At 41.7% G+C, this 249,535-nt stretch overlaps 2 protein-coding genes across 3 annotated transcripts; both read left to right on the top strand.

Annotated features, from left to right (window-relative positions):
* Positions 1 to 8,102: 8,102 nt before the first annotated feature.
* nog2 (noggin 2) lies at positions 8,103 to 9,645 on the top strand. Its single transcript, XM_043711557.2, has one exon. The coding sequence runs from the start codon at positions 8,832 to 8,834 to the stop codon at positions 9,474 to 9,476; it is 645 nt and encodes a 214-aa protein (XP_043567492.1). The 5' UTR covers positions 8,103 to 8,831; the 3' UTR covers positions 9,477 to 9,645.
* A 56,461-nt stretch (positions 9,646 to 66,106) lies between these two features.
* On the top strand, positions 66,107 to 247,072 carry LOC122560669 (netrin-3-like). Of its 2 annotated transcripts, none has more exons than XM_087997825.1 (7): positions 66,107 to 66,197; positions 86,542 to 87,608; positions 151,788 to 151,976; positions 180,582 to 180,731; positions 201,458 to 201,511; positions 233,654 to 233,728; positions 242,493 to 247,072. In XM_087997825.1, the coding sequence occupies exons 2-7, from the start codon at positions 86,582 to 86,584 to the stop codon at positions 242,822 to 242,824; spliced, it is 1,827 nt and encodes a 608-aa protein (XP_087853951.1). In that variant the 5' UTR covers positions 66,107 to 66,197; positions 86,542 to 86,581; the 3' UTR covers positions 242,825 to 247,072. The 2 variants fall into 2 exon arrangements, with proteins under 2 accessions (XP_087853951.1, XP_043567493.1); XM_043711558.2 differs by lacking the exon at positions 66,107 to 66,197 and adding an exon at positions 66,489 to 66,735.
* The last annotated feature ends 2,463 nt before the right edge of the window (positions 247,073 to 249,535 follow it).

Here is a 249,535-nt window from a genome sequence, read left to right as displayed (position 1 = left end):
CAAGAAAATATGTACAGGAAATGAAATTAATGAATTAAGGAAGTGAGCAAAACTGTGGTATTTACATTTGAATGTAGAAAAGTGGATAAGAAAGATAGGTCAAAATATGTCACTGGTCTAGTAATTCAGAAGCTGAGAGTAATTTTCAGGCTACATGGCTTCAAATATCGCTATCAGAATTGAAAGATAGCCTTAGTAATGATCACCATAAATCTGTCATTAATTGTGATAAAATCCCATTTGGTTCACTAATGTTCTTTCAGAAAAAAAAGTCTTAAGTGGTCTGATCTATACGTGAGTTCAGATCAGCAACAATATGGTTGGCTTATAACTGTTCCCCACAATCATCTCGCCAGTCATCTGTTCAAGGGCAATTAGGAATGGACAACAAATGCTGTTTTTATTAATAATGTTAGTGTTCAATGAAAGAATAAAGAAAAAAAAAGTTAACAGTTGTTAGAAACTACGATGTGAACAGAGATGTAGGAGTCCATGGACAGAAATTACCAAAAGGTGAAATAGACAATTAACAAAACATAAAAAATCTAATAGACAACTGGCCTTTATCCCAAGGACTTTGGAGTACCAAGAGATGGAAGTAATGTTACAGATATATAGGACTTTTGTAGACCCAATTTGGAGAAACTGTACATTGGGAAGAATACATTTTTCTTTGAGGGGGTGTAGATTCATCAGTTATATTAAAAAAAAGTTAACTGATGAAGATGAGCAACTATTCCCTTGAGTTTTGAGGATCAACTAGTGATATAACTGAAGCATTTTAGATTACTATAGGATTTTGGAGTAAACAGATTTAAAAAAATCCTCTGGAGGAGGTGTCCAGAACAAGGAAGCATAACCTTAATTTTAAAGTCAAGCATTTCAGAGGTGATTTCAGAAAGATTTCTTTAAACAAAGAGTAGTCAAAACCTATAACTCAATTTGAGCACCGGGTCATATCAACTGAAAATTTCAAAACTGAGATTAATTAATTTTGTTGGGTAATAGTAGTAAAGGTTATGGAACTCATGTGACTAGATTGAGTTAGGATCCTGATGTTCTGAATTCACATTGAATGGTGGAACAGACTTGATGGCTGAATGACCAACCTTCACAAATTTCTCTGGTTTAGTGACTGTGTTGAAAGGGGGCCATACAGAAAATGTTAAAACAATGCTAATATTTTCAGGACTAAATGTAAAAAATGTTGGAAGTATGGGAGCACCTGTGCAAAGAGAAATGGAGTTTCAAATGTTTCAAATCCAGTAACTCTTCATTGGAAGTTCAAAAGTTCCAAATTTCTAAAAATGCATTAATTTTATTCCCAGTAATTTTGTTCCCACTATTAAATTGTACTTATATGCCTGACCAATATTTCCCACAGCTTAAAGGCACCATTCATGTCGCTCCACTTTCACTAAATGTTTTGCGCTATTTTCCATTTAAAAAGTATAATTCAGTTGCCTTAATCCCTTGTTTGAGTAAAGCCATGGAATGTGATGGTGTCTCCAGATCAATACTTAAAATCCCAGTATGCATCTATTCCCTCTGAGGAAATTACACCCATTGATTCCAGAACAATGCTTATTTATGATAAACAAGATGAGAGAATGATGCATTATATCAAATATAGCAACATTTGTCTGAGGTAAGGCAAGGTTAGTTAAGAAAATTAAAAATAAACTGTCACGACAAACATTCCCAGGATAAGAGATTCAGGGTGAGCTTGCCAATTGGATACATAATTGGCTTAATGGCTGGAGACAGAGAGTAATAGTCGAGGGTTGCCTTTTGGACTGGAGTCCTGTGACCAGCAGTGTTCCACAGGGATCAGTTCTGGGTCCTCTTCGTTTGTTGTTTATATAAATGATTTGGATGAGAATATAGCTGGCATGGTTTGTAAGTTTGCAAATGCCAAGATTGGAAACATTGTAGACAGTGAAGAAGGTTTTATAAGATTACAAAGAGATCTTGATCAAATGGATCAATGGACTGAAAATTGGCAGATGGAGTTCAAACTGCATAAATGTGAGGTATTGCATTTTGGTACAACAAAAAAGGGTAGGGCTTATACAATTAATGGTAGGTCCTTGGGTAGATTTGTAAAACAGAGGGACCTAGGGGTGCAGGTACATAATTTTTGAAGTTTGCATCACATATAGGCAGGGTGGTTAAAAAGGCATTTGGCATGCTTGGCTTCATTGCTCAGTCCTTAGAGTATAGGAGTTGGGAAGTCAGGTTGAGGTTCTACAGGACATTGGTGAGGCCTCTTCTGGAATACTGTGCCCCGTTCTGTCACCCAGTTAAAGAGGAAGGATATTATCAATTTGGAGAGAGTTCAGAAGAGATTTACCAGTGGGTATGGAAGATGATTTATAAAGAAAGGCGGGTAGACTGAGATTTTTTTTCACTGGGATTTTTTTTCACTTGAGTGTCAGAGGGTGAGAGGTGACCTGATAGAAGTTTATAAAACAATGAGGTATCGATAGAGTTAATAGTAGATGTCTTTTCACTAGGATGAGGGATTTCAAGATTAAGGGCCACATTTTTAAGGTGAGAGGAGAGAGATTTTAAAAAGGCATGAGAGGCAAATTTATTTACAGAGGGTAAAACTTCCTGAAATGAACTTCCTGAGGAAGTGATGGGTAGGAGTACAATTACAATGTTTAAAGTACATTTGGATAGATACATGAATAGGAAAGGTTTGGAGGAATATGGGCCAGGAGCAGGCAGGTGGGACTAGTTTAGTTTGAGATTATATTCGGCTTGGACTGGTTGGACCGAAGGGTCTGTTTCTGTGCTGTATGACTCTATGACTCTAAGTACAGCACATTAAATAATCCCATTAAACATTCCTAGAAACCCTCCTCCACAATGTTCTATACAGCACAGCAGAGACAGCACTGGTTAGATATAAAGAATATTTAACTGTGCAAATTATGAGCACAGGTCACCTTGTTCCACCATCCAATAAGATCATGGCTAATCTGATTGTGGACTCAACTCCATAGAGTAACACTCCTTCAGGTCGTACCATCAAACACTCCCACGGCTAGTACAACACTGATTAGATATAGAGTAAAGCTCTATCTGCACCAGCAGTATTAAACAAATGATCTGCCGCCCATCTCGCTTAGAGGCTGACTGGCTGATGAGTAAAGTTCCTGGCTGCTGCGGAATAGAGTACCCCAGCTTGTCTTCTGTCCTGAAATGCCATCACTCTCTTTGTCCCAGAGCTTTGTTCTGCTGTTAAACAAGTTGGTCAGGAAAATGAAATTGAGAAAAAGTCAAGGGACAGAAATCCTGCTATGCCCTTGTAAAGGAGCAAAGTAGAATGGTTGAAAGAAAGGAAAGAGCTGAGAGAAAGATGAACAGCTGGTGAGTGAGTGCACTGAGATAGGAAAATGAATTCATTATCTGAGACCAAACTCAGGTCTATACACTGAGAGATTATATCCAGTGATTGCTAACACTGAAAGGCCATATTCAGCAATAATTGATGCTCATCAACAAAATCCAGAAATCACCAACAGCATGAGATCAAATCCAAGAATCACTTTAGAATTGCACACTTTGGCTTATTTTGCTTTTCCTTATTCTTCACATTTTTCTGCTTTATATTTAATCTCTTATCCTGTCAATTCTATTCCTATCTATAACCTATTGCAATTTACTGCAATCAAAGTTCACAATGCTTTCAAGAATTGTGTCATCTGCAGAATTTTAAATTTTGCCCTGTCCATCCAAGTTTAGATCAGTAAAATATATCAAGAAAAAGGAAGACCTAATCCTTGTCCTAATACCAACTCCTATAGAATACATTTGGATTTCTTTTAATGTTAGCTGCTAGTCTCTTCTCATAATCTTTTTTTGTCTCTCATTTCTCCTTTTCCACTTCCCTTTTTAACTTCCTATATTTCGCCGGAATTTTAGATGTATTTTCTATCATAATCGCCTCTGTTTCTGCTTCATTTTATTTTCTTCCCTTATGGAAAGATCACACTTTGGGTGTCTTGCAAGGGAATGTACCTTGACTGTACCCAAATCATCTCCTTTTTAAACAGATCCTGTTGTTCCATTTTGCTTGCCAATCTTTGAAAACAATTTTCTTGGAACAGATCCATTTCTACCCCTTTGAAATTGGTTAACTCCAAATTAATTATTTTTACTCCAGATTGTTTCTTGCCCTTTTCTGTAGCTAATATAGACATTATGATACAATGATCTATGTTCCTCAATTTTCCATGACTAATGTATTATCTGGTAGTGCCTCATTTTTCACTGGGTAAGAGATATATGGATCAAAAAATTTTTTCTGACTACAAATATTAGAAATTATTCCCCCTTCTCTGCTCTTTACACTGTTACTATTTCAGTCTATATTGAGGTAATTAAAATCCTATATTATAGCTATATCGGTTCCACTCCTCTGTAATTTCTCATCAAAATTTGCTCCTCTGTCTTTCCCACTAATTTGTGGCATATAGAATATGCTTAATTGTGTTATGAGACCTCAATTGTTACTCACTTCAAGCCAAATAGACCCTATTATTGACTCTCCCCACCCTACTGCCACCTCAGACACCCTTACTATCTAACTCTAATATTCTCTTCAATTAATATCGCCAACTGTCCTCCTTTCTTTCCTTCTATAACTTTACTGAAGACTTTGTATCCATGAATATTCAAGGTCCATTCTTGCCCCTTTTTGATCCAGCTCTCTGTTATCAGTACAATATCATATTCTCATGTGACTATTTGCACCTTCAGCTCACCAAACTTACTTGTGTCTTTATACACAAGCATAATACATACAATTTAGACCTCTAAATTATATACAAAAAATACAATGTATTCTGTCTTACCCTCACCCCACTTAACACCTTTTTGTTTTTTTATACCTTACTTAACACCCTAACATTTCTTAACAACTTCTCTTAATTTTTTGTGCACCTTATTTTCTTTTTAAAATGTTACCTGGTGATTCTGATTTCCCCCTTCCAAATTCATTTCAACAGTCCGCACCACACTGAATTAGTCTATGAAGATGTTGGCCCTAGTCTTGTTCAGAGGTAACTTGGGTGGTCTGTATAAGCTCCATCTCTGGAAGAAATGGTCCTAATGTTCCAATAATCCTCCCTCTTGCATCATCCCCTAGCCATACATTCATTGGCTTTATCCTTCCATTTCTATACTCACTAGCACATGGCAGTAGATGTAACCTGGAGTTTTCTAGCTTTCAGATCCTGCTTGTGAGTTTCATTCCTAGATCCTTAAAATTGTCTGCAGGATGTCATACCTCTTTTTACTTTACATTATTGAGACTGATCATGATTATTGCTTGCTCACTCTCCATCCTCAGAGTGCTCTACAGCCGCTCAGTGACCTCGACACTGGCAACATGCTGGAGTCATGTCTGCGGCCTTGGAAATGCTTTTCTGTCCTCTAACTATGGGAAACTCTATCATTATTGCTTTTGCAGTCTCCTCCTTCTGGTTGTACAGCTGAGCTAGCTGAATGGTGCTTGTACAGTGCCATGGACTTGGCTCTAGTTGCACTATAAAATATTGGATGAAGAGTGAGATACACTCCGGTAACTCTTGCACTGTCTGCCTTGTTTTCTTTCATGATTTGACAGAAACCCATTCCTCCTCTGCCTCACACTGTTAAACTATGGGCTAACCACCTTCAGAAAATTGTTATTCTCGGAAGTCTTGACTTCACAGATGCATTGCAGTGATGCCACCTGCTGTTAAAGCTCCTTTACATGGATCTCAAGTTGCACCAGTTGACAATGCTTCCTGCATAAGATATTGTCTAGGGCGTGCAATGCATCACGTGCAGAGTAAACACATTCTACTGAAATCCTCACAGAAATGACAAAAATCTATACGTATTAGTCCTGCTTGTCACCCTCCACACTCCTCTCTCTCCAGGTGCCTGCAGCTGGAAATAACAGTTTTGGTTCAACTCTCATGGTGGCAAAGAGAAGACATTCATTGATGAGGTAAGTGGGGTTGGCGCATTGGAATATGTATCATGGCTAGTAGACCTGACAAAACTGCGCCTGGAGCTGGTAGAAACCAGGTGTGAAGATCTAAGGACCAGAAATGTATGGGTTAAGTGGCCATAAGTGGGCAGTCTTGGAGCAGGGAGGTTATAACACTGGCATTCTAGGTGTCATGAACGTGGTGGGTCGAGAGCAGGAGGAGCGGGTTTGTGGGTCTGACAGTATGCGGGAGGTGTATGTCGGCCTGGTTGTCTGGGAACTGAGGAAATGCAGGTTTGAGAGCCAGGGGAATGGAAGTCTGATCCAATGGACTGGCAGCAGGTGATTTTGGTGTTTGGGAACCAAGGGTGGAGGAATGGGGACAGTATAAGGTTTGGAAGCTGGATGTAAGTGCATTTAGAGGTTGGGAGCTGGGCAAGTGAAAATTTGAGGATTTGGAGCCAGTACTGTCTTGTCTGGTGACTGGAGTTCGGAGGGTATGCATGTGTAAGTTTGAGAGTCAGGAGTGTTAAGTTAGAGCTTTAGGATATGGAACCCGAAACGTCGATTCTCCTGTTCCCTGGATGCTGCCTGATCTGCTGCGCTTTTCCAGCAACACATTTTCAGCTCTGATCTCCAGCATCTCCAGACCTCACTTTCTCCTTTAGGATATGGAAGCTAAGAGAGTTTGGCTTTGGCAATCTGAGGGTTTGGGAGCTATGAACGTATAGGTTTTGGCTTTTATAAGCCAGCATGGTGCAGGTTCAAAGTTCAGTAGACAAGGAGGCTGTAGGCTTGGAGTCCTGCAAGCGAAGAGGGTGCAGTTCTAGGGATTCATGGAATCATAGAATCCCTACAGTGTGGAAGCAGACCATTCAACCCATCAAATCCACACTGACTCTCTGATGAGCACCCCACCAGACAGCCCCTCATCCCCGTAACCATGCATTTCCCATGGCTAATCCACCTAGACTGCACAGGACTTGGACACTATGGGCAATTTAGCATGGCCAATCCACCTAACCTGCATCTTTGGACTGTGGGAGAAAACTGTAGCACTGCAAGGAAACTCACACAGACACGGGAAGAACGTGCAAACTCCACACAGTCACCCAAGGGTGCAATCAAATCCAGGTCCCACTGTGAGGCAGCAGTTCTAACCACTGAACCAGTGTGCCACCCAGAAAGCCAAGAACATGCATATTTGGGATTTGGGGTTTTGGGAGCTGGAGGAGTGCAGGTTTTGGGAGCTGGGAAAGTAGGGTTTGGAAGCTGGTAGCTGTGAAGATGCAATTCTGGAGGTTTGGGAGCAAAGATGGTGTGGGGAAATGTGAGTTTATGGAATCAGGAGGTTCAGGTTTGGGGGTTAAGGAGATGGGAGTTTGCAGATTTGTACATTTAAGAGCTGGAAGGATGCAAATTTTGGCGTTTGTGAGTAGGCATACAGTAGGTTGGGGTTTGGTAGCCAGGAGGGTATAGAATTGGGAGTGTTCAGAAGTCCACAAGGTAGGAAAAGTGTAGAATTGGCGATGTGGGAGCTGAGAGGGTGTAGGTTTGGGGCTCTGGGTGCCAGTAGGGTGAGAGTTTGGGAATCTGGGAACCAGAAGAATGTAGGATTGGATATTTGGAAACTGGGAAGATATAAAGTTATGAGCAAGGAGGTTGCGATTTTGTGGGTTTAGGAGCTGGGAAAGTGTGGAGTGGTGCTTGGGACGTGAACGGGTGAATGTTTTGGGATTCGGGTGGCGGGAGGGTGTGGATTTTTGGTTTGGGGAGGCAGGGGGTGTGGGTCTGGGGTTTGGGAGCTGCGAGGGTGCCGGATCTGGGGTTCGAGAGCCGGGAGGGTATGGGTCTGGTGTTTTGGCATTGGGAGGATATGGGTTTCGGTATATGGGAGGAGGGAGGGTGCAGGTTTGGGTGTTTGGGAGGCGGGAGGGTGTGGGTCTGGGTTTTCGTGGTGGGAGGGTATGGGTTTCGGTGTTTGGGAGCCGGGAGGGTGCGGGTTAAGCAGCTGGTGGCTTTGGCGGGAGGGGCAGGCGGAGGGCGGGGGTAGGATGTCAATCAGGAGCGGGGCGCCGACCCGGGATTTGGCCTCTCTCCGGGACACGGATATTTAACCTGGAGCCGGAGGCTCTGCATCAGTGCAGCAGCAACAGGAGGCAAGAGGCAGAGATAAGGCGGCCCCCGGATCAGCACCGGGATCATCCCAGGATCAACCTGGCATCAACACCGGGATCATTCCAGGATCAGCACCGGGGTCAACCCGGCATCAACACCGGGATTAACCCGGGATCAATCCAGGATCAGCACTGGGATCAATCCGAGATCCTCGCCGGGATCAGCGCTAACAACCTCGGTGCCGGTGGAGCTGGGACCGGACGAGCCCCTGTGTCCGGAGTGGAGCCCAGGAAGCGGGCCGGCCTGGGCCGGAGCCGCCGCGCTCTCTCCCGGGCTCCGGGCCGCCTCTCACCCCGGCTCCTGTCATCCCGTCTAGACAGTTTGTGGCGGTGAGTCCTGGCGTTGCCATGGCGACAGGCAGCAAGCCGACGTGAATTTTGGGGTAAAGAAGCTGGAAAAAGGCTGCTTTCTGGTGCTTCTCACTTTCCGGAGGTGGATCGGTGGAAAAAGGCGAGGAGGGAAAAGGAGGCGAGAGAGTGAAAGTGAGAGAGTGAGGGAGAGGCTGCGAGAGACAGCAGCTTAATCCGGCAGCAAAGTTAAACCTCAGCACGTCCTGTACGTGCCCGTCATTCAAAGCCCAGTGTGTTCTATTAAAAGTATCAGTCTGCTCGCTTTGCTGCCTATTTATAAACCTCTGGGCTCGCCGAACTGGCCCGTTTAAAACATGGAGCTGCCACAGTATATGCTAAGCTGCTTCTGCATGCTGCTACTGCAGCACGGACTCTGCCAGCCTTATCTGCACCTCCGGCCCGTCCCCAGTGACAGTTTGCCCGTGGTGGACATTATCGAACACCCGGACCCAGACAACGATCCCAAGGACAACGATCTGGACGAACGGGCTTTGCGGAAGAAGCTCGGCAGCCACTTCGATCCCAACTTCATGTCCATCACTCTGCCCCAACTGGACGACTCTCCGTCCCGGGACCCGAACTCCAGGTTCAAACCCTTGGGCGCCATGCCCAACGACATCAAGAGGTTGGATTTGTCCGAGACCCCTTATGGGAGGAAAATGAAGTTGGGTAAAAAGGCCAGAAGGAAGTTCCAGCAATGGCTTTGGTCCTACACATACTGTCCGGTGATGTACACATGGAAGGACCTGGGAGGCCGCTTCTGGCCTCGGTTTGTTAAAGAAGGCAACTGTTACAACGAGAGGTCCTGTTCATTCCCCGAAGGGATGCTGTGTAAACCTGTCAAATCCATTAGCAAGACTTTCTTAAGGTGGTATTGCCAAGGATGGTCAAAACCCAAGTACTGCACGTGGATACCTGTCCAATATCCAGTCATTTCCGAGTGCAAGTGTTCCTGTTAAAGGGAGAAATGTTCTCATGCAGACTGGGTGAATCCTATATACAGATGGTCTATAGTATAACAGCGCCCTATAGTGAAATCTATTTTTATATATCGCATTCTAAAGAAGCGCCAGCTTTGTATCTATATAACACAATGAGAGTTGCAGAAAATCATGGACTTTTTTGCGGGGGGGAGGTGGGTGAGGGTGGGGTGGGGAGAACTAACGGACCATAATGATGTTCCACTCAGAGGAAAGGGCTATTCGCAATCCACACTGCGGGCCCTGACCGCTGACTTTGAGAACTAGCAGCAGCTCCGAACAACTCTAGCCTGGGTTTCCATTCACTGAATCCTAATAACTGCCTTTAATGCCATGTGCCTAGTTTTTTTTTGTAAAATAATAATAATTATTATAAAAAGTTGAGGTGAAGATATTACAGAGTGAAATCTCAGCTTTCCAATACAATATAGGAGTGTAGAAGAGTAAAATCTTGTGTCCAATTATTTATTACTTTAACGTTTGTTGATATAATGTAGATGATACCGTGACATTTGGAAATGTTTACTTGAATATTCTTTCTAAAACAAAACATATCAATGTAAATATAATGGTTCAATGTTTTTAGCAATAAAATCTCATCTTTGAAACAAAAAGGTTTGGAAATCTGACAGCATTCAGAGCCTTGGCTTCTTTGAGTGCGAGAGATTGATTCTGCTGCAGAATAAAACAGTCTTCATGATCTATCTGAACGTAGGCAGCCCTTCATCATTTCAGTCATTCGGAGCTGCCATTGAAACGTCCCGTCCCTGCACCCTTCGCAACCCGCCCTGTCGGAAATCTATACTGTTCCATCTGCAGCTTTAACGAACTTCATGTGATTGTCTATTCACCCAGTTTTCTAAAAGAGATCACAGGTAATGAACAGTTACAAATGGTGCTTAGATTCCAGTCACGGAAGATATGTGTCCACTATAAAGCCGCATGTGTAGCTGCTTATAGTTCGTCTATCAAATAAGTGCTGTCTAGGGAACTAATATCAGTTGCAATAAACAGGACAAAGAGGTTTGTTTTATACAAAATAATAGTATTGTTTTAAAGTCTATTCGTTTGTAAAAACTTTGATTTAAAATTTGGGGAATAGAATAATTGCAGCGTTTATCCTGGAAGAAGCAAGCTCGGGGCAGGTCTGCGGAGATCCCGGCATAAACAGGTGAAAAAAAAATCAGACTACTTAAAAAACAAACAAATCAAAAAGATGTTTTTAATTTGGAATGTGTCCAGCAGGATTGGGGACACGTTGTCTGGGCATCTGAGTGGGTTACCCCTCCCCCCCTCTCACACAAACACAGATATTTATACAGCGATGCAGCCTTGTCTCGAACTTACTTGCTAAGAAATGTGTTGAAACTTTACAGGCCGCTTTCACTGGACTAAATGGATAAGGAGTGGGGAACAGCACGGAATGGAATAGGCAGCTGATAGGAGCGCTTTGCTCTGTCTGCTCCCTCGGCGTTTTTCCAATCTCCAGCAAGCCCAAACACTGTAGCTGTTATAACTGGTGCTCGCTAACAGACTTGAACGCGGCTCGGCTGTTTTCTGAGGCGCCGCTTCGTGACTTGTTGCTCAGACTGGAACTCATTCTGCGAATAATTTCGTCACATTGCTAATTTGAAATGTATGTTCAGACTGAGATTAGACCTGATCCTGATTACAGCAAGCACTCGCTGTGCACTTCTTTTCACATAGCTAAATATAATTATTTATTTATTAAAGAAGACTTTTTTGGGACGCCAAGGCGCGCTGCCAGTTACTGCAGAGAGAATCCTCATACAGGTTTTCTTTCTGAGGGAGAGTCTAGTGACGCCTGGTATTTCTGGGACTGTGAAAGGCTCTCTGATGTATTACGGCGTTGCAAAGCCCCTAGCTTGATCCCTGTGTGCAGTTGGATTGAGAGTCTCAGGCTGGGCTACGAGCAGATGCTGTCGGCTGACTCATAGGCGCCGCTCAGCCGCCCCCTCTCGACAGCTCGGAATGTAGCACTAAGACCCTACACACACAAAAATCTGTTAACCCCCTCCGCACCTTTCTCACACAGCCTTTCCAACGTTGATAGCTCGGGGCTCTCATCCGGAATTACAGTTAATAAATGTGTAGTTCCTATGGTCCTGTTAACTCCATCCGCCCAGGAACTTCAACATTCGGCCAGATGTCAAAGGGCGTTCTAAGGATTTGAAAAATTCAATAGCTCCATTTTTATTTGTTTGCAATCTGATTATCTGACGTGACATCTCGGAGGCGCTTGCGGCGGAATGATTAACATTCTCTTTTTCATGTGAAACAGAAAAATTAAATTCAGACAAAATAGCAAGGCTGGCAGGAATCATCTACGCTATTATGTGCCTCAGTATTTTCTGTATATTGATTGGCGGGAGTTTATAGATAGCTGAGGGGAGCAGTCAGCTGCAGTGCCACCGTGCTTAGACCTTCAGCGCTGTAACACCCCATTGAAAAGCAGGTTTATCAGAGAGACTGTTCAAACCCAGTCCACTCCTATGTCTGTTGGCTGTGAAGTAACGGCATGAAGTGGGTTTGACCCAATGTTAACCCATTTCCTAGTGGGCATGTTGCCACTGTACAAAACCTTCCCTAATTTAGCACTAAAATGATATTCCTATTCAGAGAGGCCCAAGGAGGGCTGGGAAATGAATAAAAGAAATCACATTGGCGTAATGGGGACGGGGAGGCGCATTGAAGAGATGTTGCTGAGGTATATTGTTCTGGCACTAAAGGAAGCCTTATTTTGGATCTTAACCCTGTGTTGTACCTGCGCTAGGAGTATAGGAACAGTGCAAAGGGATTTTTACTCTGTACCTAACCCGTGTTTTACCTATTCCATGAGTTTTTGAAGGAACAATGTAGAGATTTATTCTATATGTAACCATGTGCTGTACCTGCGTGGATGTGTTTGGCGGCGACAGTGTAGAGCTTTACTCTATATCTAATTGATGCTGTTACCTGCCCTGGGAGCCATATATTGAGACAGCAGTACCTGAAACGAAATTTTCTTCGTTCTCACACCAAAGAATACAAAATTCCAGGCATTTGGCAGCTTTAATTCAATGCCGAAAAATCATTTCACTAATAAGTCAAATAATGATGGCGATTGTTGTAATGTGTTTGCTGACAATAATAATTGATCAAACTTGTATTAGGATTCATTAAACCTTACCTCCTTTAATTCGATGCCGGAACAGCTTTTCAGTGCTCAAAAATAAGCAGATATCTTGATTAATGAGAAAGCTTTAACTGACATTTTGGGAGTTGAAGTATTGATTTGATTTTGCACGCTCTGTTGTAAATAATTTTATGTCATTTATGTAAACTCGCGTCCTGACCTTCTCTGAGAAGTGAATGTGAAAGTGACCTGTGCCTGACCCAAAGGTCCTGAGTTAAGTCCCATGCTTTGTGTGGACTTTGCAGTGGGTGTCTGCAGAAACTTTCAGAGCTCCTGGGCATTAGGAAATTAACCAATATAGTAGGTTCTGCTTACTGAAATCACAAATTTAAAACATAATTCAACTGAAAATTTTCACAATTAAGTTACTAAGATATCACCACTGACAACGAGGTCTTCAAAAGTTACTGACGTAGTATACAGTCCAGAGCCACAATCTGGACGTGCCTAGTATTGCTTAGCATCTAATAAGTATCAATAGAGGTATTTATTCCATAATTTTCTGGTCATTGACAAACCTCCATTAAACTAGTTCCTGATAAAATATATCAGTCTGTCAAAATTATTAATACTGAACCCTCAAATCTGCACTCATTGTGGCCTCTAGTGCAGGCAGAGTCAGTTTAGTTGTTCCACTCAAGTTCAGTCAATTTTTGTTTTCCTTTGTTGATAGATCGGAGTGTTCTTGATCACATGCATGCTCTTCCGTATAAACTGTACTTCTATCTTGCTGACAATTTGCCACATTACATTAACTTCAAAGCAGTAATAATGTAATGTGATTTAAATACTGGAAATTGTTCATCTGAAATTCATGTTGGGAAGAATAAGTAGCTTCATAATTGAGTGTGTCACTGAGCCTAGTTTCAATTTTTGATTTTGGTTGTTTTATGCCATCAGCATCAAGGGTGTCAGTATATAACTGAGCTCAAGTGGTCATATTGTCAGGACAATCAGATTGTTTCCTACTCCTGGTCACTAATGAATGATTCTTATTTGACAGAACTGGTGTCTACATCAGAGGGGAACGTGACAAAAGGTATCTGTGTTGATCATGTTGTTTTACTCATGTTGAGGCTCACGGGTGAAGAACGGGCACTCAGGGGATATGAATGTATCTCAGCAAAAGCTGCATTTATGTTAATGTGAAATCATTTATTTAAAAAATTGGAGTGTTTTCTAAATGGTGAAGAATCTAGGACCTGTGAAGAAACAAAGAGATTTGAAAATCCAAGCACGCAGATAATTTAAAACTAGATGTCAGATACAAAAATAATCAAAAAGGACTAACGGAATGTTGGCCTTTATCTTGAAAGGTTGGGTTTCAAACAGAAGAAAATTATGCTCCAATCATACAGAGCTTTGGTCAGACTCCATCTGGGGCAGTTGTTTTCAGTTTAGGCCTCCGCAACTTGGGAAAAATCCATTGGCCTTAAAGTGCAATGCATATTCACCAGCAGATCCACTCAGCTCATTCCCGAGATGAAGGGTTTGATCTATGAGGAAAACATGAGTAGGCTTGGCTACACTGGAATTTAGAAGTGTGTGAGTTGATCTCATTGTAAAAAAACAAGATTCTGAGGGGCTTGATAAGATTGATTTTAATAAAATGTCTTTCAACTTGGGAGAATCTGGATGTAGGGACACACTTTCAGAATAAGAGACTGCCATTTAAGTCAGAGGCATGGAAAAACTTCTGTCAGAGGGCTGTTGCTCTTTGGCATACACACCCCCAAGAGCAGCAAAGCTGAATGACAGAACATATGCAAGGCTGAATTGGATAGATGTTTGAAGTATGAGTGAGTCAGGGGTTATTGGGGATAGGCAGGAAAGTGAAGTTAAGACTCCACTGTTAGGTCAGCCATGTTCTTACTGAAGGATATAGGAGATTTGAATGGCCTACATCTGCTTATGTTCTTTTGTTCTTATGATACTGGTGCTTAGAATGTTAAATAGTGAAGACAGGTTGCTTAAATCTGGAATAACACAAAGAACTGCAGGTGTGCAAATCTGAAACAAAAACAGAAATATCTGGACAAGCTAAGCAGGTCTAGAGCATCCAAGTAGATAAAACAGAGTTACCGTTATAAATCCAGTGACTGTTCTCCAGAATGGGTCTCCACTTTTGAGGAAGTGTAACCAAATTCAAGATGTTAACTGTTTCCACTCCCCAGATGCTGCCAGACCTCCTCAATTTCTCCAGCAATTTCTCTTTTTATTGCATAAGTCTGGTTTGTGTTTGATTGAATATGTGTGATAAACAGCTGATTTGATTGGGGATTTCAAATGTTAAAGGGATCTGGTAGTGAATTATAGAGAAACCATTTTATTCTGGCATAGTCATCCAAAATAAGGGAAGATAATCTTGAAATTAGAATGGGCCTTTCAGGAATGAAACCAGGAAGTTCTTTTCACAGCTGAAAATGTGTTGCTGGAAAAGTGCAGCAGGTCAGGCAGCATCCAAGGAGCAGGAGAATCGACGTTTCGGGCATGAGCCCTTCTTCAGGAAACTGAAGGGCTTCATTCCTGAAGAAGGGCTCATGCCCGAAACGTTGATTCTCCTGCTCCTTGGATGCTGCCTGACCTGCTGCGCTTTTCCAGCAACACATTTTCAGCTCTGATCTCCAGCATCTGCAGTCCTCACTTTCTCCTAGAAGTTCTTTTCACACCAAGGGTAATGAAAGTATGAAGTTCTTGTCCCCAAAATGTTGTGGATGTTTTAATAACTGGAAGTTGCAAGACTGAGAACAATAAACTTTTGTTGATAAGGGAATTGAGTGGAAGTCTTGTGGTTCAGTGGGTAGATTCCATGTCTCTGAGCCACAAACTCTGGATTTGAGTCACACTCCAGCACTCAATGGCCGTAGAAGGATCTTTCATAGTGTGGTGAAATAGTTGATTTAAATCTTTCAAATTGATCCACTACATGTAATAGCAGGAGATAAGGATGGGTAAGTCTTGTGACTAGCCTCCTGTAGAAGGCAATGGCAAACTACTGCTTTACCTTGCCAAGCATATTTATGGACTAGAGTCCATTACTGTCAATGCACTTTTAGGGTACATTGCCAGAAAAAAAAAGAGTATTGAAGAATATGGAGTAAATGAGGAAATTGCATTCAAGATGTGGTCAGATGTGATCTGATTAAATTGCAGTGCCAAATCAAGGTGTTGAATGATCCTTTCCTATTCTTAATTTTCCTATGTTCTTATTTGGCACTGATATTCTTGAACTGGAAACCACATTTAAATAGTTCACACAATGGGGTGAAAACTTTAATATGGTACATTTGCAGTAGAGGGATCTTACCAGAGATATGAGCAATTGCACAATGTCGTGACAGTGTAATAGAGGGAATTATACTCTGCATATAACCCTAGATGTACATGCCCTGGGAGTATCTGATTGGATAGACAGAACTTTACTCTCCATTTTACCAGTGTTGTGTATGCCCAGAGAGTCTTTGATGTTTTATTTCCCAGTATTAATTTACCTTAATGCACTTTATATTGGTTACCAAATATAAATTTTGAAGAAAATGACACATTACAACATCAGGCTGTCAGTGACTTCTTGAATTGGCCAATTCAATTCACCAGAAGGGGGAAAAAAAAGAGGGAATGAAGGAAGTGCAATGATTGTGAGAAATATAAGGATTCTATTTGAAAGGAACTAGACCAGTGATAAACCTTTATAGCTGGAGGTGAGTAATGTGCCCGATATGCTTTCATTTAATTCTGATAAAGCTTGCATAGGAAGGGAGTAATAAGGGGTATTATGGCAGGGCTTTGCATGGGACATTCCTGAATAAGGGCTCATGCCCGAAACGTCGATTCTCCTGCTCCTTGGATGTTGCTAGACCTGTTGCGCTTTTCCAGCAACACATTTTCAGCTCTGATCTCCAGCATCTGCAGTCCTCACTTTCTCCACAGGCAAAGATACACAATAAAGGGAAAGAAGTAATCTGTATATTGCATCCAACCCCTGTCACATTTCCAGGTATCTGATGATTGATAATGCATACTTTTGATTGACACTGATATTTCACACCATATTAACTTAAAATTAAAATTTTGCAGCCCATGCATATTCACTGTCATATTCTTTAACATCTACAGTATATTATACATAAATCACACATATCTGAAATTTATTCACTTTACATGAATCGAGACAAATATGTTTTTACAATTACTATCCCTCTGCCAGTGTGTCAGTTCATATTGGGTACAATTCACCAGTTATCCACAACTTGCATTTTTAGTGTCTTTGATGTTGAAAAATATACCAAGGCATTTCATGTGAGTGATTGGAGTAATCACACAAAATGTAACACCAAACAATATATGGAGATATTGGAACAGTCAAGGTAATTTTTAAAACGTGTCCTATGGAGAGACACAATCAAGGAGTTTCTGGAGGAAATACCTGACCTTAGAGTCCAGAGGCTAGAACAATTAAATTGGGGATTTCATAAGATATTAGAATTGAAAGAGAGTAAATTCTATCTGGGGTGTAGATGTGAAGAAGATTACAACCATAATGCAGGTGAGGTAATGGAGAGATCTGTGTACGACAATGAAAATTGAGACTTTGCTGGATTGGATCAGCAAACATAGTGGTGATAGAAATATTTGCATTCGTATAGTGTCTTTCACCAACCATTGTCTGTTCTAAGCAGTTTATAATGCAGTCTCTTATAATATAGATGAAGATGCTAACATGCACACAAGCAGTAATTTGATAATTAATTGATAATCTATTTTGTGGGGTTGGTGGTCAGTAATTATCAGCCAGCGCACGAGAGAGAACACTCCTGATCATCAAAATAGTATCATTGGATGTTGACACATACACGAGGAGGTGGACAGATTTAACATTTAACTTGAATGACTGCATCTCTGATCACACAGCGCATCTTTAGCATTGCACTAGGTTGTTAGCCTTGACTTTTGTGTTGAAGCCTTGGATTGAAATTTAAACCCAAAGCCTTCAGATTGAGGGGGACTGAGTTGCAGCTGACACCTGATGAATTCTGGGTGAATAGGATAAATTAAAATACAGACTGAAGATTGTTAGATGAGCTTATGTTTATAAAGGTGGAAAGTTAGACGCCATCGATGGAAGCTTTGAAATAGTTTTTTAAAAAAGTAGGAAAGGCATGGATGAGTGTTTCTGTAGTAGATAAGCTGAAGCAGAGGTCGGAAACCGAGCTTGAGGTCAAATACGACTAAGGTTGTGAATGTGACCTTGGATGGAGACAGTGGGACAATGGAGAAAGGTGAGTTGGTAGCTCGGAAGACAGCACTGTGAGAGGACCTTCACTACACATGAGGCAGTAACTGAAGAAAAATGTCTACTAGCACTTTTTCAGGACAACTGGACAATTAATGCTAGACTTGCTACTGACGCACACATCCTGAAAATTCATTTATTTCCAGAAATTTGTACACTGGTCATATAGTTTCACAATACACATCTATACTGGTCATTATTTAAATCATTATTGTCTTATTCTTAAATCAAACACATGAAAAATAAACACTGGACCAGCTACCAGGAACCTCTATTATGGAGGAATACTCTAAGATGAGGCAGATGTTATGAGAATCAAATACATTCTAGTATTAAAAACATATTCTAGTATTAAAACACCTTCTAGTATTAAAAAAAATACATTTTCTGTTTTGAGTCCACAGTTGCCCAAAGGAAAACTATGAAAGAAACGTTGGCGGTTTAAATTGTGAAAGTTCAGGAAGATCAGTGGTCATTGTGCAGAATGAGTAAAGCTACAAATAGTAAAAAGAACTTTGTCGGACAGCGGCAATTAGGTGATGCCAAAACATTAAAAGCTCGTGATTGCAAGTTGAGGGTAGTCCTGAGGTATATAAGATCTGTGAAAGTATTTGTCAAAATGGGAGATGTCACAATGAGTCTTGGATTTTAGCAAAATGAGATTGCAGAGAGAACAAATTAAGTATAGAATAGGATTAGGGAGGAGGTTGGTGCTTCAGCAATTTAGAAGGAATTGGAAGGGAAGTTTAGAGGACATGAACTTTATGAATAAAATAAATAAAAATTGCTGGGATAGGAATGCCGGATTAAAGGCATGCAATCAGCCAACATCTCTATGTTGGTTCAGTCCAAAGCAAATTCCACTACCCTGTGGTCTCCCTAGAGGCCTATATCTTTACTGTTTGAAATATTTATCAGATCTCGTTGTAAAAGTGCAATCGGTTTATAGGGTTAAAGTAGAAATCTTCCTTCAGACAAGAATATGTTTCAGAATATGTTAAATATTCTGAAACACTGCTCCAGACAGTAAATTGAGCACAGAATGATTGAAAAACAAGAACATAACAGAAAAGTGAAGTGCCAAGTTCAGAAAGGAATTTGCCTGGGCAAGGTAAGCCAAACCTTAATTCCTTCAGTTAAAGAGATGTCTGGGAAGGTCAGAATTGCCTTTTCCATGCTGGGTGGTTTCTATATTGAGACATCTGAATTTTGAAAACAATATACTGCACTAAGCAAAGCTCAATTTGATTCCCTTTGCACCTATCTGCAATGATTTCCCTTCGTCAGGTACCATGGGAGTGGGAGACTTTTACTTATTCAACCATCTTAATGTGTAAATTACATCAAAGATGATTTAACCATGACTATCAAATTCTTTTGTCCAGGATTTCTATTAGCTATAAATTGGCTCTAAAAGTGGCTTGTCAGCAGTAAAGAAACTGTCGAGAGTGTGGTGCAGGAAAAGCACAGCCAGTCAGGCAGCATCTGAGGAGCAGGAGGATCAATGTTTCGGGCATAAGCCCTTCATCAGGCTTATGCCCAAAACGTCGATTCTCCAGCTCCTCCAATGCTGCCTGACATGCTGTGCTTTTCCAGCACCACACTCTCAACTCTGATCTCCAGCATCTGCGGTCCTCACTTTCCCTTAGTAAAGAAACTGTAAAAGGTTTTATTTACATTTACTCTGAAAAGCTATTAAATGACAAATAAGGATACATGATGTACAAAATAAAAAATTAGAGAATAACAAGTGAAAATAGGACAAATAGGAAATATGAGAAAGCTGTAAGGAAAATGACAAACAACTAGGTTAGCAATATGGAAATGTTTCCATTTCCAAACTTAATTATAATTACACTTAATCACAAAATAATAGCTGTAATAAAATGGTTCTTGACTCTTGATGCATACATCACTGAAAAGTGTTGCTTCAAATCAAAATGTTATAAACTTGTAAATGGCTTAAGAAGGCAATAATTCCCTTGGAACTGTCTAAGGATCATATTTACTCATGGAATTGCTCAACTATGACAGCATTGAGGATGCTAGAATTGATGCCAATACACCTAGGCTAGGGCAAAATTAAACCAACTAACAAAACAGAAATAGATATAACAGAATACTGCAGATGCTGGAAATCTGAAATACAGTGGTATCTGAAGTCTGGAGAAACACAGCACATCAACCAGCATCAGTAGAGAGAGAAATAGACTTAAATTCGACTTTAGATTACCTACAGTATGGAAACAGGCCCTTTAGCCCAACAAGTCCATGCCAACCCTCCGAAGAGTAACCTACCCAGACCCATTCCCCTAGCCTGTATTTACACCTGACTAGTGCACCTAACACTATGGGCAATTTAGCATGGCCAATTCACCTAACCCGCACATTTTTGGACTGTGGGAGGAAACCGGAGCACCCAGAGGAAACCCACACAGACACAGGGAGAATGTGCAAACTTCACACAGACCGAATCGAACCCGGGTCCCTGGCGCTGTGAGGCAGCAGTGCTAGCCACTGTGCCACCCATGTTTAAAGTTTGGAGTTCAATGGTTCTTTAACTTCACAAATTATGTACATATACTTACAGCTCTTTCTGTTCTTGCACCTATTTGAAAATTATGTCCGTGCAATTTACTTTGCCTCTCTTCAATCTTCCTACCAAAATATATCATTTCACATTTCTCTGCATTAAATTTAATATGCTGTATGTCTGCCCATTTCTTCAGCCTATCAATGTCCATCTGAAATCTGTCACTACATTCAGTGCTTACTACATTTTTGAATTGTGTGTAATCTGTAACCTTTCAAATTATGTTCTGTACATCCAAATTCAGATTATTACTCTATATCAAAAAAGTGCATTGGTCTTAATACCTTCCCCAGAGGACACTTATACATCTTCTCTATTCTGAAAAACAACCAGTCTCCATCACTCTGTTTTCTGTCAACAACAGTGAAACAACTTTGTGTTTAGACTGTCAAAACACAGTCTTCAATTTCCTGCATCAGTCCTCTGTATTAGGTCAGTGAAGAGCTCAATAACGTTTTTCAGGTGCAATTGATCTTAACTTTTATCATTAGGGGCTCTGCACTGATAACCTGCTCACTGAAATCAGTGCATGTCTGCCACTTTAATCTTGTAGGATAAAAATTGAATGACTCATCTGGACTAACTCAGACTGTCCTGGATGAATTGTTGTAGTGAAGCATCCCTTAGGGTCCCAGCATTGACAATATTAATGTATTTCAGATGGATATATGATAGGATGTGAATGGATGAAACATGGTTGGTGGCAGCATCTCTTGATAGTGAACTGCTAATGCCAGTAGGACACCAGGCATTTTATCCTCAGGTTCAAGAGCAGATGTGCAGGAGATAGAGGGGAGGTGGAAGGCGAGACTGGCGAGATGGAAGGGAAAAGGTGGAATTGGAGATAAGGAAAGTGATAGCGGGAAATACAGGGAGAGATGGAGGGGTGGAATGGGGGAGAGTTGAAGGTGGAGATGGGGAAAGAGATGGAGAGGGGATTATTAGAGGAAGGGCAAGTAGCTGATGGATTACATATAAACTAGACAGCAGCTGCTTTGATGAGGAGGAATCATTATATCATCATCATCATCAGTAATCCCTCATATCAAGGATGATTTTTGCTTGTGGATTACTAGGCTTAAGTTAGGTAACAGTTTTGGCTATAGGTTGTGACGATGCTGTAACTTGAAGAAGGTCATTTTGTCCTGGATTTTTTTAAGAGAGATTGTAAAGGCACTGGGGCCAAAGTGTCTACTGCATCTGGCCTAAGTCAATAGGTTAAGAGGCCTTCAGGGTTTTTTAAAAGCAGTTGTAACAATAAAAGGGGAGTGGCCAGTTCTCCCAGATCAGGCTTTCCAGTTTTTTGTTTTAGCTGTATCAGTGAGAAGCTGTTTGGGTCCCAAGAATTGGAGCTTCAATGAATGATTCCTAACTGTGAACTTTCTCTGAAATTCCTCTTGATGTTGAACAGCGTGTAAGTATCTGTGTCTGAATTTACTATTTTGCCAAGGGGTTTATTTATGGGATATTGCTATATTGGAACAATTAATTAGTAATAGGTACTGCATCTATTATTCAGTTAAGTTTTCCAATTGTTAAATTATTCTAAATTCCTCTTTGTTTTATTTGTATTTTAACTATAGTGTTTAAATAAATTGTGTTTTGATCAACATCAAATAGTTTGACCAGTTACATCACATCTGGAACATGCGCTTCATATCTACCTTTAAAATAAGAAAAAAGTTTGGGTCTAGATTACCTTCTTAAAATATTTTGAGGGGGTCTGGTCTGGTCCAAAACAAAGTTCATAGATGGCTGATGAACACTATCTCAGCCTTACAAGATACTTTCACAGGGAGGACGGCAGTTGTAAGCTGATAGAAATGATGATGGATTGTTGGCAGCAGACCTCTCTTTCAATCCTGTCACATTTCTCTCTCAGTGGCTACTTTTGTTGATTGTAAGACCTTGACACCAGTTTGATTATGGATTTTGATTGCAATTGGGCATCTGCTTTGCACATGTTGATGTTAGCATCTTCATAGCCTTCATGGAGTCACTGAGATTATCTTTGAAATGTTTCCTTTGATTCCTGTGTGAGTGGGCTAACAAAGCTCTGAATACAGCATTTGCTTGATCACTTTTGAGTCAGGCTTCCAGACATTATCATGTCCCCATCCATCTCAGCTGATCTGAGATGATCTTAGCCTCTATTCTCAGTAGGATGCTCATGTTTGTTCTTTTTACCCTCCATTTGATTTGCAAGATCTTTCTAAGACAGCATTAATGTAAATAGACAATTTATTGAAAATTGTAACTATCAGAAAGAACTTTCCCAGTTTGATTCTAATTGCTGACTTGCATACATGGAATCTGTGTCACCTGGGGGGCAGCATGGTGGCTCAGTGGTTAATGCTGCTGCCTCAGAATACCAGGGACCTGGGCTCAATTCTACCCTCGGCGGATTGTCTGTGTGGAGTTTGCATGCTCTCCCCGTGTCTGCGTGGGTTTCCTCTGGGCGTTCTGGCTTCCTCCCACAATCCAAAGATGAGCAGGTTAGGTGAATTGGCCATGGGAAATATAGGATAGGGGTACATCTGGGTGGGATGCTCTTCAGAGGGTCAATGTGGACTTGATGGGCCAAATAGCCTGATTCTAAATCTAGTAGTATCATCTGTCAATCCAATTCACCAGTGAAGACAGAGCAAGTGAATCAATAATTGGATTATTCCAAATGCTTCTTGACATCATCTCTTAACAATTTATGTTTAACTTTAAGGTTATATCCACTTCTCATGGACTCCCCTCATCGGTCGATGTTGCTTCTTTCTATTTTACCCAATCAAATCTTTTAATCAGCTTAAACACCTCAATCAGATCACCTATTAACCTTCTAAACTCTAGGGACACAAGTCTGGACTATGTAATCTGTCGTTATAAATTAACCCTTTTAGCTATAGTACAACTGTGTTGAAAGTGTGCTGCACCCTGTCCAAGGCCAATATATCCTGCCTGAGATGTGAACTTCAAACTGAAGACAATTATTTCAGGTCAACTCTAATCAGAGCTTTAAACAACAGCACCTCTACTTATTTGTACACCAGTCATCTTCATATAGAATCCAGTATTCGATTGCCCTGTAAAATTATTTTTGTACCTGTCCACTCGCTGTTAATGATTTCTGTATTTGGACTTCTAAAGCTTTCTTCTATACCACAGTTCCTAGCCTTTTGCTATTTAGAATCTGATTTATCCTTCTCAGGTACAAAGCAGATGAGTTCACCCTTCTTAACATTGAACTCTATGGACTTTGTCCATTCATTTAATTTATTAATTTTGCTTTGTAATTTTCTGCCTCCATCCACACTTTGACTGTGCTGCATAACTTTGTGTGGTCACCAAATTGAAGTCCCACAACATTGACCTGAAGAACAGCACTTGTCACATTCTACTAATTTGAGTACTTAAAAACTATCCTGTTCTGGAAATTGGTCCATCTTCAGCCTCATAAGTTTTGCCTTCACCATCTCTTGAATTTAGTTACTTTCCAACTTGATTTATTTTTAGTTTTCCTTGCATTTATATTTCCTTATATTTTATCCTCTTTCTCATTTTTATTTGCTATCTAATAGGTTTTCCTGATTTCAAATTACAGTATTAGCTGTGTCTGCTTTTAAGGGACTCATTTTACTCTAATCCTCAACTTGCATCCCATGATCAACTACAAAATAGGTAAGAAATAATAAATAAAACAATATAATCTATTGATATAGCAATGTACAGACTATTTCAAACAACATTATAAACTGCAGGCAATAATTTGTATCAAAGATCTGGATATAATAGGGATTGCCAGAGTGTGGGAACAAAGCAAATAGGATTGGCAATTAAATAAAGTGGAGTGTAAGTTACTTAGGAAGGAAAAGGAAGGAAGCAAGTGCGAAGGAGAAACCTTACTCAGAGAATGGAAAGATGTTAGTTTAAATTAGATAGACAGAGAATTCATAGGCATTGAGTTCTAAAATAGGATGGAAAATTGCTTAATGACATCTTCCATCACTACATTATTGAACAAAAGTAAACTGATAGGGTGGTAGGCTCACTACCATTTGCCAGTCAAATGATGCTGAAGTGGGCCATGTTTGCATGCAACAAGACAACATTCAGGCCTTGTGCTGATAAATGGCAAATTATGTTTGCAATACACGTTTGCTAGCCAAGGACTGTCTCCAATGAAAGAAAATCTAACCATCTGTCCTTGATATTCTCACCTCCAAGGTCCAAGGGAGTCACTAGAAGCCCAACTGTTCTAGCTATAAGAACAGGTCAGAGGCTGGGAATTCTGTGGTAAGTAACTTATCTCCTGGTTTCCCAATTGTGTCTTCCATTTACAAGGCACAAATCAAGAGAAGGCTTAAATATCCTCCACTTGCCTGACTGAATGTAGCCTCAACAGCATACAAGGAACTCAACACCACATCAGATAAAGCAGCCTATTTTATCATGCCTCTATCCACCATATGCAGGATACAAAATTTGCTAATAGCAAAAGGAGGCCGATTCAATCATGATTTTCAAAAGCGATTTATATTAGCCCGAGAATGGAAAAAACCTCACAGGACTAGAAGGAAAATGCAGTGAATTAGTACTGGCTACAATGCTCTTGCCAAGAGTTGGCATGTGCTCCATGTGCTGACTGACCTCCTTTGTGCTGTAATCATTCTTTGATTATGTATGTTATTTTACACTTTTACAGGACCTTGATCAGGCCACATATGCACAGTCCAGGCGTCCATTCTACAAAAAGGACATAGAGTCATGAATAAAGTGAGGTAAAAACCTAATTTGGCACAGAACTGATTATTGGGAATGATTGAAGAGCTTTGGATTTATCTCTTTGGGAGTGAGCAATTTGGATCTGGTAGGTATGAAGTGAAAGTTTATACTTAAAGAAACTGGAGGCCATAAATAAATGAAATTACTGATTAATTCACTAGGAAAATGATAATTTCTTTATGCAGTGGTTAGAATACGAAACTCACCATCTGTGAACTTAGGTGCTTTGAAATGAAAGTATACAAATACATGAGAAGAAAACGTACAGAATGATACACTGAAAAATTGAGATGTGGTGGACCAAAAGAGAGTGTGTGGGTTATAAATACCAATACAGACTAGATAAGATGGATATTCTGCATAATTTCATTAATTCAATTTAATTCCATGAATGCTTTATATGAGGGCAGGTCCTGGCTTACTGTCTGCTGCTACTTCACCTGAGCTATTTTCTTGGCAATTTTTGTCAGTGGTGTCTTAGCCATTGGCTTGTACTCTAAACAATTGGATGAGGAGGCAAGTCCAAGGTCTATCTCAGTTGAATGGGAATAAAACCCATGCTGTGGCAGCATTCTGAACCAGGCACTAGGCATCTCACTAACCGAGTTAACTGGCCCTCTAATTTTATTAATATCACTGATTTATTGAAGATATTGTTTATCACATTGCATAAATTAACCATTTTACATTTTACATAAATTTACAAAAATATTTCTCTTCTTTGAACATTTCTGCAACTTTGTCAATCAACTTTGAATACTAGTGATTAATGCTATATACAGGGACAGCTGCAAGTCCGAATACAGTATATTACTGTTTGAGATTATTGGAGAAACGTCTCCACCAAGTGGCAAGGATGAGAACTGCAGGACATGAATCATCCTTAAAAATTCACTCCCCAGTGTCTTAAAGGAACATATTGTTTTGACATTTTTTTTCTGCAGATTTTCTGCAGAGAGAGGGAGAAAATCTTTTGTTATGATTGATATCATGAGATTGATAGATGTATTTAATTCTAACACTGAACCAGAAGCAAAACGTCTCATAAACCTACTGTCCATTGCAATTTGAATAATCAGACTGATCTTCATTGTGTTTTGGAAATACTGGTTAAAGACAGCGGAAATTCTACTCCAAGTAACTCCCAGGTATTAGGAAGCTGGGCCGTTCCTTTGGTATGTGGTATTATGAAAAAAATGTAAAATAACAGTTCTATAAAATAAAGTTACTCACCACGTGCAACAGATGATGGTTGAGTACCTGGTCAATCTTTATTTTGTTAAAAATATTCAATTTATTTATGTTAAATTAGTTAATGGTCTGATGAATAAATAAATAAATAAAGACATGATGGGGCATATCAGTCTCAATGGAATTGGTTTCTGTACTATATGCGAACCCCAGAGTGTTCTCATGCTGTGCAAAACCCATTGTGCAGGAAGTGGAGGAGCTACAGCACTGGTTTTCAGAGCCTGAGCACTGCCTGACATCATTGCAAGACTGAGTAGCATGCTTCTGAATGTGGTCATCTCATAGCTTAAGGCTGTGCAGGTAGAGAGGAAATGGATAACTGTTACCTGGTCAAGGATCAGGGATCAGGTGAGTAACGCAAGAGTCTTTTGATTTTACTTTGATTCCTGAATACTGGTGACTGTGATTGTTCATCTGGGGTATACAGGTAGAGGCAAGTCCATGACATAATTACTAGCTCTGTGTACAGGGAAAATGGGATGAGGATTCGAAAAATAATGATAATGGGAGATTCAGTAATTCAGAGAACAGACACACATTTCTGCAGCCACAGACATGACTTCAGGATGGTAAATTGCCTCCGTAGTTCCAGTATCTAAGATGTCACTGAAAAGCTGCAGAGCACCCCAAGGGGCTGAGATAACTAGGAAGATGGATGACGTACTGCAGACAGAATTTAGGAAGTTAGGGAAATAACTAGCAAGCAGGATCTCAAAAGTAGCAAACTCCAGAAGGGTAAGTCAAGAAAGTGGTCATTAAGGCATACAGAATGCTGGGCTTTTAGAGGCATAGAAAACAGAAACAAGAAAGTTATAATATTTCTATCTCAACTGGAGTATTGTGTACAATTCTGAGAGCCCCACTTTGAGAAGGATGTGAAAACATTGGACAGCATACAGAAAAGAATCATAATGATAATTTCTGGGAATAAGGACATAACTTCAGCTGGAGCTGTTCTCTTTAAAGGAGAAGATTGAAAGGACATTTGGTAAAGCTGTCTGAAATCATAAAGAGATGAACAGAGCAGATGGAGAGAAAACATTCTCTGTGGCAGAAGGGGTGAGAATCAGGTAACACCGAGTTAAGGTAATTGTTAAAAGAAATAATGGCAAGATGAGGAAAAGCTTTATTTACACAATGAGTGATTAGGATCTGGGATGCACTGCCTGAATGAGTAGCAGAGTCCAATTCAATTGTGGCTTTTAAAGAGAATTGGACACACATCTGTCAAGAAAATATCTGCAGGGCTTCATGGAAAGGATGGATGAATGGGACTAGCTGAGTTCCTCCTGCATAGATTTTGCATGGATATATTGGACCAAATGATATCCTTCCGTATTGTAACCAATTGATGATGGTATAATTCTATGATCTGGGTCAGAACACTGCCTGAAATGAAAAATGCCATTGATAAATGAAAGTGAGCAATTTTGGGTTGTTGCCAATGCTATATGATACTAGATCAGGTCTAGAGGTATGTGGATAGGAGTCATTAACAGTGTTTAGACTAGTAGCCTGATGCTGATCAATTCAGTCTGTGGAAGAGGCAGATGCAAGACATTATGGTAACAAGAAAATGTGAGTACCAGAGGGTCAGAAAAATCCAAGTGGTAAACAGAGAAGCTTGTAGAGAGGAAATTAGGATGTGAATAAAAAAGACAGTTGTCTGCCACATAACATACTGAGTCTCAACAAACCAACAAGGGAGTGGGTGGTTAAAATACAAAGTAAGAATCTAATAATATTCAGAAATCAAAGTACAAACAGAAGATTCTTGCATTATTACTGAAGTGAGTACTGGTGGATCAGGACTGGCATTGAGGACATTACACACAAGGAACATAGACACTTAAAGGTTCTGAAGAGAGGATAGGGGAATGGATGATAGGTTAAGTGATAATTGTATTCCCCCAACATGTTTTTTTAAAATTATGAATATAACTAATGATGTGGAAATGATCAGGTAATTTATTTCTTGTAATGTTGATCAAGGGCCATTATTGGCCAGAGTGCTGGAGGCCACTTCCCTCTTCATCTTCAAAACCAGTGTCATGGGATCCTTTACATCCAAGTGAACAGGCTGACAGGGTCTTGGTGTAACATTTCATCTGAAAGGCAGTATTTTCACCATTGCGTCACCTGCAGGACTATATTGGAATGTCAGCATGCTTATTAAATGTGATCAAGCTGGAATCTGGGATCTTGTGCTTCAGAGGCCATACTGCCACATTTTACATAGCCTGAGCAAAAGAAAAAATCCAGGAAGGCAATAGCAGACATGAATGATTGAAGCTATGCTTTCAAAGACAAATAGACTATTATTCAAAGATAAACATTATGGAATTAAATCACTGAAGGAACTTGAGAAGCAGCAAATCCTTTTTTCAATATTATGCAGGGCTCCAGCAAGAAATCCCAATCTGCTTTTGGTATGCATAGTCTCGGTTTTAAGGTGGGGTCATTGAAGTGAGCAGGCTTCTTAAGCTAACTCTTCAATGTTCTTAAATTCTAGTCCAGACCCCTTCCGATTGTCATCACAGCAGATCAAGGCCACTGTGAAGAAAGTGAGGACTGCAGATGCTGGAGACCAGAATTGAAAAATGTGGTGCTGGAAAAACACAGCAGGCCAGGCAGCATCCGAGGAGCAGGCAAATCGACGTTTCGGGCATAAGCCCTTCTTCAGGAATGAGGCTGGTGTGCCATTGGGCTGAGATAAAAGGTAGGGGGGAGGGAATTTGGGGGAGGGGCGCTGGGAATACGATAGGTGGAAGGAGGTGAGGGTGAGGGTGATAGGCCGGAGAGGGGGTGGGGGTGGAGAGGTTGGGAAAGAAGATTGCAGGTCAAGAGGGCGGTGCTGAATCCGGGGGTTGGGACTGAGATAAGGTGGGGGGAGGGGAAATGAGGAAGCTGGAGAAATCTACATTCATCCCGTGTGGTTGGAGAGTTCCTAGGCGGAAGATGAGGCGCTCTTCCTCCAGGTGTCGTGTGGTCAGGATCTGGCGATGGAGGAGGCCAAGGACCTGCATGTCCTTGGCGGAGTGGGAAGGGGAGTTAAAGTGTTCAGCCAAGGGACAGTTGGGATGGTTGGTGCAGGTGTCCCAAAGGTGTTCCCTGAAACGTTCTGCAAGAAGGCGGCCTGTCTCCCCAATGTAGAGGAGACCGCATCGGGTGCAGCGGATACCTATTGTATTCCCAGCGCCCCTCTCCCAAATTCCCTCCCCCCTACCTTTTATCTCAGCCCACTTGGCACACCAGCCTTATTCCTGAACAAGGGCTTATGCCCAAAACGTCGATTCTCCTGCTCCTCGGATGCTGCCTGGCCTGCTGTGTTTTTCCAGCACCACATTTTTCATCCAAGGACACTGTGAAACCTACTCTGGAGTAAAATAGGCAGTGGGCAGTAGGGGGGGAAGGGATCAAGAAGATTTCAATTTTTTATGTAGGATAAGGAGAAATGCTGCTTACATGATGAAGATCAAACTCTGCCTTGGCCCACCTCTGGGTCTGCTGCTCCTTGACACCCAGCCACCTCTGTGACACATGCTTTTGGTGCAGAATGTTGGAGCCCGAAATACAGCATTAAACCACAACTCTCATAATTTAATAAGGCTGTCCTCGGCTGCTGACTTGAGTATGATGCTGAGCCGAAGGCAAGATATGACTTCTCTTTCAATCAACGACACATCCATTTGAGATGAGTCATATGAGACTCAAAACATTTTCTTTTATTGCACACCCGTTTTGTTGGGCAGTTGAGTTTATATAATATCAGATCAAATTGTGGATCTTTACTAAACCCTGTTCAGAGATGCTAATACACACCCATGTAGTAGGTGGGATGTGAACTTGGGCCTACAGGCTCAGAATTATGGACACTACCGCAGGGCCACTAGAGTCCCTGCATGAATTTATAAAATGCTTTGAAAAACATGAGCTAATCAGAGCTGGCATTACAGGTTGTACCAACCTTCAGCAATTCTTTAAGACAGACAGAGTAATGACATAAGTTAATATATCGATCTCTGAACAAGAATTCGACAATGCTCCATGTCAGAGACATGACAGATATAGTGTCACATGGACAGAACAAAGATTAGAGTGCATAAAACAGATGTTAGTGTTAAAGACAAATGTATTGTACTGGAAATAAACAATGATATGTATACCCAAGGGGTTGGTGATTTGGCCACTGTAATTTGTTGTCTTCAGAACTGAGGAAAAAATATTGGAATTTGCTGTAGGATTACAGAATGATGTAGACATGCTGGCAGCTTGAAAAATAAATGGCATTGCAATCCAATGTCGAAAACTACAATAATGTATTCAAGAAGTAAGAACAGGTTTTTACAATACATTGTACAGGATGACATTTTAAATGGTGTTATTGTCTGAGGACCCTTAGTTTATGGAGAAACAGATACTTAAAGAGAGCAGAACAAGTAAGTAATTCCATCAACAGATAATTTGGTTCCTTGGTTTTGTCTCTAGAGGTGCAGAATACATGGTTACATTTCTATCAGATTTTAGGTAGGCTGCAGTTGACAAAACTCAAGGGAAAGCATTCAAAAGTGCAAATACTGATGTAGATTCAGGAACTCTGAGACATAAAGGACAGCACAGAAAGATACAAACACTTTTACAATGATTGTACATGAAAAGAGGCAATGAAGGATAATGTGGGCTACATCTGGAGCACTATGCACAGAAAGATATAATGGCCATGAAAGGGGGGTGAGGGAGGCAATGGCCTAGTGATATTATCAATGAACTGTGAATCCAGAAAACCCACGTAATGTTCTGGGGATAGTGGTTTGAATCCCACCATGGCAGATGGTGGAATTTGAATTCAATCTTAAAATGTCTGGAATTAAGAGTCTAATGACCATTGTCAATTGTCGGAATAGCCCATCTGGTTCACTAATGTCCTTAGGGGAAGGAAACTACCATCCTTACCTGGTCTGGCCTACATGTGACTCCAGGACCCATAGTAATGTGGTTGACTCTTAACTGCCTCTGGGCAATTAGGGACAGGCAACAAATGCTGGCCTAGCCAGTGACACCCTCATCCTGTGAATGGTGGTTCAAAGGGTTGAGTTAAGCAAAGATTTCCAAAACTTGGCTTACATTTTCTGTGTTCTTCAATGTAATATTACCCCACTATGAGTGATAGCGTTTTCCTTTGCCAAGGCGTGATACTCTGCGATTATCTCCATACATTACTCTACTTCTCTCCTACTTCAAGGTGATCTTTAAAACTACCTTGCTGACTAAGTTTTTGTTCAACTGGCATAATATTTCCTTGTATGGCTTGGTGTCAGAGTTTGATCACTCTTCTGAAGAATATTAGGACATTTTACAAAATTAAAATGTCACATGAGTTGAAGTTATTGTGGTAAACAGCAGCTGGAGATGGAATAATTCATTTCTATGTAATGCTTAAGGATGTCCCGAGTCATATTACTCCAGAATAATTAACAAACAGACTTGGGAATTTCTTTTCAGGAAGGATATAAAAGCAATGGAAAAGGAATTTTGTAGAATCATAGTGTCTTGAAATATATTAAATTTCTACCAGGAAATAGGCCATTCAATCTGTCCAGTCCTTGTTGGTATTTATCTGTCAAGTAATGACCCCCCCCCCCCCCCCCCCCCCCCCCCCCCCCCACATTATTGGCACAGTGGCTCAGTGGTTAGCACTGCTGCTTTACAGCACCAGGGACCTAGGTTCAATTCCCACCTTGGGAGATTGTCTGTGTGGAGTTTGCATGTTCTCCCTGTGTCTGTGTGGGTTTTCTCCCACAGTCCAAAGCTGTGCAGGTTAGGTGAATCGGCTATGCTAAATTGCCTGTAGTGTTAGGGGTGGGTGGCTCTTTGGAGAATTGGTGTGGACTTGTTGGGCCGAAGGGCTTGTTTCCACAATGTAGGGAATCTAATCGTACATGTTTTCCATCTGACTGCCAATTTCCTCCAATCCATTTTCCTTTGTTCATCTCTCTAAACTAATCCTGAACATTAACATCGATGCTGATCAACCACTATTCCTGAAGTGAATCAATCAGCCTCATAACTGTGAAAAGAAGTTCTTCCCACATTTTCTCTTACATCAATAGCATATTGATCTAGACCCTCACACTCTGTTTCTATCTGCTTTGTCCCCTCCTTTTAAACTGAAAATGCTTATATCAAATTGCACTGTAATGACAGTTGATCAGCTATTGGCAAAAATTTAAGAATCACAGGAAGCAGAGAGTAGGGATAAATGGGACTTTATCAGGTTGGTCACACTGTAACTAGTGAAGTGCCATAGGGAACACTGCAGGGGACTCAAATATTTACAGTATTTGAATAATTTGAATGAGGGGACTGAATATAAAGGAGCTAATGTAAACTTGCTGATGACACTAAGATGGGTGGAAAAGTAAGCTCTCAAGAAAAGGTAGAGAATCTGCAAAAGGCCTGAGACAGGTCAAGTGAGTGGCCAAACATTTGGTAGATGGACTGTAATGTGTTTGTCCATTTTGACTGGAAGTAAAAAAAGCAGGACACTTTAAATAGAAATAAATAGAAAGAGAGAGATTCAGAACTAAAATTGTACAGATGGATCTGAGTGTCCTAGTACATGAATCACATTGTGTATGGGCACTGCAAGTGATTAGGAAGACAAATGGAATGTTAGACCATAAAATCATAAGACATAGGGGCAGAAATTAGTCCCATTGAGTCTGGTCCACCATTCAATCATGGCTGATAAGTTTCTCAACCCCATTCTCCCGCTTCTCCCTGTAACCCTTGATCCCCTTGACACCTAAGAACCTGTCCATCTCAGTCTTAAATATTCTAAATGACCCGACCTTCACAGCTTTCTGTGGCAATGATTCCATAGATTCACCCACTGTCTGGCTGTTTCTCCTTATCTCCGTCCTTATCTCTTTTACTCTAAGGCAGTGCCCCCTCAGGTCCTAGTCTTCTACAAATGGAAACATCTTCCCAACATCTACTCTGTCCAGGCCATTCAGTATTCTGTATGTTTCAATTAGATCCCCCCCCCCCCCCCCATTCCCCCCATCCTTCCAAACTCCATCAAGTATAGACCCAGAGTCCTCAAACATTCCTGTTATGTTAAGCTTTTCATCGCAGGGAACCACCTCTGAATATAGATTTCTCTTTCACAGAGTCATTTGGCAGGGGGTGGGGGGGGGGGGGGGGGGGGAGTGGTGTGGAGGAGCAGATGGTTAAGTGGTGCTGAGACCACAACCAGATCACCTACAATCTTATTCAATTGTGGAACAAGCCTCAAGGGCCAAATGTTGAGAGTGTATTGCTGGAAAAGCACAGTAGGTCAGGCAGCATCCGAGGAGCAGGAGAATTGATGTTTCGGGCTGGAGCCCTTCATCAGGCCAAATGGCCTACTCTGGTCCTAAAGTCCTATTTTCCTAACTTCAGTAGGACGTTGAGTCTGCAACAGCAATGGGGGGAGAGTTGTTGGTGGTGGTTCTAATAGACCTATAAGAGGAGCAGGGGAGCTATTTGGTACTACTGAAGCTGAAATAGAGGGTGGTGTTGCTGCACTGTAGTTTTATGAGTATCCTGAATGGCTGTTCTAATGGAAAAGGACCAAATGTTTACATCTCTATTTTCTACCTATTATATTATATCTCAAGGTCAATATGTAAATGTACCTTTAAAAGCCATGTTCATGATATCATCACTGCATTACAGCATGTGAATTGAGAGTATGAAGAACTCACACTACATCTTACCTAGGATGACTTGAAGCACGGTATGCTATTGAAATGAAATTGTAAATGAAGGCATATGATTAGAAGGGCACAAAAGAGGCAAACACATTCTTGGGTGTACTTTAGGTCTCCAAACAGTCAGTTATCAAAGGATCAAAAATGTAATCAAATTTCGGAGAAATTTAATAATAAAAAGCTGGAATTCGAGGAGATTTAGATTTGCCAAAGATTAACTGGGATAGTTTTAATGTGTACAGAACAAATTGTTAAATTGTATCCAACAAGTCCAACAAAGAAGGGGATAGTTCTGGACCTAATGTTTGGAGAAGAGCCTAGGAAGGTGGAAAGCTTATCTGTGGGGAAGCATTTTGGAAATACCGATCATAACTCAGTTAGATGTAGGGTAGTCACTGAAAATAACAAGTATACAGCTTCTAAATGGGGGAAGGCTAATTTTATTAAGACAATATATAATCGGCCCAAGTGGACTGGGAGCAGCTACTTGCAGAGAAAACTGGGTCAGTGCAGTGGGAGGCATTCAGGGAGGAAATATTGAAAGTATAGAACAAATACTTTCTGATAAAGACAGAAGGTGGGACCAAGACCAGAGAACTCTGGATGTCAAATGACATAAAGGTTATGAATAAGAAAAAGAGAGAACTTTATGGCAGTTAAAGAGGACTCAATATGGCAGAGTCTCTTGAAGAGTATAGAAAATGCTGGGGGAAGTTAAAAAGAAAATTAGAAAAGCAGAGAGAATAAATGAGAAAGCCTTAGCAGGTAGAATAGAGGAAAACCCAAAGGTTTTGTTTTTCAAAATTTATAAAGATCAAGAGAATAACGAGAGAAACAATAAGGTCCATTGGGAAACATAGAGGTAATCCATTTGTGGATTCAGAGTGGTGAGTACAGTTGTTAATGAATATTACGTATCCGTCTTCTTAATAGAACTGGACCAAACAGGTATAGATACAAAGAAATGTGATGAATTGAACATTGAGTGAGAGTAGGCAAGGGAGGGTTTAGCAGCTGCGAAAATGGATAAATCTGCAGGCCTGGTTAGATATATCCCACGCTGTTTTAGGAGGCAAGAGAGGAGATATCAGGGGCCCTGGCAATAATTTCCAAATGCTCTCCATCCACAGGTGAAGTACCGGAGGACTGGAGGAGAATTTACATTGTTCCATTATTTAAAAAAGGAAGAAAAAATTGGTCAGCAAGTTACGCACCAATTTCACCTAGATGGTGGGGAAGTTATTTTCAAGAATTCTGGGGAACAGAATATGTCTGCATTTGAAGATACAAGGATTATTTATTGATAGCATGAATCTGTTAAAGGAATGTTATGTTTGACAAATTTGATCAAATTCTTTGAGGGGATAACCAGGATTGTTGATGAGGATAATTCATTTGATGTGGTCTACATAGACATTATGATAAGGCTTTTGATGAAGTCCCTCATAGCAGACAGATCAAGGAAGTAAGGAGCCCATAGGATCCAAGGCAAAGTGGCACACTGGATCCAAAATTGACTAAGAGGCAGGAGCAAACGTGCTTCTGTGCCTACAATGTGGTTCTGCAGGGCTAGGTGCTGGGGCTCTTGCTGTTTCTGGTGCATATTAATAATTTGGGCTTACTTGTAGGGAATATGATGGACAAAACCAGGGATGACACAAAAATTGGGAGGGTGGATGATTAAGGAGTGAGGATGATAGCTTTAATCTACAGAGGGAATATCCATGGACTGCTTGTCTAGACAGAGCAATGGCAAATGGAATTCAACCTGAAAAAGTGTGAGGTAATGCATTTGGGAGGACTAACAAGGTAGGGGATTACACAATGAATGATATTTACCCTGGAAGGTACTGAAGATCAGAGGGACTTTGATGAACATAGAACATAGGATATAGAACAATACAGCACAAATTAGGCCCTTTGGCCCTCAATATTGTGCCAACCTGTGAACTAATCTAAGCCCATTCCCCTACACTATCCCATCATCATCCATATGCTTATCCAAGGACTGTTTAAATGTCCCTAATGTGGCTGAGTTAACCACATTGGCAGGTAAGGCATTCCACACCCTTACCACTCTCTGAGTAAAGAACCTGCCTCTGACATCTGTCTTAAATCTATCACCCTTCAATTTGCAGCTATGGCTCCCTTGTACAAGCCAATGTCATCATCCTAGGAAAAAAGACTCTCACTGTCCACCCTACCTAATCCTCTGATCATCTTGTATGTCTCTATTGAATCCCCTCCCAGCCTTCTTCTCTCTAATGAGAACAGACACAAGTCCCTCAGCCTTTCCTCATAAGACCGTCACTCCAGACCAGGCAACATCCTGGTAAATCTCCTCTGCACCTTTTCCAATGCTTCCACATCCTTCCTGTAATAGGGCAACCAGAACTGTACACAATATTCCAAGGGAGGCCACACTAGCGTTTTGTACAGTTGCAGCATGACATCAAGGCACTGGAATGCAATCCCTCTACCAATAAAACCTAACACACCGTGTGCCTTCTTAACATCAGTATCAACCTGGGTGGCAACATAATTATAGATCCCTGATAGTAGCAGGGCAGGGCAAGGTGGTTGAGAAATCATTGGGTATTTGCCTTTATTAGCCAAGGCATAGCATACACAAGTAAGTATGTTATGGTGGAACTGTATAAAATGTTGGTTAGGCCACAACTGGAGTGCTGCGTGCAGTCGTGGCTATAGTATAGGTAGGATGTGATTGCACTGGAGAGGATGCAGAAGAGATTTACCAGGAATCTGCCTCCACTGGAAAGACGGCCTCAACTGGAATGAGAAAAGATTGGATGGGCTGAAAAGTTTCTCCTTACAACTATAAGGGTCAGAAGTGGTGGTGGTGGGGGTGGGGGTGGGGTGGAGAGGTGTGTGGAACCTGACAGAGGCATATAAGATTTTTAGGATCATATACGGTGTCAACAATTTTTTTTCTGCTTTAGTAGATAGCTCAATAACAAAAGGCCATGGATTTAAGGTCAGTGGTAGATTTAAGGTAGTTAATTAAGAGATGTTTGGGAAATACTTTTTTTCATCCAAGGGTGGTGGGAGTTTGGAAATCATTGCCTGAAAGGGTAGCTAAGTCAGAAACCCTTGTAACATTTAAGCAATGTTTAGATATTCAGTTGTATTGCCATTGTCTCCAGGGTTATGGGCCGCTGACCAGTGTGAACACAATGAGCCAAAAAGCCTCCTTCTGTGCTCTAAATGTATATGAGCAATATTCCCTTCACTGTGAAGGTCCACACATAGTTATCATCATGCAGCCAACTATTTGTAGCATTGACATCCAGTTCCAGAAGTTGCTGTTGCACAAGAACCTCAGAGGTTCACACAGACAAAACCAAAATTAACAGGAACACTGTCTATGAGTATATCTTACATTTCAGTGTCAAATGTAAACTTTCCCTCCTCTTCCTTCACAATCTATCTGCACAGTTTGACATGGCTGGCTGCATCATCCTGGCTCCAACATGCTATTGATATTTTCCAGCTGGATGAGACTGTAGTCCCTTTATCTATCTGATTGTAACCTGAAAATCACTAGCAATGGCTCCCCTTCCTGCTTTTGCACTGTTACTCTTTCTATTTCTCATCAACATGCTGTTCCTAGCTAAAGTCACCCAAAACCACAAGACAGAAGTTTTGACTGGGATTGGAACCTTGATGTCAGCTAAGGTTCCAAATGCCGACCCTATGTCTCATTGATGTTTAATGCAAGGAATGCATTGTGGTCTGGTTAAAGGAGGGAGATAAGCTCCTGAGATTGGCCTGCTCTGAAGATTTTTGGTGAAGGTGAAAATAAAACTAGCTACATCTGCACGGCCACAGGAACCACCCAATAGGATAGCCTGTTATCATGGCTACAGCCATCTCACACTCATGGCCATTGAGTAGAGTGTGGATGCATTTGTGTCAGAACAGCTTGAGGTCTGTCTCTATCCCTAGACTGAACTCAGGACAATACTCTTAAGTGAAGTTATAACTGCCTTAATAAGTAGCCCACTATTTGTGATCAGGTAGCCAGTACAGTAGTTGGACTTTGGAAGCTGTTTATTCTTCCAAAGGAATGCTGCTTGAGTTGATGGTCCTTTATGCAAGAAATCTTGGTTGAGGGAAGGGCATGATTGGCAACTAAATATCCCAGAATATCGATGTTTCAGGTGGAATAGAGAGGGAGGTAAAAGGGGTGGTGGAATTGCATTATTGGTTAAAGAGGATATATCAGCTGTGCTGAAGGAGGGCACATTGGAAGACTCGAGTAGTGAGGCAATATTGGCAAAGGTCAGAAATGGGAAGGGTGCAATAACTATGTTGGGGCTGTACTACAGGCCTCCCAAAAGTGAGTGTGAGATAGAGGAACAAACATGTAAACAGATTATTGAAAGATGTAGGAGCAACAGGGTGGTGGTGATGGGAGATTTTATTTTTCCCAACATTGACTGGGATTCACGAGAGGTTAGATGGAACAGCATTTGTAAGAGCATCCAGGAGGGTTTTCTAGAGCAGTATGTAAATAGTCCAACTCGGGAAGGGGCCATACTGGACCTGATGTTGGGGAATGAGCCCGGCCAGGTGGTTGAAGTTTCAGTAGGGGATTACTTTGGGAATAGTGATCATAATTCTGTAAGTTTGAGCATACTCGTGGACGAAGACGAGAGTGGTCCTAAAGGAAGAGTGCTAGATTGGGGGAAGGCCAACTATATCAAAATTTGGCAGGAGCTGGTGAATGTAGATTGGGAGAAGCTGATTGAAGGTAAATACACATTTGATATGTGGGAGGCTTTTAAAGAGAGGTTGATTAGCAAACAGGAGAGATATGTTCCTGTGAAAATGAGGGATAGAAATGGCAAGATTAGGGAACCGTGGAAATTGTGAGACTAGCTAAGAGGAAAAAGGATGATTGAAGCAAGACGAAGCTTTGGAAGAATATCAGGAATGTAGGACCAATCTGAAACAAGGAATTAAGAGGGCTAAACAGGGTCATGAGATATCTTTAGCAAACAAGGATAAAGAAAATCTCAAAGCCTTTTATTCATATATAAGGAGCAAGAGGGTAACTAGTGAAAGGGTTGGCCCACTCAAGGACAAAGGAGAAAAGTTATGCATGGAGTCAGAGAAAATGGGTGAGGTTCCTAATGAGAACTTTGCATTGATATTCACCAAGGAGAGGGACATGACGGATGTTGAGGTTAGGGATAGATGTTTGATTATTCTAGGTCAAGTTGCCATAAGAAGGGAGGAAGGGTTGGGTATTCTAAAAAGTATTCGGGTGGACAAGTCCCCATGTCCAGATGGGATCTATCCCAAGTTACTAAGGGAAGCAAGAGAGGAAATAGCTCGGGCCTTACCAGATATCTTTGCAGCATTCTTGAATAGGGATGAGGTCTCAGAGGCCTGGAGAATTGATAATGTTGTCCCCTTGTTTAAGAAAGATAGCAGGGATAATCTAGGTAATTATAGACTGGTGAACCTGACATCAGTGGAAGCTACTGGAGAAGGTACTGAAGAATAGGATCTATTTCCATTTGGAAGAAAATGGGTTTATCAGTGATAGGCAACATGATTTTGTGCAGGGAAGATCATGTCTTACTAACTTAATAGAATTCTTTGAGGAAATGACAAAGTTGATTGATGAGGGAAGGGCTGTAGATGTCATGTACATGGACTTTAGTAAGGCGTTTGATAAGTTTCTCATGGTAGGCTGATGGAGAAGGTAAAGTCGCTGGGGGTCCAGGGTGCACTAGCTAGGTGGATAGAGAACTGGCTGGGCAACAGGAGACAGAGATTAGTAATAGAACATAGAACATAGAACATAGAACAATACAGCACAGAACAGGCCCTTCGGCCCACGATGTTGTGCCGAACTTCTAACCTAGATTAAGTACCCATCCATGTACCTATCCAAATGCCGCTTAAAGGTCGCCAATGATTCCGACTCCACCACTCCCACGGGCAGCGCATTCCATGCCCCCACCACTCTCTGGGTAAAGAACCCACCCCTGACATCTCCCCTATACCTTCCACCCTTCACCTTAAATTTATGTCCCCTTGTAACACTCTGTTGTACCCGGGGAAAAAGTTTCTGACTGTCTACTCTATCTATTCCTCTGATCATCTTATAAACCTCTATCAAGTCACCCCTCATCCTTCGCCGTTCCAACGAGAAAAGGCCGAGAACTCTCAACCTATCCTCGTACGACTTCCTCTCCATTCCAGGCAACATCCTGGTAAATCTTCTCTGCACCCTCTCCAAAGCTTCCACATCTTTCCTATAGTGAGGCGACCAGAACTGCACACAGTACTCCAACTGTGGCCTAACCAAAGTCCTGTACAGCTGCAACATCACTTCACGACTCTTGAATTCAATCCCTCTGCTAATGAACGATAATACTCCATAGGCCTTCTTACAAACTCTATCCACCTGAGTGGCAACCTTCAAAGATCTATGTACATAGACCCCAAGATCCCTCTGTTCCTCCACCTGACTAAGAACCCTACCATTAACCCTGTATTCCGCATTCTTATTTGTTCTTCCAAAATGGACAACCTCACACTTGGCAGGGTTGAACTCCATCTGCCACTCCTCAGCCCAGCTCTGCATCATATCTAAGTCCCTCTGCAGCCGACAACAGCCCTCCTCACTGTCCACAACTCCACCTATCTTCGTATCATCTGCAAATTTACTGACCCACCCTTCGACTCCCTCATCTAAGTCATTAATAAAAATTACAAACAGCAGAGGACCCAGAACTGATCCCTGCGGAACTCCACTTGTAACTGGGCTCCAGGCTGAATATTTACCATCTACCACCACTCTCTGCCTTCGACCGGTTAGCCAGTTTTCTATCCAATTGGCCAAATTTCCCTCTATCCCATGCCTCCTGACTTTCCGCATAAGCCTACCATGGGTAACCTTATCAAATGCCTTACTAAAATCCATGTACACTACATCCACTGCTCTTCCCTCATCCACATGCTTGGTCACCTCCTCGAAGAATTCAATAAGACTTGTAAGGCAAGACCTACCCTTCACAAATCCGTGCTGGCTGTCCCTAATCAAGCAGTGTCTTTCCAGATACTCATAAATCCTATCCCTCAGTACCCTTTCCATTACTTTGCCTACCACAGAAGTAAGACTAACAGGCCTGTAATTCCCGGGGTTATCCCTATTCCCTTTTTTGAACAGGGGCACAACATTCGCTACTCTCCAGTCCCCTGGTACCACCCCCGTTGCCAGTGAAGACGAGAAGATCATTGCCAACGGTACTGCAATTTCCTCTCTTGCTTCCCACATAATCCTAGGATATATCCCGTCAGGCCCGGGGGACTTGTCTATCCTCAAGTTGTTCAAAATGTCCAACACATCTTCCTTTCTAACAGGTATCTCTTCTAGCTTACCAGTCCATTTCACACTCTCCTCTTCTACAATACGGTCCCTCTCGTTCGTAAATACTGAAGAGAAGTACTTGTTCAAGACCTCTCCTATCTCTTCCGACTCAATACACAGTCTCCCACTACTGTCCTTGATCGGACCTACCCTCGTTCTCGTCATTCTCAGGTTTCTCACATACGCATAAAATGCCTTGGGGTTATCCTTGATCCTATCCGCCAACGATTTTTCATGCCCTCTCTTAGCTCTCCTAATCCCTTTCTTCAGGTCCCTTCTGGCTATCCTGTATCCCTCCACTGCTCTGTCTGAATCCTGTTTCCTCAACCTTATGTAAGCCTCCTTCTTCCTCTTTACCAGACATTCAACCTCTCTCGTCAACCAAGGCTCCCTCACACGACCATTTCTTTCCTGCCTGATAGGTACATACATATCATGGACACGTCGTATCTGCTCTTTGAAAAAGTTCCACATTTCCACCACATCCTTCCCTGACAGCCTATGCTCCCAACGTATGCTCCTCAAATCCTGCCTTACAGCATCGTAATTTCCCTTCCCCCAATTATAAAATCTACCTTGTTGTGCGCACCTATCTCTCTCCATAACCAAGGTGAAAGTCACAGAATTGTGGTCACCATCACCAAAATGTTCACCCACTAACAAGCCCACCACTTGTCCCGGTTCATTACCGAGTACCAAATCCAATATGGCCTCCCCTCTGGTTGGACAATCTACATACTGCGTTAGAAAAGCTTCCTGGACACACTGCACAAACACCGCCCCATCCAATCTACTTGATCTAAAGAGCTTCCAATCAATATTTGGGAAGTTGAAGTCGCCCATGACTACGACCCTGTGGCTTCTGCACCTTTCCAAAATCTGTTTCCCAATCTGTTTCTCCACATCTCTGCTGCTATTGGGGGGCCTATAGTAAACACCCAACAAGGTGACTGCACCTTTCCTATTTCTGACTTCAGCCCATACTACCTCCAGAGGCAGATCCCCCTCAAACTTCCTTTCTGCAGCCGTTATACCATTTCTAATTAGCAATGCCACCCCCCCTCCTTTTTTCCCACCCTCCCTAATCTTACTGAAACACCTGTAACCAGGAACCTCCAACAGCCATTCCTGTCCCACATCTATCCACGTTTCCGTGATGGCCACAACATCGTAGTCCCAGGTACCGATCCACGCCTTAAGTTCACCCACCTTATTTCTGATACTCCTTGCGTTGATGTATACGCACTTGAGCCCATCTCTGTGTCCGCTAGTAGTCCCTGTCAGTGCTACCTTCTCCACAGCCCCCCTACAGTCTTGGGCATCCTGACAAACAGCTAACCTACTTGCTGGACTACAAGTCCGGATCCCATCCCCCTGCCAAATTAGTTTAAACCCCTCCGAAGAGTGCTAGCAAACCTACCCCCCAGGATATTGGTGCCCTTCTGGTTCAGGTGCAACCCGTCCTGTTTGTACAGGTCCCACCTTCCCCAGAATGCAGTCCAATTGTCCAAATATCTGAAGCCCTCCCTCCTACACCAGCCTTGCAGCCACGTGTTCAACTGCACTCTCTCCCTATTCTTTGCCTCACTGTCACGTGGCACCGGCAACAACCCAGAGATGACGACTCTGTCTGTCCTAGCTTTTAGCTTCCAGCCTAACTCCTTGAGCTCTTGAATGACCTCCCCACCCCTCTTCCTACCTATGTCGTTGGTGCCAATGTGCACCACGACTTCTGGCTGCACACCCTCCCCCTTAAGGATTCTGAAGACACGGTCTGAGACGTCTCGGACCCTAGCACCCGGGAGGCAACAAACCATCCGTGAGTCTCGCCCATGTCCACAGAACCGCCTGTCCGTCCCTCTAACTAGAGAGTCCCCTATAACTAGCGCTCTCCTCCTCTCCCCCTTTCCCTTCTGAGTCTCAGAGCCACAGACCCCTTCACTGCAGCTTACACCTGCAACGCTCTCCCCCCCAACAGTTTCCAAAGCTGTATATTTATTTTTTAGGGGAACGACCACAGGGGAACCCTGCACTGCCTGCTTCTTCCCCTTCCCACCTCTAACTGTTACCCAGCTACCTCTGTTCTCCGGCGTAACTATGTCCCTGTAGCTTCTATCAATCACCCTCTCAGCCTCTCGAATAATCCTCAGTTCATCCAACTCCAGTTCCAGTTCCCTAACTCGTTCGGTGAGGATCAGGATCTGACTGCATTTCCTGCAGACTCAAAGGGGAACACACCCACTCAAATACTAATCACTTACCTTCCCGCCCAGCTATGCGCTCCAACCTCACTTCCGCTGCTCCCACTCAAATGACCGTTGGTGATTAAAGGGTGAGTATTTATACTCACAATTCTCCTTCCCGGCTGCCCCTCTGCTTGCCGTCACTTCCTCTGCTGCTCCCGCTCTTTTTGTGAAGAGAGAATAAAAAACACCGCTGCCCGCTACAGGTAAGTAATTTTGAAACAAACTGTTTTACCTTAGCTGTAGTCTCCCGGGTTCGCCTTTACTCGGCCGCTGCTCCCACTCAAATGACCGTTGGTGATTAAAGGGTGAGTATTTATATTCACAATTCTCCTTCCCGGCTGCCCCTCTGCTTGCCGTCACTTCCTCTGCTGCTCCCGCTCTTTTTGTGAAGAGAGAATAAAAAACACCGCTGCCCGCTACAGGTAAGTAATTTTGAAACAAACTGTTTTACCTTAGCTGTAGTCTCCCGGGTTCGCCTTTACTCGGCCGCTGCTCCCACTCAAATGACCGTTGGTGATTAAAGGGTGAGTATTTATACTCACAATTCTCCTTCCCGGCTGCCCCTCTGCTTGCCGTCACTTCCTCTGCTGCTCCCGCTCTTTTTGTGAAGAGAGAATAAAAAACACCGCTGCCCGCTACAGGTAAGTAATTTTGAAAGGAGTGTCTCAAAACGGAGACCTGTGACCAGTGGTGTTCCACAGGAATATGTTTTGGGACTACTGTTGTTTGTTATTTACATAAATAATCTGGAGGAAGGTATAGGTGGTCTGATTAGCAAGTTTGCAGATGACACTAAGATTGGTGGAGTAGCAGATAGTGAAGGGGACTGTCAAAGAATGCAGCAGAATGTACAGAGATTAGAGAATTGGGCAGAGAACTGGCAGATGGAGTTCAATACATGCAAATGCGAGGTGATGCATTTTGGAAGAGCCAATTCAAGAGTGAACTATACAGTAAATGGAAAAGTCCTGTGGAAAATTGATGTACAGAGAGATATGGGTGTTCAGGTCCATTATTCCCTGAAGGTGGCAATGCAGGTCAATAGAGTGGTCAAGAAGGCATATGGCATGCTTACCTTCATTGGATGGGGTATTGAATACAAGAGCTGGCAGGTCATGGTACAGTTAAATAAGACTTTGGTTCGGCCATTTTTGGAATACTGCATACACTTCTGGTTGCCACATTACCAAAAGGATGTGGATTCTTGGAGAGGGTGCAGAGGATGTTCACCAGAATGTTGCCTGGTATGGAGAGCGCTAGCTATGAAGAGAGGTTGAGTAGGTTAGGATTATTATCATTAGAAAGACGGAGGTTGAGTGGGGACCTGATTGAAGTCTGCAAAATCATGAGAGGTATAGACAGGGTAGATAGCAAGCTTATTCCCTGAGTAGGGGACTCAATTACTAGGGGTCGTGATTTCAAAGTGAGAGGGAAAAAATTTAGGGGAGATATACATGGAAAGTTCTTTATGCAGAGGGTGGTGAGTGCCTGGAATGTGTTGCCAGCAGAAGTGATAGAGGCAGGCATGATAGCGTCATCTAAGATGTATCTAGACAGATACATGAATGGGCAGGGAGCAGAGGGACCCTTAGAAAATAGGTGACAGCTTTAGATGGGGGATCTGGATCGGCACAGGCTTGGAGGGCCAAAGAGCCTGTTCCTGTGCTGTAATTTTCTTTGTTCCTTATTTACAGCTAAAAAATACACACATTATATCTTCACATGATGTCAGAGTTTCTGTCTACTTCCATATCTTTTTTACCAACTCATTTATTACATCATTATTATATATGCTTCTGATATTAACCCCATTGGTCTACATCTCCCCCAGATCTTTCACTTTATAATATTTACATTCTATCCAATCACTACCCACACTCCCCAAAACAAACCCGCATCTACCAAAATGGCCTGGAGACAGGAACACGTTGGCAAATCAATGATTATTTTCTAATCTTCCCACTTCCAGCAGAAATTAGAAACTCTGCCTGTTGTTTTAGATTTCAATTGTGTATGCTGATAGCAATCTTAGCAGGACTTATACATTTAATGGTAAGGTCCTAGGGAGTGTTGCTGAACAAAGAAACCTTGGAGTGCAGGTTTATATCTCCTTGAAAGTAGAGTCACAGGTAGATAGGATAGTGAAGAAGGCATTTGGTATGCTTTCCTTTATTGGTCAGAGTACTGAGTACAAGGGTTGGGAGGTCATGTGGCGGCTGTACAGGAAATTGGTTCGGCCACTTTTGGAATATTGCATGCAATTCTGGTCACCTTCCTATCAGAAGAATGTTGTGAAACTTGAAAGGGTTCAGAAAAAATTTACAAGGACGTTGCCAGGGTTGGGAGATTTGAGCTATAGGGAGAGGTTGAATAGGGTAGGGTTGTTTTCCTTGGAGGGTCAGAGGCTGAGGGGTCACCTAATAGACGTTTATAAAATCATGAGGGCCATGGATAAGGTAAATAGACAAGGTCTTTCCCCTGGAATGGAGGCATCCAGCACTAGACGGCATAGGTTTAGGGTGAGAGGGGAAAGTTATAAAAGAGACCTAAGGCGCAACTCTTTCACGCAGAGGATGGTGTGTGTGTGTGGAATGGGCTGCCAGAGGAAGTGGTGGAGGCTGGTACAATTATAACATTTAAAAGGCATCTAGATGGTTATATAAATAGAAAGGGTTTGGAGGGATATAGGCCGGGTGCTGGCAAATGGGACTAGATTGGGTTGGGATATCTGGTCAGCATGGACGAATTGGACCGAAGGGTCTGTTTCCATGCTGTACATCTCTATGGCTCTATGACACTCAACTCTACTCCACCAACTCTTCTCTTGATTCCTTCACTATTTCTAAATCATCGGAATGCTTATTTGATGCATAGTACCTAAGGGGTGAGCAGGAGCTTCCTTTGGCAAATCTTAGGATAATTGAAGTCATTGTCTTTGGTTCATATTCCCTACGTTCCCCTGTACTTACCTATTTAAGATATCCAAGTTCATTGCTTTCTTCCTTCATGAACTGCTATTTGGTGTCATAGTGTACACAGCATAGATGTTATTTGTTTGAACCACTGAACTGCTTTCACCTCGATTAAAAACTGACTTCTCCATCCCAGATTACTGTCCCAATGAGGTCTCGCCATCCTCAGTTTCTGAAACAGTGCATTGGAGCAGTACAAGTAACTTCATTAAAAGGGGAGAGGCAAAGAGCAGAATAAGCAGCTTCTGAACAATGCAAGAGGAGATCAGAAACCTCATGAAGAGAACAGCTGACTTACGTGAGAAGGGCAGTGATTGGCAGGAGACAAAGAAAAAGTGACAGACAGCCCTTTAATTGATTTGTGGGAGTGGAGTGTTTCACTTCTCCCTCCAACTCTATTTTGATTTAATTCCTACCCTCCCCTTCACGTTTTTGATCAAGCGCCATTGCCCTTTGATGAGAAGGGCATTGCTTGTCACTGATCACTCGGGTGTTTCCTTTCTTCCTGGTTGTGGAAAATGAATAAAGATTTGTACAGCTGTTGTCTTTCACTGTGTCTCACACCTGCACACACACAACATGGGTGCTGGGGAAAATATAATCACTACCGCAGTTAAACAAAAAAAAGACTAAAAAAGAAATTGATTTGTTTTTGTAAAAGTCAAAGTATGACATCACAGAAAATGAGGTAGGTGGTCATTGCTTTGTGTCTTTCAACTGGACAATTGGTTTAAATCAAATTAAAATTTAAATTAAATTGGTTTAAATCAGGAGACATTACAGTTGAAGAGTACAGTTAAGAAATGTTAAACATCCAAATTAATTGAGTGAAATAGAAATGGTTGGGCCAGCCATGTGTTGCAGCTGTAGTACGTAGGAGCTTGATCAGTGTGATCCATAATAACTACATCTGCAGCAAGTGTTGGCTGCTTGAGGAACATTAGCACAGAATTGAGGAGTGTGAGCTATGGATATTATGACTCAACAAGGAGTGGGAGAGTGCCTGGACACTGTTTCAGGAGGCAATCACACTCCTTAGGACTCTGGGTAATCCAAGGTGGAAGATGGGAACATTTCTGGCTGTAACAGGCTGCTCCTTTTTTGAGGTATTTTAGGTGTTGGAGGTGATTTCCTTGAATTCCAGGAGCACCAATTACTGTGTTATATGCTGCTGCATTGTTTTGGAACTTTGGGGAAAAAAAGTCAAAACAACAGCACTTTTAAAAGGGAGAAGGACTGACAATACTCAATGCAGGAGAGAGAGAGAGAGAGTGTGTGTGTGTGTGAGAGAGAGAGAGAAAAAAAAACCACACTGCTAACTGACACAGCAGTAAACCTGTGCAGTTATTGCCTTTGCTGTTTGAATTCATGCATCGCTGGACATCGGAGTGACAGGGAAACTTAAAAAAGTGAAATTCACAACTGATCTTGGAGGAACCTGTTTGGGAGAGGTCATGGCACAGAAAAGATAAGTGAATAGTTTTAAGTACAGTCTTGCTGTAGATCTACAATAGTGAGTAGAGTGGGTTCTTTATTGATTATATGTTTTATTGAGATATGTCTCTTGATTAAACTTAAAAATATAAACCATACATATTAAGTTAGCCTGGATCAGTGTTTTGTAGAGGAATAAGACAGTGCTATTTTCTGGGTCTGTAGATTGGAAGAAGTAAAAATGGCCTTTAGTAGAGTGATATGCTCTTCATGTCAGATGTGGGAGTTTAGGGAGATGTTACCTGTTACTGAGGATTATATCTGCAATAAATGCCATTGATTGCGAATCCTCTCATATTGAATGGATCAGCTGGAGTGATAGTTGGAGGCAATGAGGAATTTACAAGAGCAAGGGGATGTGATGAATGGCAGTTATAGGAAGGGAGAAAAGCTGCAGATACATTCACATAGATGAGTTAACTCCAGGAAAGGTAAGAGACGTAAGCAGGTAGTACAGGAGTCTTCTGTGGCTATTCCCATTTCAAACAAGTATTCTGTTTTGGAAAATATAGGGGGTGATGGATTCTCAGGGGAATGAAGCATGAACAGCCAAGTTTCTGGTATCAGAACTGGCTCTACTGCGATGAGGGGTATGTCAGGTTCAAGCGATCAATTGTGCCAGGGGACTCTCCAGCCAGAGGCATGACAGACGTTTCTGTGGCCAGCAGCGAAAAATCAGAATGGTGTGTTGCCTCCTGGGTGCCAGGATCAAGGATATCTCAGAGAGGGTGCAGATTGTTCTCAAGGGGGAGAGGGGCCAACAGGAGGTCATTGTATACATTGGAACCAATGATATAGGAAGGGAAAAGGATGAGATTCTGAAGGGAGAATGTAGAAAGTTAGGCAGGAATTTAAAAAGGAGGTCCTCAAGGGTAGTAATATCTGGATTACTCCCAGTGCTACGAGCTAGTGAGGTTAGGAATAGGAGGATAGAGCAGACGAATGCATGGCTGAGGTGCTGGCACATGGGAGAAGGATTCACATTTTTGGATCATTGGAATTTCTTAGAACATAGAACATAGAACAATACAGCACAGAACAGGCCCTTCGGCCCACGATGTTGTGCCGAACTTCTAACCTAGATTAAGTACCCATCCATGTACCTATCCAAATGCCGCTTAAAGGTCGCCAATGATTCCGACTCTACCACTCCCACGGGCAGCGCATTCCATGCCCCCACCACTCTCTGGGTAAAGAACCCACCCCTGACATCTCCCCTATACCTTCCACCCTTCACCTTAAATTTATGTCCCCTTGTAACACTCTGTTGTACCCGGGGAAAAAGTTTCTGACTGTCTACTCTATCTATTCCTCTGATCATCTTATAAACCTCTATCAAGTCACCCCTCATCCTTCGCCGTTCCAACGAGAAAAGGCCGAGAACTCTCAACCTATCCTCGTACGACTTCCTCTCCATTCCAGGCAACATCCTGGTAAATCTTCTCTGCACCCTCTCCAAAGCTTCCACATCTTTCCTAAAGTGAGGCGACCAGAACTGCACACAGTACTCCAACTGTGGCCTAACCAAAGTCCTGTACAGCTGCAACATCACTTCACGACTCTTGAATTCAATCCCTCTGCTAATGAACGATAATACTCCATAGGCCTTCTTACAAACTCTATCCACCTGAGTGGCAACCTTCAAAGATCTATGTACATAGACCCCAAGATCCCTCTGTTCCTCCACCTGACTAAGAACCCTACCATTAACCCTGTATTCCGCATTCTTATTTGTTCTTCCAAAATGGACAACCTCACACTTGGCAGGGTTGAACTCTATCTGCCACTCCTCAGCCCAGCTCTGCATCATATCTAAGTCCCTCTGCAGCCGACAACAGCCCTCCTCACTGTCCACAACTCCACCTATCTTCGTATCATCTGCAAATTTACTGACCCACCCTTCGACTCCCTCATCTAAGTCATTAATAAAAATTACAAACAGCAGAGGACCCAGAACTGATCCCTGCGGAACTCCACTTGTAACTGGGCTCCAGGCTGAATATTTACCATCTACCACCACTCTCTGCCTTCGACCGGTTAGCCAGTTTTCTATCCAATTGGCCAAATTTCCCTCTATCCCATGCCTCCTGACTTTCCGCATAAGCCTACCATGGGTAACCTTATCAAATGCCTTACTAAAATCCATGTACACTACATCCACTGCTCTACCCTCATCCACATGCTTGGTCACCTCCTCGAAGAATTCAATAAGACTTGTAAGGCAAGACCTACCCTTCACAAATCCGTGCTGGCTGTCCCTAATCAAGCAGTGTCTTTCCAGATACTCATAAATCTTATCCCTCAGTACCCTTTCCATTACTTTGCCTACCACAGAAGTAAGACTAACAGGCCTGTAATTCCCGGGGTTATCCCTATTCCCTTTTTTGAACAGGGGCACAATATTCGCTACTCTCCAGTCCCCTGGTACCACCCCCGTTGCCAGTGAAGACGAGAAGATCATTGCCAACGGTACTGCAATTTCCTCTCTTGCTTCCCACATAATCCTAGGATATATCCTGTCAGGCCCGGGGTAGAAGTACCCCACTTCTGGGGTAGAAGTGACCGGTACAAGAAGGGTGCATTGCACCTGAATTGGAAGGGGATTAATATACTGGCAGGCAGGTTTTCTAGACTTGCTTGGGAGGATTTAAACTATTAAGGTGGGAGGAGGTGGGACCCAGGGAGATAGTGATCAAGCTGAAACTGGTACAGTTGAGAAGTGAGTCAATCAGTCAGGGCAGGCAGGGACAAAGCAGAGAGCAAGGTAGGACTGATAAATTAAACCTCATTTATTTCAATGCAAGAGGCCTAACAGGGAAGGCAGATGAACTCAAGGCATGGTTAGGAACATGTAACTGGGGCATCAGAGCAATTACAGAAACATGGCTCAGGGAAGGACAGGTTTGGCAGCTCAATGTTCACGACACAAATGCTACACAAAGGATAGAAAGGGAGGCAAGAGAGGAGGGGGAGTGACGTTTTTTGATAAGGGATATCATTACAGCTGTACTTAGGGAGGATAATCCTGGGAATATATCCAGGGAAGGTATTTGAATGGAACTGAGAAATAAAAAAAGGGATGACCACCTTATTGGGATTGTATTATAGACTCCCTAATAGGCAGCGGGAAATTGAGAAACAAATTTATAAGGAGATTTCAGTTATCTATAAGAATGATAGGGTGCTTATGGTAGGGGATTTTAACTTTCCAAACATAGACTGGGACTGGCATAGTATTAAGGGTTTAGATGGAGAGGCATTTGTTAAGTATGTACAAGAAAATTTTCTGATTCAGTATGTGGATGTACCTACTAGAGAAAGTGTAAGACTTAACCTATTCTTGGGCAATAAGGCAGGGCAGGTGACTGAGGTGTCAGTGGGGGAGCACTCTGGGGCCAGCAACCATAATTCTATTAGTTTTAAAATAGTGAAGGAAAAGGATAGATCAGATCCAAAAGTTGAAGTTCTAAATTGGAGGAAGGCGAACTTTGACAGTATTAGGCAAGAACTTTCAAAAGTTGATTGGGGCAGATGTTTGCAGCTAAAGGGATGGCTGGATATTGGGAAGCCTTCAGAAATGAGATAACAAGAATCCAGAGACAATATATTCTGTTAGGGTGAAAGGAAAGACTGGTAGGTATAGGGAATGCTGGCAAACAAAACAAATTGAGGGTTCAGTTAAGAAAAAGAAGGAAGCATATGATAGGTATAGACAGGAGAGCTCGAATGAAGCCTTAGAAGAGTATAAAGGCAGTAGGAGTATACTTAAGAGGGAAATCAGGAGGGCAAAAAGGGGACATGAGATAGCTTTGGCAAATAGGGTTAAGGAGAATCCAAAGAGTTTTTACAAATACATTAAGGACAAAAAGAAAACTAGGGAGAGAGTAGGGACCAACAAAGATCAGCAAGGCAGCCTTTGTGTGGAGCCGTAAGAAATGGGGGAGTTACTAAATGAGTATTTTGCATCAGTATTTACTGTGGAGAAGGACAGGAAAGATATAGTCTGTAGGGGAATAGATGGTGACATCTTGAAAAATGTCCATATTACAGAGGAGGAAGTGCTGTTACCAAGGCAGATAAATCCCCAGAACCTGATCAGGTGTACCCTAGCATTCTCTGGGAAGCTCAGGAAATGATTGCTGGGCCCATTGCTGAGATATTTCTATCATCAATAGTCACAGGTGAGGTGCCGAAAGACTGGAGGTTGGCTACTGCGGTAACACTATTTAAGAAATATGGTAAGGATAAGCCAGGGAACCTATAGACCAATGAGCCTGATGTTGGTAGTGGGCAAGTTGTTGGAGGGAATCCTGAGGGACAGGATTTACACATATTTGGAAAGGCAAGGACTGATTAAGGATAGTCAACATGGCTTTGTGCATGGGAAATCATGTCTCATGAACTTGATTGAGGTTTTTCAAAAAGTAACAAAGAGGATTGATGAGGTTGGAGCGGTAGATGTGATCTATGTGGACTTCAGTAAGGCGTTCGACAAGTTTGCAGATGACACCAAAATTGGAGGTGTAATGGACAGTGAAGAAAGTTACCTCAGATTACAATGGGATCTTAATCAGATGGGCCAATGGGCCGAGGAGTGGCAGATGGAGTTTAATTTACATAAATGCAAGGTGCTGCATTTTGGGAAAGCATATCTTAGCAGGTTTCATACACTTAATGGTAAGGTCCTAGGGATTGTTGCTGAATAAAGAGACCTTGGAATGCAGGTTCAAAGAACTTTGAAAATAGAGTCGCAGGTAGATAGGATAGTGAAGGTATGCATTCCTTTATTGGTCAGAGCCTTGAGTATAGAAGTTGGGAGGTCATGTTGCATCTGTACAGGATATTGGTTAGGCCACTTTAGGAATATTGCATGCAATTCAGGTCTCCTTCCTATCAGAAAGATGTTATGAAATTTGAAAGGGTTCAGAAACGATTTATAAGGATATTGCCAGGGTTAGAGGATTTGAGCTATAGGGAGAGGTTGAATAAGCTGGGGCTGTTTCCCCTGGAGTGTTGGAGGCTGAGGGGTGACCTTATAGAGTTTTATAAAATCATGAGGGGCCTGGACAGGATAAATAGACAAAGTCTTTTCCCTGGGTTGGGGAGTCCAGAACTAGATGGCATAGGTTTAGGGTGACAATGGAAAGTTATAAAAGAGATCTAAGGGGCAATGTTTTCATGCAGAGGGTGGTGGATGTATGGAATGAGCTGCTAGAGGAATTGGTGGAGGTTGGTTCAATTGCAACATTTAAAAAGCATCTGGATGGATATATGAATAGAAAGGATTCGGAGGGATATGGGCCAGGTGCTGGCAAGTGGGACTAGATTGGGTTGGGATATCTTGTTCGGCATGGACGAGTTGGGCCCAAGGGTCTGTTTCCGTGCTGTACATCTCTATGACTCTAATTACATTTAATTTGTCCATGGTCAGGGTCAGGAGGATGCGACTTGAATGAGGCAGGTATGGGCGTATCCAGAATTTAGTCTTAGAGGAGCTACGATCACTGCCTTTATCCAATATGCTTTTTAAAAGTTAATTCATAGGATGAGGGCATCACTGGCTAGCCAGCATTTATTGCCTGTCTCCAATTGCCTAGAATTGAAAATGTGTTGCTGGAAAAGCTCAGCAGGTCAAGCAGCATCCAAGGAACAGGAGAATCGACGTTTCGGGCATGAGCCCTTCTTCAGGAATGAGGAAAGTGTGTCCAGCAGGCTAAGATAAAAGGAAGGCGGTGCTGAGTTCGAGGGATTTGACTGAGACAAGGTGGGGGGAGTGGAAATGAGGAAACTGGAGAAATCTGAGTTCATCCCTTGTGGTTGGAGGGTTCCTAGGTGGAAGATGAGGCGCTCTTCCTCCAGCCGTCGTGTTGCTATGGTCTGGCGATGGAGGAGTCCAAGGACCTTCATGTCCTTGGTGGAGTGGGAGGGGGTGTTGAAATGTTGAGCCACGGGGTGGTTGGGTTGGTTGGTCCGGGTGTCCCAGAGGTGTTCTCTGAAACCTTCTGCAAGTAGGTGGCCTGTCTCCCCAATATAGACGAGGCCACATCGGGTGCAGCGGATGCAATAAATGAGGTGTGTGGAGGTGCAGGTGAATTTGTGGCGGATATGGAAGGATCCCTTGGGGCCTTGGAGGGAAGTAAGGGGGGAGGTGTGGGCGCAAGTTTTGCATTTCTTACGGTTGCAAGGGAAGATGTCGGGAGTGGAGGTTGGGTTGGTGGGGGGTGTGGACCTGACGAGGGAGTCACGGAGGGAGTGGTCTTTTCGGAATGCTGATAGGGGAGGGGAGGGAAATATATCCTTGGTGGTGGGGTCCGTTTGGAGGTGGCGGAAATGACGACGGATGATACAATGTATATGGAGGTTGGTGGGGTGGTAGGTGAGGACCAGTGGGGTTCTGTCCTGGTGGCGATTGGAGGGGCGGGGCTCAAGGGCAGAGGAGCGGGAAGTGGAGGAGATGCGGTGGAGGGCATAGTCGGTCACGTCTGGGGGGAAATTGCGATCTTTGAAGAAGGAGGCCATCTGGGTTGTACGGTATTGGAAATGGTCCTCCTGGGAGCAGATGCGGCGGAGACAAAGGAATTGGGAATATGGGATGGCATTTTTACAGGGGGGAAGGTGGGAGGAGGTGTAGTCTAGGTAGCTGTGGGAGTCGGTCGGTTTATAGTAAATGTCCATGTTGATTCGGTCGCCCGAGATAGAAATGGAAAAACCAAGGAAGATGACAGAGGAGTCTGAGACAGTCCAGATGAATTTGAGGTCGGGGTGGAAGGTGTTGGTAAAGTGGATGAACTGTTCAATCTCGTCGTGGGAGCATGAGGCAGCGCTGATACAGTCATCGATGTAGCGGAGGAAAAGGTGGGGGGTGGTGCCAGTGTAGCTGCAGAAGATGGACTGTTCCACATATCCTACGAAGAGGCAGGCATAGCTGGGGCTCAAGCGGGTGCCCATGGCTACTCCTTTGGTTTGGAGGAATGGAAGGATTGGAAAGAGAAGTTGTTCAAGGTGAGGACCAGTTCAGTCAGTCGAAGGAGGGTGTCAGTGGAGGGGTACTGGTTGGTACGGCGGGAAAGGAAGAAGCGGAGGGCTTTGAGTCCTTCATGGTGGGGGATGGAGGTGTACAAGGACTGGATGTCCATGGTGAAGATAAGGCATTGGGGACCGGGGAAGTGAAAATCATGGAGGAGGTGGAGGGCGTGGGTGGTGTCCCGAACGTAGGTGGGGAGTTCTTGGACTAAGGGGGACAGGACCATGTCGAGGTATGCAGAGATGAGTTCGGTGGGGCAGGAGCAGGCTGAGACAATGGGTCGGCCAGGGCAGTCAGGTTTGTGGATTTTGTGCAGGAGGTAGAAAGGGGCGGTTCGGGGTTGTGGGACTATGAGGTTGGAGGCGGTGGATGGGAGATCCCCTGAGGTGATGAGGTTATGGATGGTCTGGGAGATGATGGTTTGGTGGTGGGAGGTGGGGTCATGGTCAAGGGGGCAGTAGGAGGAGGTGTCCGTGAGCTGGCGTTTAGCCTCAAATTCACCTGGTCACCTCCATCCCCCATCACGAAGGACTCAAAGCCCTCCGCTTCTTCCTTTCCCGCCGTACCAACCAGTACCCCTCCACTGACACCCTCCTTCAACTGACTGAACTGGTCCTCACCCTGAACAACTTCTCTTTCCAATCCTCCCACTTCCTCCAAACCAAAGGAGTAGCCATGGGCACCCACATGGGCCCCAGCTATGCCTGCCTCTTCGTAGGATATGTGGAACAGTCCATCTTCCGCAGCTACACTGGCACCACCCCCCACCTTTTCCTCCGCTACATCGATGTCTGTATCGGCGCTGCCTCGTGCTCCCACGACGAGATTGAACAGTTCATCCACTTTACCAACACCTTCCATGCCGACCTCAAATTCACCTGAACTGTCTTAGACTCCTCCCTCCCCTTTCTAGGTTTTTCCATTTCTATCTCGGGCGACCGAATCAACACGGACATTTACTATAAACCGACCGACTCCCACAGCTACCTAGACTACACCTCCTCCCACCCTGCCCCTGTAAAAATGCCATCCCATATTCCCAATTCCTTCGTCTCCACCGCATCTGCTCCCAGGAGGACCAGTTCCAATACCGTACAACCCAGATGGCCTCCTTCTTCAAAGACCGCAATTTCCCCCCAGACGTAATCGACGATGCCCTCCACCGCATCTCCTCCACTTCCCGCTCCTCCGCCCTTGAGCCCTGCCCCTCCAATCGCCACCAGGACAGAACCCCACTGGTCCTCACCTACCACCCCACCAACCTCCATATACATCGTATTATCCGTCGTCATTTCCGCCACCTCCAAACGGACCCCACCACAAGGATATATTTCCCTCCCCTCCCCTATCAGCGTTACGAAAAGACCACTCCCTCTGTGACTCCCTCGTCAGGTCCACACCCCCCACCAACCCAACCTCCACTCCCGGCATCTTCCCCTGCAACCGCAAGAAATGAAAAACTTGCGCCCACACCTCCCCCCTAATTCCCTCCAAGTCCCCAAGGGATCCTTCCATATCCGCCATAAATTCACCTGCATCTCCACACACATCATTTATTGCATCCGCTGCACCCGATGTGGCCTCGTCTATATTGGGGAGTCAGGCTGCCTATTGCGGAACGTTTCAGAGAACACCTCTGGGACACCCAGACCAATCGACCCAACCACCCCGTGGCTCAACACTTCAACTCCCCCTCCCACTCCAACACATTTCCAACGCCCCTCCCCCAAGTCCCTCCTCCCTACCTTTTATCTTAGCCTGCTGGACACACTTTCCTCATTCCTGAAGAAGGGCTCATGCCCGAAACGTCGATTCTCCTGTTCCTTGGATGCTGCCTGACCTGCTGTGCTTTTCCAACAACACATTTTCAGCTCTGATCTCCAGCATCTGCAGTCCTCACTTTCTCCTCCAATTGTCTAGAAGCCAGTTGAGAGTCAAGCACATTGTTGTGAGTCTACAGTGACATGTCGGCCAGATTAGATATGGACAGTCGATTTCTTCCCTAAAGAACATTAATAAAACAAATGGGTTTTTCCTCAACAATGGCTTCATGATCATCATTAGTCTCTTAACTGTAGACTTTTTAAAATTTGAATTCAAACTTCATCATCTACTACAGTGAGATTTGAACCCACTAGTCTCCACATCAATAGTCTCACAATAATACCACTAGGCCATCATCTCCCCTATATGAGGCATTTGGCCCTGATGTAGATAAGGACACAAACTTCAGGAAGGATGAATAACCTGACCACAGCACTGTGGCCCTGCATATTATTCAAGTGGGAGGAGAAAAAAGAAATGCACGAGTAATTGGGAGTAGCATGATTTGGGGAGTCAGCAAAGACAGAGTGTACCAAAGGCTGCGTTGTCAATCCAGTGCCAAGGTTTGGGACATTATTTCTGGCCTGGAGAGGAACTTGGAATAGAAGGTGAATGATCCAGTTGTTTTGATCCATGTAGATACCAATGAAATCTACAGGATAAAGAAAGAGATTTTGCTCAATGATCATGAGTAACTCATGGCTAAATTCAAAAACTGAACCACAAAGGTAATAGCGTACAGAAAAGTACCTGAGCCATATGCAAATTGGTGTAGATGAATAAGACTAAAGAGGAAAGTGTGTGACTCATCATTAAAATGTCATCAATTGCGCTATCAAGCAGCACCTGCTCAGCATTAACCTGCTCAGTGATGCCCATTTTTGGTTCCACGAGGGCCACTCAGCTCATGAACTCATTACAGCTTTGGATCAAACATTAACAAAACAGCTGAATTCCAGACATGAAGTGAGAGTGACAGCCCTTGATATCCAGACTGCATTTGACTGAATGTGGCATCAAGAAACCTTAGCAAAACTGGAATCGATGCATATCGGGGCAAATATTCCACTGATTGGAGCCATATCTGGTACATAGGAAGATGGTTATGGTTGTTGGAAGTCAGTCATCTCAGCTTCAGGACATCTCAGCAGGATTTCCTCAGGCTGATATCCAAAGCCAAACCATCTTCAGCTGCTTCATCAATGACCTTCCCTCCATCATAAGATCAGAAGTGGGGATTTTAGCCAATGATTGCACAATGTTCAGCACCATTTGAGACTCCTCAGATAATGAAGCAATCCATGTTCATATGCAACAAGATCTGGACAACATCCAGGCTTGGGCTGACAAATGGCAACTGGCACTTGCGCCACACAAATGCCAGGCTATGACCATCACCAAAAGAGACAGGCTAACCATTGGCCCTTGACATTTAATGGCGTTACAATCACTGAACACCCTATTATCAACATTCTGGGGGTTACATTGACTAGAAACTCTACTGGACTCACCACATAAGCACAGTGGCAACAAAAGCAGGTCAGAGGCTAGGGGTACTGCAGCTAATAATCCCCCAAAGCCTGTCCATCATCTACAAGGCACAAGTCAAGAGTGTGATAGAATACTCCCTATTTGCCTGGATGGGTGCAGCTCCAACAAAACTTAAGAAGCTAGACACCATCCAGGACAAAGCAGCCTGCTTAATTAGCACTACATCCACAAGCATACACTCCCTTCACCACTAACACTCTGTAGCAGCAAGATACACTGCTGAAATTTACCCAAGGTCCTCAGATAGCACTTTCCAAACCCATGAACATTTTCATCTAGAAGAATAAATGCAACAGATACATGGGAACACCACCACCTGCAAAATCCCCTCCCAGGTACTCACTATCCTGACTTGAAATGTATCGCTGTTCCTTCACTGTCACTGGGCTAAATTCCTGGAATTCCCTCTCTAATAGCATTGTGGGTCAACTCACAGCAGGTGAACTGTAGTTCAAGAAGGCAGCTCATCACCACCTTCTCAAGAGCAACTAGGGATAGGCAATAAATGCTGGCCATCCAGCGATGCCCACATCCCATTAAATGAATTGAAAAAATGATTGGTGTTGGAGAAATGCATTCCAATTCATGGGGCAATAGCACAAGGTTTGGGGAAAGAAAGAGCCACTCCATTGGGATGGGCTTCATTTGAACCATGCTTGTACCATTATCCTGGTAGGACTGTACACAGGTCTTTAAGCTAATTAGTAGGTGGAAGGGTTCAATTGAAAGAAGAAATGAGAGAGCATAGGTGCATAAAGAGTTAAATGATAATCAAAGTATGACCGGAAGAGGCATGAAATATATGCAGAAGAGTGCAGCAGAAATTAGAACCAGAGAAAGTAATAATAAATCAAAGCTTAAGGCTGTTTATCTGAATGTACACAACATTTCTAACAAAATAAATAAGTTAATAGCACAAATAGAAATAAATGAATATGACTTGATAGCTATTATGGTGACAGGGTGACCCAGACTGGGAAGTGAATATTTAAGGGCATTCAACATTCCAGAAGAATGGGCAAAATGGAAAGAGAGGTGGGGTAGCTTTGCTAATAAAAGATTGTATCAGTTCAGTGATAAGTAGTGATGTAGGTATAATAGATCAGGATGTGGAATCATTATGATTGGAAATATGCAAGAGAAAGAAATTACAGGTACGCGTATATATAGGCTGCTAAAGAGTTGCCTAATTCTAAGACAAAGTATAAATTAGCAAATAATGGCGCCGTGTAGGAAGTGAACAACAATTGTCATAGGTGATTTTAGTCTGCATATTTAGTGGACAAATCAGATTGATATCAGGGTTGCTTCCTTCTGTTGCAGGTAAAATGGTGAGAGTTTCCGTCGACTGATTCCTCTTTTATCACATGCAATCTTTCCAACCCCAAGGTCACCAGAACCTCTGCTCTCCTGACAGCTTTCGAAAAAAAACTAGACCAATCGCACAGTCTTCACTTCACTGACTTCTTTTGGCTGATTTAAAATTACAAAAATAAACTCTGTTCATAAAACGTTTGCTAAGAATTTGAAGCTGCAGGATAATATTTGGACTCACTAAAAGGAATTTTCCCTCTTTGATCCATGTTTACATTCTCAGTTCCACATGAACTGTTGAGGCCAGACACAGTGTCGGAGATTCCTTAAAGCTCCTTTTATAATCGACAGGAAAGCACCAACTATCGAACGGATATAAAACCTTCTTTTGACACGATTTCTTGATCGGACCTTCCGTCTCGCAGTAACAGTGAATCGGTGTGAAGCTGCTTCAGCCCCACCGCGGGTCGGCGCTCCAACACTGCAATGCTTTTAGCGAAATTGACCCAACTGTCGAGCAATAACATGCGAAGCATGAAAAATCATCGGAAACACGAGTCCCAACCAGACTGAAGCAGAGCTCAGCAACCCCTCTTCCCCTCCTGACAGTACCAATTGCAACATAAAACCCATTTCCAACTTCATTGACACCCCCGTTCCCATAAAGTCTATTCACAGAGACGGCGCCCAAACCTCACAGAAAAGCTTCATATTTACCCACTAACTTGATGAATCTGTTAACGGAACCTTCACATGAGCACCTGTAACAGGACATGACTCGCATTTTTTATTTAGACCAGCTTCAATGTAACAAAACGAGTCAAGGTGCTTCAGGGGATCGTGAAATTAAATTTAAAAAGTGAGCTACCTCGGGAGGGAATTCAAGAACTGTAGAGCTGAAGGCAGCGTTGCCAATGATGAGGCGGTTAAAACCAATAGGGTGGAATTAGATCAGAGCATAAACCTCTCACTGTTGTAGGCCTGAATGAGATTATAGTGTGAACAGAAGCCAGCTCACGGAGGGATTTGAAACAAGGATGAGAATTTTAACATTGATTTGTTACTTAATTTCAATCAGAGCATAGAATTCTAGAGATGACAATGCATGGCCGAGGATTTCATCAACTCAAAGAACCGAGACAGGGGCGTGACGTTGGGAAGTATCACCAGGGTCAGGAACAAAATGAGACCAACGTTATAAACAGCCTGATTCAGCCTCTGAAGAACAGGGATGGAATCGATGGCGAGAACTTTGACTGAAGACTGGTCAAAGTAGTGTTGGTATTTAACTGGAGCAACTTCCTGGATGTTGGAGAAGCAGTCAGTCACTGGATACCACGGCTGTCAACAACTCAAACAGTGGGTGGGGAAGGGGGATATAGGAAAATGGACATGGGAATGATACCAGCTGGATACTGGGTGGTCAACAACAGAGGCAGGAGAGCTGGCAGTGAATTGAATTGGTGCCATCAGTGTAAATGTGGAAATTGAAATTGTGTTTTGGATGATGTCACTAAGAACAAAAGAATAAGAAGAGTACTGAAACAGGTCCTTAGGCCCACCAAGTCTGTGCTGACACATGGCACTTTCCTAAACTAAAAACCTTTTACTTCTATGTGGTCCATATTCCTCTTTTCCATACCTATTCATGTGTCTGTCAAGATGATTTTTAAACATAGCTGTTGTATCTACTTCTAGCCCCCATCTCTGGCAGTGCATTCCAGGCACTGACCATTCTCTGTGTAAAAAATAACTTGCCTCTCACATCTGCTTTAAACTTTCTCCCTTTACCTTCAACCTATGTCCCCTAATAATTGACATTGTTACCTTAGGAAAAAGACTGACTATCCATGCCCTTCATTGTTCTATAAACTTGTATCAGGTTGCCCTTCAGCCTCTGATGTTCAAGTGAAAACAAACTAAATTTGTCCTATCTCTTCTCATAGCAGGGCAACATCCTGGTAAAGCTTTTCTGTACCCGCTCCAAAGCCTCCACAACCTTCTGGTAGTGTGGCGAGCAGAACTACACACAATATTCCAATGTAGATAACTAAAATTCTATACAGCTGCAACATGACTTGCCAACTTTTATACTCAATGCCCTGACTTATGAAGACCATATGCCTTCTTGACCATCTTATCCATTTGTGTTGCCACTTTCTGGGAAGAGTCTTCCACTAAAATTAGGTGCCAGAGGCTGATTCCACCCCCACACCCACCTCATCATCACTATTCTAGCCCCTATAACAAAACGTTATGCAGACTTGATGGATGAGCCGCATGTAGATGAGAAATAGGCAGGGGTCAAGGACAGGTCCTGGAGGACACAGAGGTAAATAATCATGCAGGAGTGTAAGAGAAACAATTCAAGTGATCATCTAGTCAGAACTAAAAAATAAAGAATGGAACCAGTCAAGCATAACCCCATCACATAATTAGACAAGAGTGGAGAGGTGTTGGAATATAATTGTAGAATCATGGAATCCCTGTAGTGTGGAAAAAGGCCATTTGGCCATCAAGTCTGCACAAACCCTCAGAAGAGCATCCCACCCAGCCCCAGCCCCCATTCTATTCCATAACTCCACATTTACCATGGCCACTCTACCTAGCTTGCACATCTCTCGACACTCCAGGGCAATTTTACAGTGGCCAATCCACCAGAGCTGCACATCGTTGGAAGTAATGATGTGTTACCAGTGGCAATGGTTACACACAGTTTTTGCATGAATTCTTGTTCAAATTCAGTGGTGTTTTTTTGTCCATGATTTTCCTGGAAAGCATGTCTAAAATATGGATTTGATCCTGACAATTGGTGAGAAACTACTGCATAGACAAGAGGGGATTTTTAGCTACAAAGTTATGGGGAATTATAATAACCTATGAAAAATTGATAGTGTCAATTTACTTACTGCATTTACATATCTACAACAAGGCATAAATACTGAGATGTCATACAAGGTGATAACTCTGATATTAAAAATATCATACCCCATAGCAACCAGACATCTATAGCTTATGATATGCATCCATCAAGAATGACAAGCAATTCACACAGAGTGAAGCTGAGTCACGATAATTATATAAGGACTAGAACTAGTCAAATTATATTTTCCCAAAGTGGTATCCTAGTGTATAAGCATAATATGTCCATTTACATCCTTGCAATTATTTAGCAGAGCAGGTTTTCTATTATTCAAAGAGCAAAAAGGAGATGTATTATTGCGCAGATCTCAGAAGGGCACAATATCTTTAAAACATTAACTTTATGACATCATGTGATGTGATGCTCTAGTATTGTACAGTTCATTAGTTCGCAAATGATCTGTTAGCAAATGGCCAGCTCAACTATGTAAGTAATGTAATATTAGTAAAAGGAAGTATATAATCTAAACTTTGTAAGTGTGAGGTATCATATTCATTTACACAATTGTTAATAAACATCCAGTTCTCTAACTCACTATGAATCTTCGTGGTATATGTTGCATGGGGTTAACATATAGAAAATCATGGAGCACTTCAGACTGGCAGCAAGTAGTCACATTGTGCTGGCAGCAAGTGATGACATCAATGGCAATCATTTGAAGCATCTATGGAAAGATTCGAGCAACATTTACTCAAATGGGCATGAGGTATCTGCTGTCTTTGTCCAAGATTGGGTGGACAGTATTTTTGTTCCATTTTAATCCATCTATAATACTTGAAGCTAATTTACAATTTAAACATCAAGCATTTTGTTTTGAATAATATTTGGTGAGTAGTTTACTGTGAAACTGAATTGAGATTTGCATATATTTTGTAAAAGATGGGCAAACTGTTTAAAAAGAGATGTAATCTATTCAGACTTTTCAAAAGGACTTCAATAAGGTATTACATAGTGTGCACATAACTAAGATCAAAGCATGTGAAGTCAGGAGGCAGGAATTAGAATACACAACCAACCGGCGACCAAACAGGGAAGAGTAATAATGGTTAAAGACAGTTACTCAAGCAGGTAAAGGGTGGGAAATGGCCTTCCATGTGGACCAGTGTTGGGTCAACTGGTACTCACCATTTACATAAATAAATTGAACTTGGGAATTGGAAGTAATTTCAAAATTTGTGAACCATATCAGGTTAGATGTTGTATTAACATGTAGGAAGACTGAGATAAAATAAATGAAAATATTAATAAATGTAGAAGTGTGACATGATGCATTTTAGAAGGAAGATAAAGGAAACCACATACTTACTGCCTTTATAGTAAGAGTATGTATGAGGTATAGCAGCACAAGTATCTGAGGGTATATATTCCACAACCACAAATAGTTACATGAGTGAATAAGATTTTTTTTAAGTTCTTTTGAACAAAAGGATTAATTTCCTGAGGAATTGAATTGAGAAAATGAAAATTTATGTTCAATTTATATATTACTTTGGTTAAACCACAATCTGAGTATTCTGAACAGCTGTGGTCTCTATACTATAAAGAAAATGACACCGTAGAAGGTGCATAAAATACTTACAAGGATGGTACCAAAACTGAAAGGAGATACTTTGAACAAACCGGAACTCTTTTGTTTATAAACCTGATCGTTTATAACTAAATTTGATATGGTAGATACAGAAAAATTCCACCTGCAGATGGGATTAGAATCAGATTCATGAATATAAGGTGATTATTAATAAATCCAATTGGGAATTTATGAGAAACTTTTTTTTAACCAAGAATGTTTAGAATGTAGTACACAGTACCACGTGGAATGGTTGAAGCTAGTAGCACAGACCCATTTAAAGTGAACCTAGGCAAGCATAGGACAGAGAAAAAAACAGAAAAATATGGTGACCAGTTTAGGTTAAGATGATTAGGAGAAAACTGTATTGAGTTTAAGTACTGGCATAGACCTAGTTGGGCCCAGTAATGGCCCAGTCTGTATGAGAGATTTAATGTAATTCAATAATAATAAGAATGTATGTATGATATATGATCATAACCACCCCATAATGTACAGATATGTGTGTTATAAAATGCAGTCATGATATAGGTTGCACTCTGGACAGTACTACATTGACAATATGTGATGCACAGACCACAGCAGCAGAAAACATGAAGTTAATGCATGATATGCTGGCACATCATATAATGTATAAGATACAGAGTGGAGTATGAAAATATATAGCATTGTAATACAAATTACAGTGGAACAAATTGTGATAGACAGAATTGGGAATGGAAATAATGTGCACTTCTATAGAACTCCCCAGAATTTTGTGATGACCCAACATGGTTCACAGCTAATGAAATATAACTAAAGTGCAGTCAGGCACTTATAAGAGCCAAGCTGCACAAGGCAAACAATAATCTGTGTTATAAACAGAAAATGCTGAAAACACTCAGGATATCAGCCAGCATCTTGAAGAGCAGTGAAACTCTAGATGACTTGCTGTCTATTTGCAGTAGTTGTTTTTTTAATTTGAAATTTACAGCATCAGCAGTGTTTTGCATTTGACCAGATGTGATGTTGGTTGAGGATTAATTACTGGCCAACAGACCAGAGAGAACTCCTTGATCTCCTTTGAAATAGAGTATTATATCCACAGGGACATTGGTTAAAACCAACTGAAAGCTGACATCTTTGTCTCTCCAGCACACCCTCATTGCTGATCCTCTGACAATGTAGCTCTGTCTCAGTACTGATCTTCTGACAGTGTGGCACTCCCTCAAAACTGCTCCTCTGACAGGGTAGCACTCACTTAGTCCTAACCCCTGGTCGATGTAACCCCCCCCCCCCCCCCAACCCCCTTAATACTGCGCTGGAGTTTCACCTTGGATAATGGGCTGAGATCGTGGTGTGGGATTTGACTCTTTCAGTTTGTTGGGAGGGCATTCCTCACTGTAGCACCGACGAGCGTTTCCATCGCTCGGTGTCTGTATAATGTAACTGTGTGCCATACAATAGATGGAATGGATGTGATCTAGGGGCTATGTGTGAGGTACACTGGGAGGTGTGATCTGATATTGTTACGGGTAAGATCCATTTCTATCAATCTGTTCATTAGCTCGACTTGTTTTTTTTTAGCTATTCACCATCTTCAGGCGACGGAGGGACCGGGATCCCGTGCCCCCGGCAGGTGTGTGTGCTCAGTCCCCGGGACTAAGCCACTGGCCGTGCCGGTTTCCTACAATTTCGGGTGTTGAGCTCGGGCTCTCGCTTCCTCCGCCCAGCTCGGTTTCAGGCTGCTGCGCTGGTTTGATGTTTTTTAAACCTGGTTCTCATTTGCTGGTTTGGCATCATCAGGCTTTCATATTATGGGTTATTTGAGTTCCTCCCCTCTTTAATTCCTTTAAAGCTGTGAAACATTAAGCACTTTGTGCTAGTCTCCGCCGCCCGTTTGGTTTCGCTCTCTCGCCTCTGCCAGTCCCGCTCTCATTGGTTCCGCTGTCGCTGAGGAGGAACGGGGCAGAGGGAACCGGTTCGGCGGCCAGTGTCTCCCCGGCCAGAGCAGCGCCCAATGCCGCGGGAGGAGTGAGGACACAACGGCTTCCCCTCTCAGTCCGGACTGCAGTAAGTTGCTTCATCCTGACTGTCTCCCGGTTAGGATGGTCCCAGCTCCCCGCTGCTCTCAGGACCTGCTCTCTCTCTTTCTCTCTCTCTCTCTGTAATAACATCTCCCGGACCTGCTACCTGTCCTCTCTTTCCCCCACCCCCGCCTCTTGCTTCCTCTCTCTAACTTATTCTCGCGTTTGATCCCTTACCATTTACTCTCCCCTCAGCATCTGCTCTTTGTTTTCATCCCTCCCTCCATGCATTCACAGTTATCCTGCTCTCTTTTTGTCTGATACTCAGAGACAGTCTGAGTGCCTGTCCCTCAGTCCTGCCTGCTCCCCTGTCATAACTCGCTCCCACAGACGCACACACACACCCTCACTATCTGGCTGCTGTCTGCCTGGTTCTGTCGTGCTGTCCGCGGGCTCCTTTATTAGGCAGGAGTTGGCGGTGTTCGCTCCTCTGTCCGCCGTACAGCCAGCCTGAGGACGGCACCGTGTACCGACTGAAGGCGAGATCGCCTCTTCCCAGGGAACGGCCAGCAGCAGGTGCGGCTCCCGGAGGCCGGGAGGCAGAGTCCAGAGGAGCGGCGTGAACGCCACCCTCCCCCAGTGAAGGTCCCGGGAAATGGGGTCAACAACCCCCAGTGAGAGTCGCGGGGAATGGGGTAAACAGCCCCCAGTGAGGGTCCCGGGGGATGGGGTAAACAGCTCCCAGTGAGGGTCCCGGGGGGAATGGGGTAGACAGCCCCCAGTGAGGGTCCTGGGGGATGGGGTTAATAGCCCCCAGTGAGGGTCCCAGGAATGGAGTCAACCCCAATGAAGGTTCCCTTGCTTGTGGTCACCCCCAGACCCCACCCCAGTGAGGGTCCTGGGAATGGGGTAACAACGCCCAGTGAGGGTCCAGGGGCAGGGCAAGGATTTCCCTCCTCCTTCCACCCCTCCCCAATAGTAAAGGTCCAGGTCTGATGTTACCATCCCCTTCCTCACATCCATAGTGAGGGCCCCGAGTCCCAGGTTAGCCTCACCCCACAGTGAGGGTCACTGTTGGCTTCGCGCCCTCCAGGAAACAGCCATCGGTTGGCCTCACCTATTTTCTTGCTAATTCTTTATAATATTTTATATTTATCTTTTACTTTCGAAAGCTCTCACTTAATGTGGGATTTGACCTTCTTTGCAGATGAGTCGCTCTCACGTTAATCTTGTGAAATATTACGAACATGTTCCAGTTCTGCTCTTCCCTCTGCTTGCACTGGAATGAAGTATTCAATTTAGCCAGCATTTGATATTGAAGCCGCCCATTCTAACAGGAGTCACTGGTTCCATCCAGGCTGCGATTCCTGGCTGGGACCTTCATTGCAGGCGCTTTATATCCCGGCCTTTCCTGCTTCACTCCTTTCATTCAACTATTTCAATGTTTTCGTCAAGTTTTCAATCACTCACTGTACATTTTAAAAATATTTACAGTTTGCTACAAGATGCTGAAGATTCAAAGTATTGTAATGGAAAATATTGAAATAAGGCCGTTGAAACACTGGAATTATAATGAGTGACAAAGCTGGAATCCAAATTCGTTGTTCCCAGTTAGAAAAACATCAGCTGAGAGCCATTTCTGAATCCTGAAATGTTAACTACTTACAAAACTGGCTAATTATTTGCTTACTGATACTTAGTCTGGATCCTACCAAAACCACTTGGCTCTAGACATGGTCCAAACAAAAGAGCTAAATTCTACAAAAGACAGTAGAAGTCCCTGACATCCAAGGAGCACTTGACTCCGTGTGACATCAAGGAGCCTGAGCAAAATTGAAGCTCGTGGGAATCAGAGGAAAATAAATTCTGCACTGGTTGGAATCATAACCAGCTCAGAGTTAGATGGTTGTGGTTATAGGGGGCCAATCTTCTCAGTCCCAAAACATCCGTGCAAGTGTTCCACAGGGTGATGGTGGTTTAGAACCAACCATCTTCACCTGCTTCATTAATGACCCTTCCTCTCATAAAATCAGAAGGGAGGATGTTCGATGGTTGCACAATGTTCTGTGACATTCACAACTCTTCCAATATTGAAGTATCCTATGTCCATAAGCAGCAAGACCTGGACAACATCCAGGGTTGATCTGCAATTGGCGAGTAACATTTGTTCCACACTAGGCAAGTGCTAGACATCTCCAACAAGATAAAGTCTAATCAATACCCCTTGGCATTCAATGATATTGCCATCACTGAATATCTTACTAGCAACATCTTAATGTTACAGTTGACCAGAAACTTATCTGGACCAGCTATTTTAATAATGTGGCTGCAAAAACTGGTCAGACACAAAGTTTTACATTAAGTACTTTTCCAAAGCCTACCTACCATCTCCAAAGCAGAAATCAGTGATGGAATGCTCTTTGTTTGCCTGGATGGATGCAATTTCAAAAATACTTGAACAGCAGTGCAGTCTTAAGAAATCTACTTGATTGGTACTCCATCCTTCACCCTAAGTGTTTAGTCCCTCTACCATCCAGTGAACAATGGCAGCAGAGTTGATAAATTTAATAGACTCTTTACAAGTACTTGACAAGATTGCTTTGATAGTAGCTTGAAAAATGATCTTTCCTACCTAAAAGGAGACTTTCAGCAGATTAATGGGAACACCATCACCTAAAAATTTCCTTCCAAGCCCAGCAGCATCAGCTGTAATATCGTTACATTTTCCAGCTAGTCCCTCTCAAATTGCAGAGTAAATTCTATCATATTAAGTTCACTGCTTCCTAAGGGTTTCTTCACCTTAAGCTCCCTTATCAAGTCTGCCTCATTGCACATCACTAAATCCAGAATTGCCTGTTCCCTAGCGGGCTCCACCTCCAAGAAGTCATCTTGTAGACATTCCACAAATTTCTTTTCTTGTAATCCACTACCAATCTTTGCCTCATTTGCACATCGCTCTCAAACTATACAGTGAATCTGAAATGGGGCAGAGATTGCTGGGGGGTCTTGGCGGGTCAGGCGGTGCCTGTGGAGGGAGGTCGGAGTTGGCATTTCAGGATCAGTGACCAATGGATCCTGCCGGGCCTGCTGGGGTTCTCCAGCAATCTCTGCTTTTGCTGATTTTCAATCTATGCCCTGTCATCCCTTTCTCTCTTATGAGCAGAAACAGCTTCTCCCTGTTTATTCTATCTACCCCACTATTGCTTTTGAAAACCTTGATCGGATCTACTCTGACCCTTTTCAATGTCTTCAATCCTCATAACTTTGTTTGGTGACACACGCCAGGATCTTGCCATTGGACGTGTGGGTCCTGTTCTGGTTTACCTTTCTGGAGTACAGCGCATCGCATTTGGCTGGGTTGGGTTCCATTTGCCATTCCTTGGCTCATTGACCCATCTGATCAGGGTCATTTTGTGCTTTGTGGGAACTAGCCATTTGGATATAAAATTGGCTCAAAGGTAGGAAACAGATGGTGGCGGGGGAAGATTGTCCTTCAGACTGGAAGCATGTGACCAGCAATGTGCTGCAATGATTGGTGTTGGATTCACTGTTTTTTGACATTTATATAAATGATTTGGATGTGAATATAGGTGGTATAGTTAGTAAATTTGCAGATGACACCAAAATTGGTGGTGGACAGTGAAGAAGTTTACCCGGAGTGCAGCGGGATCTTGATCGGATGTACCGAGGAGTGGTGGGTGGTGTTTGGTCTGGATAGATGTGTGGATTTTGATGGGTGTGGGGCAGGGTGAGACTTGTGCACTTGCTGGTGGGGTCCTGGGGAGAGTTGCCAAACAAAGAGACCTTGGAGTGCAGGTTCATAATTCCTTGGAAGTGCAGTTGCAGATAGACAGGATAGTGAAGAAGGTGTTTGGTACACTTATTGGTCAGTGCATTAAATACAGGAGATGAGAAGTCATGTTGTGGCTTTGCAGGACATTGGTTAGGCCATGTTTGGAATACTGCATTCAGTTCTGGTCTCCCTGACACGGGAAGATGTTGTTAAACTTCAAAGAGTTCAGAGACTTTTTAAAAAAATTCATTTACAGGATGAGGGCATTGCTGACCAAACCAGCATTTATTCCCCAGAGTGAAGCTAAGAGTCAACCACATTGCTGTGGCTCTGGAGGTACATGTAGACCAGATCAAGTTAGGACAGTAGATTCTTTCCCTAAGGAACATTAGTGAACCAGATGGGTTTTTCCAAACAATTAACAATGGATTCACAGCCATCATTGCACTCTTACTTCCAGATTTTACTGAGTTCAAATTACACCATCTGCCATGGTGGGAGTTGAACCCAGGTCCCCAGAACATTGCCTGGGTCTCTGGATTAACAGTCTAGTGATAATACCACTGGGCCATTGCCTCTCCACTTACAGGGATATTGCCCAAACTGAAGGGTTTGAACTACAGGGAGATGCTGAATAAAGTGAGGCTTTTTTCTGTGGAGCGTCGGAGGCTGAGGGGTGATGTTATAGAGGTTTATAAAGTCATGAGGGGCATGGATAGGGTGAATAGTCAAGGTTTTTTCCCCAGGGTAGAGGAGTCCAAAACTAGAGGGCGTAGGTTTAAGTTGAAAGGTTTAAAAGCGATCTAAGGTACATTTGTTTCACACAGAAACTGGTGCATGTATGGAATGAACCGCCAAAATTTAGAAGGCGTCTGGGTAAGTATATGAATAGGAAGGGTTTAGAGGGATATGTGCCAAATACTGGCAAATGGAACTCGATTTATTTAGGGTATCTGGTTGGCATGGACGAGTTGGATTGAAGAGTCTGTTTCTGTGCTGTAATCGGTGTGACTCTATTTGGTCTACAAATATATGACTATATTGTCATAGTCACTGTGCCAAATTCCAGCCACACACTCCTGAATAACAACTGGCTGTACCTCCACACCTGTAGATTAAAGCAATTCAATGAGCTGCCCATGACCACTTTCTCAAGAGCATTTAGGGATAATTAATAAATCATGATCTTACTATTGATGCTCACATTCCAAGAGTAAATAAGAAGTATCTTACCGTGAAACTATCTGACACTGCCTACAACGTGCCTGGCCTCCTGTGCCTACAATTATTGATTCGGTAAAAGAAAAAAGTTTTTAAAAGTACCTATAGATAAATAAACCTGTCTCAAGATGCTCTGAAGCATTTGAATCAGTGAAATATTTTTGAAGTATAGTCACAGTTGTACAGAAGACCATGTAACAGCCAATTTATTCACAACTAGATCCCACAAATAATGTTATAATGATCAGCTAACTGTTTTAGGATATTTTAGTTAAGGCATAAAGATTAGCCCTAGAACACTGGGGATAACCCTTCTACTCTTCTTCAGAATCATATTGTAGAATATGTTGTGGCCATTTTAAAGAGAAGACAGGACCTCTTAAATATTTCATTAGAATGATGCCACTTTACAGCTAGCAGTCTGTCAGTTCTCCCCCCTCATTACTGCCCCTTCAACAGTAAAGCACTCGCTCTGTACTTACTCTCCAACATTGTAACACTCCCTCAGCATTAACTCATCAACTCAATCTTTATCCTCAGCATTTTCAACTCAGGATGGATAATAAATGCTGGCCCAGCCAGGGCTGCCCTCTTTCCATATCTGAATAAAAACTTCATTGAGCTCTAACAGAGCTATTTAAAATTATGAAATGTTTTGAAAGAATGAATACAGAGAATGTTTTCTCTTGTAAGGAAGAATATAACTATTGGCCACCAATGTTAGTGTTCAAGAAATTCAGTAGAGCACTTAGAAGAAGCATCTTTACCCAAAAAGTGGTATGAATGTGGAACTCAGCCACACAGGGAGTAGTTGAAGTAACAGAATGGATGTATTTATGATGAAACTACACAAACTAAGAAATAAAGAAAAATAGAGACCTATCATTCCATTGATTCTATTGATTTAGATGAGAAACAATGTGAAGATGATTGAGTGGAGCATAAACATTGGCACTGACTGCTACATTTCTACTGTAATGTTCCTTCTACAGTACAATGCTCCCTCAGCACTGCACTGAAGAGTTTACTCGGTTCACACGCTCACTTGACTACGCTTTCTTTGTATGATCAGTTAAATTGGTTATTATGTGCTTTGGTTGTGTAATCGCAGTTTGATTAGCAATGGCATTCTTGAATCATAGATGAATAGTGATTACTTAGGTGTGATTGAAGAAGATATCCTATAGATTTGTGTCTACCAGAGGATGTCAAGATCATCAGAACAGGGTGGGAGAAAAAAGAAAGAAATTACAGATTATGTAACAATGGAATCGTGTTCGACCTTGTAATGGGTGGCACGGTGGCACAGCAGTTAGCACTGCTGCGTCAGAGACCCGGGTTCAATTCCTGCCTCAAGCAACTCTGTGTGGAGTTTGCACATTCTCCCCGTGTCTGCGTGGGTTTCCTTTTGGGTGCTCCGGTTTCGTCCCACAATCCAAAAATGTGCAGGTCAGGTGAATTGGCCATGGTAAATTGCCTGTAGTGTTAGGTGAAAGGGTAAATTTAGGGGAATGGGTCTGGGTGGGTTGCGGGTCGTGTGGACTTGTTGGGCCAAAGGACCTGTTTCCACAATGTAAGTAATGTAATCTAAAACATGATAAGAAATCTGAAGGTATCAAATTCTAAATGTTGTTAAATTGTTTTAAATAATTTACCCAGTAACATTTTGTCAAGAATTCAAGCAAACATTTTCACATGTATAATGAATGTAAATATCTGACTGTGTAGGGCTTCTGTTGCTGAGATGCATCGCATTCGGCTTTCAACAAAAGGGAGAGGGTTTCTTAAAGTAACACTAGACAAACTCTTTTTTCCAGGGTGGGAAGGGGAGCAGAATTTGTGTTTGCTCTTAATTATTTCCCTGCTGTGATTCTGGTTCACTTGTTCACACGATTATTTTCTCTTTAACACATATGCACACACATTTTCAAATTTGTACACAACTCACAGGCATATTACGTCTTACACGGACTTATGGAAAATGACTAATCTTAATGCAGTGAGCATGGATTTGGTCAGGGTAAAACTGAACCAAGGTATGATAGGAAAACTAACGGTTTAGATATGTTCCATTACGAAAGAAAGCTAGGGCTTCTTGAATGATTAGGAAATCAGAGGATATCATGAAACAAAAAGAAGTGGATCTATGACACATATCTAATGAGTTTTTCAAGTGAGAACCTGGTCAAGTACAATAACTGGCGAGGTAAAGTCAAGAGGAAAATACAATAGACATGAAAGAAAATGAGCAAATAATTTCAGTATTCATAAAAGGGAACCCTAGGAGCTTCCACCACCATGTAAATATCAAATGGGTAATAACAGGAAGGATGGAGGCTGTCAAAAGAGAAAAAATTATAATTTTTAGGGGTGCAGAACAATGTTAGAATATTTAATATATTGCTGATTACTAAGGAAGATAGAACTGACAGGGAATCTATGGAAATGGAGATGGTAGAGGTAATGAATGGGGGAAATTCTTAGGTACAATGTACAGGCAAAGTGAATAGCTTGTATCTCTGCTACCCTGGAGTGGAGATTGTGAAAGAGCTTTCCATAACCTTCCAATCTTTCCTGGATTTGGAAAAGGTAGCAGAGGATTGAACAGTGGCAAATGTGACATGCTTGTTCAAGAGACACATTTCCAGACATTACACAAAAAAAATCTAAAGTGAGGTTGCTGGAAAAGGGTTACTGGACCAGAAACATTAACTCTGCTTTCTCTGCACAGATAATGCTGGGCCTGCTGAATTTTTCCAGCAATTTCTGTTTTTGGTCCCAGTCATTATAGTTTGGCCAATTTAACATGAGTGGTGCATAAGGCTTTAAAAATAATAAGCAGGAAAAAACAATCAACAGGCAGTCGAGGTTTGAGTTAACTGATAAGAGTCAGTGTGGATTTATAAAAGGCAGAATGTAGTTGAGCATTCTAACTGAACATTTTGATGAGATAAAAGAGAAAGTGGATGAAGGAAATGCAGTGGGTGCTATGTCAAATGTGTTGTTAAAATCCATACGTGAAGTACTAACTTAAAAAGACTGAGGCTCAGCAATAGGAGGGTGAATGTCAGTTCAGTTAAAAGACATGACTCAAGGACAGAAGTCGAAGAGCAATGATAAACGTTTGTATTTCTGATTGCAGGATGATGAACAAAGCTCAGTGTTTGGACCAAGTTTCCTATTTAAATAGATAGTTTTAATATTGAAACATGGAGTAAATTTTCAAGATATGCTAATGATGCCAACCTTAAAGGTGTGGCAGACACTGATGATCATATGCTACTAGAATAGGCAAATAAGTGGCAGATGGAATTGATAGAAAAGTGTGAGATGGTGAAATTTGTTAGAGATAAGGGGATGTAATATAGGTTCAGTGGCCTAGCTCTAAACATTGTGCAAGGACAGAGGAACCTTGAGGTCATGTACGTAAATCTTAGAAAGCAGCAGAGCACATGGAGAGTAGTCAGTAATATGTACAGAATATTGGGTTCATTAATTGAGATAGTAAGTAAAAATGTAGGGTTGATAAGATTAATCTTCATAAAACTCTGGTTGGGGCTCCACTAGAGTATTGTGGCCAATTCTAGTCAGAACTTTAGGAAGGTCCTTGAGAAGGTACAGAGAGGATTCACCAGAATTGTCCCAGATTTGGACGGAGAAGCTAGATTTGTCCTCCTTGGAGCAAAGGATACTTTGGAGAGAATAGTTAGAGGTCTGTAAGATTATTTCAGATTTGATAAGGTAGATCAAGATAAATGATTCCTACTTGCTGATAGCCCAAGGAGTAGGGAACAGACGTAAGGTTTTGTTAGAGGTGCAAGGGATAAGTAAGGAAGAACTTTGGAACGTCTTGTCTTTCAGGGTGGCAGAGGGAAGATGATTGATGCTTTCAAAAGGAAATTGGATGGACACCTGAGGGAATCAAACTTGTAGGGCAAAGAAGACAGAATGGAAGAACAGAATGGAACTGATTGCTTTATACAGAGTTGCATTGACTCAATGGACAGAATGGCCTCCTTCCATGTTGTAATAACTCTCTGAATTGATGACACCATTGTGCTTTGTTCATGCAGTTACTAGTCACTAAGTCTTCAAGTTATGCTATTAACCTTAAACTTATGCTCACTAATCCTTTTTATCTCACTGCCTATTTTATGAAACTCTAGTAGTAACAATTTGTTTGTTTACTTCTCAGTCTATTTTTCAGTCGTGATTTTCAGACAGCAGTATTGGTGGATAAATGTAGCAGACCAAATCCCAGTCAAATACAATGCCTCCTTGCCTCATGCCAAGCTATTCACTCTTTCTAGAAGAATAGTGACCAGACATTAGAACCCTAGTTGATTTCCCACTTTATACCTCGCAGCACTCCAGTCCTTAGATCCTGTATTCCATGCTCAACAATAGGAACTGACACTTTTCATGATTTCTGTTGTTCAATGCATGACTTTAAACATTTCAACTTGCCCTCAACCTCACTGATTTTACTTTGTTACTGTTTGAGAACTGTGTATAATTTCAGTTGGGTTAGTGCACTAGTTTCGAGTCTGTTTAGCTTCAGTCAGCTTTGCACATCTGGAATAACTTCATATTAAAAAAAAACTTTTCTTAAAATGCATAGCTCAGGATCTAGTGCCATAGAGGCAGGAAAGCAATCGCCTTATTTGTGTAGGAACAACAGAGAGGGAGCACTGTTCCAGGAGGAGAAACAGAGTAATATCTGTGATGCAGATTCTGTTGGAATTACTGCACCGCAGGAGGTGGAGGAATGCCTGCAACACGAGATTTGCAGGAATACCTGGGACAAAGGTTATGGAGGAATACTTGTGACCACAGAATCTGCAGTGTCAACATCTAATTTAGACAGAAAGATTGAATTATGTCAATGCAATCACAAAGTGATCTTTTTATCTCGCCTATCTGTCTCTCCCTGTCTGTGTCTCTTTCTATTTCTTGAAACTTCTATCTGCCCCGCTTTCTCTCTTTCTCCCATCCCTATTTTTAATTTTTTGATTGTGTTCTCATACTAATGATCTAGATTTGGTTGTGGAGGGCATGATTTCAAAATTTGCAGATTACACAAATTTAAAAGTAGGGTAGTAAGAACTGTTCGGAGTTTACTATAGTGATAAGAGATCAAGTGGACATGGATAGGCTGATGGAATAGGCAACAAAAACAAATTGCTGGGGAAACTCAGCAGGTCTGGCAGCATCTGGGCGGCATGGTGGCACAGTGGTTAGCACTGCTGCCTCACAGCGCCAGAGACCCGGGTTCCATTCCCGCCTTGGGCAACTGCCTTATTTGTTTGCACATTCTCCCTGTGTCTGCGTGGGTTTCCTCCAGGTGCTCTGGTTTCCTCCCACAGTCCAAAGATGTGCAGGTTAGGTGAATTGGCCATGCTAAATTGCCCGTAATATTAGGTGAAGGAGTAAATGTAGGGGAATGGGTCTGGGTGGGTTGCTCTTCGGAGGGTCGGTGTGGACTTGTTGGGCTGAAGGGCCTGTTTCCACACTGTAAGTAATCTAATCTAATCTGCGGAGAAAGTAGAGTTAATGTTGAGCCCAGCGACTGTTCTGAAGGAGGATTTGAGTTATAGGGCTGAATAGGCTGGAGCTTTTTTCCCTGGAGGCTGAGGGATGACATTTTAGAGGTTATAAAATCATGAGGGGCCTGGATAAGGTGAATAGACACGATCTTTTTCCTAGCGTGGGGGAGTCAAAGACTAGAAGGCATAGGTTTAAGATGTGAGGGGAAAGACTTAAAAAGATCCTGATGGGTAACTTTTTCATGCAGATCGTAATGCTTATATTGAACGAGCTGCCAGAAGAAGTGATGGGTACAAATACAACATTTTAAAAGGCATCTGGATGGGTAAATGAATAGGAACGGTTTAAAGGGATATGGGCCAAGTGCTAGCAAATGGGACTAGGTCAGTTTGGGATCTGGTCGGCGCAGACAGGTGGGACTGAAGGGTTTGTTTCTGTGTTATATGACTATGATTCTAAGGCTCACTGGACTTAAAACATTAACCCTCCCAGGCCTGCTGAGTTTCTCAAACAAATTTTGTTTTTGTTTCAGATCTTCAGCATCTGCAGTTCTTTATTTCATTTTAGTAGTAGAAAAGGCAGGTGTATAGAAGATGAAGTTTAATTTAAGGAAATGTGCAATGATTAACTTTAATAGGTGCAATAAGGACAGACAGGTTATAATTCTGAAGGAGTGAAATGAAGAAGACTTTGGGTTAAATGTGCACAAATTATTGAAATTTGCAGGGTTGGTTGACAAAACACATCCAGGGCTTTAGTGATGATGAAAGTTTATAAAACATTTCTTCAATTTTGGCTGAAATATTGCATCTAATTCTGAGTACCTCACTTTAGAAAGGATATTAAAGTTTTAAAGGGAATGCAGGAAAGATTTACAAGAATTTTCCCAGGGATTAGCGATTTCAATTACGGACATAGATTAAAGAAACTGGAGTTGTTCCCCTGAGAAAAGAAAAGGTTTAGTAATTTGATAAAGCAGTTAAAATCATGAGGAGTCTAAACAGTGTAAATAACAAGAAATTGTACCATTTAGTGGAAGGGTTGAGAACTAGAAAACACTGATTTATGGTGATCGACAAAAGAACTAATGCAAAGCTTTCTCATGCAGTGAATTGTTAGGATCTGGACTATATGTACTGACTGAGAGTGTAGTGTAGACAGACTAAGTCATGAGTTTTAAATAGGAATTGAATGATTAATTATCTGAAGAGAACAAAATACAGGGCTCCAGGGAGAGGGCAGGGGAGTAAGACTAAGTCAGTTACTCTTGCAAAGTAACTCCATTGACATAATGGGCTGAATGGCCTCATTCTGTGCTATAACCATTCCACAATTCTATTATTCTATGATTTTTGAACCTTTCTATGCTAAATCTAGGAACTTGGTCTTCCTGACATAATTCTCACTCTAAAAATTGATTTGGTGCCTTTTTTGTGTTGGTGTGCCTGTCACTGAAAGTGTCAGTGCTGAGGATTGGAATGTGTCTCTGTTACGTGTTGGCATAGGAGTCTGGTAGGCACTGCATCATAAAGTTATTGCCATGGGACATTTCTATGAGGCTGTTTTTGTGTGTCTAGCATTGTTTGTTTCTGTTGCACCTGGAGGACCATCAGTTTCCAATCATCCTAATGCATAAAGGTGGATAAATCCTCAGGACTTGATCAGGTGTACCACAGAACTCTGTGGGAAGCTAAGGAAGTGATTCCTGGGACCCTTGCTGAGATATTTGTATCATCGATAATACCAGGTGAGGCACTCTAAGACTGGAAATTGGCTTTAAGAAGGGTGGTAAGGAAAAGCCAGGGAACTATAGACCAGTGAGCCTGATATCAGTGGTGGGCAAGTTGTTGGAGGGAATCCTGAGGGGCAGGATGTATAAGTATTTGGAAAGGGAAGGACTGATTAGGATAGTCAACATGGCTTTGTGTATGGGAAATCATGTCTCACAAATTTGATTGAATGTTTTGAAGAAAAACAAGGAGGATTGATGAGAACAAAGTGGTGGACATGATCTATATGGACTTCAGTAAGGCGTTCGACAAGGTTCCCCATGGGAAACTGGTTAGCAAGCTTAGATCTAATGGAATACAGGGATACATAGCCATTTAGATACAGAACTGGCTCAAAGGTAGAAGACAGAGGGTGGTGGTGGAGGGTTGTTTTTCAGACTAGAGGCTTGTGACCAATGGAGTGCCACAAGGGTCAGTGCTGGGTCCACTACTTTTCATCATTTATATAAATGATTTGGATGTGAGCATAAGAGGTATAGTCAGTAAGTTTGCAAATGACACCAAAATTGGAGGTGTAGTGGACAGCGAAGGTTACCTCAGATTACAACGGGATTCTGATCAGATGGGCCAATGGACTGAGGAGTGGATGATGGAGTTTAATTCAGATAAATGTGAGGTGCTGCATTTTGGGAAAGCAAATCTTAGCAGGATTTATACACTTAATGGCAAGGTCCGAGGGAGTGTTGCTGAACAAAGAGACCTTGGAGTGCAGCTTCATAGCTCCTTGAAAGTGGAGTCGCAGGTAGATAGGATAGTGAAGAAGGTGTTTGGTATGCTTTTGTTTATTGGTCACAGTATTGAGTACAGGAGTTGGTACTGCAGACCTCACTTTCTCCTACAGGAGTTGGAATGTCATGTTGCGGCTGTACAGGACATTGGTTCAGCCACTTTTGAAATATTGCATGTAATTCTGGTCTCCTTCCTGTTGGAATGATGTTGTGAAACTTGAAAGGGTTCAGAAAAGATTGAGAAGGATGTTGCTAGTGTTGGAGGATTTGAAGTATAGGGAGAGGTTGAATAGGCTGGGGCTGTTCTCCCTGTTGGAGGCTGAGGGGTGACCTTATAGAGGTTTATAAAATCATGAGGGTCTTGGAGAGGATAAATAGACAAGGTCTTTTCCCTGGGGTGGCAGAGTTCAGAACTAGAGGGCATAGGTTTAGAGCGAGAGGAGAAAGATATAAAAGAGACCTAAGCGGCAAATTTTTCAGGTAGAGTATGGTACGCATATGAAATGAGCTGCCAGAGGAAGTGGTGGAGGCTGGTACAATGCAACATTTAAAAGGCATCTGGATGGGAATATGAATAAGGATTTGGAAGGATATGGGCCAGGTGCTGGCAAGTGTGACTAGATTGGGTTGGGATATATGATCGGCACGGATGAGTTGGACCAAAGGGTCTGTTTCTGTGCTGTACATCTCTGTGACTCTATGACTGAATTATGTTTCAAATTTTAATATCAATGATAATGTGAGTTTTTACTTCATTGACATTGAGTTGAAACTGTCTGAAGCTCTCTCACATTTCACTGTAAAAATCGTCAGAATGGTGGGAGGGTGGACTGAAGATTTGGAGCTCCAGAGGCAACTCTGTTATCAGCACAACATAAAAGATGATTCAATAACAGGCTGCTGTTTTGAATCTGGGCTGGATATACACAACAGAAGTAGTGAGTGTGTAACAAAAATGACCCATTAACTTGAATCGCTATTTTTCTCAAAAAAGTTGATTTAAGCCTCCATCTTCATCATGTAGTTTAGTTATTTTGCTCTTTAAACCATAAGACCTAGGACCATTTGTTCCATTATGACTGATCTGATAATCCTCAACTCCCTTTTTTGTGCTTTTTCCTTATAATCATGATTTCCTTATTGATTAAAGATTTGTCTGTCTCAGCCTTCAATATACACAACAAACAGCTTACAGCCCCCTGTGGTAAAGAATTCCACAGACTTACTATCCTCAGAAGAAATTTGTCTTCATCTCTGTCCCAGCTGGGTGACCCCTTCTCCTGAGATTCTGCCCTCTGGTCCCAGACTGCCCCACAAAAGGAAACAACCGATCTGTACCTACCCTGTCAAGTCCCTAAAGAATCTTATGTTCCAACAAGGACACCTTCATTCTTCTAAAATCCCAATAAGTACAAGCCCAATTTACACAACATCTCCTCATTGACATTCCCATGACACCCAGAATCAACCTAATGAACCTTCTCTGGACTTCTTCCATTGTTATTTTCTTTCCCTAGATAAAGGGACCAAGATATTCACAGTATTCTAGATGTAATCTAACAGGTTCCCCGTAGTTTTAGCAGAATGTCCTTATTTTTATATTCCATTCTCTTTAAAATAATGGTCAATATTCTATTTGCTTTTCTCATTACCCATTGAACTTGGATGCTAGTGTTCTTGTGATATTTATACAAGGACCCCCAAATCACTCTATACCACAGCTTTCTGTGGTCTTATTTCATTTAAATAATATTCAGCTCCTCTATTCTTCTTGCCAAAGTGCAAAATCTCACTTTTGAGTGAGTGGGCGGCACGGTGGCACAGTGGTTAGCACTGCTGCCTCACAGCGCCAGAGACCTGGGTTCAATTCCCACCTCAGGCGACTGACTGTGTGGAGTTTGCACGTTCTCCCCGTGTCTGCGTGGGTTTCCTCCGGGTGCTCCGGTTTCCTCCCACAGTCCAAAGATGTGCAGGGTCAGGTGAATTGGCCATACTAAATTGCCCGTAGTGTTAGGTAAGGGGTAAATGTAGGGGTATGGGTGGGTTTCGCTTCGGCGGGTCGGTGTGGACTTGTTGGGCCGAAGGGCCTGTTTCCACACTGTAATCTAATCTCACATTTTCCAACATTATACCAATATTTTGACCACTCACTTAATATTTATACCCTTCTATATACTTTGCAATCCTCACCACTTGCCTCCCCACCTATTTTAGATTAGAAACACAAAATTAGAAACACTGCATGCATTTCTCTCATCTGAGTCAGTAACATGTATAGTAAATAATTATGACACCAGCACTGATCCCTGTAACACTCCTCTGGTTCAGATTTCCATCTGTATTTGCCTCCTTATCCCAATACTGTCTTCTAATTCTTAGCCAATTCTTTATCCATGTTAATATACTACACCATCACCTTATGCTCTTATTAAATTGTCAATAGTACCTTCTTTAAAGCCTTTTGGAAATCCAGATATAGGACATGTACTGGAACCTCCTTTTTGTGTCCTGCTCATTACATCCTCAATGACTTATAATAAATTTGTAAGGCATGATTTTCCCTTCATGAAGCCATGGTGACTCTGCTTGAATAAATTATGTATTTCTAAATGCTTTGCCATTACGCCCTTCATAATAAACTCTAAGGTTTTCCCAATCACTGCTGTTTTGCTAACTCATCTATAGTTGGCTGTTTTTATCTGTCCCCTCTTTTAATTTTAATAAGAATGTTAGAATGGCTGTTTTACAGTCCTCCAGAACTTTTAGGGAATCTAATGAATCTTAGAAGATTACTATCTGTGCACCTACCATCTCTGCAGCTACCTCCTATAATGTCCTAGGGTGGAACCCATCCAGAGGAGTTATCGGCCTTTAGCCCCATCTGTTTCCCTAATACGTTTTCTTCTAGTGACAGTTATTGTATGTATTTCTTTTAGCTTAGTATTTATGGAATGCTGTTAATGTCCTCCACCATGAAGACTGAACTGAAGTATCCCCTCTGACATTTCCTTGTTCCCTGCTATTTCCCAGCCTCATATTCACTCTGACCTCTCTCTTTTTTATACATTTATAAAACTCTTCATATGTTCATTTACCCTCAATTATTATTTTCTCCATCTTTACTATTTTTTATCATATTGTATTAGTTTTTAAACATTTCCCAATCCTTACCATTAATCTTTGCCAGATAGTGGTTTTGTTTTTCAATTTTTTGTTATCCCTAACTTACTTTGTTGATCATAGTCAGTTTACTGCCTTCCTAGATTCCTTCTTCCTCACTGGGATATATCTTTGTTGAGAGCCAAAACTATTTTCTTAAGCATCTGCTTGTTTTTTTTCCTCTGTCACTTTGGTTAAACCTATTTCATAGTCCATTCCAACTAACTCTGCCTCATGCCATTGAATTGCCTTTATTTAGTTTACACAGTTGTTATTATTGCAAGTTTCTCACTCTCAAACTGAACACTAAATTTTATCATGTTATGAACACTAATTCAAAGGAGATTCTAAGATTATTTTTTTAACGTACCTGATCATACATCATCAGATCCAAAATAGCCTTATCAGTGGTTCAGTGGTTGGGTTGGCAATATATTGTTCTAGGAAACTGTCCAAAATAGACTATGAAATTGTCCTGTGACTACCTCTGCCACAATCTGATTTTCCCAATCTATGTGATGAATGTGTTGCCTCTTTTACACATTCTCATTGTTTTATGATTTATTCTTTGTCCTACAATATAGCCATTAATAGGGAACTTTATATATTACTCCTACCATTGTTTTCTTTCACTTGTTATTTCTTACCTCCACCCATATGGATTTTATACCCTTGGATCCAAGATCATTTCTTGTTGTTGCTCTTATTCCATTACTTGTCAACAAATCTCCATCACTACCCTTTTCATTCCTCCTGTCCTTTCAAAAAATTCACACACCTTTGAATATTTAGTTCTCAGCTTTGATCTCCTTTAACCATGTCTCCATAATGGCTATAAGGTCATACCCACTAACCTCTATTTTGTGTCAAACAGTACTTGCATTAATTAAAGAACTACTAATTTTGCCATTTTACCATTTCCCCCCTTGAAACTATTTGTTGCTATTTTTCTATTTTTTGCATACTGTGTCCCTTTCTGTTCTACTCTATGTATCATCATCCAAAATGGCTGCCCTGCAATGCCACCAAATCCTTTTATTTTGTAAGTCTATGTTTCTCCTCTCCCAACTCCTTCCACACTCTCTAATTAGTTTAAAGCTGACTCTACAGCCCTAACATTTGATTCATTAGAATACTGGCCTCAGTATGGTTCAAGTGCAGCTCCCTTCTACCCCGATACTGGTGCCAGTGCCCCATGAACACCCACAATAATCTTTGAACCATGCATTTATCTCCTTGACTTTAGTTACTCTATACCAATGTGGTTATGGTGCAGGTAGTCACCCAGAGATTATTACCTTGGAGGTTCTGAATTTTAATTTCACTCCAAACAGTTCAAATTCTTGCAACGGGTTATTTCCTTACTAGTCTTATCAAGATAATTAGTACCAATATGGACTACCACAAATAGTTCCCCCTCCTCCCACTCCAAGTTTCTGTCCAGTCATGAAGAGATGACATTTATCTGGCACCAACAAGCAATACAACCTTGAGAACTCAGAGTCATACAGCACGGAAACTGACCCTTCAGTCCAACCAGTCCATGCTGAATGTAATCCCAAACTAAACTAGTCCCTCCTGCATGCTTCTATTCCACAAATGAACAACCCTCTGTGAGAAAAAGATTTGCCTCCATTTCTGAAATCTTCCTCTCCTCTCACTTTAAAAATGTATTTATCTTCATACCACTACACATTCATATTTCCCGTCTTGAATGGTTACAGGCCAAATTTGATATTAAATTAAATAAAACAAAGAACTGTGGATCTAGAAATCTGAAACTAAAATAGAAATTGTTGGAGAAGCTCTGCAGGTCTGGCAGCATCTGTAGAGAGAAAGCAGAGTTAATATTTTGAGAAGAAGAGTCACTGGGCCTGAAATGTTAACTCTGCTTTCTCTCTGCAGATGTTGGAGACCTGCTGATTTTCTCCAACATTTTCTATTTTTGATTTTGAATTACCTAGTCTGAGGGATGTGACTGTCCCATGGAGACAAGTGTCCAGTTTACTTGCCCCTGCCCTGATGTGGTGCAATGTCTGCAACTCAGACTCCCAATCTTCAACTTGGATCTGAAGTTCCTTGACTTTGCTACATTTCTACTGATGTGTTTGCCTTGGATCACCTTGCTGTTCACAGGTCCCACATGTTACCACATCATCACATTACCTATACTGTCATCACTATCATATTAATTAATTACTCTAGAATTCCTGCTCTTAATACTTTATTGCAAGCTTTTTTTTTGTTTCTAAAAAACACCATAATTGATCTTATACTTGACAAGTTATTTTTAAGAAAAAGAAAATAAAAGATGAAAGACCTAAATACAAACTGAAGACCTTACTTTTATATTAGAGTCTAGAAATATTCACCAATCCTATTTGCCAATTTGATGTTTCCCTACACTTGCATCACATTGTGTTTGTTACCTCACTCTGCCACTGGTGGCACAGATGGTAGGCCTCTTGATCCATGGCTTTTGTCCTCGCGCACTCACTTCACACTCTGGAAGCTTTACCTTTTGTAGTAAATCTTACATATAGCACCTTGTTCACCAAATTCTCATGCTGAAACAAATCCAAAGATATACTAATATGATCTTTGTCTCCACTCACATGAACCATGTACCCTTACTAACCATGTGGTGTAACAATTCCTTTCTTATTTAGAACTGCTCTGAGTCATTTCTTAGCTACAGTAATCAACATCTCATTTCGAAAAGGGACTTCACATGCCCAAATGAAAACTCGCACTATCAGGTAGCTGTCCCTTTAACTTAGGCTATTTTTTAATGTCTGCACCTGACTTTAATTCTAAAATTAAACTTGAAAAAGATATACCTTGAATCAATTTCCAAAATATATTCACTCTGTCTTTATTTCACTCAAACAAAGTCTCCACTCTCAGATTGTGTACAGTAGAAAAGTCCCTTTCTTTAAATTTTTATTCAGGAATGCTGAACTGTTTTATGCCATCACCAAATCACTTGTGTTACTTTCCACCTTTCTCCATCACCATTAAATCACTCACATGTCTAGTTAATTATCAATTTACCTGCAAAGTCTATCAGGGACAGTGCAATAACACCAAAGGAGGGCGAAATGGGAGAGGAATTAAATCAAAATGGAGTGGGAGGGGCAAATAAGGCACTCCACCACTCCAGTACCCACATGCCTCTAAACACATTTCTCATATAGAGTGACTCTGAACCAATTAACTACAGTAATTAGTTTCTTGTCCAAATGAGGAGCTTCAGATTCTGGAGTATTACTGCCACTATCGGGTAGCCACCTCCTTTATTCTTAAACTCTTTTTTTGCTGTCTAGATCTTGTGCTCTGTAATGTCTCACAATGTGAAAGCTGCCAAATGAATGTGAACTATATATGGGAGAGATCCTAGTGGATCTTTTTGGCTATTTAGGCAGTAGGACAAAATGGGCCTGATTGTCTGTACTCAGGTTTCTAAACAAAATGAAGGAATTTCATAAGTAGATGATAGTTCTTGGACTGTTCATTATTCATCTATTTTATTTGAAAAGATAACACCTTTTAAATTATGTTACTTAAGATATTATAACTGTTTGGATTTGACGGTGCCCTGTTTTTTTTCGCAGGTCCTATTGTGTGTTGTTCTTGGAAACGTTTCTTCCCTGAATGTTGATGATGCAGTTTGGTTTAGTGCTGCTATTTGCCTTCATTCTTGGGGCTTCCTGTGCTCTCAACGCTTTTGCCCCCCAGCAAGGCTCTTCTGATCCTTGTTATGATGAAGGAGGGCAGCCTAAGCGCTGCATTCCTGATTTTGTCAATGCTGGCTTTGCCAGGGAAGTGCAGGTGTCCAGCACATGTGGGAGGCCTCCAAACCGATATTGCTTCTACAATGAGAAGATGGGTGTGAAAACTAAGATGTGTCAAATCTGTGATGCTTCAGATCCCAAGAATGCTCACCCTGCCACTTATCTGACCGATTTAAACAATGCTCACAACCTCAGCTGTTGGCAGTCGGAAGAGTTTTCCAATCCCATGCACAATGTTACACTCACACTCTCTCTGAATAAGAAATTTGAAATTACTTATGTCAGTTTACAGTTTTGCTCTCCTCGGCCAGAGTCTATGGGGATATTGAAATCGATGGACTATGGGAAGAACTGGGTTCCCTTTCAATATTATTCCTCACAGTGCCGCAAAATGTACAATAAGCCAAACAAAGCAATTATTTCCAAGCAGAATGAGCAAGAAGCTCTGTGTACAGATGGATACACCGACCTCTACCCTTTGACAGGGGGCTTGATTGCATTTAGTACCCTGGATGGACGACCTTCTGCCCAAGACTTTGACAGCAGTCCAGTCCTACAGGATTGGGTGACAGCCACAGATATTCGGGTTGTGTTCAGCAGAGCTCACCTCCAGCGGGAGCTGGACAGACATTACAGTGGTAGAGACGGGAAGGAGGATGAGGCGAGTATGGTGAGAGAGTCCTACCATTACGCAGTGGCTGACCTGCAGGTCGGTGGCCGCTGCAAGTGTAATGGGCATGCTTCACGCTGTGTCAAAGACAAAGAGGGAAATCTGATCTGTGACTGTAAACACAACACCGCTGGCCCAGAGTGCGACAGGTGCAAACCCTTTCACTATGACCGACCATGGCAAAGAGCAACTCTTCGAGAAGCGAATGAGTGCTTGGGTAAGTCCAACCTTTTGGATATTGCTGTAACTATTGACAACTTCCTGCTTTCATAGCCAACCAATCAGTTTGTCAATGAGAGAGGTTGCCTGCACAACAGCAAGTGTGGAAGCTGTTAGAATCTATTATTACCTGAGCCCCTCGTCTTAGACACAAATTTGTAATGTGTTCAGGTCTAACCAATCTAATCGATTTTGTTTTAAAGGAGATCTTTAATAAAGTGGATAAGGCAGTGTTCTGTATGTAGCTTCTATGAAGATTAACAGGGATTTGTGTTTATACAGAATCTTTAATAAATCTCTCCACTGAAGGGGATGTTAAATCAAATGATAAAAAAAAACTTTGTCAAAGAGATAGGTAATAGCGTCTTCAATGAGGAGAGTAGGGTGAAAAGACTGAGGGGGTTAGAGAGGGGATTACAGCTTTGATTCTAGGCAACAGCAGGCACAGTAACAAATGATGGAACTATCAAAAACCTGGCAATGCTCAAGAGGCCAGTATTAGTGGACAATCCCAGGAGGATGCAAGGTTGGAGGGGATTACAGAATTTGAAAAGAGTGAGACCGTGGAAAGATTTGAAAATGTGGCAGCCAATTTGAGCAAGTTAGCATAAACAACGATGTGATATAATGACTGGAAATTCCATTATAGTGATGTTGATTAAGAGCTATATATTGTAGGATCTTTTACATCTACTGAGAGCTAATGTCACTTTCAACAATGCTGCACTCTTTGGCACTCCACTGAAGTGTCAACTTGAGGGTATCCCATTACACTCCTGACTTGTGCTTTGTAGTTGTTGGACATGCACTGAGGAAGACAGGATGTGAGTTTCTGGCTGCAGAATTCCCAGTCTTTGATTTACTCTTGTAGCTACACTATTTATTTGGTTTGTCTATTTTTTTTCTGATCAATAGTAGTCCCCAGAATTTTGATATTGTGATGTTAATTCCATTCAGCATCTAGGGGAGATCAATAACTTCTGTCTTCTTGGAATGGACATTGCCTGGCAATGGTTTGGTGTGGATTTTACTCGCCACCAATCAGCACCAAGACTGGATGTTGCCAAGGTTTGGCTGCATGGGGAATTAAATGCATCAGTTTCTGAGGAGTCATGAATGGTGTTGAACACTAAGAATGATCAATGAATATCCCATTTCTGATCTTATGTTGGATGGAAGGTAATTGATGTCTCACTGAAAATGGTTGGGACTAGAATATTGTCCCAGGTGATCCTGGGATTCTTGTGGTAATAATAATGTCCCTATCAAGACTGTCATCATCCATAGCAAGTAGATTTTTACCTATAGTCGGTTCTCTAATATTCTGTTTCAGACCCTGTTCTGCAACTATGACCTTCAGGACTCAGCCAAATCTCTCAGGCTTACCATTCCAAGCTACCATTGGTGATGGATACTGAGACACACCCAGCCCCATGGCAGGTTACATTCTGTACCCTTGCTACCATCACAGCTTCTTCCAAGGATTTTCTGTAAGAGAACCATAGCTTCATTGTGGTGGTAGTTTGTAATAAGGAGATTTCCTTGTCCAAGTTTGACCTTAGAATTAGAATTAGCATTCCTACAGTGTGGAAATACTGGCCCAGCAAGCTCACACTGACCCTCCGAAGAGTAACCTACCTACACCCATTCCCCTATTGATCTATATTTCCCCCAATGTACACCACCCTGAACACTATGGGCAATTTAGCATGAACAATTCACCTAACCTGCACATCTTTGGACAGTGGAAGGAAACTGAAGCACCCAGAGGAAGCCCACACAGACGCAGGGAGAATGTACAAACTCCACACAGACAGTCGCCCAAGGCTGGAATCAAGCCCTGGAGCTGCAAGACAACAGTGCTAACCTCTGAGCCACCGTGTTGCCCCAATGCTATAAGACCTGATGCTATAAAACTCTATGGGGTCTAGAGTCCATATTTGGATGTCAGCTCTAAATAGTACACCACTATGTCATGTGGTCATGTCACTATGTCAGATTCTGGTTGATCTGTCTTGCTGCTGAATTTGGACTTATCCAGGGATGGTGATGGTGGAGCCTTGCTACTGAATTTAGGGAACAGTTTGATGAAAATTATTGACTGGTTTGTAGGTCAAATGTCCAATTTTACATGTATAACTCAAGGTTAGTGAGGAAGATTTTGCAGAGTTGGTTGAGGTTGGCAAACGTGGTGCCACTGTTTAAGAAGGGCGGTAAAGACAAGCCAGGGAACTATATACCGGTAAGCCTGACCTGATCATTATGTGGAGAGCTTCTGACTGCCCTGTGCGATTGACAAATTGTTTCCATGCCCCTGGACTGATATCAGACGCTGGCTTTGACCTATTGTGCCTGGACCCCTCAGCAAAGGCTCCCCCCTTGACTTGCTCAGGCCTGCAGACGGCCAGAACAAACTTCTTTCCTTTACATTTGTGCTAAACAGTTAGGAAAGACCAAAATAGATACCTCTGGTTGACAGGGCAAGATGCAACAAGGCAAGGCAGCAAGGCTCAGTGGTTAGCACTGCTGCCTCACAGCGTTAGGGATCCTGGATCGATTCCACCCTTGGGCGACTGTCTGTGTGGAGTTTGCACATTCTCCCTGTGTCTGCATGGGATTCCTCTGGCTGCTCTGGTTTCCTTCCACCATTCAAAGATGTACAGGTTAGGTAGATTGGCCATTAACAAACATGTAGAGTTAGACTCCATGTACCAACCATTAAGAAACAAACTGGAAATGATATAATCCACCTCAGCAAACTGGGACACATAAATAGCAAACGGGACAGAACACCGATGCTTCACCGATGATGTTACTTAGCATGGTGACGAAACATCTGCAAACAAATTTACCAGCTCAGCAAGCAAGTCGACACCGTCATCCACAATCTGAGCTACAAATCTTCTCTGGATTGGCCACGCTAAATTGTCCCATATTGTCCAGGACTGTGTAGGCTAGTTGGATTAACCAGGGAAAATGCAGGGTTACAGGGGTAGGAGGACCGGTCTGGATGGGATGTTCTATAGAGGGTTGGCATGGATTAGATGGGCTGAATGGTCTGATTCCACTTTGCCTTCCCATAGAATCCCTACAATGCAAAGCCGAGATGATGTAACCATCCAAGTAGGGTCCAGTGAACACCGTGACAGTGAGTGAAGTGCCCAGCAATGCAGCCTGGTCCAGTCAATGAGCTGAGTATCTGTCCCCAAGTGCACAGCATCCTTGCTGTGGTATTACAATGATAGTTACCAGTGTTACTGAGGTGCAGCACTGAAGTCCAGAAGCCTCCCAGAAGTGGATTAGACATGTGCCATGAATGTTCTTCGGAGCTGGCACATATCAAATGCCAATGTCTGTGGACATGGGGTGTGTATGACTGCATGCCAATAGAGTGTGCTCTGAAATGGTGCTGCCTGCTGTCTGACATGCAGGTCTCCCCAAGGAAGTAGAATGCTGAATTTGGCAGGTACCAACTCTGGTTTCCATGTCAACATTTTCTTGATATCTTGCTTGTTAGGCAAGTTTGGTAAATGGAAATCTGAATATTAATGCGGTGAGTTGGGCAATCAAAGTGTTTTACAAACAATAATCCTCTTTACTTGGCAACTTGCCACTGCACAATGAGAAACTCACCACATGACTTGTGAAAAGCATAAAAGATGACATGAGCTGTTCCTCGTATGGTATAGAGAGAGAGAGGTTTACTTTTCATGGTATGGAGGAGGTTTACTTTGTTCTGTATAAAGGGAGGTTTACTTTGTATTTTAGCCTGTGCTGTATCTTACATTGGCATGTCTCATGGGGCCAATACAGAAAGATCTTTTAATCTGTATTTAATCCATGTGGAGAACTATTTACTAGGATAGATAAACAACAAAGCTGAATTTGTTCTATCCCGATAGCTTCTCTCAGTCCAAATGCTCATGTGCTTGCCCTCATTCTACAGTGCAACATCTTTCATAACATTATCAAGTATCTTGCCTCAGTAAGGCACTTGATATAGTGTAAAATGAGGAAGTGTTTTACCATTTGGATACGTGTGTTGGATAGTTCTAATTGGTTTTGATTTGCCTTCAGGCAGAAGAAATCTCCAGGTACAAGTGATGCTGGTAAAATGTGTTGCTTCCTAAAGGTTTATAGAGCTGGCCTGCGCAATCTGTCATTTGCTGTTGAGGAGCAGCTTGTGGATTCAAGGTTGCTGATATTCAGCTTGAAAGTGTCGGCACTGAGTGTCTGATTGACACTTGCAGTGAAATAGAAAGGGAGCACGGGAGGGGTTTAATTTAGCAACTGTCACTGAGATTTGTTTAAGATTTTCAGAGTTCACAGCTTTGTTATGCTACTTGTGGCAGATGCCATCCCATTGAAATGTTAATGAAGGTGTACTTATGGGATAAGGCTTGCTTAGTGTCTCTTTAGGTGGGTCATTAGAGGTTTAGCTTTGAGTCATCATATTTTTTACATGCGATCTCCATGAATATTTCCATTAGCTGAGAGGTCATTGTCACCTGTGCACTTCACTCACACCTTCTTAATTTCATTAATTTTAGTGTTTAGCATGCACAGTAGTTCACAGTCACAGCTTCTCTCAGTTCTCATCTGCCTTTGTCATGTTAAAACATTTACCATTCAGTCCACTGACAACCATTCTACTACTTCTATTTCTCCTCACTTGCAGTAGACTATAGGGGGAGGGGGGAATTGGTTTGGGAGGGTGGGTGGGGTTGGTGTGCAGGGGGTGGGGTGCTTGGCTATGGGAAAACCTAGGGACTGAATATTTAGCTGCCATATCATTTTCAAGGCAACTTTCTGTATGCCCTAGCTTTTTGTATTTATCTGTCTACATGTGTCTGTATTTGTGAGTGTGTAACTGCAAGTCTCTACCTTTGCATCTCTACTTTATCTTTCCGCCTGTGTATTTGCATCTGTATGTTTCTGTTTGTGTGTTTTTGTCTGCGTGCATGAGTGAAAATGTGCATACATAAGTCATTGTTTGTTTGTGTGCATGCCTGTGTGTGTGTCTGGTATTATTTTGTTTAGTCATATGCATGTTTGTATGGGCCTGTACATTTGCATCCGTATGTGTGACTGTGTGGCTGAGTATGTTTGTATCTGCATCCATTCTTTATAAATTTCATTTGTACATGCATGTATTTGAGTGTGTGTGCACCATCTCTGCCTTAGCTTATCTACTGCTGAAATTGTCAGTCATGCCTTTGTTAACTCTCGACTTGACTATTCTAACATATGCATGACTGGCCTTCTATGCCATCCACTATAACTTGAAGTCATTCAAAACTAGGTGATGGCCTAATGGTATTGTTGCTGGATTGTTAATCCAGAGACCCAGGTACTGTCTTGGGGATCGAGATTAGAATCCTGCCTTGGCAGATGGTGGAATTTGAATTCAATAAATATTTGGAACTAAGGGTCTAATGATGACCATGGATCCATTGGTAATTGTCAGGGAAAACCCATCTTGTTCACTAATGACTTTTAGGGAAGAAAATTGCCATACTTACCTGGCCTGGCCTATGTGTGACTTCAGACCCACTGCAAAAGGTTGACCCTTAACTACCCTCTGGGCAATTAGGGTTGGGCAATAAATGCTGACCTAGCCAACAATGCCCACATCCTGTGAATGAACAAAAAAACCTCTGCCCATATTCTAACTCACATTAAGGTCTGTTCATCCATCATTTGCGAGCTTGCTAACCTACATTTCCCCCTGGCTAGGAAGGACACTTAGTTTGAAATTCTCAATTATTTTCAAATCCCACCATGGTCTTGCCCCTCCCCATCTCTGTATTCTCTGTTTCACACAATCAAATGTACTATTCATTTATGAACGGAAAAAAAAAAGCAATTAAATTTTGCTGAAATAAAGGCACTCTGACTAGAAACACTAAAAAAAAAGTCATTCCTGCAAGCCTGGAGGAACATGTTGAAGTTGTACATTATCAGGCAACTTGCATGTGGAGCTGGCTTTGTGGAAACAATCCTCTAAGACAATTGTGTTCCTTTAATTCTAGCCTCTTGAAGAACTCCATTTTAAATTGTTCCAACTTGGTGGCCCTGTCTTCAACTGCGTTGACACTACTCTCTAAGTACCCTCTTTATACCTCTGTGCCTGGCTATCTTGTATTTCTCCTTAAACTCCATTTTTTTGACCAAGCGTTTGGTCAGTTTCCTTAATATCCCATTATGTATTTGGTGTCAATTTTTGCTTTATTATGCCATTGAAGAGTATTCTTTGAAGAGAGACAGACAGACACGGTGGCACAGTGGTTAGTACTGCTGCCTTACAGCATCAGAGACCCAGGTTCAATTCCCACCTCAGGCAACTGTCTGTGTGGAGTTTGCACATTCTCCCCGTGTCTGCGTGGGTTTGCTCCAGTTTCCTCTCCCAGTCCAAAAATGTGCAGGTTAGGTGAATTGGCCATGCTAAATTGCCCGTTGTGTTAGGTGCAGGGGAATGGGTCTGGGTGGATTGCTCTTCAGAGGGTCAGTGTGGAATTGTTGGGCCGAAGGGCCTGTTTCCACACTGTAAAGTAATCAAATCTAATTGCAAATGGTCATGAAGTTTTTTTAACCTTTCTGATGAACATATTAATCAGCGTTTCTGAAGAATATTGGTAAAGAGGATGACTGCTCTAAGTGGCTGAGGAAGTTTGTAATTGGTGGAAGTACTGACTGTCACTTTCAGTTTGGATGATAAATACACTGAATGAGGTGCACACTGAATGAGATTTCATGCTGAATAAGATACACACATTGAGCTACAAGCTAAATGGGATGCACGCTCTGAATGGTATGCACATACTGATACACACAGTGAACAGGATGCACATACTGAAAAGGGCATGCACTCTGAATGGATCATGTATGCTGAATAAGATCACGTGAACTTACTAATGAAAAATGAAAGAAAGTCTGCTTCCCTTGGGAACCTGATGGCTAATTCTTCTGATTTATTAATTACTCAGTAAACTATGTAGAATACTTCATGCTGGGCCAAATGGCCTAATTCTGTTCCTATATTTTATGAATTTATGAAGGTGTGGCATCTGCAGAATCTTCTAATTATGTGAGTTTCAGTAATTTAACAACTCACAATCACGTTGTGATAATGACTCCGATATCAGTTGTTACTTGGAGATCATTGATTTTACCATGAGATCATTGATTACTACACTGTTCCTGATCATTGTGCAGTTATTATTCCCGAAGCTGAGGGCTTCTGGGGATCTTCACTAGAATGAATGAAGAGTGGAAATTTTGTATTCTGGGAGAAACTGATTATTCAGAAAAAAGAGATTGAAAAGCTAGAACTCCAGGATGTAAATGATATATTGAGCAATTTCTTTTTAAATTCATTCAGAGTCTAGGGTTAGGAATGTTCAAGATCTGAATGTAATTCTTGGCTAGGGGCAGTATGGTGGCTCAGTGGTTAGCACTGCTGCCTCATAGCGCCAAGGACTGTGGTTCAATTCCAGCCTTGGGTGACTGTGTGGAGTTTGCACATTCTCCCCGTGTCTGCATGGGTTTCCTCCAGGTGCTCCGGTTTCCTCCCACAATCCAAAAATGTGCAGGTTAGGTGAATTGGCCAAACTAAATTGCCCATAGTGTTCAGGGATGTGTAGGTTAGGTGCATTAGTCAGGGGAAAATGTAGAATGATAGGGTAGGGGAATAGTTCTGGGTGGAATACTGTTCGGAGGGTCGGTGTGGACTTGTTGGTTTGAAGGGCCTGTCTCCATATGATTCTATGACCAGGTTGTGATTAGACTCTGACTGTGCAACCAATTGTTGAGATTGGACACTGGCTAGCCATTGGTGGCTCTGATTGGTTGTTAGCTAGAAACCATTGAGAAGCTACTATGAGAGATGCAGCAAATCCACTGATTAATGAAAATGAAAGAACTGCTTTAAATCAGAAAAAAAACCCAGAAATTGCTGGAAAAGCTCAACAGATCTGGCAGCATCTGTGAAGAGAACTCAGAGTTAACATTTTGGGTCCAGTTCTGAGGAAGGATCACTGAACCCAAAATGTTAACTGCGATGTCTCTCACAGATGCTGCTAAACCTGCTGAGCTTTTCTAGCAACTTCTGTTTTTGCCGCTGGTTAATGGAGCTACTAGACCTTGCTGATTCACATCGTTCCAGTCCCAGAGGCTTTGTGGTTCAATGTTGTTTTGACGGTTGCTGTCGAGTCATTCCTCAAGATACATTGAGGGAGGATTAGAAAGTTAGAAGGTCACAGGAGTCACGATATTAGAATATTTATTTAAATAAGTCTGGGAATACTTTTGTTGGTGTGGCACAGGCAACAATGCACTCTTGTGAAGCAAAGAGAAAAGAAGGATTAGAGCTTAATATAATCAATGGGTGAGTTCAAATCACATGGAGGCACTGTGAAAGGTTAGTCTCACTGTTCTCCTGATTACCGGTCTGCATGGAAATGATAGTTAAAAGAAGTAGCAGCTGATAGCAGGCTCCATGAGTGAATTACATATAATACAGAGCAGTCTGCCTGCTACCAGTTCTGTGCCAGTGTATAGCTCATTACCCACTTCATGCCATGACCCAGCTGTCCACAAAACCACTTCCACATACAGACTGCCTGATAATGTGCTGCTTCAACAGAAGATTTTTTTTATGTTTGCTGGAGTGATTTTCTCACAGTTTCTAGTCAGGGAGTCTGCATTTCAGCAAAATTCAATTACTCTTTTATTTTTGTTCCTAAATGAATGGTGTGTTTGGTTGTGGGAAGCATTGATGGTTCAGGCAAATTCACTGGCAGCAATAGGCCAGCAGTTCTATCAGATGTCCGGCATAATATGTGTTGGATACAGAGAGAAAAAAAACCCTCTTTACACTGGCCATCAAACCAGTCCCAGACCAGGTACAAAGTGGGTTAGAGAGTAAAAACTCTGTGAAACCAGTACCGCAGACAAGGATGCTGGGTGTGAAGTGCAATGACTTCCAGGGTGGAGGGAACCCTGAGCAGAGGGGAAGTCGGTAAAGTGAGTGGGGTGGGAATAATGCGGGTGTAAGGAGTGTAAAGTGAGCAGGTGGTTATAGTGTGGATTCTACACTGGGTGGGATGGGGATTGTACAGCATCTAGGGAGGGATCATTGGGCAGCAGAGGTTAAATATACGCACAGCAGAGGTATGTATAGTGGATTGGAAAATGGAGGGAATACATCAACAGCAGAGTGCTCATGCTGACAGGAGTGGGGAGGTTACATTGAGTAGGTGGTACTCTGCTTTTGGTCCATTGGTAAGGAGCTACACTGGGCAAGGGCTACAGAGGGAAGGAATGTCATCAAGCAAGGGAGACAGTGAGCAAACATCTAGCAGGCAAATTCCCTGAGCAGAGAGCAGACAAAACAAGATACATTAAGCAGAGGGTATACTTGTCAGGGGATAGAGGGGATACTCTGGACAGGGGATAGTTTGGGCAAGAGTTATACTGAATGGGTGGTACTATGGGTAGTGAGTACATTGACAGGGGGTTACGTTGGGCAGGGGGGATAGAATCATCGTGTCATAGAATTTTACAATACAGTAAGAGGCTCTCCAGCCAAAGGTACTCTGAGCAGGAGAGATTACAGTGAGCTTTGTACAAATGAATAATGCAGACCTTTTCAGTTCTATTTATTATTTTGTCCCTTTCTTCTGTCCCTGATAAGTGAAAGGACAGTCATTTTATGGTCAAATCAAACTGACTACATTTTTTTGCCTTCCTTTCATTTCCTACCTTCACTTAACAAAGCTGCAGAGATTACTTTATGTAATCTAAGTAAATTCTCAGGAGGCTTGTTCAACCTTTTGCCCCTTTGACCTTGGGACCCTAAGGAGTTCCTCTGAATAGGAGATAATTTGCCCTTGTATCCTTCTGTTCTTCTGTCCCATGTTTCCTCTTTTCTGGGTCCACCTATCCCTGGGTACCTCTGACCCTGGGCACCTCTTCCCAGGGCCCGTCTTTTTCTGTGCCTTGTTGATGTAGTTATACACATTCCTTTGAGTAATACACAGTATTCTAACCCATTCTAACAGACACTAAGTGAGCCCATTTTCCTGGCGAGAGTGATTGGGGCCCCATTTTTGGCATATGATTGCCTCTGTTTCACACACGCACAGTTTTGTTTAGAAAATCTTTATGTGCCCGATTTTTCATTTTATCAATTCCTGGACCCCACCCTGGCGTCATTCCAAAATGGGTGTGCAGAAACATTGATTGATGTGTATCTCCTACAGGGCACTAAAAACAGAGCTTTTGAGACAGCTTTCATTGAAAACCCCCCACACCTATTAAACATTGTATTTCGTCAGAGCTCCTTGTTAATCAATCAGCTAATTTCACCTCCTCTAAAAGTATTTTTTCTTTATCATTTAAAAAAATCCTGTTGAAAATAGGCAGCAGACTTGATGCAGAGGGAACTGCAGATTACTAATGGCTTTCCCAGCTGTTGAGATATGTTGGCCTGCTATTATTAATTCTACTGTCTCATCTACTCAGTGCCTCAACAAAAGCCCTTGAGTCTTATTGTGAGTTTGGCTCAGTACAGCATTGAACAGCACCTTAACACAGGCCTCGTTCACATAAACAAGGGCCTCATTTGACATTATTCAAACTCAAGCATAGTGCATACCACTCTGAATCCCTTGAATTATATCCCTTCCCAAATGGAAATGTAGAACGTGGGACTGTTGCAATTATTTCTATTGTATAAATCCTCCCAGTTCCTGAAGACTAAGTACAGCCACTAGTTGGTAAAAGAGCAAAGGATTTGGTGCTTGACTCCTGCTGCATTTTATGATTTTAGCCACTGCTACCGTAGAGAGCTAAAGGAGGGGTCACACCACCTCGAGTTCCTGACCCTTGTCATTACCCAGCCATTCCTGACTGCAGTGTTGGCTGGGCTGACACCTAATCATCAAATAGCTGACACCATTAGACTCACACATCATGGTTGCTACTGAGTTTAAGCACAGGACTACAGCTGTAGGACTTGAATCAGCCTTTTTGGGGAAGAACACAGCTGCTTTCTTGGAGTGAATGGTTTGAATTAAGTTTTCTGATTTGTTTAGTTTTTAAAATTTTTTCAAATTGGTTAACAATGCTATCCCAGCGATTCATTAGGGATCAGAACAAATGAGCCAACTCCCTATTTCACAAGTATTTAAGAAAATAAAAAGCATGGAATTGGAGAAAACTCATTAACAACATAGAACTATAGAATTAAACAGCACTAATCTAGCCCACTGTGCCTATGCTAGCTCTTTGAAAGGCCTTTCATTTAATTCCATTCCCCTGCTCTCCTCATTGTGAATCTGCAAATATTTCATTTTCAAGTGTTTATTTAATTTAATTTTGGACACTATTATTAAATCTGCTTCCAGACAGCATTCTCCATATCAGAGGAACTCCCTGAAAAATTGTTTTAACTCTCGTGTTGCACTGGACTTTTTTGCCAGTCAGTTTTAATTAGTGGTTTTTGGTTACTGATCTTTCTGCTAACAGGAACAGTGTTTCTTTATTAACTTCATCACACTCCCAATAATAGTGAATAATTTATTAAATCTCACCGTAAAACCCCTCTGTTGTTATGAGAACTCTGCTTCATGCCGTTGAGTCCACCTAAGATCTCTTTGTTCCTGTACAACTGTAAAAATTGTACCGATAAATTTATGTTGCCTCTCCCCCTTTCTATCCAATTGATTTGCTTCACAAAAGCAAAATATTGTGTATTCTGGCAATTTAAAATAAAAATAGAAAAAGCTGGAAAAAATATATCATTTGAGGAGAGAGAAACTGATTAACATTTTATGTCACTCTCAAAGGTCACACTGAAAATTCATAGATGTGAAGCATTAACTCTGTTTCTCTCTCTGTAGGTGCTTGCCAGATCTGCTGAGTACTTCCAGCACTTTCAGTTATTGTTTCAATTATTCACACATCCAGCTGTAAAATCCAAAATGATGGCTGACACCATGGTGTTCAAGCAGCATTGTGGAGACCCCACATAAAATGGGAAAAAGCTGAAAGAAAAGAAATTGAATCTTTTCACGTTTGCCGACATTAAATTGCATCTGCCAAACAGCTGCTCAGTTCACTAGTCTGACTATGTCCTTCTGAATCTGTTAGTCTCCTGCTCATTGTTTACTATATTATCAAAAATGCAGTATTGTGAAATCCAATACTTCAAATTGAGATTGACAGATTTTTGTTAGGTAGGGGTATTATAATATACAGAATTAAGGTAGATAAGAGGAGATGAAAAGATCAGCCATGGTCTAATTGATTGTCAGAACAGTCTAGAGGGAGCTGTGAAGCTTCCTTTTATTGTTATCTCCTTTCCATAATCTGTCTCAGCCCCATTAGCTCACACTCACTTGTCTAATGTGCCACTCCTGTGCTCCACAAGTCTCATACAGTGTTTTGCCCCTGTGGTTTCTCCTCTTGCATTATTCCACAGATTGACTTAGCCTCACATTTGGCCTGAAACTGTTTGTGTGCAGTCGCTGAAAACATACCAATGCCCGTAGCATCTCTCAAATGCAGTTCTTAAAGAAATACAGGACTCTTTGGTCCTATAGGAAGCCACAGCTGTTTCTGACGGTTGAGATCAACTGCAGGTTAGTAAATTGATTGTATATTTCAGGCTTTAAGATATAAAAACCCAGGGCTGAACTTTCATAGATTAGGAAGACTCTGTTGGCCTTCAAAAATGGTCAGTAAGAAGGGTGTGGAATTCCCACCACCAGTTTTGCTAGCAGAGGAAGGAAGTGAGGCGTGAATCATGCAAGAAGAAAACCCACACTTAGTGAAGCCATTTAAACTTAGTGCTCAGCTGAAGCAGACCTTATTTTAGTTATTGCAAGTCCCTTAGACCACAGTGTGGTAAATACAAATGAATGGATTGAAAATAAATGCTCTTGAATTGTTGCTGAAGTCTGCTTAAGTTTGGAAGAAGGTTAAAACCAATACTGCTCTCTAAACATTAAAAGACACAGGCAACTGCTGTCAGAGAGACCTTTTTTAAAAAAATCTAGATTACTTTGATTCACAGGTCAACTGATGTAGTTCAGAAAAATAAGAAATTTTCTTTCACAAAGGTTCAAAAGGTCTCTTTGTTGACATTTCCCATGGGCTAATACTTTGCCATTGTGAATGTTTAGCTGATTTTCAAAACCTAAAATTATCTCAGAAGGTAATTCTGAATTCAAAGTTTGATTGACACTTTAAAGAGGCTATTAAAGAATTGTGATATTGGATCTGAATGGAAATTATTTTTGTTTTTCTAAGAGATTAGCTAGTTGAGATGTAAAGATTTTGAATGGAATGTGTGAATGTGGGTTTTTCACTATTAAGTGTGTTTAAATGACAGCTGTATTGTATGGTTATAAACTTATTTATTCTCCCATTTCTGTATGGCTGTACATGATGGATACTAAACAAGTTGCTAAGGAGATAGAATAAGGGGGCATAGGGATGGCTGGCAGCCTCTGGTAACATTGTGTCATCATGGAGCATACGAGCAATCCTGGAGATGAACAGAGGAACCTTGATATCCGGCATTCGATTTAACCAAATTTCAGATTATCCAAACAAGATCGCAAGGTCCCGACGCTTGGCTAACTATGTTATCCGGCATTGATTAAATAAACAAAATACTCCCCACCCGTGTTCTTCAGATAATCGATGTTCCTCTGTAGATGGGAGCTAAGGGTGTTGGAGCTACAGTTCCTAGCAACATCTAAAACAACAGATGATTGGTCTTCTAACTGGCCCTCTTTCTAATTTGCCTACTCCATGGCTGCCTATGAACTGCTTCCAGGGTCGAAGGATGCAACACTGACCCTTCCCTGGCACTTGGAATGAAATTTTCTGACTCAAGACACTTGTGATAACAACAAAAATCTGGCCCCTCGAGTCAAATGTCTAAATTTCGTTCTTAGTTTAGTTTGCATGGCAGATGGGTGGTAATGGCTGGAGCATCTGTACTATTAAGGTTACAAGGGGTTATTTTCTGGGACTGGGTGAATAGCATGTCTCATAATGATGAAGGAAGACAGGGAAAGATATAAAAGAGAGATAAGGGGCAACGTTTTCAGGCAGAGGATGGTGCTTGTATGGAATGAGCCGCAAGAGGAAGTGGTGGAGGCTGGTACAATTGCAACATTTAAGAGGCATTTGGATGGGTATATGAATGGGAAGGGTTTGGAGGGATATGGGCCGGGTGCTGGCAGGTGGGACTAGATTGGTTTGGGATATTTGGTCGGCATGGACGGGTTGGACCGAAGGGTCTGTTTCCATGCTGTACATCTCTATGACACTATGAGATGGCATAGATGCTCGAGGGTATTTGATCATAACTTCAACAGAGTGAGAAATACTTCTGTAAAGCGAAAAATTGGTTCATCAAAACTAGTTACTGTTTAAAATGACTGAAAGCTCAGTAATCTTTCCAAAACTAGACTAACTGATATACAATACAGTGGCAGCACTGAAAAAGCTTCAAATTCTACTGTAAAGAAGATTAAAATGTCAGTCTTAATGTGGTGCCAAAACTCAGGAACGTACAGCTGAATATTGCCAAACTTGCTCCAGTAAATAAGTAAGAGCAGAGAAAGGATCAGAAAATTAATGAACATGGGTATTCAAGCCTGCAGCTCTTAGGCATGGTAGGCTGTGAAAAAAATCCTGATCCAGCAATCACAGGCTGTGAGTTGGAAGAACAAAGGGAAAATCAGGTATCTGGTGAGCAATCCTTCAACAGGGTTTAAAAAAGGCATAATTGGGAAATTCTGTTTCCTTGAAAGGGTGATGTAAAATTTAAAAATGTTTTGTCCCAATCCAAGTATGGCAAATTACTCATGGGAACCACAAGATGGAAAAGTGAGATTTTAAAAAAAGTGCAAAAATCCAATATTCTGGGAATAGGGAGTGAAGAAATTATTGACACAAGTTAAAACAAAACAGTTTGCACTGGTTTCAAACAATTTTAAAAAGACTACCTATTCTAGCAGGAAAATACTCCAAGCAAGAGCATCCACTAAAATGGGAATCAGCGCAAGATTGAGCAACAAGGAAAATCTTCCAATACTGGAAGTAAAATATAATCTGTCAGGCAAAGTAAATCACCAAATACCAAGTTAAAAATCACACAACACCAGGTTATAGTCCAACAGGTTTAATTGGAAGCACACTAGCTTTTGGAGCGACGCTCCTTCATCAGGTGATGAATCACCTGATGAAGGAGCGTCGCTCCGAAAGCTAGTGTGCTTCCAATTAAACCTGTTGGACTATAACCTGGTGTTGTGTGATTTTTAACTTTGTACACCCCAGTCCAACACCGGCATCTCCGAATCATGACCAAATACCAAGGAAGCTTTGGAAGGCCAGAGATCCTAAATTTACACTATTTGAGAAGTTTGGACATAGAAACAAAACAAATCAAACTCAAAACTGAGCACTTTAAGAGAAAAAAGGTTTTGATGTATCGAATCGCTTGGAGATTTGAACAAGTCAGCACATCACTTGACTCCACAAGTGCAGCAACAGATGAAGCCATTGCAAAAAAAGGCACTAGTGAGACATTGATAAATTTGAAGAATTATTAAAGGCCTTTAACTGGTTCAACCTGAGCAGCCACAACATTCTGAAAAAGGCCATATTCAACAAAAGGGCCAAAAAGCATGTGAACCAGCAGATGATTTCATTCTTTAACTTTTATGGGCTGGTTTAAGGGTATCAGTATGGAAATTTTGAAATCCGAATTAATCCAAGACCATATTCTAATGGGTATTGCTGAGGAATGCCTATCAGATGTAATGCAGTCAGCAGAAATCATCCAGGAACATCACCACAGCAGGTGAGTAAAGGAGAAGTTCTCAAGCAGGATAGATAAACCCTGAGAGGTGAAGAAAGTCCTTGGTTCAGGCAACCTCCAATGACCATGCAGTTCTCCAAGCATAGGAATGTAAAAGCAGCATCAGAAAAGGAAGTACACTCGGGAAGATAATTGTGTACTGCTGTAAAACCCTGCCAGCACTGTAGCACCATAAAGACGGGCACATGTCAACAGTGTTTGTAAACAAAGCAGAAAAAATGTTTATGTTGTGAAAATGTAACAAAGTGATGTGTTATCTTTACAGATTGCAAAAATCTTTGCACTTAGTGCCACCAAAATCTTTGGGTGGCACAGTGGCTCAGTGGTTACAGCGCCAGGGACCCGGGTTTGATTCCAGCCTCGGGTCACTATCTGCATGGAGTTTGCACATTCTTCCTGTGTCTGTGTGGGTTTCCTTTGGGTGCTCCAGTTTCCTCCCACTGTCCAAAGATGTGCAGGTCAGCTGAATTTGCCAAAACTAAATTGCCCATTGCGTTAGGTGCATTAGTCAGGAGTAGGGGAATGGGTCTGGGTGGATTACTCTTTAGAGGTTGGTGTGCCGAAGGGCCTGTTTCCATACTGTAGCGAATCTAATCTAATCTAATCTAGAGCAATTAATGAAGTTGAAGATTGTCACCAGAAGAGAAACCAAGAAGTGTTTTTGTTGAGATCAGTTACCCCAACCAAGTATTTTGAAATGTAAATATATATGTTAATGAACACATTGCCATGTTAAAATGACTGCTGGAGTGAGTGTCAATGCATGCAAACAACGGAGACCTAGTTATGTGCTCCCAGAGGAATTAAATTAAAAGTCATGAAAGCTACCGTCACACCCAGTACAAGGGAAAAAACACATTGAAATCATTTATACTCTAGAGAATCATGAATGTTCCCTTACGTAGAAGAGCTTGTATAAATGTTGATATTATCAGAAAAATGAAATTAGCAAGAATCAAGGATTCACTTCAAATAGGATTATGAAATTATTTACTCGTTTAGCAAAACAAAAAACTGGATATGGCACTATTTTGCCAAAGGATCTTTATGTTTTTACACATCTAGAAAGTTACCACACCCACTAATTCAAAGGAGTATGCTGATTGCTAACATTCAGTTTGGGTTCTGGCAGGGCCTCTTGGCACCTGACCTCATTGCAGCCTTGGTCTAAACATGGAAAAAAGTGTTGAACTCCAGAGGTAAGTTGAAAGTTACTGTCTTTGGCATTAAGGCTGCATTTGACCAAATATGACAACATAGAGCCCTTACAAAATAGGAACAATTCGGAATTATAATCAGCCCAAAGGAGGATGTTTGTGGATGTTAGAGGTCAATTATCTGAAGCCCAGGATATCACTACAGGAGTTCCTTAAAATAGTGTCCCAGGCCTAACCATTTTCAGTTGCTACATTAGTAATCTTTACTCATCAAAATATCACTGGAGATGTTTGCTCAAGGTTGAACAATGTTCAGCACCTTTCCTGACTCCTCAGATATTGAAGCTGTCTGTGTCCATATGCAGCAACGCCTGGACAATATCGAGGCCTTGGCTCTTAAACTTGACACCATCTCCAATAAGAGAAAATCTAACCATTGAATTTTTATATACAATAGGATTACCACTGATGCATTCCCAACTATCAATATCCTGGGGCTTACCATTGAGCAGAAACTGAACTGACCAAATCAATACTGTAGCTATAAAAGCAGGTCAGTGACTAGAATTCAGCAGGTGATGCACCTTCTGTCTACCCAGTGCCAATCCATCTTCCACAAGGCATGTGATGGAATATTTTCCACTTGCCTGGATGGATGTAGCTCCTACATCACTCAAGAACTCAACATCATCCAGGACAAAGTACTTCACTTACTTGGTATCCAACCTTCAACATTCACTCCCTTCACCACCAGCAAAGTGACAGCAGTGTGTACCATCTACAAAATGCACTGCAGAAATCACCAAAACTCCTTTGACAACATCTTTTAAACCTGCTTTCTTTACAACCTAGAAGGACAATTTGCATGAGTGGAACATCACCACTTGCAAATTCTCCTCCAAGCGTTCAGACTTGGAACTACATTTCAGTTCCTTCAGTGTCTGTGGGTCAAAGTTCTAGAATTTTGGTCTTAATAGCTGTCCCTATACTTGAGGGACTTCAATTCAAGAAGGTAGCTCACTGCCAACTCCTCTGAGGGAATTAGGGATGGACAATAAAAATGTCCACATTTCATATACAAATTTTAAAAAAAGAAACAAACTATATTTCTCTGGAAGAATTGACCCGGATAGGAATAATGTTTCCTGTCACTAGCAGCTCCCAGAAACTTTCTTCTATTCTGAGGACACTTGTGGTGCAGTGGCAATGCCTCTACCCCTGATACAGGAGGCCTGAGTTCAGGTCCAACCTGCTCCAGAGGTGTGCTATGACATCTCTGAACAGGTTGATTGCAACATAACTATAACATGGTGACCTGGAGTGGTGTAAGTTCCTAAACCTAATAGTTACTCTCTGTAATTAAAACCAGAGAAATGATACATCACATAGGAAGCTATTCAGTCCATCTTGTGTATGCCAAAAGCACCCAGATGCCCTTTCTGATCCCATCTTCCTACATACAGCCCATAGCCCTGTTGCTTAAAACGCTTAAGATGTTTTTCCAAGTATTTTTTAGAAAGGGTCTCTGCGTGCACCATCAACTCAGGCAGCAAACTCCAGTCACCCAACATCCTCTGGATAAAAGACATTATTCTTCACTTCTCCTCTAATACTTGTGCCACATAGCTTGAATCTATGACCCCAGGTTTTTGCCAAGGGAAACAGATTCCTCCTGTCTACTCTATCTCCACCCCTCCCAATTTTGTATATCTCAATCATGTCACCCCTCAGCCTTCTCTGTTCCAAGGAAAACAATTCAACCTCTCCAATCCCTCCTCCTAGCTACAATTCTCCAGCCTTGGCAATTTTGTAGTAAATCTTCTCTGCTCTCTCTCCAGAGCAATTAAGTTTAATTACAATTAAATTACAATTTGTATGGACTTAACACAACTTATTAAGGCCATAGCTAGGGCAATTCATCCAATGTCCTCAGTGGACAAAAACTCAGCAAGTTTGTCCAAAAATACCATATTTACAAAATTGGATGCAGGCAGCAACTTTTGGCAAGTCCTTTTGGATGAGAAGTGAATATGACTAACAACATTCATTATTCTGTTTAGAAAATTTTGTTTTCTTCATTTGTCATTTATTTATGATGTTAGCACAGGGATTTTCCAAAGAACCATGTTGAACATTTTTCAGGGCCTCAAAGGCACAATATGTCACATGGATGACATCTTTGTTGGTGAATCTCTTGGAGAACTTGACCTGAGGATTAAGGCAGTTTTAAATCATCTACAAGAAGACGACTCAACTCTTCATGAAAAATGTGTGAATCCTTGAAAACATGATTTCTTAGAACACATTGTTAACAGTAAGAGCATAATGAAAGATACATAGATAAGAACCATTAGTCAATTCTGAATTCCCAATCCTGACTTTCTTCCAGTAGCTCTGATAGTTCCTTGGAATGGTTGATCAACTGGCAAAAATCCTGCCAAACATAGTGCCAGATATTGAACCTTTAAGGCAATGGCTACAGAAAGCCCAAGCATATTATCAGAATGCATTTCATCATCAGTCATTTCAAAGGATGAAAGAAATGCTGATTTTACCAGACATATTAGTGCATTATGACCTGTCACTGCTGCAGCAGATGCTTCATCAACAGGTCAAGGGGATTGAGTATCCGTTTTCCTCAAACAACCTGATTGGTGTCACAGGCATATTTGCTCTGCATCTGAAGCATTGTCTAAGACTGATAGGAGGTTATGCTCTCATAGAGAAAGAGGCTCTCGCATTCACATGGACTTAGAAAAAGTTCTCAAATTATATTATTATATCATTTGTTTAAAGAAGATCATCCGCACAGACACAAAGCCCCTGTTTCTTTACTTGATGAAATGGAATTCGTAAGAATACTTTCATGAATCCAGATGTTCTGGTTGAGATGATTGAGATTCATGTGTGAAACAGTACATATCCTCAACAAGCTGCAAATGATGGCAGATGAATTCTCCAGAGTTACTGTTGACCAGTCTATACAGCAGGCTGTTTACCTCATTAATGGGACTGATTCATATTTTCAGTTGACTGTAGCACAGTGGCTGGCAAGCACCAAAAATTTCCTGACTTACAGCTGCAAGATGAGGAATGCATTTGCACTTGCCAGTATGTAAACTCAAGGTTGGCCACAGCAGTGTTCCGATCTTATGGTAATGAAAACCTTATTTGAGTACTGGGAGAACGTTACTATTCTAGATGACTTGCTGGTATATTCTGGTGATTCTGGTCTCACCCTGGGCAGATATCTTGGAGAAAATGCATGAGGAGCACATGAATATCATGAAATGCACAGCCCAGGCTTAGGTTCAGTTTTCAAAAATACCAAAACCCAGAGAACAAATTATTATTTCAATGCCAAAAGTCAACGCACAAATCAGATCAAAGAAAACCTGTTCTCTTAACTGAATTCCTATCCAGACTGTGGGAACATCTAGAGATAGCCGATTCATGACTGACTGACAAGTCTCCCTAATTTTTCCAGATGGATCGAGGTCAAACATCCAAACATCTTGACCATTGAGACAGTCTTTTAAGCTTCAATGGAACTCTTCAGAATAAATGACGTTTGCGATCAGTTTGTATCCAATAACGGTCTGTAGTTTGCCAATGGCTGATCACACTCTGTGGAAAATTGTGGCTTTGTGTATTTTACAAGTTCCCTGACATATCCCCAATGCAATGGTGAAGTCACAAGCAGAGTCCAAACCATAAGACCATAAGACTATAAGACATAGGAATGGAAGTAAGGCCATTCGGCCCATCGAGTCCGCTCTGCCATTCAACCATGGCTGACGGGCATTACAACGCCACTTACCCACACTTTTTCCATATCCCTTAATTTCTTGTGAGATTAAGAATTTATCAATCTCTGCCTTGAAGATATTTAACGTCCCGGCCTCCACTGCGCTCCGAGGCAATGAATTCCACAGGCCCACCACTCTCAGGTTAAAGAAATGTCTCCTCATTTCCATTTTAAATTAACCCCCTCTAATTCTAAGGCTGTGCCCACAAGTCCTAGTATCCCTGCCTGATGGAAACAAATTCCCAGTGTCCACCATTTCTAAGCCATGCATTATCTTGTAAGTTTCTATTAGATCTCCCCTCAACCTTCTAAACACTATTCAATACAGTTCCAGGATCCTTCGCTGTTCAACATATGTTAGGCCTACCATTCCAGGCATTATCTGTGTGAATCTCCACTGGACACGCTCCAGTGCCAGTATGTCCTTCCTGAGGTGTGGGGCCCAAAACTGGACACAGTACTCTAAAACAGAGCCTAAAACAGAGCTTTATAAAGTCTTAGTAGCACATCGCTGCTTTTACATTCCAACCCTCTTGAGATAAATAACAACATTACATTTGCTTTCTTAACAACGGACTCAACCTGCATGTCAACCTTTAGAGAATCCTGGACTAGCATGTCCAGATCCCTTTGTACTTTGGCTTTAGGAATTTTCTCATCATTTAAAAAATAATCTGTCCTTGTATTCTTTTTTCTGAAGTGCAAGACCTTGCATTTGCTCACATTGAATTTCATCAGCCATTTCTTGGATCACTCTCCTAAACTGTCTAAATCTTTCTGCAGCCTCCCCACCTCCTCAGAAGCACCTGCCTGTCACCTAACTTTGTATCATTGGCAAACTTCGCCAGAATGCCCCCAGTCCCTTCATCCAGATCATTAATATATAAAGTGAACAGCTGCGGCCCCAACACTGAACCCTGTGGGACACCACATGTCACTAGCTGCCATTCCGAAAAAAAACATTTTATCCCAACTCTCTGCCTTCTGTCAGAGAGCCAATCCTCAATCCATGCCAGTAGCTCACCTCGAACACCATGGGCTCTCACCTTACTCAGCAGCGTCCTGTAAGGCACCTTATCAAAGGCCTTTTGGAAGTCTAGATAGATAACATCGACCAGGTTTCCCTGATGTAACTTGCTTGTTACCTCTTCAAACAATTCTAACAGGTTTGTCAGGCACAACTTCCCCTTACTAAATCCATGCTGACTTGTTCTAATCTGACTCTGCATTTCCAAGAATTTAGAAATCTCATCCTTAATGATTGATTTTAGAATTTTATCCACAACTGACGTTAGGCTTATCGGCCTATCATTTTCCATCTTTTGCTTGGAAGCATCAAAGCATTGTCAAAGAGAATGTGTATTTTCAAAGTGCACTTCAAAATTACAGATCCACTCCATTACACTATGAAATAGCAATGTCAGAAATGTTCATGGGCAGAAAGCTTCAAACAAAATGCTTTCCATACAAACCCAAGAAATTTAAAAACCACACAATACCAGGTTATAGTCTAACAGATTTGATTGAAAGCACTAGCTTTCAGAGCACTGCTCCTCCATCAACTGGACACCCCAGTCCAACACCGGCATCTCCAAATCGTAACCCAAGAAATATCAGAGTAGTTACTTCAAATTCCAAAATGGCTGCTGTGCATGTGCAGATGTGGTCAGTTATGTTAGCTAGCCATAAACTTTAAGCTTTGTCTGCCTGTGCACTGTTGATGTCACCTCATTCCATTTGCAGCGATATCAGCATCAGCACATGTACAAATGACAAACTCCATCTTTATTTCAGATTTTTAATATATCACACTATACTTCTATTTCTTCATTTTCTGTAATTTACAGTTATGAACTTATTACATATTACATCATGTAAACACTGTAATTGCACTACATGCATTGTACATTTTACTATTTCAAACACTATGCTGTCCTGCTTTGTGACAGACAGCTGCTGTTTGTTGTTCAGTAGTGAATGTACACCACAATGCTGTGTTCCTGAGCATGTGAACTACTTGCTCTTCTGGGGGGGTTAACGTTTACAATAGCTAAAAAATATTTCGGACTAGAAGTACAGATTATCAGAGTTCAAGACCAAGACAGTATTGCCAAAAACAACATACTTAGAAAAGGAGATACCGTACCAGGAACCTACCCAAACTGATGGACAGACAAAAGGTATGTGTATGAGACCAAAGCAGAGAATAAATAATTGTCTACAGAGATTATAATCAGATATTATTTGATACATGCTGTAGAAGGTACTGTACATCAAATCAGGAGTAATTTTATTTCTATTTGAAGACTCATCAGTCGAACGTTTGAATAAACCAGATGTTCAGCTAGAAATTCATAAAATAACCTCACAAATCTCAATCAAGATGATCCATATCAGGACACAAGAGTTCAGAGACTGCTAATCTTCCAAATCCAACAAGAATACAAGCCAGAGAAGTTGTGAAACCTCCTGAGAGGTTAAATCTGTGATATCAGAGATTTTGTGGGGGGTGAAATGACAGTTCAGAAAACAAAATTGTTAAATTATGGAGGAAAATTTGGGTTGAGCTGTAATGTGAGGGTTGTAAGGGCTTTATCTGGGATATAGTGAATAGCCCTTCTCATTACAATGATGTAAGAGAGCACAAGTGACAGAGTTTGGTAAAGCAGTTTGGTAAAGGCTTCAGCAGAGTAAGACATACTTCTGCATTAAGCATTAAACATTCTTAAAAAGTAATAAACTCATCACTATTTCAACCAACTGAACTCTCAGCAATTTCTCTAAACTCTGTTAACTGATATACAACAGCATCTATACAGGACTCTACTACAAGGACATTAGATTAGATTAGATTACATTACAGTGTGGAAACAGGCCCTTCGGCCCAACATGTCCACACTGACCCGCTACCCACTCATACCCTTACATTTACCCCTTACCTAACACTACGGGCAATTTAGCATAGCCAATTCACCTGATCTGCACATCTTTGGACTGTGGGAGGAAACCAGAGCACCCGGAGAAAACCCACGCAGACACGGGGAGAACATGCAAACTCCACCCAGTCAGTCACCTGAGGCGGGAATTGAACCTGGGTCTCCAGCGCTGTGAGGCAGCAATGCTAACCACTGTGCCACCGTGCCGCCCACTAAGTCTTGTATAAGTCTTGTTTCTAAGTTTGTTTTATAAGGTCACATCTTTATATCACAACACATCTGAAAGACATATATTCAGATTGTCATACAACACAATGCTGAAATGGATGATTAACTGAAATGAGGATCTGTTTGTTAAATTGACAAATATTAGATTGGTTTAAATGTGAACAAATTAAAAGCAGGATATATTTGGTGACTGATTAGGGATGAGGAAGGAGAAAAGTGGGATATTAATTTGATGAATTATAAATATAGTTTTTGATCAACCATTTTTTCTTTTCTGGTGGATGTATAAGAAAGCAATTACATTTGTCACAACAGAAATCATATCCATAATTAATGGATTAATTAATCCTGGGAATACTGGCCATTCAACAATCATGGGCCAGAAATTCCATCAGGGCCTGACATTGATAAAACTTGTATCAAATCCTGTGTGAGAGAAAGCAAGAAGGACAGAGAGAGAGAGAGAGAGAGAGAGAAGTGGGAAGGAAAGATGAAGAGGGAGAGAGAAGAGGTAGCAGGACACAGAAAAACTATATATTGTAATGGGAAGTGCTATTCCCTGTGTCCTAGATAAAGCCCTTTCAACCCTCACATTACAGCTCAACCCAAATTTTCCTCCATAATTTTACAATTTTGTTTTCTGAACTGTCATTTCATCCCCCCACAAAATCTCTGATATCACAGATTTAACCCCTCAGGAGGTTTCACAACTATATATTGACCAAAGCAGGGAGAGAACAAAAAAAAGGAACAGAGTGATTGAGATGGAGAAGGACAGAGAGACTACACACATACACAGATAGTTAAAAAGAGAGCTGGTGGGAGTTTTTAATCACCATGACCGAGAAATTAAAAAAACCTGAAGTGTTTCTATGTTTCCCAGTACTTGAATCCCAGTACACTGGGATTTGTTCTATTTATTTTGCTGAACAGGAACTTGTTGCTGTTTGTGATTTGTTTTAAGCCTTCTTACACAGGGAGAAATGCAACTTTATGAATGAACCATTCTTCCCTTGGTGTGTCATTATGAAGTATGAAGTTTGAAATTTTTTCATCTTTTCCTTAAGTTGCAATCTGACACCTGAAGTGCGCCAGAAAGCATAACTAAATTAGGAGCCATGAGCTAAGTTACAAAGCAAAATCTCAAAGATCATGATCATTGCATCATTACCTGAGCCACATGCAAATTAACATAGGCCAAATCAGATTAGAGAGATGAATTTTCTGGGAGAAATGTGTTCTGGTTCTTGGGTACTGCTATACCGCACGTTTCGTTAATGCAAATTCATTGTAATGTGATTGATGAACTGGGGACATTTTTTCTAAAGTGTGAACTTTTAAAACGTGAGTTGACTGTAACGTGACTACATCACTAACACTTTAAGCATTGTTTCTAAAGCGCACAAGAACACAACTATCATGTTATAGAAGAAAAATCTGTACTGGGGAAGGTAGAATTTGTACTGGAGATGGTCTTCACCTGAAACACACAGAAGCCAGTGTTCTTTCCATCTGTAAAATAGGGAAGTAGAGAGGATTTTAAAATAGATATTAGGGGTAAGGGGTTAAACTAAGGAAGATGTGCTAAATCAAACAGTGGAGTCAAGATTGAATAGAAAGGTATTGATATGGGAAATGATAAACAGATTGTGACAAGAAGGGATAGAGAATTGCAATCTAGGAGTCAACTAACAGGTATACTAGAAAAAGAGTAAAAGGATAAATCTAAAGGCATTGAATTTGAATGCACATACCATTTAGTGCATAATGGAGTCCAGCTCCAATTTGAAGGAGGGTAACACACACAGTTTCATCTCCCTGCTTTAGCCCTAAGATGGTTGAAGCCTAACATGCCTGATGACTGTGTACTGATCCCTACACTGTGCTAGCCTCCAACATAAATGCAATCCCACTGTTTGAGCTGATGGCTGTTTATATGAAATTACAAGGTAGGGCCTCCTCTTCATTGTGCTGTTGCTGTATTGCTTCCTGTTTGAACTGCTATGGCTGGTCAGGCAATAGCTTTTGCATGTCTGAAAGCATGAACTTGAAGGAGAAATTTAGGTTAAGGAAATGATGGTGGGATGGTAAAGATGATGTCCTAGCTCATACATCTGTAGGTTGTACATCATTTCTGGTCTGAGGATGAAGATATATTCATTGAAAAGGCCTTAACCAAAGGAGATGCCATCATCCTCAGTTTGCTCAACAATCACAGATGTTGCAATCCACATTAAACTGGCTCCATGAAGATGGCAATTAACTTCCTTCTACAGGTCAGGTAATGCTGGTATCCTTTTCCATTGTTGTCTCAATTCTCCTCCTTTCCCCTGTCGACTTTGTACCACTTTGTCCTGCAAGAAAGAGAGCAGAATGTCAATAGTTGTCAGGCCCTGGTGTGATGAACTTGCTGTAGCTGGAGGTATGAGGGGGCAACAAGAATTCAGTGCGATGCTGGCAGTTTTGGTAAGTGTGAGAGAGTGAGTTTCACTACCTCAATGTTAGGATGAGTGCCAGGGAGTGCAGATGGAGGGTGTAGGTGTAATGCATTGAGCAGTGCAAGAGGTTAGTGTTGTAGTTTGTAGATTTTGTATGAAAACACTTTTGCTAATGTTGGCCACGTGTTTGAGTTAATTAGAACTCTTGCTGCATTACTGTTGGGTACTTTCTTCCAGATTTGGGGAATTAATCTTCCTTGCCAGCTTCCCTCACTTCCTTCTGAGTGCTGACCTTTAGAAGCTTCAGATCCCCTTGTGAGATCATTGGTTTTCTCCTGCTTGTCTTCCCGTTGGTGTGTCTTATTTCCAGTGTGCAAGAATTTCCATTGCAATTTGTCTTTAAAAGGCAACCAGATTTCAGAAAAAGCAAGCTACATGTGCCCCAAGGTCTGTGATCACACAACTGGCGCTTCCCATTGAATGCAGAGCTCAGTGGCAATGATGAGAAGAGCAGTTGCAAGAACTTCATCTGAAATTATTCTGATGAGGTGGAATAAATGAATTCTGTGTCTGCCACGTCACAATCTGCACAAACATGGCAAATCATGAATTGTGGTCCCCACAGTCCAAAATCTTTGTGAGTGTATTTTACACCCAGTATATCCATTAGGGCTGATCAAGTGATGTGGAAGCAAGAAGGAATACTTTAATTTTGTATTGTAATTTGTATTGTACTTCTAAGTGTAGCTGAGTATAAGGTGCTCTCTCACCTAATGGCTACGTTGCTGCAGAAACAGATGAATTAGAGATTCAGTGAAGTAGCACGCCAGTCAATGGAGATTTGTAACTGGCCAGCCACAAGTCACTGGGAGCAGCATAAAATGACACACTTTCTTTCTTTCTGTAAAACTTGACATCTTGAAGTGTGTCAGGGGACTGCAATGCACATGTTAGGTGTCAAGTTTATTTTCCAACTATATCTGTCCAAATCCTTCAATACAATAAAACAAATAACAGCGAAAATACTAAAGAACTGTGGGATGTAAATGAAAAACAAAGCCAGAAATTGCTGGAAACGTTCAGCAGGTCTGGCAGCATCTGTGAAGAGAAATCAAAGTTAACGTTTCGGGTCGAGTGACCCTTCCTCAGATCTTTCTTCTGACGAAGGGTCATTTGACCTAAAACATTAATTCTGATTTCTCTCCACAGAGTCTGCCAGTCCTGCTGAGCTTTTCCAGCAATTTCTGGTTCTGGTTCATTATAGTAGAGGCTGGCTTTCTGTGTTTAGCTAGTACCTAATGAATAAGATAAATGCAAGCTATGAAAGCATTAAAATGCAATGTTAGCTGAAGTATCTGCCAGACTGCACTCACTGGAACCACAAAACAACAGAACAAGCTGAACTTCAATTTCTCCCTAGATATAGTTAATGTACATGTGGGAGTAAATCCCAGTTATCATCCTGGCAAGGAGTTAGGATCTTGGGAAAAGTTTTCTCTTTAATTGTTTCATTTAACTGTGTGAGTTGTGAACAGCAATTTAAAGTAAAACAGTGGAAAAGCGTTTGGACTTTTCCCCTGGTGAAGAGTTGTTTTCCAAAGAAAGTCTGCACAACGAACCTAATGTAACAAAGTAAGCTGGTGTTTGCTTAAGCAGTCACTCAGATGAGACCATTTGAAAGACACACTGACAGATAACTTTCCGATATGATACTTGCTCTGGAGATGATAGCACAGGTGCAGAACTGCAGCCTACCTGATGAAAGTTTCAAATGTGTCAGGTAGAAGAAAAATCCATCCACACTTTGATATAAATACCACAAGGCCATTAAAAAAAACTGGCAAGTGGAATGCATGAGGATGATAGCAGAGGCATTTCTATGCATGTTTTCCAAAGTGACAGCCCATGTGTTTTGGGAAGTTGAATACATCCTGTTCTGCATCCACTGAAAACTTTGTCAATTTACATAGCTGACCCATATCTCCAGTCAGCATAACATGTTCTCAACCAATTCAGTCATCATTGCACATTCTGCACAGGAACCAGACAGTGATTGCAATTACCTCAAATGAGGAATAAGTTAGAGGTTAAACAATTAATTTAAGTCAATTATGTGTGGAATACAGGGTACCAGAGTGTGAGATCACAGAAGCTCAATTTGAATAAGCGTTTTGGAAAGTGTAAAATTCAATTCTGTGTGCTTAAGCAAGTGCGGTACAGTACCCCTAAACACTAATCTTATGATGTCAGGTTTGAGGAGAGGTGGTATGGCCTGTTGCTGCTGTAACTCTGTCAGACCAGCTAAATAGAGACATAGGGTACTTAGTTCTTTGGAAGTTGTGTAACACGTAGACAGCATGGTTGAGAAGGTGTTCAGCACACTTGCCTTCATTGCTCAGACCATTGAGTGTTGGAATTGGAATGTCAGATTGCAGTTATAAGGATGTTGGTGAGGCCACTTTTGGAATTCTCTGTACAGTTCTGGTTGACATGCTATAGGAAAGATTTCATTAAATTGGAAAGGGTTCAGAAACGATTCACAAGAATATTACTGGGACTGGCTCGTTTGAATTTTAAGGAGAGGCTGGATAGGCTGGGACTTCTTTCACTGGGGTGTAAGTGGTTGAGAGGTGATCTTCTCGAAGTTTATAAAATTATGAGGGGCATAGATAAGGTAAATAGCAAAGCATTTTTCCCTTAGGTGGGGGAGTTCAAAACTAGGGATCATATTTTTAAGATGAGAGGAGAAAGGTTTAAAAAGGGACCTGAAGAGCTACTTTTCACACAGAGGATGGTTCGTATGTGAAACAAACTGCTGAGGAAGTGCAGAAGCATGCACAGTTACAACATTTAAAAGACATTTCGACATGTAGATGAATAGGAAAGCTTTAGAGGGATAGGGACCAAATGCAGGCAAATGGGACTAGTTTAGTTTGGGAAGCTTGGTCAGCATGGACGAATTGCACCATTTGTTCTGATTCTGTGCTCTGTGACTCTATGATTCTATGACTCTAGCTACGTCAAAAGGTGATATCAATATCACATCAGCATCTATTCGCTTTACGTTTTCTCATATATGTTCATGGTTTTCTGCAAACTCATAATCCAATAGATTATATTAGGGTGCAGGAGATATGTACATCTCAGTCAAGTGTTACTTGGTCATTTCTGAACATAAACTGATAGGTAATCTCAGAGACATTCTCTCAGCTGCCATGTGGGATCCCCTAGCCCACGATCTTACAATTAGAAATATTTCCACTTGCATGATGGGAATGCTTGGAGCAGTAACAGCTAATATACTGGTATTGTGACCCAGGTGACATTCAGATACTCCTAATCACAGTAAAAAGTTTCATTTTATGATCTTTCAGCTTTGGCCAAGCAACTTCCTCCACCCTCACCCCGTAAGGTAACCAGACCATGCAACCAATCACAAACCCGAATCCAAAACATTGCTGAATTGGAGCCTTTTACAAAGTTTGATTGAAGATTCTGTATTTGAATGCTTGGCACCGTCTGCCCCAGTTTTCCAGCTCTGCTACTCTGTAGGCAGTGATTACGCAGGTAATATGATGAAAAGTGTAACATTTCATGTTTATATAAAATAGAAGTTCTGGCAAAATCACTCATGCAGGACCTAACCTTGTTCAACAACATATGACTTCATAGGGAATGATCCGCTTCACATGATGAGGGAGAGAAGCAGTCTAAACAATTACCACCACCTTGGCCAGGACACAGTTCAATTTCTGTTTTCTCCCCTGACATTGAGTTCCTTCATATCTTTGCCCAAGTGGCCATTTTCATGGATGTTAAGACTATTCAATATTGTAAATATCACACAGGTGTGTTCCTGTCCTTTTCCTTAAATTATAGCCTACCACAATCCATGGCTAACAAGGAGGAGAAAGGATTGAGACTTGCTAATCTTAGCTCAATAACATTAGCAGGTGAATGTGATCAGCATTAACCAGAAAGAGCAGTCAGCGATTGGTTCCTGTGGTGCAGTGATAGTGTCCCTACCACTGAGCCAGGAGACCCAGGTTCATGTCTCACCTGCTCCAGAGGTAGGTAATAACATCGCTAAACATGCTGATTTAGAAAAAAATATGAATAGTCAGCAACTCCTGTTGTTCAACATTACCATTCAAGTTTCAACATAGAAGCCAGTTTTGGTGGGGAGAGAGAAAGGGGGTGGGTATCTGAAGGTTGGAAGAAGATCATGTGATCAATCAGGTTAAAGGCCACAGACACCTTAAGGTAGCCATGGAGAGAGAGAGTATATCATGGTCACAGATACATAGAAGACAGAATTTTCCCATTAATTTTCTATGTATAGGAGTGAATATGTTAACTAACGACTAAGTGCCACCTGCACCGGTAAGATAGCTCAGCTGCTCACCTGCCAACAGCTCACTAAGAGCTGACAGGAAAGCAAGCGCAAGCACCTTGCCCTATCTCAAGTCCTGACACCAATAACACAGACTGCCAGATGCTACAGGTCAATCACAGGCATAAGCCTGTCAACGGGGTGATCCAGCAGTAAGGTGGAGGTCATGCGGAGAGGAAACTTGGGGGTCAGAGACAAGGGCAGGGGAGTGGTTATCAGAGGCTATTGATGTCCATGCCTCTGATTACCCCAAGATTGGAGGCAATCCCTCCAACCTAACAGGCAGGTTAGCAAGTGAATTACCTTTCTCATTGACTGGAGAGACAATGATTAAGGAGGTGGCAAGATGAGGCCCTTAACTTGCAATTAATAAACCACTGCTGAGATGGCAAGAAGGCATCAGCTTTGCTTGAGGGCAAACTTGCCTCGTTATTTTCTCTTCTTTCCACCTCTCACATAACATCCTGTGAGGGGGAAAATCGCACCCATGCAATGTTATCTGTAAACTTTAATCAGTTTTTGTATGCTGTGCCAGAAGCAGAACGATGATGGGAAGGATTCAAAATGCAGTAATATCCTGAGCTTTAAATACAATTGTTACTATTAAAAAAATCAAAGAATTTAAGATTGTTATTAAAAAAATTGGCTTTATTATGGGAGGGCTATGCCACCTTCTCTACCATTTTATGGACCAGACCACCTTCCAGCCTGTCCCTGGAGGACGGTAAAATCAAGCCCTCAATCTGCTGTTATCCATATTGGAATGACACAGAACAGAAAAGAGGAGATCCTGAATAAGAAAGATCCAGAGCAGCAGGACAAACCCTGTCACCAAAGCTTCAGCCTGTGCTTCAGATAAAAAGTCGCACCACTTGTTGCAATACAGTGTACCTCCCTGCTAAGATATAGACTGTCTTCAAATAGTGCTAACCATTCACAATGTCAAATCCTGTGTTAAAGTGTACAGCTGATGAACAGCACAGAAAGAGCTGACTGCATACAGTAATGACTTAAATGAGCATCAATTTAACATGCTGTGTCAATTCAACACACAGGAAACAGCACTGGTTAATCATGTACTGTGATCCCCATATTAGTTTGCAAACAATAAACAATTTAATTCCAATTGTTTATCAAATGTCCTAATGAGAGAAAGGTAACTGGATAAGTAGAGGAATACATTTTTCTGTCAATAAGCTATTCAATTTTGTTGTGGAAGAACCTTTGGAATGAGTGACCACAATATGATAGAATGTTACATTATGTTTGCAAGTGGGATAGTTCAATCTGAAGCAAGTGTGTTAATTTAAATAAGGGAAATTATGAAAGCATGATTCCCTTATAAAAGCATGAGACACTAGTTGTTAGAGTTGGATTGGACATTAAAAATCATGATTATACATAGGCAATGAACAGTTTATAAAGAGCTAATACATGGGTTCCATTCATCGAAGGTAAAAAAACCTCAAGAAAGGTCAGTCAACCATGGCTGACAAGAGAAAAATTAAAATTAAAAGTAAAGGCTTATAAAATGGCTAGAAATCATAATAAATGTGAAGATTGGGAAGATTTTAGAATATAGCAAAGAATGACCAAGAAACTGATATGAAAATGAGTAATTAATTATAAAAGCAAACATAAAAATGGACTGCTAATGCTTCTACAGTTATGTAAAAGGAAACATCTAGTTAAGATCAATATGGATCCATTAAAAGCGCAGTCACGAGAATTTATAATAGGGAGTAGAGAAATGGCAGAGAAGCTAAATGATTGCAACATGATTGTTTTCACTGAGGAAGATGCAATAAATTTACCAAAATTAGAGATTCAAGATTCAGGGAGAACAAGCTGTTCAAGGATGTTTATAAGATGTCTGTACTGGAGAAACTAATTGGGCTGACAGTTGGTAGGTCCCTGGAACCTGATAGTCTACATCCCAGAGTGTTGAAAGAAGTAGCTATAGAGGTAGTCTATGCACTGGTAATTATTTTCCAAAATTCCATAGATTCTGGAATGACTTCTGTGGTTCGGAATTTACAGATGTTGTCCCACTATTTAAGAAAGGAACAAGGGAAAACTCTGCGACCTCCAGACTTGTCATCCTTGTGTCAGTAGTAGAGAAATTGCTAGCATCTAATCATGAAGAACGTGATAAATGAATACTAATAAAAATGATGTGAATGGGCAGAGTCAGCATGGATTTGCAAATGGAAAATGCTATTTACAAAACTTGCAGTTTTTGACAATGCCACAAATATAATTTATAAAGGGGAGTCAATGGATGCAGTATATTTGGATATTCAGACCACTTTTGTTGAAGTTTCGCACAGATGATCGGTTAACAAGATGTAAGCGCATGTTAGGGGATGTATTGCTGTCGCATGTGTTAAAGCTTGACTAATAGGACAAAAACAAAGTGGGAATAAATAGGTAATTCTCATGTTGGCAGACTAATGGGCTACCACCAGGTCAGTATTTTGCCCACAAATGTTCAGAATGTGTATCAATGACTTGGACATGAAGACCAAATGTAATATTTACAGATCTGCAGATGATCCAATATTCAGCAGGAATGTGTGTTGTGAAGAAGATGTAAGTTGTCTTTAGGAGGATTTGGACAAGCTTAATGATTGGGCTAGAGCATAAACAAAAAAACAAAGACCAAAGAACATTTACAGCCCAGGAACAGGCCCTGTGAGCCTCCCAGCCTGAGCCGATCCAAATCTACTGTCTAAACCTGTCGCCCAGTTCCTAAGCATTTGTATCCCTCTGCTCCCCATCTACTCATGCATTTGTCCAGATGCATCTTGAATGAATCTACCATGCCTGCCTCAACTACGTCTGCTGGCAATGTGTTCCAGGCACCTACCACCCTTTGTGTAAAGTATTTGCCGCATGTATCCCCCTTAAAGTTTTCACCTCTCACCTTGAAAGCGTGGCCTCTCGTTATTGAATCCTTCGCCCTGGGAAAAAGCTTATCTCTATCTACCCTATCTATACCCTCCATGATTTTGTAGATCTCAGTCAGGTTCCCCCTCAATCTCATTTTTTTCTAATGAAAACAAACCTAACCTACTCAACCTCTCTTCATAGCTAACACCTTCCATACCAGGCAACATCCTTGTAAACCTTCTCTACACCCTCTCCAAAGCATGCACATCTGTACACAGTATTCTAAATGCAGCTGAACCAACGTCATGTACAATTTTAACATGACCTGCCAGCTCTTATACTCAATACCCCGTCTGATGAAGGCAAGCATACCATGTACCTTCTTGACCACTCTGTCCACCTGTGCAGCAGACTTCAGGGTACAATGGACCTGAACTCCCAGATCTCTCTGCTCATTAACTTTTCCCAAGCCTCTTCTGTTTACTGTATAATTCGGTCTGGAATTAGATTTCCCAAAATGCATCACCTCACATTTGCCTCGATTGAACTCCACTTGCCACTTCTTCACCCAACTCTCCAGTCTATCTATATTCTCCTGTATTCTTTGATAGTCCCCCATGCTTTCTGCTACTCCACCAATTTTCATGTCATCTGCAAACTTGCTGATCATACCAACAGTGCCCTCTCCCAGATCATTTATGTATATCACAAACAACAGTGACCCCAGCACTGATCCCTGTGGAACACCACTGGTCACCTTTCTCCATTTCGAGGAACTCCCTTCAACTACTACTCTCTGTCTCCTGTGGCTCAACCAGTTCTTTATCCACGCGGCACACCATGTGACTTCACTTTCTCTGTTAGTTTACCATGGGGAACCATGTCAAATGCCTTACTAAAGTCCATGTATATAACATCTACAGCTCTTCCTTCATCTATCAACTTGGTCATTTCCTCAAAGAACTCTTTTAAGTTGGTAAGGCACGATCTCCCCATCACAAAATCATGTTGCCCATCACTGATAAGCCCATTCTTTTCTAAATATAAATAGATTTTATTCCCCAGTGCCTTCTCCAGCAACTTTCCCACCACTGACGTCAGGTTCACTGGTCTGTAGTTACCTGGAATATCCCAGCTGCCTTTCTTGTCTCGGGGGACAACATGAGCAACCCTCCAGTCCTCCAGCACCTCACCTGTGTTTACGGATGCTACAAAGATATCTGTCAGGACCCCAGCTATTTCCTCTCTCGCCTCCCTCAGTAACCTGGGATTGAACCCATCCGGTCCTGGGGATTTGTCCACCTTAATAACTTCCAGCCTACCCAACACATCTTCCCTACTTACGTCAACTTGATCCAGAGTTATCAAACTTCTATCTCTATTCTCAAGATTCATCATGGTCCTCTTCTCAGTGAATACTGATGCAAAGTGATCATTCAGAATCTCACCCATTCTCTCAGGTTCGACACACAACCTTCCTTCCTTATCCTTTATTAGACTGATCCTTTCTCTGGTTACCCGCCTGCTCTTTATATAAGAATAAAAGGCTTTGAGATTCTTCTTAATTCTGCTAGCTAAAGCTATTTCATGACCCCTTTTAGCCCACTTGATTCCTCATTTAAAACTTGACCTAGTCTTCCGATATTCCTCCAGGGCCCGTTCTGTTCTTAGCTGCCTGGACCTTACATATGCTTCCCTTTTCCTCTTGGCTAGTCGTACAATTTCTCCTGTCATCCACGGTTTACGAATCATGCCTTTCCTGTCCTTTGCTTTCAACAGGACATGCCTATCCTGCACTATTTTTAACCTATCTTTTAAAGCCTCCCACATATCAAATAGCTGTGTGCAATCCACATTTCCAAGCTCCTGCCTAATATTGATATAATTGGCCTTGGCCCAGTTTAGCACTCTCCTCTTAGGACCACTGTCATCTTTGTCTATGAGTATTCTAAAACTTACAGAATTGTGCTCACTGTTTCCAAAGAAATCCCCCACCGCAACTTCTACCATCTGATCTGGCTCATTTCTCAACACCAGGTCCATAAGGCTCCTTCCCTCATTGGACTATTGATATACTGCTCTAGAAAATGCTCCTGGATGCTTCTAACAAATTCTACCCCATCCAGACCTCTGATAATAAGTGTATCCTCGTCAACGTTGGGAAAATTAAAATCTCCAATCACTACTCCTCTGTTGCCTCCACATCTTTCCATAATCTGTTTACCTATTTGTTCTTCTACCCCATGCTCACTGTTGGGAGCCTGTAATACAGCTCCAACAATGTAACTGCACCCTTCTTATTTCTCAGCTCCACCCATAATGCTTCAGTACTCAAACCCTCCATAATGTCCTCCTGTAGCACAGCCGTGACATCATCTCTGACCAGCAATGCAACTCCTCCTCCCCCTTTTACTTCCCTCCCTATCCTGTCTGAAGCATCTGTATCCTGGAACATTTAGTTGCCAATCATGCCCTTCCTTCAACCAAGTCTCTATGATTGCAGTAACATCACACTCCCAGGCACCAATCCAAGCCCTAAGTTCATTTGCTTTACCCATTATATTCCTTGCATTAAAGTATATGCACTTCAGGCCACTGGTTCTTTTGCATTCACCTGCTCTCTGTCTATGGTTCCCCTTATTAATGCGATCTTCATGATTCTTACATGGGAAATGAAATTAAATGTTGGAAATGGGAGGTTCTTCAACTTGATAGGAAGAACAGATGTTCGAAGTATTTCTTCAGTGTGAGAGGCTGGAAAGTATAGATGTGCAAAGGGACTTGGGTATCCTTGTCAATGAAGGTTAACATGAAGTTAGAACAAGCTATTATGAAGACAAACGGAATATAAGCTTTTATCACAAGATAATTTGAGTATCGAAGTGAAGAGGTCTTACAGTTATGCAGAAACTTGGTTGGATTGCACCTGGGGTACTCTGTGCGGTTTTGGTCTCTTTATCTCAATATTCTTGCCTTTGAGGGAGTGCAGCAGTCATCAGACTCATTCCCAGGATGGCAGGGTTCTCCTATGAAGCGAGATTGGGCAAACCAGGCCTGTATTCTCCAGAACTTTAGAGGTGATCGCATTGAAACTGACAAAATACTTACAGGGATAGAGAGGGTAGAGGTAGGTAAAATATTTCCCTGGTTGGAGGGTCTAGAATGCGGGGATACAATTTAAAAACAAAAGAATGGCACTTAGAATTAGGATAATTGTTTAAAATTCAGCGTGTGGTGAATCTCAGAATTCTATGTCCTAGGGGGCTGTGGAACTCAATCTTTGAGTACATTTAAGGTAGAAGTTGATAAATGTTTGATTATTAATGGTACTAAGGGTTATAGGATGGTGTGGATTAAAAGCATTAAAATGTTTTTTTAAATGTCAGAGCAGCCTTGATGGGTTGAATGACCTACTACTGTTACTAATATTTACTCCCTGAAGGCACGAGGAGTAGCAATACTGTTCCCAAATCTATATAGACCACAATCACAATCAAATTTACTGAGGAAAAGGATATGGAAGATATAGACTGTAGGGAAATAGATGGTGACATCTTGCAAAATGTCCAGATTACAGAGGAGGAAGTGCTGGATGTCTTGAAATGCATAAATGTGGATAAATCCCTAGGACCTGATCAGCTGTACCCTAGAACTCTGTGGGAAGCTAGAGAAGTGATTGCTGGGCCTGTAGCTGAGATATTTATATCATTGATAGTCACAGGTGAGGTGCCAGAAGACTGGAGGTTGGCTAACATGGTACCACTGTTTAAGAAGGATGGTAAAGACAAGCCAGGGAACAATAGACCAGTGAGCCTGACGTCAGTGGTGGACAAGTTGTTGAAGGGAGTCCTGATTGACAGGATGTACATGTATTTGGAAAGCCAAGGACTGATTAGGGATAGTCAACGTGGCTTTGTGTGTGGGAAATCATGTCTTACAAACTTGATTGAGTTTTTTGAAGAAGTAACAAAGAGGATTGATGAGGACAGAGCAGTAGATGTGATCTATATGGACTTCAGTAAGGCGTTTGAAAAGGTTCCCATGGGAGACTGATTAGCAAAGTTAGATCTCTCGGAATACAGGGAGAACTAGCCATTTGGATACAGAACTGGCTCAAAGGTAGAAGACAGAGGGTGGTGGTGGAGGGTTGTTTTCCAGACTGGACGCCTGTGACTGGAGGCCTTATGGAGTGCCATAAGGATTGGTGCTGGGTCCTCTACTTTTTGTCATTTACATAAATGATTTGGATGCAAGCATAAGAGGTACAGTTAGTAAGTTTGCAGATGACACCAAAATTGGAGGTGTAGTGGAAGCGAAGAGGGTTACCTCAGATTACAACAGGATCTGGACCAGATGGGCCAATGGGCTGAGAAGTGGCAGATGGAGTTTAATTCAAATAAATACAAGATGCTGCATTTTGGGGAAGCAAATCTTAGCAGGACTTATACATTTAATGGTAAGGTCCTAGGGAGTGTTGCTGAAGAAAGAGACCTTGGAGTGTAGGTTCATAGCTCCTTGAAAGTGGATTCGCAGGTAGATAGGATAATGAAGAAGGCTTTTGGTATGCTTTCCTTCATTGGTCAGAGTATTGAGTACAGGAGTTGGGAGGTCATGTTGCGGCTATACAGGACGTTAGTTAGGCCACTGTTGGAATAGTGCATGCAATTCTGGTCTCGTTCCTATCGGAAAGATGTTGTGAAACTTGAAAGGGTTCAGAAGAGATTTACAAGGATGCTGCCAGGGCTGGAGGAGGTTGAATAGGTTAGGCCTGTTGTGCCTGGAGTGTTGGAGGTTGAGGGGTGACCTTTATAGAGGCTTACAAAATTATGAGGGGCATGGATAGGATAAACAGACAAAGTTTTTTCCTTGGGGTTGGGGAGTCTAGAACTAGAGGGCATAGGTTTAGGGTGAGAGGGGAAAGATATAAAAGAGACCTAAGGGGCAAATGTTTCACACAGAGGGTGGTACGAATATGGAATGAGCTACCAGAGGAAGCGGTGGAGGCTGGTACAATTGCAACATTTAAGAGGCATCTGGATGGGTATATGAATAAGAAGAGTTTGGAGGGATATGGGCCGGGTGCTATCAAGTGGGACTAGATTGGATTGGGATATCTGGTCGGCATGGACAGGTTGGACTGAAGAGTCTGTTTCCATGCTGTACATCTCTCTGACTCTATGACTCTAACTGTTTTGTAACTGCTTAAATTCCACATTTCTTGAGAGCCAAATTTTTGTCCTTTGGAATTTCCTAAAGACCTATCCTTGACTGCACATTCTCCTCCTCAAACTCCTTAATCTGCACCACTGATTCTTTGTCTGGCCAACAACTTCTGCTGCTACTCTTTTTGCAGCATTAACATCCTCTTGGACCCCCAAGCTAAACTTTTGATCCCAAATCTTTTCCATTGTCTTTTCCATTGCAACAAACAAGTGTTTTGATTTCTAATATGATCCACATCTGCCTCTATTTCAGTTGGTCTGCTATTGCCCATCCTTGACTTTAACACCTCCAAATTTGAAGACTTCAGTATTCTCCTGGGCATGCTCCCAGCATTATGCACAACACACACTTCTGCCACTGGCCCATACTTCACTCTCCATAAGGAAATGCAGATCTCTGCATTGCTTGCTCATTGTGTCTATTCTTTCTAATCTGTATTGGCTCCCACTCTCCCAATATTAGAAATTTAAGTTTCTTCTACTTGTCTTCACATCCATTTATGGCAGATTCTGTCTTCCCTTTGCTACAACCCCTTGATTTTGATGATTTGTGCTTCATTCCTTGCCTTTGTCCTCTCACAATCTAGAATTATTTCCTCTGAAATTATTTCCCTAAAGCGCATGCATTACCTTGCCCTCCTTAAAAAGTCATCCTTGAAATCATGTTTTCACTCTCCATTTCAGCCTCTCCTGGGTTGGCATTGGATTTCCTTTCCCTCAGAAACCCTGTGAGACATTTCTCAATTTTGACAGGAAAACCTAAATACAAGTTGTTGATAACTATCTAGAACACTTGGGTAGGAATTAAAGTTTGTGACAGTGCTGCCTTATATGACAGTGTGATTGTTAACGCTAGCCCCAGTCTTGGACCTAAACAGCAATTGTAAGACGTATGGGGCCAGAAGAGGGGAAAGTTTAGTTTCCTTTGCACATTCCAGAGTTCTTTTAAGTGTGCAGCGGACTCGACTTGTGTGTGCTGATGTTAATTGTAAGTTGATATGTAGCCTTCAGTGTGTGAGCTAACATTTGTCTTCGCTTATTATGGGCACCTGTTCTAAGTGTATAATGAGGGTATGTGCGGTTTAAATGTGTGTTTTTACAATCTACACCAACAGCTATGGCTGCAGCAGAATCCACATGCCTACAGCATTGGAATCAAACAGAAAATATCTGCAAAAGTTTTAAAACCTCATTTGCTCTCATACTTCACACATATGGACTGCTTAACATTTCCTCTGCTTTCATTTAAAGGGATCGGGTAGTATGTTAATCTAATTATTCCTCTTAATCTAGCATTCACCTCACTCACTGATGTTACAAAATGGTGGTTTAAGCCTTGAAGTCACGAAGGAAATCTCATTGAAAGCAGAGATGATTTGCGAAATGTTGGGTGGAATTCTATAGGAGCCTGACGACGTGGGTTACGGTGAGAAATGTAGAATCACATGATAAGTCCAGAGAGGCCTATTTTGACATTGAGACTAACTCTCAGCATCTTTTAACTAAGTTCTGGGACCAAGGGGAGATTTTTGCTGAGCAGCAGTGAGTTGCCTAATAAAAGAATCATTGCTTGTTAATGACCTTATTGAGATGCAGCTGACTGTCCTGCAACCCACGACAAATTAGATGCAAGGGTTCTTGACATCAAAGTCAGAGCGAGTACCTCCTGACTTCATCTCACTACTGATGAAGAGCCTCCTCGCTGCTCACCACACAATAGCATCTCAAGGCACAGTCATGACATCGACATTCCTTGTCGATGGATATTAGCAACTGATAATTATCAACCCCTTGGGATCCTCAGGCACTGCTGCAATCCATTTAGAAGTTGATATCTGCTTTTCAGGATGCACTGGAATGTAGCCTTGAAATGCTGTTGCAAGGAGACTTTGTGCACAAGGCTAGGTACCCAGCTCATTCATTGGACCAGTCTGCATCGTGGGACCCATCACTTGCTCTCTTAGCAGTCACTTACTTAACATCTAACTGGATATTCATAGCATCCTTGCTTTGCTGTGCCTATTAGCACAGACAGCCTGGGGCATTCCTTCCTTGGCCAGTGTGTCGGCAGCAGAGAACAGAGTGTGGCCCTGGCCTTCTGTGACACTGCTGGCCGTTCATCCAGACTGTGGAAACTATGCTAACTTGGACCTCCGGGAAGAGGGTGCTCTCCTCCAGGTCTCTGTTAGAGAAACATGGTGCTTTTACCCCTTCTCAAACATATTCAGAAAGACTGTCCTTCAATGAGCTCGGCAGCTTTGGAATGCTAGTGCTTGAACCACAGGAGTGGGTACATGGTTAATGAGGTGAGTTTGGTAAGATGTGGCACAATGTCTTACTATACTTCATAGAGAGTAACCCTCTGGTAGACTCAACAAACAAAAAAAGTACGATTCAGCTCTTTGTGTTTTATATTGAGAGAATGGGGCAGATTCAAACTTGGTGGATTCAGTCCCTCTGCTTTCATGCATTGGACAATGAGTGATAATGAGAGGAATTTTGGTACTATCCTGTCAGGGATTAATAGGGTATATTGTCCCCACTGGCTATCAGCTCACCTGCGCCTACAGTCCAATTCTGCGCTGAATTGTTACACTTGCTCTGCCATGGCTCATTATAAGCCAGAGTGAAACAAAAAGAAAACATTAGACATGTTTAAGCACTGGCAGCATTTCTCCAGAGAGAATCATTCTGAACGTTCACCTGAAACTTTTGATAAAAGGTCACAGACCCAAAATATAAATCCTGTTTCTTTCTCTACATATACTGCCAGACTGGCTGCATATTTCCAGCAATTTCTGTTTTTATCTCAGATTTACAGCATTTGCAATAATTTTCTTTTTGTATTGGACAAGAAGTGAACCTAGACCTTCTGCAATCCTAGAGGGGAGCTGTAAACTCAGACTAGAATAAGGAAATAGCTTGTTTTTTTTTTGTTTCAGTTCTGCTCCAGTTTTGATCTGCAATTAAAGCACACCAGACTTTCTGAATTCATTCCTTGTACGGAAAAACAACACTTTGTTCCATGCTTGAACTGTTTCCATGAGAATCAATTGCACAGATGCTTCTGAATTTGTGGAGGTTGTGTCCCTCGAGAACAGAGAACATCCCATGCTGCTGGGAGTCTCTGTCTTTACTGTGAAGCAGCTCAACTGGTACATTTGGGGAGGAGCAGCATCAGGGGTACCTCTGGGGGAGGAATCAAAGGGTGGTGGAGCAGCTGATGGTTGTCCCTTAGAAGTGTGTTTGAAATGCAGAATGTTTCAAACATTATTTTATTCATGGAATATGGATACCATCAGCATCTACAGCACCCTTCATTGCCTTTGCAAACATGATGGTGGGCTCCTCTTCTGCTCAGTTGTTAAATTGGAAATGTGTTGCTGGAAAAGCGCAGCAGGTCAGGCAGCATCTAGGGAACAGGAGAATCGACGTTTCGGGCATTAGCCCTTCTTCAGGAAGAAGGGCTAATGCCCGAAACGTCGATTCTCCTGTTCCCTAGATGCTGCCTGACCTGCTGCGCTTTTCCAGCAACACATTTCCATCTCTGATCTCCAGCATCTGCAGACCTCACGTTCTCCTCAGTTGTTAAATTATCCACCATGGTTCATGACACAACAGTGCAGGGCTGTGATCTGATCTGTTGCAGGTGTCTGCAGCATGCTGTTTCCACTGATTAGCATACAAGCAGTACTATGTTGTAATTTCATTTAGCTCATGCCTCATTTTTAGACATCATCCAGAACTCTGGCTCTTACCAAACCTCATTTAGCCATGACCTCTGTGCTCAGTGACTTACACTGGCTTGCCATCTAGCATTATTCTGATCTTAAAATGTTCCTCCTTGGTTTCAAAAGTTTTCTAATTCTGACCTTTTAATCAATCCATCCTTCACAGACATACCTTCAGCTGTTGAGACCCTGAAATTTGGAATTTCCTCCCTGAAACTTACCATCTCTCTTCCACTTTCTCCTTTAAGCTGCTCCTTAAAAAATTGCCCCTTTAGCCATGTGTTTGATCACCTGTCCGAATATCTTGTTATGTGGCCCAGCCTCCAAGGTTACTTGAAAACACACTTTGCCTTGAGGCATTTTACTACATTAAAGGAGATATATAAATTCAAGGTGTTGTTGTTGATGTGTTAGGCCATGAGATTACAGATTACAGTTCAATACAATCTGCTGCTGCATGCCCAGATCTGGTATGCTAGATCAGTTCCCAATCCATACCATTTAGCATGGTGGTAGTTACGTACAGCTAATGGAGGGCACCCACGTTGTGAATACATGTCTTTATTTCCATAAGGACAATAACTTCTACCAGTACTGTCATGGAAAGATACATTGAGACTGGTAAATTGGTGAGGACAATGTGAAGCTGGAAATGTGTTGCTGGAAAAGCGCAGCAGGTCAGGCAGCATCCAGGGAACAGGAGAATCGACGTTTCGGGCATAAGCCCTTCTTCAGCCCTTCTCCTCAAAGAGGACAATGTGAAGCCTTATTGGTTCTCTTATCTCTCGCCTCAGATCCAGCATGCTAGAAGTGCCTTTCAGTACTTGGCCAGCTCAATTGGTAATGGTAGGACAGAACCATTCTAGGAGATGGACATCGAAGACCTACATTCAGAATACATTCTGTGACCTTTTCATCCTCAGTAATACCTTGAAATGGTATTCAACATGGAGCAGTACAGAGTCATCAGCTGATGGAGGATGAGAAGTGATAATTAGTCAATGTCTTCTTTCCCATATTTGACCAGATGCTGGTAAACTGAATGTGCTTTAGAGTCATGATGAGGACTTCCCATTGAATATTGCAGTACCTCTATCTCTGGTCTTTATGTCCTGCTGGTCGGACAGGTTATACTGAGCGACAGCATAGAACACTTTGGGGTATTGGCTGTAAGCTATGATTTAAGTAAGTATGATGATCTGAGGTTGTTACTTGACCAGTGTGGGACAACTCTCCCAATTTTGGTATATGTCCCAGATATTTCTGAGGAGGACTTTGCAGTGTCAACCGTGCAAGGCCTGCCATTATTTTGTTTAAATTTTCCATTTGGAAATATCAATTGTGAATAGGAGTAGGCCATTCAGCCCCATAAGCCCATTCTGTCATGTGATAAAATCATCATTGATTTGAATATGATCTCTACTATTTTCTATGTTTATATCCTTTGATTTCTTGTTTACCAAAATTTATTTGACTCAGCCTTAAATGATCCTGCCTCTCTCTCTGGGGACAAAATGCCACAGATTAACAACTTTTCAAAAGAAAAGATTTCTCTGCATCTCCATCTTAAATGAGAGACCTCTTATTTTCAAGATGTGTATCCGAGGTCTAGTCTCATCCACCAGTGAAACACCCTTTCAAGATCCACCCTATCAAATCCTCTCAGAATCTTATCCATTTCAATGAGGTCATCTCTCATCTTTCTAAACTCAATTCCTTCAGACAACCCTCTTATCCCAGGAATCAGACAAATGAACCTTCTCTACACTGTTTTTAATGCAATTATTTTTTTTTTTGAATAAGACTTCGAAAACTGTACATAGTACACAAGACATGGTCTCACCAATGCTCTGTATAACTAGAGCAAATTTTCTCTAATCTTTTACTTTATTCCTCTTGCAGAAAAAACAACATTCTATTTGCCTTCCTAATCACTTACTGTATTTGCATATAATCCTGTGTGACCAAGACACCCAGATCCCTCTGTATCTCCACTTTCTCCAATTTTACTCCATTTAAGTAATACTCTGCTTTTCTTTCCTTCATGCCATAGTGAACAGCTTCACATTTTCCCATATTATACTCTACCTGCCATATTTTTACCATCTCACTTAGCCTGTCAATATCCCTTTACAGACTCTTCATGCATTACATCTTTACTTACCTTTGTGTTATCAGCAAATTTAGCAGCCATATATTTGGTCCTTTTAAGTTAGATTAGATTACTTACAGTATGGAAACAGGCCCTTCGGCCCAACAAGTCCACACCGCCCCACCGAAGCGCAACCCACCCATTCCCCTACATTTACCCCTTATCTGACACTACGGGCAATTTAGCATGGCCAATTCACCTGACCTGCACATCTTTGGACTGTAGGAGGAAACCGGAGCACCAGGAGGAAACCCACGCAGACACGGGGAGAACGTGCAAATTCCATACAGTCAGTCGCCTGAGGCGGGAATTGAACCCAGGTCTCTGGCGCTGTGAGGCAGCAGTGCTAACCACTGTGCCACCGTGCCGTTCCATATAAATTATAAATAGTTGCGTGCCCAGCACTGATCCCTGTGGTATTCCATTTGTCACATCCTGTCAACCTGAAAATGACCCATTTCTACTTACTGTTTGTTTCCTGTTAGCTAAGCAATCTTCTATCTATACTATTATATTGTGATCTCTGATTTTATTTGTAATCTTAATGTGACACCTTATCAATGGCTTCTGGAAGTATGCCTCATCTGCCAGATCCCCTTTTCCTATTTTGCGTATTACATCCTTAAAGAATTGTAATAAATTAATTCAAAATGACTTCTCTTTTACAAAACATTGCCTGATTTCATTGACATTTTCTAAATGCCCTGTTATTACCTCCCTAATAATCTATAATTGTATTTTCCATTCTATTTCTAGATCACAGCTATAGGTCATAGATTTCATACAACTGAGTGGTTTACTATGTCATTTCAGAGGACATTTAAGAGTCAACCGTTTTGCTGTGGGTCTGGAGTCACATGTATTTTAAACCTTTCAACCTTTGTCTCCTGAATAAAAAGTTGTTCAAGGACAACAACATCGGATCCAACACCAAAGTCATGATTCACAGAGCTCTAGCGGTGCTGCCCTCCTTTATAGCTCGAAGATGTGGGCTGTCTACAGCAGACACCTCAAGGAGCTGCAGCAGTACCACCAGTGCTGCCTGTGCAAGATTCTCACTATCTGCTGGGAAGAACAACTTACCAACACCAACATCCTTGACCAGGTGGTCATCCCCAGCATCGAGGCACTGACCACCCTTGATTGGCTGTGATGGGCTGGACACATCATCCACATGACCGACACGAGACTCCCCAAGCAGGTGCTCTCCTCCCAGCTTCGAAATGGCAGGCGAATCTCAGGTGGAAAGAGGATGTGCCTCAGCAATATCCTCAAGGCCTCACTGGTGAAATGCCTCATTCCCACAGACATCTGGGGAATGGGGCATTTCACTGGCCCAAGACCGTACAAAGTGAAGGAAACGCATCTGGGAAGGCATTGATTACCTCGAGACTTGCTGTCAGGGAAAGTGGACGCCAAGTGAAAACTGTGAAAGGAACACGCTGCCGCACCAACGTCCATCCACCCCTTCCCACCATCTGTCCCAAGTATAATACAGCCTGTAGAAGTGTCATCAGTCTGTACAGCCATCTACGACTCAGCCTGAGAAAGAAAGAGGGTCATCCTCATCTGCGAGGGATTGCCAATGATGATGATATATGCCAGACCAGGAAGAGATGGCAAATTTCCTTCTTCGAAGAAAAGTAATTGATTTTCATTTTGACACTTCATGGCTACTCTTACTCAGGCCAGGTTATTTTTTATTCCAGCTTTATTTTTTTGTTTCTAGAATTTGAACATAGGTTCTCTGGATTCCAAGTCTAGTAACATAACCACTTTGCCAGAGGAACCACAGGATCCTTGCTGAGTCGTGGGTGTCCCTGGGATGTCGTTTGGAAATTCCAAGGAAATGCCTTTCTTACTTGTATAGTTTGAAATTGAGTAAAGCTGAGCTTTGTTATACAGCAGGAGCAGTTAGGTAGCAGATGCTTGCGTGCAGAGGAACGAGGTTAGCAGCCAAGGTAAAGCCAAACAGGCACAAAACCTTATAAAATAGATTTGAGAAAATCGGTCTGAATTCTAAATTCAGACAGTAATGATTTTCTCAGGAAAGTCGTAAAATCTTCAAAAAAATCCATTTTAACAGCCGACAGTTTTAAGAGAAGCCCTTCATTTAATTTTTCACCATCGAAAGCCTCCTGTTGGGCTAGCTCAATACGCACTTTAACAGATAGTCACAGAGTCATACAGCATTGAAATAGACCCTTTGGTCCAATTGGTCTACACCGACCATATTCACAAATACAGAGGAACCTTGATTATCCGGCATTCGATTATCCGAATTTTGGATTATCCGAACAAGATCGCAAGGTTCTCTTGCTTGGTTAAATTGTGTTATCCAGCATTTGATTATCCAAACAAAATACTCCCTGCCTGTGTCGTTCGGATAATTGAGGTTCCTCTGTGAGCTAATCCACTTACCTGCATTTGGTCCATATTTCTCCAAACCTTTCATATTCATGTACTTATCCAAATGTCTTTTAAATGTTGTAACTGTACCCGCACTTCCTCTGACAGTTCATTCCACACACGAACCACTCTCTGTGTAAAAAAGTTGCCCTTCAAGACCTTTTTGAACCTTTCGCCTCTGGGTTTCATGTAACATTGTAAAATGGAAATCGCTTGTTGCTGTGAGACTGCAGAAGTTGGTTACAGCAGTTTGCTGCCTGGGATCCATAAGCAATATTGCAAGTGATTCAATCAATAGATCAATGTGCAATTAACAAGTTCTTTGCACCCTTGACAAAATCATCTGCTCATTAAATTCCCTCAGTACTGACTTAACAACCATTCCCACCGCAAGTACAGCAAAGGCCAAATACAGAGTAAAATTCCTGCTACACTGAAGGAGTTCTCAAGAAGGATTGGTGGACCCGAAACATTTACTCTGAATTCTCTCCGTAGATGCTGCCAGACTTGCTGAGATTCTTTTAGCAATTTCTGTTTTTGCTCCTTCTACACTGTCCTATCAAACCTTTTTTTTAGATTACTTACTGTGTGGAAACAGGCCCTTCGGCCCAATAAATCCACGCCGACCCTACGGAGAGCAACCCATCCATATGCATTCCCCTACATTTACCCCTTCACCTAACACTACGGGCAATTTAGCATGGCCAATTCACCTAACCTGCATATCTTTCGACTGTGGAAGGAAACCGGAACAACTAGAGGAAACCCACGCAGACATGGGCTGAGGTGGGAATTGAAACCGGGTCTCTGGCGCTGTGAGGCAGCAGTGCTAATCACTGTGCCACCATGCTGCCCACAGCAAAATATCTTTATATACACACACAGTCACTGAAGCAGTTTGGTCCTGTACAGTAGCATATGAGGAAACAAATAAACATTGGAGTTTGACTCTATCCAGCAAACATACCAGACATTTCTTACCTGTACAGGACTATACTTACATACATTTGAGGCACTGGGGAGTCCGAAAACTAAACGACCCCATTTAACTTTGGCTGAAAGATCTGAGATAGTGGTCTTTCCCCTCTGTGCCTTAGTTGAAGCTGTCCCAAATTTTAGTGCGTTCCTCAGCATGTCGTCCTGGACCTTGGAATGTGTCCATTTGCAACACTCAGTTGAGGTCATGTCTTTACTCTGGAAGACTACTGTCCCATCAAACTCTCCTACAGCAAGTACATCACAAGGTTAGATGCAGAGTAAAGCTTTAACCCCGGGTGAAGGAATGTACCTCTTTCTCACCGTCATAGATTATCACTGGTTATTCTGAGTTGCATTTTCTAACAACTGCTAGTGTTGTCCAAGTGTAATTATTGTTGGATTCGCTGCTGCATTCTTATTTAACTGTAGGGCTAAACCCATCTGAGAATCTGTATGGCTAAAACTTTCTTTCAATTACAATGTCTCAGATGTGATTCTTGATTTGCTTAATAATAATGTTCCAGGACAATGTAAAATACTGTAGAAGTGTTAAGCTGCAGCAAAAGTAATAACAATGTGAAATACTGCCAAAATTTGATGTGGTTATATGCAAAATGTTACAAAAAATACAGAATTTTTATTGAATTAGTGGATTTTTCCAAATAGGGGAAGAGGGAATATAAAGATTGCATGAGGAAAGTTTAAAAAAAATCCAGCAGGTAAAAGAAAGTTATAAAATAATGAAACTCTATAAGAAGAAATCGTATTCTATTGACACATCAATAACAAAAAGAAAATTAATGTAGAAATAGGACTATTAAAGCATGAACAAATAAGCTTACAGGTAATGCTAGAGAAGTGACAGAAATCATGAAATAAATATTTTTCCTCAGTTTTTATGAAAAAAGATAATGAAACAGATATTTAATTACAGGATAACCTTTATAAAGTGTATTAACATAGTTGGGTAGAAAGGCCATAAAATATAGGAGCAGAATTGGGCCATTCAACCCATCAAGTTTGCTCTGCCATTCAATCGTGGCTGATATGTTTTTCAATCCATTCTTCTGCTTTCTCCCCGTAACTTTTGATCTCCTTCCTAATCAAGAACTTATCAATCTCTGTCCTAAATACATTCTGTGACTTGGTCTTCACAGCTTTCTGAGGCAGAGTTCCACAGATTTGTTACCTTCTGGGTGAAGTAATTCATCCTCATCTCAGTTCTGACCCCTGTGGAATCCACGAGGTACTGGCTGCCATCCTGAAAAAGATCCCTGTATCCCCACTCTCTGCCTTCTGTCTGTCAGCTATTCCTCTTTCCATGCCTGTACTTAGTGCTAGCTCGTATCTTAATTAGCAACCTCCTGTGTGGCCTTCTGGAAATCCAAATACATCATGTCCACTGGCTCTCCTTTGTCTAACTTGCTCATTAACTCTTTAAAGAATTCTAACAAATTTTTTCAGGCATGGCCTTCCTTTGACTAAGTCAAACTGATTCAGCCTTATTTTACCATATCCTCCCTACTCTGCAGTCTCATCTTTAATAACGGACTCTAAAATCTTAGCAATGACTGAGGTCAGGCTAACCCCAGTTTATAATTTCCCATGCTCTGCCTCTCTCCCTTCTTAAACAGGGATGTTATATTAGCCACTTTCCAGTCCTCTAGGAAAGTATCCGTGCCTCCAGAGATTCCTGCAAGATCATCACTAATGGCTCTGAAACATCCTCACCTATCCTCTTCAGAACCCTGACTGTAATCCATCCAGCGTTGGTGATTTATCCACCTCCAGGTTTTTCAGCATCCCCATCACCTTTTCGTTAGTGATGGCTAATACATTTACTTCTGCCCCAATAATCTTGAAGTTCTGGTATGCTATTGGTGACTTGCACTGTGAAAATTGATGCAAAGTATCTATTCAGTTCCTCTGCCATTTCTTTGTCCCCAATTACTGCCTCTCCAGCCTCATTTTCCAATGGTCCAATATCCACTCCTGCCTCTCTTACCTTTGATAAATCTAAACAAAACTCTTGCAATTTTCTTTTATATTTCTAGTTAGCTTACCCTCATATTTAATTGTTTCCTTGCTTATTGCTTTTATGGTTGTCCTCTGCTGGTTTTTAAAGGCTTCTCATTAATCTTCACCACATTGTATGTTACTCCCTTTGCTTTTTTTCTGTCCCGAACTTACCTTGTCAGCCATGATTGCCTTGTTCTCCCCTTAGTTTCTTTCTTCTTCCTTGGGATGAATTCCTGCTGTGCATCCTGAATTACCCACAGAAACCCCTGCCATTGCTACTCCACCATTTTCTTTCCCCTTCTAATCAACCCTAGTCAGCTCCTCCATCATGTCTTTGTAGCTACCTTTATTCAATTGTAACACCATTACATCTGATTCCAACTTCTCCCTTTCAAACTGCAGGGTGAATTCTTTCATTTTATGGTCACTGCCCCCTAGCGATTCCTCTACTTTAACCCAGTCTGCCTCATTACACATCACTCAATGCAGAATTGCCTGTTCCTTAGTGTGCCCTACCCTAAATTGCTCCAAAATGCTGTCGCATAGACATTCCACAAGTTCCTTTTCTTGGGATCTGCTACCAACATGATTTCCCCAGTCCACCTGCTTATTGAAGTCCCACATAATGATTGTAATAGTATCTTTCCTACATGCCTTTTCCACCTTCTGATTTATTTTCTGCTCCACATCCTGACTATCATGAGGAGGATTGAAAAGTGTAGTGCTCGAAAAGTGCAGCAGGTCAGGCAGCATCCAAAGAGCAGGAGAATCAATGTTTCAGGCATAAGCCCATCATCAGGAATATGGGACGCAGGGGAAGGGGCTGAGAGATAAATAGGAGGGAGGTGAAGCTGGGGGTGAGGTAGCTGGGAAGGTGATAGGTAGATGCAGGTGAGGGGGTGATGGTAATAGGTGGACTGGAGAGCAGAGGTTGGAGCAGAAGGAAGATGGACAGATAGGATAGTTCAAGAAGGCAGTGCCGAGTTGGAGGGCTGGATCTGAGAGGAGGTGGGGGGAGGGGAGATGAGGACTTTACATAACTCCAATCAGGGTCTTTTTTCCTTTGTGGTTCCTCAATTATACCCACATTGACTGCAGACCTTCTGACCCTGTATTAAGTCTTACTATCAGTGTAATGTTACTTCTTATGAACAAGGCAACCCTGAATTCTCTGCACATCAGCCTGTCCTTTTGATAGGATGCATATTCTTGGATATTTATTTCCCATCTTTGTATGCCCGCAACATTGTAGCTGCCAGTTTCAAACTGCGCTACAAGCTCATGTGCCTTTTTCATATACTGTGGCATTTAAGTACAACAGCATCAGTTCTGCATTGACCATCCCTGCTCTCAAGGGCGCACCACACTGTCAGAGTGACTGTATCAAAGGCGCGCCACACTGTTGGAGTGACTATATCAAGGATGTGCTGCACAATTGGAGTGACTGTATGGAGGTCATGCCGCACTTTTGGAGTGACTGTATTGAGGATGTGCTGCATTGTTGGAGCGACTGTATAGAGGCCACTCCACACTGTTGGAGTGACTGTATCAAGGGTGCACTGCACTGTTGGTGCGACTGTATCGAGGATGTGCTGCACTGCTGGAGCGACTGTATTGAGGATGTGCTGCACTGTTGGAGCGACTGTATAGAGGACGCATCACACTGTTGGAGCGACTATATTGAGAATGTGCTGGAGTGTTGAAGCGACTATATCGAGGATGTACAGCATTGTTAGAGCGACTGCATTGAGGGCGCACTGCACTGTTAGAGCGACTGTACTGAGGATATGCTGCACTCTTGGAGCGACTATATCAAGGATGTGCCACACTGTTGGAGTGACTGTATCAAGGGCACACCGCAATGTTGAATCGACTGTACCAAGGATGTGACACACTTTTGGAGCGACTGTATCAAGGATGTGCCATACTGTCATGTGACTATGTTGAGGGCACACCACACATGCAGAGTGACTGTATCAAGGGCACACCTCCCTGTTGGATCGACTGTACCGAGAATGTGCCACACTGTCGGAGTGACTGTATCGAGGGCGCACCGCACTGTCGGAGTGTCTGTACCAAGGATGTACCACACTGTTGGAGTGACTGTATCGAGGATGTGCCGCACTGTCAGAGTGACTGTATCAAGGGCACGCCGCACTATGGGAGTGACTGTATCAAGGGCACACCACACTGTCTGAGTCACTGTGTCGAGGATGTGCCATACTGTCGGAGTGACTGTACCAAGGCCGTACCGCATTGTCGGAGTGACTGTATCGAGGATATGCCGCACTGTGAGAGTGACTGTATCGAGGATGTACACAGTGTTGGAGTGACTGTATTGAGAATGTGCTGGACTCTCAGAGCAACTGTATTGAGGGCACGCTGCACTGTTGGAGCGACTGTATCGAGGGCGTACCGCACTGCCGGATCGATTGTACTGAGGATGTGCTGCACTGTCGGAGTGACTGTATCAAGGGTGCACCGCACTGTTGGAGCGACGGTATTAAGGATGTGCCACACTGTTGTAGTGGCTGTATCAAGGGCATGCTGTATTTAGGGAGAGTATTGCACTGTTACAGGGTGACCACTACTGAAAGAGCTTTGCTTTGCTGAAATTAATTACTGCTTTCCCTATTCATTAGTGACTTCAGATCTGTGTTGTTACTGTTGCTTTAGCTACAGTTCATTTTTTTTTGTTTCAAATAAAGCAGCTTTGCTCCATATCAAGTGCCCACTTCATATCCACTACTTTCCATTCCATTTTCACTGCTCTTCACTCCATATCCATAACTCTCCACTCCATATGCACTATTCTTCACTCTATATTCACTGCCTTCCATTCCATATCAGCTGTTCTCTGCTCTCAATCCACCGCCCTCTACTCTCTACCCCTGCTTCCTGCTCCACACACAGTACTCTTCATTGCATATATGAAACCCTTCATTCCATTTATATTTCAAATTCTGTCCTAACACTGGGAATCCCCTGAGCCTCCCATTCACCAGTCATTATAAATGAGCTTACTTGGCCAGTGCATGTCTTTTGAGTAACTATCTCCAGTTACTGTGTGAGTGTGCCCCTTTGGGAACATTCATCCAGCAGAGGGCCACCCAGCTCCAGCTGTTTGAGATGAGAGTGTGGTGCTGGAAAAGCACAGCAGGTCAGGCAGCAGCCGAGAAGCAAGACAATCAAAGGGCTTTTGCCTGAAGCATCAATTCTCCTGCTCCTCTGAGCTCCTCCATACCTGCTGTGCTTTTCCAGCACCACACTCTCAACTCTAATCTCCAGCCCTCACTCTTGTTCAGCTGTTGGAGATCCAAGCATGTTCTCTCTGTAACAAACCAATACCCTTATTAAGGAACAAGTGGAGTCCAACAGACCTGGGACTGTTGCTGTTGTTTTTTTAGATTGGATTCCCTACAGTATGGAAACAGGCCCTTCGGCCCAACAACTCCATACTGACCCTTTGAACAGTAACCCACCCACACCCATTCCCCTACCCTGTATTTACCCCTAACAAATGAACCTAACACAATGGACAATTTAGCATGGCCAATTCACCTAACTTGCACATCTTTGGACTGTGGAAGGAAACTGGAATACCCGGAGGAAACCCACGCAGACACGGGGAGAATGTGCAAACTCCACACAGACAGTTACCCGAGGCAGGAATTGAACCCAGGTCCCTGGTGATGTGAGGCAGCAGTGCTAACCACTGAGCCACCGTGCCGTTGTTTTGTCCAATCCTATGATTAGGAACTCGTAAAGCCATCCTCTGACAGAGAAGGGATTTTAAGGTCAGTCTGCAAACTTGTTATCTGCAGGTCTGTTGATAACATTGAAAATGACTCAGAAAATATGAGCGTCACTCACTCATCCCAGAGACTCTGGCAGAATTTGGTACAGTGGCAAAGATTGGAATCCTGACGTTTATGAGGAAGTAGAAGGGGACATGTCTCAGCCACTAAGAAGCTCTTTAATCAGAGAAATGCAGAAGTCCTGCTGTTGATTAGAATGTATGGTCAGTTTGATGCTGTTTGGGAAGGACTGCAGTAAAGGCTGAGGCTAGAAAGGAAAGAAGAAGGAGAAGTGGAATAATTTGGAAGGGGCTTATTTTTTCAGAAAGCCTAAAAGAGAGATAGGCCATTCGACCACACATCGACCCTCTGAACAGCATCCTACTCTATCCCTGCAACCCTGCACTTCCCATGGCCAATCCACCCAGTGGAATAACATACAGACAGAAAGTAACACAATCACAGAGATCTACAAATACCTTCTCACGTTGGAGGAGAAATCAGACTTGGTCTTCATACGAGTGATTTACTTGTGTTGGAGGTAATGCAGCAAAGGTTCACTCAATTGACTCTTGTAATGGGGTTATTTTCCCATGAAGTGAATTTAAGTAAATTGGGTTTAAAAACTTTGGCCTTTACAATCATGAGAAGTCATTTCATTGAAACATAGGAGATTCTGAAGAAACCTCGCAGGATAGATACTGAGAAGTCGTTTCCACTGCTCAAGGAATTTAAAACCCAAAAGCAGAGTCTCGGAATGAAATCAGGAAATATTTATTCACTCAAATGGCTGTAAAATCTATGGAATTCTGTACTCCAAAGGGTTGCGAATGCTCTATTATATATTATATTCAAGTCTGAAATAGACAGATTTCCGGAGAAATCAAAGAATGAAGGTAAGTAGTGAATAGATGGAAATATGGACTTGAGGGAGAAACCATGGTAACATCAAACCGTGGAGCATAGCATGGTTCATTCTTATGTCTTCTGTTCTCATGTTCTTTCAGAGTAACACACTCATAGATAGTAACATACCCATTGGCATTTCCCAATGTCTTTGAAGATGGCAATACTTTTTGTTTTCAGTCATAACATATGAGCACCCAGCATTTATTGTCTGCCCCAAATTGCCAGTCGAGAACATCTGCGACCTAGAACTCACTGACAAGGAGGTTGGTGGTCATAGAGACAATCCATAATTTGGAAGGAAGTTGGATAGGACCTTGAGGAAAATAAATGTGCAGGATTATGGTATTAAATCAAGGGAATGGACTGACCGGAATAATCTAAAGAGAGCTAACATTTACTTGATGGGTCAAATAATGCCTTCCTGCTTTGAATCATTTATAGTAGGGATTGCTAATCACTGGATAGCAGTCATACTGGATCTGCAGGCAGCAGCAATCTCTGGTCACGATGGGCACAATGCTTGCTGGACCACTGGACATGGTCATCACTGGACAGACTGGAAACAGTGATCACTGAATCATAGGTCAGCAGCAATTAACTGCTTAAAAGATTATTAGGCAAAAGTGATTGCTGGATCACTGGACAGCAAGGATCAGAGGCTCAGCAGGCAGCAACTCTTACTAAAGTACTGGGCAATGGAGATCAATGGATCATCATGTTGTAACAATTGCTGGATCACTAGAAACATAGGAGGAGGAGTAAATCATTCTGTCATTCAGATCTGCTCCACCGTTCAAGATTATCATGATTGATTCTTGATGCCATATTCCCACTTTCTCCCCATAACCCTTGATGCTTTTAAAATCCAAACTTTTATTTATCTTTCTTGAATATATTCGGTGACTTGGCCTCGACAGCCTTTTGTGGTAGAGAATTTCTAAGTGAAGACAATTTTCCTCATCTCTGTTTTAAAGGAACTACCCCACATCATAAGACTGTGACCTCTAATTTTAGACTCCATAACCACTGAAAACATCTTCCTTTCATCTAGTTTGTCCAACTTTGTTGCAATTTTATACATTTCAATCAGATCCCCTCTCATCCTTCTCAATTCTAGTGAACCTGGATTCAATTGAACCAATCTCTTCTCATAGGACAGTTCTGCCATCCCTGGTATCAGCCTTCTGAACCTTCATTGCACTCCCTCTATATTCTTTCTGAGGGAGAGTAAAATGATACATAATACTCCAGGTGTGGTCTTACAAAGGCTCAATTTTCACAGTAAGACATCCCTGTTTCTGAACTCAAATTTTCAAATTTTATTAAAAGTACTCTGAACATCCAAATATCCCACATCCACTGGTTCCTCTGATCTATTCCACTAATTGCATCTTCAAAAAACTTAAGTAGACTCATTAAACATGAGCTTCCTTTCATAAACTCAATCTGGCTTTGTCCAATCCTGTTAATTTCCACATAAAATGTTACCACATCTTTATAATAGACTCTAACATTTTCAAACTACTGATGTTAGGCTAATTGGTCTGAAATGCTATTTTCTTCTTTCCCTTCCTTTTTAAATTATGGAATTACATTCATCATACTCCAAACTGTAGGAACTCCTCCAGAGTCTATAGATCACCAATCCATCCAATATTTCCCGAGCCACTTCCTTCAGTTCTCTGAGTGTAGATTATCTGGTCCTGGTGAGGTGATTTGTCACCCTTAAACTCCATTAATTCCCTCTCACTCTAATTTTTTACTACCACTGATTTCTTTCAGTTCCTCCCTCTCACGAGAACCTTGGCCCTCTAACATTTCTGGGAGGTTATTTTGTCTTTTTTGTGAAGCAAGAACCAAAGCATGCAATCTCTTCTTCTGCCATGTCTTTGCTCCCTGTTATAATTTCCCTGTTGTCTGACTGTAAAGAACCTACAAATATGTTTTATTAATCTTTCTCTTTTCACATATTTATAAGAGTTTTCAACCAGTTTTCCCTGCAAACTTTTACTCTTATACTATATTTTCCTCCTGTTAATCAAATTTATTTGTCCACTTTGCTGAATTCTAATTGGAATTAGAATGGAATGTTTCCAATCCTCAGGCTTGCTCCTTTTCCTGGCAATTTTACATGTCTCCCCTATGGATCAAATCCTATCCATAATTTCTTTTGTGAGCCATGGATGAGCCATCTCTTCTCTTCAATTTTTGTGCCAGACAGGAATGAAATAATTGTTGGAATTCATGCACACTTTGTTTAAATATTAACCATTACCTATCAACCATCAATCCTTTTGTTAAGGTTCCCAAATCCAGCCTTGCCAATTTGTAACCCATACCCTAATTGTTCCCTTTAATTAGATTCAGGACCCTAATTTCAGATTCAATCTCCATTTGCTGAAGAATTTTATCATATTATGGACACTGTTTCCCAAAAGATCCCATACAATTAGATTGTTATTCAATCTTTACTGATTGCACAGTACCTGATCTAGAATAGCCTGTTCTCTGGTTATTTCCTCAATATTTTGGTTGGAAAAAAACATCATACAAAAATTCTCCTCCACAATACCATTGCTAGGAATCTAGAGATGCTAGATTATGCAATAGCAAATGATTACTAGATCACTAGCAAGAATAGGTGTGCTGCATATTTGTGTTAGTTTGTCTCATTTCCAGAATGCAATTATCATTACTTTAATCATGAACCCATAGCACAGATTGGGACAGGGGTTTTGACTCTACTCTGTTGGACAAATTGGCCACCTCCTTTTAATTTCTTCCCCGTCTGTCTCAGACTCTTTCTGGAAGCTTCTCCAGCTCTGACTGCAGCTGGAATTGTCGGAATTGTGTGAGCTCCAATAACTGAAATCAGGAGTCGATTAGTTCTGTCAGTATGGGTTCTGGCCCCTGTGTAGTCTACAGCCCAAAGCTGGTGCAGCGAAGCTGGATTCCAAACAAAACATCTGGATGTAATTTCTGAACAATGACCCTGAGCCCTACATTCATTCCTTACTCCATGCGTGTCTGTGCTGTTGACCCAAACTGCACATGCTCAGTATGTCACCGATGGAGTGTTTTCCCCAGAATGAGGAGCAGCAACATCTGTTGAACAGATTAGAACGAAAGCATTGAGTTTCAGCACAGTTCCTCTGATTGCGTTAAGGTCATGACAAGCTTGGGAAGCAATGATTGGCAGGCAGAATGATTCAGTTTCCTCGAAACAATCACTAAATTGGTGTGTTTGAGATTGAGCAATATATTAAATAGTCTATTAAGCAGTATATTGAACAATATATTAAACAATATTTGAAGCAGAATACTGAACAGAATAATGAGCATTACATGGAGTATTCTATCAAGCAGTACATGCAGCAATATGTTGAGTAGTACACACAGCAGTATATCGGGCAATACATTGAGAGTTAAATGGGCAGTATATTGAGCTGTATATTGAACATTATATCAAGCAGTATGTTGAACGATATATTGAACAATATATGGAGCAGTATATTGAGTAATGTATCAAGCTGTACTTTAAGCAATGTATCAAGTATGTATCAAAGTAGAATTTTGAGCTGTGTTTGAAAAGTATATTGAACAGTGTCAAAAACAGAAATTGCTGGAGAAACTCAGCAAGACTGGCAGCATCTGCGGAGAGAAAGCTGAGTTAACGTTTAGATTTAGATTAGATTCTCTACAGTGTGGAAACAGGCCCTTCAGCCCAACAAGTCCACACCGCCTCTCCGAAGAGAAACCCACTCCCCTACCCTATATTTACCCCTAACGCACCTAACACTGTGGGCAATTTAGCATGGCCAATTCACCTGACCTGCACATCTTTGGATTGTGGGAGGAAACCGGAGCAAACCCACACAGACACAGGGAGACTGTGCAAACTCCACACAGACAGGCGGAAATCAAACCCAGGACCCTGGTGCTGTGAGGCAGCAGTACTAACCACTGAGCCACCGTGCTACCCTGCTTCAGGTCCAGAGATCCTCCTTCAGGTTAAAAAGGTCACTGAACTCGGAATGTTAAGTCTGCTTTCTCTCCACAGATGCTGCCAGAGCTGTCAAGTTTCTCTGGAAATTTCAGTTTCATTTCTAACTCCCAGCAAATGCAGTTCTTTGTTTTTTCTTATTTTGGAACAGTGTGTTGAGTAATATATTTGGTGAGACATTGAGCAAAATATCATGCAATATATCATGGAGTACATTAAGTAGTTCATCAAGACTTACATTGATAAAATGTTATGCGCAGTGTTTTGAACAGTATATTAGGTAGTATATGACCAGCATTTTGAGCAATATTTCAAGCAGTATATGAAGAAGTATATTGAGCAATTCATTAAGTGATGCATTGAACAACATAGTGAGTAGTAGTTTGAGCTCCATATTAAGTACATATTGAGCAGTATATTGGGAAGTACATCAAGTTGTATATTGGGCAGTATGCTGAGTTGTGGAAGGAGTCAATATATTGAGAGGTACATTCAATGATACATGGAGCAATATAATGACGATACATGGAGCAGTATATTGAGTAGTATTATATGCTACATATATACAGCATATTGAACATTGAGTAAAGCAAATTATTCTGCATGTTTGTACATTTGTGAATGCAATTATATTGACCACCAAACAATTTCCACCCAATTTGAGTTCACAGATTCAAGTCTGGGGTGGGTGGGACAGGTGGGGCGGGGTGAAGGGGAGGTGGTGGTGGGGTTTACTATTCCATCAGAAAGGATTCTGTTTTGAGTTTAGGAGGTTATTAATCTATGGGTTGAAGGCTATTGACTTTGATTTTGTTCATGACGGCTTAAGGTTTGAAAGTTCCTTTCAACTTGGAAGTTATTTTATCTCTTGGCTTTCCTTTTTGAAAAAAGGAATCCCTACTCAAAACCAGCAATTACACCATAGCAGTATCTAGAGGACCTTTAAACAATGAATTTCCTTCATTGAGAATGGCTGTCCTGTTTTTTAATAGCATCCTGGACCTCCGAACCAGGGCAATTTCTTCTTTGTGGTATTCTCCTACCAGGCCTATATTACATCATTAATATGAGCACTGTTTAAGACAGTTTTCAAATTAACCCTTTCAGATCTTATACAACCTGTATTAAGCCAAATATTGAGCTGGATACTGAATAGTATATTTATCTGTATGTCAAACAGAATATTGAGCAGTGTCATGAGAAATCCGTCAAGCAATACTGTGCATTAGGCAGTATATTAAGCATGTCTGATGGTATATCGAATTCTATATTTAGCAGTATATTGAGCATTTTATTGCATATCAAACAATTTAGTCAGCAGGAATATTGCACAGTTTATCATGCTGTCTTTGAGCAGTGAAGTGAGTAGAATAATAAACAATGTATTCAATACTTGAGCAATATATCAGAGAGTAAATTGAATAATATGTTAATCAGTATATTCATCAGTATATTGAGCACTATATTGAATAATATGTTAATCAGTATATTGATCAGTATACTGAGTACTATATTGAACAGTATATTTTGCAGAAGGGGCCTAAATGTTTCTTTACCCCAAATGGTTCCTCTTGCAATTTTCTTAAAGGCCACTTTTGTTTTCATAGGGATTTCTTTTGAATTTTGGTGCTCCTTTTTCATTCACACTGTCTTCTTTATTGGGTGATGCACTCACAGAGCAATAGAACCTTCTGCATTTATGTGGAACTTCTGTCTTCAAATAGAAAAAACAGCACAAATACCAATAGTATTCTTTGATTTTGTTCTGCCAATTTCAAGATTTTTTTTAACCACAGTTTCCCCTTTTTTTCTGGTTAAAGGGCATGCTGAGAAACAGGTGAGGATATTGACTTGCGAAGTTCCAACTGTGCAACAGGGGGAAACATGCACAAATTAATTCAGAAGGACCAAGCTAACCATCAGATAACAAATGGTCTGATTCACAATACTTCACATTTCAGTGACTTCCGCTAAGTTACTGTACCTCCTCGCATGATCATCTATGCTTTATTGAGACAATAGTTTGGAACCCTTCAACACCCTAATTATATCAAAGTTACATTTCACTACAGGTCTCTCATTGGTGCAAAATTAAAGAATGAATTAATGTTTTCAATGGTGATCATTAAAAGTAAAGCCACAACCCACAGGGAAAACAATCATTTTCCATAAATCACAGTTTTGTTTTAGTTTGCACAAGAAAACAACTATCTTGTACAAGCGACAATTATAGTTTCAAATTACCAACACACACTTCTACACAAAAAAATCCATCCCCTTAAACACCTGAAGATATTTCTGGAGGATATCATTACGGATATATGTCTATATGCCAAACAGAAGCCAATTGTTGCCCTGGATGTGTGGTGTATATCCTGCTGAATTAAAAAAAAATGCTACTTTATCTAAGCCCAAACACAAACCTTATCCCAATTTATCCAGGTTATTTAAGAGCACTAGCCATTTCTCACCTCCTTTCAAACCTATTGATGCTGGGAGTTGCAAGACCAGTCAGAGACACTGCTTTTGCTCATCCAATCACAGGTTTTCTCCCTCCTGCCCTTACCACTCCTCCAAGTCAGAGATTTTGTCTCTTGAGGTGCAGTAGGTGTGGGAGAAAGGGCATCATTGGAGGAGCTGGAGGAACATGGGAGAGATACCATCTGTAGATGGAGATGTAGCTCTCCACAGATCCTACTTCTTCTAAGGTTGTTTTATCTCTAATTTGTTACCTTCATCATTAACTTTTCATGGACGTTTGGGGGCTTATGAGTGGAAATTAACATTCTGACCCTGTGTATTTTGAACGTTGTTAGAGATACAACCTATATATAATGTAGTCCCAAGTATTGGTATCTTTTAGGTGCAATATGGTAACGTAATCATCATTTGACCAATATCTGATCTGAAAGACAGCCACTCTGATAATGCAGCCTTCCCAAAGTACTGCCCCTTCAAAAATGCAGTACTCCATGAGTATTATATCTGACTCTAGGCTACTCCACAACACTATCCCTCTCAAATGTTATTACACTCATCCAGATCAATAACTTTTAAAAAGATATTTGAATTCTTCATGATCAACTGAAAAGGTCATACAGTGAGATTTCAGTTTTAATGATGTTTACTGTAATAAACAAACTAAAAGCAACATTATATTGACAGTACTTATTTGGCAATTTGTTCTCTAACATAGAAATCTTAGAATCCCTACTGTGTGGAAGCAGGCCATTTAGCCCAAGTCCACACCGACCCTCTGAAGAGTAACCCATGCAGACTCATTCCCCTACCCTGCATTTACCCCTGACTAATGCAACTAACCTACACAGTCCTGAACACTTTGGGCAATTTAGCATGGCCAATTCACTTAACCTGCACATATTGGGAAACTGGGAAGAAACCAGAGCACCCAGAGGAAACCCACACAGACACAGGGAGAATGTGCGAACTCCACACAAACAGTCACCTGAGACTGGAATCAAACCCAGTCCCTGATGTTTTGAGGCAGCAGTGCTAACCACTGAGCCACCGTGCTGCCCCAACTTGTAGAAAATATCCCTCATTTAACTCCTAATGCAACTAATTACTTTGTCCCTTAAGTGGACTCTTCATTCTCCAGGAACCAGTTGAAAGCTATTTTAAGTTCCTGATAGTTTGTACCCATGAAATTGGGATCTCCAATGAGCTCCCACTTACATTCTCCACGGTGAACAATAGAGACTGACTGCCACTATCTCACTATCCTCTCTCTCCCAGATTCTTGCAGGTTAAGTTTCTGTAAATTTCAGGGAGATTGTCAGGGAATCCTGTATGCCAACACTATAATGGCTTACTGTAGCCTGTTCCCCTCTTGAGGTCCATTTCCATGGCAACATGAATCACATGGGCCTCGTATTTAGGTGGCAGTGCTGATTAATTACCTTCTAATCCTGGAATCAAATTTTCAGTTTAAAGTATAATCATTTTGAAACTCCAACATTCCTAAGAGCTTCCTGTGAGACGAAAGCTAACAGTCTATCTGCAGTTGCCAAAATTGCTCTATCACTGCCTGCACTTGTGAACATCTAGTACCTTTGCACTAAAACAATCTGTACCTCATTACCCCACAACAACAAACATTGCCACTTAGTACACTGTTCCTTTCAGATGACTCCTCCATAGTACAGTACACCCTCAGTTGTTCAGCAGGATTCAGAGCAAAACGCATGATTTCTTTCACTGTTATATTTTACCTCAAATTAAACAGATAGGCACAAAACACAACATGCATAAATTTTGTGTTTGTAGACACACAGTACAGTGCTCCCTTGGTAGTGAACCTCTGACAAAGCAGCACTCACTCAATAATATCCTTGATAGTGCAGTGTCCACCCAACACTGCCCCTCCATTTGTGCTGTGCTTCTTTCACACTACCCTTTCAATAGTACCATATACCCTCAGTACAGAGCAAACACTAGTGCAGTACTCTTTCAGTACTGTCTCTCCACCAGTGTAGTGTCCACTCAGTACTGTCTCTCCACCAGTGCAGTGCCCACTCAGTACTGTCTCTTCACCAGTGCAGTGTTCTGTACTGACTTGAGTGTGTCAGCCTAGATTCTGTGTTGGGGGTCACTGCAATGCAGTTGAAATTCACAACCTCCTGAACCACAGCCAGGAATGCTACCCATTGGGCCACACTGACACCTATGACAAATAACCATTTACATACTATATCCAATAAAAGCCATCTAGGGACACTAGTTATTTTTAATGTATAGTATGAGGCAGGCTCTTGCTCAAAATGAGAACAATCTGACATCTACAGAATCAAATGGAACTTATTTCTTAATTAAAATTTGTTCTGACCAATATTTACCCCCCAACTAAAATATCTAAAGCCTACTAGTTTATCACATTACTTTTTTAAGTATCTTGCTGTCTGTAAATTGGCTGCCATGTTTCCCTCCATTCCAGCAGTTTTTATACATTAAAGTGTTTGACTGTGGTCTGCTTCAAAACATCCTGAGGCAAGGGATAGTAGTTGTGAATTTCCAATTTTTCTTTTGTTAAAGACATTGGGAGTAATTTTGTGTAATATCGGATTGCTGCCTGTTCTACAATACTGTTGATGTATATTGCCTTGTGCTCGGAGTTTGGTCAAAGTCTAAATCATGCTGCATTGCTTCAATGGGATTTGACATGAGTCTTATTCTGTTTTCTTTAGCTTGTAGCTGCAACCTACATGCCCGAAGGTGCCGATTCAACATGGAACTATACAAACTCTCTGGACGAAAGAGTGGAGGCGTTTGCTTAAATTGTCGGCACAACACTGCAGGTCGACATTGCCACTACTGCAAGGAAGGATTTTATCGAGACCTCACCAAAGTCATTACTCACCGAAAGGCATGCAGAGGTTTGTCAGACTTCCCAATGTCCAGAACACTTTCATGTGGGCATGTACATACGTGAATGGATAATAATGAACATATAGATAAGAGGAACTCAAATACACCAACAAGCAGATTAACAGGTGGACACATACGCAAACAGAATTAGATTGAAAGATTAATTTTCAATCTGAAATTATATTAATTCAGATTTAATTTTGGTATGTGGTTTCAAGAAATCACACAGAATATAATGGTTTCTGGACAAAGCTCTGTAGCAAACTGGTAAGAAGACTCAAAAGGTTGGGGGTGATGTTCTCCAACTGATGAAAATGTCAGAATACAATACACAGTGCAATGTTTGTCTCAGCTTCTTTGGTGCTGGCTGCAAACAGACCAGTAAAGACTATTTTGTGACATTATGGGCTACTATTTTGTGAGGCTACATACGGGAAGGGACAGATCCATTTGCAGTTTGAGTCCATAATCAGCCCCATGCTATGAACTAACACCAAAGGCGGCACAGTAGCTCAGTGGTTAGCACTGCTGTCTCACAGTGCCAGGAACCCAGGCTCACCTCCAGCCTCACGTGACTGTCTGTGGAGCTTGTACATTCTCCCAATGTCTGTGTGGGTTTCTTCTGGGTGCTCCAGTTTGCTCCCACAATCCAAAGCTGTGCAGATTAGGTGAATTGGCCATGCTAAATTGCTCCGAGTGTTCAGAGATGTGTAGGTTAGGTGCATTAGTCAGGGGAAATGTCGAGTAGAAGGAGAATGGTTCTAGGTGGGTTATTCTTCGGAGGATCAGTGTGGACTTATTGGGCTAAATGGCTTGTTTCCACATTGTAGGGATTAAACTACATAAAATATAATTCTGTATTAGTTCCACCCTGGCAACCCTTAGCTCAACTCTGAAAAGCATACATTTGAATATTGGGACAAAATGCATAAATTTACCAGGCCTGGATTATTTCTTACCATTTAATTGCCTGGCATTCAATTCCAAATTGTGTTAACGATAACACAAGACAATTCTAACGAAACAGGAGCACAGTAGAGACACTGGGGATCAATTAGTTCCTAGTTATTAATCATTGTGAGTAAAGTTAGACACAAAGTATAATTAGAAATATAAATTATTGCTCCTATGTTATTGATCAACAATCTAAAGTGTTATAATTTGAACATATCACAACAGTCCAGTCATACATAGATTATTCTACTCAGAAAGAAGCTCAGTTAACAAGGTTAGGTTTACAGTTTATATTCAATGTCATTGTTCTTCTGATGTGGAGGTGCTGGTGTTGGACTGGGGTGGACAAAGTCAAAAGACATACGACACCGGATTATAGTTGAACAGGTTTATCTGAAACCGTAAGTTTTCAGAGCCACTGTTCCTCCCTCAGGCAGCTGGTGAGAGGCAATACATCAGACACAGAATTTATAAGTAAAAGGTCAAAGCTAGTGAATGTATTGAACAAACCTGAATGACAATTAAGTCTTTAATCAGTTAAAATGGAGGTGCATGTTTCAGTTGGTTAACATGTAAATCCCAGAATTTCTTTCAAGTCACTGCCCTGAGATAACTTCAGGTTTTATCAGAATAAAGGTGACACCTCAGGTGAGACAATACATTTTAAGTGTGAGGCCATGTTTTGAGTCTGTTTGTATCTCAAACTGGAGTCAGATTGGTTTTATTTCCAAAGTAGGAATTTATAAAATGCAACATTGACTGACTGTCCACAGATTGTGTGCTTTTTGGACAAAATGTAATGTATCTGCAAATACAAATCTGCAAAAGTAAATTCATCCCATAGATTTATATATTTGTGTGCAGCTGTGTGTATGTGCGTGCTTGAGAGAATGTGTGTTTGTGCTTGAGAGGGAGAATTTGAGAGTGTCAAGGAGTATTTGTGTGTGAGAGCATGTGTGTGAGCGTGTGAGAGAGTGTGTGTGCTTGAGAGAACATTTGTGAGAGTGTGAGGGAGTATATGTGTGTGACAGCATGCGTGTGAATGTGTCCATGTTGTGTGTGTTTGAGAAAGAGTGTGCATGAGTTGTCTGTGTGTGTGTGTGTGTGTGTAGGAGTCTTTGCCTGTGAGAGAGTGGGAGTGTGTGTGAGGCAGTATTTGCTTATGAGAGAGTGGGAGTGTGTGTGTGAGTGAGAGTGAGTGAGAGAGTATTTCGTGTGGTGGGGTTACCTGTAGTGTGACATGAAATCCAAGATCTCGGTTGAGGCCATCCTCATGGGTACTGAACATGGCTATCAGCCTCTGCTCGGCATCTCTGTGTTGTTGCGTGTCTTGAAGGCCATCTTGGAGGACGCTAGCTTGAAGATCTGTGGTCAAGGATATTCAGCATCAGATCTTCAGATAAACATCTTCCAAGGCGGACTTCAGGATATGCAACAATGCAGAACTGCTGAACAGAGGCTGACAGCCATGTTCGGTATCCATGAGGATAGCCTCAACCGGGATCTTGGATTCATGTCACACTATACGTGACCCCATCACACTATACACTCTTACTCACACATGGGCACACACTCAGACTCTTTCATACAAGCGCACACACATATATACACACACACACACACACAGACTCTATCACATACACACACTCATCCTCACACTGTCTCACAGGCATATATTCCCTCACACTCATACACACGGTCTCAAGGTCACACACTCTCGCATACACTCACACGCACACTCTCACACATATCTACTCCATCACGCTCACACACGCTCCCTCTCAAGCATGTGCGCGCGTACAGACATACACACACTGCCTCTCTCAAGAGCGTGCACATACACCCACACCCACACTCTCTCCCTCATTGCAGACTCTATTTTGTCCAAAAAACACACAATCTGTGGACAGTTAATGTGGCATTTTATAAATTCCTGCTTTGGAAATAAAACCAGTCTGACTCCAGTTTGAAATAAAACAGACTTGAAACATGGCCTCACACCTAAAATGCATTATCTGATCTGAGGTGTCACCTTTATTCTGATAGAATCTGAAGTTATTTTGGGGCAGTGACTTGAAAGAAATTCTGGGATTTACATGTTAATCATCAAAAGCTGCATCTCCATTCTAACTGATTAAGACTTCATAGCCATCTAGATTTGTTCAATATATTCCCATAAGTTGTATGATCCTTTGATTTTCTTTTTATGTATTAATTCTGATGTATTCTCTCTCACGAGCTACCTGAGGAAGAAGCTGAAAGCTTACAGTTTCAAATAAACCTGTTCAACTATAACCTGGTGTAATTTTTGACATTGTTCTCATGTACATTTGAATTAAACAAAGTCAGTGTACCCTGCATGAGAGGGGTCTTTTTTTAATACTGGTAGTGAAACATTGTATCCTTTCTATGTTCACTGTCTATTTCTGATTTAATAAATATGATCCTGTTATCTATGCTGTTACATTAAGAGGGTGCAAAATTCCTGATAAATATAATGTCTGTTCAACTAAACACCGAGCATTTCTTAAACATATAAATTTAATTTCTATGTTCTCCACTGTCTCAAAGCTTCTTTAATTGCTTTAACCTTCGCATTGAAGAAACACAGATTACAGTAGAACTGACTATCCTGAATTTTCATCAGTGGTAGAGATTTATCCCCCACCTTCTGAGTCTTCTTACCTGTTTGCTAGAGAGGTTTTTCCAGAAACCAAACCTGAAGATTATATTTTGTGTGATTTCTTAAAACCAATACAAACATTCCAATACAATCTGAGTCAAGTCTGATAAGGCCAATTACAAAGGGTACATAGACATTCCTTTCCTTTATATAAGTGATCAGGGCATAAGCAGCCCAGCAAGCTCCCTAGTTTCACATTGATTTCCAAGATTCCTTTTTGCTTAACATCTTAAGCAAGGTGCATGTCACCTTGGCATGTGGTAGATTATAAGCATCAGTCTGCTCAGACTGCAATTGGGTGCAGATCTGTCCTGATAGGGAACTTTTAATAATACCCGGACGTGCCTGTGTGTCAGTTTTGAGAAGTTCAAAAGAAACGTTTAGCTCTAAATTTTAGATAGAATACGCTGCCAGAGAGGTGGTACAAGCAGATACAATAGCAATGTTTAAGAGTCATCTTGACAGATATATAGATAGGCAGAGAAACAGAACACTACAAAGGTTTGGTGGGCTGAAGGGTCTGTTCCTGTCCTATATTGTTCTTTGTTCTTTGTTTCATACAATCTCTTGTATGGACCGGTATGCTGTTTTTCTACAGTGAGAGAAGATGCAACTAAAGAGGAATGAGCCATGAAATGGATCTCAGAATTATATATTTTCTGGACTACACTGGACTACCAATAAACAACACTGCCAAGTAAATTTTACATGAGATTCCAACAAGAAATTCAATCCCACATGTATGTTACTCTCTATATATAAACCCTTACCCCACCGCCTCCCTTAACAGCTCAATTAGATTCCAGCTGTAACACACACCCAGGCATTAGTTACTCTACATGTAAAAGCCTCTGAAACTTTGCTCTTTTTTTCAGGCTATAACTCATTCCTGAATATCTCTTCCTCCACAGATAAGCAGTTTAGTGACTACCTGTAATTCACCCCCAGGTATATGTTATCATATAAAAAACTCACTTTTTGTGAACCCCTTGATTAGATATTTTAAAAACACATCTACATATGTGGATGTCATATCCCGATGTTGATAATGGAGGATTCAGCTATTAAATGTCATGGGGACATGGTTAGATTCTGTCTTGTTGGTGATAGTTATTGGCTGGTACTTATCTGGCATGCATATTACTTATAGCTGCAATACACTTCTGTGTACTACTTATTACATATATACATTTCTTTCAAACTTCTTGCTTAGATTCAACTCTATATGGAACTCACAACTATTTGTTAATCTATATATAAACTCCAAATGCTTTTATTAGTTTTCAGCCTTTAACACACTGCTGGGTATCAATTGTTCTATATATAAAACCTCCTGAATGCCTTGATTAGATTCCAGCCATATTATATATATGCACCCTGAACTGGTTTATTAGATCCCAACTTGTGCCTCACAATCAGTTCTTCATTTTTGTGTATGTAAACAGTGTGAACGCCTTGATTGCGTTCCAGCCTGTAAATCATTCCTGCATAAGCAGTCAGTATAAGAACTTAACAAGAACATAAGAAATCGGAGTAGGAGTGTGCATTTCTGCCCTCAAATCTGCCATCTAATACAATCATGGCTGATCTCATCTTGGCCTCAGTTTCACTACCCTGCCTGCTCTCCATTATTAACTAAAAATCTGTCTACCTCCTTAACTTTACTCAATGTCCCAGCATCCATCACACTCTGGGGTAGTGAGTTCTACAGATTCATGAACCTTTCAGAGAAGTAATTTCCTGTCATTTCTACTTTAAATTTGCTATTCTTGATCGTAAAGCTATGACCTCTTTTTCTAGATTGTCCCACATGAGGACACTTCTTCTCAATGTCTACTTTGTTAATCCCATTTAGCATCTTCTATACATCAGTTAGAGCTCCTCTCATTCTAAACTCTATAAAGAACAGACTGAAACTACTCGATCTCTCTTTAGAAGTTAAATCTTTCATCTCTGGAACCAATCTAGCGATCCTCTTCTGAACTGGTTCCAATGCAACTCGATCAGTCCTCAAGTAAGGTGACAAAATCTGTATGCAGTATTCCAGGCGCAGTCTCACTAATGCCTGGTATATCTGCAGCAATATTTCCCTACTTATAAACACTAGTCTTTTATCAATAACTATCCAGTACTGCTGTTTTGCAGTTGGATATGCCAAAATGGATAACAATGGGGTTCCTGTAAAAGCTATTAGCTGATTATAGGGTGGAAAGTGTTTGTAAAGTTGCACTCTCTAGCTCCTATCATCACAGCAGCTGCACCAGTGTATATTTGCCAGTAAGTACTGAGCTTTTGCAGTTCACTTTGTAGATCCTGTTCTGTTCCTTAGTAAAATAGATTGGTTAAATGATTTGGAAAATTGTGGAAAACTTGGAAACAATCTTGAAATTTGAGAGAAGATATGTGCAAGGTGTACGATATCGAAATGGTATTGGGCAATGGGTGGCAAATATGGGACGCTTGGAAGATAATGTTGCATAGCTGGAGATCAGAGACTGAGTGAAATTATTTAGAAAATTGGGCTCTGTACTTGTTACTAAATTACTTAGTCCTGACATATAACTCCCGGACACGATGCTCTTCTGATCCTTTCTCTCTCGCTCTCTGATATTTTGTCTCTGTTCACTTACTTCTTGCTATCATTAGATCTATATTTATTCATGTCTGGATGTATTTTTTGTCCACTGTCACTGTATATGTTTTGTACTGTCCATCCCTAGTGAAGGTTGTAAAAATCTGGCCATCTGCTTCTTGCCTTCTTTGAATTTGACCTTGATTCCTTTACTTGCATTATTGTCTCCAAACCTGGCCTCTTGCTCATCCCCTTATTTTAATTGCTCTGCTATTGCTCTGGGCCCTAAGCTTCAGAATTGCTTCCCTAAATCTCCTCATCTCTGCCTCCTTTTCCTCCTTTAAGACCATTCTTAAAACCTGGCTCTTTGGTCAAGCTCTTTGATCAAGAACAGTTTCTTCCCTGCTGTTATCAGACTTCTGAATGTATTTTTCAAATGTTAATTCTGATTTCTCTCTCTGTACCTTCTCTGTGGCTGTAAAAGTGAATTCTGCACTCTGTTCTGCTACCCTGATGCACTGGGTATGGTATGATCTGCCTGTATAGCACACAAAAACACTTTTCACTGTGATTTGTTATTATTAACAATAATAAATCAAACTCAAAACTCAAACTCAAAGGTTTTGTTCATCTGCACTGATATCTCCTTAAATGATTTGTGTCAAATTTTATTTGATAGTGATTCTTATGAAGGAAGTTAGAGTATTTTACTCCATGAAAGTCGCGATATAAATGCAAGTTTAAGCATGCTTTCATGAAGCAATGAGATTTTAATTCACATTCTCTCGATTACTAGTTTGGAAGCATTACCGTCACAGTACTGTGTTCCTTAAAATTAATTTTATCTGATTTCCATTAATGATATTTCTTATAGATCTATACAGTTCCTTAATCCTCACTGTTCACACACTTCATATTGTCTCCAATGCAAACATTTAGTTCCAGTATCTAAAGATGTATAACACTCCTACTTCCTTTCATGTAACGCTCTACCTGCTTCCATGTAACTGTAATCTGCTTTTATTTAACTCCCCCTCACTGTATGTATCTCCCTACCTCCCTTAACATAACAGCCTGCCTCCCTCAGTATTTTGTTTCACATAGCTCCCAAGTTTTCAGATCTTCAGTTTGGTGTCACCTTCTTTCTACTATCTATTCTACTCCTTCTGCTCTCTAATCTTCCCACACAGCTATGTGCTCTGGCTTGGGGACAGTTCTTCATCTGTGTTCTTCACATTGAATGTTTTACGTCATAGAAAAGCTGTGGATTTGACCATGTGCTGAGCATTCCACAAACCAGCCACAGAAACTGACAGTTGCTCAGACATTGGGAATTAAAAGAATTGGCAGATAGAGGGTGTAAACCCTCAGAGATTTTCACCTCTCTTGTTTCTCTTCTTCCCACTGTTAAATCCTTTATCGATTACATTAGCTCCATCTGTGTCTATGTGAAGTTCATTAACTCCAGACACAATGTACTGTTTAGTTCTGCCTGTAACACCATCTGCAGTACTAGGTGGGTTGTTGGGGGGATGGGATGGGGGGGTTGTTGGTGATGGTTGGTACAAGAAGGACTGACAACAAAAAATGTTGGAAATCACAGCAGGTCAGGCAGCATCCATCTAGAGAGAGCAAGCTAACAGTTCGAGTCTAGATGACTCTTCAGGTAGAGGAAAGACATTGGATTAGGAGGTGTTGAGATCAGTGGCTGTTCGGGGTTTGAACACAGTTTGAGGTGAGTGGGGTCAGTCAGTCAGTCAGTTAAAAACATCACCATCTCTTGGAAAGCAGAGAACTGGCATTAGTCCTGCTTTTCATTGGCTGAATCCTTGACCTTCCTTACTGTTGACTAACTGATTAATATGTTAAACACAAGGCTAAAATAATGATGTGTGACAAGGCACAGGGTTTTCTTTTCAAAGTCTTCTTTCAAGAGCTGTGTTTTGATTTTTGGGGGATACTTTTTAAATTTTCAGGGCAGCGTTTTAATTCTTACTAACTGCAGTCATACAGTAGCATTGTGTTCTGTATCTATTTTCACATGGAGAGCATTTGGACTCAAACAGAAGCAGAATTAGAAGAATTAATCAGTAGCTTCAATAATTATCAACCCCATTAAACTTAACTATCACAACACACAAGGGAACCATTAATTTCTGAGACTGCAATATTTAAATTAGCAAAAGACAACTGACATAATTGATAACAGAAGTTGCTATTTTCAAAATAATTGACACATATGTCTTCACAAAAAATGCATCACTATAAACATACCTCCTACAGGTAGTGAGGTCACAGCTAATGTGTTTCCATTGCATATGCTGAAGCTGGAATATTTTACCCTTGAAATTACTGCATTTCAATTCTCAGACTCCAATTTAAACTTAACAATTGACATGGTGTTTATCTGTTATATTTTCTCTTATGTAGCTCCTGAGCAGATGCAGCCTCAAGCTGGAGGTCCCATATTCATTTGCAAGTTGCTCCTAGTTATTTGGGAGTTCCTTTGTTGATGGCTTTAAAACGGTTCCTTCTTCTTTGCAGCTTCTTTCTCTCTTTTTCAGCCTTGCAATTCCCTTCTCTCTGTCCACATCTGCAACCTCCCGCATTCAACCTCCCGCACTCTACCTCCCCCTTACAGCTCTCTCCCTCTCTCATCTTCCTTCCCCCTTACATCTCCCCCTCTGCCCCCTTAAAGCTCCCACTCTCTGCCCTTACAGCTCCCTCCCTCCCCCTTACAGTACCCCCCTCTCCCTTTACAGTTCTCTTTCTCCTCTTTACAGCTCCCTTTCTTCCCCGTTATAGCTCCCTCTCCCTGTCTCACCCTTACTTGTCTCTCTCTCTCTCTCCATCTTACAGCTCCCTCCTTCTCTGCCACCCCCTAACAGCTCCCTCCCTCTCTCTCTCCCTCTCTCTCTCTCCCTCCCCTTACAGCTAGTTCTTATCATCTACCAGCCCCGCATTCTCCCTCCCTTCCCAGCTCCTAACTTCTCCCCACCCCATGACTAGACCTTAGCTTCTGGCCCCTGTTCCTGGAGCTTAGTTCCCAGCTTCTGCTCTAGTCCCCAGTTCCTGGAGCTTCGCTCCCAGCTTCTGCTCTAGTCCCCAGTTCCTGGAGCTTGGTTCCCAGCTTCTGTTCTGGTCTCCAGTTCCTGGAGCTTAGTTCCCAGCTTCTGCTCTGGTCCCCAGTTCCTGGAGCTTAGTTCCCAGCTTTTGCTCTGGTCCCCAGTTCCTGGAGCTTAGCTCCCAGCTTCTGCTCTAGTCCCCAGTTCCTGGAGCTTAGTTCCCAGCTTCTGTTCTGGTCCCCATTTCCTGTAACTTAGCTCCCAGCTTCTGTTCTGGTCCCCAGTTCCTGGAGCTTAGTTCCCAGCTTCTGCTCTGGTCCCCAGTTCCAGGCCCCTGATTACTCACTCCCAGTTTGCTGGCATTTACTTTCCTAGCCACTCGCTGATCCTCCAATCACAGATTGTTTCTCCCCTGTGTTTGTTGCTAGTATATTTACTAGACAGGAGAAAGTTGGCTTATGATTGGAGGAACATCTCCTTACTTTTTTTTATGGGGTGAATTTTCTCTCATTGATCAGACCTGTGAGTTAACTTGGAGATTTGGCAGGGTTGGTGGGAGGTGGGGGAGTGCAGGGTACAGGTTTGCCTGAACTCTGTTATGAAACTCTGTTATGTTTTGAGTGTTGGTGTGGCGTCCAGACTTATTCATGACTTCCTTCACCTCACCTTTGGTGTCCAATCCTTCAGATACCTCGGCTCTTAATCTCAGAAAATCCTTCCATGCACCTCTGCCTCTCCATCTTGCTTTCTTCCTTTAAGACGGTCCATTTCTATTAATGATATGAAGGTGCTGGTGTTGGACTGGGGTGGATAACATTAGAAGTCACATGACCCCAGGTTATAGTCTAACAGGTTTATTTGAAATCACAAGCTCTCAGAGCGCTGCTGCTTTGTCAGAAGTGACTTCACCCGTCAAATGAGCAGCACTCTGAAAGCTTGTGATTTCAAATAAACCTTTGGTACTATAACCTGGTGTCATGTGACTTCTGACCTTATCTGTATTAAATCTACCTCTTTGACCAAACTTTCGGTCATCTGATCTAATATATCCACATGTGGTTCAGTTCTTAGTTTCATAACATAAGTGCCTTGGGACTTCTTTTTTAACCAGCAGTAAAGGTACTATATCAATATAAGTTGTTATTGAAGTCATCAGGTTTGTTTATAACAGACTTTCTCATGTCAGAAGACCATGGATTTATTTTCCAATCTCCAGGCAAGGGGGTGGAATTTGCAGTTGCTTCCACACATTATGCTGTGTGGTAGGAGGGTGACCAGTAATCTCGCCTATTGCGATTCAAGGCAAGGGAACAATGGAACAAATACAAAAAATAAATAAACCCCAGACTTGATTGTGGCTGTGTATTGGAATCTGGCTGAACAGATGGAGTTTACCAGTAAACCAAACAATGAGAAATTCTGCTCCAGACTTTAATACTGGTTCAATGAAATGCTGTATCTGTGAGGTGGAATGGTGCTCACTTTGTTTAATATCTGGAACACAGCCTGGGTGGCAAACAACAACAAGGAATTCTGTCCCTTGGACATATGTTTATTTGTAATGCTGATTAAAGAGAACAAACTGACATCTGAGATGAGGAGTTGAAGTGGAACGTGTGGAAAGATTCTGCGTTGCAAACATCGATCCAACAAACTGGAATTGCTTCAAATTTGTTTCAGTTTCTTGATATTATTTATGGCACCAACTTGAGTTTCTTCTTAAATCTGCACTTTTTCCAGAGCTGTAAGGTCTATGGTTTCAGTCAGAGAAGTGGAGCAAAGTGAATAATTCTGATTGATCCCAGAGCAGGAATCAACCTTTGCATTTTGTACTGAGAGGGTATCAGGTCCAAAACCATGTGTGAAAGCTGCCCAACTCTGAATCATCCAGTGCCCCAGCCTACTTCTAAAATAATTGTATTAATCTTTGGCTGAATTATTTGTCACGCACTTTACACTCGGATTTTCACAGAACCACAGAACCCCGGGAAACGACCTGAACTTATGTAGGTGCCAGACACCAAGTTAGTGATACACCCAGATACTCAGACCCCCAGACAGACAGATACTTGATTACCTGGGCACCTAAGTACCCTGGCACCTAGACACCTAGATACATGGGGCATGAGAATGGTGGAGGTGTGTAGGGCAGCATGTCGGGTGCATGTGAGTGAAAGAAATGAGCAGGAGGGAATTTTTTTTATTTGCTCTTGGGCTGTGGGCATTGCTGGAAGGACAGCATTTATTGCTCACCCCCAACTGCCCAGATGGAATTTCAGACTAAACCACATTGCTGTGTGCTCTGGAGTCTTATGTCGGAAAGAATTCTAGATTTTCTTCCCTGAAGGGCATCAGTGAAGCCGATGGTTTATTTTTGCCACAATAAACAGATAGATCCATGGTTGCCATTAGGCTAGCTTTCTCCTTTCCAGACTTTGAATTCAAACTTCACAAATTGCTGTGGTATGGCCACCTTCATTGCTCATCTAATTCTCTTTGGAATGTTACAATTCTGCCTGTTTCCACCTCTCTTTCAGATATCATATTCCATATCATGACAACAATGAAAAGTTAATCAATATAGGACTGTAAAGGAACGAAACATCCAGAGACATTAAAGTTCTCAAGCAAACTGAAATATTGAGCCACATTAGGGGACATAAAACTAAGTCAATGTTTTAAAGAGTTAATTAAAGGAAGAAAGCAAGTTTTTGGAATTTAGGGGAGAAATTCCACAGCTTAGGGCCCAAGTAACCTAAGGCACAGCCTCTCATGGTGCAATGATTAAAACCAGTGAAGAACAAACAAACAAAATTAGAGCAGCATAGATATCTTGTGTGTCTGGAGGACGTATGTAGGTGGGGAGAGGAGAGGCTCTGGAGGGATTTGAAAACAAGTGAAAATTAAAATTGAGATGCTGCTTAATTGGGTGCCAGTATAAGCTAGTAAAGGTGGTGGGGTGATGGCTTTACAGGGATGTTGCAAATTAAGACAGTAGCAGCAGAGTTTAAAATGGCAGCAAATTTATGGAGAGCATCATGGGAAGCGAGCCAAGAATACATTGGAATAGTTGTGTCTAGAGCTAGTAAAGACATGGACAAAGAGTTGAGCAGTAGACGTAGATATAGATTAAGATGTAGCTGCTCAGACTAGAGTGGAGCTGTGTTGTCTTCATGAGGTGGGAACCAGTGTCCTCCGTGACAATGTGGGTTTGTGTTCGGAAGCTGATTTTCCGTCAAGTATGGCACCAAATTTGCAAATACTCTGGATTAATTTCAAACAGTTGCCAGGGAGAGGGATGGAGTTGGTAGCTAGGGAACAGAGTGTCGACCATGTATCAAAGAGAATGGCTTCAGACTTCAATTGTTAATTGAAAACAATTTCTGCTCCTCAATATGTCAGATAAAAATTCTGAAAATTTAACAGTGGAAGAATTGAGAGGGGTGGTGTCATCAGCGTACCTGTGAAAACTGAATGCTGTACCTTGAGACAACAGCACTTAGGGGCAGCATGTAATGAGAAATGGGAGGAGATGAATATTTGATCCTGAAGGACACAGGAGTGCACAATGGTTCTCTGTACAGTCATTTTCCCCATCACCACTTTCTATTTTTTGCCAATTGTTTTGCATCCATGTTATTGGACTGACAGTCCTTCTGGTGGAAATATTTTATCCATTTTAATGCAATCAAAATATTTGATAATTTTGAACATCTTTGTTAGATTTTCTCCTCACTCCATCTGTCTTAAAGAAAACAACCTAAGTATTTCCAAATGACTAAAGCCCCTCATCCCTGGTATAATTTTGGTAAATCTAAATATTGCACCTGGACTGAAGGGGCATCAATATCCTTGCAGGGACATTAGCTCATGCTTCTTGGCAGGGTTTAAACTAAACTGACAGAGGGGTGGGAAATAGAGCAGTAGGTCAGCATGTAGAGCATTTGAAGAAAAGAGGGGGGTTAAATCAATTAAATCTAATAGGAAGACAGGCAGGGCCAGATTAATGAATGGGGCGGGACTAGCAGTCTGAATTGTATTTATTTTAATTCAAGGAGTATAATAGATAAGGCAGACAAGTTTAGAGCCTGGATTAGTATGGGTATTGTGTTGCCATTTCAGAAACTCAATTGATCGAAAGATAGGACTGGCAGCTTAAGATTCCATGGTTTCAATAATTCAGCCGAGATTGATAGGGATGTAAAGGGGATGGAGGAGCTACATTACTGATGAAGGAGAATGTCAAAGCTACACGAAGAAAGCATATCTTGGACGGTTTATCCAGTCAGGAAATATGGGTAGAACTTTGTAATAAGAAAGGTGCCATCATTAAGATTGGGTTATACTATAGACCTCCAAAAGCCAGCGGACATTTAGAGGAACAGATTATGGACAGATATAAAAGCAACAGGGTAGTAGTAGTGATGAATTTAAATTTCCCCAGTATTCACTGGGACGCCTTTAGTAGCAGGGGTTTAGATAGGGCAGAGTTTATTTGGAATATCCAGAATGGATTCTAGAAGCAGTATGTAGGTAGTCCAACTATGGAAGGGGCCATATTAGACCTTGTATTGGGAAATAGCCTGGCCAGCTGATTGAAGTTTCAGTAGCGGAAGGTTTTGGGAATGATGATCATAATTCCAAAAGTGTTAAGATGGTTATGGAAAAGGATAAGACTGGCCTATGGGTGAAAGTGCTAAACTGGGGGAAGGCTAATTACAACAGTATTAGGCAGGAACTGGTAAAAAAAAATGGATTGGGGCAATTGTTTGAAGGTAATTCCACATCTGACACATAGGAGTCTTTTAGATGCCAGTTGACCAGAGTTCAGAACTAGCATGTTTCTGTGAAAATAAAAGGTAAGGGTGGCAAGATTCGGGAACCTTGGATAATGAGAGATGTTGTAAGTTTAATTAAAAAGGAAATGGAAGCAATTATAAGGTTTAGGAAAAAGAAATCAAACAAGGCCCTTAAGGAATACAAAGGAGGCAGAAAAGAACTTAAAAAAGAAATTAGGAAGTCTAGAAGGTGCCATGAAATGCACTTGGTGAGTAGGATTAAGGAGAATTCCAAGACATTTAATCTGTATATCAGGATCTAGAGGCATCATTGGGAAAGGATAGGTCCAGTCAAGAACAAAGAAGGGAATTTATGTGTGGAGACAGAGGAAGTTGGTGAGGTCCTTAATGAGTTATTTGCATTGGTATTCACCAAGGAGAAAGAAATATATGATGGTAAGTTTAGAGAGGGATTTGTTGATACTCTAAGGCATGTCAATACTAAGAGGGAGGAGGTGTTTGGTATCATTAAAAAAAATGAAGGTAGACAAATCCCCAGGGCCTGATGAATTCTATCCAAGGAAACTCAGGGAGGCAAGGGAGGAGATTGCTAGGGCCTTGATAGAGATTTTTGTATCCTTTTTAGCCACAGGCAAGGTCCTACAGACTGGAGAATAATCAATGTTGTTCCTTTGTTCAAGAAGGGCAACAGGGATAATCGTGAAATTATGGGCCAGCAAGCCTTACAATAGTGGTAGGGAAGATTCTTAGAGTCACGATTTACTCTAAGAATTGACTTATTAGGGATAGTCAGCATGGGTTTTAGCAGGGGAGGTCTGGTCTCACAAACTTGATTGAGAGTTTTGAGGAAGTAATGAAGATGATTGATGAGGATAAGGCAGGGGCTGTTGTCTACATACACTTTACTAAAGCATTTGACCAGGTCCCTCATGGTAGGCTGGTCCAGAAGATTAAATCACATAGAGTCCATGGTGATTTGGCAAGTTGGGTACAAAGTTGGCTTGGCCACAGAAGGCAAATGGCAGTTATGGAGGGGTGTTTCTCTGACTGGATTTCTGTGACCATTTGTGTTCCATAAGGATCAGTGCTGAATGCACCATTATTCCTATATAAATCATTTGCTAAAAAGGTCCATGGTCTGATTAATAAGTTGGCACATAACTCAAAAATTGGTGGAATTGTGAGGAAGGATATTAAAGGATGCAGCAAATATAGATCAGCTGGAAAGTTGAATGGAGCAAAAGCAGATGAAGTTTAATTTGGACAAGTGAGATGATGCATTTTGGGAGATCAAATGCAAGAGGAAAGTATACAGTAAATGGACGGACCTTTAGGAGCATTAATGTACAGAGGAATCTTGGAGTCCAAGTCCATATCTCCCTGAAAGTGACAACACAGGTGGATAAGGTGGTAAAGAAAACATATAGCATACTTCTACATTGGTCAGGGCATTGAATACAAAAGTTGGGAAGTCATGTTGCAACTGTATAATACTTTGGTCAGGTCACATTGGAGTATTGTGTGCAGCTCTGGTTGCCATACTATAGGAAGGATGTGAAGGCTTTGGCAAGGGTGCAAAGGAGATTTTCCAGAACGGTGCTGGGATTGGAGTGCATTACCTATAAGGAAAGGTCAGACAAACTTGGATTGTTCTCACGAGAGTATCGGAGGCTGAGGGGCAAACTTGATCAAAGCATATAAAATTAGAAGAGGCATAGATAAGGTGGATAATCAGAGACTTTTTCCAGTGTGGAAATGTAAAATAGTAGGAGGCATAGGTATAAAGTGAGAAGAGGATGTTTAAAGGAGATGTGCAAGGCAAGTCTTTTACTCAGCTGGATGGTAGGCACCTGAAAAATACTGCAGATACAATATTAACATTTAAGAGACATTTAGACAGATACATCTAAGGGGAGGGAATCGAGGGATATGGACCTTGTGCAGACAAATGAGAATAGTTTAGAATCCTACAAAGGCTAGCACACACACTGTGGGCTGAAGGGCCTGTTCCCCTCCTGTACTATTACATGTTTTATTATCCTCCATTTTATAAATATAAATCAAATGGGAGTTCTGTTTGCTAATTGGTACGTTATCTATTTAAAGGTAGCCAGCTTAGATAATGCTGTTGGAATGTTTTAGTGCTTTATTGGAGCAGTTCAGAAAATTTAAAGGAGTCTGAGTTTTGAGGTTAAGCCCCAGCCCCAGAACAATGAGCGCTCTGATATTCCATCTAACCTGTTGGCTTAATAACCACCCCAGAGCCATGTTTCTTCAGCCAGAGGGTGGTTAATTGCCGCAGATGTTTGTGGAGGCCAAGTCATTGAGTGTATTTAAGACAGATAGATAAATTCTTGATCAGTGAGGGGATCAAGGGTTACAAATAGAAGGAAGGAGAATGTGGTTGAGAGACTTATCAGCCATGATCAAGTGGTGGAGCAGACTTGGTGGGCCGAATGACCTAATTTTGCTCCTATGTCTTATGGTCTTATGATATGAGTTTAGATTTGGAGGTGGAACCTGATCTTAGTGCTGACTTTGATCAGGATCTTAATCCCAGAGTTAATCTGGGCTGTATCTGAATTCTGATCTATCTGCTGAATATCAGTCTGGAATCTGATGCTGATGCTAATCTGGATCGAGGTTTCATTGCAGATCTGGATCTCAGTCCTAATTTCACTGCTAATCTATAATAGAATCTGGATATTGATTTTATTATTAATCTTGGTCAGGATCTGAATCTGATTTTAAGGCTGATCTAGATCAGAATCTGGTCCTGATCTCCCTGGTCATCTGACTTTGAATCTGGAACACAATATCACTACTGATCTGGATTTTGATTGGGATTCCAATCTCACTGCTAACCTACATCTGGATCCAGATCTTAGTCCTCATCTAGATCTGCATACCAATCTTTGTGCATATCCAGGTCCAAATCAGGATATGTATTTGGATTCCTAATCTCAGTGCTGCTCTGGATTTGGACTCCAAACTCAGTACTGGTCTAGTCTAGATCGGTATCATGACCTAACTGCTTATCTATATATGTGTCTCAATCTTGGTGTTGATCTGGATATTGATTTCAGGGCTGACCTGGATCTAGATCCTGATCTCAGTGATATTCTAAATATGCATCTGGATTACAATCTTGGTGCTGGTCTGAATCTAGATATAAATTCTGGTCTCAGCGCTGACCCGGATTCTGATCTCAGCACTGATCATGGTTTAGATCTGGATCCCAGTCTCACGATTGTCTGGATATGGATCTAGATCTTGATCTCAGTGATGATCTGAGGCTGTTTCCATGTTGGTAAACAAGTGGAGGAAGCTGGTCTTGTAATATTTGCTTTTCTGTCATGTACTCATTGATTGGATCTTCCTCTGATGAAAATTGTGTTTTATGTTTGCCAAGCAGGTTTCCCTGACTGGTCCTCTCCTAAGTTCAATGTTTGCTTGCCAAGCCTCTGTGATCAGCTTCTCTTACAAGGCTAACCCCAGCTTGACGTCCCCTGACTGAATATTCCCACTCCCTCCTAGGCTGCTAAAGCAGCATTTCCATCATGTGCTTCTTCATTTCCTTGTAAACTAATCCCAGCTTTGCAGTTTATAAACGTACTGGCAACGAGTGTAATAAATTGTGTCAGTCTTTCCAATGTAATCTTGTACAATAAGGCTGAAATCTCAGGGGATTTCCCTGCTTACATTTTTGAAAAACTTCCCCTCATTTGGCTGGAACAGAGCCTTTGAAGGAAACCCCAGAACATGGGCTTTACAGTTGCTGCTTTCTCTGAAGCTGCCTCTCAACCCTTTTCTTTCACTTCTACTTTCCTGTCAGAACTTTCTCACAGAATGTCACTGGAGGTGACACCATTATATCCCAATAGAGTATTGAAAGAAGACATATTAGCTCCTGATTCAACTAAAGCTGACCGCTGCCCAGACAATAGTGTAAGGAATGTCCGCAAATATACATGAACAATAAGACACACCTGTATATAGTCACTGGATAGTACACAGATTAATAGCCAGAGACAATAACTTAGTTTTAGATTTCATCATGCATTTTGATAATATGAACTCAATTTAAAGAAATTTAGAAATAAGGTTTTAAAAAGTTGGTAATCTGTAATAGTGATTATGACACTGTCAGATTGATATATAAATTTGTCAGAATTATTGGTGTCATTTAGAGAAGTTTGAACCTGTTTGTGACTCCAGACCCATACCAAGAAAGCTTGCTTTATAGCAGTTTCCCCTCCTTACCAATCTTTGAACAGTTTAACATTTTCACTGTAATTTCCTGTTGCTGTCACCTTTCTAGTCACCTTCCATCTTGTCAGAGGTTTTCCACTGGTCCCTGACACTTCATGCACTGCAACCTGTCTGCGCCTGACTTGTTCTTGGAATTCTCAGCTATGTTAAGTATGATTTTCACTTACAATCATTTTTCACATTATTTTGATTTACGACTGCATTTTTGTTTTGGTTAGTTTTGACCATCCATTCAGTGTCTACCTGTCAGTCAGTGTTAAACAATTGGGCTCTGTCCCATAACTTGTCAGTTTCCACTAATTAATGTGTCCACCAACTGTTTTGTGCCCAGTAACCAACCAGTCACCAATATTTGTCAATATCAAAATCTTCTTCAATGTCTACCAGTCAGTTAGTGCCCAATAATGCAGTCAGTGTTCAGTAGTTGCTCAGTGTCCAATGTCTGGTTAGTTTCGCTGCTCACTGTGTATAAACTATTCAGCATTTATCTGAACTAAACTCCATCTGCCACTTCTCAGCCCATTGGCCCATCTGATCAGGATCCCATTGTAATCTGAGGTAACCTTCTTTGCTGTTCACTACACCTCTAATTTTGGTGCCATCTGCAAACTTACTAACTATATGTCTTATGCTCACATCCAAATCATTTATATTAATGATGAAAAGTAGTTATTTAAATACATGACTCAGAAAGGTTTGGAAGGATATGGACCAGGAGCTGGCAGGTGGGATTATGTTTAGCATGGACTGATTGGGTCTATTTGTGCTGTATGAATCTATGACTCTATGACATTAAGGGCTGGATGCAGAAACAGGCTGAACTGCTGGAAGATGTCACATAGTTACTAATGGTAAACATGGGAAGGTCAGTAATATCTTCACACTAACTGCCTACCCAACTCCTTGGGGCCTCAACCTCGTTTAACACCCTTCGTAAAGTAACTCTTAAATCTCTCCTCTAAGGACTGGTAGGACTGCTTAAGTCAAAAATACTTGCACCAAGCTTCCTGACATCATTGAAGAACCAGATACTTTAGATGCACCACCTATGCACATCGTATGATCACCCTTTGACCCTGAGATCACTATGGAGCTGACAGCAAAGGTGCAGGAGTACACTTCTCAGCACATTATCTCACACATTTCCTGGGCCAGTGTGTTATTAGAATCTAATTATACAAATTGGTTAGAAATCTGCATTGAGAACATATTTGACTGAATACTCTTCCTATCATTTTGATTCAATTCACTTTAATAGGGGCCTTAAGTGGACATTACAGCGCAAGCAAGCAAGAAACTACAAAGCAAAGCTCCAGATTCAATTCTCCCCCTCCCCCAGATTGTACATTGCTTATTTTTCTGGTTGGCTGTGACACAGGGTGGCCAGAGACCATTTTCATCCTACAGATGGAACCTTGTCCCCAGGGCTCAGTAGATGCACCTTCTGCCGCACAGTTTGGAGCAGATGGAGCTAAAGCCATACTGAAGTAGTGTACATGTACTGGTGTTGAAGGCCAAGTGAAACTGGAGGCTAAACTGCTTGCTGTGTCTGACAAGTCTGTGTCTGCAGGTGGATCCATGGCAGGGAACTCAGAAATATCAACTGCTAATTTCATTAATTTACATTTTTAAAACTGAACCTTAAAGTAATTAGAAAATAGTTACACTCTGGAGCATTCTTGCCCTTATGCCCATTATCTTAAAGTATTCCCAGCAGAGTGAAGTAAAACTCGCACTGATACAGTGATAATTCATCTTTAATATGTAACAGCTGTCATTTGCATCAAACATAGGTATCCAGCTGTGGCTTAGACTCAGGTCTCCAAAAGCAGTGATCCATCTGTCCACACTGCATGCTCACAGTGATATAACCCTTCCTGTTTGGAGTGATGTTGCTCCAATAATAGTTGCAGCCCTAATGCATGCAACCCATCAACCACTTGACCAGCCACATCAGCTGTACTCAGTACAGCCTAGATGTATGAGAAGGAATTTACAGTAATTTTGTGAATGCATCTTTTCTGGACAGCTGCCTGGTTCAGTTAGCCAATCATGGCACCGGCAGGTCACTCTTGGCATATCTCAGGAGTAATGTTGCTGTCAATAACAGGATTTGAACTTTCACACTGCAACTAATTAAAGAAAGCTGTACATTGCTCCATGGACAGGTGAAAACCTTTAACCTGCTTGCTTTTAGCAAGACCCAAGAAAATTTTAAAAAGCACTTGTCAGACCCAGATGTTATATTTAGGGTTATTTCAATATTTTATTGCTTAGTAACTGTGTTAAGTTTATACTTAGACCACTTAAAGAGCAGTCAAAAAAAAAGATAATGTTCTAGATTTTAGCCTTACTATCTAGGCAAAACATTCCAGCTCATTAAAAGTGATCATACCCACTTTTACACTTGTCTTTCAAATATATTCCATGCATACAGAGAAAGAAAATTATAGCATTGGAGCATATCTTGATCTTGGAGGTCAATTAGCTCAGTTGGTTGGATGGATGGTTTGCGATTCAGAGTAATGCCTGTAGCACAGGTTCATTTCCTGTATCGGATAAGATCACCATGCAAGTCCCAGCTTCTCAATCTTGCCCATTGCCTGAAGCATGGTGACCCTCAGGTTAAACAGCCGCCAGAGGTCTATCCGTCTAATGAGACAGCAGTCCTATGGTCCACTGGCACAATGGTGACTTTATCTATCGCCATTTATCTTTAGAGAAATATTACACAAGGATTATCTTTGACATTAGATGGATTGGGTAAAATCCATGAGAATAGATTGCTATGGGCAGATGGACAATTTCCAGTTGGCTCCACCCTGTCTGCCCTTGTTGTGGAGCAGTAGCAATCCTGATTACAGCAAAGAAGAATGAGGCATTACTCTCCTCCAACATATTTGAGGATCTCGGTGGAATTTATGCATTAAGAGAAAATGTTTGACTAAAGGGGCATGCGGCAGTGCTGACATAACTGGATAACGTCCTGCAGCCATATTTATCTGTTCTGCTGTTCTTTTTGTGGTTCTGAAGATTATCAACTTTCACTGCATTGAGTATAAATCAGAGAGCATGTAAGGAGGCCATCCAGAAAGAAATGGCTGTTCTGCCAATTCATCAATTAATCCACTCCCTAACTTGCTGTGTACATCTGCACATTTCCTTTTCAAATATTTCTAATTCCCCTCTGAAAGTTATTACTGAATCAGTATCTACCACTCCTTTAGGCAATCCTTCCCATAACACCACACTGTCCTGCACCTTTTTCCTTCTATGTACTACTTTGGGTTCTTTTGCCAGCCATTCTATATCTGTGGCCTTTGGTTATCAATTATTCTGCCACTGAATGGTTTTCTCCTCATTTATTCTATCAACATGTGAAGAGAAAACAATGAAAACAAATGTAGGTCTCTTACAGTCAGAAAGAGAGGAAGATATAATGGGGAACAAAGAGATGACAGACAAATTAAATACATACTTTGATTCTGTCTTCACAAAGCAGGACAATGATAATATCCCAGAAATGTTAGGGAAGATATGGTCTGATGAGGAAAGAGGAAACTATGTTTAGTAGGGAAATAGTATTAGAGAAATTGATGGGATGGAAGGCCAATAAATCCGTAGTGGCTGATAATGTACATCCCAGAGCACTTAAGGTAGTCAGCCCTTTAGTGAGATTCAGCACAAAGCCACAAAGCAGCTTTATATGGTAAAAAGGAGCTGGAAGGTTCTGGTGGTACAGTGTTAGTGTCCCTAACTTTGAGCTTGAAGGCTGGGGTTCAAGTCCCATTTCATCCATATTGTGTCTGAACAGGTTGATTGAAATATCTATTTGAGGACCCTTGTGGCGCAGTCCTCTAGTGTCCCTATCTCTGAACCAGGGGACCCTAGGTTCATGTCCCATCTGCTCCAATTGTGTGTTACAAATGTCGGTTCAGGTTGATCAGAAATATCTCAAAAGGAGTTGGTTTTAGAGAAGGAGGTGTCAACATGTGCTAACAGGATTTCAGCACCTTGGAGAGAGGGCAATGTTTGCCAGATTTATCTCTGACAGTGTCTGATATAGGTATCTGAGTAGGGTTCATCCGTGGTAATCGATTTGGATCTCTACATGAGGAGGATGGGATCACTTGCTTTCTTCGTGTCTGTTATTCACCTAGACTTAGCTTGCAGAGGACAAATTCAAAACTTGCAAATGTCACAAAAGTTGGACTCATTGCGAACCATGAAGAGGATAATGATACACTGGTGGAATAGGCAAATCAAATTTAAAGCAGAGGAAAGTGAAATGAAATATTTTTGCAGGAAGGACAACAGGTTAATGAAAAAAAGATGCAGATTTCTTAAAGGAGCCTGGTGGGGAATCCTGAGGGACAGGACTCACATGCATTTGGAAAGGCAAGGACTGATTATGAATAGTCAACATGGGTTTGTGCATGGGAAATAATGTCTCACAAATTTGATTGAGTTTTGAAGCAGTAACGAAGAGGATTGATGAGGGCAGAGCAGTAGACATGATCTATATGGACTTCAGTAAGGCATTTGACCAAGTTCCTCATGGGAGACTTGTTAGGGAGTACAGGGAGAACTAGCCATTTGGATACAGAATTGGCTTGAAGGTAGAAGATAGAGGGTGGTGGTGCAGGGTTGCTTTTCAGACTGGAGGCCTGTGACCAGTGGTGTGCCGTAAGGATCGGTGCTAAGTCCACTGTTTTTCATCATTTATATAAATGATTTGGATATGAACATTGGAGTTATAGTAAGTAAGTTTGCAGTTGACACCAAAATTGGAAGGGTAGTGGTCAGTGAAGGAGTTACCTCAGATTACAACGGTATCTTGATCAGATGAGCCAATGGGCTGAGGAGTGGCAGATGGGGTTCAATTTAAATAAATGTGAGGTGCTGCATTTTGGAAAGGCAAATCAGAGCAGTACTTATGCACTTAATGGTGAGGTCCTGGGGAATGTTGCTGAACAAGGAGACCTTGGAGTAAAGGTTCATTGTTCCTTGAAAGTGGAGTCGCAGGTAGATAGGATAGTGAACAAAGCATTTGGTATGCTTTGCCTTATGAAGTTAGCATTAATAAGGGGAAGCATAGGCAGAGAGCAGGTGAATGCAAAATAACCGGTGGCCTGAAGTGCATATACTTTAATGCAAGGAGTATAGTGGGTAAAGCAGATGAACTTAGGGTTTGGATTGGTGCCTGGGAGTATGACATTACTGCAATCACAGAGACTTGGTTGAAGGAAGGGCGTGATTGGCAACTAAATGTTCCAGGATATAGATGCTTCAGACAGGACAGGGAGGGAAATAAAAGGGGGAGGAGGAGTTGCATTGCTGGTCAGGGATGATGTCACGGCTGTGCTAAAGGAGGACATTATGGAGGGCTTGAGGACTGAGGCATTATGGGTGGAGCTGAGAAATAAGAAAGGTGCAGTTATGTTGTTGGGGCTGTATTACAGGCCTCCCAACAGTGAGCACAAGGTAGTAGAACAAATAGGTAAAAAGACTATAAAAAGATATAGAGGAAACAGGTTGGTGGTGATGGGAGATCTTAATGTTCCCAACATTGACTAGGATACACTTAGTGTCAGAAGTTTGAATGGGGCAGAATTTGTAAGAAACCTCCAGTAGAATTTTCTAGAGCAGCATGTCATTAGTCCAACGAGGGAAGGAGCCATATTGGACCTGGTGTTGGGGAATGAGCCAGGCCAGGTGGTAGAGGTTGTGGTGGGGGATTTCTTTGGGCACAGTAACCACAATTCTGTAAATTTTGGAATACTCATAGACAAAAATGAGAGTGGTCATAAGGGGAAAGTACTAAACTGGGCCAAGGCCAGTTATATCAAAATTAGGCAGGAGCTGGGAAGTGTGGATTGTACACAGCTATTTGAAGGGAAGTCCACATTTGATATGTGGGAGGCTTTCAAAGATAGGTTAAAGATAGTACAGGATAGGCATGTCCCGTTGAAAGCAAAGGACAGGAAAGGCAAGATTTGTGAATCGTGGATGACAGGAGAAATTGTACAACTAGCCAAGAGGAAAAGGGAAGCGTACATAAGGTCCAGGCAGCTAAGAACAGAACAGGCTTTGGAGAAATATTGGGAGAGTAGGACAAGTCTTAAACAAGGAATCAAGCAGGCTAACAGGGATCATTAAATAGCTTTAACAAGCAGAATTAAGGAGAATCCCAAAGCCTTTTATTCTTATTTAAGTAGCAAGCGGGTAACTAGAGAAAGGATTGGTCCAAAAAAGGATAAGGAAGGAAGGCTGTGTGTCGAACCTGCGAAAATGGGTGAGATTCTGAATGATTACTTTGCATCAGTGTTCACTGAAGAGAGGGACATGATGAATGTTGAGATTAGAGATAGACGTTTGAGTACTCCGGATCATGTTGACATAAGTAGGGAAGATGTGTTGGGTAGGCTAGAGGTTATTAAGGTGGACAAATTCCCAGGACTGGACGGGATCTATCCCAGCTTGCTGAGGGAGGCAAGAGAGGAAATAGCTGGGGTCCTGACAGTTATCTTTGTAGCATCCTTAAACACAGGTGAGGTGCCGGAGGACTGGAGGGTAGTAGGGATATTCCAGGTAACTGCAGACCAGCAAGCCTGACGTCAGTGATGGGAAAGTTGCTGGAGAAGGTACTGAGGGATAAAATCTATTTATATTTGGAAAAGAATGGGCTTATCAATGATAGACAACATGGTTTTGTGCAGGGGAGATCATGCCTTACCAACTTAATAGAGTTCTTTGAGGAAGTGACCAAGTTGATCAATGAAAGAAGAGCTGTAGATGTCATGTAAATAGACTTTAGTAAGGCATTTGATAAGGTTTCTCATGGTAAACTAATGGAGTAAATGAAGTCACATGGTGTGCAGGGTGTTCTAGCTAGGTGGATAAAGAACTGGTTGAGCAACAAGAGACAGAGAGTAGTAGTTGAAGGGAGTTTTTCGAAATGGAGAAAGGTGGCCAATGGTGTTCCACAAGGATCAGAACTGGGCCCCTGTTGTTTGTGATATGTATAAATGATCTGGAAGAGGGCACTGTTGGTATGATCAGCAAGTTTTCAGATGACACAAAGATTGGTGGAGTAGCAGAAAGCATAGGGGACTGTCAAAGAATACAGGAGAATACAGATAGACTAGAGAGTTGGGCAGGGAGGTGGCAGATGGAGTTCAATCCAGGCTAATGTAAGGTGATGCAGTTTGGGAATTCTAGAGTGAATTATACAGTAAACAGAAGAGGCTTGGGAAAAGTTGATGAGCAGAGAGAGTGGGAGCTCAGGTCCATTGTACCCTGAAGTTTGCTGCACAGATGGACAGAGTGGCATATGGTATGCTTGCTTTCATTGGACAGCGTATTGAGTATAAGAGCTGGCAGGTCATGTTAAAATTGTATAAGACATTGGTTCAGCTGCATTTAGAATATCGTGTACGGTTCTGGTCGCCACATTACCAAAAGGATGTGGACTCTTTGGAGAATGTGCCGAGAAGGTTTACGATGTTTACCCGGTATGGAAGGTGCTAGCTATGAAGAGAGGTGGAGTAGGTTAGGTTTGTTTTCATCAGAAAAAAATGAGATTGAGGGGGGACCTGATTGTGATCTACAAAATCATGGAGGGTATAGACAGGTAGATAGAGATAAGCTTTTTCCCAGGGCGAAGGATTCAATAACGAGAGGTCACGCTTTCAAGGTGAGAGGTGAAAACTATAAGGGGGATACACGCGGCCAGTACTTTACACAGAGGGTGGTAGGTGCCTGGAACGCGTTGCCAGCAGAGATAGTAGAGGAGGATGGTTGATTCATTTAAGATGCATCTGGACGGATGCATGAGTATGTAGGGAGCAGAGGGATACAGATGCTGAGGAGTTAGGCAACAGGTTTAGATAGTGGATTTGGATATCTCAGGCTTGGAGGGCTGAAGGGCCTGTTCCTGTACTGTAAATTTTCTTTGTTCTTTGTTCTATTGGACATAGCATCGAGTGTAGGAGTTAGGAGGCCATGTTGCAGCTCTACTGGACATTAATTAGGCCACTGTTGGAATATTGCGTGCAATTCTGGTCTCCCTCTTATCAGAAGGATGTTGTGAAACTTGAAAGAGTTCAGAAAAGATTTACATGGATGTTGCCAGGGTTGGAGGATATGAGCTACAAAGAGAAGCTGAACTGTTTTCCCTGGAGCATCGGAGGCCGAGGGTGACCTTACAGAGGTTTATAAAATCATGAGGGGAACGGTTAGGGTAAATAGACAAGGTCTTTTTCATGGGGTGGGGGAGTCCAGAACTAGAGAGCATAGGTTTAGGATGAGTAGGGAAAAATTTAAAAGGGACCTAAGGGGAAACTTTTTCATGCAGAGGGTAGTGCAAAAATGGAAAGAACTACAAGAGGAAGTGGTGGACCCTGGTACAATTACAACATTTAAAAGCATCTTGATGGGTATATGAATAGGAAGGGTTCAGGGGGATATGGGCCAAGAGCTGGCAAATGGGACTAGATTACGTTAGGATATTTAGTTGGCATGGATAAGTTGGACCAAAGGGTCTGTTTTGTGCTGTACATCTCTATGACTCTATGAGCATGTTTACAACTTGCTGACAATGGCAGATAGGTTAAGAAAGCAGTTCATAAGGCATAAATGATCCAGGACATTATAAAGAGCAGCAGAGTATAAAAACAAGGAATTTATGGTGAACTAGGGTGGGATTCTGAATTTTTGAAAAGTGGAAAGGCTTTTGAGAGGAAGATCTACCCAAACAGTTCAGGGCTGAGAATTTAGCTTTGTAGATAAATTAGAATAGCTGGCTGTTCTTCTTTATGAAAAGGATGATTGGAAATTTGATGCATGTACTCAAAATCATGAGAGGCCTGGATGGAGAAAACAGACAGAAACTGTTCCCATTGACAGAACGGTCAAGTAGTAAACAATACTGTAATTAGGAAAAAACATCTTTATACAGTGGATTAAAAACAGAAAATGCTGAATAAACTCAGCATGTCTGGTTGCATCTAAGAAGTGAGAAACAGTGTTAACATTGAGAATCCAAAGACTTCTCTTTGGAGACTTCTTCCATTAACTTTGTTTCTCTCTGACCAGATATGGCCAGGTCTACTGCATTTTTCCAGATTTCTCTCTTTTATTTCAGATTTCCAGCACCTGCAGTATTTTACAGTTATTTATGCAATGGATTCTTAAATGTGGAATACACTGCCTGAAGATGTGGTGGAGTCAGACACAAGTGTGGATTTTAAAAGAAAAATAAATAATTATCTGAAGAGAAAATCTTGACAGAGTTGAAAAGAATGAGACCAGCTGAATTGCTCTTGTACACAGCAAATACTTCACAATAAGCCAAATGGTATTCTTCTGTATTGTAACCATTTTATAATTTAATGATCTATTATAATTGGCAGTATTGGCAATTTGGAAACACAGTCCTGAATTTCTTAACAATGGGACAGAGTACAAAAACATTCAGTTGGATCATATTAGTCTTAGAAGTCTTAAGGTTAATATGTTCAGTTGGCAGTTAGGAAGACAAATGCAATGTTTGCATTCATTTCAAGAGGACTACCACATAAGAGCAGGCATGAACTGCTGAGGCTGTATAAGATTCTGGTCAGAACATATTTGGAATATAATGAGCAACTTTGCACCCTGTATCTGAGGGGGCATGTGTTGACATTTCAGGATGTCCAAAGAAGGTTACAAGAATGATCCCGGAGATGAAGGGCTTGTCATATGAGGAGCAGTTGAGGATTCTGCGCCTATACTTGATGAAAACCGAAAGATGAAGTTTAGAAGGATGAGGGGGGATTTCATTGAAACTTACAGAATACTGAAAGGCTTAAATAGACATGGAGAAGATGCTTTCACTAGCAGGAGAGACCAGGACCTGAGGGCTCAGCCTCAGGGTGAAGGGCTGACCCTTTAGAACTGAGTGCTGAATCTGTGGAATTCATTTTCATAGCAGGCTGTGGAGGACAAGTTATTGAATGCATGTAAGTCAGAGACAGGTTATTGAAGAGTAAGGAGATCAAAGGTTATGGGGAGAAGACAGGAGCATGGGGTTGAGAAACATATCAGCCATAATTAAATGGTGGAGCAAACTTGAAGGGCCAAATGGCCTGATTCTTCTCCTATAACTTATGGTCGGTGGTCTTATGGTCTAGTACCGCATGTCTTTGTGCAAACATATTGTGTGGCTGCTCATAATTCTATTGATCTGACACTTCAACTGACTTGTACCTGTTCCTCTAATTTTTCAGCTTGTGACTGTCATCCTGTTGGTGCAGCTGGTAAAACCTGCAATCAGACAACAGGACAGTGTCCATGCAAGGATGGTGTGACTGGCATCACATGCAACCGTTGTGCTAAGGGTTACCAACAGAGCCGATCTCCAGTTGCGCCTTGTATCAGTAAGTATTTATTTGTTGCTGCCATTGCCATAGCTGATTGAGATTAAGTCAAGACAGTCATTAGTATACTTCAAATGAGGAACAGGTCAGAAGAAATCTGTCTTTATGCCCCAGTTACACCTCACCCAAAGCCCTTACACCCAGGACCTGAACTCTCTCACCCTCCTACCTCTGCAAACCCAACCCAAACTAAAACCGCTTCCCCCATTGAACCAGACACAATCCTCATCCAGACATGACAAGTAGACACCTTTACAACAGAAGATCTCTGATCAAAAGCTAGCTGCTCACCTTGCTAAGCTGCTCCAATACTCTTATGATACTTGCACCACTTGACAATGTGGGAGATTGCTCAGATATGTCCTACCCACTAAAATGAAACATTTAATCCAGTCCATTGTTATTATTGTCCCCAAAAATAAGTGAAGTAATAGAAGAGGTTGTATGTAGTAAAATCAAGTATCTTATAATCATCAGTGACCTGGATTTCAGTAGAACTGCTCATCTGAGGATCTTAGAACAGCCTTAAGCCAAGCAAGAAAACAAGAACTAAACTGAAGTGCCCAAGGTGAAAGTCACAGCTCTTGACGGCAAAGCAGCATTGGACTGAGTATAGCATCATATAGTCCTAAGGTTACTGAAGGCAATCAGACAGGATAGTTCCAAAAGCAGGGGATATGGGAATAGGGAGGAGTTGGTCAAAGCATCAAAACCCACCTTCAGTATTTGGAATCACACCTGTTTCTGAGGTAAATGGCTATGACTGATGGAAACCAATTATGTAAATACCAGACACTGCAGCAGGAAAAACATCCTCAAGAAACATCCTTGGTTCAGCGCTTTAGCTGCTTTACCTGTAACTTGTCTCTATCAGGAGCTTAGGAATCAGACTTTTCACTATCAATTTGCAATGTTCAATTCTACTTGTGACCTCTTTGATATTGAAACACCATTTGCAATCTATTCTAAGATCTGGATATTCTGCAGGCATGGATTTGTCATCACATATATGTAGCAGGTAATGACCAGCATGTACAAAAGTAAACCTAGTCTTCTCCCTTTGATCATTAATGACAATTTCATAACCAAGACCATACTATCGACAGCTTGGAAATCACCAATTACTGAAAGCTAATCTTGGCCAACCACAAGAATGTAAATTATGTTGGGGAATAGATGAAGAGTCAGCTATCATGTTTCATATTAGTAACAGTGACATAGGTAGTAAGAGGGGAAGATGATGCAGGTAGGCTTTAGGGAGCTAGAGATGAAACAAGCAAGCAGGACCCCAAAGCTATTAATTTCTGGATTACCCATACTGCCACATCACAGTGAGAATGGAGGTTAAGAGATAGAGCAGATGAATGTGTAACCTGAGAGTTGATGCAGAAGGGAGGAATTGACAGTCCTGAGACATTGGGACCTGTAAAGCTGCCTGTACCTGTGAATCTCCTCCTGGTTGGCTGAGAGGATTTACTGGGTAGTGTACCAGCAAGACACATCCAATATCAGGTTCAATACCAGCAGCTGTGAAGTAAGGCCCATAGGGGCCCTTAAGGGTGGCCTTTCCAGAATCTAGGGGATTTTGGAAGATTACAAACAATGCAGCCACCCATGGCCACTTCTTTAACACCCAAGAATGCAGAACATCAGGCACAGACAATGTATTAGCTTTTAATATTATTTTCCTATTGCTTTTTTACCAGTGATAGTGATTGCTTTAAATTGCCTGCTGCTTTTTGCCCATTTTTTTCATTTTAGTTTTGATCATTGTTTGGATGCTTTTAATATCTTCAAAGGAATGATGGGATGCAGGCCAAAGGAACAGGCTCTAGGGATTGAATGGCCTACTCCTGCTCTACCCTCCTATGTTCCTATTTCCTGAAGACAAACAAAAAATATTTGTTCCAAGTCTCAGTCATTTCCCTGTGTCCCATTATTTTTCCAAAGTTTCATCCTACAAGGGACCAAGGTTTACTTTAACTAGTCTCATTATTACATAGTTGCAGTAGCTCTATGTGTCGGTGTTTGTGTTCCTTGCTAGTTCACTCTCAATCAATATTTCTTATCTTTTTTTATTAGTTTACTTCTTGAATCTCCACTCAACCTTATCTGAAGGGGACTACCTCAGCTTCTTCAATCCATCTACGTAATTGAACCTTCTCAAACCATTCTCTTAAACTTTTCTGCATCCTTTCTATGCTTTAATTTCCTTCCTATAATTTGATGTTAGCATTGGATGCAATACTGGGAGTTAAGGTCAAACCTGTATTTTAGAACAGTTTTATCATAAGTTCCTTGCCTTTGTAAAATAATGTCAGAAATGAGTCCCTCGGTGTATTCACTGTACCACAGTGAGCATTCAAAGCAGTTGGTCTTCTCTTCATAGTCCATTAACTTTCCAGCAGCAGGTTATAAAGACAACAACCTGAATTGTCTTCTTTGAACCATCATTCGAATACTGCAATCATGAGAGCGCAATAATCTTTAGGTGCTGCTGATGATGTGGGATGTCATCACTGTCCTGGAGCTGGTTCTGCACCAGTTCCTGCTGATTCAGGTTGATTTGTCAGGCAGTCCAGGCAATTCTCTGCCTTACCGCCTGAGACCACTCATCGCCTACTTGCTGTGTTACATTAACAGATCATTGTCAGTGACTGTGCACTGACATTGCATATCTCCAAACTTTGTGCAAAAAGTTAAAGCAAACCAAAAAAGTACAAAAGTTGCCTGTGACATGTTGTCTTATCTTAGTTCATGTGATTAGTCTCTGAATCAGACACAGATTTTTTTAATGAAATTTCTTATAAAATGTTCCTAATTGAATTTCAGAAATAATGGTTCTTGTTATCACCTTTGCTGTCAGCAAAGTAACAAAGAATGTTTTCTGTCATTATCCCAACCCACTGTCTTGTAACTGAAGTGACCAATTGGTATATAAATAGAATGTTCCTTTCTTGCCAAAAGTAAACCACTATTGTTTGACAGTTGGTTTGGTAAACCTCATCATTGATTTATCTAATCTCTAACAGGTCAAAGCTCTTTACAGAATCTTTCAGCAGGATCTTCTGAACCAACCTGAAGGGGAAAAGCAAAAATTCTGTTTCCTGAAGGCGGGTTAACGTTTTGCTATTATGTACTCAGAACCTTTCTGTTGGGTTGGCTTTCCTGATCTTGATGGCCAGGAACTCTTTTGTATTCATTATCACGTCATGACTACTCATTAACACCCTAACCAACTGGAATTACATTCACTGGCACAATCCTGTTATTTCCAAAGGGAAACGTGTATCCATAAACCTGCCTATGTATATCAGGTATGTGTCTGGTGGGGTAAACTTCTTTCTTCAAGCTCCAATATTGCAAACTTTTTTCATAACTAAACTCCTTCATAACCAGAACAAGCAGGAGGCTGGAAGAACACAGCCAGCCAGGCAGCACCAGGAGGTGGAGAAGTCAATGTTTCGGGTGTAACCCTTCTTCAGGACAGGGGGTGGAAGCAAAGAGCTAGAGGGCTGAAGAGGTTATGGCACTGTGGCAGTGAGGAAGGGACTCACTGAATGCACATCTGAGGGAGGCAAAGAATGTCTCAAAGTTGGCATCCTTTGAAGAGATTTCACAATGGTATAGTGGTAGTTAGAGACAAAAGAACTACAGATGCTGGAATCCAAGGTAGACAAGCAGGAGGCTGGAAGAACACAGCAAACCACGCAACATCATAGAGCCATAGTCATGGAGATGTACAGCATGGAAACAGACCCTTAGGTCCAACTCGTCCATGCTGGCCAGCTATCTTAAACTAATCTAGTCCCATTTGCCAGCACTTGGCCCATATCCTTCTCAAACCTTCCTATTCATATAGCCATCCAGATACCTTTTAAATGTTGTCATTGTACCAGCCTCCACCACTTTCTCTGGCAGCTCATTGCATTTATGCACCACCCTCTGCATGAAAAGGTTGCCCCTTAGGTCCCTTGAGGTGGAGAAGTCAACATTTCAGGTGTAACCCTTCTTCAGGACTGGGGTGTGGGTGCAAAGAGCTGGACCATGTTCTTTGTTTGCAAAAAGACTTATAATGTAAAGGATGAGGCCTTATTGAGTCAACCGGTTTATAAGAAGTCTCAGTTATTTGTGATCTTGCTTGTAGTTCTTAGATGCTTACAGTTTCAGCAGTGAAACTTCACCAGGTTGATTAGCACATGAGGAGTTTCGGTCAGATATTTTCTTGATTATTGTTAAACTCTCACAGTATAAGGGGTGATGGCTGAACAGACCCATAAGCCTGCTCAAACAAGGCCGTCACACTGGCTGATTAAGTTCAAAATCACACAACAGGTTATAGTCCAATAGTTAGTGCTTTGAAATAAACCTGTTGGACTATAACCTGGTGTTGTGTGATTTTGAACTTTGTCCACCCCAGTCCAACATGGCACCTCCACACTGGCTGAAGCCAGCAGACCTGACCAGGCAGGCAAGCAGAACTCAACTGAGAGGAAGTTTGAAATAAAAAGTAGATTGAAATGAAAATGGGGCTCAACTGAAAAGATGGTTCTCTTTCAAAGGGGTTCAACAGAAAACGACCACTGTGAGTTGGGCTGGGTGGATAAAAACAGTAGAGAATGGAACTTGTCGGGGATACTGGAAGGATACGTGGGAATAGAGGGAGTTAACTGTGATAGAACCATAGAAAAGTTAGAGTACAGAAAGAGGCCACCACATCTGCACAGTCTATAATAAACGAGCTACCTATTCTAATCCATGATAAGTAGGGAAAGAGCAAGACCCATTAGGGAATGGAGAGGCAATCTATGTGTGGAACCAGAGGTCATTAGCAGGATGTTAAATGAGTATTTCAACCTGTTTTCACTCGGGACAATAAGCATGTTACAGAATTTAGGAAGAGAGACTAAGGGTTCTTGAGGAGATTGGCATTAGGATGAGGAGACATTGGATGTTTTTGCAGGCTTAATAGTCCGATGAGTTGTATCCCAGGCTGTTGTGGGAGATGAGAGAGGAAGTTATTGTGGCCATGACCCAAACTTTAAATATTTCCCTGGCCAGAGGAAAGGTACCAGAGGACCGGAGCAGGTGGAAGCTCATGTGATCCTGCTTTACAAGAGATAAACCAGGGAATTACAAACCAGTGAGTCTCATATTAGTGGTAGGGAAACTGTCAGAGAAAATTCTGAAGGAGAGAAATTATCTCCACTTCGAGAGGCAATGTTTGATCAGGGATAGTTAGCATGGCTTTCTTATAGCAGTTCATGCCTAACAAATCTGATGGAATTTTTGAAGGAGGTGATTAAGTGAGTAGATGAGTATGTTGATGTAGTTAAGATGGATTTCAGCAATGGCCTGTGACAAGGTCCCACTAGGGTGAAAGATTGATAAAGGAAGTAAAAGTACATAGATCCAGAGTAACATGGTAAGTTGGATCCAAAATTGACTTGCGTTTAGGAGACAGAGGGTGGTGAGAGAAGGCTGTTTATGTGACTGGAAGTCACAAGGATCAGTGCTGGATCCCTTATTGTTTGTAATATTTATAAAAATGTCGATGAGAATGTGAGGAAATGATTGTGAATGAGACAAAGATTGGCCAGCTGGTTAATTAGTGAGGAAGCTCTTAGGTTACAGGAGGATGTAGATGGATTCATCAGATGGGCAGATCGGGTCAGGTGGAATTTAACTCTGAAAAGTGTGAGGCTTTGCACTTTGGAGGAAGTAACAAGACATGGGAATACTCAATGAATGGCAGAACACTAGGAAGTTCAGAGAAATAGAGGGATCTTGGGGTACTTGTCCACAGGTCCTTGAAAATGGCAAGATAGGTTAAGAGGATAGTTAAGATGGCATATGGCTCACTTGCACTTTATCAGTCATGAAATAGATTAGAAGAGTAGGGAAGGTGTGGGAAGCTGGACAAAACTTTGGATAGGCCACAGCTGGGGTATTGTGTGTGGTTCCGGTCATCTTACTACAGGAAACATACGATACATTGGAGAGGATGCAATGGAGATTCACCAGGATGTTGTTTGGAATGAAGTATTTTAGTTACGAAGAGAGTAGGGAAAGGCTCTATGTTTTCCTTACAGGAGAAAAGCTGAGGGAGACCTTATCAAAGTGTGTAAGCATATGAGTAGCATGGACAGGATGGATAGGAAGCAGCTGTTCCCTTCTTTGAAGTGTAAGTAAAGAGGGGGCATAATTTTAAGATGAAGGGCAAGCAGTTCAGATGGGATTTGAGGAGAATTGGTTTCACCCAGAGGATGGTGGCAATCTGGAGTACACTTCCCGGGAACGTCAAAGCCTTTAAATGGTATGTGAATGAGCATGTGAAATGTCACAACCTTCAGGGTTATAGGTTAAGTGCTGGAAAGTGGTTTAGTGTAACTGGGAGTTGATGGACCAAACGGCCTCTTCTGTGAGGTATGATTCTATGACTTCTCTTCTTATTCTGTGTATTTATTGTAATATTTCACACTCTGCCTCTTTAACTGGAATGCCAGCATCGTACTTGTCCATTGTGAAGATAGAGATAGAATCCTCATTTAGAGCCATGTCCACATTTTCTGCATCCACACTCACGCTACCATGCACCTCCCTGCTAGGCCTAACCCTTTCCTTATTCGCCAGCTTGCTTTAAATATACTGATAAAACATTGATGGATTTTTCTTAATTTTACTGCTTTTTTTCATATTCTCTTTTCGCTTTCCTAATCTTCTGTTTCACTTCACCTCTGTACTTTCTGTACTCACTTAAGCTTCTAATAGAACTATTTTTTGAGATTTTCAGCATTATCTAATCCATTATGCTGCTGGATAACAGTGGACTCTAGATTTGGCAGTACCACACATTTTCTTTGTGGGAACATGTCTACAGTCAACCTGTAGAATGTCACTTTTCAATGCTGCTCATTGTTTCATTCAATTAGCTATAACTAGTCCACTTTTGCCAGATAATCTCTCAGAGTTGGAAAGATTTCATAGAATTCCTTATAGCGCAGATAGCAGCCATTCAGCCCATCAAGCCTGCACTGACCCACCGAAGAGCATCCAAGCCCATAACCCCATGTCTAATCCATGTAGTCCAGACAACCCTGGACATGGAAGTTAATTTGCCACAGCCAATCCTGCTAACTTAAGCATCTTTGGATTGTGTGAGGAAATGGCAGATGCCCACGCAGACATGGGGAGAATTTACAAACTCCACACAGAAAGTCACCCAAAGCTGGAATTGAACCCAGGTACCTTGTACTGTGAGGCAGCAGTGCTAACTGCTAAGTCACCATGCCAACCCAGCTTCCTTTCCCCAATTAAGAACTTTACCCTTGCTTCACTTCTGTTTTATCTTTGTCACTTTGCATAATGATGCTAAATCTAACCAAGTTATGGTTATTATCTCCAAAATAACCATCTAGGGCTACTTTATCTATTTGTCTAGCTTTGTTTCCTAAAACTAAATCCAGAATTGCACTCTCCCTTGTTGGGGTTGTCCTGTGCAAGCTAAAAAAGGTCTCTTCAATACAATTCAAGAATTTTTTGCCCTCTGTACCTTTACCACCATTTGAAACCCAGTTGATATTCAGGCTGTTGAAGGACCCAAATATTATTGCCCCACTATTTTTTGCATGCAGAAATTTGCCAACATATTTGTCCCTGTAGCTCTCTCTGACTGCCCATGGTTCTATAGCAAAATCTATCAGTGTGGCTACCATGTTTTTGTTTCTATGTTCAATCCCTATGATCTAACTTGATGCTTCATTTAATATCGCATCAGTTCTCGTCAATGTGTTTGATTCTTCAACCGATAATGCTGCACCTCCATCCCTTCCCCGCCTGTCTATCCTGCCTGAAAACTCTATAACCAGGCAAATTGAGCTGCCATCCATAAGCCAATTTTCTGTTATAGAAATGATAGTATGTTGCCATATGTCTGTCTGTGTCCACAGTTCATCAGCTTTCATCAGTATACTTGCTGCTTTAATATTGCAAATTTTCTGTGCAATAAGTTTCTTTAAATTCCTGTTTACTTTGTCTTCCAGAATCAATCATTAAGTCTCTGCCTCCTGTTCCCTACACTGAATTTTCCCCATGTCAATCTAGTTTAAACACTACCCAATGGCACAAGCAAATCTTTTGGTAAGGACATTTATTGCAGTCCCAGGCAGATATTAGATTAGATTAGATTTAGGTTAGATTACCTACAGTGTGGAAACAGGCCCTTCGGCCCAACAAGTCCACACCGACCCGCCGAAGCGCAACCCACCCATACCCCTACACCTAACACTACAGGCAATTTAGCATGGCCAATTCACCTGACCAGCACATCTTTGGACTGTGGGAGGAAACCGGAGCACCCGGAGGAAACCCACGCAGACACAGGGAGAATGTGCAAACTCCACACAGTCAGTCACCTGAGGCGGGATTTGAACCCAGGTCTCTGGTGCTGTGAGGCAGCAGTGCTAACCACTGTGCCACCGTGCCGCCCTATAGTTTGTATAGGCCTCAATCTTCCCCAGAATCAGACTGAATGCTCAAAATCTTTCTGCTACCACTTCCCAACTGTTCAATCACTCAGTTCTATTATTTCTATGCTCACTAGCACCTGAGGTTAGAGCTTGACGTGTCCAGCCTTTCAGCCTCTTGCCTAGTTCCCTGAGATCTGCTGTTAGGACTTCATTCCCATTCCTAGCCATGTCCTTGGTACCAACATGGATCACAACCTCTGGCTGCTCACCTTCCCCCAATAAAATGTGCAGCTTCCATGGATCGGGTGGTAGCTGGCATGGCCTGGCAGAGCAATCAGTACCTGTCGGATACGCACGGAGACCCTCACCACATTCGAGCCATAGAGACATTTATTCAGTGGCTAGGTGCAGGAAATCTGCAGCAGGCCAGAATCTTTAGGCCCAACAGAGGACATCGCCAAACTCATCTGAGGCAAAACAGTACCTTCTTTGCTTTGGTACCAGGGAGGCAACAAGCCCTCCAGGAGTCACTTTGACAGCCACAGAAACACCTGCCTGAATCTTTGACTACGGAATTTCCTCTCACTCTTGACTGTCCATTCTTTTTTCAACATACCACTCCCCAAAGCCCCCAGACCCCTGGCCACCTGTGCTACCTGTTGTGCCATTGACCTGGCTCTGTATGTATTCCTGAGGAACCACCACCCTCGTCAGTATCCAAAATGAAAGATTACCAATTAATAAACATGATCAATGCCTGCATTATTGCCTTCTTTTCTGAGACTGCTTGCTAGTCACTCACTCCCTTACTGCTTGTTTGCTTCTAATCTGTAGTACAACCACTTCTCCACATTTCTGTCTGCCCTACAGATGCACAACAATGACTTGAGCCAATGCTCAATTTCCAGAACCCAGAACCTAAGCAAGTACTGGCGGTACGTCGTGCAAATGTGTTTGTCTGACACATACCATGTGTCCATGATTTTACACATACCACAAAGACTATGCTCCACGTGGCCAAGCTGACCTGACATCATGTAACTTTAAGAATTGTCAATACAATTAGAATAGTAGAAAAACTTAGCTACCAATCGGCTGCTTTCCCTGTACCATTGTATCGGCCAACTACAGGAGATGGCTCCCAGTTCAATCTCATGCTGTTTTCAGTCTCTCAAACTGACCCCTTGCCATGCTGCTTCAAGTTCCTGGACTGCTCCCTGCTTTAGGCCAAAAAGCACCACAATGATGCTTACATATCCACTAGGACTGATTTTTAACAGACAGCTGGTCTTTTAAAGATGTTCTGTCATTGCCTGGACCGCTCAGCTGACGCACTGTAGTACATACCGGGACAGAGTCTCAGAACAGTGATTGTTTGCTGCATCTGACACAACCGAGCTCAGCAAAGGGTTGAGAAGTTAAAAGTGGATGAGGTAGACCAGCTACCTATCTCATCGAAAATGGAAGAAGGGGGAATCTGAAGGAGATGCTGAGGGTATCAAAGGGGATGAGTAGGTAGCAGATGAAGCAAAGGCTATAGGCAGATTAGGTATATGGATCTGAGGTGTCATATTAGTGACTTGACTTGAGGGTGATTGACTGTGTATAAACCTTTGTAGCCACTCAAAATTATGAGCCAATTCAGACAGCAGCATTCCTTGCCTCAAGGAAATGCTTGCTATGTAAATTTAAAACATTAAGCTGCTTTGTTTGGCATCGATTATAACTAACTTTGTTCCCTTTTTACCAATTATGTCCTATTTAGTTTCCTAGCCAGAATATAAATATGGAGTTATTTGGAGTTATACGAGGGCTGCGCTTATATGACTCAAATCTTAATTTCCAAGGAGCGTTCTTCTAAGCCTAAGATATAGAGAGGTTACACTATGCTGATTAACTCTCAAATCTCAATTGTGTAGGTTAAATTTCTGCTTTCCAAAGTGCCTCTCAGAGTAAAGCAATGAGTGAGAACTTCAGCAGTCTTGGCACTGCTGCACATAATGCTCACGGAATTGCTCAAGTAATGTACCAGGAAAACATAACTAGTCAGAAGTCATAACAGATTGAAAGAGATCACAGGACTATTGTTCAAGAGCTGAAGAAGTGTCACTGGACCCAAAACATAAACTCTGTTTTCTCCTTGCAAATGCTGCCATACCTGCTGAGTTTCTCCAGCAATTTGTTTTTGTTTGGCACAAAGAGTTGTATTTGCTTCAAGTGTAATGTTGTAGAGAAGGTTCACATCCTTGCACCAAATATGGATTCCATGCTTTTTAATCTTTCTTTTCTTACTGTTACATCTTGCTGCCACCTTGGCAGTTACAGCAGAGCTTGAGGATCCCTGCTTACTGTTTCACCTCAGATGAGTTTGGTGGATGTCCTCTGTTGGGCCTAAAGATTCTGGCCTGCTGCAGATTTCCTGCAACTAGCCACTGAATAAATGCCTCTGTGGCTCAAGTAATGTGGTGAGGGTCTCCGTGCGTATCCGACAAGTACTGATTGCTTTGCCAGGCCATGCCAGCTACCACCTGATCCATGGAAGCAGCCATGTGTTTGCATGCCAGAGCCACAACATCAAACAAAACCTGAGCAGGTTCCTCTGTCTTTTGCTCTCACGTGATCTCTGGAATTTTGGCAAAATGTTCCTTCACTTGCCTCTGCACCTCTATCAGCTCATTAACGACCAAGTCCAGAGGCTAATCATCTGTACTGGGCTCACTCAGCACAGTCCTGCTCTCTAGCGGTCCTCAGTGGCAGAGACCTCAGTCATTTGTCCCTCTTCCAGCTGAAGGCTTGTGCCAATGCTATGCTCACAGAATGTAGACACATTATCCATGAGATGAATGTCTTTGTGCTAGTAAAAGGTGGGGAGGAAGACTTTGATGATGTATCCTTTGAGATATGTGATACTTCCTCCTCAGAAGTGTGCTGTGAGATACTTTTCGAGAAGACCCTGCAGAGTGGGGCACTTGATCTTGCCTTGAGAGGGGGAATCCAGAGGTTACACTGAAGGTCATAAAGATTTGTAAGTGCCATGGGCCGCCACCCTTATGCAAAGTTTTATTAAGATGTTGCTGTTTGATTTACAGCTGAAAATGGCTACTGGAGGCTTTCCTAATCAATGGCTGTAGATATCCATTTCCCCTTCAGCACATACATGTCCCCTTTGCTCTCCTGCTACTTCCACTATCTGCTCTATGAATTGGATGGGGAGCCTTATATCATGAAGAGTCTGTCTGTGCAGGTTTACTCTGGTTGTGAATTTTTTTTTCAATAGGAGCAGCGTTACAGTACAATGGTCAGAGGACAGGGAAGTGGAAGGGATTAGCTAGATCATTCAGGTAGCTAGTGTAGACACAATAGATTGAACCATATCATTTTGTACTATTTGATTTTGTACCTAATCCATACTCTGCCCACCTTTGAGGCTTTTGATGGAACACCATGGAAGGTGCAATGGTAGTGTCCCTATCTCCGAGTCAAGATACCCAGGTACAAGTGCTACCTGCTCCAGAGATGTGTGACTACATTTCTGCACAGATTGATTAGAAAATATCCATCATCTGTGGTACCTGCTTTGGAAGTGTTTGATGGAACAGTGGAGACTAACATTGAAAAATGAACTCTGCTTCACCTTAATTTTATCCCACTCTTCATCGTGGTGAAGAATATTATCCTTTTTCCACATTCCCAATCCATTCCTGTGTTCTGAAGACTCATTATGGTCAATGGTTCAGCTATTATTTATTCTGAGTGTCCAATTAGTACCTATTGTTTTAAATTATTATTTTTTCTTGTACGTTCAATTGCAGCCTTCTTCAATTGTACAACTACACAATTCTTGCTATATCTAAAGTGTATTTGCAAACAGCCCTTTCACAAAATGGCTCTGTCTTTGCATTTTTTTCCTTTTCCCCTCTGTTATTGATGTTTGTTTTAAAGAGCTTGCTGACAGTCACTCACTCCAGTGTGCTTCCCAAAAGAGTCCAGCTAATTCCAACAGACAAAATCCCTTTACTGTTGGCCAGCCTTGACTGTGATTCAAAGTCATCAAAAAATCAAAGCAGCACGGCATTCCTTTTCAAAAGGTTCCAACATTCCCAAAATTCCTTGCACTTTCATTACATTTCATATTGTATACTAGAGGCTGCTTAACAGCTTCCAGGCTTGGCTCAGATCTGCACACCAGCTGCACTTTGTATTTTGTCAAAATTTTCCGACAATAACTTGGATATGTTCCTTTCTTGACTGGCTTGGGTTCAAAGCTGAAATGTCAAAGCATTACTTTCACTTGCTAACTCATTGGTTGCAGTGAGAGGGACATTAATCTCTGTATGATGGACTAATTAAGCAGCACCATCCACACTGTGTTAGCGTGACTCATTCTTAACCTTTTTACCATGTACCAGAGCCTGGAGCAAAGATTGGATTGCTGCCCCTTCCACAGTCAATGTGTACTCTCCTCTATCCCTGACACCACCCACCAATTTAATCTCCTCCAGCAGCCCATGTACACTCTGTCCTTCTACTGACTCTACCTGTTTAATATGATGACTCATTTCTGGAAGCTTTTGACCGACAAGGACTGCAAACCATACTAATATAAATTTTAAAATACTTTTAAACTACCTACGCTATTTACAGAGACATGGCTCATCAGGAGTCCATTTGAACCTTCTCCCTGCAGTGAACTGAAATTATATCACTAATGGTGGATGCTAGCTATAACCAAAACATTTATTAACCCCTTATGCTATACTGTCCACCAATTAATCTCCTCCCATAACCATGTGCATGCTCCGCTATTGTGGAGTATCAACTGCCCCCATTATTCTTCCTCCACAGTCCCCTCTAACTCTAGCCCTCTGGAATCACAAACTCAAAAATAATCACTCAGACAGGTAGAAACTTTTTTGATGGTTTTTAAATGATGTGAGATCGGGAACACGAAACCATCTAAATAGAAGAACGGAAAGCCGGTTTCACATTGTGCTTTATTAACATGAATTGGAACATCTGTCCAGCGTGGACCGTAGCTTACGAGGAAGGAAGGGGTACAGGATTTGCAAGGGGCTTTGGTTGGACCACTGAGAGTTTGTGGGATTGTCAGGGGACTGTGCATTTTGCACAAAAGTGATTGAGAGACTGGAGTTTGGAGGGGTTGTGATCAGTGGCGAACCGTAAAGTTGAGGGGGGCAGTGATGTGAGGGCTGTGGACTTTGGAGTGCAGTAATTGTGGAGATTGTGAAGTTTGGAGGAGCAGTGAGTGAGGGCTGTGGAGCTTGGGAGTTAATTGGTAGACTGTCGGGGTTGGCGGCTGATTGGTTGGGGAATGTGGGGTTTGGAGGTGATTGGGAGGGATGTGGGGTTTAGGGGTGATCGGGGGAATATGGGGTTTGGGGGTGTTTGGAGAGAATGTGGGGTTTAGGGGTGATTGGAGGGAATATGGGGTTGGGGGGAATATGGAGTTAGGGGTTGATTGGGGGAATGTGGTGTTTGGGGTGTTTGGGGGAATGTGGGGCTTGGGGGCGATCGGGGGAATGTGGGGCTTGGGGGTGATTGGAGGGATTGTAGTGTTTGGGAGTGATTGGGGGAATGTGGGTTTTGGGAGTGATTGGGGGAATGTGGGGTTTGGGGTGATCGGGGGAAGGTGAGGTTTGGGGGATGATTGGGGGAATGTGGGGTTTGGGGTGATCGGGGGAAGGTGAGGTTTGGGGGATGATTGGGGGAATGTGGGGTTTGGGGTGATTGGGGGAAGGTGAGGCTTTCGGGGTGATTGGGGAATTGTGGGGTTTGGGGGTGATCGGGGGAATGTGGGGTTTGGGGGTGATTGGGGGAATGTGGGGTTTGGGTGTGATCGGGGGAAGGTGAGGTTTGGGGGTAATTGGGAGAACGAGCAGAATGATGTTGGGGAAGTAAGAGAGATTGGAGGTGACAGGTGGTGGAGGCAGATGGCTGCAGTTACAGGATCACAGTGTTAGGGTCCAACAACATAACTGAAAACTTCACTTTGCTGGAAATCAGGAGCTGTAGGAAATCTTTTACCTCATAGGAGATGGGTTCTTGTGGGAGGAGACCACTGTGGGATGGGAGGAGTTGTGGGTGTGACTCTCGAGGGTCATGCATTCCCATAGATCAACTCCAGCTGCCTGATAGGTGACAGCTATGAAAGCAAAGGTTCGTTCTGTGGCTTCCTCCAATATACAGTTCATTTTGTGAATTCATAACCCAATATTTTTGTAACCACAGGCTGGGGTCTTGGAGACAGGGATTTGGTCCTGGGGATGGGGCAGGGGCGGGGAAGAGGTGCAGATTGGGTCTGGAGTTGTCAAAGTGGGACCCAGACTGGGGGTAGTGGAGGCAAATAGAGTCCAGTGCAGTAGAATGGAAGTTGACTGTTAGGTACTGGAAGGAGATCGGGTTTGGAACAGTTGAAAGGGGTTTGCATCCTGTAGCAGGGCTAGGGTGTTTGGCTCCTGTGAGGTGGGGGTGTCAGATCTGAAATGGATACAGAACAAGGGAAAAAGTGAGGACTGCAGGTGCTGGAGATCAGAGTCGAGAGTGGGGTGCTAGAAAAGCACAGCGGGTCAGGCAGCATCCAATGAACAGGAGAATCAACGTTTCCAACAAAAGCCCTTCATCAGGAATGAGCCTGATAAATCATTCCTGATGAAGGGCTTATGCCCAAAATGTCGATTCTCCTGCTCCTCGGATGCTGCCTGACCTGCTGTGCTTTTCTAGCACCCCACTCTCGACATAGAACAAGGGAAGTTGAGAGTGGGTCCAGAGTGGGGTGAGGAGGCTTCAGCTCCCATGGGGTGAAGGGGTTCAGAATAGTAAAGTGAGATTTGGCTCCAGCATTAGAGATAGGAGAGTCTGTTCTGGAATGAGGGAATGGGGTTCAGTTCCCGTGAGGTATATGAGGTTGGGTCCAGAGTAGGTGCAGGGCGACATCTGGTCCTAAGTTGGAATAGTGGGTGGTGGGTGTGGAGCTTGGGAAGGGGAAGTGTCATGTCTCACAAGGTGTCAGGTTAGAGGGTAGGAGAGGTGTGATCTGGCAGTTATGGTTACAGATGTGTGAGATATGGTCATTGAATAGTTACTCTCTTCCGAATCATCCAAATTCCCCGATTCAATGTTGACTTTCGAAACGTTCCAAGGATAGAGGAATTGCTAAGTGGAATCTTCAATTTCCCAGACTAAATCTTTGGAGTTTGCTAATCATGGGGATTCTCCAGAGTCCCTGGGACAGCTCCCATCTATGCTGGAATAATGTTGGTCTGGTTATTGGAAAATCCAGGACCAGTGAGGTTATGTTAAACTTGTATGAAGCAATGGTTCGGCCTCACTGGGGCTATTGTGTCCCATTATGGGAGTCGCACTTTATTAAGGATGTGAAGGCATTAAAGAGGGTGCAGAGAATATTCTGAGACTAATTCCAAGGATGAGGAACTTCAGTTATGTAAATACATTGGAGAAGCCATAGCTGTTTTCTTGCAGAAGAGAAGTTTGAGACAATATCTGCTAGAGATATTCAAAACCTTGAAGAGTCTTAATAGAGGTATTAGGTAGAAATTGTTCCCACTGGCAGAAGGATCGAGAACAAAGACACAGATTTAAGGTAACTGGCCAAAGAAGCATTAGAGACCTGAGAAAAGTTTTCAGGCAGCAAGTTGTTCAGATCTGGAGTGCACTGCCTGAGACTGTGGCGGAAGCACAACACCCATGAAGGTGGACACCATCCAGTCCAAAGCAGCCCACTTGATTGGCAACACAGCCACAAAATCCATTCCCTCCACCACTGATGCTCAGTAGCAGCAGTGTGTACCATGTACAAGATGCATTGCAGTGACTTGCCAAAGATCCTTAGACAACACCTTTCAAACCAACGAGCACTTCCATTGAGAAGGACAAGAGGCAGCAGGGGAATGCCACCATCTTGCAAGTTCTCCTTCAAGCTATTTACCATTCTGACTTGGAAATATATTGCCATACCTTCACTGTCGCTGGGTGAAAATCTGGGAGTTCTCTGCATTATGGGTTATGAACAGCTAAATGGACTGCAGTGATTCAAGAAAGCAGCTGACATAAACCTTTGCAAGGGCAACAAGGAATGGTCAATAAATGCTGGCCAGCCAGTGATCTTACGATTCAATAAAAAAAATTAGGATCAATCAAAGCATTCACAGAATCTCAGAAATGTTAAGTTGCTGAAGGATGCGACTTGACCTCTTGGAATGAACATGATGACTTAGTTCCTGACTTTCCCTGTAAACCTCTACACATTGGGTAATTATTTGAATAGAAACAATGTCCTGTAAATGCCTCAACTGAACCTGCCTTCATCATATTTCTAGGCAGTGCAGACCTCAACTACTCATATAAAAAAAGTTTATTTTTCACATACATTCTCATCCTGTGCAATTTTTTTTAGATTTAAAAGATTTAAAGTTAAATTAACTTAGGTTATTATCTGAAAAGAAAAAAAAATGTTCAGACTTATGAGGAGAAGGCAGGGAAATGGCATTCAGTTCATTGCTTATTCAGAGAGGAGGCACAAAGGGAATGGGCTGAATGATCTGCTACTGTACTGAAACTGGAAATAACTCACCGACCTGATCATCATTTCCTCACCTGAACACCTTTGGCTGTTCTGATTACATGCCTATCTCTGTAGCCCCTCATCCAGAGCTGCTTCACTTCCCATATCCTCTACTCATTTGAAGACAAAAGGCGAGTGGACTATTCTCACACAAGATGAAAAGAGCTGACTCTCTTGAGGATGCCACCTTCTCACTAGCACATAACTCAATGGAGCTACGATAAGTCATTTATCTGCTCCTTGCCCACATTGACTGTGCCATAAAAGCAGGAATGGCACATCACCTTTGTTCATCAGTGACCTTGGCAATCTCCTTGGCCAGTCATTTTATGGGATGGCCTGCAGACGATTTATTTCCAACCATGGCCGATTGTCTAGGGAAAACAATAATGCCAAATGCACATAGTCATCTAATAAAAGATGGCTTCTAACAAACCACTTATCCTTTCTAAGACATTTACTGAAACCTATCTCTTCAACCAATCTTTTGGTCACCTGTCCTAATATCCCCTTGAGTGGTTCAGTGTCAAATTTAGCTCTGTAATGTTCCAGTGATGCATCTTTAGATGGTTTTAGTATGTCCAAAGTGCCATATAAATGTAATAATTTGTTGGGATTGTTTTGGTCTGGTAATGATCAGAATGGTAAGAGGGCTCAAGTGAAAGTTGAGTTGGGTGTGGTGAAACAATATTAGAAGAGGACAGTGTAGTTGAGAGAGAAACAAAGTTAACATTTCAGGTCAATGGCCTATTGTGAGAACTGTAAGTTCTATGTCGGTGCTTTTTCCTGCATTTCTGCTCTCAGCCATTCCCTACATCCCTGTACTATGACAGGATTCCCCTTGTTTTCACTCATTAGTCCTCCCTAAATTGTCTCCCTTTCCTACAGCACCTTTCCATACATGTGCAGAAAAAATGCAGCAACTGTAATTTCGTCTCTTCCCTTTTCATTGTTTAAGGCCCTAATCACTATCTTCAGGTAAAACATCTTTAGACTTCAATTTATCGTACTTGCAAATACTGGAATATGATGTGGGCTCCCCTATATTGGGAAGACCAATACCTGACTGGGTGACTGCTTTGTGGAAGACCTCCATTAATCTGGAGGCATAACCCTCAGCTTCCTGCTGCTTGTCATTTCGATTCTCCACCTTACTCCCAGTCTGACGTCTCTGATCTCGGCCTCCTGCAGTGTTCAATTGAAAATCGATGCAGTATTGAGGAATAACACTTCATCTTTCTAACCTTCCAGACTCAACATCTAGATCAACATTTTCAGATTGTAACCTGCTCCCCTACTTTTTTCAAAAGCAGCTTATGAAATTGCTACTCCATTAACCCTGCCTCCAGATCCCATCTTTTTACTGTTCTATTGCTTTACACCATTATCGCTTTTGCCAATACATCTCCCCTGCATTCTGCCCTTTCACGCACCAATGTTTTGATCTTTGCCTATGTGCTTGTTCCCCTGCTAGAGGGCACTTGCTTTATGTGAGAGGGGAAAGATTTAAAAGGGACCCAAGAGGCAACAATTTCATGCAGAAGGTGGTACAGGTATGGTATAATCTGCTAGAGGAAATGGTGGAGGTGGATATAATTACAACATTTAAAAGGCATCTGGGTGGGTACATGAATAGGAAGGGTTCAGAGGGATATGGGCCAAATGCTGGCACATGGGACTAGATCAGTTTAGGATGTCTAGTTGGCTTTCACACGTTGGATGGAAGGGTCTGTTTCCGTGCTGTATAACTCTATGACTCTATACTTGCTTCAAACTATCATCATCTTTAACATTTTTCAGTTCAATTTACACAAAATGTTAGTTCTGTCTGATGCTGCCAAATGAGTATTTCCATTGTCTCTTTTTCTTCCACCAAGGATTGTACTACCTGACCACTCACTCCATCCCTCACTAACCACTCACTCCATCCTCACTGACCATTTACTCCATCCTCACTGACCACTCACTCCATCTCTCATTAACCACTCACTCCATCCTCACTGACGACTCATTCCATCCCTCACTGACCACTCACTCCATCCCTCACTGACCACTCACTTCTTCTCTCACTAACCACTCACTCCATCCTCACTGACGACTCACTCCATCCCTCACTGACCACTCAGTCCATTCCTCACTGACCACTCGCTTCATCCCTCAACTAACTAATCACTCCAACCCTCACTGACCACTCACTCCATCCTTCACTGACCACTCATTCCATCCTCACTGACCACTCACTCCATCCCTCACTGACCACTCATTCCATCCTCACTGACCATTCACTCCATCCCTCACTGACCACTCACTCCATCCCTCACTGACCACTCATTCCATCCTCACTGACCACTCACTCCATCCCTCACTGACCACTCATTCCATCCTCACTGACCATTCACTCCATCCCTCACTGACCACTCATACCATCCTCACTGACCACTCACTCCATCCCTCACTGACCACTCACTCCATCCCTCACTGACTAATCACTCCATCCCACATTGACTACTCACTCCATCACTCACTGACCACTCATTCCATCCTCACTGACCACTCACACCATCCCACACTGACCACTCACTCCATCCTCACTGACTACTCACACCATCCCTCACTGACCACTCACTCCATCCCTCACTGACCACTCACTCCATCCCTCAATTAACCAATCACTCCAACCCTCATTGACCACTCACACCATCCCTCACTGACCACTCACTCCATCCCTCACTGACGACTCACTCCATCCCTCACTGACCACTCATTCCATCCCTCACTGACCACTCACTCCATCCCTCAACTAACTAATCACTCCAACCCTCATTGACCACTCACTCCATCCCTCACTGACCACTCACTCCAACCCTCACTGACCACTCACTCCATCCCACACTGACCACTCACTCCATCCCTCAACTAACTAATCACTCCAACCCTCATTGACCACTCACTCCACCCCTCACTGACCACTCACTCCATCCCTCACTGACCACTCACTCCATCCCACAGTGACCACTCATTCCATTTCTCACTGACCACTCACTCCATCCTTCACCAACCACTCACACCATCCTTCACCAACCACTCACTCCATCCTTCACTAACCGCTCACTCCATCCCTCATTGACCACTCACTCCATCCTTCAATGAGCACTCAATCCATCCCTCACTGACCACTCAGTCCATCCCTCAACTAACCAATCACTCCAACCCTCATTGACCACTCACTCCATCCCTCACTGACCACTCAGTCCACCCCTCACTGACCACTCACTCCACCTCTCACTGACCACCCACTCCATCCCTCACTGACCACTCACTCCATCCTTCACCAACCACTCACTCCATCCTTCACTAACCGCTCACTCCATCCCTCACTGACCACTCACTCTAACCCTCAATGAGCACTCACTCCATCCCTCACTAACCACTCACTCTATCCCTCACTCTGACCCCTCAGTCACCAATCCAGTTTGATCGTCAGCTCAGATTCAGATCTCATGGGAGATAGTATGTAATTGACTATTGCGATTAGCTCAAGATGATCAATGAAATGTAAAATAAGATTGTAAGGAATTTGAAAGTTTTGTGCGTATTTTCTCCATGTCACCCATCATTATGTGTAGTATAGCATCTTTCAATGTTTATTTTCACAGAGATCCCAACTGTGTCTCCACGCTGGGTGGCAAGCAGCACAGAGGAGCCTGCAGGTGAGTGAGAAGCATATGGATGCAGTCTTACAGCAGACTGGCATCAAACATTTCCTTGAAGAGAGGATAAGGTGGTGAATAAGGTGAATGCTACCCTCTGAGGCAGCTACAACTGATAGAATGCAGAAAGGGGAAATGAACGGAAATGATCGCAAGCCCCATGAAAGTTTCATGTGGGCTTCTGTGACTATAGATTACTGTTCTGTGTGCTAATTTGCAGGTTTGTGTCATTTTGTGTGATATTTTGTGCTTCTACGTAGTTCTATGTGTTACTACAAGATTCAGCATGTTACTGCTTGGTTCTATATGTTATTATCTTATACTGTGTGGTTCTGTGTGTTACCATTCAATGTGTTACATACTGCATGGTTGTCTAGTTATCATCTGTTACAGTGTGATTCTGTGTGTTACAAACTGACAGTTGTGTTACTGCACGGTTCTGAAACTGTATGGTTCCATGTCTGACCATCGAATACTGTGTGGTTCTATGTATTACTATCAGATATTGTTAGTGGATGGTCTGTGAGTTACCATCCCCCGATGCTGTGAAGTTCTCTGTATTACTCTCTGGTACTGGGTGTTACTGTATGGTTCTGTGTGTTACTCTGTTGATCTGTGTGTTGCTGTCTGGTTCTCTCCTTTGCTCTCTGGTTCTGTATTACTGTTCAGTTTCATGTGTGTTCTATGTATTTCTTTTTTTTGTATTACTATGTCGTTCACTGTTTTATACTGTGGCTTTGGTACTGTGTGATCCTTTCGGCAGAATTTTATGGGTGGTGGTTTTTCGGCTGAGCATGTTAAGAGTTAGGAACACTATCACCCAAACAATTCTGCCATAGATGGTTTCATGTGGGATCCCATTTCCACCTCCTGCCCTACCCCCGATTCTGGCTGTCTGCAATCACTTGTTGTCCCAAGAAGCCTTAATCAGCTGGAGGGGAGCCTTCTGCATTTTACTCAAAGGACATCTCATTTCAAAGAGCTGTCTCTATGGTCCCATCATCAACACAAAAAGCAAGGTGAGGTTGTTCATGGTTGTTCATCGGAGTGGGCTTTCGACATCAAGATTTGCGGCAGAGCTCGGATGATGAGGTTGTAAGCAGTTTGTTTGGGAAGTGGATTGGTGATAGAAGTGCTGTGAACATTTCTATCTGACGCCCTAACTAAGCGATCTACTGCACTTCCCTTATAGCCCTGAACTTCTCCTGCCAGCTAAAGGATTACTGTGAGGAGGAACACAAGCCATAATTTCAGGCCATAAGTGTTGAAGGGATCCCCCCCCCCCTCGCTCCCCCCTCCATTGAATTCCAGTCAGGAGCAGGTGGAAGTGACTCGCAGAATTTTATGGGTCCCGCCACCTGGAAATCCTTTGATGGGACAATAAAACCTTATGCTCAATGAGTTTCAGTGTGATAGTGTGCTAATGCATGGTTCTGTATGTTACAATGTTGATCTGTGTGTCACTGTGCCTAATTGTGTGGTTCTCGTCAGTTCTGCATGATAACTTGTGGTTCTTTGTGTTGCTGTGCAATACTATCTGGTTCTGTTTGCTTCTGTATGTTACTGTGCAGTTTCCTGTTTTTCTATGCGTTAGTTGGTGTTCCTGTGTATTATTGTGTGGTCATTAGTTTGGCTGTGTGATTTTTTGTGGTTCTGTGTGTTATTGTACATTAATGTGTGGTTCCCTAAGTGGTTCAGTGTGTAACGCATGATTCTGCATGTTACAGTCTGTTACTACATAGTTATGCATTCTGTAGTGTAGTTCTGTGTGTTATTATTTCTGTGTGGTATTTTGTGGTTCTCTTACTGAGTACACCAACTGTTTGCAGTTGTTTTATAGCCACAGGCTGAACTGTTGCCAAGCCCAACACCAGAACTTCAGAGTTACTGCAAACAATTCTCTTTGCTTTAGTCTAACACAATACAGATCAAATCTGACTGGAGAAAGTTATTTGCTCAGGGCACAGAGTCACCAGCTGCGACAATGTTTTGTTAAAGCTGAGGAGGGGAGAGAGTAAACAGGTCCTTGTGTCAGTCAGCATGTGCTGCTGACATGACTGCTGTCTTACTGTTTTGATTAGAAAATCAATTGGTTACAATACTGGTCTGACTGCTGATCAAGCCTCTCTCTAACAGGCAGAAAGGGAATTCAAGGAGCCCCCAGTGTGAGCAGCAAGTGCACAGCCTGGTATGCAAAAGCACAAAAGTTCATTCAATTCCCACCCACAGGCAGATCTAATCTGCATTTAGATCTGCCACAAAAAAAAGCATGGTGAGAGAGAAGAGAGAAACAGCCCAAGTGGTGACATTGCAAAACCTTGGCACACTGGGAATGGTGCAGCATCACATGTTCCAGCAAGTGCTAACAAGTGACATATTGACCTACCATGTGACACTAATTTGTGTGTAACTATGTAAAACCATGTGTTACAGTATAATGCTGCATGGGCCAGTGCATCCCTGTGTATTTGATGCGACTGTGTGCTGTTTGTGAAAGTGTGGGATTATGAACAGTGGGATTGTAACTCCATGGGATGATGTACCCTGTGTGACTGCGGCTTGTGTCAGACTGATGCTGAAGGAGACTGTGTACTCTTTGGGACTGTGTCTTGTGTGGCATTTTGAGAGACCATGACCTGAATGGGATTGTGTGCTATATTAGACTGCTCCAATTGTATGCTGTGTACAATTGTTTGGGACCATGTATTTTGTGGTACTGTTTCAGGACAGTGTAGGACTGTTATTATCTGGGTCAGTGTGGAAGTGTACACTCAGATACAGATCAGCCTGGGAACAGTTTCAGGGGGCAGATTGATCCCCTCCTATTCCTCTGAAATATCTGAAGATGTGATGCTGAAAATACAATTGGAAATCAAAACACATTAAAGCCAATGTGATTGAGTGGGGATATAAAGTGTAGTGTTAGGGATAAGGAAAAAAGCTTTTAAAACATGCAAGGTCCTGGTGGTAGGAGAATTCAGCCAATTATAAAGTAAGCAAAAGTGGATGAAAACAGTGATGAAGGTAGCCAAGATAAACATTGAATGTAAGGTTACTGAGAACATGTCAGGGAACAGCTCAGGAAAAGGAGGGAAGGGTGCCTGGGACGGATATATTCCAGGAATAGCAAAGAAAGAGAAAATAGCAGCCAATAACAGCAGATAAATGGCTACAAAGTTGTATGTGTTCACAAATTCTAATAGGTAGAGGGATAAGATAAAGTCTGCTAAACGGAGAAAGTCCATGGAGTTGAAAAGTAGCTTACAATACTGCATTAGTTAAAAAGTATCAGGACAAATCTTCAAACTGAAAACCAATAGATTTAGTATCAGTTGTAGGGAAAACTTTTGAATAATTTTGAATGCAGTTGTACACTTGGCAAGGCAAATGTTGGCCACAGATGGCAAATGGACCCAGCAAAGAAACATCATATTTAAATAATTCAAAGACAAGAAAATGCAATTTATGTCATTTACTGGACTCTCTGAAAGTTTTCACAGAAGGGGCTATTAAATGAGTTAAGACACATGAAATTGAAGGCTAATTATTAAACTGATTCAATAATAAGTAAACAGTGGTGTCTGATTAGAATCTAAGTTAATTTCTTAGTCAACACAATAAGGAGGCTTGTATAAACGCTTTCTAATGACAGATTGGTTGATAGTATGCTAACTTTAGTGTAGAAGTGCTGGAAATGTGTTGCTGGAAAAGTGCAGCAGGTCAGGCAGCATCCAGGGAACAGGAGAATCGACGTTTCGGGCATAAGCCCTTCTTCAGGAATGAGGAAAGTTTGTCCAGCAGGCTAAGATAAAAGGTAGGGAGGAGGGACTTGGGGGAGGGGTGTCAGAAATGTGATAGGTGGAAAGAGGTCAAGGTGAGGGTGATAGGTCAGACTGGGGTGGGGGCGGAGAGGTCGGGAAGAAGATTGCAGGTTAGGAAGGCGGTGCTGAATTCGATGGATTTGACTGAGACAGGGTGGGGGGAGGTGAAATGAGGAAACTGGTGAAATCCGAGTTCATCCCTTGTGGTTGGAGGGTTCCTAGGCGGAAGATGAGGTGTTCTTCCTCCAACCGTCGTTTTGTTGTGGTCTGACGATGGAGGAGTCCAAAGACCTGCATATCCTTGGTGGAGTGGGAGGGGGAATTGAAATGTTGAGCTACAGGGTGGTTGGGTTGGTTGGTCCGGGTGTCCCAGAGGTGTTCTCTGAAACGCTCCGCAAGTAGCCGGCCTGTCTCCCCAATATAGAGGAGGCCACATCGGGTGCAGAGGATGCAATAGATGATGTGTGTGGAGGTGCAGGTGAATCTGTGGCGGATATGGAAGTTACTTGCGGAGCGTTTCAGAGAACACCTCTGGGACACCCGGACCAACCAACCCAACCACCCTGTAGCTCAACATTTCAATTCCCCCTCCCACTCCACCAAGGATATGCAGGTCTTTGGACTCCTCCATTGTCAGACCTCGGATTTCACCAGTTTCCTCATTTCCCCTCCCCCCACCCTGTCTCAGTCAAATCCATCGAATTCAGCACCGCCTTCCTAACCTGCAATCTTCTTCCCGACCTCTCCGCCCCCACCCCAGTCTGACCTATCACCCTCACCTTGACCTCTTTCCACCTATCACATTTCCGACGCCCCTCCCCCAAGTCCCTCCTCCCTACCTTTTATCTTAGCCTGCTGGACAAACTTTCCTCATTCCTGAAGAAGGGCTTATGCCCGAAACGTCGATTCTCCTGTTCCCTGGATGCTGCCTGACCTGCTGCGCTTTTCCCGCAACACATTTCCAGCTCTGATCTCCAGCATCTGCAGACCTCACTTTCTCCTTAGTGTAGAAGTGGGCATGCAAGTTACAAACTGACATCAACAGATTTAGTAAATCAAAGATACCATGGCAGATGACTTTCAAAACAATTAAGTATGAGATCATCCATTTTGGTTAAAAAAGGACCGATTTTACTATAGCATAAATGGTGGATTGCAAGGATATTTAGGGATTCGAGTATGCCCATCTCGAAAATGGTCTGGTCATATACATAATATAAACTAAAAGGCTCATGGAACATTAATGGCTAGAGGGCTAGAATATGAAGAGGAAGATCTTTTGCCACAGCCATACGAAGCACGAGCTAGACCACACATACTGTATTGTGTACTGCTCTGAGCACCTTTTCTTAATGAAAATATATTGACTCTGGAAGGATTGCAGACAGATTCACCAGAATGTTACAAAACTTAGAAATTTAGATTACAGGTAGAGATTATACTAACCACACACGCATTCCTGGGGATATGGAAAATTAAGGAACAAATATAGTAAAAATAACTTTGTTTTTCCTCCTGGGGGAGTCGGGAGACCAGGAGAAGGAGTCATAGCGTCAGAACTAGGCCGTAGCAGAGATATGAAGAAGCACTTCAGGGTGATAGATGTGTAGATCTCTTCCAATAGAATTAATAATTTAAAATCTGAGATTGAAAGATATTTTCTAGCAATAGTCTAGAAGAAAATGGATACAGGCAATGGACAGAGTTAAGACACGTAAGAAATCTGAACAAGAGTAAGCTAGTCTGTTCCTCAAACAATCTCTGCAATTCTGTAAAATCTTGAATAATTCCAATCTCAACTTCATTTTCTTATCTGTTTCTCATATCTTTGCATTCCCTCAGAGTCCAGAAATCCAATGTTCTAGACTATGTTCAATGATGGATCATCCACAACCCTTTGGGATAGAGAAAGCTAAGGATTCATAGCCCTCTAAGTGAAGACATTTGTCCTCAATTCAGTCCTCAAGGCTGATCACTTATCTAGCTGAAAATGTGTTGCTGGAACAGCGCAGCAGGTCAGGCAGCATCCAAGGAACAGGAGAATCGACGTTTTGGGCATAAGCCCTTCTTCAGGAATCCCCGAAACATCGATTTTCCTGTTTCTTGGATGCTGCCTGACCTGCTGCACTTTTCCAGCAACACATTTTCAGCTCTGATCTCCAGCATCTGCAGTCCTCACTTTCTCCTGATCACTTATCTAGGTTTGGGTTGAAAAATGGAAAGTAACATATGCCCCACACAAATGCCAGGTAATGACCGTCTTAATAACAGACAATCTAACCACCACCCTTTGACATTGAATGGCATTACCATCACTGATTGCCCCACTCTCAACATCCTAGGGCTTACTATTGATTAGAAACTGAATGGGGCCAGCCATAAAAATATTCTGGCTACAAAAACAGGGCAAAGGCTGGAAATTTTACAGTGAAGAATTTACATCCTGACTTCCCAGAGCCTGTCCATTAACTACAAGGTGTAAGTCGGGTGTGTAGTGGAATGGTGTTCAGTTGCCTGGGTAAGTCCAGTTCCAAGTACATTCAGGAAACTCAACACCTTCCAGAACATACCTGCCTGCTTGATTGGCACCTTATCCATCATGCTATAAGAGATTTACTCTCTCCACCAATGATGCACAGTGACTGCAGTGTATCATATACAAATTGCATTACAGCAATACAAAAAAAACTTCCTTTGACAGCACCTTTCAAAGGTGCAAATTCTACCACCTAGAAGGACAAGCTTAGCAGATGCATGGAAACTTGAAAGATCCTCTCCAAGTCACTCACCATCCTGCAGAAGAACTTTCTCGCTGTTACTTCCCAGATACTGGGTCAAAATCCAGGAATTCCATTCAGGATATCACTGGTGGTGTACATATATCACAACCCATTGCAATTCCTGTGCCAGATTTCAGGGTCAGACACATCTTCTATTTATGAATTGGTCATTTATCTTTCTATTAGAACATAGAATATAGGAATGTACAGCACAGTACAGGTCCTTCGGCCCTCGATGTTGCGCTGACCTTTTATCCTATTCTAAGATCAAACTAACCAACATACTCTTCATTTTACTATCACCCATGTGCCTATCCAAGAATATTTTAAATGTCCCTAATGCATCTGATGCTACTACCGCCGCTGGCAGTGCAATCCACACATGCAGCCACCAGTCTCTGTGTAAAGAACCTACCTCTGACATCTCCCCTAAACCTTCCTCCAATCACCTTAAAATTATGCTCCCTCGTGATAGCCTTTTCTGCCCTGGGAAAAAGTCTCTGGCTATCCACTCTATTCTCTCATCATCTTGTATGCCTCTATCCAGTCACCTCTCATCCTTCTTCACTCTAATGAGAAAAGCCCTAACTCCCTCAAATTGCAATGTCCTGTTGCAACTTCCAAAGGCCCTCCACAGTATCCACCATTCCACCAAGCTTTGTGTCATCAGCAAACCTATTAACCCACCCTTCCACTTCCTCATCCAAGTTATTCATAAAAATCACAAACAGCAGAGGTTCCAGAACAGATCCCTGTGGAACACCACTGGTCACCGAGCTCCGGGGTGAATACTTTCCATCTACTACCACCATCTGTCTTCTACGGGCCAGCTGATTCTGTATCCAGACAGCCAAATTTCCCTGTATCCCATGACTCTTTACTTTCTGAATAAATGTACCATGAGAAACATTATCAATCGTCTTGCTAAAACCCATGTACACTACATCCACTGCTCTAACTTCATTAATGTGTTTTGTCACATCCTCAAAAAATTCAATAAGGCTTGTGAGGCACAACCTGCCCCTCACAAAGCCATGCTGACTATCTCTAATCAAACTATGCTTTTCCAAATATACATAAATCCTGTCTTTCAGAATCCTCTCCATTCATTTGCCCACCACCGACGTAAGACTGACTGGTTTGTAATTCCCAGGGTTATCTCTATTCCCTTTCTTGAAGAAGGAAGTAATATTTGTCACCCTGCAATCATGCGGTACTACTCCAGTGAACAGTGAGGATGTAAAGATCATCACCAAAGGCGGAGCAATCTCTTCCCTCAGTTCCAGTAGTAACCTTGGGAGCTATTATTTGTGGGAGTTTTCTATGTACAAATTGGCCACTGCAATTCTAACTCTACCATCATTTAAATACTTCAAAAGTATTTAAGTGGGTAATTAGTAATAAACACGACAGAAATGCAAAGCATTCTTTCTAGTGAGTGGGATAGTGTGATGATTGGGCTTTTGCAGGAATTGGAAACCAGTCCTCCAGCTTTTAATCACACCCACTCAGAACGATTTATGGGAAACTCACTGAAGTGAATTTGCTCATATTTTTAGGGTTTTTTCTACAACTTATTAAAATTTTCCAAAGCATACCATCACCCTGTGAAGCATATTGTGAATGGGATGTCAGAGAATTCACCATGAATCAGCAATTTCCTTCTGAATTGCTTGTGCTGTTTTTGGCACAGCCCAGACACAATGATCTCAGCATTTGGGCCCAAGTGATGGACCATTTCAGACAATCTGCACATTCCCTTTTTGACCAAGCTATGTGTAGAATGAAAGCGAGAAAGAAAGGCTCTGAAATGTCTTCATTTACAATTTGAACAGAAATGATCTTCACAGCAAATTGTTTTGCAAATTAAGACTCTATTATTGAAAAATAGAAGTGGAAACATCTTGTTATAATATACACAAATGCCAGATATAATCAAAACTCTTTCTCACTAATTGTCACCCTGTGAGAGTCCAGCTGCTGCTTAGTGAGACAATGCACCTCAGCATTGTGTGGGATTATGTTCAGGGGGGAATCGATTCTGTCACTGGGCAGCACTGACAAAGCTGGTGTAAACTGGACAGTTGTAAATAAAATTGGTCTCAGTTACTGTGAGAGGAAGATGAGAAGATTCAATCAGAGATCCTACTCCTCAACAGATCCTTATGCACATTTTCAGAGAACATCTCCAGGACACACGCACCAACCAGCCCCACTGCCCTGTGGCTGACCACTTCAATCCCCCTCCCACTCTGCCAAGGACATGCAAGTCCTGGGCTTCCTCCACGTCCAAATCCTAACCACCCGATGACTGAAGGAAGAACACCTCATCTTCCACCTTGGAACCCTCCAATCACACAGAATCAATGCCGGTTTCACCAGTTTCTTCATCCCCTCCCCCCATGTTATCCCAGATCCAACCCTCCAACTCAGCACCACCCTCTTGAACTGTCCAACCTGTCCATCTTCCTTCTCACCTATCCGCTCCACCCTCTGCTCCAACCTATCGTCATCACTTCCCACCTTCATCTACCTATCACGTTGCTAGCCACCATGCCCCCAATCCCACTCCCTCACATTTATCTCACAGCCCCCTTGTCCCCCTCCACACACACACACACACACACACACATTCCTGATGAAGAGCTTATGCTCGAAACATCGCTTCACCTGCACCTCAGATGCTGCCTGACCGGTTGTGTTTTTCCAGCACCACCCTTTTTGACTCTTTTCTATTCTTGTACCTATCCAAGTATTTTTTAAGTGTTGTAACTGTACCTACACCTATCAATTCCTCTGGCAGTTTATTCCACATATGATTCTGTGTGAAAAATTTGTGCCGCGGTTCCTTTTAAATCTTCTATCCCTCACCTTAAAAATATACCCCCTTGTTCTGAACACCCCCACCCGAGGAAAAAGACTTTGCTATTTGCCTTATCTATATGCCTCACGATTTTATAAACCTCAATAAGGTCACCCCTTAGCCTCCTATGATCCAGTGAAAAAGTCCCAGCCTATCCAGCCTCTCCTTATAACTTGAACCGTCCAGTTCCCAGCCACATCCTGATAATTTTTTTCTGAACTCTCTCCAGTTTAATAATATCCTTCCTGTAACAGGGTGACTAGAACTGTACACAATACTCCAAAAGTGGCCTCACCAATGTCCTGTACAACCACAACATAACACCCTAACTCTTATACTCAATGGTCTAAGCAATGAAAACAAGCATGCTAAACACCTTCTTAACCACCCATGTATATCAGTGATGCAACTTTCAAAGAATTATGCACCTGAACCCTTAGGTTTCCTGATCCCTGTTTCTTTAATGGTTCCTCTTAGATGTCTGAATCTCTGACCTCTTTCTGCATTGTAAATACTAACTTAAAATAAATATTTAGAATAGCCATAATTTCCTTATTTTCATTGACAATATCAGTTTTATCAATTTTCAAGAAACCCGCATGTTTCTGACTACCTTTTTCTTCATCTCACACAGAAAGTTGCTCTTGGTATCATCTGAGCATGAGAAAAGCCCCATGTGATTAAAGTTTACAGGTTTAATTCGAGTATTATTCATTTATTCTGACCACCTTATGTAATTGTAAAAACATTTTAAGAAACCCTTCTAAGCTTGCATCCCATGAATGGATATTAAATAAACGACTTGAGGGACTAAATAGCCTAATCCTGTTTCTATGTCTCTATTGATCTCCACTCACACTACCACCAACAGTACCCAGTACAAGCACCCTACCCAACATGGGACAGCATGCAGGTCCTCACAAAGTGGCCTGCACCAAGGTGCTGCAGAGCCTAACTCCCTAGCCCTGGTGTTTTTATATTCCTGAAGATTGCAGAGAGGGTTATTTGTGTTTGCAAGGGCTCCTGCACTCTTCAACTGATCTACTCTGATTCCTTCTCAACTTCTTAGTTTTACATCTGTTTATAGTGGCTGTGAGCCAGAGACATAGCTCAGACAAAGTATTAAAATATGCTGTTTTTGGAACTGTGACTCAGGCAATTCTTGGCAGGATGCAAATTAACCCCAGCCCCTCACCTGAATAAATTATGCAAATTATAAATAGTTGAACAATAGTATTTTGGTTCCCTTGTCTGGGGTTCCCCAATGTGGAACTAATATTTTGCTGTGGTTGTACAGGACATTGGTGAGGCCACTTTTGGAGTATCGTGTATTTCTCTCTTGCTCTCTTTCTGTCCATCTCCTTTTTCTTCTGCCTTTCATTGTCTCTTCTCATGCTATCTTTCCAGCTCTGAATTTCAAATCTGCCCTCTCATCCATGCCACCTATACCTCTGTCTCTTTACCTCTCATTTTCTGCTTGTTACTCTTACACTCACTATTTTACATTCTCGCCTCCTATTAAGGTTAGATCCTGTTGGCAATATTAGACCCATTGTAGGAAGATTTTGAAGACCAGAGAGTATATAGTTAGAGGTTAGAGATTACTTACAGTGTGGAAACAGGCCCTTCTGCCCAACAAGTCTACGCCAAAGCGCAACCAATCATACCCTTCACCTAACACTACGGGCAATTTAACATGGCCAATTCACCTAACCTGCACATCTTTGGACTGTGGAAGGAAACCGGAGCACCCGGAGGAAACCCACGCAGACACAGGGAGAATGTGCAAGCTCCACACAGTCAGTCGACTGAGGCGGGAATTGAACCCTGGTCTCTGGCGCTGTGAGGCAGCAGTGCTAACCACTGTGTCACCGTGCCGCCCACTAGTGTAGCCTCACAGGGGAGGTACCAACATTGTGATGCTGCCGTGTAAGGAGGAAACAAATACTGAGACTAAATCTATTGGAGCAATGGGTTAGTAAATATTTAATTGAGGTTTAACTATAATGAAGGATTTTAGTTCTGCCCTTAATGACAGAGCACGATGAGGGGCATCAGCAGAAATTGTTTTAAACAGTGGGTAGTTATTGATCTGTTTAGTCAGTTACATAATATTTAAATGTCTTTTTGCTTGTACTCTTTGTTCTTCTCTCTGAATGATATCAATCCCTCATTCAATACCTCCAAATTAACTTTCTCTCATTAGTTCTCTCTTTGTTATCCCTTATTCACTTACACTGTTCTCTTCTACATCTTCTCCCTTCCTTTCTCATTCTCCCATCTTTCCAACCAATGCAATGATATTGCTGGGTTAGATGTAAACTTCTTTCTTAAATGCCTAATGGTGTCATTAAGAGCTTCTCTAGTACATTAAGTATCAATCATAGAAATTTCAAGGAAACACACTTCTCTCTCAAAGTTCATGAGCTTTTTGACTTATTATTCATTGATACAACATGAATGTCAGATGAACATATGAACAAGGAACAAGAGTAGGCCATTCAGCCCGTTGTGCCCATTCCACCATTCAATAAGATCATGGCTGATCTGATAGTAACCTCAATTTTACATTATTGCATATCTCTGTAAATCTATCAACCTCTTGGGAATCAAGAACCTCTCTGCCTCTGCCATAAAAATGTTTAAAAATTTGGTATCCATTGTCCTTTGAAGAAGTGAATTCCAAAGACTAATGACCCTCTGAGAGAGTTCGTTTTTCCTCATCTCTGCCTTAATTGGGTGACCCCTTAATTAAAGGATTCCTGAAGAAGGGCTTATGCCCGAAATGTCGATTCTACTGTTCCCTGGATGCTGCCTGACCTGCTGCACTTTTCCAGCAATACATTTTCAGCTCTGACCCCTTAATTGTAAACTATAAACATAGTTCTAGATTCTCCCACAGGAAGAAACATCCTTTTAATATCCACCCAGTCAAGTGTCTTCAGGATCTTATATGCTTCAACTAAGCCTCTTCTGACCCTTCTAAACTTCAGAGGATATTGGCTCAGCCTGTCTAGCCTTTCCTCATAAAGCAATCCTCTTATTCCAGGAATTAGTCTAGTTGACCTCTATGAACTGCTTCCAACACATTAACATCCTTTCATAAGTACGGTCACTAGTACTATGCACAGTACTCTAGAGGGCATAAGTTTAAGATGAGTAAGTGGTTTAGAGGAGATTTGAGGAAAACTCTTTCACCCAGAGTATGAATGAAATATGGAATTTGCTACCTGAGAGGGTAGTGGAAGAAGGTACTCTCACATTTAAGAAGCATCTCAATGAGCACTTAAAATGCCAGAGCATATTAAGCTATGGATCAAGTGCCAGTAAATGGGATTAGTGTAGTTTGGTGTTTGTTGGTCTGCATAGACATGGTGGGCTGAAGGGCCCGTTTCTATGCTGTAGGTTCTATGACTCTACTCCACATGCGGTTTCATCAATGCCTTGTATAACTAATGCACAAAGGCTAAGATGAGATTGTGGTGGTGGTGGTTGGGGGGGAGGGGAGGCGGTATTTAAGGGAAGGAGGTTTGGTTATGTCATTGAACTAATCGAGGGCCAGGCTAACTGCTCTGATGACATGGGATCAAATTCCACCATTGCAATTGCTGGAATTTCTTTTTTTTAATTCACTCATGGGACATGGGCATCACTGGCTGGCCAGCATTTATTCCAGTCCCCCGAGTTGCCTTGAGAAGGTGGTGATTAGTTACCTTCTTGAACCGCTGCAGTTCCTGTGCTGTTGGTTCCCCAACAATGCCCTCAGGGAGTGAATTCTGCCATCCTGCTCCAGCCTACATGTGATTCCACATCAAAAGCAATATGGTTGACTCTGAAATGGCCTAACAAGCCATTCATTTCAATGGTAATTAGGGATAGACCACAAATGCTGGTATAGATTATGCTGATAGCAATAAGTACAACCACATTTGGTCAATGCTGTTGACTCATACCTGCCCTGAAATAGCTCCTGTAAGCTACTAAGTTATTAAATAATTAGAGACGGGCAATAAATGCTGGCCTTGCGAGTGATACTCACATCCCATGAAAGAATGAATTAAAAAGCATGAAAAATATCCAACCACTCATCACATCACTCTAAAAACACACCATCGTCATTCCATAGACTTTGTTATTGCAGAGGTCAGTCAAAAGCACTTGAGCTTCAAGCTGCATACATATCATTTGAAGCCGCCCTTGTGGTGTCTGTGGGAGGATGGTCGTTGAACATGTGAGAGCACAGATATTCTGTGGCTAGAGGGAGAGATTCTCATATTTGCACCAACCACCTATACTACCACCATTCCCAAAATGCAACGATATCGGGCCACTTCAGAAACTGACACAAATGCAAAACGTGTCATTTCTGAGTTTGAGCCTTCTGTAGTAACAGCACCTAGCAGTACTAAGTAACCCAAATGTACAGTCTTCAATCCACAATTTCAAATTTGATGTTTGCAATTGTAACTTTGATTTGAAAAATAAATCAAAATGGTGTCTGAGTTGAGAGAAGGAATATTGAGGTGTGGTTCAGAGAGTCTCCCTGTGGCCAGTATATAAAGTGACAAAACTATCACTTGAAAATCTCCTCAATGAACAACCCAAAGGCAGTGAGTCCAATTCTCAAATTGCCATGTTAACAACTTTATTCAGCAAATCTGAACATAAAGTAATAAGGGATGGGCAATAAATGCTGGCTTAGGTTGTGCCTAGGAAAATTAATAGAATGTTATGTTTCAGTGTGGGGAAATTGACTTAAAAATATTCAGTTATGGAACATCACAATCCTGTGAGGTAGACACTTACAAAGATGCAAAACCTTTTGAGTGAAGAAATGTATCTTCATCTCAGTCCTAAATGGTCAGCTATTCTCTTGAAACTGTACACCCCCTCTTTATAAACCCTAACAACCATGCTGCCCCAGCCACCCAGAATGAATTCTACATTCCCCAGCCAGGATGGGCTACCTCCCAGTGTGCACTTTGTGAAGCCCCTTCAGAATACTCTATGATTCAAGACATCATCTCTTGTTCTGCTAAACTCCAGAGATTCATAACATTTTTATCCAATAACACATCAAATTCAACAAACAATAATGAACACTTTACCCTTGTTCATCTCTTTAGCAGTTGTCTTGTGGTATCTTTGTCTGACCTAGCTACTTTGTGGCTGCAGCATGACTGAGGAGGTTGGGCAGGACAATGGTGGAGACTGCAGATGACCTTGAACAGATTTTGATCGGGCTTTGGACTGCACCATCTCACCATAGGGTGGTAACAGTCTGTCCTGGCTAGCTGAGAGATAGAGTCCAAATGGTATCATCCTGTGAGAGAACAATCTGAGTCACTGTCAATGCCTTGGAGTGGTTCCTTAGCAATCCTATTAATCTGTTGAAACACAGGTCCCTGGACAGCTGTGAGACTGTGAAAAAAATCTTTTGAACACTAGTCTTTGCAGCTATCATACCAAATGTCTGAATTGCATGGTATCAAGCGTGAATCTCAGGACCCCTAGTGCAGTTGGCCATAACTTCCACAGTGGAAAAGATGGGCTCTTTGTCCTTCCCAAGCCATGTGTCAAGTTGCAGTCAGACTCCTTCATGCCTCTTGATAATGAAGGGCAGTTCCCTTGCCAATACACCAAATATCTCTGTGTCTTCTCTTGGATGGCACTCCATTAAAATCTTTCTCTGAACCTCTAGCAGCAGAATTATTCTGCAGCCTCACCCTGCAATAAGCTGACATATAAATTAATCTTTCCCCCTGATCTGGCTGCAGTTCACTTATCCCTTGCCATGTGCTGATCCTAACTCAACAATGGGTTGGTTGCAGCGTGGCAATGTTATGAGACCAATAATTCAGCATGTACTAACGCTCCAGAGACATGAGTTCAAATCCTACCAGTGCAACTGAAGGAATTTAAATTCAATTAATTAATAAAATAAAATCTGGAATAGAATACAGGTCAATAATAATTGTAATCAATTGCTTAAAAAAACTCAGGCTTTCTCATATCCTCTCCGGTAAGAAATATGTCATCCTTATCCAGTCTGCCTACATACAAATCCAAACTCACAGTAATATGGTTGACTCTTAAATTGCTGTCTGGAATGACCTAGTGAGCCACTCAGTTCATTGGCAAGTAAGGATGAACAATAAATGTTGGTCTTGCCAATGATGCTCACAAAGCAAGAATGAAAAATATGCTCTTAGCCTTTAAAGTTTGTGCAAATCTGAGCTGGTGACTGTAAGGACCTGATTAAGCTGCTTCTGTCACACCTCCACCTGAGTCTTCTACCTCTCAGGGAAGTAGGATGGGTGCTAAACAAAATGGCTACACCATCAGCTGCTGGCATTTCATGCCAAATAGCAAGATCAGGGTGCAGTGGGATTTGCAAAGGGACACTGAGCCATTATCCATAACTTTCACAGGGACACCAGTTGCAAGTAGTTTTCTCGCAGTTGCCCCTATTAGGTGCAGAATTATCCAGGCCTCCTGTCCTCCAATTGATTCTGATCCGTTCCCTTCAGTTGTGTGCCACCTTCTTCTGTAAAGGTTAGTGCAGAATGTCAGCAGTTCTGTCGTACTGAGTTGGGTGCCCACTATAGATGAATAGCTGTGGGCAGCGAGTGATGGGGTTGAATGACCAGCATTGATGGATCTTTGAGGGTGAATGGCAGATCTGGATGTTAAGACTGAGTCCTGAGTGCCAAGGAAGATTGATAGGTGAATGATGGAGATATGGTGAAGAGGCATAACTGTCTTTACTTGGATGCACCGCCTCTGTGGGGCTGGATTGTCGGGCCATGTTTGCCCCATCAGTTGGTGGACTCTAGAATCTGGTAACTAGGAAGTTTGCATGTCACTTGCCTCAGTAGGATTGTGGGCAGATCACACATTAAGAGCTCTGCATCCAAAAATGGTGGGAAATAAAATTTGAGCCCAAGATTTTGATATCTCATTTTACATAATACTAAGATTCCAAGTGCGCATTTATTCTGTACCACTCTCCATTCTCTGATGTCTGACAAAATTTACTGTGGTAGGCATTCAGAATGGAACTGGTGTAAAAGCATAGTAAACACAGAAGCCTGAAGTCTGATCTATTCAAATCTTTCTTAGGCTTGAGAGAAGATAAACTGAGAAATACAAGTGTGATTTACAACAAGTGAGCAGATACTGGTGGTGATATTATCAACAAATACCTTCCAAAGGAAGCCAAAGCTGTTGGCATTCATGGAACAGAACTGTACCCCAACCACACTCTCCCTTCAAAAATGGTGAGAGGATCTGAAGGAACTGATTTACTACATTGCAAGGAATGTAGATCAGAGGTTTGGGACAGATTATTGAACTCCAACCTGTGACTTGTGACTTCCTCCAGAAATTCAGGGTCCTGGACTAACCTCAGTAAATGTGAAAAACTTCTTCCTTAAAGCCCTGGCACGATACTTCTGGTTGAACTGAGCAGCTGATTGTTATTCCATTGACAATCTATCAACATATCTGACCAACATACTTGGGGGATGTGTACTAAACATTTAATCCAGGATTAGTTTCATCATTTACAGTAGTCCGTGGTGTGTGAGGAACAGAAAGTAATGTTGAGGATATTTTTAGTTGTTATATTTTTAATCCACAACCATGCTTTACTTTTCTGTGTGATATTTACATCAACCAACAGCATACCATCTTTTGTGCTACATAATATTTTGCTACAGGAATAGTTCAGTCCTGGGACCTGACTGTGTCACAAAATGATCACTCTGACACCATGTGTCAGTGACCACAGCAGATATTTGTTTCCAAAAATAATTCTCCTCTCCCTCATAATCAAACAAATTTGCTTTTTGCAGTGACAAATTTGGGGGATTTTAAATTTGAAACAAACATTTTCAGAATTGTGAGCTGTAAGATATTTCTTTAAAACTCCATTTTTCTTAGTTGTAAATTGTGACTGATATAATTTTAGCTCCATCTGTGGGAGTAATTCCAGGACATCACATGCTGTAGCTTGTTTTCCTCAGTGTCCTTGAGTTGTGAAGTGACTGAGAAATCACTAGTAGGTGAGCCTCAGTAATATTGTTCATTCCACATTCCAAAAATCCTGTTAGACTGTTCACTTCAAGCAATGCGAGTAATGGAACATCTCTCTGTTCACTTTTTCTTCATAACTTGTCGAGAGATTGTAAATGTCATTCACTATTCACCAATGACTTGACGAGATGAATTTTATCCAAACCTTCTGCATACCACCACAGACATTGATTACCACTTACTCCACCTTTTTATCCTATACCCATCACCATCATCTCCTTAATGTATCCACCAAAACACAGCCACAGCTGCTAAATCCTGTCTAATATATAAAGAACATATTATCCATATTTGCATATTTAGTTAATTGATATTCTGGTAACAACGCTTACATTTTATTTGTAACATTAGATAGGAATCACTCATTCATGTTAAAATTTATAAATGCCCAAAATTAGTTCTTAAACTATGTACATCCCTTTCCTTTTTATCCCTAAGTAGGCTATATTTAAACATTTTAAAATTTATTTCATTATCTATCCTTTCTTCAGTTACACTTGCTCCTGTCTCTGGTATTGGAATAAATTCTTCTCTAATTTGCTACCACACTACCCTTTAAAGACCACCTATGCAACCTCAAAACAGCTGAACTTGATTTACTCAATTAGTCCATAATATGTACTTTTGAATCCCTTATCCACTGCAGAACTTTTATTGTCTTCTCTTGCTGCTACAATGCTATTGTCTACAATAAGTTCCATTAGACCTCTCTCTGCGACCAAAGCTAAGGAGCTGTTCCAGGATTAGCTAGCAGGACAAGTCATTCCCACATGATTGATTGACACCTTAACTCCATCTTCTCTGTCATTCCACTCTCTGAGGACAGATGACAGAAACAAAAGAAATTGTTTATAAACAAGGTTAATTATACTGGCCCATCTTCCAACTCTGCTTGCTTACTTTACTCTTGCTGATTAGTTAAGTTTCCCCCAGTTCCACCTGTCTCTACTGAGTTTCTTCCTGATTCCTTCTCTACATTTTTCAAAATAGTTCTATTGATGAGATATACCTCAGAGAGATTCACATTATATCTAAACTGTGCTGTACTTGTCCTGAGTTGATGGGGCAGTATCAGGAAGCATTACTTTCTAATCTATGCTGTATAATATCCTGTGGGTATTTGATGAAACTGTGTAGAGGGTGCATTCATCTGTATCTAACCCGTGTTGTGCCTACTGTGAGAGTATTCGAGAGGACAATTTAGAACATAGAACATAGAACAGTACAGCATGGTCCAGACCCTTTGGCACTCGACGTTATGCCAAACTTTTATCCTACTCTAAGATCAGACTAACCTACATACCCTTCATTTTACTATCATCCATGTGTCTATCCAAGAGTCATTTAAATGTTCCTCATGTATCTGACTCCACTACCACTGCTGGCAATGTATTCCACACACCCACAATTCTCTGTGTAATGAACCTACCTCTGACATCTCCCCGAAACCTTCCTCCAATCACCTTAAAATTATGCTCCCTTGTGATAGCCATTTCTATCCTGGGAAAAAGTCGCTGAACATTTGCTCTCTATATATCTCTCATCATCTTGTACACCTCAATCAAATTGCCTCTTATCCTTCTTCACTCTAATGAGAACAGCCTTAGCTCCCTTAGCCTTTCTTCATAAGACATACCTTTCAGTTCAGGCAGCATCCTGGTAAATCTCTTCTACACCCTTTCTAAAGCTTCCACATCCTTCCTATAATGAGGTGACCAGAACTGAACACAATATTCCAAGTGTGGTGTAACCAGTGGTCTATAGAGCTGTAGTATAACCCCGCAGCTCTTAAACTCAATCCCTCTGCTAATGAAAGCCAACACACCATATGCCTTCTTAACAACCCTATTAACTTCAGTGGCAACTTTGAGGGATCTATGAACATGGACCTAAGATCCCTCTGTTCATCCACACAGCCAAGAATTCTGCCTTTAACCCTGTATTCTGCATTCAGGTGTGACCTTCCAAAATGAATCGCTTCATACTTTTTCAGGTTGAACTCCATCTACCACTTATCAGCCCAGTTCTGCATCCTGTCAATGTCTCGTTGCAAACTACAACAGCCCTCCACAGTATCCACAACTTCATCAACCTTTGTTTCATCAGCAAACTTACTAAACCAGCCTTCAACTTCCTCATCCAAATCATTTATAAAAATCACAAAGAGCAGAGGTTCCAGAACGGATCCCTGCAGAACACCACTGGTCATCGAGCTCCAGGCTGAATACTTTCCACCTACTACCACCCTCTGACTTCTCTGGGCAAGCCAATTCTGTATCCAGACAGCCAAACCTATATCCCATACCTCCTTACTTTCTGAATGAGCCTACCATGGAGAACCTTATCAAACATCTTGTTAAAATCCATACACACCACATCTACTGCTCAACCTTCACCAATGTTTTTTGTCATATTCTCAAAGAATTCAATAAGGCTTGTGAGGCATGACCTGCCTCTTCCAAAGCCATGCTGACTACCTCTAATAAAACTATGGCTTTCCAAATAATCATAAATCCTGTCACTCAGAATCCTCTCCAATAATTTGTCCACCACAGACGTAAGACTGACTGGTCTGTTATTCCCAGGGTTGTCCCTATTCCCTTTCTTGAAGATGGGAATAACATTTGCCCCACTCCAATCATCTGGCACAATGCCAGTGGACAGTGAGGATGCAAAGATCACTGCCAAAGGTCCAACAATCTTTTCCCTTAGTGCCTGCAGTAACCTTAGTTATGTACCATCTGACCCAGGGGACTTATCTATTCTTATGTTTTTCAAAATTTTCCTTCTTAACATCAACCTGTTTGAGCATATCATGGTCCCTCTCAGCCGTGAATACTGAAGCAAAGTGTTCATTAAGGACCTCGCTACTTACTCCAACTCCAGACACAAATTCTCTCCACTATCCCTGATTGGCCCTACCCTCAGCTTATGCTCAAAACTTCAACTCTCTTGCTCCTCAGATGCTGGCTGACTGGCTGTGCTTTTCCAGCACCACACTTTTTGTCCCTACCCTCACTCTGGCCATCCTCTTGTTCCTCATATAATGTAGAATGTAGCATGCCTTTGGGTTTTCCTTCATCCTACCTGCTAAAGCTTTTTCATGCCCCCTTCTAGCTCTCCTAAGTCCATTCTTCAGTTCCTTCCTGGCGACCCTGTAAACCTCTAGAGCCCTATCTGATCTTTGCCTCCTCAACCTTAAGTAAGCTTCCTTCTTCTTCTTGACTAGATGTTCTACATCCCATGCTGCTCAAGGTTCCTTCACCTTACTATCCCTTCCTCGCCTCAGTGGGATAAACCTATCCAGCACTATCTTCAAGTACTCCCTAATCAATCTCAACATTTCTGTTCTGCATTTTCCTGAGAACATCTGTTCCCAATTTAGGTGTCCCAGTTCCTGCCTAATAGCATTGTAATTCCCCCTCCCCCAGTTAAATACTTTGTCACACTGTCTGCTCAGATCCCTCTCCATGTCTAGAGTAAAGGTAAGAGAGTTGTGATCACTATCACTGAATTGCTCTCCCACCGAGAGATCTGACACCTGAGCTGGTTCGTTGCCAAGCACCAAATCCAATATGCCCCCCCCCGACTCGGCCTATTTACATATTGAGTCAGGAATCCTTCCAGGAGATACCTGACAAAAACTGCTCCATCCAAACTATTTGAACTAAGGAAGTTCAGATCAATATTAGGGAAGTTAAAGTCACCCATGACAACAACCCTGTTACTTCCGGATCTTTCCAAATCTTCCTCCTAATCTGCTTCTCCATGTCTCTGTTGTTATTGGGGGTCTATCGAAAACTCCCAATAAAGTTACTGCTCCATTCCTGTTTCTGATTTCCATCCATACTGACTCTGTAGACAAATCCTCCTTGACAACCTCTCTTTCTGCAGCTGTGATACTATCCCTGATTAGCAATGCTACTTCTTTCATCTCCCCCACTATTTCTTTTGAAATATCTAAACCTTGGAACATCCAACAACCATTCCAACCCCTGTGATATCCAAGTTTCCGTAATAGCCACAGTATCATACTTCCATCTAGGTTCATCACCCTTATTCCTGATACTTCTTGTGTTAAAATACACACACATTAACCCATCACACTGACTGCAACTTTTCCCTATCAACTGTCTATCCCTCCTCACAGAATCTCTGCACCCTGTAATTGGCTGTTCACTACCTACTCCATCCTCAGATCTGTAGCTCCAGTTCCCATTCCCCTGACAAACTAGTTTAAACCCTCCCAAAGAGCTCTAGAAAACCTCCAGCCAGGGTATTGGTGTCCACCTAGTTCAGGTCTAACCTATCCTTCTTTCCCCAGAAGATATCCCAATGATCCATATATCTGAAGTCCTCCCGCCTACACCAACCCTGCAGCCACTTCTTCATCTGCACTCAGTCTCTGTTCCTAGCCACACTAGTCCATGACACCGGTAGCAATCCTAAGGTTACTACACTGCTCAATCTGCCCTTTAGCTTCTAACCTAACACCCTACATTCACTTTTCAGGTCCTCATCCCTTTTCTATGCTATGACTTTGGTGCTGATGTATATCACGACTTCTGGCTGCTCTCCTGACCTCTTAAGAATCCTGTAGAATCGATCCGAGACATCCATTATCCACGCACCCGGGAGGCAATTTACTTTATGTTCCCGAGAGGGAAATTTATTTTTTATCTAACACATGCCATACCTTCCCTTAGGATGTTTGACACACTAATTGCAAAATTTTCAATCCTCTGCTCTGACATCACTCACCCTCCAAGACAGAAAGGAATATTTGAAAATCTTGGAAGCTGGTTATCGCTCTAAGTATAGAGAAATCAACAAAGCTGCTGCACACAAAGCAAAAAAAGGACTGATTTTGTGCAAGTGCTTTTCAAACAGAGAGTTTGGCTACAAAGCACAAAGCCATCATTCACAGAGCTTTTTCTGGGCAGATATGGTAAGCAGGTGTACCTTAGGAATGTAGGCACGACATACCCTTCAGTAATAACAATAGTCTGGGCCAAAATATACTCAGACATTGGGTAACATTTCCCTGGGGCACGAATAAGCTTGTAGCACATTTACAGAAATACAAATCCTGCTGGGCACAAAGGAAATGAATAACTGGGTGGAACCTCTCCTGGGGTAACAAAGTCTTCAGATCCTGACTGGTTAGCTGGTATTCCCAATCCAAATATCGGAACAGAAATTACAGCACAGGAGGAGATCATTTGGCCTGATGTGTGTGTTTTGTCTCTTTGCACAGACATCCAAAACCAAGCTTACTCCTTTACTTGTTCAGTCCACTGTATCTACTGATTGTGCTATTAATCTAATTTGTGATTGAAAGATGCAATGTGCCTTCATTCAACCACACACCACAATAATTTTTTCCTCCATTCCAAAACTCCTCTAAGAAAATAATTATTTCTTAACTTTTCTCCTCATATTCAGCAATAATTTTGAGTTATTGGTTCAATGTTAAACACATTCTTACCATATTCTGTGGTGCTCTATGCACTGGACAGGACTGTACTGTGTGAAAGTGAGGACTGCAGATGCTGGAGATCAGAGTCACTCTAATCAGAACTGTACTGTGCACACTGGACAGGAACAGTTCCCATTGTGTGTACACTGGGTAGGAATACTTCTCATTCTGTGTAGACTGGACAGGAACAGTTCCCATTCTGCGTACACTGGACAGGAACACTTCCCATTCCATGTACACTGGACAGGATTGGTTCCCATGCTGTGAACATTGGACAGGAATAGTTCCCATACTGTGTACATTGGAAAGCAACAGTTCCTATTCAGTGTACACTGGATAGGAACAGTCCCTATAATATGTACACTGGAAGAAACAGTTCTCATTCCGTGTACACTGGACAGGAACAGTTCCCATGCTGTGTGCATTGGACAGGAACAGTTCCCATGTTGTGTATACTGGATAGGTACAGTTCTCATTCTGTGTACATTGGATGGGAACAGTTCCCATGCTGTGTACACTGGACAGGATCAGTTCCCATGCTGGGTACACTGCACAGGAACAGTTCCCATTCTGTGTACACTGGACAGAATCAGTTCCCATGATGTGTACACTGGATAGGAACAGTTATCATGCTATGTGCATTGGACAAGAATCAGTTCGCACGATGTATACTCTGGACAGGAACCATTCCCATGATGTGTACACTGGGCAGGAACAGTTCCCATTCTGCATACACTGGACAGGAACAGTTCCCATACTATGTACATTGGACAAGAATAGTTCCCATGATGCATACACTGGACAGGAGATTCCGATGATGTGTACACTGGGCAGGAACAGTTCCCATTCTGCATACACTGGACAGGATCAGTTCCCATGCTGTGTACATTGGACAGGAACAGTTCCCATGCTGTGTATATTGGACTGGGATAGTCCCCATAATGTGTACACTGGATAGGAATGGCTCCCATGCTGTGTACACTGAACAGAACCAGTTCCCATGCTGTGTATATTGGACTGGAATAGTCCCCATAATGTGTACACTGGACCGGAATCCCATGCTGTGTACACTGGACAGGAACAGTTCCCAAACCGTGTATATTGGACTGGAATAGTCCCCATAATGTGTACACTGGACAAGAATGGCTACCATGCTGTGTACACTGAATAGAATCAGTTCCCATGCTGTGTACACTAGATAGGAACAGTTCCCATGATGTGTCCACTAGATAGGAATGGTTCTCATGATGTCTACACTGGACAGGATCAGTTCCCATGATATGTACATTGGACAAGGATCAGTTCACATGATGTGTACAGTGAGCAGGAGATTCCCATGATATATAAACTGGTCAGGAACAGTTCCCATGCTGTATACATTGGACAAGGATCAGTTCTCATGATGTGTACACTGGACAGGAACAGTTCCCATGCTGTGTATATTGGACTGGAATAGTCCCCATAATGTGTACCCTGGACAAGAATCCCATGCTGAGTGCATTGGACAGGAACAGTTCCCAAGCTGTGTATATTGGACTGGAATAGTCCCCATAATGTGTACATTGGACAGGAATTTTTCCCATGCTGTGTACATTGGACAGGAACAGTTCCCATGATGCGTACAGTAGACAGGAATGGTTCCTATGATGTGTAGACTAGACAGGATCAGTTCCCATGATGTGTACAGTGGGCAGTAGATTCCTATGATATGTAAACTGGTCAGGAATAGTTTCCATGCTGTGTACATTGGACAAGGATCAGTTCGCATGATGTGTACACTGGACAGGAGATTCCCCTGATGTGTAAACTGGTCAGGAACAGTTCCCATGCTGTGTACACTGGACAGAATCAGTTCCCATGCTGTGTACACTGGACAAGAACGGTTCCCATGCTGTGTACACTGGACAGAATCAGTTCCCATGCTGTGTACATGGGACAGGGAGTCCACCCATGCTGAATATACTGGACACGGTTAGGTCCTATACAATGAAAGCTCCATGTAAGGACAGTTGTGATATGGGTTGATAACTCTGGTTAGCTGTATAGTTACGCAATGTCAGATCACATGATAATCCCCCATACTAAATATCTTTGCATATATTCTATTCAAAGGAAACTGAAAATCAAATTATATGCAGAAGAGGGAATTGAAGAACCACACTGGCCATCTGACACATTATGTCTGCTTCCATAAGATTATGGGGAACAGCTTTATTCCAGGAACCAGATTAATTACATTACACTCCCTCTAGGGCAAACATGTCCTTCCTTTGGTAAGGAGCTAAAACTACACCATCCTCCTGGTGTGGCTTTGCTAATGCTCTGCATAATTCTAGTGAGATTTCTTGGCTCCAAGATCTGACTCCATACTGCCACTAGCTTCAGTGCTACAAGAACCTCGAAACATGGCACAGCTGTTGTTTACCAACTGCAAAATGCAACTTAGCACCTAACACTGATTTGATGCTTGTCTGTCATTCTGGATCTCGCAAAATGTTTTTGCTTAAACGTTTTCAGCTAAACATTTTCTACCTGCACAAGGGGCTCCCATCTTCCATCACTATCATTCTGTAAAAGAATCAATATACAGCTTTCAAGTGAGATTCTTCTGACTTTCTTTCACTGCAGTTGCAGACTTAGTGGACCCTGTTAAAGATTCATATTATATTATATTCATACTATATATAACACAAAGGTGTCCACTCTAACAGTTTTGCCCACTGGGGCTGTAAAAACAAGTCACCTCGTCACTTGCCTATCCGTTGTACTCCTGCAAATTTTTTCTCTTCAAATAAAGACCCTATTTCCTTTTGAAAGCCTTTTTGACATCCTCCAGACTATCAGGCAGAGCATTCCAGATGATAACTACCTGCTGCATAAAAAAAACTTTTCCTCCTGTTACAGTTGCTTCTTTTTCCAAGCACTTTGTCCTTTGGGTCTTGACAAATCCAGCAGTGGGAATAGATTCTCTCCATTAACTACACTGTCTAGACCTATCATGATTCTGAAAGCCTCTATCAAATCTCTTCTCAATCTTCCCTTCACTAAGGAGATGTTTGGCACATAATGCAAAAAAAGCTGACTTTGTGCGAGTGCTTTTCAAACAGAGAGTTTGGCTACAATGAAGAATAACCCCTGCATTGCCAATATCATCTCTGAAAGATATCTCACCAATTATAGGAGTCAGAAGAAAATGGTGCTGCATTTTTTACAAGGAATTCAGTGGAGTTTGTTAGCATTATTCAATATGGATCTGAAAGAGTTAATACTTGCTGAGTGCATTAAGCACCACTCAATATGATGATGTCAGGAGGGTTTGGTGAGAGTGCGAAGTAGAATATCATGGGAGACAGAACAAAGGCTAGGTTCTCCTAATAGTTTTTGTAATAGTGCACAGCTTATTCTTAAAAGCTCTAAGTAGCTGCAGAGATGCAGTAAACTATATCTTGTTTACTTTATAAGGGTCTACTTGTTAGACCAGAAGGTGGCTCTCCTGGCACATTTTCATTTTATTAGATCATGAAATGCAGGCATTGTTGGCAAGGTCAGTACTTATTGCCCATCCATAATTGTCTTGGAGATGATGGTGGTGAGGTGCCTTCTTCAACTGCTGCAGTCCTAGTGGAACGTGGATGTCCATGGGATCATTAAGAAGAGAGTTCCAAGATTTTGACTCAATGACAGTGAAGAAATGGTGATGTAGTTCCAAATTAGGATGTCTGGCTTGAGGGTATCTTGCAGGTGGTGGGGTTCCAAAGCTTCTTCTGCCCTCGTCAGACAGTCAGAGGTCAAAGTTTTGAAAGGTGCTGCCTAAAGATGCTTGGTAAATGGTTGCAGTGCATTCATTTTGTAGGAGGTACTCAACACTGTCACTGAATCAATAGTGAACTGAATAAACTTGAAGGTATTGGATGGGGTGTCAGTCAAGTGGGCTGCTTTATTCTGGATATTTTTGAGTTTCTTCAATATGTTAGAGCTGTATCCATTCAGGCAAATGGAGAGTATTCCATCAGACTGCCTTATAGGTGTTGGACAGGCTTTGGGGAGTTAAGAGGTGAATTACTTATTGCAGAATTCTTAGCCTCTAATTCGCTCTTGTAGGTACAGTATGTATGGCTGTTAGAGTGGAGTTTATTATCAGCAGTAACCCCCAGAACACTGATAGTGTGAGATTCAGCAATCGTAATGCAATTGAATACCAAGGATGATGGTAACATTCTTCTGGAGATGGTCATTACCTGGCACTTGTGTGACACGAATGTTACTTGTCACTATCAGTCCAAGCCTAGATATTATCCATGTCTTACTGTTTTTGGGCATATATCTATGAGTAATCCAGGAAAAATCCAAACTGAGGGCCATTAATCAAGTTATTCCTTTGCAAGTATATTTGTGTGGCCTGAATATTATTTGCCAGTTTTTACCTCAATCCTGAATGTTCTCCAGATCTTGTTGCATTTGAATATGGACTGATTCAGTATCTGAGGAATGGTGAATGGTGCTGAACATTGTGCAGTCATCGATGAACACCCCCACTTCTGACCTTATGATGGAGGCAAGGTCATTGATGAAGCAGCTGAAGAGGTTGTGCCTAGGCCACAACCCTAAGGAACTGCTGTGAGGATATGTTACACCTTAGATGGCTGACTTTCAACCACACAATTTTCTTTCACGTCAGGTATGAATCCAACACGTCAGGTGTTCCCCCTGATTTCCATTGATTCCAGTTTTGCTAGGGCTCCTTAATGTTACACTCGGTGGAATGCAGCCTTGATATCACTTCACTGTTACCTCAGTCACTATCACCTCACCTCTGGAATTCAGCTCTTTTCACCATGTTTGAACCAAGCTTGTAATGAGGTCAGGAGCTGAGATGCCGTGGTGGATCTCAAACTGGGCATCACTGAGCAGGTTATTGCTGACTAGGTGTTACTTGAAAGGACTATTGATGATAATTTCCATCAATTTACTGATGATCGAGAGTAGATTGATGGGATGGTAATTGGCCAGGTTAGATTTGTCCTTCTTTTTTGTGTACAGGGCATTTGGGTAGATGCCAGTGTTGTAATTGTACTAGAACAGCTTGGCTGGGATGTAGCAAATTTTGAGGAATAAGTCTTCGGTCCTATTGCTTGAATGTTGTCAGGGCACTTGGCCTTTGCACTATCCAGTGCCTTCAATCATATCTTGATATCAGAAGGAGTTAATCAAATTGACTGAAGATTGGCATCTGTGTTGTAGGTTACCTCTGGAGGAGGTCAAGTTGGAACATCTATTTGACACTCTGAGCTGAAGATTGTGCAACTATTTCAGCCCTATCTTCTGCAATGATGTGTTGGGCTGTTCCATCATTGAGGATAGGGATATTTGTGGAGCCTCCACCTCCAATGAGTTGTTTATTTGACCACCACCAATCATGACTGGATGTGGTAGGGTTGCAGAGCTTATATATGATCCATTGGTTGTGGGCTCACTTAGCTCTGTCTATCACTTGCTACTTATGTTGTTTGACATGCGAGTTATTCTGTTCTGTCGCTTCACCTGATTGACACCTCATTTTTAAGTTTGCGTGATGCTGCTTCTGGTATGCCATCCTGCACAGTCTATTGAGTAGGATTGATTCTCCAGTTTGATGGTGAGGGGTATATGCTGGGCCATGAGGTTACAGATTGTGCTGGAGTGTGATTCTGCTGCTGCTGGTCCATAGCTGGATGTCCAGTCTTGAGCTGTTTCATCTGTTTGAAGTCTATCCAGTTTAGCCCAGTGATGGTGTCACACAACACAATGTAAAATATTCTCAATGGGAAGGCAGAACTTTGTCTCCGCAAGGACTGTGCAGTGGTCACTCTTACTGTTATTGTCATAGATAGATGCATCTGTGCAGGCAGATGGGTGAGGATGAAGTCAAGTATGCTTTTCCCTCTTATTAGTTCCTGTAGTCTCAGTCTAGCAGCTATGTCCTTTAGGACCCGACCAGCTCAATCAGCAGTATTGCTGCTGAGCCACTTTTGGTGGTGGACTTTGAAGTCACTCACCTAGAGTAAATTCTGTGCCCTTACCACTCTCAATGCTTTCTCCAAGTGGCATTCAACATGGAGGAGCACAGAGTCATCAGCTGACAAAGAGTGATATGTGGTATTCATCATCATGTTTCCTTGCCTATGTTTGACTTGATGCTATAAGGCTTCATGGGCTCCAAAGTCTATCGTAACTCCCTCCTGACTATATGTTGCTGTGCAACCCTCTCTGCTGGACCTGTCCTGCTGGTGGGACAGGACATACCCAACGGTGGTGATGGTGATGTCTGGGCTTTGTTTGTAAAGTAAGACTCTGTGAGTATGATTATGTCAGGCTGTTGCTTCATTTGTCTCTGAAACAGCCCTCCCCATTTTGGCACAAACTCCTAGATGTTAGTATGGAGGACTTTGCATGGTCAATAGGGTTGTGCTTGCCATTATCATTTCCTGTGCCTTAGTTGATTTCAGGTGGTCTATCCAGTTTCATTCCCTTTGTGATTCAACTGAATGGCTTATAGACCATTTCAGAGGGCAGTTAAGAATCAATTACATTTCTCTAGGTCTGGAGTCACATGTAAAGATAGCAGATTTCCTTCCGTAAAGGACATTATTCAATCAAATGAGTTTTCTGACAATCGACAATGATTTTGTGGTCATCTTTAAGCTTTTAATTGAAGATATTTTGTTGATTTCATCATCTGCCATTCTCACCTGCTCAGTTTGAATTCCAACAAAGAGTACTCAGCTCCAGACTTCATTACAACCACAGTCTAATCAGACAAAAGAGCTGAATTCCATTGGTGAGCTGAGAGAGCATGCCCCTGACATCCAGGTAGCATTTGATGAAGTACAAAAAAGCGTGAGTAAAATTAAAGTTAATGGGAATCAGGGAAAAAACATTTCACTAATTGGAGCCATACCTGAAGTGAAGGAAGATGGCTGTGATTGTTGGAGGCCAATCACTGCAGGAATTTCCCTGGGTGTTTCACATGCCCAGCCATCTTACATTACTTTACAAATGCTTCTTTCCATTGTGAGGGCAGCAGTGGGAATGTTTCTGATGTTTGGATTGTATTCAATTCCATTTGTCACTCCTCAGATAATGAGGTAATCCATTCCCACATAGAGCACAACGTAAACAACATTCAAGCTTGAGCTGATAAATAGCAAATAACATCCATAACACACAAGTGGATATAATGACCATTTTCAACAAGAAATATTCAATGGTGTCAGCAATGTTGAATCCCCAGTGTCCATATCAGAAGCTTAACTGAACCATTATAGCTACAGAAGTAGGTTAGAATTGCTTGGCTTGTCAGACTTCTTCCAGACTATCCACAGCTGACCCACCAGCTCCAAGGCACAAGTCAGGAGTGTGATAATATATTTTAACCAGCCTAGATGAGTGTAGCACTGACAGTACTCAGAACGCTCAATGCCATCCAAGACACAGCAGCCTACTTGAGCGTAGCTCATCCACCACCTTGAAAAATGACTCTCTCCACCAGAGTACCATTTCCAAGATGCACTGCAGCAACTCACCAAGGTTTCTTCAATGGCACCAGTCAAATCCATGAATTGCACTATATAATATGCTAAAGGCAGGCGATGCTTGGGAATACGACGACTCCAGGTCACAAACCGTCTTTACATAGAATTATATTGTTTCCTCTTTACAGTCACTGGGTCAAAATTGTGAAACTCTCTCCCCCAATCTGGGTCTAAGTACATTGTAAGGATTGTAGAGGTCCAAGAAAGTGGCTCCTCGCCATCTTGCCATGGAAAATTAGAAACAGGCAATAAGTGTTGGCCAAGCCAATTACTCTCTTATTCTGTGAATGAATATTTTTAAAAAACTGTTATCCAGGAGGCTGGGTTGCTAAGTTGTAAGGAAATTAGTTTATTGTATTATGAATCATCATGCCACATTTGATCTTTCCTTTATTTCAGGTAGATAGCAGATGATAATAGTCTCTGATGTCTTCCTGGTTGTTAATGATTTCCACTGTTTAGTTTTGTGCAACCTAATTGGTAAGAGATTGTAATTTGTCACAAATAGTTTCATTATTTCTAGGTTAGAGATTTGGAGATCAGCCAGAATTCTTGTCCCTCATCATAAGTCACATTTCTCAGTTGGAAAATGAGTGCTGATGTGGCTGGTGAGAGGCTCTCAGAACTCTATAGCCTGAAACATTTATTATCAGATGGGATAGAAAGAATAAAAACACCAGTTAGGACCCAGGAGTATGTCCAAAATCCATGGAACCTGAGCCCAACAGCCATGGGACAAGACCCTGTAACCATGGAACGATATTTAAGTGGCCCTGGTCTGTACCATACCATCTCTCACTGAGGAGAGGGAAAGGATTACATTAAAAAGTGAAAGGAAGCGCTGGAAAGTAAGCTGCTTCATACAGTCTCACCAATAGCAGTACTGTCATCCCAGTATCATAGTGCAAGGAAACTGAGCATAAATTGGGTTCAGCTGAAAGATGTAACAGCGGCAGCTCACACCACATCAGAAGCTTGCAGACTTACAAGCAGTGAAAGAAGTGAACTGTCCAGGTATCAATCACTCACTCTTTTTTCACCAGGCAGCATTGAGCTTATTAATGACAAATTATGAGTGAAAGGTCCAATAATTAATGCCGAACAAAGCTTGGCAAACGGTGCATTGCCTGTAATGTGAATAAGCCACACAAATACCTTCAGGCTCAATGCAGCTGCCTCTAACAAAAGGTCCATTTATAGGACACAGTGTGCGCTAGTAACACTGCAAGTTCTTTTTGGGAGTGAAATAATAATAGTAAAGAGTTTTTTTAAAAATTGGAAAATAATTAGAGATAACCAATTATTTGTTGGCAATAGCACAAGGTGTGGAGAGCCGCATCTTTTAATCTGCTTTTAATGGAAGGTTCATCAAGAGGATTTTAAGTACTTTATGATATTAAAGAGAATTGAGCAAAGGCTGAGAATCATGGAGAAATGGGTGTCTAAAGCATTGTGTCACTAGTATATGGAAGGTGAGGCCTAAGACATTGTATCACCCAATATATTTATGTTCCTTTTATCTCCTTCTCAGACTGTGAATCCTACTGCAAACCTGTGAAAGGAAACCTAAAGATCAACATGAAAAAGTACTGCAAGAAAGACTATGGTAAACAATATCACTTCACTTTTTATTCCTCACTTGTTGAAAATAATGCTGAAATTAATGCTTGCCCTGAGTAACATTGCAACATTAATCCTGTTTCTGCAGAGAAGCATGTTGGTCACACTCTGCTATTCTCCAAAGATGAATATGTATAATGAAAACGTCTAGCAATCATGCTCATGTTAATAACTAGTCAGCACAGAGCTCAAAAGGATTGTTTTTGACTAATTTTGTTGAACTCTTTGATGAAATAACATAGAGTGTACAAGGGAAATGTAGTTAATTTAATTTTTTGAAATCAAAGCTCATTGATAAAGTACCACTTATACTCATTACTAAAATTAGAGCACATAAACTCAGAGGATAGGTCTGAGAATGGTTAGCAAACTAGCTACAAAACTAAAGAGAGCAGGGGTTGGGGAAATACTCAGATGTGCAATAGGTTTGAGGTGTCTTTCAAAAGGATTGGTATTGGGACAACTGTTGTTCACCATTTACATGAACAATTGAAGTCATGAATACAACGTACAATTCCAAGCTTTATGGACCATGCTTGATTAATGTAGGTTAGGAATAGTTAAAATGGAGCAAATCTGCAACAAAATGTAAGAGGGTCCTTTGCAAATCTGACAAAATTGATCCTTTAACTGCTTTAATTGGCTTTCCATTACAGACATACAGGTTGCCAGCATTGGATTTAGCCAAAGGACTGTAGGGGCGGATGGGAATTTGTTAGCAAACTGCGCCATTTTTGTTAAACTTGCTTTCCACCCATCTCCTTCAAAACTATTTCTAAGCATCTTGGATAAACTACCCCATTATACCCATTTTGAACCTGCATAATTGCAGAAAAAGAAACTAATTTGAATTGGCAAATGAGTAAAATAAGCTTGCAGGGCTGCACAGGTAAAGTCCACAAGGACTCATAGCAATTTTTATAGATGCACCACAACAAACATCCTATCTGGATGCATCACAGCATGGTATGGCAGCTACTCTTCCCAAGATTGCAAGAAACTACAGAGTCATGAACATAGCCCAGCCTATCATGCAAACCAGCTTTCCATCCATTAATTCCATCTATACTTCCATGGGAAAGCAAGCAACGTAATGAAAGATTCCTCCCACACCCGTTATGCTCTCTTCCATCCTCATCTGTTAGGCAGAAGATATAAAGCTCCGTACACATGTATAAACAGATTTAAGAACAGCTTCTTCCCTGTTGTTATCATACTTTTGAATAGGCCTCTCTAATGTTAATTTTGATATCTCTCTCTCTCTTTCTCTCTCTTTCTCTCTCCCCCTGCACCTTCTCTGTGGCTGTAACACTATTCTGCACTCTGTTCCAACACCCCAGTGCAATTTTTATGGTACGATCTGTCTGCAGAGCATGCAACACAACACTTTTCACTGCACCTCAATAGCAATACATCAAATGCAAACTCAATAAAGTCTTGGAATGGGACTTACTGGCTTGCTGTACAAACAGCTGATGTAGATTCAATGGGTCAATTAGATACCTTCTCTCCCCAGTGAGGCCATGATTCTTAGAACATATGTTTACGTTTGCAAAATTGACATGTATTGTGCAAATTAACTCGAGTGCATCTAAAAATGAGGTGGTGAGTTTTACAAGGAAGGCTAAGGAGGTCACTCCTTAGATATCAATGGGGTAGAGGCTTGATGAAGAAACTATGGGCCACAAATAAAAATCAGCAATAGGCAAACTACTAAATTAGAAATTTAGAAAATTGGAATATGATTAAGCATAATTAATATAAATTTATGAAAGTGAAATTGTGTTTGACAAACTTGTTAGTTTTTTAGGGAAGTAATTATGAGATGGATATAGGAAACCAGTGAACTAATTAGATTTCCAATGAGGTGACACTTATGGGGTTACGCGACGTTAACATGGGATTTGGGGCAATGTATTTACAAAGATTGAGGTTTAGTTAATTGGCAGGAGAGATAAGTAATAAATAGAACACTCTCAGGTTAACAAGCTGAAACTCATGAGAAAGTACAAGAATCAATACTTAGGCCTTACCTATTCACAATCTAAGGATGGGCAATAAACATTGGCCCAGTAAGCGATGTCCATATCCCATGAATGAGTTTAAAAGAAAACTATCAATAATTTAGATGAGGAGACTGAATTTGGTAATTATGCAAAATTAGGTTGGAAAATAAACAGTAAGGAGGATGCCAAGATGCTTCGACAGGATGCAGACAGATTGGATGAGTAGGCAAGATGAAATACACTGTGCTGAAGTGTGAAGTTCTTCAATTTAGTAGGAGAAAAACATTTTTGAAATAGTAAAAGACTAAGAAATGTTTGCATTCAGAGGAGAGTAGGTATGCTTGTACAAGATTCACAAAATATTAACATGCAGGTAGTGAGCAATTAGGAAAGGCATGTGAATATTTGCTTACAGAGGGATTGAAGTATCATTGAATAACGAGATCTGACCTCAATTATCCTGTGCATTGGTGAGACGACACCTGAAGAATTGTGTGCAGTTTTGCTATACTTACTTAAGGGAGGTACTTGACACATTAACAGGTCTTTTCTGCACCAGAAAAAATACCAATGATCCAAAAATGTGAATCCTCGCCCACTGCATCATCTCCTCAACCACTGATTTATCTGTCTTAGCATCTTATTCATACCCTCACCCTGACATGGCACGCAGAGTAATTGCTGCTTTTTAACCTCCTACCTAATTACCGGTATTCATTCTGCAAAGCCTCAACCTTTTCGCGAACAGTGTCATTCTGACCAATGTGTAAAGCAACTTCCAGTTTCTCACTCTCCCCTTTGCCAATATGCTGCAATTCCTTTAAGATGTTCTTGACCCTGGCAACAGAGAGGCAACACCCCATCCTGAATTCACAGCTATGGCCACAGAATCTCCTGCCAGTGCCCCTGACAGGAGAATTCCTTACAATTATTCTTTTTGCATCTTGACAAACCCTGCTTAATATAAGATTCATTCTTGGTGCCCGAGATCTGACTGCCATTACTACTTTCCTCTGAGAGACTACCCCCTTCAACAGTTTCAAAAACGGTATCTCTGATTGAGACAGGAATAGCCACAGTGAACTAATAGAAAGATAAATGAAGATTTTTCTGAATTAAAAAAGAACAAATTAGTTAGGAAACACAGGCAAGAGCAAGTCAGAGAATGAAGTAACTCTGAAGAATTAAACTGCATTTATTTCAATGCAAGGCATCTTACAGGTAAGGCAGATGAACTCAGGGCATATATGGGAACATGGGACTGGGACATAATGCTATTACAGAAACATGGCGGCGGGCGGGACAGGACTCACAACTCAATGTTAGATGCTATATGAAGAATAGAAAGGGAGGAGAGGGAATGGCCATTTTTGATTAAGGAAAACATTATTACTGGACTTAGGATGTTTTTGAGGGATCGTCTAGTGAAGCTATATGGGTGGAACTCAGAAATAAGAAGAGAATGATCACCTTGATGAGATTATACTATAAATCCCCAATAGTCAGCGGGAAAGTGAGAAGCAAATATGTCAAAACATTGGAGATAAATAAGAAGCATAATAGAGTTGTAATAGTAGAGGATTTCAATTTTCCAAACATTGACTGGGACTGCTGTATTGTTAAGAGCTTGGACATAGAGGAATTTATAAATGTGCTCAAGAAAATTTTCTTTATCAATATGTAGATGTGTCTATTTGAGAAGGAGCAAAACTTGATCTTCTCTTGGGAAATAATGCAGGGCAAGTGACTGATATGTTAGTGGGGAAGCACTAACTGTGATTATAATTCTATCAGTTCTAAGATAGTAATGGAAAAGGATAGGCCTTGTATAAAAGTTAAGGTTCTAAATTGGAGTAAGACATATTTTGATGGTATGAGACAGAAACTTTCAAAAGTTGATTGGAGTAGACTGTTTACAGTAAAGGGACAACTGACAACTGGAAGGCTTTGAAAAGTGAGATCATGAGAGTTCAGAGGCATTATATTCCTGTTAGAGTGAAGTTTAAGGCTGGTAGGAATAGGGAACAATGAAGAAATAAAGATATTAAAGCTCTAGTCAAGAATAAGGAGTCCTTTATTAGATATAGACAACTGGGGTCAAGTGAATCTCTTAAAGAGTAAAAGGATGTAGGTGCATTCTTGAGGGAAATCAGAAGTGTAAAAAGGGGACATGAAATAGCATTGGCAGATAAGGAAAAGGTTAGGCCAAAGAGATTCTACAAAATCATTAAGAGCAAAAGAGCAATTAGGGAGAGAATAGGTCCCGTAAAGATCAACAAGGTCATCTGTGTGCTGAACCACAGGGGATGGGAGAGATACTAAATGAATATTTTGCATCAGTTATTATTGTGGAGAATGAAATGGAGGCTAGGGAGCTCAGTGAAATAAATATTGATGTCTTGAAAGCAGTCCATATTACAGAAGGAGAGATACTGGAGATTTTAAAAAACATGAAGATGGATAAATCTCCAGGGCCTGATCAAGTGTATCCCAGGACATTATGGGAAGATAGGGAAGAAATTGCGGTGCCCCAAACAGTGATATTTGTATCATCTACAGCCATGGGTGAGGTTTCGGAGGACTGGACGGTGGCTAATGTTGTGCCTTCATTTAAGAAAAGCAGTAAGGAAAAGCCTGGGAACTATATACCTGTGAGTCTGACATCAGAGGTGAGTAAGGTGGGGATTCTGAAACATAGGAATTACATACATTTGGAAAGGCATGGACTGACTAGGGACAGTCAACATGTCTTTGTGCATGGGAAACTGTGTCTTACAAATTTGAGTTTTTTGAGGACTTAACCAAAAAGATTGATGATAAAAGAATGGGAGACGTTGTTTACTTGGACTTTAGTAAAGTCTTTGACAAGGTTTAGCATGGAAGACTAATGAGGAAAGTTAGATAAAATGGGAGTCAGGAAGAGCTTGCTAATTGGATACAAAATTGGCTTAATGGTAGGAGACAAGGGGTTGTTCTTCAGACTGGAGCCTGTGGCCAGCAGTGTTCCACAAGAATTGGTACTGGGTCCACTTTTGTTTGTCATTTATATAAACAATTTGTAAGAGAATTTAGGAGGCGTGGTTAGTAAGTTTGCAGATGACCCCAAAATTTTGGTGTGGTGGACAGTGAAGAAGGTTATCTGAGATTACAAAGGGATCTTGATCAATTGGTCCAATGGGCTGAGGAATGGCAGATGGAGTTTAATTTAAATAAATGTGACGTATTGCATTTTAATAAAATAAACAAGGGCCGGATTTATACAGTTCATGGTAGGGCTCTCAGTAATGCTGTCAAAACAGAGAGACCTAGGGTTTCAAGTGTGTAGTTCTTTGAAATTTGTGTTACAATTACACAGAGTGTTTAAGAAGGCATTTAGTATGCTTGTTTTCATTGCTCAGATTATTGAGCATAGGAGCAAGGAAGTCATGTTGAGTTTGTACAGGATGTTGGTGAGGCCACTCTTAGAGTACTGCGTACAGTTCTGGTTACCTTGCTATAGGAAGGACATTACTAAATTGGAGACAGTTCAGAAAAGATTTACCAGGATTTTGCTGAGACTAAGAATTTGAGTTACAAGGATAGGCTGGCTAAGCTGGGACTGTTTTCACTGGAGCATAGGAGGTTGAGGGGTGACCTTATAGAGTTGTATAAATTCATCAGGAGTATAGATAAAATGAATAGCAAAGGTCTTTTTCTTGGGGGTGTTCAAAGCTAGGAGGCATATTTTTAAGGTGAGAGGAGAAAGATTTTAAAAAGGGACCTAAGGAGCAAGTTTTTCACTCTGAAGATGTGGAATGAACTGCCAGAGGAAGTGATGGATGCAGCTACACTTACATCATTTAAAAGACAATTTGACAGGTACATGAATAGAAAATGTTTAGCGAAATATGGGCCAAATGTAGGCAAGTGGGACTAGTTTAGTTTGGTCAACATGGACTAGTTGGACTGAAGGGTCTGTTTCCATGCTGTGTGACTTTATGACTCTCTGAGGGTCTCAGAATAAGGGTTTCACCATTTGGACTACAATTAGGAGACATTTTTTCATTCAAAGGTCGTGAATTCTCTACCTGAGAGTTGTGGATGCTCAGTTATTAAGTACAGTTGAGACAGAGGTCAATACATAAAGCATGTCCTATTTAAGATAGAGATGAAGAGAATTCTTTTTTCTCTCAGGGGAAAAGTCTGCAATCAGATCAGCCATAACCTTATCAAATATCAATGCAGGCTCAAGGGGTCAATTGACCTATTCCTGCTCCTAATTTGAATGTTTGTGTCATAAAATGCATTAAAAAAGGGTACCAGTAGTGGTAGGAAAATGGAATCCATTGAGTTAAGGAAAATGTCCTGGAATGGATACAGAATTGGCTCAGTGACAGGGAGCAGAGAGTGTTGGTGGATGGATGTTTTCCAGAAGATTTGTAGCAACATTCCCAAGGGTCAGTTTTAGGTTCATTACTCTTTTCAATTTTTATAAATTACCTAGACTTGGGGTATAGGAAATAGCATTATAACATTTGTAGATGTTACAAAACTTGCCAGCTAATAAGTATTGGTGAGGATAATGTTAGGCTTTGGGACAGGCAGAATGGTGAAAAGAGCAAAAGCATGGCATGTGGAAATCAAGACAAAGAAATAATACAATTAGTAAAATGATGATACTTTAAAGGTATGTTTCTACCTATCCTTATAGTGACTGAAAATTTTTAAATGGTAAAAGAATGAATTCACAACAATGACAACTGAAACAAATCCTCTGGACATGATTTCACTTTTAATAATTCAAACATTAATTAAGAGGTGATGGATATTTTTAAAAAGGCAAATTTTGCTTTAATTCATCAATAAAAAGATGCAACTCATTTAGTTACAAGGCCTCACAATACTTCCTGCAGAAGCATAGGATCATATGTAATCTCAATTTTTCCAGCACAGCTTCTGTTTTGAAGGAAGTTTAATTTCCATTAGATCATTTTGGTTCTTAAGTTATTTTTGCCAATAACCATATTCCATTCCATAGTCCCTGGACAGAGTTACCACCAGCATAAGTCTATGACCCCTCTCTCAAGTCACGATAATCCTAATGGTACTTAATTCCTAAACATTCTCTTTCCTGATCCTTTTAAATACACTGATGCGCTCTGACAACACTTCAACAGCATCAAACCACACTCTCTCAGTGGTTAGCTTTTTACTTATAGTTCTGTCCTTTCCTACTGTACAACACATTTTATGTGCTCTCTAAGACCTGCTTCAAGAGCAAGATCTGGTTGAAGACTGACAAACAGAAAACTGTCTATCCAACGAGAACCTTGCTTGTTTCCTCTTTTCATAAATTCCCTGTTTTCTTAAATACCAAACACAAAAAGCCATTAACTGCAATTAGCTTTTCACACTCTGCATCTTAGCTGTTCATCCCTGTGACAACCCAGGTCACATGGTCATTTATTGAAAACTAATTATATCATAATCAGGAAGTTAATTAACCTACCTTCAGAATACAGCTTTGCTGAGAAAGGCACATCACACAAAAGAAAATAACAGGTTGATGCCACCACATTGGTTATCACAATATAAACATTTTGGAACATAAGAATTATGAGTTTGAGAAGAATATCAGACCCCTCAAACTGCTCCTGCCATTCAATATGACTATGGCTGATCTGACTGTGGTTTCAGCATCACTTCCTGTCTGTTCCTACACGGATTACAGACATAATTCTGGGCCGTTGGACCAAAGATAAATGCTTTTTCAAAGAGCCAGCTCAGGCCAATTATGGTGGGTGGAACATCCCTCTCAAATTTTTATGATTCATAATTGAGAGGTTGTAACTCAGGAGAGACTGAACACCCTGGGGTCTTTTCTCCAGAAAATGGCAAGATGTCATGATAGAATTCAAGGAAACAAGACTGTCAAGAAACTAAGTAATTGGGTGGTGGAGGGGATGGATGTTGAGATGCTCAGGTGAGGGGATGTTGGAAAAATTAAAGAGAGAAGGCAACAATGCAGAGTAGCAATGATAACCAGAGTGTGACTGGAAGGACAGAGCATGCAATCATAACTGTGCACTTGTAAATATATGTAGTTTTTTTTTCATCAACTTAAATATGTTATGACATGTCTGGGGCAATTGGGACTTGAACCCAGACCTTCTGGTCCAGAGGCGGGGACACTACCACACTATCACAACAGCCCCTAAATGACTAAACTGTAGGGAAAACTGATAAAAAGATAGAATTAGAAGCCATTTTTCTGAGTGCATACATGGCCCAAATAGCAATGAAAGGGTATAACTTGAAAGCTATTAGGTAATTAGTGCCCTAATCAATATCCTATCCCAGAGCAACAGAACATCAATTAAGCTCTGTGATTCCCCACAGTGATGAGATAGATTTTCTTATTCCTGGTTAAAAAGTGTTGTTGCACACCAGCTGAGTTCAAAGCTGAGGTCTAGTGTTGTGCTATCTACTTCTTACCACCTGGTCATGTAGCAGCTGCAGACCAGTTCAAGACGTAATAAGGCTTTCAACAGATGGTGCCCGTTAGTGTAAAAATAGAAAACTAATGAGGCATCTGAAAAAATTCTTATGCATTTCTAAAGTTTTTTTTTGTCAGGAAACAGGCTCAGAATTTTTCTGAAATGTTTTTTGGATGCTAGTGAAGAATTGTTAATGATTATCAGATGCCTTATAACTCTCAAGTGTATCCAAATTGAAAGCTGACTAACTTCTTTTGTCTTTTTCCAGCGGTTCAGGTTAATGTTCTAGATATGGAGACAGTAAATGAATGGGCAAAGTTCACCGTGAATATTGTGTCAGTTTTTCGAAGCAGAGATGAGAAGATTAAACGGGCAGACCAGTTCCTATGGATTAATATGAAAGACTTGGCATGCAAGTGCCCAAAGATCCAAATGACCAAAAAGTACCTAGTGATGGGAAACACTGACAGCGTGGCTGAGAGGCTTGGAGGCCTAGTGGCTGATAAGAACAGCCTTGTCATTCAGTGGCGGGATGTGTGGACAAGACGACTGCGGAAATTCCAACGTAAAGAGAAAAAAGGGAAATGTGGGAAAGCCTGATTGACTCATTCAGAAAAAAAACTCTGTGAGAAGCATCATGGGCCACAATGTAAATACACTTTGGTTCAAAATATTTCCCTTTCAGAACAGGCTGAAGGGCATTAGACTGTGAGGAAGGGACTAGAGGCTGGAAACTACATGATACTCAGCACAACACATTAAAAAGTTGTTGGCTGAATGTGCTTTTAAAATTGCTCAATCCTTTTCTAAATGTGGTCATGATTCCTTTCACTGGGGTGAAGGTCAGACTGCAATAGTAGCTTTGTTGTCTGATTGCAGAGCCCACATAGTATCTGACAAAGGCACATACTCCCCGTGTCCTACCCATTGGTTGGCTGGCTATTCCTATTGAAGTCCACCCAACCTCTTTTATTTTTCGCCTGTTATGACTAACATATGAGACAAAATGTGGTGGTCTATGTAAACCTGACAGCTGTGCTGAACGCAGAGTGTAAATATGGACAGGTTCCAGGAGTTTTATAACAGACAAAGCATTTGGCATGCAGCAAGTTATCTGTTAACGTTGTGTATTTTGAACTGTGATTTGAAAATATCCAATTTCAATTAGATTTTACAAAGCAAGTTAACATTGTAAACCCTTTTTGTCTGACACGCAACCTTCAGCTGAATGAAATATTTCCTTTTCAGTATTTCCTTGATCACCTTGCCAGACAATCTGTAATAACAGTATTGCAATATACTCTATCTTCCAATATACTCACCCCAACATCCCATTTGCAATGCCCTCTGATATACCCTGTTCACCCGCCGATATATACCCTCTCTGCCTTCCAAAAATACCCTCTTCACTCTCTAATATACCTTCTTCACCCTCCAATGCATTCTACTCTCCAATATACTGTAATTCCTGTATACTGTCCATGCTCTCCAATGCACCATACCCTCTGACATACTCTCCTCTGTCCCCTTTAATACTGTACCTCCTGCTATTCTGCAGCTGCCAATATACCATTACTCTCTGAGATACCCTCTCATCCTCCAATATACTGCATCTATTGATTTGCCCTCCTCTCTCTTTGATGCATTGCACCCACTGATACTCAGCACCTCCAATGTTCTGCTCCTTCTGATACACCACATCTTCTGTTACAACCCACCATGTGAGATATGGCACCCACTGATAAAGGAGTCAGTGTTGTCTCAGTAATAGCACTACCACCTCAGTGAAAAATTGTTGGTTCCACTCCACATCAGAGACTTGAGCACATAATTTCATCTAGCACATTAGTACCAAGGTCCCTCTGCCCTTCAGATGGATGTAAATAATCCCATTACACTACTTGCAGAAGAACTGATGTGTTGGCCAACGTTTGTTGTTTACCTGGCATTACTAAAACTGATTGTCAGATTATCGTTTAATTGATGTTTGTGAGAGTTTTGGTGAGTAAATTGATTGCCATCTTTTCCTGTTTATATTTTTACAACTGGAACAGCATTTTAAAAAACAAAAATTCTGCTAGACGCTTTGAGATATTCTGGAGTGCTGAAGTGTGTAACAAAATTGCATGTTTTTCCGTACTCCATCATCCATTATCCTAAATCCTACAATTTTACATTGTTCTAAATATCACATCCTCAAATACCCACATTCCTCAATGCACCATGCTCCAATATACCATTTCCCAATCCTTCAATATGCAATATACTACAATCATCCAATTTATCAGTAATGCTGCCACTAATCCCACTCACACCCCATTCATCAAGAACAACAGCTATAGAATGTGTAATCTCCACAATGTAGAGCTATGAAATGTGACGAGGATAAGCTTCAAAAGAACTTGAATAGGCTGGTGGAATGAGTGAGATGATGGAAATCTAATGAGGAGAAATATGTAGTTATTCATGAATGATAGAGAGGTAATATAAAATAAAGGACATTCTGAAGGAGGTTCAGGAGTAGAGGGATCTGGGGGATTATGTGTACAAATCACTTCCGATTACAGGGCACATTGAGAAAGTTTTTAATAAATGTTGTGGATCATGGGTTTTATAAATAAGTGCATGGAATACAAAAGCAAGGAAATCAACCTATGCATTGTGTTCAGTGGTGGGTGCCACACGTTAAGGATGTAATACCATTGGATAGAATGCAGAAAAGATTAACAGGAATAGTTCCAGGGATGAGGACTTTCAGTTTCATGAAGAGATTGAAGGTGCTGAGATTGCTTTCTTTGAAGAAGAAACGACTAAGAGGAAATGTTATTGACATATTCTAAAGGATGAGGACAGCGTAGACAGGGAGAGGCTGGTTCCATCGCTGGAAAGATCAAAAACTAGAAAACAATGAACTAAATCAATTGCAAAAAAAGAGTCAATGGCGCCATGATAAATAAATGTATATTGTAAATGATTAGAATCTGGAAAGTACTGCTAAAAGTATGGTGGAGTCTGATTCAATCATGGCTTTCCAAATGTAATCAGATAATTATAATTAAAATAAAATTGCAGGGAAAAGCAGGGGAGCAGAACTTTAGAGAGCTGACATATAATTGACAGATCAGTTCTGTCGCTGCTGTAACTCTTCATTGAATCTATAATTCTATAATGTACCAATGTTACTGTGACCTAGGTCGCTGAGAAGGACAAAAGCAGCAAAGTTTCAGAAACATTATAGTTTCCAAGCTTTCCAACCCTCAACTCATACACAAGCCAACTTAAACATCTATTGTCGTTAGACCGCACGTTAACACCGCTGAGAGATCTAAGCAAGGAAATGTCAAAGTTTTGAATTTCCCCACATGTTGTAGACTTTTAATTGGTATTTCCCACTTGAAATCAGCTTGATTAACATGGTTAGATCAGGCCATAGGCTGAAAGATCACTCAGTCTTTGACTCAAGAGGGAGAATGACTTGATCCCCAATCCCAGGGATCTTTGTTTGGATGCTGCAATGTAGTCAAGGTTTTTAGCTTCTTGAAGCTGTTTTCAGCTCCCTTCAACTAGGTAGTGTCCCAGTGCTTTGGACACAAGTTAAATCAAAATTTGCCAGTTTTTAAAATGCATAAACTTCTAACAGACATCTTGGAGGGGTTGGCTACCCATCCCTTGTCCTGCCCTCATTAAAGCTAGAGGAAGCTGGGGTCCTGTTTCAGAACTTTAAAATTTTAACAACTCATGCGAATCTAATCACCGGTCTTTGTGTGTTAAAATTCACCATTTTGTTTTTTGGCCATGCCTTGGAATTCCCTATCACCATTAGCACACAGATTGCAGCAGTTCAACAAAGTAGCAATGCTCAATATATTTTGAAGGCATTTTGTGCAGATTAATGAGCATCCTCCAATACCCACATTTCCCAATAAAACATTTCATAATCACTGATAAACCTATGGAAATTCCTAGCACTCTCCAACACAGACAATAATCTATACGTGCATTGCTAGAACTCTGAAGCATATTGGATTATAACAATATGCTGACTGTAAAATTATTTTCTAAAAGTCTCACATCGATGCTGTGTATTTCAAATAGGAAATCTATATGGTCTGTTGAGATATCCCATGGTGTTTTCATCAATCACGTATTTTTGAAGAATATTACTTGTTGCAAGTAGGAAATACAGCTGCCAGTTTTACCGCAGTAAACTCCCACAGACAACAACAAATAAATTATCAGATGAGATTTTGGTTGACTTATAAATATTGGCCAGGACACCAAAAAATCTTCTCCACTCTCCTTAAAAAAGTGACATGAAATCTTTTATCACTAATTGAAAGAGAAGGTTAAGTCCTTGGTTGACTGGATCATCTGAAGGATGACATTTCCAGCTGCGCTGAACACCCTCAGTACTGTCAACTCATCATTATGTGCTCAAGTACAGTGCCATTTGCAATTTTTTTCTAACTCAGACCATTAGGCTATCAATTGAGCCACAGCGGACACTGTGAAGGGGTGGTTAATCCCCCTACTCTCCAGATTTTCCAATTCCTCCTTCTGTGCAAGAAATTTCTTTAATAGCCCACGATTTTCCCAAGTTTGTTAAACTTTGTTGCACCTGTTTGAAAGACTGCCTCATAGAGAGGGGTTACTACATGCCCTCCGTATTTGGGGCCTTCACACAGAACAAGTGGCAAGTTCTCATTGTTTGCCTCACTGTCATATCTTAACGTGCCAAAGGTTGGCAAAAGAAATAGTTACTCTCTTGTTAAAGATCAATTACATCATTAAAATATTAATGTTGTACCAATTTTAATCATAAAGGAAAACAATCTGGAATAACATAAACTGAAACTGGTTGTGTTCTTTGTTACTTGTTGCTGATCACTGATGGCATAGTCTGTTATATACTACAGTCTGCCTGACAAGCACAACACCATGTGGCCAGCACTTAGGTATACTGATGAAGGGCTTATGCCCAAAACGTCAATCCTCCTGCTCCTCGGATGCTGCCTGACCGGCTGTGCTTTTCCAGCACCCCACTCTTGACTCAGGTATACTGGACTGTAACAGGCACAAAGTGCTTAGAAATGATTGTTCAAACTTCTCATGCTGTTATTTGTTCACTATGTTATGATTTATAAGTTTGTTGAAGTTCTGTTTCAAAGAAGTTCTGCTTTATGGTTTAGTGCAGTCAAGGGCACAATACTAGTTTCAAAGATTATGACTTCCTGTTAGGGAGAATGTAGAGGCAGCTTTACTCGTATCTAACGTGTACTTTATGTGTTCTGGAAATGTTTCTCAGAATAATGTGGAGGGAACTTTAATCAGTTTATAACCCTGATGGACCAGCTCTAGGAAAGGTTGATGACAATACAGAGGGAACTTTACTCTGTATCTAAGTCATGTTATATCTGCCCCAGCGTTAATGGCAGTCATTTGCTCAGCTGATTCCATGATTGAAGATAATGGTGTGATTTTGACAATGAATATATAAGATCTATAAGGCTTATCTTTCATTCACAGCTGTATGACTGGTTCACAAACCATAATGGTGATTGGCATTAATGGTAAATGTTGTTATCTTGATTCATCACAGTGGATGTAACAGCCTTCCAGTGTTACTCCCTGGCTTCACTGAGTAATAGGTAGTGCCACAGATATGTGGGTTGCCATTATAACCATATCTTTGCTAGCTGTCTTCAAATCCGACTCACCCTTAAAATTATAAACTGAATAATTATGGCCTAAATTTGGAAGCCAGCTCCACAACTCCACATCCATAGCAAATACGTGGAGTTTTATGCATCCATAATTGGTATTTCCTCGAAGGTGTTTGCATTAATACATATTTTTAATTCTTTCAAGGGACGTGTAAGTTGCTGGTAACACCAACATTTATTACCACTGTCCCTGAAAATGTGGAGATGAGTCACTTCCTTGAACTGCTACAATCCTTATGGTGTAGATATGCCCACAGGACTGCTAGAGAGGATGTTCCAGGATTTTGATGCAGCGACTGTGAAGGAATAGTGATATACTTCCAAGTTTGGAAAGTTTGTGGCTCAGATCTTATTGGCAGTGGTATTCCCATGTATCTGCTAACCTTGTCCTTCTAGGAGATAGAAATCATAGATTTTGAAGGTAGTCTCACTGCAGACTTGATGAATTGCTGCAGTGTGTCATCATATAGTACTCATGGATGCCATTGTGTGCTGGTATTGGATAGATTGGTGTATAAAGTGATGGATGGGATATTGATAAAGTGAATTGTTCTGTCCTGAATAATGTCAGGATTCTTAACTGTTATTAGATCTAAACTTGTCCAGTAAATGGCATAATTCCATCAGACTCATGTCTCTTGTCTTATAGGGTGATGGACAGATTTTGGGGAGTCAGGAGATTAGTCATTTGCCACACAATTACAACTTTCTGATTTGCTGTTGTAGCCAAAGTATTTATATAACCGGGCTTGTTAAATTTCCACTCAGTGGTAACTCTCAGTACACTAATGGTGGGATTTGATGATGATAATTCTGTTGAATGTCAAAGGAAGATTAAATTCTCTCTTGTTGGAGATGGTCATTGCCTGACACTTCTGGGATGTGAATACTACTTTATTATCAGCCCAGTTGTAAATATTGTCCAAGTCTTTATTCATTAGGACATGAATTGCATCGGGATCTGAGGAGTTGTGAATGGTGCTGAACATTGTGCAGTCATCAGCGAACAACTCCACTTTTGACCTTATCATGGAGGAATCATCATTGATGAAGCTGCTGATAATGGTTGAGCCTGTGCCACCATCACCAACCATTGTCCCAGGATTGAGATGATTTGTCTCCAACAATGAGAACGATTTTGTTTTATTCTAGATATGATTCCAACCAGTGGAGTTTTCCCCAAATTCTTATTGACTTCCATATTGCTCAGGTTCCTATCTCTTACATTCAGCCAAATGTTGCTTTGGTGTCAAGGACAGTCTCCCTCTCCTCACGTCTGGAGTTCAGCTCTTGTTCATAGTTGAATTAAGGCTGTAATGAGGTCAGGAGCTGTGTGGCCCTGGTTGAACCCAAACTGAGTGTCAATGTGTAGGTTATTACTGAGTAAGTGCTGCTTTGAAAACTTTGTGAATCACATCTTACATCCCTTTGTTGATGTGGAGCAATCAACGAATGGGGCAGTAATCAGTTGAACTGGCTTGTCCCACTTTCTGCAAAAAACATTACTGGACAACTTTCCTCATTGTCAGGTAGATGTGGCTGTTCTGCAACATTATGGCTGTGGACACAATTATTTCTGGAGCATGTT

Source organism: Chiloscyllium plagiosum, unplaced genomic scaffold (genome assembly GCF_037043375.1).
Source record: "Chiloscyllium plagiosum isolate Xiang-an unplaced genomic scaffold, Cpla_swu_hap1 HiC_scaffold_20, whole genome shotgun sequence".
NCBI lineage: Eukaryota > Metazoa > Chordata > Chondrichthyes > Orectolobiformes > Hemiscylliidae > Chiloscyllium > Chiloscyllium plagiosum.
The sequence above is the reverse complement of the archived record's forward strand: the minus strand, read 5'-3'. Positions and strand labels throughout refer to the sequence as shown.

Bases quoted from the DNA above. Each gene is read 5' to 3' on its own strand.
- nog2 (XM_043711557.2), top strand. From the start codon at position 8,832: ATGGAGCTGCCACAGTATATGCTAAGCTGCTTCTGCATGCTGCTACTG.
- LOC122560669 (XM_087997825.1), top strand. From the start codon at position 86,582: ATGTTGATGATGCAGTTTGGTTTAGTGCTGCTATTTGCCTTCATTCTT. The intron at 151,977-180,581 runs GTTTGTCAGACT...CTAATTTTTCAG, and splicing joins TCACCGAAAGGCATGCAGAG to CTTGTGACTGTCATCCTGTT. The intron at 233,729-242,492 runs GTAAACAATATC...GTCTTTTTCCAG, and splicing joins GTACTGCAAGAAAGACTATG to CGGTTCAGGTTAATGTTCTA.